Genomic DNA, 267461 nt, shown 5'->3' with positions numbered 1-267461 from the left:
TTTAATAACTATTTAGCTCGAACTAGCTCAGTCAATTAAATGCCTTGCTTGACAGTAATAAGTCATAGCTATTTCAAACGATAGCTCGCACAATATGATAATTCGACATAGCCTCCTCACAAACGCCATATGTCAACGACGTGGAATTAATTATCACCAACTCCCTTCTCTACATCCCTATATTTCTATGTTACAATTTCGACTAGACGATAATTCGATTCTATCGATGTTGTAATGATCAAACTCGTGAATTTATGGCATGTTCCATTAAACATAGTGACAGTTTAGTCTTTAATTTTGATAGAAATTAACTTCCAGATTTTTAGTTATTCAATTTATTTTATAATTTTATATATAAGTTTAATTATTTTTATAGTATTATTTATATTTTTTAAAAATCTAACTATTTAAATTGAATATAAAAGTAAATATTAGTCATTATTAAATCATTTTAGCACACTAAAATCGAAATTAACTTTTTATTTAATTGATATCTCTATTTAGCAATACAGATAATTAATGAAATGCAATATGGATAATTAATGAAATTATCTTTCTATTGAAAAATATCCATCGAGAGATAAACCATTGAATTGATATAACATAATATAATGTAGATGCATTTCAATAGCTTCAATTCAGTCTACTCACACGTGTAAATAAATATATTACAATTAAATAAAGTTTTATGAAAATTTTTACAATGTTTTATTTTTACAATGTATTTTTAATGTCTGTTTAATGTCGAAATTAAATTAAATCAAACAGAAATTAGAAATACTTAAATAATGCCCATATATTAGATGTAGACATTAGATATATATGTCTATGTACTTTTATTTTTTTTACGTATGGAATCGTTATACTTGCCGGTATACATAATTCTCAGAAAAAGATGCAATCACGATCAGTTACTACGAGCAGTATACGCAAGTAACGCTCGATAACGGTTAGTCATATATCATGAGCGTGTTTAATTTTCATTAACGACGCGAATGTAAGTGGTATTAATTCAACTCCATTGCACGTAGTATCACGGCAATCCCTGGAGGATGCAGACGCTACTACGGAGGAAATTTCAAGGTTTGTAAACGAGAAGTAAGTACTGACGTTATGTAGGTAGACCGAGAGTAATATAAAGTGTGATTGGTTGCCGAACATTTACTGGAAATTGTAACTGGCGAGCATGGAGTTAGTCCTGTAAACGTTGTTGTGAAGTTATTTGCGACCGAAACTATGTATACAGGATATAACGGATTCTGCTACAACCGGATATCCTGTCAGCCATAGCTTCGTCGAGATGTTTGTTACGAGTTAAGTTCATGAGTCAAAATACATCGTATGAACAATCGTAAATCTTAATTAATAGTTTTTAAAGCAACTGCATGACTATTGCTTTGACTCCATCGTATACTCCATCGTTGCACATATAAGTAGAATGCTTTCTTATTGGATACTTGTCAAACTCACAAAATCAACGTCCACAATTCGCCATGTTATATATTCTGACCCTTCTAAAGGGACATCCCTCCCATAACGCGATTATTGGTTGGCAAAAATCAGTTCAGGTTGGATCCAACCCTTATTTATTACCGAGATGAACCCCTACATTTAAACACAAGGGTCGATTTATCGTCACGTGGGACAATATGGGGGACGGATACATCCGAACATTAATGGAGGAAATTTTCAACAATATTTGAGGATGAAACATGATTGATCGTTTACATTTACGATATTCTTAATGAATTCGATATTGTATCGCAAATCAGGAGATATTCGTATAGAGCACCAATTGCAATAATCAGTTTGCACCAATACGTGGCCTTTGGTTCTACAGCGCCATTTGTTACTGATCGTATTCCGCAGAGGGTCGCATCCCTCCTGCGACATTACAATGAACCCCAAAATAGACTAGCTTCTCTAAATCAAGCCGGTAACGTACCAATGCAATTGCATATTCTCGCTATAGTCTTCGAGCCGATTACTGTTCGATGACGCGACAATTTGCCAGCACATCGTGTAAGTAATGTGCTTAAAGTAAAAAGAAAAAAAGATATTTCTACGCTATGTGTCTTTACTCATACAAAATAATTTATATTGTTTTTCTTAATAAATCTTTAATTTTTATTATAAAAGACTTAATGTTTTATGCATATGTTAAAGAAATTTGATATTAAGTACATTGAATTTATTTCTTTTGCTATATACTTTACAAACACAGGGATTTGTAGAGTGTTAAGAGCGATGTTATAATCATCGATATTAGTGGTTACAATTACATATGACAAAGCAGCGTAGAATGGTATGCAGCGTCATTATTCAAGTCGAATTACAAAGCCTTTTGACGCGACACTGTTACAGTGAATGCTGCCATATACTCTGTCTGCTATTATCAGGCCAGATAATTATCCTGGTTTCATCAGGTTAGGCTCGATTGAGTCCCGATTCATTGCCTCGCCGTATTTCTCCAATTAATGGAAACGCCTTCATCCTCATTGGTCTGTGAACCAATTAATTAACGGCGCTGATTCTAATAATGTATTTTCGGTTACTGTTTCGTTAACAAATTGTCCAAACGTTATTTAATTAATTGCAATGTGATTCGAAAATAAATTATAAATAATATCAGTTATTTTGCGGACAAGCATTTACATTTATCAGTGATAATTTATCAGCAGAGTTACTTCAACTATTTTAAAAATGTCATCACGTTAAAATTTTAATTAAAAAGATATAAATGTTGAATTATATATTTGCAATTATATATTTAGCAATTAAAAATAAAATAATATTTTGTATTTTGATTACTGCATGTATGAAAAATTTCGATAAATTAAGCTTTAAAAATAAAAAAAAATATTTGTATTTCAATAGTAATTCAATGTCAATAAAGCATTAAATAAGCTTTTAATTAAAAATTTTAATTCTGCAGTATCGTTGCTAAAGCGTTACGTAGATAAAATGCTGTGAATGAAGTTTATTTTATTTGCTTGAAAATTTTTTAACTTTTCTTAGTTCATGTTCTGCAAGGAAGAGAGAAGACATGACGTTCAAAAAATTGGATAATTCTTCTTATTTAAGGACGCAATGTGGAAATGCTCAGCTGTGACGAGACTGCGAGCTGCTAAGAGTGCGAGAGAGTTGATTACGCCAATACATTTGCAATGAAACCTCGAGGGTATGCTTTTGCATGCTGTATCGTGTACGCGCAAAAGAGTGGGCGCATGTAGATTTATGTGCGCATAGAAATACTGTATTGTCTTGTTTTATATGTACATTGCATAAGTACTACGCATTTATATAAGAGAATTGTGTATTATACATGCATGCAGATGCAGCTCGTCGTTAGACTCTCCGACCTACATCGTAGCTTTAATTACGAGAGCGAGATGAGAATCGAGCCCCGTGTCGATTCTGTCAGATTATTGGGAGATAATCCTCTTTCATACAAGATTGTCTATAAATATTACCAAGAAGAGAATTATGTTGAAATAAATAATTGAGAATATATATATATATTCTTAATTTCCGATATTTTTCTGTAATAAGAAAAGTACTTGATCAAAATCATCTAAAGTATCTCGCAATAATTATGTGATACTTTAATAACTTCCAATAAATATTTTCTGTATTTTCGGTATTTTAAAGTATTTTTAAAAGTATTTTAAAGATAAATGTCAAATTTCCTAAAATAAGATCATAATAGTTTCCAGGGTTATAAGCGGTTGAAGTTGACCAATGGCATGACATAGAATTCGTGCGTTTAATTCCACAACTATGCGTACACGCATTCCTCACTTCGAATGTTATCTGTTATCTATTACACGATTTTACGATTTTGCGTGATATTGATTTTAACTTCAACTGTTACAAAGCCGAGCTATTAACAAGCGCAAATGAATAGGTCACGGAAGATTTAGAAAAGATTAGTTATAACTAAAAATAAAATTTATTATTGTTAATGCGTTAATTTTAATAAAATAATTTAATTAAAATGTGTTATATGAGAAATATTATTAATTATAACATTAATTACAACACTTTAATTACATTAATTACAACACTTAATTCTGGGAAATTAACCGTAAAGCTCAAATATTATTTAAAAAATATTGGAAAAAAACGAAAAACAATAACACAGTTAAACATGAAAAATTTTATATTATTACGTTTTATAAATATTGAATTTTAGCTTATATAAAATATACAAAAGCTGCACATTTTATTCATTATATGATTCATTTATTCAATATATGAACATTATATAAAAAGAATTAGAGAATAATTAAGATCAAAATCAATCAAAGATTATTTAGGATTGACCGTATAAAAATAAAAATTTATTATATGTATACGTATATAATAGATTTTTAATTTATTTTTATATTTAGATATCTAATATATTTAATTACTTAAGTTTTATTCATTATTTCAAAGATAAAAATAATTCAGCATTACTTAATATAATGCGTAGCGATAGAATTATATTGTAATAAAAAAAAAAATATTTTAAAACAAGGTTCAAAATAATATTTAGAAAAATAATTACGCGTATTGCATTTTATATTTATTTTCATAATTTACTTTTTAAATAGTTGACAAATAATTACATAATTTCCGAAAAACAGAGAATTTTTTAAAATATGAATGTTTATAAAATTACCGAATAAATGTGTAATTTTGACTTAAATTATTTAAATATTTATAAAACTTAAACAAGTAAGATATTATATACTTATTAAATAATATACGTTAATTTATATTATTATGTTATTATAATTTATCAGAAATATCATTAAATTTCATTAAATATCTCAAAATATTTTATGCATGTTATATAATGACGTAAAATAATGCATTACTACAGACAGCAAACAATTTGTCTTACAAATATCAAATAATAAATTAAACAAATTGTAAATTACTCACTTCGTGGTTGCTCTGCTGATGTGCGATGATGCTTCAGCATCATTATCTCTTTATGGACAGTAATTTGTAAAAACAATTAATTATCACATAATCACGTTTGTTAACCATTACAGAATATAAAGATTGCGCGATACATTGCATGGCATTGCCAATATCCGCAATGAATGTTTTACTACGTCACAAAAATGAAAGAAATTCAAAAAACGCACGATTACGTAAAAATTACAATAAAGATACCGTAACATCATATTAATCAAATGAAATTTTCAACGGTAAAGGAATTCGAAAACCATGTGACCATTTCACACGATATCTACCACAGCGATATTGTACCTGTTGCTTCTAACACTTTCGCACACTTCTCGTATTTAGAATATTATATTATAATATATTTAAAGATTTTGTAATCATTTTGTTCTGTTATATCAGTCATTGATAAATATACGACGAAATTAAAGATAAATATACATATATTAATAGGATAAATCACATGAATTTTGATAGAATAAATTTAAGACACATTACATTGATATATATATATATATATATATATATATATATATATAAATCCAAGTATTAATGAAATTAATAATGTTTCAAATTCACTAATATAAATGTTCGTTATTTCCGTCTTATATGTTTTTAAATTGTATTCTGAAGAAAGTTACAAGATATTTGTTTCAACATGATTGACATCTTAATCAACATTCGATAATAAAGTTAATAAAGTTAAAAGTTAATAAAGTTAAAAGTGCGGACTTAATCACTATTTTTTTGTAAATGATAATCGCGTTTAATGTCGTCTATTGCTTGCCACGACGACGTTTCGAGGAGTAATGCGTTGTACGGAACGTTTTGCGTTGCTGGCTGCCAGCCCGCGCGAATAACAACAAAGCGAGGTGAAAATACAACACGCTATACGCCGTTATATTTACACAAAAACAATTGCTGAGTATTGTATATCAATCAATTCGTTGCCGTTATAAAATATTTAATGTATTATGAAATAAAAGTACATTTTTATTCTTGCTAAATTAATTTTGATTTAACTTTGACTTGACTTTTTGATTTAATAAATTATTGCATATTTTGATTTTTGTTTCATAATATAATTAAATTATTTCTAGACATATTTACATATATACAATTATTAATGAATTTCAATTATTACTTATTTAAGTTCTGTTATTAGTGTTTCACTCATTTAATCTTTCTTTTAATAAAAATAAATCATTCCATAGATGGTTGATGATTGACAAATACCGTTAAACGCATTATTTATTTAAAATATTTCACTTTTGTTTTAATGTATATGAAAAAAATTTGTGTTTCTTTATGTTTTTCAGAAAAATTTTTTATTTATATTAAAACAGTACTCAAGATTTGAAGAAAACAAAATATTAATTAATAGTACGCGCAGTGATATTCGTTCCGTGTCGTATCCAACAAACGGAAATCTCAAGAAAGCATAATAATGTGGAATCTAAGACTTCCTACAGAATGCTTTGCGCAAATTAAATTCCACTCTTATATACGATTCTTTCCGATTCTCGTATAACCGACTAACAAGCGTCTTACGCTTCAATGAAATTCTTAACTGTAGCCACCGTATTGCCGCAATCTGGCAAAAAGGAAAAGAGTAAAGCTATAATAAAAGATAAAGCTTGTATCAAGCACAGCATGAGTTCGTGCAACTTAAGACGTGTATAAAAAAATATACATTATTATAAAATTATATAAATTTTCACGTGGGATGAAATTATATATGCAAAAAATATGTAAAAAAATGTATTATTTAAATTAGAGATTAAAGTTATTTACATGAAAATTGCGTAGCTCGTTATAGAACATCGTTATATTTAATTACTGATTTCTGTCATTACGTTACTTATCAAAAAAGATTAAGATATCTCAGTTGTCCACTTAATTAAATTAACTCGCAATTCAGAGAAGATTTTGAATTATTTAGCGCTATTATTTTTTTGCTTTCTTGATTTTAACGCAAATAATATTACTTATTATTGTGACTAAAGAAACTTATATTATCATGTAATCGAGTAAGTTTCAGATGTTAACAGTAAATTTCTAAAACTGCCGATTATTAATATTTTTAAAATACTCTTATGATTATTTTTCCATTTCTGCAAATATAATTTCTGACTACAAAAAAATTAATAACTAGATATCTTTTGAATGAAAGTATTGAATTTAGAGATGTAAGCACGCGAAGCTGAGCTAACGACTTGGTCTAATCGATTTGAAGTTCATGATTCCAAGTTGGAGTTCCAAGCAAGCGAATTGGGACACTAGCACCTACCTATCCTGAAATTCGGAAACCTATAATTACGAACTTCTCTGGAATTCTACGTTGAATTTCAGCGACGTCCTTAGAACTGAATGAAGTTACTGATGTTCATTCATACAATATTAGTATATTGTTCTTGTACTTTTGTAGCACTGCTCCCTTTTCTTCTTATGTCAATTTAGTAATGACATTTTTATTCTTTTTTTTAATCTTAACTAAACTTTAATATTCACGATAATATAAAAATATTCATAAATATAAATGAATAAATAAAAATGGATAATCTTCTATATCAATTATTCTTTTTTCAACTGAAAGGGATTTTATCAGAAAGTAAAAAATAAACGATAAAAATTTGAGCTTTTAGATTTAACTTGAATTTTATATCTTTTTAACGAATTCCATATATTTTCAGCACCTAATTTATTTAATTCGCAATTTGTTTCCGAGGTTTGTATCGAGATTTATACCGGGATTTATTTGAAATCTTCGGAATTTATCCTCCAACGTGCTTTAAAAATTTCTTCATCCAGAACAAGAAGAGCTTACTTAGCTTATGTAGAGCTAAAAGTCAGTATTGTTTATAGAATGAAAAGGACGGAAAAGAGCTAGATTAAAGTAATTTTATCGGTCATATTCCGCAGCACTTTACAGTCGCTAATACCTTTTACGCTTTCGTTTGTGAAAATTCCATTCACACTGTGAAATTTTCATATAATGATACATTTAAAGCTACGGATGGCGGTTACAAATTTTACACATATTCATTTATTTAATTTTAACTATTTTACTGCTTGATCACATATCTATAATATTTCTAGAGTGATTGTTTATAATTTAAGATTATTATAGATAAAAAATATAAAAAAATATAAATAAAACTGATAGATATGAAAAGAAAATAAATTGCGCTTGTTATAATATTATATTTTGCTAATTTATATTATTTATAAAATAAAGAATAAAGATATACATAAGAAAAATTATAAAATCATATTCAAATAAAATAAATCTTAGAATTTAAATATTTCTTTTAGTTTTATATTTAATTCTTTTTTATAAAAAAGATTGTTATTTTTTATACTTGTTATTTTTTATACTTATATTAATAAGATATTTTTATATTATAAAACAAACAATAAATTTAAAATGTATTTAATTTAAATATAATTGTAAAGAAAAAATTTTTTGTTGATATGTAAAGTATTAAAATCAAATTAATTTTGGATATGTATTTGTATTTTGTAAATGATTATTGAAATTTGTGATAATTTTGTACACAGAGGATATTCTTCTATATTCTCCTATTTCAAGTATGCATTACTACCGAATATATTGTGCATAATATCCGATTTCGCGGTCAGATTTTTCATGAAATTTCACAGGATTTTTATTTAATACACGTCATGTTTAATCAAAGCAAACATTGCCGCAACGGTATTGTATTACTTATACCTGCATATTCTATAAAGTTTCAATGCTATAGTAATGAAAATGGAAATTTTCAAAGCATATGTGATATTCTATAGTTATGACGCAGTAATTGCAAAAGTTTTTATGCAATTAAATTTGAATAAAAAGAGTTCAATGCTACTTTTATTAATAATATGTCAGAATCAAGGAGTTTAAACAAAATTAACATATTTTATTTATATTATATATTATACTATATATTAGATATTATACTATTATATTATTATATTAATTAAATTTTTTGATGTTTTTGATTCTTAATATCTTTAAAGAGTTAAAAGAAATATTTTCAAAAGTATCATATATTGAGATATACCATAATGAATAAAAACGTCACAGTTATCGAAATCTTTCTAACTTCAATCGCAGTGAAAGACTCGCAGTATGGACCGTCCAATGTTATGCCGTGCATTGTTTCCGGTCGAACGCTAAAGTTACAATGTAGTTCTCGAATCGTCGCTCAGGTTGAAATTATTGATTCGCTATAATTGCGATGTTCGATAGTTGGCTATGCCAGAATCACAACGTGCAGCAAACTGGTTATACCAGGCAGAAGTAACAACTTCATTAACGCATCGACGCGTTGTACTCGCGTTTGCTATTGGCAAGCCATTGCGATCCCGGGTTTGTTGCACGTTGGGATTGTTGTTGTTTCATCGCCACAATGTAATATTGCATGAATAATTAATAGAGTCGCTCAAATTACCCTATTAACGAATTTTCTGTTCGTGCAAGGTATTTTGAAACTACCAGCGTTTGCATATTTCTATCTAAACAATTCTAACAAATTTAATGACATAATCTTTATTTTATTAAACTTTTATATTCTATGGAGCTTAAAAAGTTTGTGTGTGTTTTCTGATTAAAATAATCATAAACATTTAAGATTTGACTTTTACTTCCTTTTCATTTTCATGTATAAATACTAAATATATATTTCAAATTTAGACTAGATAATTTATATATCCATTAATAAATAAAAAATATACAATTTCAGAAATTAACTACAAAACTAATGTATTTTAACTTTGCGACGAAAATTAAAGTATCTCTGGTTTTCTTTTTAATTTTCGCAAATAAATCTGTTTCAGCTGGCCATACATTAACTCGCCGTTTTCACATCGTGTGAACCGACCTATCTAACTCACTTCAAAGGTGGTTACTGACTAATATGTAGGTGTCTGCCTACCTAAATGTGTACATCTAGTTACTACCAGACGTGTTAGCTCGGTAGTCGCTCTGATTTATGCCAGTAGATGGATACGCGCAGTTGTGTCAAGCCGTTAACCATGCAGATACGTGGCATTCCTACTGAAAGGATGCCGTGCGATGTCAATTTGGCATGTCAAATAAACGTAAAGTTATAAAGTAGAGACCCTTTGGATAAAATTTACCATGAGCTAAATTATTGAAGTAAAATCAACACCATTAATAGATTCAAACTGTTAAAATATAACTGTTAAAATTAATGATATTAGTTTTTATTTTCTTATCGTTTCTAACACAAAAATTATTGTATTATTTTATATTAATTAATTTTTTAAAAGTAATTAATCTCTGAACTGCGGTACTAAAATTTTAGTATAATGTATACGACATCCTGATATGTTTCCGCGGTATATGCTATAATGTTTTTTTAGAATTAAATAATAATAAATTTAATTTTATAAATATTATCATAAATATTATTTTATTATCAATTTTGTAATTAATATTTGCAAATGTTGCGCATAATATATCTATAATGATATATTTATTTTCCAACAATATCAGACATATTCATTTTTCTTGTTACATTTTCGAATATTTCATTATAACATCTCTATGCTGTCGTTAAGTCTCTTCTGTCGTTCCGCAGCAATTTTCACTTTTTCTTCCTTTTTTCGTAGACGGTAAAGTAATTTCCGCGAGACCCAGCCGGCCGTCTTATTCATCTGGAATATCTCCTCTTACGCCACGCTTTGAGCCAGGCGATAATGTTTGTGCGGCGCTGATTGCCTTTCGAAGGATTTCTCGACTCGGCGAACTGAAAGGTTCACGCGGACTTTTTTACTCGCGGCCAAACTAAGTTCCTCTCGGATGTAAATCGCTCACTGGAAATCAATCGACCAATCTCCGTCAAGCTCCAAATAAATTGCCGGAGCTTTTCAAACTTTAACCTTGTAACAAAAGATAGGACTGTTTTCTATTCGTTAAAATGCAATAGAATATGCTAATTACTGCACACTTTTCTAAAAAAATATATATTTTGTTGAAATTACATAAAATTTTGAATAGTCTAATAAATATGTGTGTCTTTTTAAGCTTACTGAGATGTAATTTTAATAAATTTTATGTTTTCTTATTATTCATTAATTTTTATTAATTATCAAGAAATTCAGATAATAATTCGTCCCTAAGTTCATGCGCAGTAAAGCAAATTGCCTAGGTGAGCATAATTTATATTTTGATATCTCCTGCTGATTCACTACAGCCATTTTAAATTATGACGTTAGAAACGAGAAAATATTGAGATAAAAATTCTTGCAAAATACATTAAAATGGAAATGTTTTTCGATAAAATAACGTTAGCTCGATAAAATAGACTCGTAAAATATACCGAAAAAAGAGTAAAACTTTCCTTTTGCTCCACTGATAAAAAATAACTATATCTAGAAAATAAATTGTGCCTAATCAAGAAAAGAGAAGTCAATTTTAAATATATGGTTATTTATTGATCAAACGAATAAAAGAAAAATTTTTCAGTATATTTTACAAGTCTGTTTTGTCGAATGAAAATGTTATTTTACCGAAAAACAATTCTTTTCTATTTAAATTTATTTTGCAAGAATTTTTTTCATATTTTCTCACTTCTGACTTTATAATTTAAAATAGTTACAGTGAACTAGTAGGAGTCTCAACTTGAAAAATATATAAGCAATTATCTCAAATATTATTAGGATTAACACAGATAAGAAAGATTAAGAATTAGAAAAAAGAAGAAACGTCCAAAATATAAAATTGATGACAGAAACTTTAGGCAAAAGTTTCTGTTTAACTAGCTCTTAAAGTCGAAAAATTAGAATAAGAATATTTATATTGCACTAAAAAATTATGTGTTTTATTTGATATATTAGAAACATATATTATAAAATACTTTAAGAAGTTATAAATAATTATAAAAAACGCTACATGTATTCATCATTGTAATTCTAAAATGTAGAACAGATTTTTTTTCTTTAAACAGCAAGAACTACGTAACGAATTTGTTTACAGAATAAATTATTTTATCATAACAATAAACATTATACACAGAATTTATTTTGCTAATTATATCGTTCTATTAAAAGTAACAAGAAATTTTGAAATAAATATTAATTGATTTATTAATACTAAATAAATATTATTTCAATAATAATACACATAAAGAGAAACAAAGTTAAACTAATGTACAAAAACTTGGCTCACTTGGATGGCATTAAAATTACTCTAAGTCACGATTGTCACAAATAATATAAATAATACTTTAAATTAAATAAATTTTTAGATAAATTATAATATTTATTTATCATTTATACGTCAATTTGAGATCACTTTGTATAATTTAAAATTTGCAACGTAATCATTTATTTGACGACTATCAAAATAATATTCAATATTAAAAGATTTTATTCTTGATAAATTTTAGAATTTGTTTTGCATTATACGGATATGAATTTTTGTTGGATTTATGCATTTAAATTATTCCTTGCTTTCTATTTTTTATCAATGTATTATTGATAAAATGCTGCAGGAAAGAATTGGTAGAGCTCGATCCCAACTTGAATATAAACGGCAGTAAATCATGACGTGATTGTAAAGGGGCGGATCGCTTCTGCATCGAATGCACATGTGAAGTTTGTGGGTATACTTATATCTCTTTGAAGGATTAAATAAATCTCGCAAAGAGATATATGTAAAAGATACGTAGTTGCAAGAAAATATAAAAAAAAAAAAACCAAACGCCTCTTCACGGCGATGAAAAAATGGTTAAATGGTTCGTAACGCCGCTTCGTTAGTTTCACGATAAATGCGAATATCGATTCATGGATGAACTTTTGTACTGATTTGATGAAGTATCGGAGTATCTCTAGTTTCCCGAAACGAAATATTTTTCTCAGATGAACGAAACGATACGATCGGAATGGTGAAATTGAATGCAGTTTGAAAGCGGGGTCACGGCGTGCGAATGAAAATAATAAAAAAGCGGATATCAAATGAAGCGTAAATAAGAATTTTTGAGGTGCGATAATGTGGCATACATACAAAACACACGTATGTAGGTGAAAGCGTGCACTTTATTATGGTAAAGCTTTTCTTACTTCATTTGCCAAGTAATCGTTTAAATCCAAACTGCATCTCTTCACGCCTTTTATTGCACGCAGCTGCTCGCGCGCACTTTCAGCCCGATCTTTTTGCGATATCGTATAATAATTTGCCGATATATTTCTTAAAACGACGTGTATCGGATATTTCCATGACATTTCATCTATCAAGTTGAATGTATCTTTGATTATATTCTTTTGATATGTTTTTGATACAAATTCAGTATTATAGAAATCTGAATTTTATTCGATTATTAGAGATAGATATAAAAATATATTCTATGTATTTAAATTTATTTTAATTCATTTTACAATTTTTAAAATTTTAGATAATATATAAAGGTAATGATTTTATCCTGTATTTATAATTTTTATTAAACAGATAATTTTTGTCACATAATCTTTAATAAGTTCGTACATCGCTTTGTATCGTTATGTCTTTTTAGGGACGATAATGAACGTTATATAATTTCGCACTTACGATCAACTTCATATTATATCAAGTGGACTATAATAATCAACACTTTCGAGGTTGCAAGTAGCACATGGAGAATATCGACTTTGCTTTAACAAACTTAGTAATTACGTGGTAATTATAGTAGTCAACTATTACAAATAAGGTAATTGATAGACGTAAATAATGTGATATTAGATTAAGAAAATTTCGGTAATTCATCTTGTGACAAAGGAATTTAATTTAAAGAGGATATTCGAAGAACGGTTACATATAGTTTATAAAGTCCAGAATTATCTCATCTAGGAAATTATTCTTAAGATTGAACATCCAATACTGTGATTATAAATAAATTATAATTCGCGTTTGAGCAAGGAAATATCTTTTTATCGCAATTTCGATTAGAAACAATTGTAAATAAAAATACAGTTGCATCTGTTAATGCAACGTACGCACCGCGCGTCTATTCTCGAATATTATCGCGAACAATTCCAGTCACGCATCTCTCGCGGATTTTGTTTAGGAATTCTTGCGGAAGAAATGCCGGATAACTTCGTAAAACACTCGTAAACGTAACGAGCCGTGAGGAGAGATATTGGCTTATCGTGACTTCGTTTTATGCTTTATATTCTACTCAACTAAATTATATAGCAGATAACATTTATTCGGAGCGGTGTGGTTAGTAAAAGATATAATTTGATCTTATCAAGATTCAAATCGCGAACTTGAGAGACAGTAAGTTAAGACATGCGACGTACATATATCGAAAATTTGTCGACATGCAATATGAATTTCTTTAATAACATTGGAATACTTCTTTTCTGAATATTAGATTTTTCTAAAATATTTCTCTATTTTGCAGTATGAATTAATAAATAATGCTAATATATAATTATAATATAACATAATATATATTAATTATTAATTCTAAAAAAGTCATTGAAATAACAAATTTAATTTAAAAAAAAATTTATACAGCAGTTTAATTATTTATTATATCTTTTTATTCGGTAAGAATTGACTCTAATTGAGATAAGTATTGTAAAACTATACTATTGTAGGACTATAAATAAAAGTATACTATAAGATAGTCTATTTAAAGCATTTAATTTTTCTTTGTTCCAAAATTCCAAAATTCCAAAAAGATTCCAAAATTAAGATATCTCTTACTTTAAAATCTATCTGTTCTAATGTAGATATCACAACAGACAAAAAAAATCATCGCGTGCCTTGGGAAATCCGCATCATAAATAAAAAGCGTCATCGGATATTAAGCTGGTGACTTCGATTTTTTGCGCGAAGCTTCAGACCACCATCGCCATTACTGAAATTGCTAGTTGGCGAACTCGTCCTCCGCTCAAGGGCCGCTTTGAAAAAAAATTTGGGAATTATTAAAACGTCCGCGTTGCATCCCGTCGACAGCCTAAATTCATTAATGGCGTACGATACGCTGACAGCGGCTACTGCCACGCGCGCGAACCATATTTCACGTCCAGGCAAGTGCAGAACGGTAACTAACCCGTTACGTTAACTAACGAGGTGGAAAATTATCAAATGGCTCGTGTGACGACAGCCGAGTCCGTGCGAATTGCCGGAGAACTCGCGAACGATGTTCCCGCGAATATACGAGCGGGACCTTCTTTATCTTTGTTAAACGTCGCTCGAAACATCGCGGACGTGATCAAATCGTACATAATGCTTAAACTTTGTTAACTGAAGCTGTCCGCGCTATATTTATAGCATCCGCTGTTCCCTGTTATTCTCCGAGAAATCTATTACGAAACTGTATGAATCACGTTGACGTGAAATATGCGATGTACGGCCGTTAATACTCGCGGCTCTAAGTCACAATAATATTTATTACAATAACTGCGATGACGGCAATGGCGGTCTTTTAATTTTCTTTAATGTGACAACTGTAGGAATTTACAACAAAAGTAGATAAGTCAATAAGAGATACGACAGTGTAAAGAAATATTTTTCTTTAACGGAAGTGTCTTTCACAATACTACATGGTTGGTGACTTGGCTATGAGGAAAGTTGAAACATTTAATCGTGTTCGCAATGAGAGAAACCAAGGAAAAGAAGGGCGAGGAAAGTACCGCCGTTTACTTTCCTACCTACGATCATCAAAGCCGTCGACCCAGAAGACATATTGGCACAATTACAGACAACTCGGAAACGTCGTCTGTCGTTTACGTGTTATAGTAGAACAAGTTATCACGTTATTGGATCAGATTAATTTTACCTTGGATATTTCCCTGGAGACAGAAAACTGTATAAAAGTTTAATTATCATTAATTCTTATCATGTAGAAAGTATTTTTAAACCAATTAGATTAAGAAGAGCTATTTCTTTTGTCCGTGACAATAAGTTTTTTATCTCATTCATAAAATTATTACATTCTTTTCTAGTTTTGACTGAGAGAATATCTTTCTTGTCTAGTCCATTTTGAAATGTGTATAACCTGAACTAAAATTAGTTTTAAAAGTTTTACTTTAACAAGACCTGTAAATGAAACTCGCTCACTTTTCTCTTTCTCCTTTCGAAGATTCATTCAACATTTAAGACAAGAGAAATTAGAGCAATTTGCGAAAAGTGTGTCTATTAATATAAAAGAAGATTGCATTTAAAAATTTTGGCATTGTAGAATAAAATGAGAAATAAAAATGAGGTTGAATAAAAATAAAGAAAAGAACGATCGCAAATTAATTTCCAGATTTGCTCTTTACTAATAAGAATAAGAAGACTATTCATCGATTATCTTTGATAATGATATATCATATATAATGATATATCGTATACGGGGAATAACGAGCGAATTTTGTAGGACGTTCTCTTATATTCTTACTGGCCATTGTGCGCGATCGAGATTTCGACTTAAGAAAACGGTAGATTTCCACATTGGTCGCCGTTGTTCCCCCGACAAAGTCGCTATCTTCTAGCTTCTAAAAGAAACGATCATTGAGCGAAGAAGAGATTCCTCCACCGGCAAAAATACAACGTCGGCATTCGCGTGGAATGCTTGTTTGCTTTCGCGAAAGTTGAATCGAGGGCCGGAAGCGGAACGAGATGCAATCAAAAGAGTCCTCCCAAACTAACCGACCTCGTACAAATAAGTAAGAGATTTCTGCCCTCGAATCGCGACGTTATCGCTGACATTAATGTTCCGTACCTGAGCTTCGCAGCGTTACCCATGAGTTTCTAAGAATTTCAAGAGAAATGTAAGATCTAGATATACGTAAGTTTCTGTGGAGAGGGTCTTTGCCGCGAAACAAGGAATGTTGGGCTGTTGTTCTTGTACACTGAGCGATCGCTGTGGTGGCGCAAATTTCCCCATTCCTCATTGGGGTTGCAGCCGAGAGTTAAGCGGTTAGCGAAGGAATTTCGCTCTTGTGCGAGAACTCAAATGATTGATTGATGTTTCCGAAGCTATTTGTGTTGATCAATACCTTGTATTGATACCAATAGCCTTCGTCTTTCGTCAAAATTGTTGTAATGAATTAATTATTCATCGCATTGTACATATATTCGTATAAAATGGATGAAACGTATCACCAAATTATTTTAATATAATTAAAGTAATTTTATCAGATAAACGTTACTATTACATCGTTAATTAATAAAATATTGTATATGTAATAACATATTGTTTTTACTCCGTAATAAACTTTTTCAACTTAATTTTACAAATCTCTCTTCTTTAAAACTAATATGTACATATATATACGTATATTTCATGAAATATTTTAGTTTAATAAGATAAATTATTTTTTCTGCATCTTTAACAATCTTTATTATTTTGTATTAAAAAAATTTCTATATCGCGGATTTTTATATAATGGAATAAATTAGGCATCCAATATAACATAACATTCAAGAGTTTTGTGATTCAGATGGCTGGATATTTTTTCAAATTTTTTTTTGTTACGAGGGAGAATTTTCGTACAGACGAGAAATATGCGTATTTTTCCCTCGGCAACGTAATGACGGATATCATTCGGACTTTCGTCAAGTACATACGCATGAAACTCGCAAACTACGTTCCCGGGTCACAATGGTATATAACGGACGTGCCCACGGGATCGAGATGAAACGATACGAGTCTCGCGAGAACGGTCCCGAAATGGGCTAGGTCCTATTGAATAACTCAGCGTTACTATTCGTCGATCCCCGTCCTCTCCGACATCCCCTCTCACCCTCCGCTGTTTCGAGAATATTGGGGAAAACGCTCCAGATCGATGGAAAACCACCATGGCCATGGCACACCGACGACAAGGATAAAATATGTATTATTTCCTTTCAGCTTCTGATAGAATTCTCTTTCTACATATGTTGCGTACGTACACAAAGGTATACATGGCACAATGTTTGCTAGCCTTTGCAAAAAGACTTTTACAAGACATAATAAATAAATAGCATTTTATACACATGATGTATTAACCATGAAGTGGTTTAACAAGTGGTTTAACAATTTTCAAAATTAAATATTAGCAATTTAATTTGCCAATTTACGAATTAAAATATTACTATTAATCACTTTTTTTATTTATTAAGTTTTTTATCTTTACTTATTATTCTATTCCTATAATTTTTTTCGTGTAGTTAATTTTATCATCTTCAAAACTATAAAAATTTTGATTATGATATATCTTTACTTTATGACCATAAAATTTTTAATGTTGAAACTCTTGTATCTTGTATGTCACTAAAGACAGTATAGGAATAATGTATTACCGGGTGCTTGTTCACGTATGCGATGTAAAAGTGCATGTTCATTCAATTGTGTTCAATGTGTAACGAACATCTCAAATGCGAATACCAAACAGCTCATTCCACGTGCTCGCGAGGCGTCTATTGTTCCATTAGTGCTTGTCCATCCTGTTCTCGAAACTCGACTTCTACTGGTCATGACGATAGCTAAAGTCCTCTCGACTAACTTTCCACGGAATTACCAACTTCGCTTTATGATGTACGACATATCCGCGGAGAATTAATCCAAAGGGATACGCGCGTTCTGTTTATCCATCGGATAGATTTTGTCCGTTAACAAAATCAGTTATGTTTGAAGATTAAAGATCTTTTAGTTATTATAAAAACATCTTGTTTTCGCATGGTAGGTATTCAAGAAATGCACGCAAATAAAAAAAATTTTCGAATAAAAACAAAATACATAAAATAAAAATTTTTTAAAGAAAAAGATTAGTATTTTTGTCTTATCATTAAATTACTTTGAGCAATAATTTTTAGTCTCAGTATTTAAGACGAAGAAATCACGGTTTATTAAAAAAAAACTTTATTTTATGTTAATTATGCATTTCTACACTTAATTGCATTGTGATATTTTACTTTTCATTCAATTAATTGGGAAAGTGATTTCGATACGAGTTTCAAATATCTATAAAATCCTTGGATTTGATAGACTTCGCATTTAAGCTGCGTCATGGACGCCTGTGCTCTTTGATCTCATGCGTGATACCAAATTGCTCTTTCGTGCAACAGAATGTTGAACGAGCGCAGTTGGCTCGCCGCTTACGAGCTCGTCGAGTAAATATCACAAAAGCGTCCCATTACCTTTGGCGATGGACACAAATTCATTATTTTCATCTGACTGCATCATTCGCGAATTCATGAAATCCATCAATAGCGCAAGAATATAGTTACAGGATATTGGTTTTTTTATGTAATGTGATGAAAATTTGAATGATGGATTTTAATTTCAAATTTTAATAGATTTTCTTATACATAGGTTACGCCATGCTTTCTTTAAAATAAACAACTTTATCGGCAGCAAAGCTCAAATTTCTTATGCTTTTGAATGTTTCTGTGAAACTGATAGAAAAATTTATGATATTGCGCGAATTGAATTTATGATTTGCGCGAATTGTTGTTGTTTAACATTATAAATAAATAACTGATTGCGAGTTATCCTCATGCAAAGTTGTCTCATGTGAGATACGATACAGAATAATCAATGGTTTATTAAGAAAAAAAGAGAAAGAGGGAGGAAGCAAGATCGTGGCAATATAACATAAAAAAAAATTTTAATAAATATTACATAGATATTATACATAGATATTACATAGATATATGCAATTAGTAAATTGATGAACATATTAATAATTATTTTAGATATTATATAACATATAATAATCTATTATTTATCGTGAATAGTAACATGTCTAATCAGCAATAGAGAGGATATTAAAATCTGTGACTTAATACAATGAAAATATTATAGATTCAGAATATTTTATATTTTCTATTATATAAATGTTCAGCTAAAAATCAAATATCAAATTAATGAAAAATTATAGTTGCAATAATCAAATTTGATAAAGAGCAATCCATTGCGCCGAGCGACATATAATATTAACTAAATTGATGGAATTGAGCGAGATACTAAAATAATTCAATTACGATATATGTGTATTTATAGCTGTATATTAACTGAAAATAACAAAACAAAACGTACAATCACACTCGGACAAACTGCAAATTGATGCAATCATTACTCGATTTGTTCCATACAACATCACATTAAAAGGCTTTTTTTATTTCTTTTAATATATTGGAATAGTTTACAATCCAATCAACAGCTTTTATAAACGTAAATCGAGACAAATGATGACGTTAAAAGTGCACAAAGCAAAATCCAAATAATCATATTATATAATAATGCTTGAAATTCGCTCACGTTCACTTTCGCGTGATGAGTTTCCATTATGAAGAATAATTCCTGCCGTAATTCAATTTGACCTGTTATTAAATTTAAAATTCTCATTGACGACCGACTGGCTGAAATTCGCTTTCAATGCGAATAGATCGTTTTACATTCGCGGTCAATCATTCGAGTGCTTCGATTAAAATTTATGGTTTTTTTATATTGTTATAAGTATATTGTATAAATGAAATTCATCCTCCATAAGTTGTTAAAAAGTATTCTTGAGAGTACATACAATTTTGTAGTATAAATGTTAAAAATTTAGCTAGTATTAGATAAAACAATATGGAATCTTATACAAATATTATATATAAAGATATATATATATATATATATATATATATAATATTATTTACATTTTCTATATAAATAACAGAGATCAGATAATTTTCTTCTTAAATTTATCCCTGAAAATTGTAAATAGATTGGCCGATGTCCTAATGGATAATAGATTGTATCTAAAAACATTGATCGGTGAATTCTGCGAGGATATTTATCCTCTCGTCCGAAAGATAAGAATGAGATCTTTATTTCTACTTTCGTTGAACATTAACTTAAAAGTTTGCCTTGTTTCTCATCTGTCAGCATTTTTGCTAATCTTCGTCTACCTTTTATCTACAACCCGTTGGACATGAGTCATATTATTGATAACATAAAATTATTTTAAAGTTTATCAACGTCACTATCACTGTTATAAGCATTGTTTTTTTTTTAATTTTATATAAAACTCAATTTGTATAGTTCTATTTATCATAATATCATTATTTTGCAACAAACAATTATTAATGAAAAAGTCATTTTAGCTTCATAAAAAATGTATGATTTTAAATAATTTTTCACACTAAAAGTTTTTCAGAATAAAGTTTTATTTTAAAGCTTTTATTTTTAATCTCGCCATATATGTATGGATTGAAAGCACGCAGGCAATTTTCAAAGAGACAGCGTGGTTTAGTTTGATAGCCATTGTCATTTTTTAATTTTCCGTCTGCATAAGCAAATTAAAGTCCAACTTCAATAATAAACATGGAAATTTACTTGTTTTATAAAAGAAAGACAGAATGTAATTAAAGAATTTTATTACTGTCATAATATTTAAATATCTAAATATAATTTCATTAAGATACATAATTAAAATTTACATTAATAGAGCCTCTCTTGTAAATTATTAATAAAGTCTCGCTCGTTACATAATTTATTATATTATTAATTTCCATTTAATTTAACATAAATAGATTAATATTATCACTAAATTACTAATAATTATAAATAATTTAAAGAAATAGATTTTACAGATGAAACTTTGTCATTTAATTTATTAATTATATATATATGTGTATTTATTTATTTTATATATACATAAGAGAATTTAAAAAGTATTATATCAAAATTATTGTAACAATTTTCAATTTTTTTGATATTTAATTTGATAGTTTTAAATACTTGAATATGTAATATTTTAAAGCGTCTGTGACATCATTCGCATATACAAACTTTTATTATTCTTAATATGTCATAAGCTAATTAAACTTGTTATTATTTGAAGTACATAATAAATTAATGTATATTAAATGATGAACGTATTTATATGCTTATTAATTTAAATACTTATTGTTAAATATTATTTATGCTTTTATTATATTATAATAAATATCCTTATCTCGATTTAAGTTGATTTAATGGAGATTCGTTCATGTTCAAATTTTCGTTTACGTGCTATAAATAATTCCACAATTTATCGCGTGGTCCTTTACACGAAACTGTCTGTGTTTGCATGTATCAAGGGTGAAATACGATGCTGTTAACCATAACCGACAAGTTTTATGGACCAGACTGTATGAAAGGAAGGAAAGTAGATAAACGGAACGACATTTATTACCGGCAGCGACATTTAAGAAATCTTATCAATGATTAATGTTCAATCGACGATTGTAGTTGTTCTTTTCTAGATAGTTATTACGACGTATAACGTGTACGTGTTTGTTAACGCGCTAAGTAAAGATGTTCGTGTAGAAAAAAGAAGTTTTCTTTTTTATTATAAATCATCTCCGAAAGTTGAACAGAAAACATTGAATGAAATAAGTTGTTGCGAAACTGTTACTAGAACTAATTGTTTTTTATTGTTGCATGGATAACCGTTATCTTTAGACTAAAATCGATGAATGATTTCTTAATTACACATTTTTAATATAAAAATAATTGAGAAATCTTTCTCCTAATGCAAATAGCAATAATTAAATAAATAAAATTTTCTGTTAAAATTATATAATTGTATATATTTACTGTCTTTTCCATTCCTTTTTTATTTATAATGATTCACGATCAACTATTCAAAAAGATATGAAAGATGGTTTAATGTTTATTATTTTGTAGAAACATAACAAATTATGTTCTTTTAATATATATAAATTATAAAAATTTGTATCTTGTTACATTGTAAGATCTTTTACAAATTTTTAAATATTTGATCATTTTTATGAGAAAATTATAATAAATATATGAGGCAAACCAAACGGATATTCCTTTAAAATAAGCTATGACGGAAATTTGATTTTCTGCCAAACATCTATGTATTCTTATAAAAAGAGAGACGATCATTTTCTTCTTATTATCAAAGCGCGAGTGAAGGAACGAAAAGAATTATTGGTGGTGAATCTTCTTATGAAAAGAAAAAAAGAGGAGTAAGTTACGTCATCTTGTTACGTGAGAATTGCAATAACTTGAAAGCATTCTATTCGAGTTATCAATATATACGTGATAACTATATTTAAAATTAATTTAGAATAAGTCACATCTAAAAATATGTATGTTGAAATATTCATCATTGCTTTAATGATTTGTACTTTTTTAAAGAGGCTTTTTTATTCATATTTGTATTCATTATACAAATGTACTTAAAAATGTACTTAAAAATGTACTTACAAATGTACTTAAAAATGTGACAAACACAAAATTTTTTATCTTAAAAAAAAAATGATGATTTACAACAGTCATGTTTTAATTAGATTAACTAAAAATATACTAAGTTCATTATAGAAACGCGGATTATTTCCATAAAAGTAGTAAAGCTTTATATGATTAGAATAAACATCTTCTCTGTTTTGAGTAATAAATTATATAGAAATAAATTATCAATAAATACAAATAGATATATTATAAAAATGAATAAAACTGTTATATGAATATAACTGTTATTATTTCAAATATTAACTTTACTAATTAACTTTACTAACTCCAGAATAAATAATTTAAACTTAAGTTATTGAAATAATTACTTTTTCAGGACATTATAAATTTCTAATATTATAATAACAGTAGATTACACGGATTTTATACATAATAGCTTCTTTTAGATGAAAAAAGAAAGCACATATTTTGTCAATGTAAAATAAAAAATAAAATTATTTTTTGTTAGAAGCATTTTTATAATATACATATAAATGAATAAGAATTGTTGTATCAATTGTTCTAGGCTTTCCGTGACGACAATGTTCATCGACACGATCACGTGTCTTTATAATGTTAAGAATGCACCGCGACGCGCAAACAACTCATCGTGAAAAGATGTTGCGGATGTTGGATATTCGCGCTTTCACGATAATGTGAATTTTGATGTCACGTCATATAAACTCGGTCGTTTTATGCTCTCGTCTCATACCTATAAGAATAGCGCTGTTCGTCTAGACGCAACAGCAGTTTGCTCTTTGCATACTTTGCTTTACGGAGGGAAGGTAGCGTAGCGAAGAATTTTATTATCCGCAAGAGCAGCGGCTGCGATGTCGGTGTAAATGCGTCGTTTAAGCATACGTGGAATTATGATTTATGAATTATAACGAGTATGCTGGTGACCGATGCAGAACCGCAAAAATATCACCAATTCCATTTTTGCGACACTCGCGCTCAATGAGTTTTAATTAGTTATCGTAGCGCTAAACGATTTATGCGAATAGTTGTTTGTAATTTTTCGTATAAAAAAATCGTCCGAAAAGGCGTTAACATTTAACAGTATGTGGTTACAATGTTTTTCTAAAATGGGAATAATGCAGTTTGCGATATTTCGTTACTATATCAATTTAATGATAAATTATTTGTTATTTATTTATTTAGAATCGTCTTTTGTCAAAGATATGCTTAAAACTTAATCTAATGATTTGTGAAAAATTAACGATTCAAAATAATATTTAAATTTTTATGACTGATCATAACAATTTTAAAGAACGAAAAGAAATATCAAAGAAACATTTTTTAATTAAATTTTGTTTTCAAGTTTGATTACAGGAATATGCAATATAGAGATTGAATGAATCATTTTTCTTTCGAACATGCATGTGCATTGTGTTTCATTTGGTGAATTATGCGCATTTGAATTCATAATTGAGTGCGTTATAAAGTGCGCATTGTGCAATTTATGCGCGAGGTGCGTATCCTTTATTCGTAACATTAACTTGTATACTTCGTATTAAAACCACGTACGTTTGACAAGCTACAATAACAAACCCAGTAACGAAACCCGATATTTGTTGCGCAATTGAATATTGATGAGAACAGCTTTTCGCGGGCAATAAATACGCGCAAATCCTTTTTTTTTCAGAAAATACGTCATCGTGGTGCTTTCATCTGGTCTTTATGAATGATTGCCGACGCACTCAATTCAAATATTCATATATTTGGTAGACCTACAGTTTTACATAAAATATGAAATCCCAAATTTCGATACGTCACACCACGATATTTGCATAATACATTCTACATAAACACAGCGTGAAAATAAATGAGGATTCTTTAATAATCCTTTCTCTCTTTCGCTTTGTTCTAATTCTAATTTTACGCCGATGTTATATTCTCTCTTATATATATATATGTACTTACCTTGCTAATGAATCTGTATCTGACAATTCAGTAAGGACACAAGTTCAAACTGGGAAATATTAATTGGCAACAATTAGTAAACTGTTTCATTTGTGCAACTTGACAAGCCCGACTGTCAATTGTGTCAGATAGATTCATTGATTAGGATAAGCAATCAATCGCTGATCACAAGGACCCGCTCATTACTAGCAATTTTTAATAGTATTGCGGATTAATTACTTACCCAATTCAGTCTGCAATGATAATTTTGCCTTTGCTCCGCAATGCATATAGCGCGTATATTTATCGTTTCAGTGTAATGTTATAATTAAATCCCGAGAAAAATTAAATTACTTTATTTGTTTTCTGATTGTTTATTTTTACGTATATTTTCCAATATTTGTCATTACGATTACATTTATCAGATCCCATCACCACTAATTTCTATATTTTGGCATTGAATACTGGCTTCGTTGCTCATCGACAGTCCTCGGCGTTAAACTGTAAATTAGAATAAAAATAACTGGGTCAAAATAAAAATTTTAAATGGAAAATGTTTTAGCATATAAATATCACAAAATTGAAAGTAATTACTTCTTTTTAAATGCAAACTTAAAAAAGGAAGATAAACTTGACAAAAATGAATTTATAAATTTCTGCGATTTAATATTTTTTTCATTACTTTTTTATGAAGAATTTAATAATTCTTTGCGGGATGAATAATGAATAATGAATAATGAAAGCAATATACCGATACTTTCGTTATCTTATTATCTTTCATTATTTTATTAAGTTTACAATGTTAACAAGAACAATGTACATCATGATCTAATGATTATTGGTAACAATTATGGGTAATTGCAGTAGGCGCGCTGCGCGCGCGCGCGCGCGCGCACGCCGTGAGATTTATGATAATTCACATTAATATGTGATATCACATTACTGAGGTAAACTGCTCTTATAAAAATACGCGTTAATTTTGTTTAAATAACAAGATTTATTACCTTACTTTCGTCTTCTAATTGCAATAAATCTTGTCGATCTTTAATCACACCGAATTAGTATACAACACGCGTTATGCATATATAATACGGCGTGATAATTACATTAATGAGATCGCGTCGCATTATTCACCAATGTAGAAGTTTAACAACATGAATATCGAGATACATAATAAATGAAATATTACTCTCTGTAAATATCTCGAAATGTTGTACGTTCTTTTCTAATCTATTATTTATTTTTTTAATGTACACGCTTTCAACCTATTTCAAAATATTTTTCACATTAATCTAACTCGAGATATGTATTAAACTGGTTTAGATTTAATAGATAGGAAATGGCAAGTATATTTTAGTACATGAAGAAATTTCATGTATCACTTTGAAGCGCATGAAACATATAATATACAGATCAAAATTTTAAAACATGCCTCAAGCTAATGATAAAAATAAAAAATGATATTATTAAAAAATAATTATATCAAATAATTATATCAAATGTTTGTTATTAGTTGATAAATCACTGAAATTAAATTTAAGTTATATTTATTAAACATATTGAAATTTCTTTATACATGTACCAGAATATATTTATCATCCGATACATAAATTATCTGTAATATGTTCGCAATTAATTGAATGTGTATAAATTTATTCGCGATCGTAACTACGACTCAAACTAACGCTTGTTATTCTCACTCTTACTTTCATAACAATATCCGCACAGGTATATAAAACTGATTGGATCGCGTAAAATTATATTTTTCAAGAGATATTACGCGTTAGTTCATTGACAATCGATGAACAATCTATCGTCACAAACTATTGCTACAATACTGGCATTGCAACGAAGCAATTGTTTCATCTCAAAGGAAACTATCGGCACCATTAATGCTTTACATTCCGGACATCTTACAGACCGTTTCTACAAAGCAACATTCCTATTCTCACAAAAGTACAGTATCGCTTTTAGACTTAATAAAATAATATTAAATTTGTACAGAAAATAAAATAATAGAACATTTATTGAAATAAAAATATAATTTTTTTATAAAAAATTTTTTTTTATTTCTACATTCTAATCCGTCATTTTTGATCCGTCTGTAAAGCATTAAGATGATTATATTTATTACATATATAACAAAAAATATTATTACATACAATAATTATAATTATTTTTACAATTATTATATGTGATAATATTTTTATATTGTGTTGGTCTTACTGTACCTGCATCGAAACTTTTATATTTCATTTTACGTCTTACGAAATTACTAGACTGCCTTTTCATACAACAGGATATTCCTATAACATTTCTATTTCAGAGAATATTTTTAAAACTATTTTTAAAAATATTTTATTCGCTATTAAATTACTTCTAAATATTTATCTAACTTTATGAAGAGATTATTCAAACAATCATTTTAGAGTAGTTCTCTCGCGATATATTATCACTTGAACTATTATTAAAATATTTTCAATATTTTCTTTCTTATTCTCCTTGTAATAAAATTATTTTGAAAATATTTTCCAAAATATTTCCAAAATATTATGTCTTATATATATATATATCGTATATCCTAATATAGGATACAAAAACATTTTTAAACATTTTAATTTCGAAATATCACTGAAGTATTTCAAAATGCTCTTCGAAATATCATAGTATTTCTTTCAAAGATATCTTTTATCATCTGAATTATGATAAACTTATTCGCTATCAGAAACACAAGTGTTTCGCAATTGTTCTGTATCCGCATGAACCTCACCATTACCAGAATAGGATACTTTGCTGTATCTGTGGACGGATTTGGATTTGCGGATATACCAAATGAACAAAATATAAATGACAACGGCGATAATCACGGCCAAATTGATTAAGAACACCACAGTCATCCTATAAAACCACATTGTAGATTGCATTCTCCAGGAAAGACTGCTCAGTACGCAGACTGTCCTTCCATTGTTCCACATGAATATCGAATCCGCACGGCAAGTGATACAGTCTGCGTCGCTGGGTCCTTTGCAAGACAGGCACGAGTAATGGCATGCGGTGCAGAATGCACCAGAATCGTCATCATTCCGGACCGCGTAAGTTCCGGATGGACATTGTCGTAAGCAGCTGCCATTGTTGTGGTACCAATCCCGTTTGCACACTGAAAAATCAGATACACCATTGATGTTCTTCGTTTTCACCTAATCGGGATTGTAGTGTAAACTTGTGTTGTTGCTGGTATTGTCATTGACGTGTTCTTGCAGTTGATTGAATATTAATGTGACGAATATGAATGGTGTTGCAGAGAAAAAAATTCAATATTTCGGCATCGTAAAACTATTCTTATGAGAAAGAGAAAAGATTTTTCTATTAAGTTGACCAATGTAATAATAATAATAATTTAATGTATTTAAAATAATATTACTTAAACAATCTGTAACGCCATTCAGTCAGTTGAAACATGTAATCAATCACATAATTATTAATTAGTGTACCTATAATATATCATTGTAAACTTAACGTTAAAGTTAAATATCTATAATATTACATCAAGTAAAAGATCTCGTAATTATAAATTATTTATTTAACATATGGTTTAGGCTTTGGCGAATGTTAATTAAATGAAATTTTAAAAATTTATTAAAGTTTAAAGTTTATATATGTATATATATATATATATATATATATATATTTTCCTTAATTTTTGAAATTTATTAAATAAGTTCAATCTTAATATAAATTTACACAATGTAAAAAAATTATGTTTTATAAAAATTTATTGTATAACTATGTATAAATTTATAAGTAAAGTAGATGTATAATGATTACATATAATTTTTTTATGTGTGCACATAAAATATTTAATTAATTATATAAGAATGTTTCAATTATTAGTATTCGGATTTTTTCTAGAATTAAATAATCAAAGATATATTCATCGATGCAACTTATTTTGAATGATCAGTTCGCCCAAGCCTAAAATATATATATCACAATTATTATTTAAAAAATATATAAACTATTGAAAAATAACATTAGTCCAATTGTACATACTGAAATATAAAAACATAATCTATAAAATAAATAAATGCAAAATGGCGAAGCCTGTAATATTATAACTTTCGGAATTTGCAAAGCATGCAAAAGCATATGCGTATCGGACTAGACTCCATTTACAAATTACTTATAAATAAATAAGTGGCATACGAAATGCGATATACAAATGTAATAATAAACAAAGCACATACATAAATGCTCTTTTTTACATTTGCATTTACACTTAATGTACTGATTTGCAGAAGTTCATAAAATTTATTTTTTATCTACAAATAAATTACATTACTTTAATTTTCGCTCATGCATTATGTACATGATCTCGCTATGAAAGAAATTATTTTACTCTTTAATCTTTAATATTTACTAATCTATACAAAGTAAAATACAAAATGGAAAGTAATTGTGATTTATTAGGCATTACTCTTATTGCTGTATTTATATTAAAACTTACGTATTTTCTTAATACAATTTTGTCACAGTTTGTAACAATATTAAATGTATGAAAAAAGAGAACAGTAAGTGAAATATTGTTTCTTTCGTTAAATTTATGTTTTTTGTAATATATAAATAGTTGATAAATATTTATAATTTCTCTTTGACTGACAATATAATTATACTTCACAATTATACTTTATATTTATAAGAAAAATGAAATGTATCTTCACACAATTATCATCAATTATCATATTTGCGACAAGATATTAGCCATTATGTTGACATTTATAGACTAGTCATTATATAAATTTCTATCGTTTGATCAATGCGACACTAATTACAGAAACTGATATCAGTAGCAAATTAATAAATGTGAGAATTCCTAGAATATATATAAGAAATGCAAGCAAAGGAGAGGCGTGTACACAAAAGCCATTAGTAGAGAAATAAGAAAATAGAGACTACCTCTCTAGGTCCGTCAAAGTACATGAAGCCTAAGGGAATACGTTTATTTCTCGGAAACCTTGCGGTAAATTTCGAATTAGATAACTTTTCTCTTAACTCGGCGATAATTAGTTGTCAACAATAACAAGAAAAAGATTTTAATTAAATTCATCTACGATGTTAAATATCTTGATATGATATTATGATGCTTATGAATCATATTGGTTATTCATATAACAGAAAATATGAAATATGACTGTACACAAATACATAATATTCTAAGAAAAAAATAGAGTAATCACTACAGATTCAATTAGTATTTTTATCATCAAATAGCTTTTTTATTAACTCTTAAATTAAACTTTTGTAAAGTAAAAACTCATTAAAAATTTCAATAACCACTTATTAAATTTTAACTTACTTCTCGAGTTTTTAATTATTAATGGTGATAATTTATTAAAGACTTTTAGGATTAAAGATTTGTTAAGAAAAGGAATTATAAATGTAAAAAAATGAATTAAATATATAAATCTTTTTTGGAAAATGCAAGACACAAACGCGAGAGATAATGCAATTTGAAAAATAATGCAATTTGAACTTTTTCTTCCCAGGCATCCAAGTACTTTCAAAATTAGTAAATATAGAGGATTAAAATAGGAATATTATATAGAAAGAAGAAGAAGTAAGACTCACCGTGCTGGTGAAGCGATCAGGGATAGGGCTGTTTTTTTTTTATTTTGTGTACGGTTGTGGATGTATGGATGTGGTTGGTGATGATTGGTGGTAGTTGGTGGCTGATCTGAAAAAGTCCGCGTCCGGTCTTGCACTCGTCCCCACGGAGAGTCCAAGTACCTAAATGCGTTTTCTGAACCTGCTACAGGATAAAGGGATAAAAGGCGACGTATGTGTGATAAAACGGTTCATATCTCACAAACAGTTCGATTGCTATATGTGTGACTATTCGCCAAGAAAATTTTTCTTGTTTTCACATTGTCTATTTAGATTACAGCTTCTAGAGGATATTTGAAAATCAGGAATTTTGGGAAGTGAAATAGGAAACATTTCATTAACGTATCAGCATATTATTTTTTTGTGATTTAAGCGATAAAATTAGAAAAAAAACAAGAAGAATATACATAGTCCTAAATTTAAATTAATAACAATAGTTAATAAAAATTGCAGTTGAGATAAAAATCGTTTAATAGCTTCAAATTTTTATTAAATTAATATCAAAGAATATAATTCTATTTCGCTGGAAAAATTGAAGCTTATGAAAACGGCGACTCCACACTAGCTTCTTATTTGCGATTTTAATGAAATTATGGATTAAAATTATTATTCATGTGTAAGTAAGCGGGAATATTGAAATGACTAGATCTCTATAACTTAATCTCTATAACTTAAATGGCTCAATCAGATTGGCTGGTGAGTTCTTGATGTATTGGAAATCAGGATTGTCTGGCTGGGAAATGTTCGCACTGGTTAATCATCAAATCCCTAAGAGTTACTGTTGCACGGTGGATTAATCGTCCCTGTCCTAGTAGGATAACGGGTCGCGATAACGGATAATTGTACCAGAACCAGCTGTGTCACAAGCTCACACGATCCTAAGGTGTCGTCTTCTAAAGTTCTCCACATCCGTTTCGATCAAGATAAAATAAATAGATGGTTCAATAAGAAGAGTTTAGAAAGCATCATTAATTTAACTGTAAGATAGAATCGCATTTTCAGAAAATAAAATTTCGATAAGAATCATAAGACTTGAATAATCAAGAAATAATCTTTGTGAAATTTCCGTTAAAATTTAGAAATGAATGAGATTTAATATTTTTATATATTTTTCCGATATATATATAAATACGGTTGAACAAACGGGAAAAAGAAATCTTTGTGACTGTAAATTAATTTTATATTATCAATTTTAAAGGAAAAGAAAGGATAAAGTCTTTCTATTTCTGCTATGTGATGTAAACTTTGAATGCTGAGAGTAAATTAGAAGATGCATTGAAGTTGTTAGTAAGTGCAATTCAAATATGTTGTACCAATGCATACAGCAGTACTACATAAGCAATAGCGACATTTCAAATGAAATGTCGTGTTGTTCTGAAAGCTGTCTATCTCGAGAATATCCAAATGAAATAAATCAGAAGTGTAATGTTTAACGTGCGTTTAAAATCAAACATAATTATCCTATGTCCCAACATTATTATTACATTTATCCTTCGAAATGTAACATTTCATGTATAATTATTAATTATTAATTATTAATTATTAATTATACGACATATTATGCGCAATTTATTATGTGCGTGTATTGTTTTATCTTTATTTGTAAAATATTTATAATCTAATTAAATAAAATTTTTGGACATGAACTAAATAAACATAAGTATATAGTAATATTTTCATTTTACTAAATAAAAGTTTATTGAATTATTTATGAATGCGAAAAATGATAGCACTTTTACATGTATCAAAGCTAAATTAAATTTTATATTAGCATTAGCTTTTTTTAAGTTCTTTTCTTTTATCTTTTATCTTGATATTTTCTTTCTTATTTTCTGAAAAAACAGGTCAATTATGGACTGAAGCATTATATTCATGCACTTTAAAAGAATGATTAAGGTTAATGCACATTCTGAGGAATTCATTTGTCACGCATTGTTATCTTGAAGAAACCAAGTATTTATCTGAATATATCTAGGAATTAATCAATGTTTATTTTGTTTGGCTTCAATGAGAATTAAATATCTTTATAATCAACATTTTCCAATAACTTTGAGTAGTTTGCCTTTTATAAACGCAATTTACTGCGTTATTTAATATCAGCCTCGATTAAAATATTTATTAAGTTTCTAAATTTGCCATATCTTTAAAAAAAATTCATCAAAGAAATATTAATAATATACAGTATAAAAAGTTTTTATGTCTATAATATATAAATATATAATATATAAATGGCTAACTATATTAATTCTGCTTAAATATATTAAATATAGAGGTAAAAAAATAAAAGTAAAAAGTACATAAAATAAAATAATATAAAGCAGTTATCCCTAAAATAATTTGCAATAATTTTTGATATTATGAGCTACAGCATGACATTGTAATATTGAAATTAAAGTTAAAATCAATCAATAACATACAAATTGTGAGATAAATTGCACAAAACCACAATTTTAATATTAAAAAAAAATAAAATGTTGATTCAAATAATTCATAATTTATTTCAACTTTTATTCTTAATGTTCTCAGAACTCACGTAAATATTTATATTTTTAAATTATATATTTGCAGAAATTATCAGATAAAAATTAAAAATTTCATTTTTGAATCGTTACAGAGAAATTATGGAAATTTCATGCAGCTCGCACGTAGAACTTCTAACTAATTAATACATAGCTTTATTTATGAATCGAAGCATGCTTTAATTGGCACATACCTGCCTCCTCGCGTAAATGAGATTAGAGCATCGAGTAGTGTTAAAACGTTAATTGGCTTGCGAATTGCGGATTAGTCAACTAATAGCGAACGGATAGGATTGGAGGATGAATCATATTTTAAGTAAAAAAGAAGGACAAAGGAGTCGAGTCACATTCATATAAATAGTTGAATTGACCATAAATAAATTGTCAATTAGATATTATAAATGCATTTAGTAGATTCATCCTCTCGTGATTAGACCTTAAAATTATTATTATTATCAATTTTCATATTTGTTAATAAATATAAGTTTCAGATTCAAATACGATCGACTCTTTGATCCGGCTAACTTGTCCTACGAGGTCGTCGGAACTTTTGCGAATTAATATCCAAATAATTATTCAGGAGATTCTCCTCTTTTAATTCGTTCATGATATACAAATTCCAATGTCGCATATAATGACTCGTAGTAGTTCTGTCATTGCTTATACAATATATTATGTATATGTGTACATAAATGTGTGTAGCAGACATTCGCGCCCCGCACGGGTCGCGGCTCCTTCCGCGTCCTTTCCTCGCAGATTTCGTTGTCGGGAAGCGATCGAACCCGACAGAATCCACGATATCTTTCAATGGCGAATCGTAGCAAAGAGAGGAATAAAGCCAACTGAGGAAACGAACGGAAGGGACGAACGCGCGAACGTGAACGTGGGCGCTGGATGCAAAATCGCATCTCACGCTCTTCTTCTCCTCTTTCTTAGAAACTTTATAACTTAAGATATGTCGCCTCTCCAAGCAAGATACATTTTACAATACATACAAACATTTACAATAGATACATTAACAATATGGCAGACAATCACGACGGGACGGTATCGGACATCTGGCACGACTGTATATATACGACTTTATATATAAATTTAATTTACAAAACTCAAACTTGCGAGTAGAATAATTTGAATAACTATTTTTATTATATTTTTCAAATATATATCTAAAATGATAAGTATTATACACTATGCATTGAATAGTAACTTTTTATGTTTAAATATTAAAGCTCCATGTATTGTATATTGAAGAAATATGATATTCTCCCTTTTCCTTCATCCCTATAAAACTTTGGATAAGTCGTAAGATAAAATTTTTTGGAAAAAATATATCGTTTCGCTACTTGCAATTTATTTATGTATTTAAATAAATCATTTTCACTTAAGAATTAATCTGCTTGCGTTAAGTACATAACATCATAAGAGCATTTATATTTGTACAAGAGAGTGCAGCTGAAAAATGCGCTTTGATATTTCGGATTAAGATTTATGAGAGAAATTATTATTCTATTTTCGTTTCAAGATAAAAATAAATTTTATAAAAATGTTACGAGACTATAAGAAAGAACAACGAGATTATAAAGGATATAGAATTGTGATCGTTTCTCTGAAAGATAGATTCGCGACGAACGTAATAATACTTGATGTAAAATCTAATTCGAAAAGCGAAATATGCAAATATTCGCGCTAGTTCTCCAGTCAAAAGTTCTCCAGATTTTTCCAATCATGCGAATTCAATTTAGTCATTTTCGAGTCGATGTTCACATAACGATTTTGTGAGAGACGCACGCTGTGTCATGATGTGAATTATTGTCGCGATTGAACCACGTGTGATCGGTGGTACACAGTATCGAATGTTAACATCGACTCGCCCCTAATTGCTCATCTGGATAATTTGACCAAATTTAATTTTGAAAAATCGAATTTCTCCCAATGTGAATTTCAAGCTCGAATGGCATCGCCGTTCGACGAGATAAATTAAATTAAGTACAAAATGCGCGTTCAAATGCGAAATTCGCGGAATGTAGATATAAAAAACGAAGATACAGAAAGACAAAAATAACTTTCATATTATCCCTTTAAAAAAACTGATACATTGTAAATTTAAAGACATATATTAAATCAAAATTATTATGACAAAGATATGTAAATAATAGGAGATATATATATATATATATATATATATATATATATATATATATATAGTTTCTTTGTCAGTCTTTCTATTCTTTATAAATATCGATCTGTTAAACGCTAGAATAAATTTGCAATGAGTGCTAATCATTACTCGCGCGAAATAAATTTCATTGAAGTTTCAAAATAAAATTATTGCAGCAAAAATTCAGTTCTCGTTACCGGAAGTCCGATTGTCCCGAAGCGATACTGCTGGTATTGTACATTTCGGAAGATACGTCACACCTGAACGAATCAAAATACATCCAAAGTTTCTTGTACTACTTGTAGTATTCACTTGTAGTTTATATCAATGTTTCTTGTTTTCTTGGAAACCAACACCCCTCCACTGATTAATATAATTGACTCTTATTCTTAGAACTGAAATTCGCTATACATATAGATAATCGGTCTGTACTTTCGTTTTTCGTAACTTCATTTTTTTTTCTCTCGCATTCTCATTTACTGCATCTCATTCTTTCTCTTTCATACGCAAATACACATACGCACAAAGTCACTTATACTTTTAGTCTCTTTCTTGCACCTTCTCGATATTTGTATTTCTTTTTTGCTCTCTTAGGGGATCTCATTCTAAAGTATGTAATAAAATTATCTCTCTCTCTCTCCTTCTATTTTTCTCTCGCGATCTAAAACGAGCTCGCTGACTCTTGGTACAACTTTACTTTTTGAATGACAACGAGATTCTGCAGAGCAAAGAAGCTTCATCATAAAATTCGTGAAAAGTCACCGATCCCTTCGCTCAGAAAGTTCCCATTTTTATCATTCTGTTCCTATAGAATAACTTCATTACGCCAATCTAAGTCTCCCTGATAGTTGTCACTTCTCGAAATCAGGTTCAAACATTAATTAAAGAACCGTAATTAATATATCTTTTCTCAGTCACAGCGTAAATGGCAAGAGAAAATCATGCAATGTCCCACAATTTTTCTTCCTCGCGAAAAACCACGAAGCTCGACGAGATCCTCGAAGAGTCAATATTGAACTCATATTCTCATCCCTCTCTATTTGTATTTAAAGTTAAATCTGACAACTAGTGTTATTTCCATAACACAAAGGTCGTATCCAATTTTAATACGAGGTGAAATCCAAATTTAGCATTAAACATGTAATAAGAATATGAGTTTAAAAGAAATAAGTCCTAAAATGTATGATAAGCAGCCAACATACACACGATCCTTTAAAATTAATCTTTGAAATTAAGTTTGAACTATAATCACCGCTTATCAAACATTTGTTTTTTAACATCTCGATTTATAACGGATTGTTTTTTTTCTAAATGATTTCTTGTGTCCAGAGAATTTACCATGTTTATTTTTTTAATCCGCAATTTCGATTCGTATTCTAATTTTTTTCATTTTATCTGTATTGTTATTATGCTATTGAATTTTTATTTTCGAGCATTTATAATTTCAAATTATCATTTTCTGATAATCAGTATTATGAATATCTACACATTTAAACAACTTGATATAAGAAATGAAGAAAAGTGGCGATAATTTCATGAGTGAAGAATGAATAATTATGCAAAATGAATAAATTATAAACTCGCTTAGTTCCAAACAGAAACAGAATAAATGATATCATCTAGATGCACAGAGAAATGTATCCGTGCAATATGGAAGCATATTTTTTTTTAATTATAGACAACTTTGATTTATCCGAACATATAAGTACAATTAAAGTATTGAAAACTTCAAATGAATACTTTATAAATCTTGCGTTACCGTTTGTGAAGAGAATTAATTATGACATTATTCCAAAAAGAACAAATATTTCAAACAATTTATACTACAAAATTAAAAAGCTAATTAACCAATCCAAAAGAATTTTCATTTATCTCTCACTCCGGAAACGAAGATTATTTATCTAAGTACGTTTAAATTACGTATAAATATCAATTGCATTTGCATGCAAATTAATTTACATCTTAAATTGTTAATTAAATGTTAATTAAAAAATTGTTAAATGTTAAAGACTCTTTTCGATAATAGTGCTTCTCTTATTAATGATTTCTTTAAGATAATTTATAGAAATACAAGATAGTCCATAGAGAAAAAAAATAAATATGATAAAATGAAATAATATATAAAAAGATAACTTTTTTTATTTTTTAATGCATTAACTTATATATTTATTATTTATGCCATTTTATTTAATTACAATTATAGAATATATATATTTCTTCATTTATTTGGTTTGAATAGTAATTTTGAATCAATACCTTCAATAAAATCATAATTCACAAGAAATCCGAGAAATTTTCATTATTCAAAATTAAAGATTTTTTCATAGACCATCCTGTAAAATGTGTTCAACAGAACATGAATTATTAAATCTCAAAATATATATTAACAAGAGAAGTAAAATATGTAAGCGTAATAATACAATAATTTCAGAGAACAGCACCTATTTGTGATTTGATTGAAATGATATGTGCATGAACAGGTTGACATGTATTTAAAGACGATAATAATTACGGCATCAGCAACTAATACGCGCATCATCCGTTTACATTGATATGAAATGTAATAATAAAATCACAATGAGTAATAAACTAAGCTATTAACCAGCTATACGTGTTATCGATACAAACAATGGTATCGAAATAGAATCAAAATTCTCTCATTATTCAATGTGTATTCACACTCGTTTTCTTAACACTGCCTATTCTTTAAAAATATATATTATATCATGGCCAACGAAGGGATCATGAATAGATTCTTAAGCTTATATATATAGAGGAATCATTCTTTCTTGAAATAATAAAATAGAATAATAGAAGTATATCACATGATAAATATTAAATATTTGTTTTGTTCTAAATTTTTGAAAAATCAACTTCATCATCATTCCTGTATGAAAATTTTATACTTATTAAGTATATACCAAATGAACAAAAATGTGAAATTGTCTCTTTCCATATTAACATACATAAACAAAAGAAAATATCTGTACAAATTTTCAATGACTGAATTTCAAAAATTAATTATCATATTCGAAAGAAAAGATTATTCAGATAGGAAACAATATAAACAATTAAAGGAAATATATAATGCAAGGGAGTAGGGAAGAACAGAGGAAGTTTGTTCATCACTTATCACAATTTATATCTTCACCATATTAATCATAACAAACAAAAAATAGGAATGGAGACAATACAAAGAAAGCTTGTAAGAAGAAGATGTTACAAGTTACAAGTTACATTTTTGAGATAGAGATTTAAAATAAAAGATAGTGCAGGCAAAGCAAGCGGAGATGTAATGAACATATAGAATAATGTATACTGATTTACAAAAAGTACTTTTTAAAATCGGATTACAATCATATACGTATTTATATGCGTGGTTTAAAAAAGCAAAAATCCTCGATCGAGAAATTTTATCTGTTATCAGTTTTCTTATTATAAATATAAATAAATAATTTTCAAATATTATGTGGAAAAAATCAATACATATCCAATTTTTTGTCTACATATTGAATAATATTTAACTCAAATCGTACATATTCTGTATATATATATATATAGAATATGTACGATATATATATATATAATTATGTTTTTTTATATAAAAAGATTTATCATTTTACATTCATGAAAAAATTAATTTCAAAGTTAATGAAAAAAATATAATTTGATGCAGGATTAAAAGAATTTACTTGTCGTTTAAGGCTGCGAGAGAAAAATTAAATTTTGTCGCTTATGAGAATATTTTCAATGTTAATGTCAATTAATATTATGATTTCTATTTAATAATATTTTGCAATTAATTCGCGAGTACGATACAAATTATCATGTAGATATTTCTTTCATTAGATTTTGCTGATGCGCGGGTCATTAAAATTATTCGCTCTTAAGCGGGACTTTCAAAATGCTGACCGAGCTACCCTTTTGATCAGAAATGAAATTCAGGGAATCTTCGTCTGTAAATCAACTCGCCTTTGAATTTCTATTTCGCTTCAGTCTGCCTTCCGCTGCTTCAAACGACATCAGAATTGCTCTCTTCCTTTCAATATATCTCGCGATATGACGTTTTTCTTCCGTTTTACATCGCGAGAAACGAATCTTTGATTAAAGCGAATCTTCACGAAAGCTGAAGACCTGATAAAATTAGTTTGTCGTACGATCGATCGTTTTAAAAAAGAGACGCAAGTCAATACTTTTGGAGATGAAAAGAACTGTATTGATTGCATAGAAAAATTGATCTATCATATAAAACTAAATTTCAATTTTATTCTGCGCTATCAAAGTTTAAATGTCATCTACAAAGAAGTATAAAATAATCACTATAGAAAATAGTACAGAAAAATAAAATATGAATATTTCCGATTTCATGCAAATTTTGAATTTTCTCTTGCACTCGCAAACACACAAGGAAGCGAAAGTATAAGATAATAAAACGTGATCCCCAGAAATTGCATTAACAATAAACACGATTTTTTTATTCTCCCACTATAAAATTTGAATTTTCTTTACGTCAATCGATAATAAAAATCTTATTCATCCATATAAAAAATGGACATTGTATAACGGTTATAAAAAAAGTAAAAAAAAAAAATTGATTCTATTCGTGGCTTTCTCTCAATATCGACGGAACTGGAATATTAAATATCTCCTATCCATCCGCATCGAGAAATACTGTACCAGAACTCGCTTGATACGTTCCATTTTATGAAGAACGAAAATTTAGTTGCTAATGTAATCTGATTTCAAAGCACTCAATCCGATATTCTTTCTAATCTCATTCGCGATTTTGAAGTCGCGACTTTTTTTTTAATAATGTACGATCTTTTTCACCTTACTTTTCCTCTATGCAAATAATGTTTAATTAAAACACCGAAATCAAGCAAAGAAGTAGACTAAATATTTTAATAGAAGATGCATCTTGTATCTGATGCATCTTGAAGTATATCTTCTAAATATAGGAAGCATGAAAAGTCATATAATATTTTTAAACCATAAATATTATAAAACAAGATAAAAAAATGGCATTCATTCTTCTAAAATAAAAAATGTAATAATTTTGCGTATGTAATTAAAAATCAAAGATATTTATGTATTTCTACATTTTTTAACATAATGAATTTCACTTTTATTAAATACTCTGTCATAAAATCACAATATAATAATTTTTAGCTTGATTATATATAAGTGAAATAATAAAATGTTACTTTTATCTTCTATTCAGTATATTAATACCATATAAATCTGTTTGAGTATTAATTTCGGAGTTGAGTGCATTTGATACAGAAACATTTGACCGATTTTTGTATCTCTTGACCGAGATAATACTATCGGATTCAGAGATTAATACGTACGAGCATATATTTTTTTTCCTTGCGATTGCATTCGATAGCTATCCATTAGAGTATCAGTACATCTCGAAAAATCACAAACGTTTCATTCGCAGGACACCACTTGGAAAGAGACATTTAGTATTGCGACTGTAACGTCAATTTAATTTTGCAACTATTCAATATTCTCTTTTTCGTATGATTGTTCAAGCCTTCGATGATAAATCAATTTCTAGAGTATTGTGATTGCCATGAAAGTTTTGTATCGCGCAACGACTGTAATCGAATAGCTTTTTGCAATTTTTATAAAATATTGATCAAGTTTATTATTTTAGTTTTTTTTTAAGTAAAAATGGCTGAAAAAACTGATAACGATAATTTATCGAATAAATGAAATGTACTTATGTTACTTGTATTATTGATTTGATTTAATTGTAATATGTATCTTTGTGTAATTTCTCGATTGAGGAAGTATAACAAAATTCATGAATAATATTTCTTAATAAAAGATTTCGTACAAACTTTCAAATTTGTTTACATTTTCTTTATCATCGGTATGTATTATCCAAAGACAGAAGTAGTAACGTATCGATTGTAATTCGATTTCTGGCTTGTCATGCGCAGATTTCGCAGTTAACTTCTGATTTGTGGCCTACAACTTTCGACGGAACATGATTGGATTCTGCGCGTTGATATAAACCGTAAATCCTAGAAACGAATTTTCGCAGTGGCGGATTCTCGATGGTGAAAACTTTCTTCCGACTCGATAACTCGTTGACGATCATACCTCGATAAAGAAAAATCGCTCCGTCAACTCGCCGCCAAGCTTCGGTTTTCTCGTCGAATTTACCGCTTATCCCCGCAATCGAAATTTTTACAAAGCACGCGCGATCAGCTCTAAGCTAGCAATAGAACGTGTCCGCCGATTTTTATCGATACTCCGAGCAAAACGATGGTATCTAAAAATTGTTCAGAAAATATCGGATCGTTTAACGGCGCGGCATTTTTATCACCATCGCATCGACTAAGCGTTAATTAATTACTTACGAACGCCTGCGGACCATTCGGTTTTTAATTATCATAGTTAACAACATTTTGAGCAAGTTTCGTGTCGAAAATTTGATATAATGTATTTTCGAGGCTAAATGCGAATTTTGAATGTATGAGCGATACTTTTGGCTCGTGACGATCCTTTTCCTTATAACAAACTATTGAAATAAAATAAAATTTTTATATATAGCATGCATACATAATTATATATTTATCATATATTTCAATATAACAAACTAAAATAACTTCTTTCATTGAGCACTGTTAAATTTCTTACGAAATTTTCAATATTTTATATATAATTATTACATTATATTAAAGACTATGTTCATATGTGATGTATATATATTAACAAAGAAATAATTATTTTATTAATAAAAAGAAATAATATTATTTGCCAAAGTAAATTTCTAAGTACACGGTCATCGTCGTTAATCTTAATAAAGCCTGAGGCTCAACATGCATCCAAAATCCACACGCAGTCTCATGTACTCCAACTGTTTACATAGGCAGCCGGAGAACCTCCCTATAGCTCCTAGTTTCGGCAGTGCTGATAGCTCACCGAATATCCTACCTTCTTGGAGGGACGCAGAATGCTTATGAAGCGTGGAGGAAGATTTCAGAATAGAATAAGAGAATGTTGGCAGACAGAAGGATGTTAATGTTGAAAACAAAAGGGGCAGATCGATAGACAAGGAGACAAAAAAAAAGAGAGGAAAAAGAGACAGAATAAGAAAGATATGTTTTCATGCAAGCGAGTGAGCGAGAGAGAGAGAGAGAGAGAGAGAGAGAGAGAGAGAGAGAGGGGGGAGGGGAGGAAATAAGGAAAAGATAGGGAAAAGAAGAAGAAGAGAAAAACTGTTCCCTCCCTTCTCTCCTGGAACACGTTGGAGCCACTGCGTCGATCAAAATCGATGACGTAGCGAATCTCTGAAGTAAACTACAGCTCCATCAGACGTACTATAAGTTACGCGAGGCAATTTTTCCAGGAGAGATAGGGTCGCGTTGGGTCTCGCTAATGGCAGTTGGCTCCCTGCTATATTTTTGTCTCGTACAAAAAGTTCTCGTGGAAAATTACACATGCGAACACAGGACGTTCCTATATATGGTGGATCTCGACTGACATATTAAGCAGAATTGGGTACCAAGATAAATATTGCGTCGCATTTGGGCGGCCAAATCTCTCTTTCATTCTGATTCTCCAGTTTGAAGGAAGAAAAGCAATGACTCGAGAGAAAATTTGAGTGATCTTGGTTTGAAATAGAACTGAATTGATAAAGTCATGCGATACATTAATCATCATAAAATTAAACAAATATAGAAAATATATAGCTAAGTAAGTTCTTGATGGCGCATTTTTAATGTTAAAAGTAGCAGTGTGTTGCAATTCACAGATTTAAACGACTTTTTTACAATTAAATAACATAAAATTAAATAAAACTCAGTCGTCTTTTTACTAATACCAAATAGCGAGATATAAGGTTCGGTATGACTTTGTTTTCGAATTATTATGTAGAAATCAAACAGAATTGCAGAATGCATTCGTCAAAATATTGGTTGTTTACCCATTTCTGCTTTGTTCAACAGTGGAAGAGGATGCCACAGGATCATAGTGCCATTACTCTTGAAACTCCTAAGATCGCACGTAACTCCGCGAAGTATAATAAATACGCTTTGCATATATTTACAAGCAAGTCCGTGGAGTTACGGCTATAACTACAGCAATTTTATGAAGGCAGAAAGGTTATTGGAAAATTGAACTTTCGATTTCTATGCGTTATAATATTAAATTTAAAACATTATTTAGCCTTTATTGGTTTTAAATGTAAAATTATAATGCAAAATGTATATTTATTTTTCATCTTGTTCCGCTATCCGGGAAATTTACTTTGCATTACTTTAGGGAGAAGTTCGCTGTGAAAGATAGCGTATAAGAAACAACGCTAACAGCAACTTGCAAAAAGATCACATTTCTTCGTATCCGTCGAGCAAATTTGCAATATTGAATTTCCCACGAGATTTTATGTCAACAATTTGTAAAATTATTGCATAAAGCTTCCCGCAAATTTCCGTTGTAAAATATATGGTTCCAAAGTTTCTTATGGGAAGGAGGAGAGAGAGCGTATATATTTTTATAAATACGAAAAAATCAGTAATGAAAAACAAATATAATTTCTTTAATAATTCGAAAAGACGCTCCATGTTGTGCTTCTCCAGAAATAAGCAAGATAATCGAAAGTTCAGTAACAAAACTATATATTTTCTGCCTGGTAACCATCGAGTTTCCCAGTCCATTCTCATCCCGACGAACTTCGATCAGTCGAGGCCACCATCAACGCCCCTCACGAGTAGAATGTTGTCACGGCGCAAGCGTCCGGACGTTCCGTGTCGATTACGAGAGACTCACTTCTTCGCACGACATGAACGAATTCGGCCAAAATCAATTCTAACGGCGCGTGTGAGTGAGAAAATTGCTTTCCCCGAGCACGAGGAACGCTCTAACGAAGCTACGAGGTCATCAGACTCGACGTATCCTTCATCGACGTGTCCACAACACATGCCCTTTATTTCTTTCTTAGAAAGAGACGGACAGATGATAATTCAAAACATTGACAGTCTCTAGATTCCTCCTCGAGACATTTAGCACCGGGAGAGGCATAAGTTCTTCCCTTTCCCCTTCTCCGACTTCTCGTGCGTGACCTCCTCACGCATCACAAGTGCATTAGAATTTCACGGATCACAAGAACGCGTCAGGCACACATCGTCGAAATCCGCGCGGCCACTCGCGTCGACGATCCCAGTGCTGACCCGGAGTCATAGGATCGAGGCGCGAATCGTCGCGGGACCAAACGCGGCTTGCTGTCATCATGAACACCTGTACGCCTCCGGCGTGCGGTGTATCGCAGCCGGAACGCGTTGCGTCGTCACGTCGCTGATCCACGACGTCGCCGTCGTCGTCGGGACGACGTTCGCTGCCGCGATTAGCAGCCGATCCGCCTCCGCGCTCAATTCGCTTCGACTGTTCGTCGAGGCAGGCCAGCTGGTGATTAACTCCCGCCAGCCGGGTATGCCGGTCAGGTAGGCTAGAAGGAGTAGTATGAGGCACCCACCTAGGCACCCGCTGCCTCCGGCCTCGAAGGCGGCGCAACCGCTCGTCTGGTTCTCCGTGGTCGGTCTTTGTGCCTCCGGATGAGAGACTCGGTCCATCTGCTGACTACCCGTCCACGGATCACCCTCGGTGTCCACGGCATTGTGCCGGACGTCCGAAGGCGCATTGTTGTGAATTTCCTGATGAACGACTGGCGGTAGCGGTTTGTCCTTATCGAGCTCGTCGTCTATTTCTACGGCGGTGTCCGTGCCGAAGAACACAAGCTTCCACTCTTCCAGTTCGTCTGAAACAATATCGCCGATTACATTAACGCAATTCGAATAATATTTAACGATTACTTCATATCAAGAGATTATATGAAAAATGATCCAATCATACATCTTACAAGCATTAGAGACTGAAAAAAGTTGCAGTATCTGTAAAACAGAACGGTGCAGAAGAAGAAAACTCGAGTAATTTCATAAAGTCAAAGTTATTTCTTTTTATAACTTCTTTCTTCGTATATTTAATATTTGAAAATTCTTCTGTCTCTAGTACTCTTTAAATTATTATAATTTTTAACAATAAACACGTAATATGCAGTATGAAAATAGAGAATATAAAATATGCAGACATGCCAAAATTTTATCTTTGCTCTTTTATCTTTGTTCAAGCAAAGAATGAACTGAAAATAACGCATTTGTCGTGTAGTGATTATACAATAATAACTATCTATTGTTATTTTTGCATTAAATACATACATGCAGACAGGATTGCAATCAACTCTAGTGGATTTTACATGATATACGTACCGTGATTCCTGAGAATGAAAATGCAAACTTGCAAACCTCGCAGTATCATTTTCACGGGCGAGATATATGGAATAAAGCTCAAATTATCTCCATATAATATAAAAATATGAATAATGTTGTGTGTCTAATATTATACCAAAGTGTGCATTTTTCAAGCAAACTTTATGAAATAATAATATTCATAATAATAAGTCATCGCGGAGCAGCAAAATCACAATTATTGAGCGTTGAATTTTTTACCGATTTCATCTCTCGATTTCATCTCTCGATGCGCTTTTCACTTTTCGCAAATTATTCCGCGACCTTGCTCGCAATTATAACGTAAAATATTGTATTTCGCAGAGATGAAGGCGGTAAAATGGAAGGCTTCACGAGATAGACGAGACGCGAGCGAGACAGCGGAAGAGGTGGCGGGGGACGTCGACGGTGTCGTCCGGGAAATTAATAAAACATCGTGAGACCGTAGGGAAAATTTCGCCTTAAGCTCGCTCGGGAACAACGTCCGCGAGGAAAAGGGATCGCGCGCGGAAGATAGGGTCGAGGCTTGATTAAATTAGAATTAAAAATAACCGAGTAATCAGCGATGACTCTCCGTACACATTTACTTAGTGAAATGTGTACGTCGGAATTAAATGCAAAGTACTTTGCAACGAGAAGATAGTAAAAACTCGTGGGCGATTATCGTTTTTTACTTCCGGTAAGATACACCTGTAAGTTTTTCTTCCAAAACTGTGGGCAAAACGGAAAAGCGAGCTAAACGTAAGCTAATTTTAAATACCATATCTTCTCAGCCAAGACACTAAGGGCTGAGAAAATTATGTGATACTCTGCTGCTTGGTTATATTTCACAATCAAGATTTGTACATTAATTAAGAAATAAATTTAAAAATTTAATTAAAAATAAAAATATTGTTTATTTATAACTGTAAACTTTAATTTCATTTTGCTACTTTTTGCTTCGTTTATACAATAAATTCATTCTCTATTCATTCTCTGAGAAATAAATTAATTTTTTTAAACATTAATATTATATCTTGTTTACATAGAAAGTTCAGAAAAATTAAAATGTACATATAGCTTCAGGTAAAGTCAGTTTTGTAGGAAAAGTTAAATTTCACAGGCAGAGGCGACGGGAGACTAGAAATCAAAGCGGTGGAAAAGTGGTCTAATTTGTGACGGTACTACTCCCGTGTATGTTTTTTTTTAGTCCAACGTAAACTCCCGGTTATATTAACCGGTCGCCGGTTATTATAAAGTTGTCGTTAAAACATCGCCGTTACGAGTACGTGCAATGGCTGTAAAATGTTAAGTGTCGCGACGCTCGGACATCGTCTCGTTTTATGAGAAATATTGAGAAAATAACTTATAACCGAGAGTTGAGGGAAATGAGGGAGAAGATAGAGCAAAATGAAAGGAGAAAACAAAAATGTCAGAAGTCGATCAGGACAACGTCGTGGGCTATTCGTAAGACAATGGGAACGTAAGGGCATTGTGCTCGAAGGGTCGTTAGCGCGCGCCATTGAAGAAGCGAGCCTCGATAATAATGCCTTAAAAGCGGAAACCATTTTGCGGAGCAAGCGAGCGAAAAAATTTCCAATCATGGTGGAAATTATTTAGCAGTGATGATGGACGAGAAGAGCCGCTCGATCTCCATCATGGTGAAGGTTCGTTCGCTCTCGGCTTTTCCATTTCACGGCACGCATTAGCGGTTTTCAATGTCGCCCGCGTCGTTGCGTTTCACTAAATTTTGAGCGATTTGCGGTTACGCGGTGATCTAGAATTCGAAAATTTGGAAAGGAGATAACAAGCGCAACGTGCCATCATTATTTACGATATTTGCGTCGTTGTTGTTTTAAAAAAAGTAATTTTTATTTATTAATATGTTACATGATATTGTTCAAGTCAAAATATAATATTATCAGAATGGTAAATTATGCTTCGAAACAAATAAAATAAAAAGTACAATATAATATTCATAAAAAATATAGTTTATAAAAAATATAAAAAAATATTAAAAAATATAGTTTTTCTTAACTATTTTATCGGTTATTTTCTTATGGCAAATCATAAGGATAATCATATGGAAAACATAAAAATACTACAGATACAATTTAAAAGATACAATAATTTTTTATTCGTATTTTATAGATAAAAGATAAAGAGCAGGATGCACAATTTTCTTATACGTTAAACAATGATCTATATTCCGCTATATGTGAAGATAATAGGATACAAAGCGAAACATGCGGGCAATATATTAGATAACCGACGTATGCAGGATGCGCTCGAAGCTGCATATGAAACTCATCGATAACCAAGTCATTGAAAGTTTTGATTGAAGCTCATAGCGCACGTTACTGGTTTCGATAAGTTTTCCTATTATCGACCTACCGTTCACGCAAGAGGTTTTGATTGTAACTACAGGAAGAAGCGATGTAGGAAGCATCAACATAAGGAAAAACTCGACATCCGACACAAAGAGTGACACAACTATGCAAACTCTTTAAATATAGACTATCTACGAGACTAATTTCTTGAAAATTTAAATATAAATTTAGTAAATTAATGATAAATAATCTACAGTTTCAGAAAAGGGAATAATAAATTTATAAAGTATAATATATTGAATGACTGTCTTCAAAGTACATAAAAAATTGACAATTTCATTAGTATGTGTAAAAACTATTAAATTCATTGATAAAAAGAAAATCTGAATAAAATAAAAAAAAATATTTATTATATCAGGTGTATGTCTACGTGCATTATTAAGCATGCAATAAGAAATATATAATTAACTTAATAAGATTACGACATTAATTCATTTAACGAGATATACAAGCCAGAGATATTATTATAGCGTACATACAAAAAATATTCCGCATAAAGTGATCCAACGCAAAAAAGAGACAAAATAAAATTCTGCAGAACATTGAGAATTCTCACTTTTATGTCAGGGAAAAACAAGATATGCGATATAAAGATAAGAAAAACTCCATTATACTTAGCAAAAGGTGTCAAGGGATCACTCCACGTGAAACATTCTAAAATTTAAAGAAAAAAGAAGAGGTAGAAACAACGCGCGAAATAAGCTTATCTAAAACGTTGCATATTAATAGCCACGGATAATATATTCATGTACAAACGAAAGTAACGATGATTACGGTGTGGTCACAATCAGCGAAACAGCTAACACAAAAGAGAGAATACGAAAACCAAATTCCTGTGAATCCGTTTAATCTTCGGGGCTTTGCGCGATGCATCTCTACTTTCCACGCTTCGCGTGGGTGTGCGGGCGGATGCGTGGAAGCGAATGGGAAACGATCGGAAGCTGCGAAACGATCTTCTTTGTTGTCCCGTGGCATAAAATACCGCCGTTGGGAACAATAGCGCAGATAGATTGACGTTATTAGTCATCGCGATTATCTGTGCTGGTGACACTATTTTTTCTGAAGACACGTTTAATCAACTGCATGCGATCTCTTTATAGATTATTAGATATAAAATATTAATACTTTAATACTACGAATATCGAGTATTCGTAGAGATGACTTTACTTTAAAATAACAAAAATCAAATTATGCGTAAACAGTTGGTAAATTATGATCGATCAAAAAATGCAAAAAGTGATTTATATTTTATTACAATTGCAATTAAATTTTTTATTGTGATATCGAATTCAAATTAATTAAAATTAAAATTAATTGACTTTTAAAATCTACTTCAAATTCATCAATGATTTACTTTTATGCGAATGTTAAAGCTTCCGATCGTCGCCAGTGCATCTCGCCGTTTCTCATTCCAAAACGTTAGGTACCCTTGTCTAGATGCAGGTTCCTTGGATCAAATTGCTCATCCTGTAGCAGGTCGAGTCCTTTAGCCCTGGTAGCGAGTTGCTGATCGGCGCCGCGAGCTCCACCATAAACCGGATAGAGCTGCTGAATCTTCGGATATTGCTGAAATACCGCTGGAACCTTGTTAGTGGCCGCCTTCGCCGGCGGTTCCAATAAGATCAGTCCCGTTTGAAGGGGCGACGCGGTAACCACATCGATAATTTTCTGTTTACTTGTCGTCGTGGCTTGGGTCTTCGTTGTCGTGATGGCTTGAGTTACAGTGCTAGTAATCGGGCTCGGTGTACTCCTGCCACGAGGCCTCGACGTGATTAAACGCATGTCACTGGCTACGTTATTGGGGCCTCTATTGATTCCAGTGAGACCCCGAAGAGTTTGAGCGGTAGGCTTGGGATTTGGTCGATTAGCCGACTTGCCGTTCTTGTGTTGACCGCGGGCCTTGCCCTTTCTCTGGGACTGTATCTGAGCGTTCACTACGTAGGGTGGACTCAGGCTACCGGATTTATCGGACTTGTGCTGTGCCTGCTTGCCCTTCGCTAGGGTGTTCTGGCTCTTTGGGATGGTCTCACGTGGCTTGACAAATGGTCGTCTAGGTATACTCATGCCGGCCGGATTGTAAAGAGCATACTCAGTTCGGTCGGGCAATGTCGCAGTGCCATAGAAAATAAGCGCCCATTCGTGCAGAGTAGCTCGTCCTGATCCGTGAATGCAGCGGAAAAAAAGCGGACGTCATGATTAAGAGGAGACAATGGCATGTTTACCGACATGCTGAATGATGCAATATATAATATATCGGATATTATCCGTTAAAAGATTAAAGATCGATCGCATACTCGTAATTGAATGTCGATAATTCGAGAGAAATAATGCGCGTGGTCGTCCCTGAGAGGACGAGAACGCTTGAGGATAAATAAGGATATAGCTTGGGGGTCCTTGTTCGATGGCACGTAAGCACGTCTCGCGTTCAGAGACTCTCTCCCTACAAGATACGTCCACAGAATACTTGTGGCAGTATAAACACTGAGATGGTTTACCAGTGTCTCGAATATCCCCACCTAACCTAATCCTCCCCGTCTCCGGAACGCAGCCCGTGACAATGGATGTAGATGCGCTCCATGGTGATACAGGTCAGCGATGCATAAGCGCATAAGGAAGTTTACGTAACCATCGGTTTTGATGAGCCGACGCGGAAGCAGTTCAAAGTGGCTCTAACGCTTGCACCTTACTCGAGATCGGCCGCGTTCGTTGTTCCACAGCGAAATGCTTCGCTGCTATTTGCCGTTAAGGATAAGTAAGAGGGTTTACGGGAGGACTCCACGGCTCGAATCCGGCAATTATCCGCCTCTGGAGATAATGCACCTTCTTAGGCGATTGCGCGCGAATGGGTCTTATGTAAGAGCTCTCTCGGTTGCCTTCTAGACACGAGCACGAGGCTAGGGGAATACCATGGATCTCGAAGGATCTCGCGGAGTTGAACACCAATTCGGCATCGGATTGCAGGATGCGCATGCAATGCTAGACATGTCTAAGCCATTCTGCTCGGATGTCACGCGTATGAATCGGTCAATCGTATGGTATCCTTTGTCGTATGGTTTATAATTGTTCGAGAAATAACGAAGATCGCGAATATTTCTTAATCCCCGTTTTGCATATTTTTTTATGCATATTATTCCCCGTGAACATGAATCAGAAATGCATGTTGAATTTCTTGTGGGCATTTTCGATTAGTAGATGTAACTGGCAGAGAATTTGGTAACCGTGACCTTACGAAGGTACTATTAAGACGCTTGGAAACTATTGTTACGACGAACAAGGTAGAATTCTATTTGAAATTTAAATCAAGCAAAGAACATCTCCGAATGCTGGAATTAATGCCGGCATAATCTACAAAGCTCTTTGTCTTTGATATTTCAATCTAAGATTTCACGAGCGTATAATGGTCTTTACATAAATATCAGTTCGCAATATTTCAAATAACGATTGAAAGAAATCCTATTCCTTAAAGAAGCTTTAAAAAAAGTTCAAAGAGAATCTTTATCATTGAGAACATTACAAATTCATAAATATATTGAACAGTTTATCTAATTGATCACTTCAACAAATATGGTACTGATAAAATTGGAAAATTCTTGAATCTAGTTCATTAAATCTATAACAAATAGAAAAATAGAGTTAAGATAGAAATGTAAATTAGAAAATTATGTAAATTAGAAAATTATATAAAAATGATGAATACAATTTTTTTAATGTTTTAATGTGATGATTTTGATTGATATTAATCCTGTTAAAAATTACATAATTGCTAAATAATTCTTTAATAATTAAGCAGATTAGTTTTAATGATAAATAGCTCAATTAATTAACTTTTAATTTAATTAAATTTAATTAAATTAGTTTAATTTGATTAGTAGTTAGTCATCAGTCAAAAAGATGTGAATAATTTCAATTAATATTGCGTTAATTAGTATCGCATATTGAATAATTCATCATTGTTAATTAGCCATTCTTTAATTATTATGCGATAATACGAATTACAAGAAAATATAATCAACTTACCGAGATATCGACCCTCATTGTGAATTTCTAATTTCCAGGTGCCGTGCGGCCTTTCACCCCACGTATGCACTGACATGAATGGCCATTGGCTAAAACCAGCTTTCGAGATGTCATGCGGCCTTTTAGCAAGAAGAGTGCTTTTTGTTCCTTGAGGAGATGTTAGCTGTATCTGAAGATCCCCTCGTCTCGCTGCCATCAGCGATACTTTCGCCTGCGATAAGCATATTGATCTTTATATTATCATAAAGCATGTGTATTCTTCGTTACCAACATTTATTCAATTTGTTATACTTTTGTATAAATAAAAAATCAAGAAATTTTCAAATTAATGTTGCAATATTTTATGTATACATTTAACTCTGCTAGTTAGCAAGTGTAAAAAGGAAAAGAGAGTAAACAAGATTTTACGAGGTAATCTTACATCGTGTAACTAATAATTCTATAACAGTAATTAACTTAATTCATTTAATTTCTGTAATATGATCTGAACTAGATCTCGTAATTATGTTTCGCTGGCAGACGCAGTCATTAATATATTTTAAGTTAATTTAACGAGAATTAAATAGCTATTTAGCATGAGTTACAGTTTGCCTTAGTTTTCCAGTATAAAATGATGACAAATAAGTTGATTTATTCGAAAAGTGAATCAAATTCTATCGCTTCAACACTAACATTTCGTTCTCGAAATGTTATGCGGGTTTGTACTTCTCATAGTCAGTACGAAATCTGCTAATTAACGATGTCACTTATGAGTGACGTACTCAACTTACCTGAACATGCTCGAGGAAATTAACGCCGCTACACTCCTTGACATGTAAGTCGAGAACCAATTGGCTCTTTGGCGGTATTGTCCTAGAATGTGGATGAAATATAGGTTTAGCTCTTGCATAAAATTTTTTGTAGCTATTTTTAAATAGATACACTTGTATCGTTTAAACAATTCGATCAATTATATATTGTTTATTTTACATAAATACTTTTATATCTTTCTGAACAACATTTTTTGAATGCGCTTTTAGCAGTACAATTTGATACTTTTATAGTTAATTTATTTTGCAATTTTTAAAATAATAATATATTTCAAATATCATTATATTTATAAATATAAATAAGTAAACCATTATATCGATTATAATTTTTCTGAAGAATAATTATAAAAATTATAACATGCAACATTTTCTTTTTAATGGCTAGCAATGAAGTAAATATTAAACAGCGTTAATAATTTTTGATTTTTAATAAAACGAACTTTTCATCGTGAACGAAGGATTATCATACATAAAATAGAGCATGGCCTTTATGTTTAGTAGTTTCAGAGTGCAATTTCAAAAAAATAGCTACAGTTTAAATTATGTAAATGTGTGTAACAATTTGTTCGTATTTGTTATAATTCTTGACAATATAAATGGCACAATACATGTGTTTCCTGTGCAATTTCCGACAAGTAAAACTCGCTTGATGCTAGTCGACATGCTCGAGCCAATCCGTAATCTGAGAGCAACATGTGCATCGTCCCAAGAGACAGATAGCGATCTATTATTGCTGAAGTTAATCTCAATTTCCTCAAGCAGTTTTCTTAAGGCCAATGATTTTTAAAATAATTATCACATTTTTTTGTGTATTAATATTTTGAATAAAACACTGTCTGAATTTCTGATATTTATTTAATAGCATAACTTATGAGCGCTTACCTGCCTGTATGTGGCGCTGATACTTCACATTTGTGTTGTTCCGGGACGGTTCTCCACCTTCTTGCTAAGCGTACCATGGCAGTGGCGTCCATCAGCCCATAACCGAAACTATGGCTCACTGTTAAACAGAAATTTAATCGTAACATTAAAGTAATATTATTTATTAACTGCTTATTAATAAATTTTATTAACTAGACATATCTAGATTAAAATCCTGTATTCATTTATTAAATAATAAAATGATTAAAATATTCTAAAAAAAATTAATGTTAAGCGATTAGGTTATTATATTTTTTCTAGTAAGAGATTTGAAATTTTTACAGTCCTTTAACTGTCCTTATTATATTTTATTTATATAAGTAATAATTTCTTCTTTTTCATGGAATTTAATATCCTTGTAAATCCCTTTCTCATCTGTCAAGAATTTAATATTCTGCTTACCGTTTCTACCGACACCGTTGACTACCCAATCGGGGGCCTGCAGGTTCGCGGGTTTGGCAGTCCTAACGACGATATGTTGCATGTCCCTCCAGGTAAGATCCCTGTTCGCTTCTAAAGCGAGGGCGCAAATGCCGGCCGCCAAAGGCGCCGACGCGGATGTACCAGTGTGGCTGCTGGTACAGTGATGATGCAGATCTGTAGTGACAACTTGCTTCTCGCCGGTAGAGCCCGAGCTGTACGTAGTGGCGAGGGTGGACGAACACGCCTCGCTATACCAGGGCACAAGACCATTCTCTGTTGCGCTACTGATCGATAGCGTCCAAATACTATTGGTATAGCCGTCACAATTGCAGTTATCATGGTCCCGGCCCCCGTTCCCTGATGCCCATACGAATATCGAACCCTTACCGTTGCGACCCTAATAATTAAAAGTTAATGAAAAATTTTTTTAACCCGCTAGAAGGAGATATTATACATATATGAGATCATGAAATAATTTGAAATAATTTTTTCCTAATGTATATGTAAAACGGTCTTTAAAAATATATATTTATATTTAGAAGATCATCATCATATGCGCTTGAGTAAATTCAAGCTGTAGAATTTAAACAGCGTAAACAAGCATATTCGGTGCTTTAAACTAAAATATATCTGGCTTTACCGGATAATACTTTAGATGCGTTGTTTTTTCACTGGTGCTTGGCTTTAAGACGTTCGAAACGCTTAAGGCGCTTTAGAAGTTTGCATGTTAAAGCCACTTTCTGTGCGTCCGTAGACATACAATGGTGGATGATTCGGTACGAAACCATTGTTAGAAAGTCGATGAGGCTGTTTAGCACTAATGGTCTTTGTAAGATTCAGACTGAGTTCTGTGTCTTGAGTTCGTAATGCGAAACTCTTACATTCTGTAGTAGTTCGGAAATTAGAAGAAGTATTTTGGCAATTAAGTTTCTAATCTTTGACAAAATCATATATTAAGTATTAGAAATTATGTATAACGCATGCCCAGATATATTTGAATGAAATTTTATAAAGTTTTTATAAAATTTTATAAAATTTTATAAAGTTTTAAAAAGTTATCTTTACTTAATTAATTATCGTGCAAAGAATCACAAGATTTAAATACTGATTTACGGGTGTCGTTATATCGTTTTTGTTTTTTAAAAATAACATAACTCAAAAAATAAAGTTCCTAAGAAATAAATTTTTATATTTTAAATAATTAAGATTTTTTAATATTATTTTTAAATGCGACTTTAGTGTAATAATTAGTTATAGAGAAATAAAGTATCATTTAGCTTCTCATTCGATATATTGAATTTTTATTTAAAATAATAATAAAAATCAAATAATAAAAATTAATTTTAAATAGCCTTAAAACTCATTTGATTTATCATTTTGACTTATGACAGCCTTCATGCAAAATTAAAAATTTTAGAAGCGAATTTTATATAATCTCAGTTGTTGTTTTACTGATAATAAAAAGATTCGTTTTTTTTTCGTAAACAACTCAAAAATGATAATATTTTAGTTATGTCGTTCTTGTAGCACGTGAGCGATATCAAATCACAAATTTCTTTTCACAAATACATATTTTGGGATTATAGTATACTTTATAGTGACATATCATGAAATATATTTTTCAGTATTGTTTCTGAGATTATAAATCTCAACAGTTTTTATCAAAACTGAAGATCCGGCTATTTCGTGATAAGACCAGGCGTCGGAAACTAAGGTATACTAGGCGTGACCACGAACTCTGAACTCTCTTTGAGACTCGATGTTAACTAATTCAGCAATATAGTGTTCGGGCCTTTGATCAGTAAAGCTATTTGATCGTAAAGTGATAAGGCATCCACCTGACTGTATCAGACAGTTAAATTCGATCTGTAAAACAATTGTTAACTGCATTAAAATTATTATACTATATATTTTATATTAAATTAATATTTTTTTAATTTCCTTTTTTGTAGATCATTAAAAAATTATAATAAAATAAATTAAGATAAAAATATATTATTCATTGCTGAATCTTTCTGCCTTTAGAAAAAGAAATTATTATTTAAAGCAAGTAGAATATAAACTATTGTAAAAATTATTGTAAAAAAGATGAGATATGCATAGATTTATTATCTTAATAATAAGTTAGCATGTGTATATCTTTTATACAATTCTATTGAATGTACAAATTCTACAGTTAGTTACCACTTTAAGAGAGATTATCGGTCATGATAACAGGTTACATGATAACACTCAAAGAGAATTCCTAGTCTGTCCGTATGTATTTGTCTTTGAATATAAGATAGTGTATAATATGACACAAAGGGAATTGTCGTACAGTTAGATACGATATGCGACTGTATGCAAAGTTATACTACTGGAGTAACATAGTGATTTGACATATGCATTATTAATATTTTAGTTCAATATCAATAAAATATGAGTTTGTTGCATCTTTTAAAATAAAATATCAAACTTAGTGATATTGAAAATTGTATTGATAGGATTATATTCAAAAATTCTTTTTCAATCATGTTACATCTAATTTTGCTCTGCAGCATAATATTAAAATATTATATATTGCAAATAAATTTTAATTTTTACCTCTAAAAGCAAATCATAATAAATAAAATAAATATTTAATACATTATAGACGATATAATATTATGCAAATATAAATGATAATTCATATAAATGATTTACATCAATAACAAGTTGTATTGCACAAATTTGATTAAATTAATAAAAAAAAAAATACATTAAAAAAACGTGCAAGAAAAGTTTCTTGATGCTATATTATACAAATCTTTTAGCAATTTCTTATAATCTCGTTTCAAATCATAAAAAGTTTTATTCGAGCTTGATTAACAAAAATCAGTTCGTGAGAGTACTGATGTCGACTTTGAATTTCATTGCGCGAAATATCTTAAAGGATATCACAAGACGAAAGCAATCTCAAGGAGAATAACGCCATTTAATATCGCTGTCGAGAAGTGATTTAAACGGTGCTCATTTCACTACTCGTTGATCCTATTTACGAATGTTCGCTAGATGTAAGTAATATAATACGTATTCCTTTATTACATTTAGCATAATTGTAACAAAAAAACTATAATTATTGCATATCTTATTTTGCTAAATTTGCAAATAATATGCATTTTATATCAAAAATATAATATCAAAAATTTATTTATTGTCTTTAAAAAATACAATTATATAATTATCTGTTCAATGACATTTTCCACTTATTCTTTCGATTTAATAATTAATAATAATTTTTATCATCAATCGACTTTATAACATATATAAGTAGAAATGAAACATTTTATTACCTGGAATATTATAGCCATCTTTTATAAACATTAGCAAAAGTACACCTGTGGCCATTTCAATATGTTTCGCTCGATAGTTAGCATATATCTCAATGAGTTTTATAGTACAATAAGTTACAGTATCGACCATACTGATATTTGCATATGATTTACGTCGCTAGTAATAAGTTTGAAATGATAATATGTTTTAGCACAGCTCAAGCTGGCCAGTCGCTTAAAAGCATCCAATTAGAAACTTTCTGACGACTGACCTCTCAAGCGAATCGATATTAAAGCGGGTCTAACTCAGAGAGTTCTTCGTCATTCCCGTAATTGAATTATATTTGTCGTCGTTTCATTTAAGATTTCGTCAACGACTTCAATGCCAAGGTCAAAAAAAATAAATCGTTCCAGCTCCGGACATTGAAACGACTAATGCAATGACAGTTCAAAAAGTATCATTAATATTATTATATATTTGCAGTATTTTATGAGTTTCAGTAAATAATAATATTTAAATGTTATAAAATGATTGAATATTTAAAAAGCGCTATTAAATTTCGTTAACTGTTAACACAATTAATATATAAATTGACATCTTTAACATTGTATTAAAAAATTATCATATGTAGTTATTTTAAAAATGAGTTTTATAGAAAGTAATTTTAATTATGAAAAGGCCATAAGAAACTTTCAGGATTTCAAATTACTCGTAGCTATGATTATTAAAATAGAACACAGACTCATGTGAATCAAGCAGATAACAGAAATGGGCTATACGGAGAATCTTTAGCGGAGTTTCTCGACGGTACCTGATGGCTCCGTTTTAATGCTAGATGTCTGCGCTTTAATGATCGTTACTTGAAGTAGGGACCTTCTCAATGCTAAAGTTCGCCATCGCGATAAAGGAACATTGCGAACGCGATCGAAGAGCCGAGGCGTATACATCGTGATGACAATGGCCATTGTCGCCACTGAAACTCGGAAGATTTCAAGGAATGCTTCTGCGTAATACATTTGTGTGAATTTCATTTCATTCCGCGATATTATTCGGACACGAATGTACGAATCGCGTTAATGACGAATGAGCGAATTTTGCCTTTGAAACGATCAAGATTTGCAGGATTGCAATAAACGCACTCTCGTGCATTTTTCACACAATAATATTTCATACACCTTTGTAATAATATGATAATTAACTAAAAAAAATAAAATTATGGGATTCAAAATTTCAATTTTCCTACTTTTTACTAAAATACATTGCACGTTATTAAATCTTCAGTCAAAAAATAGAAAGTAAAAACAATCTTAGCGTAATTGTTTTTAAAGAGACGTAACTTTTCTAACATTCTATTTAAAAAAAATATATAAATAGAAAATATATGCAAAATGCATATATTATTGAAAAAATATCTTATAATTGGATACGTACTTCTGATTACCTTAAATAAAAATAATTAAAAATCAATTTTTAATTTTCTTTGTATTTGTTAAGTGAGAAATCCATAATAGTTACGGCACTTGAAACAATTACTTCTTGTCTTATTTAATTTCACAAAGAAAGATATCATTGAATTAAATGTATTCCTTTCGCGCAAGATATAAGAAATCAGGAAGGTGATAATTGAATTGAAGTTCGTCGACTTTAATCAGGACAGCTATTTAATTCCTTTTTTACTCTCAATAAAACATAGATAGCTATGTCGATGAGAGTAATTGCAAAGGAATTTCGATCAGTAGAAAAATAGTAGAAAATCGAAATGTAACGATCTCCAATTTAATGCAAACAATTTCTCGTACCGGCACTGCGGTACTTCAGCGTTGCATTAAATAGTTTATCGATCCGCATTTATTATCTTTGCAAATATAAAACTCTTCTAAGAATGCATCCTTAAACAGAATCTTCAATTAAAATTCAAAATAAATTTTCAATTAAACGTCATCAATTATCTTAATTAACAGGTTTAAATATAGCTTGAAAATTTCATTTGGATTCTACAGTGAATACTTCTTCATGCAAGATATTAATAGAGCATAAGCGTTCTAATGCAAAGCTTTAAAATCCTCAGCTTGACGCTTGAGAATAAGGAAGTATCTTAAAGCATACTAGAAGCTTCCATATCGTACGGAGGTACCTTATAGATAATTGCATTTATCTTGTCATAGCGCGGGAAATTATAGCGAAGAAAATTGCAGTTCTAAGTGGATTACGCCGCTGCGTCGAAGTCTGAAGCTTCAAGACACGCGACATACTTTCTTTCAACTTATTAGAGATATAATAATGAAAAAGATATGATAATTAAGATTATTATTACAAGTATCCTCAAGAAATAATCTTCCAATTAGACAAATTTTAGCATTTTAATATTTATAAAAGAAGTTACATTTGTTGAAGAATTTTGTTGGAAAATATTCTGGTTTTGTAATTAATTATGTATTTTTGATTAATACAACTACTTTTGTAATAATATCATACTTTTCTAATATTATCATCTCAGATCATCTCAAAAACTAAATTAAAAATTAATATAATCAATTTATTTTATTTGCTTCGCTTTTATATTTTTATTTCAAGATGTAAGAATATATATATATATATATATATATATATATATATATATATATATATAGGAAAAAAATATAATTTTTTTAATATAATGGATTTAGGAAATTTTAGAATTTCTATTTAATTTGCATAAATGAGATAAATTCGCAAGTCATATTTATCACAAAATTATAATAGAATTCTCACTGGCAAACACTTACTTTGGTAATTCCCTCGACGAAAGCTCTGGTAGCCAATTCACCAGGACCGTCTACGGTCTTGCCATCGTCATCTGGTCCCCATGAAGCGCTATAAATATCGATGTGTTGGGGATTAAGGCTCAAGGATCTTGCTTCGACGGCATCTGTTACATCGCCATCTAGCATTCGGACACCTGTACAAAAATAGAATTACAAATTATAATTTATATAATTAATATGACATAATATATAAACATTTATAAATAAATAAATATATATAAACATAAATACATACATAAATATATAAATTTTTAATGTTGATATTCTAAGAATTCGTAAATACGTATATATGTATGTATATCAGAAATTTACAAACTGCTAAACAGCATCCATTTCATGTTTGAGTTCATTATCCTACACAATTACAACGGTATGTAGAATAGAGAATTCCAATTTACAAAGTCGAAATTGAGCGTCACGTTCCGATTTGAATCAGTTCCGAATATAATGCACGTGCAACAAGCAATTGCCAATCCCAAATCTAATTTGAAAATGATGCGATCAAACGATATTTTGCTTATTACAAACACATGTTGCAAGCAGTAGCCCAAGTTCCGACATCGACTTCACTGTTGCTAATTGGAAACAGAACTGCAAGTAGATTTAAGTGATTGCCTCAAATTGAACTGTCATTTCCAACAATTTATTATTTAAATATCCTGTCTCTCTCTTTCTGAAAGTTTTTTAATATCTCATTTCCATCTTATTTCAAACTTCCATACAATAAGCTTTTAAAACAGCAATTAAATTTTCACGTCATTTATGCCGTACGATTGAAAATTAGACAACAAGATGTCGATTAAAATAAAAATTTTTACATAAGCAATAAAAATTTTTAAATTATATAACAAGAAAATTCTGAAAGAGGTACCGGAAGTACCTTTTTTTAACTTATATAATCATTGTAATATTACGTAATCCTTTTCATAAAATACTCACCACCTACGCCTGCTCCAAAAGCAACACCTACAGCGCAAAGAGAATTGTTGGCAGTGGCTGCGACTTCTCCGGCACACCTGGTGCCGTGTCGATTACTGTCTACCAAGTCGTACCTTGGCATGGGATCTTCATCGTGACTATTGACGTCATAACTCGCCTGAGGATCCTACAATAGAAATTGAAAATAGCATTAATTAAAATTCTCGCGTTTACGAAATATTTTTCATCTATATTCTGCATTGGATATAATATTTATCTGATAAAAATAAAATATGCGCGCACAGTAATCGTGAAACAAGTAAAAATATGATCATACATCATACATATCAATGGAACAATTTGAGAGAAATTTTAACAAAAAATAAAAAAGAATTTTGCAAATAATGCATATCAATTTTTGTTTTTTATCTAAAAAGAATATTTCGAATACATAATATGCGTAACAGAGAGATTATAATAACAAGATTTTACTACTAGAATGGTGGAGTATTACACTTTAATCCCTGATTATATCGGAATATATCTTCTTAATACCTATTCATCTATGCATCATTTGCATAATGAGAAATACATGCGAAGGGCTGTAAGCTCGCATAATCAGAGCAACGCACTAAGGCGCACCATCGCAGCGTGTGTCTACTGACTGATTAATGCGATTCATTTTCTATTGCGTGCGAAGATGCCTCATTCAATGTAACCATCCGTGAATCAATAGCTACTCTCTATATACAGGTACTGAATAACCCCTTCCAATATTCGCGCTCAACAGCCGATATTCCCAGTGCATCCATGATACGCCTTTACCCGCCATATTCTATTGTACATTCCGTTAGAAATTTTTCTTCTTTTTTTCTCTTTTTTATGTCATTGAACGTTTACCCATCAAACGTCCCTCAAGTGAGGCGGATATTAAGCACTTGCGATTTTACTTATTCGCATAGATTTAATCAAACAGAAAGCTACTTTACAAGATTACTGGAGCTGCCATGAAAAATTACAAGATGCAATTTACTTAAATATAATTGCTTCCAGTTCGTAATATTTGATAATTGAAACGGAAACTAAGTGCACTTAAAGGAAAAATTGCCAGGTTTTTAATACTAGAAATGTGTTCGCTTTATTATTGCCCCAGAAAAATGTTTTTATAGAAAAATAACAAAATTGAACAACTTCAATAAATAGAAAACTACATTACTGAAATACTCACGTAATTTTTGTAAAGATCAGGATGATCTTTTTCCAATCCATCGTCGAGAATTGTGACCACGACGCCATTTCCAGTAATTCCCTCAGCCCAAGCACCCTGTACGTTCATGTCCAAGCCCTTTCCTCTGTTCTGAAAAGAAAAATTATCCAATACTTTCGACGTCTTACTTCCGGCGTTGCAAGTCTTCATTTGTGACATAAATGTGAATGCTTTTTTTGGACTGATATCGATCAAACTCGTTTTTTTTTTATATTATTCTTGTTAATCGCGATTTAACTTTTTTGAAAAAGTTTCAAATAAAATACTACACTTTCGTGTTCGTCGATAATATTAAAAAATGCGCAGTAATTGCTAAATTAAATATAAAATTCCTTTAATTTGGAAATATTATTCGCGATATATTTCCAATAAATATAATTGTGTGTAACTTTTTTACATCAAAATGTGTTCACTATAATGTGTTCATTCACTATAAATTTTCTTAATATTTCTATTCAATTTTTATCTCTAATATTCTAACTGTATAAAATTTTATTTGTCGGTGTAACACGACAATTTTGTCATACGCAAAGGATAAAGTACTCTTGATTAAAATTGCTTACCAGATACCACATCTGAGGCCACCTCTCATCGTTTAGCATGGTTAGTATATTGGACGGACGTTTGATTATAAGATCCCTTTTAGTGCGCGATTTTGCCCGCTGCTGCTCCGCTCGACGTACTCTGGAGTCATTCATTAGCCTTTGGTGCACTTCAAGATGCGGTTCCGTCGACCTCTTCGCCACGGATCGATGCTCCATGTGAAACCAATCATCATTTATCTGCAACAATGCAAATCGTACCGTATGAACATCGTAAAAATGTCTGCGTGGTTTTCGTTATTTCGAGTCCGTTAGAGAAAACGACTGCCTTGTCGGACCCGGTTGTTTATCGACGTTCAATTAGGAGTCAACAATCGCAAAGATTACGAGTAGCAATCGTTTTCTTCCGCTGTTTTACCATATTACTTAATCGCATGCAATCTCAATGAAGGGAAAAAACGAATGCAGGTTAATGTAAATGGCAATTTTGAAATCGTTGGAGCGATGTAACTGCTGCTTACATTACGATCTCATTAAATGAATGTAAAAAGAATGATCGTTAAATGTACACATCAATTTTTTGAATTCGAAAATAATATGTTTAAAATTAATTATACATATGTTTTATTATAAATTTTAATATTCCACAGATGCATTTCAAACAATTTAATACCTGAGCCATTTTTAAATTTTACTCTCTCTCTCTCTCTCTCTCTCTCTCTCACTCTGTTTCTTGGAAAATTACATTATAATGAACATTAATTAACAATTAATTAATGCATAATAACTTTACTTTAATATTATGCAAAATCAGATCAAGAGAATATAAATTGAGAGATGCAAAATCTACCACGATCTCGAATTAATTATTGAAATTGGATTGACATAAACTCGAGCGTTTTTATCTCTCCCCATTATTCCCGACAATACAGACAAGATAAATGCTTGCTAAATTTCGCGTCGCGTTTATTAGGACTACGGAATATATCATTCTCCGACAGAAAATGAAAATGTATACCGCCCATAAAACAACGGCGTTTGATGCGCAAGTTTGTTCCACTGAGTGCAAAAATAAGGGTGTACCACGAGAGAGTGAGATAATGATAAACGTGAAAAGTTGGAGGCCAGCTGCTGCGAACAGACTTCTTTTGCAGCCATCTCGAGCCACTCGCGAGCTGCATTTTTTCATTTCCATGCCTCCCTTTCTACACCTTTATAATATCATCTTTGCACGTCTTGTGCATACATTTCACTTAAAAAACTGTTATGTTACTTCCTATTAATTTAAATAAAAAGCAAGATAAATAAATTTACTACAAATTATTTGTCGTAAAAATTTTGAATATTGTCACGCGCCATTTTGGTAAGATTTAATTATGGTTTAAAGATAAGTGGAGATAATAACAAATATTAATTAATATTACACTACTTTCTGTTATCATAACTTGCGATTATTGATATATAATTGTTCCAACCTTTTTACTAATACAGAATTTTTAATGTACAATTTTTTTATTGCTTATTTTATTTTTATAATACTTTTATTATTTTAATAATACTTTTATTCTGTTCACAACATTAAAGTTTTCATATTTTCAAGCATTTGTACTTAAAATATAAAAAGTGAGTTAATATTAACTTAATCCATTAACATACGCGAATTTCAAATATTCTACATAACAAATTCTACATAAAAAAAACAATTTCCAAAAGTTCAGCGACGCTTTTTGCAGTGACGTTTTTTTTGATCGCGAGTCACTCTGCTCTCGTCCATCTTCGTCGGATAACTCTTTGTCTCGGCAATTGGCAACTTGGACGGATAATAATCATATGAATAAGATTTTTCCAATTGCAAGGAAAATTCGCCTTTGTCTGCGATGGACTTAAACAGTTTCGCTTGCATTTCTTTACCCGGTTGTCTCAGCTCGATAATCCGCGGGAGGCAAGGATCAAGACTTCCATTTCCCTTCTTGAAACTCTTTAGGCGAATCTTGTATCTCTGTCGCGACCATCTGTTACCTGTTACCGGGGGCTTGAGCCTCCTTCCATTTCTTCTTGTGGCTTCTGGCAATGGTTTCATCGTCTTCTTACAATCAAACAAAAGAAATCCTTGCGTTTGCCGCACACCCATGTCAACAGGTGGCTCGCGTTTGACATCGATAATCCACATTTCCTTGATGCAAGGGCACTTACTCAATCGATGCTTGAAACTCTTCATATTAGGATTGCAATCGCTAACATCTGACATGACGAATTTCTTTTCAGATTTCTCAACGTAACAACGACCGTCTTTGGTCAGTATTGGAAATCGCTGGATTTTTGATTCTGTTGTTTTGCTAACAGGCGTAGGAAGCACTTTCAAAGAAGTTGTGCATTTATCCTTGAAAGAAATCACGTGACGTGATATATATTTTTTTGATACTCTCTTCTGCAGCATCTTATTATCCGTTCCATTGCATTTATTTTTACTCGAGTTCTTCTCATTTGGTAAGGATGTAACGCCTTTTATCCGAGATTTCGGTGGTCCTTTCTTAGGAACGAATATCATTGGCGAGGCTTTAACCGTTGGGCCAGTCGTCTTCTTTGAGCAATGATTGCAATAAGACGGTGGATTTTCACTCCAGTGTTGATATCTTGGTGGCGGAGGGTCAGGTTTTATGTGATATTCATATGAATCTAATGCAGGATGTTGTTTTGCAGAATCTGTTGATCTTTTGCATTCTGTAGATGAAGTTTCTTTCGTATTCAATTTTTTTGATTGTAATTTTGTAAATGTAATTTTTTTAGAATACGTTACACTTTGATTTATCTTTTGTCTTGATTTATCTTTTGTCGTATCTTTTGACTTATCACTTTTGTAATCTTGTGATGATGAAAAACATGTAGCTTCTTTCCGTTTATTTGATGTATAAGAGCACGGTTTCGGTTTACATTTGTGATAAAATTTTTTTTTTTTTGCTGATTTCCCGCAAGTCCAACTCTTAGACGTTATTTGAATCGTTCGTTTCGATTTATTGGACTCGTGCTTCGAAGAATCGCATGCTTGCCAATTGTTGTATGATACAGATTTGTCCGAGTAGATCGGAGAACTAGATTCAATCGACTGGTAATATTCTCGACGACCTAATAAGTCGCTGCAAATGTCTTTATAACTTTTTGTTGATATTTGATAACCATCGCTGCGCCATTCATGTGGTTTCTCACAAGATCCTGCAGACTGTTGATGATCCTCGATGCAACCTCGATGTTGTTTCAAATTATCTTGCTCGCAACTAGATTGTGTACTTTTCCATTGTTTAAATTGTGTAATTATGTTAATATTATTTCGCTGAAGTAGCAAGTTATTATTTACAGAATTATTTCCTCCTGTACTAAAATTTCTAAATAAAATCATGCGGTTTGGAATAATGTGGAATGCCAATAATCTTTGTGAAATCTTCAAGGAGTCGTTTAACATTAATCGCGATTTTTCACATGACAAAAATGTTAAGACTCTAGGCAAGGTATTTTTTTCAAAAATATTGTCTGATTGAGACAAACAAGATTTTTCTTTGATAAAATTTTTCGACAGTATGTTCGGTTTCTTCTTAAATGAATGCATCACCGAAGTTGTCTTTGTGGATACCTGGATGAAAAGACGTATTATTTGTATAAAAAATATAAAATCTACAACGTGTCTGCAAATTTAAATTTGCTCTCACAGAAAATTTACTCGTCGGTAAACAAGCCAGATTTTTTAATAAATCGTAAATAAGATCGTTCATTGCAGAGAAATATCTCCGCATAAAATGTATGGGTTAAATTTTTATGGCTCTTTTAATATATTTTTTCGGTGTAAGTTAAGACTTTCGATGTGACTTTACCTTACGCCAGAAAGCTCCCAACATTTTTCGCTGAAAGCTTCAGTGTAGAATTCGTAGCTGGACTTTGATCTTGTTACTTTCGCCAATGCTTTTCCATCGTCAACTTCTCATACTTATTAAAGTTGAGGTAACATTTAAAAAATGTTAAAATATCAATAAAGCTATAATTGCATCAACCATTTGATCAAAATAAAAAAATTGTGCAAAAGTGATATATACATTTGCAATTAAAAAAAAATTCATTTGAATTTCTAAAAACTTGGTTACCAGAAATTTTGACGCAACACGTATCAAACATGTGCGATTTGCCGAGTAACTGTTATGAACGAAACTGTTATGAAGTACGCGACGAGAGAAACTTGATCGATATTGCATTCAGGAATAGATGCTTGTAATTGAAGTGAACCTTTAAATCTAAATTAAATTTTAAAAAATATATAGCAAACGTTCACTCAACGGTTGCACAACCGTTGTGCTTTCTAGTTAATATTCATATGTATCAATTACAATGTGCTTGCTCTAAATGTATATGTGATTTACAAAATTACAAAATTACGATATAATTGTCACAATTTATCTATTTGTCCCATCATTTCATCTCGACGCCAGAATTAATTCCCAGTCCCTTTCGTAACTTCGTCATGCCATCCGCCAGCCGGAGATCATCCATTGAACATCGGTCCTAATTGCCACCAAAATTCGAAGAACTCTAGAATCGCAAGCGAGGTCGTGTGAATTCCATTCCAAACTTTCCATTCGCGACGCCACTACCGCGGTTTAGAATCCGCGGTTAAATTGCTTTAACGGCGCGTTTCAGGTTCATCTTCGATATGTGTCGTCGTACATACGCGGCGGCCCGATTCGATCGATCAGATTCATTACGAGTGGCTCAGTCTCTGGGATTATCTGATTTGAGAACTCGTATGAGAATACTGATTGGAGAATTCCGTTCCGGCAACTCATATTGGCGACGAAATAACATCGTCGTCATTAGTTTACATCCATGGTGGTCGCATCAATCTCGTACGTGGATTTTCGTTTCATATTCTATGTTTTATAATGTTATTACGTAAAAGATGTAATTTTCATTTAAATTACGTCGGTTGTAACTTTTAGCTGCATAAAAGAAGTAGAAGAAAAATATTGGACGAGTTTTTTTTTATAAAAAAAAAAGATAAAACAATCAATTCTTAGATCTTCAAAATACCTTAGGTCACGAATATTCTAAGTAAATTTTTATATATTGAAAATATATTTACGAATAACAAATTAACAATTTTTTACATCTACAGATTGCATCGCGTTACTTTTATGCAAATTGCGGTAAAAATTACAATGCAGTTAAAAAAGCATAATTTCTTGCAAAGATATAATACAAATTGAATAGAATTAATAAAATTAATAAAAGCTATTAAATTATATATAAAAAGAAACTTTATTTCAGAACCCACTTTTGACTGTCCATGCTATAATTATTAAGCTTCAGCGCCAGTATGTGCCAGCTGTATGTGCAGCTTCAATTTCTTAAAACTTTGATGATCCGATCCGGCCATTAGGAATTCGCAAATTGAATTTGGCATTGGGGTATCGCCAAGTTCCAGATTCGTGTTGCCGCGTATGCGGGATAATCGATCACACAATGCTGGTGGCTCCGCATCGAATCTGATTCATTAGGTGCAGCGCCCGGCGGCGAACTCATCCGATTTATCGGATGGCGCGAAAGCGTTGATTGGCGGACGCCGGATTGCGGACCGCAGAAATTGTGAGTGCTCTCGGCGAAGGGATAATGTCATCGCAATGGCCCGGCGGCACGAGAATGCGCGCCCGGTACCGTAATTCCATAGAGTGCATCCAGCGCGGCGAATTGACGCGCAATCAAATCGCCGATGCACAAAGAGGATGCACCCGCGGTAACAGAACGCCATGCAGAAGATTACGCGGAGTTTTTCTCCGCAAATTCTCCTACCTATCGTACATGCTTGTGCTTTGAAATTCAAACTAATACTCCGAACTCAAGATCTTTCCTTTACTTAGCAAAATAAGGAATATTTTTGATATATATTATTATTAGCCACCTTTTATACAATTTCTTTGGAAGTCTTTCAATTTTCATCGTAGATAAACAAATCGAAAAAATTGTTCTCATCATCAGAAACTAAACCCATGGAATTAAGCTTGAAATTAAATCTAAATCAATTTATATGTTTTTATAAAAATATTCCTTTGAGAATTTTAATAATTTTCATATTTAGAATTTTATATTTATTATTAACGAAGGAACGTGTAATTGTAGTTTTCCCGGTCAAGCCGCAGCATTACAGCATTGATTCATTCGCATGTCATGTTTCACACTTGAACATCGTCTTAATGGCCCGATATCGAGCGTATCGCAAATCTCGATCGACGTCAAGCGTTCATGCGTGAAAAGTATCGGCGGTTAGATAAACGTGCAACTTGTACCATTTGCTCATTTCCATTACCTACCTCTAAATAATTTAACAGAGTTGCCGCGTCTCTATTTGCGTGAGTGTGTATCATTTCGTCGTTTTACGTTTCCACAACTTGGAGAACTGTTTCCGATAATGTTCATCCAGTACGCGTATATCAAAACGAGGTCGCAGTTCGGTAAGCAATGCTTCTTTGGAGAGACCGATCCTATCGTTCAAGAGAATATCCTACCGGATCCGAAACTCATGCGAAATTACATCCACATGAAGTATTGCCACCGTGGCGTGCAGATGTCCAAGCAATTTGCTCTTCACGAAGTAAGAAAATCATTCTAAATCTATGCAAAATATTTGCAAAATTTTAGAGAAAAGTTTTAATCTATTTATTACTAATATTATTTATTTTAATTCTTAAGAGAGAATTATTATTAATCTTTATTTGTATAACTTTTTTTCTAATTAAGGAAATAAATTCTTATGTAATAGAAAAAAATAAAAACTTCTTTTAAAAGAAGATAATATTAGAATTTTACAGATACAATGTTGTAAAATATTAAACATTTTTAAGAGGCAGATATTTGATTCTAAATATGAAATGATTATTTTGACGTTATATTAATATGATGCAACGTTGCATATCTTTGAAATGCATCGTCATCAACTGTACGAATGATTATTTGCAAATTAAACACCAGTTAAATGCTAATGAGTTTCTATATTCGGGACTTTATGTATCATAGGATTTAAGGAAAAGCTGGGATTATGAAAATAGCTCTGCTGAATCATCACCGAACTAATTCTACAGCAAGTCTAGCGTTCACAGCATTTAATTTCCAAGAATTAATAAGCGCGTGTCAGACATATAAATATGCCGAGTCTTCCTAATATTTTTTACATTTCAAAGAATCAGAATTACGTCAGTTTAAATTAAATATTGTTTGCAATTCTAAAAAATATATAAAATTTATAATAAAAATCCTGACTTTTAATTCGGAAGGGAAATGAAACTTGAAATAAAACTCGTAGAAAGTTTAATTCAAACATAGTATCTTTTTATAGCGCATCTCGTATCAGTTTATATCGTAAATCATGGGCCATTTGTAATAAAAAAAATTGAATCTTACAGATTTAATTTCGCAAAAACAAGGGATCAATATAAGGGATCAATATTTAGGAGCATGCTTTTGACAATGTATACCGTAAACTTAGGTTTACGTTAAAGAACCTCATAAATTGTTTATGCCATCGATCCCGTAACGGACAAGAATTTGCGTGTCTGTCAAACAGATAAGCTTTATTATGATGAAAATATGGATTGACAGTGTAAAATACAACAAAAGCGAACGCGGGGAATTTTCTCTTACGTTTTCTTTTTAAGGAAAGGATTTTAACACCATTACGTGTTTCTCAAGGGTGCTTAAGTTTGGCTTTACATTTGCAAAAGGATGGTTAAAAATGGATAGGCGAGGTCGCTTTTATAACTTCATCCTTGCGCGAAGCTCTTGATATCTCTTTTTATTTTCACGTCAGATGCAGACCGCTAGGAAGGTAACAAAAGAGAGCGGGATGTTACACTTAGAGGGCGGTTGGCCTAAGGAGATAAACGTGAAAGACGAGGAAGCCGTGCTGAGATTTCGCCGACGCGTGGAGAAAGACGAGAATTGGGCAACGAAGATGAAGAACCTTACTAACGTAAGCCACTTTGAAATATATCGATTGTAAAAGATATTCTTCCTTCACTTAAATTATGTAAAAAAAAAAAAAAATGATTTGTATTAAACATTCGCTTTGCTTATTGGATTTTTCTATCCTTAGAAGTTTTATATTCAATGTCGGACTTTTAAACAAAAACATAATTAAAATTAAACTATATAAACTGAAATAATATAAAATAAATATATATACACGATAATATATGTACAAGAAGAAAATATATAATCTTGATTAAAGTAACCGCATTATGAATTGAATTCTTAATGCAGTAAGAATCTAGTAAGATAAGAGGATTAGTTAATAATTAGGTTATCAACTCATTAACTTATTTGCTTAGCCTATGGAACATTGTATACTTCAAAATAACACAATCAATATCTACGAGAATTACTTCGATGATATGATTCCAACTACACTCGTTCTTCCTTATGGCGTAAGGTATGTTGCAGTTTTGGTGTTATGAAAAGAAAACAGCAATTTTAGCAATTAAAAAAAACACAATTATATACAAATGAAAATTGAAATGTATCGCCATTTAAAAATCTTTATACTTTCAAAGCTAAAATATCCGACGACAATAACTACTTACTTCCCATTCTTTATTTCATTCTTTTCTTAAAATTCTTTTCCAAGCTCAAGCTTTCCTCTCATCGCACATGCACATTAGACATGTTTTTTTTAACCGGTTAGCATGTATTAAACTGTAAATCCCATTATCTATCGACGATATCTAAGGAATATACTCAAAGTGTCGCTTCAACGTGCTCGACGCAAGATTCTATGGACGAGTTAAATCTCTCTCCGCAAATCGCGGTCACGTACGGAATTATCATACTACGCATATCTTCACCGGGACTAGTGCTGTTCGTACAACACGTCCTTCATAGACATAAAGGATAGGTTTCATAAGTCTGGAAACATGTTCCGCACATTAAATTAAAAAAAACGCGAATAATCAAACATACGAACAAAGTTTCTCCAATTAATATGTTTAAAATATTTTAGATCTAAAATCTATCTATAACGATAACTTATCATTATTTTACTATTCTGGATAGGCGTGTATTTTACATGAAACTCGATAACTTATTTACGGGACAGAGGATCCATAAATCGATGCGATGTCCCGCTAGGCGATGACGCTGTCGTTGAGAAGCTCGCGGAGGAAACTCTCTTATCTCGTCGGCTTTTCGTTCTTTCAATGCTTGTTTAACACGAATAGCGATTTTTCTCCATCTTTTTCTTTCCGCGTCCAAACACGTGTTGCGCCTCTCAGATGCCTCACGCGATTCGTTTTGCGTGTACGAATTGATCCACTTTCCTTTTATGTGTTTTACTCGATAAGTATTGCCTCTAAATATTGCCTCTAAATATTGCCGTTTCTGATACTAACTGATTGAAAATGATGAATTTATGAATTTATAGTTATTGACGCGTATAATATGAATATTTATTCTTAACATAAATATCTCTAAAAAAATTTAAAGTTTTTTTTTCGAAAACAATAATAAATTAAATAAAATTATTTATGATGTAAGAGTTTGTAAAAAAACATTTTCCTTTTCGAATAAGAAAGTAACTATGAAGGAATAAAAGAAACAAGAAGTAGTCAAGTACAAGTTTACGTTTTAACAAGTTTACACAGCGGAACAGAACAAAAGTAAAGTTATTTACTTTGTTCTATTCTTACAATATTATAACAAAGACAATATTATCTCGCTTTTGTTTCCGACAAATCCTCGAAATAAAACAGGTCATTTTGGCCACGACAGAAAGCACTCGAAGCGAAATAATGGAAGGTTACTTCGTTTGGAATGTTAATGGCATCCATACATTTCCGCGCATTCTAATGAAGAATCTACGACTGTCGTTACAATTAATCGTTTCGCAAAGTTTATTAGTGGACAAGTGGATAAAGCGAAAAGTACGGTATTTGCAACGTGTAAAAGCAGCGGTGTTATCACATCATCGAGCGGATGATTTACGTGCCCAGGAATAAGAAAAAAAAAATAAATAAAAAGAGTGAAACAAATTTCCACGGGTGCGATTTTGCGCGAATTTTTACGGGAGTTTTAATTTTCTTTTTTTCAGAACCTCGAACATGTATGCCGATCCACAGCCTATCGTAAGACCAATCAATCATCTGTCGTGGTCGCCCAGTGTACAGAATCGATTGGCCGCATCCTACACTTTTATGGAATTCGAAAAAAAACTATCTAACGTGAACCCTTTCTCTTATATATGGGACATCGGTATGATAATATTGTTTTTACATTATCATAGAACAATATGCATTTTATCATTATTTAATTATTATCATCCAAGAAAGCACAAATTTTTAGCGGTGTTTTGAAATTTATCTAAAAAGTTTTTTAAAAGATAATAATATTACGTTATTGCAGCACTCAAATATATAAAAATTTGATGATATGAGATAGACATTGAATCAGTTTTATATTTCAAGGGAAGCTTTTTTCATATGTATTATTTTAATATATTAATTTTTTTTAATATTATTTCGTATTGTCAGATATACATTTGCTGTATTCTGCGTTTGAAATATATTCTTGTCTAGTGTTTCTGAATTTTATTAAATTTTCCTATACTAATGCAACATCCCACGCGAAACAGATTTTTTTTAGAATGTCGAATCTGACACGTTTTACAACGTATCGGAAGCATGTTTCATCATGTCGTCGTCAAACGCGACCTGTCACTCGCTCGTCCTGGTTCCGGTCGCGGAAATCGATTGGTCGTTTCAAAGTCCTTCATAATATTTGAAATGTGTCTCACTGACATGAATCTTTATATCTACGCCAGACTTTGGTGCGCATGCATGGTTGTTTATGCGGCGCGTTTGTTATTGACAGAAACATATTACATGACAAAAACAACCACCTATAAAACCGAACGTATTTTCAGTAACATGATTCTGCTAGGATAATATAGCAAAACATAAAATTTTTCATAACTAACATAACTTTTAAAGCAATCTCGCAAATAAATATAAAAAACAATCAAAAATAGAAATTTATTATTAGTAATAAGAAATAAAAATATTTTCGAAAGTTTCATATTGAAAGCATAATATTTGTGTAAGCTCATTATAACAAAATTTTATCCAAATCGAATGTTATTAAAAATACTAAAATATTATAGAATTTATTTTATTGTTTAACAATAAAACGCTAAAGTTTCTAATAACATCAAGCAAATTTTACCGATCATATCTATAAAAAAAAGAACAAGTATTCTTTTCGATGAAAAAGATAGATGACTGAGCAAAAGAAAAAATTAATTCATTTAACTTTTTTATTTAACAATTTTTTCAAAAAAAGATATGCGATATGTTATTTTTTTTCATTGCAGAGAACCCAAACACGCCAGTAATATGCTTAAAATCATCGTCACCGTTAATAATCGTCGAGTTTAATCCGCGTGATCCGTCGATGCTGATTAGCGGACTGATGTCTGGCCAAGTGTGCAACTGGGACATCCGAATTGGGGATGGACCAGTGCAAATGTCCCATCGTCAGTTTAGCCACAGGTATCTATCTATCTCCGAATGGGAAGTTCCTCGGGACTTGCACCTAGCCGCCGAGATTATTGGCCAGAACTTGGATGTACTTGACTTTGATGTATGGCCTCCGGAATCGCAAATATCCTCCGAGAGAAACGCCGCAAAGCCGTGCAAACGGTAGTTTCTGATACCCGGATTAATATAGTCCATGGTAGATATGACATTTCGACGAGAACGTGTTAACACCGATTAGAAACATATGAACACTTCCGTAAGAAATTAGTCAGAGGATATTATGTTATTTTGTTCCCATTTATGCAATTAGAGTGTAATGTTATCGCTCAGAGATAATTACATATACATTTTCATATATTTTAATATATTTTTTTTTCTTTAAATAATAATTTAATTTTTTTCTTTCAATTTGCAAGACATTTTACTTATTAAATAAATAATCATAACTTCTTTAATAATATTGCACTTGTTAAATTTACCGTGTCGGAAAATATTAAAATTCTAATTGTGCTCGTTAACTCTATTTCCTGCTGCGGCTGAGACAAAATAAGAAATAAACGGCAAAACAGCTGCGTACTTAATCCAAATCAAGAAATTGCGACCGTACTGATTTTAATGGGGGTTTTATCTCTACATTAATTTTCTAGAAGGTACGCCGATTAAGCGGTGCAAACTCCATGAAGAAATAGTGTTTTAAAGCGATCAGAGTCTCATAAACGATGAGAATTACAGATCGTTGTAATTCTTAAACGCGGTCGCAATTTCTGCCGTCGTCGTGGCAAAATGTTCGCAAAGAGCCTGCCGTTTCGCTGCCAAATTGTGAACTCCGTGACTCCCGCTTCTTTTCTCGTTTTCTCCAACGACGCGTGAAAGAAATCCGGCAAACCAGGCGCTCTGGATGCAATCCAAGACCAACACGGAGTTCTTCTCGGCGTCTATCGACGGCACAATCAAGTGGTGGGACATCAGGAAGCTGAGGCAACCGACCGACGAGCTGGTGATGGACCTAGACGATCCGCTTCGGGCGGACATCATTCATGCGATCGGTGTCACAAGACTGCAGTACGAGCCGACCACAGGACATAGATTTTTGGCGGGTATGGAAAATGGTATGGTGATCAACGTAAGACGCAAAGCCGCGAGTCCAACGGACAAAATAGCAGTGAGATTTAATTGTCACGTTGGCTTTGTCATCGCCATTGATCGAAATCCCTTCGCCGTAAAGAACTTTCTCACCGTGGGCGATTGGACCGTTAAGATCTGGACGGACGACATCAGAGAAAATAACTTACTCGCTATCCGGTTAGATGTAATTGATAAATGGTTTAATTTTATAAATTAAATTTATAAAATCCTTATTAATTTCTTCAATTATAAATTGGATTGTAGAATTTCTGATTTTTTATTTATTTTTGCTCGAGCATAAATTTGTTACGTATATTAAGATTATATTAAAGGTACGCTTTATTATCTGCATTGTATAATATTATATGCTATAAATTAGTAAGATACACAGAGTATAGAACAGAATCATAAATATTTAATGCGAAACAAAGCGAAGCAATTACTCACGTAAATAAAAAAGTATATCTCATTAATCGACTAACATCTTGTTTGTATCAACACTGGAGTTTCCTATTGTCATTTCTTCTCGGTGGTCTCGAAATTAATATTGTTATCGTGTCGCAGACATGCATATGCTCGGCAAGGAAGTAAAAGATGAAATTTTGCACAGTGAACAGAATGCTGATTTACGCGGAGGCTGCTGGAGCAGATCCAGATACTCGGTGTTCTTTACCATAAATGCGATGGGTCTGTTGAAGGTGTATGACATTCTAACTGGCCTGGGCTCGCCAGTGACCACGTTTCGTGTCTGCAACGAGTGTCTCACGGCCATCGCGCCTCACGAGAACGGTCAGCTCTTGGCAGTCGGTAGTCATGACGGCAACATATATCTGGTGGAATGCTCCGAAGGGCATGTAGTCAATACCAAAACCGATAAAGCGAATCTTATTGCTGTGAGTACTTCGAAAAATGTTGTGTGAAAAGGGGAACAACTACATACTTACATTTCAGAGAGAAAATAGACTATTTAAATTTAATTTAAATTTTCGCGTCACTCTGAAAGAGCAAACGTAGAAGTTTTGTCAATGGTTTACACTGTGAACCTGAACACAAATCTAGATTTTACAGATTGTTACCTTTTCGAATTCGATCGTATATTCCAACTTTGATCTTACATCACTTTACGCTGATCGAAGATGAAAGGCAATGTATTCTTTGCCGTAGTATCTTGAAAGGTGTAGTCATTTTGAGAAGACCGTCGACGCACGATTGAAGGAAATACGCTTGATGCAAGCCAGCGAGGATTTTGCAACGGACCACTCGGCATTCGTATCAAAGGAACACAAGAACACAGAAAACAATAAGGAGAGAAATAAGGACAGGACGCAAGTTAAAGAAAAGGACGAGGACTCCAAGAAAAAATTTCGAACAATGAGATTGGAAAAAGATGACAAGTCATTCTTCGAAGAACTCGCGGAATCAGAAGCGGCATTTTTTCAAACAGTAAAAAAGGTAAAAAAAGAACTTAAGTAGCTAAGAAGAAAGAAAGAAACACTTTCCGCAGGCACAAGATTTTCTCTCATGCTATTTAGAATGCGTCTCTTTGCGTTTTCCTTGAAGAATTAATGAGGGCTACTATAAATTAGCATTTTCATAATTTTTATAATGATAGAAGAATAACACGTTTTTTTATTCTTTTGCTTTAAGATGTTTTATCACAACATTAACAAAAATACAGGTTTAACTAATTTCCATTTAGATAAAAAAAATAAAGTATCTTGGAAAATATTAATTAATAGTTATATCTATAATTCACTATATAAATACGTACAATAGAAACTTATGATTTAAAAAATAAGAAATTCACTATATAAATTTATTATAAAAATTTACGATTAATATTTTTAGGAATTTTCAAATTATTCAAAGTTGGAGGATCTTGATATCGAACGGATGATCCATCTTACAAAAGAAATGTCACACAAGAAAAAGAAGGTTTTGCACGAATCAGCGACAGAGAACAAAATTGTCGTACAAAAGAGCACGAATCCCAAATCCCAGACAAGACTCTTGATACAAGAAATGGAATTTGACAAGGAAGAAGATGAAGAAAGAGTGGTTACACAGATAGAAGAGCCGTTCGTAAAATTGAGAAAGACAGTGAAGAAACGTCGCGAGATTCTAAGTAAAGTCTGCGCCGTCGAAGTCTGCAAGCCGGAAATCTGTTGCGCAGACATAGAAGGTAAGCTTCCTTACGACAGCACAAATGTTGTTTCGCCGGTAAGGCGATCTATTTTTTCCCTTTCTATGCGTCACACGGGAACCCCGTGGATGGACAAGATAACGAGATCTCTGCTCGAAGTCCAACGTGATCCGATACTTTCTCGGCTTTGAGCTGCAATGACGGCATTATGTAATTTTCTTTCACATTTGAGCACCGTGACAACGCGGTGCAAGAAATATCGCGGCAGACAGATTGATAGCGCCGCGAAGCGGAAAAACGCGGGGGGGGGGAGAGGAGGGAGGAGATAATTTCATAAAAACGTTTCGGCGGAAAACCGCGATCGAACCGCGTGAAAGCGCCACGTCAGCTGGAAACATTGATAAACGTTCATTGTTCTGATTCGTCCGTGTTCTCGCCTGTCTCCCATCGACATCGCATTTCACTCATCCGGCGACGCATGGAAGATGTCTCTATGGCTCTACACAATCGGATAGCTTAATTAAGAACGTCGTTATCGCGATTGCGGTCGGTTTCAAAAGCGCGCCGCATGCGTCTGCCCGAATTGCGGCTCGTGCAGTTAGATTAATGCGCCAAACTTGGGGATCTACCTCGTTGTTGTTTCTCTTTGGCTGTTTTAGATGTGCCGGCGTAATTGGAGACGGCAAAGCGAGGCAAGGCGAGGCGAGGCGTTTTCAACGTTTCTTAATAAAGAGCGTGTAACAAACGTCCGTGCATGAATCCAATGAGAATTTATTAGCTGTTTCTCATTTGCTTTATTCGTTGGCAAGCTCGAAGAAAAGCTTGACAGATGGAACAAAGAAACTGCGGGATTGATATAATATTTTCCTCTCAATTTCCCGCGAATTTCTTTCTTATGCAAGGACCGCTGACAGAAAGATTTTATCAAACAACACCTCATATACATCTGTTGTATTCTTGTGCTATATAATTTAGTGATTTCTTAAACCGGATACGCGCTCGTTGCACAATCGCAGGATCTTGCAGGAGCTTGCGCCATTAAACTATCATTTGTTACATACCATCAAAGATACATTATGGCTCTGTCGTCTTTCCAACAACTATGACGCATAATATCTTTCCGACTGCTACTGTAAAAATATTTCTCCTTTATTCTTAAAACGCTATTATCGGATACCGATATTCATCAGTTGAAATATATTGTTAAATATATTTTGAGTATACATATATAATAAGTATAAACTTATGAATATATTTTGAATATATCTTTAAACAATGTTCTTAATATAATATACATTTAATATAATATACTAATTATAATAAACTTTTAAATTATAATTTTCGTAAATATTTTCTAAATCTTTTTGAATAGTAATTTGATGTTTAAAAAATTAAATTCATTTTTTTGTCATAAAACAGAAATATTTATAATGCATATAAATGTAATGCATATAAATACAACAATAACATAATGTGAGAGCAAGTATAATCTTTTATACAGAAATCCGAATTCCGATTGTAACTTGGTAGCGGCTGTTAAAATATTATTGCAAGGGTTTCTATCGGAAGGGTCTAAAGGGTTAAGCTTAGATTAGATGTTAAATAAATGAGATAAAGGTAAGATCAACGATAGCGATAGAATGAAATTGGACAGGATGAAATCACCTTGGAGTTAGATTAGAGCATTAAAGCGGGTATTCATTGTCCTCCTACCGGGCGTTTTAGCCACATCGAGGGTGCATTGAAGTGTCCAGCATAATTGGTCTCACGGGAATATTGTAGTTCTATGACGTTTCATTTACCAGAAGAAATAAATACCCCGTTGCTTTGGTACTGCAGCTTTTATTCAATAAGAAAATAATATAAAATAAAATAATTGTGAAATCAGAAGACATACTTGCTACTTTTCAAATTTTTTCGTAATTATCTTTGTAATAAGTATTGCTGTATTAATCGACATAAAATACAGAAATCTTAAAAAAATGCAAAATTAATATAAGCAAATAGTAGTTGATTTTATAAACAACTTATTTTTCAAATAAACATTTTTAAAATAAAATCACTCGATTAATCTGTAAAATAATCATGATGAAATTATCATAAATTATCATAAATCATACTATAATATTGTAATTTTCATTAAATTCTGATTTGTAGAAAAGTGGAAAGCTAAATTACAAACTCAACTCGCTTTGAAGGGGAAGAAATTTTCATGGGACGTCACCCTTCAACGACATAAGTTATTCGATCTTGAACAGAAGTTGCCGGAACATTCGTCAGTTGGAAAGATCCTGTTGGAGGAAGACGAATCGCTGGCGAACGTATTCGCGAACGAAGTCAAAGAAGCCAGAAGGGAAATGCGTGCTTGGCAGAAGAGAATCGCATTGGACAAACGTGACTCCTGGCGACCCCAAACGATCGAGGTTGTACATGAGAAACCAAAAGAAAAGAAGGAGGAAGTCGGGAATGGCGACGTCGAGTCGCCTGTAAAAAAGGGAAGATCGGATTTTCGGCAGCTCACAGAAACGAGCTCGAAATGGAAGCCCGTGAGTAGGGACAAGACTCCGCAAGCACACGGAAAAAAGGAGCCGAGGGAACTCAACCCACATCTTGAAAAATGCGCCGAGGAAGAAGAGACGCATTCAACGTTATCCGCATATACTGATGAATCAACGGTAACAACGACGGCGACAAAACGCCAAAAGTGAGACAATAATCAATAATTTAAAATTCCTGATATTTCGATAATGGCATCAAAATATATCAGTTATTAGTAATTAAAAACTTCAACTACGGGAACAAATTTGAAATGCAATCCGAAAGAATTAACAATCAACAAATTTTGGAGTATGACAAAGATATCTGATGAATTAATTAATTTCATGCTACAGCATAATTTTAATATTAATTGTATACACAGTATATTGAAGTATACACAGTATATAAATTTGTATACACAGTATATAAATTTATTACGAAGACCTAACAAACACATATGTATTTTTGAAGTGCTATACAAATTCAAAAAATTGTATTGAAAATATGATTGCAAAGAAATAATTTAGTTTAAGTTCTAAGTTTCTTGAGATATCTTAGAATCTTGAATAAGAGAAATTACGAAGTTGTCCATTTTGTCGAAGCTCATGAAAAGACGGGGAACGATCTTTGAGAAGTTCATGAGAAAGAAAGTTGGCAGCGGGCACTCCATATTTGAATAGAATTGCAAGACTTTCAATGTGGTGCTTCACATAAAGAGGAACAGATCAAATAGAACGGATACTGTCAAGTGATGCAAGGTATACTCACGTATATGAACGTAAGAAAAATAGAAAGAGTGAGTCTTCGATCGGAAAATCGAAGTCTAGAAACATTATAAAAATGCAAATAAAAAAGTTATATATATAAATATCTGGAAATAAAATACTAACGATTCTACTTTCGCAAATAATGAATATTGTACGAAAAACTCTTCAGCCTTGAGATTTTGTTCGAGTAATTCGATACGATAGAAGAGACGAGACATAGAGAGGCCGAAACTTAAGACGATAAATTGCCAAAATTACCGTGAGGAACAAAGGGGTCTGCTATTAAAGTTTCCGCCCGATTAATCGATCGCACATCTTGAAGCGCCAGGACGAAAGCGCAGATGTGCGGAATTGGGATCGCGGCCACGGGCATACAATTTACGTGTTGAAAAGATTTCAAGATGAATCCTCCGAATTGGAAATAGGATTGGCTCTCATGCAAAAAAGTTTTCTGAAACAGAGAGACGGAGTTTTAAAAATTCAAGCGGGTATGTTCGTCGTTTAATCCACGAGAAACGTCCCGTAAAGTTTGTGATGCATCTGAAACGCCGGCGGATTAAGTCAAATATAAATTAAATTATGGAAATATTCGTCCCGAGTGTCGACTACAAGGGTCGAATTTTCACTTCGCGATACTCAAGTAAAAGATTTAACCCAGCACGTAAAGCTTCTTTAACAGGATCTTCCAAAGAATTGAATTTTCATTAACATTTATCTGAAAAAGGTACAGTTCCATCATTTCGAAAAGTTATATATACAATATTAAATAAATCAATTATAATGCATTAACTTCGCCAATTAATTTGTCAGGAGTATAAAGAATCAAATTAAAGGATTAAAAAGTATGTCAAATGTAATGAAATACTCATTGCGATGTTAAATGGCAATAAAACTGCAAAGAGAAACGAAAAGCGTTGGAAGCATTTCATCGGGCATTTCAGAGATGCTCGAGGAAGAAATGCGCTGGCCAAGAGATCAATTAATCAATGCCAGATCGCGATAAGTACAAAAGAAGCACATCGAGAATAAGCGAAATCTCGAATATGCATTCCGTGCGAAATTGGCGAATCGCGAGATTCGGCTCTTTGCCCAACACCAGGGAGGAAAGTTCGGAGTGAAGAGTTAAGGATGGAAAGTTGAGCGGAGCCGAAGCAAATGGATGGCGTACCGCGCTCATGGAAGAGTCATGAGACGATTTCCGCCACTCGTGTCTTACGGAAAACTTGCATTCTCGTATGGAAAAGCCGTCCGACCTGATTGAAGGCATTCCCGCAAAGCGGTTTGGCTCGTAAATTCTCAGAGAAGAGGAACGGTCAACTGGAAAATGCTTTGACTTCGACAATGTAGATGTAATAATTCCGAATTTAACCGAATTTATCAAATTTCAAGTGTCAGAAAGTCTTGTTCTCAAATTGAGATCATATGTTTATAAGGAAGAAAGACTGTTAACTTTTCATGCATTGGATAGCACGTTTTTTCTCGTCGGTATTAAACTTTTATTTCTAGTGCTGAAAAGAAAACAGTTCCTGACAATAAACCACAGCTCATTATGCATGTGCAAGCTTTAAGAGATAAAAAGCATTGACAACAAAGAGTTGTACAAATGGCCTAGTTTCGCAATCGGTTAGCTGGGTCTCGTTTGGGTTCTTTATTTGCTCGGTAAATCCTGCTGGAAAACTACAGGTGTAACGCGGATTAGCAAATCGATAGACACTCGAGAAACGTACCATAACTATCGAGTCCTTCGTGTTGCAACTCGCCACTCCATTTCGGGATAATTCCTGTTAAAACTATACTTGATTTGTGAAATCATTGTAAATTGTAGCAATAATAAAACAAGAAATGAAATATAAGTGTAGCACTAAAATATACAATTTATATACAATTTATATAACTTATAAATATACATACATATATTTTTGTACATTTGTATTGATAAAAAATTTACAATCTTTTTTACATATTTAATAAATATTAATATAACCAAAAAGTGTTTATATATTTCTTTAAATGTTATGTTGTAGTATATATGTCTCACTGCTATTTTTAATTTGAAAGTATATTGAAAACTACAATTCCGAAACAATCGGTTGTCTGTGTTAGTTCGTAGATTGTATCGATGTCAATGACGTAATACATAAATCCGAAAACGAATCTTCACCCCTGTTGATGATTGTTGATTGAACATGGTCGGCGGAAACTAGCAAACGGATACCGCGGCCATTAGTTGATGAGGGCATCGTAGTTCATCGAGCCGTTCGAATTGAGATCGGAAATTACAATGTGCGAAGAGAAAAAACTGATTGGAGAAGAACGTTAAGGGAAAAACAACTACTCCTTTCAAATGATAAGTGATCTATTGCGATAGAGTAACTCTGATATCTCACCTATCTGGTATCTCTCCTATCTTTACGATCGTATTCTCAGCTAAATCAGAATTTCGAAATACAATAAAAATCTCAAGAATCAATGATGTATGTGTACACACACACACACACACACACACACACACACACACACACACACACCACACACACACACACACACACACACACACACACACACACACACACACACACACACACACACACACACACACACACACACACCACACACACACACACACACACACACACACACACACACACACCACACACACACACACACACACACACACACACACACACACCACACACACACACACACACACACACACATACACACACACACACACACACACATATATATATATATATTCTTCTATTTCTAATTGCAATTTATCAGAAATCTAGATACAAGATTTATTCAATATTAGAATTAGTCGATCCGGAAAATTTACTGTGACTAATGAAAATGAAATTTTCCTAATTTCATGATTTTTATGATAATCATTTTAATATTAATATTCGTTTAACTTATTTTCTATCATATTTTTAATATGCTAATGTTATATAACTAATATTATATCTAACGCGATAACAATTTTAAGTTATTAAATGCAATATATGGTATAAATACATAAATCACCGTAACATTTTTATCAGTAATAAAAAGATCAGCACACGCTCTTTATTGCATTATATGGCAGAAGTTTTTACGAAGTTTTTATTTTTAAAAATTTGCTTTTATCGCATCGATTAATACTCAATTCCGGATGCTCGTATTTCCAAACAAACATTTGAAGCTGCTGTATCATTTTGTAAAAACTCATAAACTATTAAAGCCGCATCTATATACGATCAATATTATTGATGCAACATATCGGATAAATAATATCAGCTATCATGTAGATATAAAATTAGTATCAATATAACATGATCAATATAATTATGATATATGAAGTTATATATCAAGCAATATGAAGTTACTGTGCAATTTTAGGAGATGAAATTACTTAATTTTAAAAATTATATAATTCTAAAAGTTACTTACTTTATTTTAAAGAATAATCCTAGTTTTCTTTTTATATATTAACTTTGTAATTCTTGATAAATTAAATTAAATCAAAACAAAAGCTACATTATGATAAATTAAAATGCTAAACTTAAATAAAGATAAGAAAAGAAAGAAATCTTTCTCATTCAGTTTTTACAGTTTTGATTAGATCTAATAAGAAATTTCATTAGACGTGAAATAGATTATCCCAAAATATTTATTTTCGAAACAATAGCTCTTTCAGAAAACTTATTAAATTTTTTGGTCGCACGAAAGTAATCTTTCTCAGAAGACGTGACAAGCATGATACTGAACGCACAATAGAGAATACGACCGAATCGTTAAGATGGAATAGTTGCATCAGCAGTTCTTGATGAACTAAGTATTAATACAAGAAGAAGTAGAAACCTTGATTGCAACCTTTGCCGAGTAACCTATACCTTTCGTTCGTTCAATCAACTTGATCAGAAAACGAGAGATTCATATAAATTACATTATATAAGTTTTATAACCCGAATAAGTATGATAAAAATGTAAAAATTTTAATTGTTTTCCATTCTTGAATTTATATTTTATCAAAATTTTAATTTCTTTTGATTTTGATAAAGATATAAATATTTAACAGAAATATGTTTTCTTAGAAAAAATATATTTTTTGCAGAACATAAATTATAATTTTGGAAAGAGAAGTATTATGTCGAAAAATATAGTTTATAAGAAATAGTATTATAATGTTTAATTAAATCTATGTAAAAGTTATAGTTAGTGAAAGCGATTTTATTTCCTGATAAAGGCAACATTAAATAAACAATTCAATTTGCCAATCATTGTATTCTATTATTTGAAAAGTTAAGTAATAGATCTGTTTTTTTAACTAAACTTCATTCACCTTTCCTCTTTTTCTCTCCATGTTGGAAGTGCAAAAAGTTCAACTGAAAAGAGCAAAACTATTAATCGTATTGCGATTTGAAAGAAAAAAAACGATTATGCGCAATTTCACATTTGACAACGTCAAGCACACGTGTGAAAGCTTCCGAAAGCTTTGTCCATTCCTCGGCATTTCAAATATTGATTTCGGAATTTCGAACACGAATCGGAATCATCGATTTAGCTTACTGACATTGAATACGATATAATGGAGATCAAGCAGGTTTTTTTGAAAACACGCGCCGAGTTTGGCAAACAGTGCATCTTCGACACATACGGTCCGCATATAGACGAGGAGATCAAGCCGGATCCCGACGCTATGATCCACTATATTATGAGAACTCATTGCAACATCGGTGTACAGCATACCAAACAGCTTGCCTTACACGAGGTTAGTTAGTTGATAATTAATAATATTGGATATTGATTATTTCATAACTTCATTAAATTTTGTGAAGGATTAATGTAAATACTTACATAATAAAGATAAATATGTATATGATAAATATAATACAAATGAATTTGTATATACATGTACCAAATATGTAAAAAGCACTTAAAAGAAAACATAGGATTCTTTATTTAATTTACAAGATTACATGTTCAAGATTTCCGTATAAAGTTGTAACAATTCTAACATTACAATGTCGGAGCTGATGTAAAGAGAACGTAGTATTTGTTGTACCGCACCTCCAACTCCAGTTCAAAAACTCTACTAATATATTCAAAAATCATCTATGCTTTACTTTAACGAAACTAGACGCAACTTGTGGTAAAATTGGCGTCAGACTGACGCGCCTGACGGTACAACATCCGCGCATCTCGTAAAGTTCGCTACTTGATGCCACAAATGTGCAACTTTCTGTGAAACTGTAACGTGGAAAGATGGTACCTTAAGTGAATTCTAGTGAATATCTCGCTTTATTTTATAATGAGGCAATCCAAAATATTTGACATTACTTTAGAAACAACAACAATTTCACATCTCACAATTATAATATCACATCATGTCTGAAATATTTTAAACCTTCATCATATGCTTAGAATAGAAAAAAATTAATAAATATATAACCTAAAATATAAAAAAAAATATTACCAATGAAATCGCAAATTAGTGTTTACTTTGCCTCTATGTTATTTTATTATTTTATTAAAAAATGAAGAACAAAGTGAAATAGAGTTGTCTGAATATAATCCGACTTACATGAAATTTCACATTATCGTTCTAACAATCATTCCTATGGAATTCCAGGCCCAAACTATCGGCAGTCAGACGAAGAATAGCGGAATGTTTCACTTTGAGGGTGGTTGGCCAAAGGAAATCAATCCGAAAGACGAAGAAATTACAGCGAGGTTTCGCAGACGGGTCGAAAAGGACGAAGATTGGGCTCCGAAATTGCGCAACTTGTTTCAAGTATATTAAATGGATTATCGAGAAAAATTCTGTATTGTGTTTTCTACATTTATTCTGACATTTAGAAATCAAAATTTAAAAAGAATAATTGATACACACAATTCTCAATTAAATAATTAACTAATAATTAATTTCTTCGTTCATCATACAATTCTATCTATAAATATATTCTACATATAAATGTCATCTCATTCTCAAAAATCGCTTTCTTTCTTATAGCAAATGGAGCACAATATTCTTCAGAATAGTGCAGTTAATATATACGAGCACTATTTCGACGATATGATTCCTACAGAATTAATGAAACCTCGTAGTTTCAGGTAAAAATATAATTTTGTTATTGTACTTCTATTTAATCTATCGTAAATGAGATTTGTATATAATTCATACCTAATCCTAAACACAATAAAATAAATTATCATTATTATGAACCAAGATGTAGTAGAAAGTTCAAAATTATTCATAATAAAAGATTTGGCGAATGTGATTGTAATCGTAAAGCAATAATTCAATCGATTAAAGTGAAAGGAATAGGAATTCCATTATTATATGATACATCGGTACCCCGCACAGGACTTCGTGATTTCAGATGGACAATTTTAAAATGTATATATTCGTGGAGGACAAGAACGACTACGTTGGTTCAACCATCAAAAGATTTAAAATTTAAACCCGGGCCAAGCCCGAAGGTATCTGAACATATGTTGGGATTCCGTAAACGTAGTGGACGTGAATGAATTATGCATCCTACTGCTAAATTTGCTTTTCTCTGTTTTAAACTAACGATTTCCTGCGCACGCGAGCTGCAGGCGGCTTTAAACTATTTAGTAGCTTGCGCGAAACTGCTTTGAAGAAAAGTAGCGGAAGTAATAATTTTTTTTTTAAACGTTAAGTAGATTTTTCAATATGTAATGTAAAACAATATGACGTTGTTAAATATGATATTCAAATTGATAGATGGAAATTAGAACAGGCAATAAAAATGGAGATGGAAATTATACAGTGAATTTCCGCAATGTAAACTGGGTTACCGTGATAATATATTGAACAAATATTATATATTAATATTAAGAGAGATATATTAATATTAATATTTATATATATATTACAAAATATAGAAAAACACACATCATCGTGCGCAACTTTCAAAATATGAATATTTCACATTAAATATACTTTATATCGTGATAGTATTATTATCATGTTAAAAAATATTCCTTTCTTATTACATTGAAAATAATAAAGTCTGAAATTCTATTTTAGGACAGTAAACGTCTACGAGGATCCTCAAACGCCGGCAAGATCGGTGAACAATATTTCTTGGTCGCCAGACTCTGGCAGTAAAATAATGGTCTCGTACTGCTTCTTTGGAATCGAGCCAGATTACAGCAAGGTTGCATATATCTGGCAGATTGGTAGGTGGAAAAAGCGCGCAAAAATCGTGACTATATTTAAATGTTACACTTTATTATGGTTGCACAACGTCTGTAACAGATTTTCACCTTTAACCTACATTGATATTTTGAATAATGACAATTTTACAATGTGCAAATTGCTTCAGTCAATAAATAACAAAATTGTTTCAAAATAATACAATTTTTCTAATTTTCTAATTGCCTGTATAAATAAAGAATAGTTTCAAACATTTTCATTACATTGAAAATTTGTTAACAAAAAATATATGAGAGATATCTGTTTATATAATTATCAAATATATAATATAACACATATTAATAGATAGTGTAATAGAAATTGCTATATATATATATATATATATATATATATATATATATATATATATATATATATCATAGGCCGTTTTATACGTATACTTTTTTATATAAGTGTTAGAGACTTGTTACTCATTTCGACCGATGCAAAGTTAGATTAAAAAGTTCCACGCGAAATTCAGTTGTAGCGATTGATTACGTCGTAGCCAATTCTCTCTGTGCAACACTCGATAGAATGTTGATCAATCAAACAGCAACGCTATCGATTCATTAAACAAAAAATGCAATGTTCAACATCACCAATTACAATCATCTTAGTTTTATAACGATTGAAATACTAGAAAAATAAAACGCAGACAAATAAATCGGGTACAAAACCCAACGATATTGCATTTCTAGCGTATCGGAAATGGAATGCAACTACACTTTATTCAACGCATGTATTTTTTAACGGTACGTCTCTAATGGCTTGAAATCGGATTTCACAAGCGCAACTTTTTAATCTTTCAAAAAATAACGCGATGCTTTTCCATCCGCTCGCACGGTCGACGACCGACGTTGTTGGTTCCGAATATTCGAAAAACGCCAGACAACCCTAATAAGCCGTGGATGGCACTGGAGGCCCCGTCCGCCGCGGTGGTCAGCGAGTTTAATCTTCGAGATCCCTCCATACTTGCCAGCGGTTTGATGTCAGGCCAAGTTTGCAGTTGGGACATCAGGACTGGCACTACTCCGGTTCAAATGTCTCATCGTCAATTCAGTCATAGGTAATCTCGACGCGAACATGCCTGAGCGCGATGTCGGAACTTTGGATTTCATAATTCAGTACCAGAGTGCCCTGTTCTTGGTCGGCCGAAAGCGCATTTCGAGCTCGCTCGGCAAGATGATGAATGATTAAAGTGTTGTCTCTGTCGCGTTTTTGCCCTCAATTAAGTTTCATTCAATTTTTATACGACGTTCGTCACGTCGCGCGTGATTTTTCTTTTAACGTCAACGCGCTTGCAACAACGACTCAATCATCCTTATTTTGTTTTATTCATGAAAAGTGTAGTAACAGTATATACAAAAAGAGATATTTGTTTTATCTTTAAGATATACATAATTATATGATATGAGAGAATAATTAGAATACTTTTACAAAATATCTTCACAAAAATATCTTGCATTTTTTAAGGGACCGCACTACAGTGCTAAAGTGGATTGCTACGAAGAGTAATACGGAATTCTTTTCGGGCTCTTCGGACGGTCGTGCCATGTGGTGGGATACGAGAAAGTTACGAGGGCCAACTGAAGTTCTCGTGTTCGATCTTCAGATGCCAAACGAGCAGGAAATGGATCGGGCGATTGGAGTCGCATCGGCCGATTACGAACCCAGTGTAAGCACGAAGTTTATGTTCGGTCTGGAGAATGGCATCGTGATCAGTGGTTCGAGAAAGGCGAAAACACCGGCCGAGAAAATGGCCTTGAGATTCAACGCTCATTACGGCCCAGTTCTTTCCGTCGATCGTAGTGGCTTCAATCCGAAGATCTTCCTCACTATCGGTGATTGCACAGGTCGTATCTGGGCGGAAGATACTAAGGATAGTTATCTTGTATCAACCAGGTATTTTTTTCTTTCATTTGAGACAAGACGATCAACAAAGTAATTATAAAAATGATAATATTAGAATTTAGTGTAAATAACTTCACAAGAATATACAATATATATAATTTCCATCTAGCAACTCAATATTGAATTTTCAAAGAAATACAATGTTTAAAAATTATTATATTTAATTAAAACAAAACATTAAAAATGCTAATAATATATAATTATTTTTTATTATGATTTATTCAAATCAGCAGAAAAATACAAATTCTTATAATATAAACAATATAATTATCAGTATATTATATTTAAATAATGTAGCATATTTAATATTAAAATATAAATATTAAATCAATTGATATTAATATAAAATAACAATGTATAAATAAGTATTAATTAACTTTTCATATTTCAAAACGTAATATTGATTTTTGCAATACTATAAATATGTAAAATCAATGTATTATAATTTTTCATCAATTAGCAATGTAAACAGAATATGATTAAACATAACTGAATTAAAAATTTTAATAAATTTTAATAGTAATTATTAATTCTTAGATTTATAATAAAGGATCCTGTCTATGGTTGCTGGAACAAAACAAGACATTCGATATTTTACATAGTAACACGTATGGGTGTGTTGACTATATGGGACATTCTGACAGGTCTGCAAGAACCAATCTTATCAGTGAAACTATGTGAGCAAAAATTAACTACGGTGACGTCACACGAGATGGGGTCTCTACTAGCTGTTGGAAATTCCGCCGGTAATGTTTATCTTGTCGAATTAACGGAGGCATTATATTCGTTTGATAAAAATGATAGAAGCGATCTCACATCGGTGAGTATCAAGGATTTGCACTTCTTAAATTTGTAAGTTTATAAAATTGTAATATAAAATTGTTTACAAGGAAAAACAAACAGCGATGAATATATAAATCTTAAAGAATTGCTAATAATATTATAAAATAACATTCTGATTACAATACTTTTTTTATAAAAATTTAATTAAATTAATTTTTTGTTATATTATAAAAAAATTTTCATAATGTAATAATCAAATTTTATATAAAAGTATAATTAGTTAATGAGAGATGTAAAATGAACTAAAAATTCATTGCATTTTTTCAATTCTTTACTTTAGTATTTCGAGAAGTGTTCTCGTTATGTAAAAGCAATAGATACGCGGATAAAATTGGCGAGAACTATTATAGAAGAACCATTAGAGCTCATATTGGTGGATACAAGAAAGAAAGATAAACGACTAATAAACGATAAGCGAAAAATTGAAAAAGAAAAGAAAGAACGAGAAAGAAGCAGAATATCCAAAAAAAAGGTTAAAGATGAATTTCCTGAACTTCAAGAAATAGAAGAAAAATTCTTCGAGATTGTGAAAAAGGTAATATCAAAGTAATCATTCGTTAAATTTCAAAATTTTAAATAGTTATTTTAATAAAATTATTTTTTAAACTTGAAAAATTGTTCTAATCAAATAAAAAAAGCGCTCATCTCTTTTTTATTTCGAAATCAGAAAGTTGCTCAATGAAATTTGCATAAAGACATTTTATTAATCGTGAATCTAAATTTTGCATAAAAAAGTTCACGTATTATTTAAATACACTTAATTTCATACTTCATTTTTTTCTTCCAACATTTTATTTCCATGGTTTAATAACATTTCTAATATATCACGCGCGGTCAGCTAACCGCTATATATTAGCGAACTTTTGTAATATTTCATCTATCTTTCATTCGATTGTGACCTTCTACTCTTCGATATGATTTATCGCTTACTGTCGCACGAAATATCACAAAATAATAATTACACTCCACAAGATTTTAATTTGAGTAAATTATATATAACAATCAATTTTATCAAACTGAACTAAATAATTAATTTGATATTTATTTATTTGATATTTATTTATTAATTTAATTAATTATTATTTTTAAACAATTTTATCAGTTGTATCATATCTTGTTATTATGTCTCGTTTCAAATTTAAATGTAATTAAATGGTTATGTTCAAGTAATTATTTATAATTTATTATTACTTAAAATTTTAATCACATGTATCGTCTCTTTTTTTAAATATATTAATTTTATATATTGAAATTTCATAAAGAAATTTTCATAAATATAAGATCACTTGAGTAATTATTAAAATATGTAAGACATATAATTTTAAAAGTTTAATAATATACCCTATGTATCTGCACTTTTTACAGTTACAATGACTAAATGTACAAATAATTATATAAATAGTTTCATTATTGCTTCATCTATGTTATTTTAATTTCTATATTATATTTTTGCGATTCATAGGAAAAACAGAAATATGAAGAGATTGAAGACTTAGATATTTTACCTTTAAAAATCAGCCGTGTCGTAAAGAAAATCAGTCGAAAAATTGAAAAAGATTTACCGATAGACGAAGCAACAGGCCTCGAGACAACACCATTAAAAAAAATAATCAAAGAAGAACGAGAGAAATATCCAAAGAAAAGCGAGATCGTAGATATTTCCAAGACGGAAATAGCGCAAGACGTTGAACGGAAGGAGGCAACGATGGAAGAGCCCTTGCCTTTGTTGGCGGAAGAGCCCTTGCCTTCGTTGGTGAAAGCGATCGTAGAATCTCCCCTGAAGGAAATTAGCAAGAGAAAACGCAAAAAGAAGATACGGAAGAAACGACCGAGGCCCGTCATTTTCAGGTTGTCGAGACCATGCAAAGTTGTTGTCTGCAAGCCTCATATTTGCTGCCGCAGGACTATGCCTAGAAAATTAATTAGGTACGGTGCGCACGGATTTAATATTCACATAATAAATAAATTTTCTTCTCTTATAAATAAAAGACAAATCTATGAGAATATTATTGATAAAAAAAATTTCTAAGAAAAATTCTACTATGCTTATCAATTTTTAAATTATATATGTTTATATAGTAATAACAAATGTTTTAATTCTTTTCTTAATGTATATACTGTAATCCTTTAATTCAGAATTTATTTTTATTTAATAATATTAAGATACCAATTAAACAAAAGCATATATATATATATATATATATATAGGTCTTTTATTAATTTTATATTTATTTTATAATATGCACACATTATGCATAAAATACTTTTATTATTATATTATGTTTCTATCATCTATTATTATTTTCTAATAAAAAAGTTAACATATTTGAGGAGAGATTTGAAACATTTAATATAGTCAAGATCGACAGAATCTTAGTGATTTTTGAGATTTCCTGACGTTATTGGAATTTGAATAACGTTTGTTTTAACTTAAATTTCGATCCAACTATCGATTCTTTCTCAAATCTAAAATCTATAAGAAGCATATTGAATCGCCGATGTTAGTTCTACAGATCGAATAGTCAAAGATCGCGAGAAATGGGACGAGGTCGAGAGAATGAAATTGAAGGATAGTATCAGAGCAAGGTCGCCAATCAGAAGCAAGGACAGAATGAGACGGAAAAAAAGAAAATGCTGGACGAAGCTCCTGCGCGTTCATAAGCGCAGAGAGTTAACTAGAAAGTACAGAGAAGAAAAAATTTGTTTCCTCCAGGAGATGACACCTGAGGAACTCGCCAACATGATAGAAGATGTGAAAAGAGCTAAAAGCGAAATTCAAGAAGCTAACATAGAAAGGACAAAAGCAAGAAAACTCGCAAAGAGATCTTTGAAATGCAGGTTCGTTCTGGTTCTAGATTTTTTTGAAATTAGACTGCTACTGCACTAGTGTTTGTATTTAGAATTTTATTTTCAGAAGATTTTACTTCCTTTGGATTAAAAGTTTTTCTCTTTCATCAATTGTTGTGCTTTGATTATGTATTAAATGTCGCTTTAATGGTAAACAATAGTAAATTATAGTATTAAACGATAACATTGAAACAAATTAATATAATAAATAAAATATTTCGTCGAGTTTCCATCATTTTAATAATATACAAATTTAAAAACTAAATTTCTAAATTTTCAATTTTATTTGTTTCCCATTCAATATACAGCTGTTGATAATAATTTAATCACAATATTCTATACAGTGCTATAGTTACGGAAAAATCTCGAGACCTAAGAAAACCAGGAAAGCACAAAGAGGGTCTTAAAAGGGCCAAAAAGGTCACAGGCACAACGAAAAGGATCTTTACGGTACAGAAAAGGAGGAAAATACGCCATACAGTCATTATGACAGATCCTTGCGTTCCTTGGAAACCACCCTCACTCGAGAAAGATCTGCAGATACTTTCCGGAGGTCTTCCACTAAAACCGAAAAAAATTGAAAAAGAGGCAAGACCCAGCATGACTTACACGGACGAACTCGAAGCTCGTGTTAGAATTTATCCACGGATTTCCGATTTCCAAATCATCGAATAATATTGCATTATCCGAAGCGTTTCTAGCCTTCTTCATATCAATACTACGATGTTGTCTCCGAAGATTTTTCTTTCTTTAATGTGAGGAATATTAATATCTGTCATAAGATATTCCATTTTAATTATATTTTTATAATTTAAATAGGTTAATTAATTTTAAACATTTAATTTTACATTTGATGTACGATTAACTGATATTAAATAGCAACGATTAAATTTACGTACAATGACTATACGAATTTATTATTAGAATTATATTATTCAGCAATAATCACTTATTATTAAAAATATATATCTTGTGTTACTTCATATTTATTTTAGTTAACATTAAACTTGTATTTTTTATGTTCATCTTATTTTTCTTTATCTTTTTTTAAGTAAATCATACATACGTATATATATATATATATATCTTTGATGTATATATCCTTCAATTTTCCGTGATTCATGTGAAAAATCGAATTCTGCAAACTAACTTAATCCTATTCGCTCGAGGCTACACGGCGATTCGTATTATCGTGAGTCGAAAGGAACGACGGGAGAATCCTCCCGGGTCTTCAGGAATTCGGGATGATAAATTCGCGCAGGAAGAGCTAACATTCAAGGCTCAATTCCGGTCGTAGAGTGGACAGTGGAGCAAGACGACATTTCCGGTAGAACACAAACGTCCAACTCGACTTCCGACATTCCACCATCGAGAGTCTTGTCCTCACATACACACGCACGCATCAATCAACGCGTATACATGACGCGAAGTATGCAAAAGTACCTTTTGCATGACGAGAAAAGTTAGTGTTATCGTCTCGCAAATCGCACCTCTTTCACCGACAATGTTTCCAGACGAAAGTTCGGCGTGCTTTAACGAAAGTTGAAATGGAAGTTTTCTCTTGCGCGCAATTTCAGTTCCGTCGAGGAGAAACGAAACGGGCGATTTGAGAAGGGATATATAAGCAGGCTATGTACTTTTCGTTAATCTATGTGTTTCTTGACGTGTGTTCAAAGGGCGCGTTTCCTTAGTGAAAGTTTAAATGAGTAACGCCGCCCTTCAAAACTCTTTTTTATTGCTGCACATCAAAGACTTTGACAATTTCTTATCATTTCATCGCAGGAATAAAATCGTATTATTTCAATCATTTATTTCGACAACTGAAAGTATTGCGTACGGTGCTTTCAACTTGTTATTTACAAATTGCTGCTCAAGAAATAGCTGACGCCTGGAGAAAAAAACTGGAAAGAAGTTTTATCAGTTAACTCGGACAGAACTAATATCCAGCAAGTGGGCAGGATCTCTGGCGTCCGCAGAAAAATAATTGTTTCTACTTGGCAAGTTTTCACGTATTTTTCCGTCATTCAGCACGCGGCTGAATATGATTCAAATGCATTTCCAAATATTTTCCAGTATATAATTAGAATTATGCAATATTGTTTGATCAGCACTTAATGACACCGCCATGGATTTTGATATCATAATTGCAATTTAATTATTATATGTGATATTAATTAAAAGGCAAAATTTCTCTTCTCATAAAGTGTCTATTCAATTTATGAAATTAATTAACGTTAAGTTTTAAAGGTTAATTCTAATTAATATTTTATCATTAATAATAATGTAATTTTCTTCAAATTGTATTTTACAGAATTTCTCAATAATTTTGCATTATGTAGCAGAACTCTCAGATCATATAATAAATATATTGCTATATAACTCAAACTCTTGCAGAAAGTGGAAATGATTTTCTGTCTCTCAAAGTATGAACATTGCTACTTTGTATCATCGTAACTTACTCAAAGCTAAAGTTTACGGGTTGGAATCTTCGGGGACGCTTTAAGAGGCGCGCGAATCAAGATGCACCCTCATAGAAATATTTCAGAATGTTTGATGCAACGAATGTTGCATATTGCGACAAATTATTCACATTGCAATTTCCAAGGGAAATCCCTGTGGCATGCAAGCAACGCTCAATGTGTCGCCGATCGGACGTTACTGTTCGCCAAAGAAGAGCTAGAAATTTGAATGTCGTACATAGAGAGAAAGTTGCGAGTTCGAGCGATGAATGTATGAACTGTAAACTGCGAAATCCCCTGGTCAAATCGTTTCAAAAGGAATTTAAAAGTTGTTTCTCGCAAAATATAAAATTCAACAATATATATATATATATATATATATATGAATGACACGTAATTATGTATTATAAACATTTTTTATTTTTACGCGATATTTATGCGATAGTTTGCATAGGTAAAAAATAAAAAATATAAGAATAATTGCAGCGATTTTATGCGGCATTTTTGCAAAGTATTAAAAGTAATATTTTTAATGATAATTGTAAAGGATAAATGCAAAGGCAATAATTTAAAAACTGATCTTTCCTAAAAAAATAAATTAATACATTATTATCCATTAATTTCAAGTTCAATGAAATAACTACTAATAATAGATCAGTAAATGCTATTATTAGTATGCATGACTTTTATGCTCCCTATGCATTTGCACAATTGTCATGTGGCGTAGCCGTAAATTATTCGGCATTATGATTTAATAACGCATTAATTAATCGTGAGATATGTTTCCGACGCATTACGGTTCTATTATATTCTAATTATTTGAAGTAATTAAGTTACTTTAGCAAGATAATTTATGTGGATATAAAATCATAAATTATATTTGAATCGACAGAGTAATTAGATCGACTTCAACATTACGGAACATTATGGAAGTTTAATTATCAACGCCTCTAACTTACGTCATAAACGTGGAAACTTTCTTCGAAAACAATTAAAAGTTCAAGATCAAATAATAATTATATTAAATTTAATATTCTTGATAAACACTAAAAACAAATGTCAAATATTTTATATATCTTTAAAAAATGTAGGTTTTACAAGGGGATTTACAAGAGAGATTCTCATGAATACGATAACAATTGTAACTCTGCAATTTCCCACGTACATAGAAGTAAAATTAATTTCTCGATAATGGCATTATTCCTAATCAATAAAGCATTGCAAACTCATATTTTGAAATCTTTCGATGGCTTATCCGTTTCCGATAAATACGTGCGAATAATTGTCTATAGGGGCTTTTTCATCCTCCAATTATTGCTCTCGGACGCGTGTAAAATTAAACACTCGCTTCCGCGGTGGAATTTATCGGTCTGCGATAAATAATGAGCGCACCTAATGCCCGTAACAAATGTACACCCGTTAAATCAGCTTCTAGGATTAAATGGAAAATCGGCCGATGTAACTCGCGGGTATCGTTTTGGTACGCGGCCAATGTGCGAGGTAAAACGAAACAATCGATTATTTTAATATTGGAATACTGTATGTGCTACGAGTCCTATTGGGATTCGAAACAATTGCATTATATTTGGGCCTACAAATGTATATGCGAACGAAAAACGAGCTAGTGAACATGAATATCGTATGAGTGAAACAACGAAAAACGATGAGAAACGACAAAAAAAAAAGACGAGAATGAAACTGTACATTTATACAGAAAATACGTATATATATTTTGTAAGACTAAATGTCATTACAGAATAAGAATGGAAGCAAATGTTACAAGAAAAATAAAAGTTGATGTATACAACTGTTGCTCATATTTAATTTAATTAATTTTATTTACATAGATGTTCCATTCATTAAATAAAATTAAAAAATTCATATTGTTGTACAATATATATTATTAATGTCTTTATGTAATTTTTTTAGCACTACTAATAAATTAAACATTTTTTATATCAAGTACATTTTTTTACTATTATTTTACATTTAGCTACATTTAGATATAGTATAAAAATTACAAGCTATTCCATTTCACAATTAAAAAAAAAGAATAATTATAAAGAAAAAAAATTTTTTAGTTAAGATTTAATGTCCAAAATTAAATGTCCAAAATTTGATATTTAAGAATAGAAAAAAAGATTAATGGGAAAAACTATGTGGGAATTAGATGGGAAAAACTATGTGGAAATTAGATGGAAAAATCTATGTTGGAAGAAGATGGGAAAAACTATGTGGGAAGATGGGAAAAACTATGTGGGAACTAGATGGGAAAAACTATGTTGGAAGAAGATGGGAAAAACTATGTGGGAAGAAGATGGGAAAAACTATGTGGGAACTAGATGGGAAAAATTATGTGGGAACTAGATGGAAAAAACTATGTTGGAAGAAGATGGGAAAACACGATGGGAACACGATTTAATGTTATCATGGTAATTATTTTCGCTTTCTGTTTCATTAAAACGATGGGACAAAGACAAAAAACGTTAAGTAAAAATCCGGACTAGCTTTGTTGGATTAACCGATGCTTGATGGCGATAACCTTTGATTTGTCAGTGTCACTCAGCAATTAATCTGGTTTAAGGGAAATCATGGTAGTCTTGCTATTTCGAAATGGCAAAAGTTAATTACAAAAGAAAGAAAAAAATTGTTCCTACATAAGGATTGATATAAATAATTGCAAAAACAATTCATTCAACTATTCATAAAAATACTAACTCGGTAAATCCGCTTTATTCACCTTCTATCAATTTAATTCATGGACGCGCGTTGAACATACCGGCCCTTATTAAAATTTGCATAATAAGGGGATTACAAAAGAATGAACACACTGGACGAGAATTCTCCAAACGTATTTTAACTTCAAAGTAATGTTAGCAAATAAAATAGGAAATAGCAAATTGAAATAAATAAATCACGCGATCACAAAAAAGTTATAAAAAAATAATCTTTTTATTATAATAAAAATAAATTAATTAAAAATTAATCAATTAGCATAAATTTTAATCAATAATTATAGGATATATGTTAAATTAATAGGCTGACGAGCAACGAGCATTTTTTTCATATTTTTCATTAATAAATATTAAAATAACACACATATCATAATACAGATTTTAATAAACTTGAAAATAAATGTTAAATTATTTCGTCATACATAAAATTTTATGTATAATAATTGAAATTATTAAATAAAAGTTAAATAGAATGTAAAATAAAATACAAAATAACATAAATTCATATAATAATTATATTAACGAAAAATAATGTGAAGTACATCCGAAAAAATAATACAATAGTAATTTTGTTGAAAATACACAAAATTTGCAAGATTTTAAATTAAATTACACAGCTTGTGTCTCTAAATATTACTGTCTAATCTTTAAAATGATTATAAAAAATAATTTATATATTAAACAAATGTTAAAAAAAATTTTAAAAGTTAGCTATGTATGCACCCAACAATTACAAATAATAAATTCAATAAAACTGTATTAACTGTGAATAATCACAATTTATTCTAAAAATAATATGCAGCAAAATTCAAAAAAAGAACACATCATAAAAAACTAATGCAATAATATTTTCCAATAGTTGTTCGATAATCGTAAAGATTCCAGTTTTTTATGTTTAATCAGAAAATCCAACGAAATAATGTTTTACTACGAGCAATGTGCAAACAATTTAGTTTCTTTCACCTGTGGCATCTTTGATCGTAAATGCACCGACGCGCCAATGAGTGCCATAATCGATTTTAAATCGATGTCAAGCGTTATATTTGAATTTAACGATGCGACATCTTTTCCATGCAGATTTGCATGGAAACATGTTGTACGGGATTTTTCATCGCCCACGGCATGTTTATAGGTCCAAGTAATCCATTTAGACGGAACACTTAAGTCAGCACTTAGAATAATTTTCTGGCAGATATGGAAAAATGTGAAGATTAATGCGCCGGCTTAATACTCTTCTTGCATGTTTATGTTGTTGGAAAATCAATAAAATAATTTTTTTACAAAAGCTTGTTTTATCTAATATAGAAATGCAAAATCACAATATAAAAAAGAAGTAGTGGCCTTCAGGCTAAATTTACATATTGACAAATAAATTTGAACTTAATTAATTAAAATTATTAATAACTAAATCAAATTATCAATAATTAATTAGTTTGATAAAAAATATAAAAATGTTAATTGATTGTGACAAAAGTAGAGAAGTCAGTAAATAAAAAAAAAATCATAAGAAAGCTTTTACCATTTGCATAACAATATAGTATACAATTTGCTCAATTGCGCAATAATAAATTATTGTTAGTTATATAGTAATACATTATATTATTATAAGACTGTAATATATTACAAATATATAAGTGGATATTGATATTAATGCATATTTTTTTGATCAAAGATAATAAGAATCACAAATTGCCGTGTGTCTATAATTTGCATAAAATTTCGCGTGTTTGTTTTGCATAAGAACGATGATATTTTGAGAATTATGTAAATTGTGCACAGAGAAGTGTGGTACAGTCGTTAAGATCTGAAACGCGATGCATAGCGTTAATATAAAATCGATTACGTGGTTGCTATTTCTCATGATATCGTTAAGGCTGCCACAGGTGGAAAAAAGTAGCATCCGCATATCATTTCCGCGGTATGCAAGCGTCTTCCTGCATTTTCGTACACGCGCTATAATATTCTTATCAACGCAGATAGATGGATCAATATGTATTATGTATGTATATTTTTCGAAAAAATACAATTCTTTGTTACTAAATTGAAAAATGTATTTTAATTTGCATTTATAATAATAATCACATAATTATAAACATTAAATGTTATGTTAAATCTAATTGCTCTGTAAGGAATGTGATTTCAGAAAAACAAAGGTTTACTAGAATTAATTTTACGCTACAATAAACTGTCAGCATCATTTTCTGCTTTAAATAAATTCTGATTAATTTTGACATAACGAGGACTTCATATAACATGTAAATAAAATATCGCACAATGAGTGCATAGTTCCAAGAAAATACTTCAATTATATTGGGCTATCACATTAGTTAACAATCTATCGTTTTTATTCAGTAAAATGATGGGGCTATTAGCGATCACGGTGAACCTTTTTCATCGTTTAATGAGACTGCATTTTCCAGGAACTAATGACATTCGATATTATCGCTCGTCATGGTGAAATTATCGTAGCAAAATAGGTTGTGATACACATATATTAACTAATTCTCACCATTTATATCAACTTTTACTTTTGTTTGTCTCTATTATTAATATTTTTATAAAGTAATATTTCAATAACAAAATTAATTTTCCAATTTTTATATTTATAAATAAATAATTACAATAAAAGATTATATTATATTTACATAATTTTCCAATAAATATGAAATAAAAAGTATGTAAGTATATAATACTAAGCAATTTAAGAAAGTTATAGTTATACTTTATATGCCATCATATAAATTATTAAATCATTAAACGAAATATATATTAATATACTGTATTAATTTGTCAAATATTTCTGTAGAATTTATGAGTGATCTCATCAAACACGCAAATCAGGACAGTCAGGACAAAAAAGATGGGATAATGAGAGTTTGAGATTTGTCCGAAAAATTCTATGCCATCACAGCTGTGAAATTTATTATCAATGACAGAGAAAACCCAACGACGTTCTCGGCTGCGCCATAAGAAGAAAATTTCACGAAAGTACGAAAGTGGAACGCGAAGATAGGTAATTAAAAAGTCGATCTCGATTATCGTTCTTCTCAACGCTGTGAAAGACCTGATAAGGACTGCGACCATCGTCGAAGGCAAAGAAAGTAGGCACAGAAGTTAAAAGAGATCCAGAGAATGAGAAGACAAATAATGAGAAGCAGAAATATTTTTTTCACTCTTGTGTGCTTCAAACATAATAATATATTAAAAATCTTATTATATTAAATAAAAAATGTTGAAGCATTTGTAATTATAAAATAAAACGAGAAAGAGAAGGAGAAATTAATAACAGAAAGAAAGAAATAATAAGACATAAAAATTTACATTGTACAAAATTAAAATAAACAAATATTCTCTCTCTCTCTCTCTCTCTCTCTCTCTCTCTCTCTCTCTCTCTCTCCTCACCAATATGATTTAAGTGTTTTACAATTAGGAAATAATTAAAAACTCTCGTTTCAAACATTTAAAAAATAATAAAAAACAAGAGAAATTGATCCGATAAATAGTAACTTCCAGTTAGATACAGTTGCAACAGTAAATGATGGACAGTGATTTATAGTGAACAGTGATGCGAGATGCAGCGAAATACACGCATTTAAATTGCAAATTCTAGATTCATAGTAGTTACACGCGGCGGATTGGAACTTAAAGTTGTTATATCGAATGTCCCAAGAGTCGCGCATGTCCTATCAACGGGAGATTCATTGGTGCATGCAGGATCGACCCTAAATCTCCTAGAACAGGATTGTCTAGGAGATTTGTCACGCGTCATTTACCTGGTCCGCAAAAATTCGGTCACATAGAATCAGATTTCATCTCTGTCGACGTACCGTCGGATTCGGTTTGTACACGGTACCGATTGAATGGGATTTCCACTCGCGCGGATGATAACAAATCGACTGGTTAGTTTAGTTTCTCTTTTCCAGCCTTTTTTTTTCCTTTTTCGAAATATGTCGAGCGAATCAATTACGCAACTGTGTGCTCGAGCGGCACACGAAACTAAATTTACATGCGCAAGGTAAGCGATTTCGTAGATGGTAGTCGCTCGGACGCACCGCGCGCTCGATGTTGCGCTTGTGTTACAACAATCGTTTACAACTGCGTTAAAATGAAACGTGCGTTTGCAGCGACATGCAATAGTCCAGATTATTTATATGCGATATTATCGATGTGATAATTACATCGACGCGAGTCGAGTTCGCGGATATTAGTCACACCGGCTGGCTACAGGATTAGTCCTTTAATCCTTTCGCTTTTAACGGATAGTAAATATCTTCCGCATAATATTATCATAATTATAATGCGTATTAATATCGTAATCGATGTTCGCGTATATGTTTAATGTTCGTGTACACTTCAATCGAATGCTTGTTGCAAGCGTCAGAAAAATAAGCGTACATTTAAATACGTTAGAGCATAAAAAAAGTATCTAATTATTAAATTACATAAGAATTTATTTCAACATTTTTTAGATAGAATAATATAATTAAAAGCGGAAAAATAGTATAAGCGCATTGCATTAATATTAAAATTTACACTTGATCAAATACGCATAAATATTGCAATATATATTTTTACAAGTTCTTGTTATTTAATATTATTTCTATAAAGAACAGATTTGTTTGTCCGTAATCATAATACAGAATGTCTGTACAGAAGTGGGAAAATGATTTGTAATTTACTTTTGTTTCAAAATTAAAAAGCTTTAAATTAAATTTCCAATGAAATAACGTCAGAGTCTTTCTTAAAGTGAAAAATTAATCTTTTATTTTCAGAATGAAATGTTGGCTAATGTCATAAGTATCAATTGTATTTTCTCTCTTACTTTAAACAACAAAGAATGGAGAATTTTAATTTCAGAGAATTTTAAAATTTAGTCTTGAATACTCTCAAAGAATGAGATGTCGATATTATCCTTCTTAACAAATAATAAACATGATAAAAACCGGCAGAAATGCATTGGCAGATTAAAAGTTTGTCACTTACTTCCGGTATATAAATTGCTTACATTATACTAAAGTCTAACGTCAAATAGTAATTTGCATGAAGTTTCATCAGGCTCTATGTGAGAAACAGAGTTCATCGTTCGCTTTGACGTAGATAGAATCGAGAAAAAGGGTGCGGGCGTTTGACACAAGCCTTGTTACCTGTGAGACGAGACGCAAAGTGTACGTCTCCCTTTACCGTACAGTGGCCGTTCCATCTAAAGTGTCATCCCTTCTCTTAGGATGACATCGTCCCGGACACTTTCACGTGACAGCGCGCAAGAACCACTTGTCAAATGCGACACACAGCTCCTGCACCTGCATGCATCCGGAGTGCATGAAAAATGCAATCACGTGTACATTGAAAACCTTCCGAAAACGCTAGATGAGCTAGATACGGTTCATCGAAAATTTAGAAAGACGCTTCTCTCATGAAACAACATTGTATTGTTAGTTTATGGATTATGAATAAGAGAAACGACAAAAGCGAGAAATCAAAAGCTCGTCGTACGGTCCGCTTCGATGGAAGGCTATACAAAGACGTTTCATTAAGAGGAAGTAAAGGAATCGTATATCACATCGCCTCTCGTATTAATAGATATTTTTCCAGGTTAATCTTAATTAATATTCAGCTTTTAATTTGCGTCTACGCTAAGACGAAGTAAACAAACCGACGACGCCGTGCCGAGTAGCAACTATAATTCAAGTGCAGCCTGCGATGAAAAATCGAGCGCACTACGTGGATCGTGACTAGCATGGTAGATCCCGCTTCTCGTTGCCTTCTCCGACTATAACGCGACCGTACGTCCTTGTCAGCGACATATTCACTTTAGTCAAGACCGGGATCTTGCCGCTGACAATGCTTTATGGAACTGCGCAAAGCGCAGTGTCGCTCCCGCCGTGAACGGACGTCGACATTGTCGTCGTCACCGTCGACTCTTTGTTCGCCGAACACCGTAAACGCACGGCCGTAAAACCGGCCTAGGATTTACGAGGACGAGGGTCTATCCTCCGCGATACTGCTCACCGTCGGCATTTATTCTCATTTTGACGATACGCGCAATATAATTCACGCCTTGAATATAGTATCGTTAAATCAGTAATAAGAACAAGTTTCAATGTTTCAATTTTTCAATGTTTACTTTGGCAAAATCTGTTTCGAATAATGTGAAGGGAATAACATCGAAATCTCACTTCTATCTACGGATTCTTTGAACTAATTGCAGTTATGTTTCCGGAAAAAGAATGTCTGTAGTCATCGATAATTTTGAGTTACAAAGTTAAAAGTTTTTATGTGCTAAATTTCAAGAATGTGAATAAATAATAATTTTTTGCATATTAAAATTAGTCTTAAGAAATTTTAAATTAAGAGTCAATTGTACAATTTTTTACAGGTATCTTTTTGTGTTTCTTATTTTTTGGCTTGTTTTCCTTAAAGCATATACGAGAAATATTACATTGTTTGCAAAAAAAACTTCATATTTAAACAAAATATCTTGAGAAAAGAGAGAAAATTAAAATTTCTAAATTAAAATTTCTAAAAGCAAGTTGAAATAACTTCACTTTCATTAGACGACTTTATCAAACCCAAAAACGATTTCGATATCATTAGCATTCACCATTTATTTTGAACGCCACTATATGTGGCAAAACTGTCTTAATATAATTTCATAAATGGAGCTGAGCAAATGTGCATCGTGCAATATCTACTTCGAACGGAGAGCGGAAACTTTATGTAAAACGATCGGATGCAAAGGTGCACTTCTGGTAACTTCGACTTTCTACATCGCTTTAGCTTTTTCACTGTCGTATTTTCTTTTATTCGATCCATTTAACATCTTACAACCTTATAATCCTTCTTGAGAGAGTTCCGTAAACAATTTTTTATAAAAAGAGGAATTTTAATAAAGAAAAAAAAATTGACAAGATAAATCTTGGTGATCTAATGTTATTTGTGTTAATAATTATACTGTTTAAAGTTTTTTAATTGGGGATAAAGTTCCAATGTATGTATTTCTGATAAGCAGTTAGTTATAATTGATATGATTTACATTTCGGATTGCAAGTTACAATTCATAATTTTGAGCACGTACGCTAAACTAGTGGCATTACACAAAGCCCACTTTAACTAAAGCGGAAATATGTCCTCATGTTAAAATCCAACTTGAAGTGCAAGAGCTAAAATTTCCTTGATACAAAATATAAAAAATTTCTTTTAGTCATTAACTTTCATTTCATATCAACTGTAAACATGACATAATTATTATAAATAATTGTATTATTTAATTGTATTATCAATTGCCACTTCAAAATATTTTTATAAATTTCTTCTCTCTCTCTCTCTCTCTCTCTCTCTCTCTCTCTCTTTTTCTTTATCTCTCTCTCTCTCTTCGAAGTTGTATAATGTTGTTTAAATGTTAAAGCTCTTTGTACACAGGAGACCGCAATGGAATTAAATAAATTATTCCTCTTCTCCAACAGTTTCGTTTTTTTGGTTTGATCGTAACAAAAGTTTCATCTATGAACTGTAGCTATGTAAGTCGGACACTTGCAACATAAGAGTTAAGCTTGTTGGCTCGCTTTTTTATCTCGCTTACTTTCTAGAGACCCAAGTCAATTACATTAAGTATTCTCCATATGACCAACAAACTTCAAGACCCACCTGTAACATAAAAAAAAGTAAAACTCAATTGGTTAATAAACGTATTAAAATGTAACAGAAAACAAAAATAATAAAATATTTTAATAACTCGTTAGAATTTATAATTAAATTTAAGAAATTATTAATAGTACTGTCAAAAAATTTTAACCATTATACTATTGCAAACTATTTCAGATATCACATAATAAATTTTAAATATTCTATTCAATTATACACACATACATACACAAATTATTGATATATCTATCTAAATTGCAATATTTTCTAATAAAATAATTTACTTCAATATTATCCAATAAATTTTACTTTAATTATAATTTGTTCTGACTTTTCCTTTTTCTACATTCTAAAAAAAAATTTCGTATCATACTAGATTACTGGTATGTATTTTTAACTAAAATTAATTTGCCGCAGCGCCTGTTCACAACACAAAAATAAGAAATTTTAATTAAACGCATCAATATGTTTCCTGCATTTTAATTTTAGAGCATTTTCCGGCGTATATTCGTTGTTACATCACTTAAAGTCCAATGTTGTGACGCGGTATAATGTATACTCATTAAATATTCAACAAGGACCTCTTAATGACTGTAAAAGCACTCCGCACTTCGATCTTTAAGATAAACTTGTGTCGTTAGAGGTGCTGTTTTAAATACGTTGACATTTTTATTTCTCTTCCTCTCCTTTCATTTTTAAAAAAGAATTTTGCCTCGCAGTGATAATATACTGATGGTTAGCTACGAATATTGTTTTACAAATGTTGCATGTTTACCTGTACTTTACATTAAACGTGCTCAAGCAAATATTATCCTGCTTTGAATATTTATGGAAACAAAGGGACTCTTGCAGGTTTTATTCCTGTCGCGTTTGAAAAGAGAATGCTGAATATTTTTTGTGTATTTCACAATATTATATTTATTCGTCTATTTATCCATTGAATGCGTAAAATGTGTAAAATAAAAAATAATTCTTGTTTTTATCTCTTTTGTTATTTTTCATTGCAATATTAATGTAGTATTTTCGCGCTGTTAAGAAACTTCTATCAACATATATTTATTTTATAATAAGTTTCAATTAATCTTTAAAAAAGTATCTTTAAAAAAATGTAATAATAATAATGGAACGACATATTCTATTTACGATAAAATACTACATACAAAATTCGCCTCACTATTATATATTTATACATTATGCAGAATTATATTGCGTACGTTTCTAATTAAGAATTGCAATATTAATTATCCATGTTGCAGAACACAAACAAATTTGTTTGATTCATAATATAATATTTTGCTTAAAAGTGTAATAAAATTCGAATAAATCTACTTTGCGCGCGAATCAGAATCAGAATAAAATCGATTGGAAGAATAAACACGATCATATTTTACGAATAGACTGACACCGAATTGATGCCGGGCAATTGCGATTGCGTTAATAAATAATCGGCGAACGGCACGCTATGCAGAAACCTATGCGACAATTTATGGAATAGATAATTTCGGGATTTGCCTGCAAGTTATTACGTTCTCATTAGCGTCCCGCGCAAGTTGCTCACGTTCGCATTTGACTGATTAACAGTCGTCGACGTCACAGCCATCGCAACCATTGGCAATGGTCGTGATTAGTCGCGACTCATTTCCATAACGACGACGACGCGAGTGTGCATATATGCACAGACGAGTCGAACCGATCTTTGCATTCCTATATTACCTTTGACGTTGATAAGCGCGCAATCGTGTAATCCATCCGTGAGAAACTAGACACACAATCGGAAACATATAAAATTACCGCGTTTTAAAGTAAATGAGACCTTTAATTCGAAATGAAGCACATAATCGAACTTCTCAACGGAAACAAATTGAAACGCCGCGTATGTTACCGTGAATTCAATTCACCATACAAATCCGTGTTCGTTGATTTAATCGAACCGAGATAATCACATTGTCAATTTATTTGTTAAATAGACCGATCTGCTATTCGACGGCCACAAAATTTCTGTAGATCAGATCGATTCTATTAAAGTTAAAATTAACTGCAAACGTGATACAAACGTTGGAAAAACGGTTCTAATTGTGACAAACGTAATTGTTGAAAAATTTTAATTAAACGGTTATACATGTAAAATCGTATTTGCTTCTTATAAGCAATGTCTTCAGTTATTTCATGTTTTCTTATTAAATATAATAAAAATATAATATTTTATATATAAAGATATATAAAATATATTTTTTATCAATATTTTTATATTGTGCAAAACCATCATGTTATAAAATCATGGATATATATCAAGAGAATTTAAGTAGAAAAGTAGTTTAAGTACAGCATCACATTTATCAAGGGATCTAATATAATAATGAATTTATTCTGTTGATAGCGGCGTTGAAAAGCGCAACGCGAAAGTTCGCCGTCGGCGAAATTGTAGACTGGCCCTTCACGAAATGATACCGCTAGGATCCGTTAATTTTGGTCCACGAAATTTCACGAGATTTCCAACTCAAACAAACTTTGACATGGGACTCCCATTTCGCGCGCAGTCACGACGCTATATTACCCCGCGTACTCGAAAGTAATAACGCCACGTCGGAATTTTGCTGCTACAACGCAAGCGACGCACCGCAGAGGCCGCGTTATCCGCAAGAGATCGCATCAACCTGTCCTCATCCGTTAAATGTACGATCCATATTAGTATCTCTGAATTACTAATTATTTATCTTTACGTTTCGCCGGCATAATTATGGAAAGCGTAATTAATATTTACACGATTGATGTAATACGCTTCTAAACATTTCATTTGGATGGAAATCGCTGGATAAATATTTTGATGTATTTTGTGTGTCAAGAAAAGCCGCATGCGTATGTATACAAATACATATAATTTAACTAAAATATAGAGGTATATCTTCATTTTGCTTCGTATTTTGCGGATTGTATGAAAATCCAATGCAATGCACGTTTAATTAGTTTAATTATGCCCGTTATAGAAACGAGTAAAAATCCTTACTATCATTACGCCATTATACTAGCAATTAACTGACACTATCAAGCTCTGCATTACATCGTATCGCGTTATTACGTTGTGTCACATTACGTTCATGCAGTAGCGTATCAAATTGCGCGCGAAAATTAGTCGTGATCTTTTACAAAGAAGATTCCTCCACGGTGGATACACACGTGGAGCAATTGTCGCGCGGTTGTTACGAGTCGTGCAGAAATAAAACCTCGACCCTACTCCACCTTTGCCGGATGCTTGCTTCCATTCGGCGCGTACCTCCATTGTTCTTGCGTTACCCGTTACAATACGTCACGGTACAAATTCGCATCGGGACGAATGTTGGGGTGTGGTTCCGCAACCCGTAATGATAACAGGGGTGCGTTAATGCGGGTCTGACAGTAATAAAAATAGGGTGTCCTTCCTCCCTTCAGTTTCCTTGCACTGCCCTTTCGGTAATTTCGCCAAATGGGACAGAGGAGAAAAGCCAGGGAAATTGGACCGTTGTAAAATTTGAATGAGTATATATTCCCGTTTGTGTCATTTGAGAGTGAAAACATTTATTCTTTTGCAAAAAATAATTTTTAAGTTTATAGATTTAGAACAAAATCAGACTCAAATGCTATTGCAGTGATTTTGAAAGAAATAATATCATTTTATATACTTATTTTTTAATACTTATTTTTTAATACTTATTTTTTAACAATTAATTTTATTTTTTTTTATTTTTTAACATTTAATTTTATTTTAATTTAAGTCCTTCAAAATTACGATTTCTACTATTGTTAAAATATCAGCATATGAGTTCCAACTTTATTTTTGAATGATTTATTTATTGCGATGCAAATAATTCCTTGCCGATAAAATTCCCACGGCTTTCAACTACCGTAACCAAATCGATAATCGATCCATCGATAATTACTCGATATAGTTCGAATTTAGAACGCGCAAATGTCACGGCAATTAAAATAAGCGACAGCAAGATACGAAGCCTTCTCCAAATATTTCGTACAGCTGATTTCAGCGAGTAAGAGTTACAAACTCAGCTCTTTAATTATAACTCTTAATTGTAGAACTTTCTATCACGTTTCTGCTCTTTGGATAATCTCGACTTCTTGGACAACGTTAAAATTGCTCGTTTCAAGTGATACGCTACTCAAAAGCTACAACTCACGTTCAAGAGTTCTTGTAATATTTTATTATATTCTCCGATTTCTTTTTGCTTCACTAAGTACTTCCAGATTTGGCCTAAATATCTCAACATTACTTATCTAGCTTCTGTTTAGCATTTTAAATATCTTAAATTAATCATTATTTTTTGCACAATTACATAAATTTAAAAAAATATTTTTAATGAAGTATACATATGTATTTTATCATTCTCTTCAATAATTTTTTTCTAAAAATAGATTTTTTTTAAATGTATTTTTTTCTGCTAATGTACAGTTTGATATAAAGATAAATCTAATTTCCATTGAGATATCAAACATTCTTCTGTAATCCATGCTCGTAATACAAAATATCAAAATTACAAAAACGAAAATCATAATAAAAGGGGTTCCTTAAAAGTTTCTCAAATGATTCAAGCGGTTTAACTGCTTCATTTCCATAAAGGTCTAATTTTATTAAATGTTTCAAAAGCGTTAACATATTTTTAATAAAATGTGTTTTGATTTTATTCTTTATTTTTATTTTATTCTTATAGCTCTCAGCTTGGATATAATGTCATCAACAAAATAGTGATACACTTTACTTAACACAATGTTTTTGATAAAAATTATACAAATAAAATGTTAATACATTCAAAAAAAAGTTGCAATTGAAATAGTTATATTTTATTGCCAATAATATAATTTTGATTTTAAACTATTCTTCGTTTAAGATGTAAAGCGCAAGTGTTAAATTGAAACAAATTACAAACAGCAAATGTAAGTTTAGAAAAATCGTTGATTAGAAAAATCAACGATTTTTCTAAACTCATTAAAAATGGTCCTCGTGTTAGTAACGCAAATTTGTAAGATCATCCGAGAAAGTTCTTGAGAAGGACTTTACTTTGATAGTTCAAAATTTTATCACGGCCACAACTTTTCCCATTTTATTACGAGATCCTTTTATCAAGTTAATATCGTCTCAAAGCTCGTTGATGCAACCTGGTACTAGCATATTTAATTCTAGTTCTTTAAAAAAAGAACAACTTCTATTAACAAAAATTTTCTTAATTTATGAATCATATCTCTGCATGCACAGTTTTGGAAATAATAAGAAATAATAAGAAATGCAAATTTTTTTCCCTTAATTATTAATTTAATTTCCTTACATGACTCGTGGTCATGTTGTTTCCAAATTAGCATAAAAATACGAATATGAAAACAGACTCGAGGATACTTCGTAACTTGTTAAAACATAATATATTTCTATGGTGCTTAATACGGACGTCATTATAACTGTTATCCATGTTTAATACTGGCGGAGCGTGAAAATATTGAACAGAGCACCTGATCTGAGTTTCCATAACAAGTTAAGCTTTGACGTCTTATGATTTATGATGACGATGGGCAATTTTTCATCCGAGTTGCGTTGCACCTTGTCCGCGCAGTACGTCATATTTTGTCACTACTTGTTTGTCTTTAAGAAATTTGTAGAATGGTCAACTTGTAGAAATGTCCGTAACATAGAAATCAAGATCAAAGATATATAATTAATTAGAGTTTGTGTAGAATTCAATTTTTTGATGAATGCATTTTCTGTAGATGTGTTTTTATCGTAATTTATTTCTCAACGGGATATCTCAACAGAGAATACTTCACAAAAATATCCTTCACAAAAATAAGATTCTTCCCGCGGTTTCACGACATCTTGCAATTTCATTTTGAATAATGTAGACAAATTGCCGCGATAGCTCGTTAGTTCTCGCTACGCGAAGCTCTGTAATATCGGCCACATTATGAGAGCATTGGAGACTTGGCGTATACGAGCTGTCTCGTAAGACTCGGTTTTTAATATCGCATTATCTTCATAACGAGCGCTCGATAAGCGCTCGACGAAGAAAGAGTCCGTTCCGAATTAGATCAGGAAGATGATTTTGCTGCTAAAGCCTGATATTTAATGAGCGTCCTGTATAAGAGCGGTCGATATCGGTAAGGCAGTGATAATAAATAATACTAGAAGCTTCGATATACATTGGCAGAATATAATAAATGTTTATGCAATTTTATGAGATCAATCCTGCTAAAACGCTCTGCAAAAGAACTAACTAACAGAACAATAAATTTATAATTTTAAATTATCAATTAAAATATTTTATATTAATTGTTTCTTTATTTGTGATTTTTAATTAGTTTATTTCTCAATTTATTCTTACACAGATTCCTAGTTATTAAAGTTGTTAATTTTGTAATAGCATTTGATGCAATTGACAAGCTAAGTTATCAAAGATTTATCGATTAAATTTCAATCGTTTTTGTCAAAATTGTGTTGTTAAAATGGGCGTTTGTTTAGACGAACTTGCAGATTGCAGTGCTTGATTGATATATCGAATGTTTTGATAGCTAACAGCCATAGTATTGGCATGATTTAAATGTGAGACAATCAAAATTCTATCAAATTTGCTTAAATCATACGAAAAAATAAAGTTAATAAATCTTTTCAAATATCTTATATCTTTATTTTGAATTTCTTTTTAAGAAATTTCTTTCTATATATAACAATTATAATAGTAACAAAGAACTTCCCATTAACAAAGAAATTAACTAAATGAATTAACTTATAGAAAATCTATTTAAAAAGATAAATTGTAAATAATATTAAAATATTTATAATATATTTATACAAACAACTGTTCAATCTGATCATAATGTATATCAAGTTGTTTATAGGTATGCGACAGCAACACACTGCATTAAACGTTCGTGCCGTCGAAACTTCGGTAGTAAGTAGTGCGAGTATATCAAGTGTCAGACACAATTACGTGCAGGAGTTGCAAGTATCGGCCCGTAATTGCTGAGAATCTCTATTCGCGATAACCTGTTGGACTTCGATTAAAGGCTTTTCGACAACCAAAGGACAACCTTTGGAAACGGACCTTTGATGTTACATTTGTAAGAGTGCATGAGATTACAAACACATGCTCTTTTTGCTCTCTGTGTCAAATAAAAACAAAAACCTCGTATATAAAGAGAATATGTGTTTTTGATATTACTAACTTTGTGCATAATGATAGGATCTTTTATATATATTTTATAACGTATTAAACGATATCTAGGGATGCAATTTGTATAAATAAAAATTCTCTTCTCTTTGTTTTTGATTTTCAAACAATCGCATTTCTCTATTTGAAATCATTTATGAGACATACTTATTAATAATTTGAAAAAAACTTAGAGCGCCATTTATTTGACTCAATATTTAAATTAATTAATCAATTAGAATTTTAAAAAAATTAACTTTTAATTAATACTTATGTGAGAGATTTCTTAAATCATTTATCAAATATTAGAGTTTACAAAAATTAATTAATAGATACGAATCTCTCTCAATATTCAAATATTGGAAAAACCGACATTAATTTGACATAAGTACGTACTTCTAGATGAGATCCTTGAAAGTACAATGAATGTCAGCAAACCTTCAATTTGAATGACGTCTTTAATATCGCAATAATATCGTGGTAATCATATTGATATTGAGAAGACAATTAAAATTCATCGCGATAGTTTTATTGAAACTTATAGAAAATATAATATATAGAAAATAGTATATAGAATCTTCTATTCAAGAAAAGAAAGAAGATTATTTTAAAAAGAGTTCAATAAATTAATTTTGCAAAATTAGATTAAATAACATTTTTATTATCAGAGTTTGCATCTTACGTTCATTTTAAAAATCGTTTTTAAAAATTCTAAAAACGTTAATACATTTTTTTAACATGAACAAATTAAATCTCTATGTAAATAGGAATTTTCAGAAAGAAAACGTCAATTATTTCAATTTAAATTAATTAATCGTGATTGACTTGCAATAGAAACTTAAGAGAACTTGTATATCACACTAATAATAAAAGCACATTATGCTATTAATACTGCTGTCTCTTCAAATCCCAAAACAGATCCGCGTCACACAAAACGGAATCGATTATCCGCTTAGGATAGAAAATCTCTAACACAATTAAAAGTTAGCCGCTTTTATCCTTTACTTTTAGGATTATCTCATATATATATCGGAACTCTTTATTGTTACTTCAAGCCAAATGCGTCTCAAACATTTAAAAATTACGCTTATAGATCTTAGAACATATTGAAAGAGATCAATTAATTTGAAAGAGGATACGCAACAAAAAACTTTACCTCTGTAAAAAAATTATGAATTTATATCTTTTTAATTCTTTTCCTAACCAAAAAAGCTTGTTATCGATGATGCGTATATTCGATCTCGCTCGGTACATGGTCGTGACAGCGACTTCTGAAACAGTAGAAGTCAGCTGTCTCGTCTCGAACAACTACCGAAGTACCTATCTATCCGAGGACCCGCATTTTCTATGTAGAAGACATACCTATTTCCAGTTCGCAGTCGCGATTCGCATTTCATGCGCGAAGATATATCCCGCAGATGCAAAACTAGATGCACCTCAAACTTGATTCTCCACCGCTCTTACGGACTGTCACGGGGTTACATCGGGAGTTGACGAAGTCGCGCGCTAGCTTCAGCGGAAAACTCGACAGTGAGAACTTCGACGTAATCTCGAGATTCCGTGAGAATTCTCTCGGAGTTGAAGAGTTCCACAGAGATGCAAATATCGTTTTCATCGCGTTCACTTTTCTCTATCGAAGGTTGTACTTAAAAAGAACTAATTAATTTTACGAAATAATCTGCGCAAGTCTGTTCTTTGTAAAAGCGCTAAATCGATAACATTCAAAGAAGTATACATGTGAATTAGTTTACGTATAAGCTGGCACAAGTTTAATGCAAAGAAATTATATCACACTTTATTTATGATAGCTGGCGACCAGTTAATAACTGCTATTTATAGAAATAACTCCACTCTTGAGATATTTACGGTACTTAAACCTGTGCACCGCAGTCGAAATGAAGACAATGCTATTTCGCTTTTATTGCAACTCTTATCGCAGTTGCCGCGCGAAACCAGCTCGTCCCGACAAAGCGGCGAATAACGCAGAGAAGTAAAGAGAATTAAAAGGTATCTCACTGGGGAGTTCCCCAGGTTCCCGCAAATTAAGTTTCCGCGCTAAACGCGTCGCTTCCCGACACTCTTTCTCACGAAATTCGCGGCACGAAATGCGTTCGACCGGCGGCGACCAGACCCACCCGATGTGAGATTTTTCAAGCTTCTTGGTATTAATGACACGTACCGCACGTGAATAGAGCACCCTCGAGCTTTCTCTTTCCTTCTTTCCGTCTTATACCATAAAAGAACTACAGCGAGCCGACGAATTCATTTTAACTCTTTCGCTTCGAGCGTATTCAATCGCGAACATACATGGAGTTTTAGAGTTCTTCGATATCGTTGCTTTCGCAGACATGTCATGAATAACAATTTAAATCTTTTCAGGCCTTTGAAATGTATCCAAATTTTAAGTAGTAACAAAAGAAACGATAAAAGTAATTTAAAGATATATTGGCCATGTAATAACGAAAAGATACTTGTGTATTAAAAATACAACAATTTTAAAGCTTTTAGTGTGTACTTGGATTTCTTAAGATCGATAACAGTTTTAGGTGCATAAATTTAAGATAATTATATGTTTTTAATAACTTTTTAATAACCTTCAATGAAATTTAACAGGCTATTTATACATGTTCCAAACTTCGTCTTTAAAAACCAGACGTGATTAACTTTTAACGTAAATAAAAGTTATAAATTAAAGAAAGAGTCAAGATAAATTATAAAAATAATAACTGTGATATAAAAAGTAAGAAATATCTCATATATTTTGAGAATAATATATTGATAAATGATGATTTTGTCATTTTTCGAGGTTACTTATTAAAATCTTGCAATTTTAAAATTGATAAACCGTTGAAATATTGAACACATATGTTTAAAATTTATCTATCTTGGTTAAGTTTTATTAGCATATCATTATTTCCAACTTATAATCAATGTAATCTTAAATAGTTGAGTTAGATACTATTAATTTTCAATAGTCAATATTTTGATTAGAAAAATAATTCATTAAACTTTTTAACTTTACTGAACTTCAAATATTTAATCATAATTAATGAGAAACAATATTTTGATGCTTTTCTCCATAAAAAAAAAAAACGACGAATTGTGGCATCGTTTAGAGAAAAAAAGGAGAAGCACATAAAAGAGAACGTCATAAAAACGGCGCCATTATGGCTAGCCAAAGGCAATATTTTCGTAAATACTCTCTTTATGAGGTTGCTCAGTACATCTTCGAGCAAGATGCATATTAAAATGCTATTTTATCGCTATTTTACCGTTATTGTTCCATAATTCAACCCTAACTAACGCTATTATGCAATCTTTAATTACATCGCTCCTTTGGTTAACAAAAATTAATAACTAGCCGGTAATTGTTATGTGACTACTGATGATTATTAATAATCGTCGCATCTTCTGAATAATGGAACAAACAAAGGGTCACTTCGCGCGCATCATTCGACTTGCTTAACGAATGAATTTCTTTCATACGTATTATATGTATGTATGGACTCGCAATCTCGCCGAAGAAGAATAAAAGACAAGACAAATGATGGAGAAAGCGGCAAACTGCACCACACGTTTAAGAGCGTGACGGGGGATTACCGTAGGAGAAGGAGAGATAATGGCGTCCCCGAGGCTGGCCAAAGGCGACACTTTACTACTCCCGACGACTTTACGGGGTTGCCTCGTACATCTCTCTGCTCGGACGATGTATGCGACCATTAATGAATTGAGCCAAGAGTGCATTGTATTCCTTTCGTGAGGACGGATTTCAGAGGAGGAAACAGCAGGGGCGGAAGCGACGCTCTCGACATTTTCCCGCCGAGAGCAAAAGAAACGCCTTCCGTTTGCGAATTATTGCGCAATAAAGCTGCAATGCCGGCCGATGCGTTGAGCGTCGCGGAAAACGAACCGATTGCGATCCCTAAATGGTATTCAGCAAAAAATTCAGATGGGCGACTTCACTCGCAGCGTTTTTACCGGAGACACGTGGAAACGTTTTCGTGTTATTTGATGTGACATCAGCGAATGCGCCACGAGATACAAACACGATTTTTATACCGCACGAGCACGTTGGTGATTTATCTTATAGACACTACAGATGTGCACTATTTATTTTGTTGAACAAAAATTAATATAATATTTTTACACTATTAATTCCTTGATACATACAACTGTCAAAATAGAGGACCTTCGTGATGGCAAGTGCAAAATAAACACCACGAGAGAATCAATTGGAGAATCAATCGCAAAAAAAAAAACAGCAAAAAGCTTCGATAGATTCGAGACTTTCGAGACATGAAATTTGAATTCTAAATCGAACAAAAAAATTAAGCATAACTTTTTGTTATTTTTAAACACGTTATATCGCGTTAAAAGAGATATATTTGATCAAACGTGAATTTTTCCTCACTCAATTTTCTCATTTAAAATATATATTTCAAAAGCATGTACTTAAGTAAAAACAACCTTGTAACAACCATTTACCTTGACATTTCAAAGAACGGCTTCTATAAGCGCAGAACGCTTGTTACGCGTAAATTTGCGGTACGTTGCAGTGAAACTTCGGTTTGGTCCACCGACTGGACGGTTGTAACCGTACCGTAAATTACCGCATGCTAATACTAAGCGATGCAGTCGGCATATATAATACATATGTGTGTGTGTGTGTGTGTGTGTGTGTGTGTGTGTGTGTGTGTGTGTGTGTGTGTGTGTGTGTGTGTGTGTGTGTGTGTGTGTGTGTGTGTGTGTGTGTGTGTGTGTGTGTGTGTGTGTGTGTGTGTGTGTGTGTGTGTGTGTGTGTATACACATCGATTATTATAGAGCTCGACATCGATCTAATTTCGGATTTGGAGCAAAAGCCAATGAGCATCGGGCGTCGAGAAAATGAAAGAGAAGTTGAACCGCCATTCAATCCGCAATATCATGCGGCGTGAATATTTCGCTGAAAGCCCTTTGTTCATCTCGATACATGTATAATACGTATCTTCCGTTCCTTTTTTCAGGTACAATAGGCATCGAGACGAATGGCCGAGTAGCGATATCGATGGTGATTCGCAGACGAAACAATGGCTTTCGTTTGCGAATTATTGAGCGATAAAGTAGTAATGTCGGAGCAATACGTCAAACGCGCGCGATAAGCGGGGATTGCGAGACCGCGAGCTTCTTTTCATCCGGAACGTGCCTGCCTTCCTTTGTGCGGGAAATACAGCAGCTGCCAAAGGAAAGTACGGGGGACTATCTTCGCGAGATGGGAGATGCTTTATGAGCTTGGTTCTTAATCATCCTGTAAAAGAGTAATTCGGCCGATTTCTCGGGATTGATCTTGGTATTAACTTCAATGCTTTATCATTAAAAAAAAAAAAATAAATAAATTTGAAATAAACAATTGTTTATATTCTATTATAATTCATTATACAGTAATCCATAGTACCATTCAAATTATATCAACGATTTATTACAAAAAAGATATTGCAGAACATCGTAAATTAATTGAATGTAAAATTCATTTCTTTTAATATTAAAACAATCAATTCATTTGGCTCATCTTATACTATTTTCGAACGTCGAACAATCCAAATCATGCGCATCACGGTTCATCTTACAAGTTTGGCTGTGTCAGTTGGATTTAAGCACGGGGGGAGGGGGGGAGTCGTTAAATGTAACTCCGACAAGTTCCTATTTCGCCGTCACAGGCACTCGCGTAATCATTATACGTCGGCAGAAGGTAACGCCTAGGGGAGCCCATTACGAGTTTCATAAATTGTGGGGCAGACCCCTGGGAGTAATCTTAAATAACCGGGTACGAAAACGGCCTTTAGCCAGGACTTAGGTAGTACTCTAGCAAGGACATCCCACGCCGCTTCATGACAGTCTTACTTGGATAATGTTGCACTTAACATAGTACATATCGATCGAAAAATAAGGGAAGACATTTTGCCTATGTCTCTTGGCTATAAGTAACGAAAGATTATTTTGTGTGATAAGACAAGTAACTTAGTAATTATTTTAGTGTTACAGAACAAAAATAAATATACCGCATAAACATTTATGCATGATATATAGCATGCAATATCTTCAATATTATATGTATATATGTGAGTAATGAGAGAAGACAGAAAGAAATATGCAATAAACAATTTTTCTCTGTAACATGGTCCTTCATATAATTATCATAAAACATCTATTTAGTATTTTAGTTAGCGTTAAGAAACTTCATTCTTGTGTGATAACGCTCTTCTCTTACTTCCATCAATTTCTCACAAAGAGTTAACTTTCATTAACTTAAGTTAAGTTAACTTAAGTTTCATTAAAAAAAATGTACAATTTACATCATAGAGTTACTTAATATTTATAAATAACTATTTTAAATTTTCTACTAATGCTCAGTAGTTCTATTTTAAAATGTATATATTAAAAATGTTCTAATTCTTTTTTCTTTATCACCTCTCTCTTTAAATATATAGTTTTTGTAACTGTTAATAATGATAAATTTACAGTAAATTCATCATTGATACCAAGCTCTCTTATTATGATAGTTATTACTAGTTACTAATAATTATGAGCGATATTCCAAAACAGGTTGCACACCGTGTCCAGAGGAAGTAATGACGAACCTCAATTTACACCAGCATAATATATATCGGATCGAAATGAATTTAATTAATGCAATTCCGCTTACGCGCAAACACCACGCATGCAGTTATTCGTTCCCACCGAGGGTGCGTTCTCCCTCTCGTATGGTATATTATGTTCGCGCAAACAAGCAGAAATTTGGGGGTGCCTCCTAATATCAAAATGCCCCGATAATATTATTGTCCGGCGTATTAGTTTACGCTTGCGGGAGTATTGCATCGAATTAAATTGGCACAAAGATGTGCGAGCATTACGCGTTTGATTTTAGACACGAGAGAGGATATGTAAACAATACGATTATTATTCCATTGGTCATAACGTCGGAATCGTCCATAAAAATCGATTTTTACATATTTTTTATTTATATTTGAAGAATCAGGAACAAGATATCAAGGGAAAGAGGAAATTATCTTTTTACAAGTGCACGTGCGCCGTAAGGCAAGAAATGTAGGCGTTCCACGCGAGATGCGAATATCGATCGGCGGAAATACACACGAAGAATTCTCTATAACGATTTCACGGAGGGAACAGCATCCCCAACTTCAAGATGTTACAGATGTTAGTGGCGAGCATGTCGGATATCTCTGTAGGAAAGGCCATACACGATAGCTTTTTCCGATATTTTTTAAGACTGTGGTGTACCCATTATTCATAAACATATATCTCCGAGTTGAAAAATTTCATTATTTTAAACAAATAGATAATGTAATAGTAAATCAAACAAAAAATACACATAAAATGTATGATGATTTATGTATACATATAATAAAATTATATTGAAGGTGCAACCGCATTTCTTGCCGTATTAATTTTATTCTCACAAACGCACAACTATTCAATATTTTTCAATATTTAATAATTCCAGATCATTAGATTTATGCTATGATTTATGCTAATAAAATAATTTTTAGTTAATTAAAGAGATAATTGCCGAATTGGCTATCAATAAAAAAAATAATAAAAATTAAAAAATAAAAAATAGAAAGGCAGAGAGAGAAATATAGAATAAAATATATAGAATAAAAAATGAATATATATAGAATAAAAAATCAACAAATTATTTTTAATATTAAAACAACAATATTTCAAATAACGTTATATTATTTGCAATTCGAAATAGTAGGCGTTGGTTTGCCGAGCAAAAGGAAAATATATCGACCAAAGTTTGAGGCCAAAGAACTCTAGGTGAATGCTGGTCTGGACCAGCCTCCTTGGATTTTCTTCCTTCTAGTCATTTCCTCCCTTTCTTAGAAGGGCGACTCGATCGGACAGCATCACGTGAACCTTGCCTCCCTTCGTGATCCGACCCTTCCAGCCTATTACACTCCATTTTTTCGTGTCAAGACCCTTAGGGAAAAAAAAAAATCCAAAAAACATTTCTAAAAGCACATGTTGAATATTGTAAGATTCAAATACACCATAGAGAATAATATAGAGTTGTAAAACTTATAAACAATTTTAAAAAATATAATATTTTATTTTTGGATTAAAGAATTTGAACAAGTATATAAATCATATAAAAAAATGTCAAGTGTTACAAAGTCAATGACGTAAAATCACGTTTATTGAAATCCGATAAGTTAAAAGTCATATATACAAATTTATTTATTCAAAAATTTTTTTATTGTTTCAATAAAAATATGTCAATCTCAAGTTTCGTCATTCAGTTTTCTGCATTCTCGATTATAATCATAAAGTGATAAACCATGATCATAAAAAAAAAATAAAAATCAATAGAATTAATTTGTTCTGACATGCATCGAAAATTGCAATTCTTAATTAATTGTGACCTACATAGATATTTTTAAAAAGTTGTATAATGTATAACGTCTGGAATTATATTATTTTTATTTTTGTATTTATAAAAAATACTTATATTTTATATCTTTTTCTATTTTCACTAAGCTAATTATTTTTTATTCAATTAGTTATTATTTTATTTTTACATCGAAATTTCAAAAAATACTATTATTATGATCCATAATAAAAAGTTTTATCAGTTGATGTGATATTCTGATTTTGATAAGTTTTATTAGTCTATTCTGTTATTTCGAGAAACGAATAATAGTTTGGCCAATAATCGATTGGATAATTGGTCATTAGACGACAAGTTAGAGCAGTTTGTATGCGTTAAAGCACTTCGCATCAATCAAATAGATACACAATCATACGATCACAATGTAATTATCACATTAAATAATGATTACTATATTCATCATTCAACAATCGTCGTTGATTGTTAAAACGTAAAAATTGAAATTAGAATAGATTTTTTTAAAGAATCTATATTGAATTCAGAAACCATTCCGTGTAAAATTATCATATTAATTTAAGAACACAAAAGTTCGAATACAAAAGTTAAAAACATAAAATTAGATGTTAATAATTAAATAAATAATAATTTAATTTACATAGTAATTTTAATACATATATAGTAAAATATTACTGTTCGATGGATTTACATGGATTAAAAGAATAATATTTTTTTATAAAAATAAATGACAACTTATAAAATTATCATATCATTTGAAATGTAAAATTTTTATTATTCTTATATATGATGAGAAAAACTTAAAATATTTTTATAAATCTATCGATATATTTAGAAGAGAATGAAAAATATAGAGGATAATTCGTAGATAAAATGGTTAAAAAGGATGGCTAAAACACTGCTGCCTTCCTTGTCCGTAATTTGTCTCGGATGTAACTTCCGGATGCAGATGAAGCGATACGAAACTAGTTTAAGCCGGGAGATTTAATTAAACGATAAATACACTACGTTCGCGGTTAAATCCTCTTTGCCTCTTCTACAATACGTGCAATTCGTTACATATTGCAGAGGAAGATCGAGTTCGTTTAAATACCATGTTTTTCTGCACGTTATATACACATTTCACTTATTTCACAGGTAATGAAATCTAAACTCGGCTGACGTTCCAATGTAACGGATCTAACCAGATGTGACGTTACAGCGATGTAGCGCATTGAGAATCATTTATACAGATGTAAGAGAAACGAGAAGCAAAATAACTGCGAACTATTACAAAGCTGCACCCATTAAATTCCATTGAAGTCATTGCGATTGCACGATTGATCTTCGGCTTTGTTCTCAAGAGGTAAAAACAACAATTAAAACGTTGCGTTAAAGAAAACATAACGCATATTTAAATTTTTGTTTGTCAGTTATTATCGAAATAATTAATTTCCAATTCAAATTTTAAAAATAATAGGTTCTTAAAAAACTTGAGTCTATACATGCGCTATTATTAAAATTATTTCAAGTTAAAAACAAGAAACTTCTTGAAACACAAACTTATACTATTAATTAAACTTATTATTATTAATTACTATTGATTAAAATTTATGACACAAGTAAACGTAAGAAAATAAATTTCAGCGAGAAATAATGTCGTAAGTATTATGGCTGAAAGTTTTAAATATATGATTACTATGTCAATATAAAGTCGTATAAAGTCAAAGTCGCGTATAAAGTCAAATTAAGTATTTATATTAAACTCACGACTGTTTAATTTCATGACAATTTAAAATGCTTAATTAGCTGCGCTTGATGAACCGTTCATCTCAAGATGATCATAGAATGTTTGGTTGCATTCATTATTTAGAGAAACGAGATGGTAGACTTGTCATGTGAGAAACGCGGCGAACAATGAAATTATTAATTACCGAGACGTAGAGGGACAATGAAACTTAACTAAAAGTCATTGTCGACTCGAAAATTATTAGATCGCATTCCGGATGCAAGTCGCGCTTGCGAGTGCGTTAACCCATTGAGTGTTTGCATTATAAACACTATAATAATATAATATAACGCAATGTTATTGCAAATGCATTATTGTACAGAACAATTGTCGTAATGTGACGTCAATGATTATTTTATATAAGCTTCAATAACGACTATTAATCGCTTTTTGCTTAATTGCCTTTCCAAAAGCCTCAATCAGAAATGAATAACGATGTGTGATTTTTCATGACGTTCGCGGATTAATTATATCGCATGCGTTGTCCGAAAACTGACAAAGTTTCGAGTGATGCGAAATTTTTGCGAATATATCCAGGTGTCGACACGTGCGAAAAGCAGTTCCGCGCGACTGTAAAATGATAACAAATGATGGCAGAAATGCGAACGCCATTCGCGAGCTATGATGAGATTATTAATTAAGTCGGAGCGTTAACGGGCGGTTCGGTGAACCGCTAGGATGAAACTCGAAAATTATCACGGAACAGCGAGAAACTGGCGATGCGAATTAGCGCTCATTAGTCGCGTTCGTCTCGACACTTAAAAGGAATATGAAGAAATATCTGGTAGCTGTATTTGACTTCTCTGTATCTGAGCTCTTTCTTTTATTCTGTACTTCGGCATTTACTTGATACATTGATATAAACGCCATGCAGTTAAATATCTAGACAATTCGACCGACGATCCAAATGTCTTTAAATGAACAATTTAAACGCAAAATAATTCGCAGATATTTAACGCCTCGCTGCCGGAGATAATTATCGCAGATTATACGTTCGTACTACAAATATATGCTTTATTAGATAAATTATAAAACATTGTTCGTATATTTCATTCTTATGTACATATATTTGATAAAATACGTAAAATAATAACAACTTTAAGTAAAATACTTTAATCTCTTATATTTCTATTACATTTCGATAAAATAATATGAATGAATAAGTTGTATCATGAAATAAAATAGTATCAAAAAACACATAAACATGTGCAAATATTGAATTTTATATACCCTTTTTAAAATAAATATAAATTCGGAGTAACCTTTGAATCGATTAAAAATATTAAATTACTTCTATTTTTATTGTATCGAAAATATGTATGTATGTATGTATGTGTACGAACGAAAAATGCGGAAATATATTTTAAAAATTCATCGGATGTTATTCGCTTTGCAGATGCGCGAGTTTTTCGCAAGTGCGTCTCAGAAAAGGCACGATGCATCCCGATGCGCCGACACGGTAACAATAATTCAGAACTTCGCAGCCGCGCGCATCGCGCGTTTTGCGGAACGATAAATCACGGGTCGAAGGAGCGCGGGAATACCGGAATGATGAATCGCTCGCTTAAGCCTGAAACCTGTATAGGTCGGATGGATGAGAGACGAAGTATTAAAGGACGAAATATCTCCTGACGAAAATTAATATTCTCAAGTATAATATTAACGATAAATTTCCTCCCCTATCTCGAGCAGGGATTCGACCGATGTAGGCAATATTAATTGCTGAATTATCAATATATTTTTGCAGTAAATGTGAAGTTAATTTTGTCTCGATGAAAGACTGTAACTTTTATATCAGTAGTCTCTAGCGTAAGCTTTACGTAATAAAATGTAATACATGAAAAAATGAAATATGTTATTGCTATATAATAGATCAGGATTAATCAACGTGGAACAAAGCTGCCATATTTAAACATGGCCAAATAGAAAATCATTCGTGGATTGTTTTTCCATTTCGTTATGGAATACATCGGATATATGAATACCCGAAAAAGTCCGTTTCGTTATCGTACTATCATGAAACGGATCAAATTTGTGTTGCGTAGCTGCCTGAATATTTTTCTACATTTTTTTCTGATAGTTCGCATGAAAATAATGTAGATCGAGATACACGCGTTGCGTCATGTCGAAACATACAAATAAAAAAATTAGAAGCAAATACAAATTACAGTTAAATGTACAAATCATTGCAAGATTGATTTGCGGCATCCCTCGCTATTGTACAATAAGCTATAAGCTATTGTACAATAATAACACCGTCGGGCATGGCATATTGAAATCCTCAATTCATGACATAACTGTCCAAGATGACGCGAAGGGAACAGAATGCAATTTAATGCATTCCGGCAGGTTATAAGATACGCAATATTCCGATCGAACAAGTATTTATAATATTAACAATTCTAATTTTAATTCTCTAAATTCGCCAAAAAGATATATCAAGTATTCAATTTGTTTATTCCAAAATAATAGGACTTATAATAATAAGACTTCCCGATCTTTTCAGAAATATGTTTGAAATTTTTTAACTCGTGTTTTTAAACATGTCAGATGGATTATTCGTTTTGCTTTGTTTTTTGAAACTTCAAAAAAAAAAACATATACAGGTATGTCAACGCATCTGCGCCTCGACGGTCCTTTCACCGGGTGTGTCAGATACAGGGATTTGAATTGATATTTTCTCTCCGGCGAGAGAAAAGTGCCAGGATGCGAATATCGAAAAGTAACAATATCTCGCGAATGGTTCATGAATGAAGCGTCATATAAAAACGTAGCTTCCGATACAGGAGGCTCCACTTTGATATCCGTGTTCATAAAGGACAGCTGTTGGGCGCCAGCTGCTCATGTTATTACTTTCGTGAAGCTGCATAGCTGCGATATTGAGCTCCAGGCGAACTCCGGAGAAAATTGGCAAAGCACTACTCCCGTTTCTCTATTTTCGACTTCAAGCCGATTAAGTGGTCATTTCGCGCCGAGCGCTGTTAAAAGCCAGTACTGAAATGTGGCGGAACATTCAGTAAACATGGTTAAAACAACAAAGTAGTTTCAGTAGTGATTTCAGAATTTCATCAAGATTAAATTACAAGTGCAATGTAAAACTGTTTTAAATTTCCATTTCTAAATTTAAAAACAATTAAAAACAAATATACTCGATATTATAAAACACATAAATAAAATACTATTCAAATATTAAACCAGAATGTTAAAAAGATATTCTGTTGCGGATATCTAATATCACTTCACAATTTACGCGAACACAGTAAACACGGTTTTTAATTTCGGAATTATAACTTTATATAAAATTCTAGAATAAAATTTCTGGCTAAAATTTACGCTATAACTCTTTCGCATTATCGCGTAAAATACCAGCGGACAGATTTAATAAGCCAAACGTAAATTTAGCGAGCGTTTCTTCACCGATCAAATCGCCGCTTTAAACTTCTAGTATTCGTCACGCTATTCCCATGGTGATACGCTCCTGGTAAGAGCTACCTGTTGATCCTCAAACAGGCAGGTAACTTCGGTTACCTTACCGAGATATAACTAGCGAGCATGATGTATCCTTTAATTTACCAATATTTTCGTGCACCAGCCAACGTTCTTACATTAAGCCAACGTATTTAATGAAAAATAGAAATCTATTTATCAGAAGAACCATTTCGATCGCCGAGTGTTTACACTACGAGCCAACATTCAAAGCAAAGTATTATTTTCCTCTCACTATTATAATATAATATATTTCCTTTGTGAAATGTGTTTATGTCCCTCAAAAGTTAAAAAAAAATAAATGTTTCTAATTTATTTGAATGTCTGAAAATTAATTCGAATGTCTCGGGAAGAATCCTACAATTTAAAAACGAATCTCATACCGATGCTCTCAGAATGTTCTATAAATATAAAAAAATAAAGTAATATTTCAGATTTAAATAACGAGGTATTACTTCACTTTACTTGTTATAGTGCACAAGTGAATGTTCCTGGTAAAGCAACCTTTAAACGAATCATAACGTCTTTCTCGTAACCTCTCTTGCAAAATTGCTTCAATATCAAATGTCATTTCGCGCAACATTAAATTTATGCGAGAAAACCAATTCATGGAAGCGTACAAATTCATTGTTATCTTTTTTTTATATGTGCAATATTTTTATATATATTTTATTCATAAACTACTTAAATTTTATAGAAGAACTCTCAATTTTATTTCTTAATAAAAAAATATGAAATATTAATGAAATAAAATAAAATATTAATGAAAACTTCAATATAGAAGTAATAAATAAAAATTATATCGAATTTAACTAAAACTAATTAAACTAAAATATCTATTAATAGAATCTTTTTCTAGTTCCATTTTTTAACACTTTCGACTTTAGAGGTTTTAATAAATCCCAAACTAAAATATATTAAAGTAAACTACGATTTAAAAATTTATATTTGAAAAAGTGTATCGAAGGGATAAATTATATACTAGATAAAGAGAAAATTTAAATATTCCTCTCTTAACTGAAGAGCATAAAATATTAACGTGCAACAAATGATAAATCCGCGATCAAGTTTTGCCGACAAATCACATCCAGCCGGAACATAGGCGTTGTTTCCTGCTTCAGTAGAAACACTGCTCTGTCGTAAATCGCTTTGGATTATACTGGCAGTACTCGTTTACCGATATCGAAGTAGTCTCTAATCGTTCATGCGGAAATTTAACGAATTCAGCGTTTTGCGATAGCTACTTTTATTTTCCAACGTAATTACTGCCACGTAACATCAATTTAAATTCACTTTTGTGGTAACATTTAGATAACAATGGGTTTGACGTTTTTCCGATATGTTAAATTGATTTATACTTTTCGACATAATAATACAATGCCTGAAAACAAAGTTCGTACGTTATAAAAATAAAAAGTTATAATGTAAACACAAAGAAAAATGGAAATAATCTTCAATCTCAATATTCTTATCCATTATTCCATTCTTTTTTGTTTCTAAAAAAATTTTTGTTGAAACTTTTAAAAATCTAATTTTTTAGAAATCGAACAAAAAAACTACTGTCTAACTACTGTCTAATAATCACGTTATATCATGCAAAACGATCATGATATTTGCAAAACGAATTTGATCATTACGGACAGATCTCCTTTTCCCATTTCTCTTTGGTCATCGCATAAAATTTTTTATTTAACCCTCTGTTGGAAAACTACGGTCCTCACAAAATACTATCAAGATTTCCCGATTTTTATTTTATATGATATTGGGAATTTTTTTAGCCACCTGCCAACTCTTGTTCGAATTGAATGGATAGGTACTTTGCTGCTCGCCGCTGAAATATTTCTCACGGGAAGGGACTTCTGCCGGAGAAACCATTCTGCCATTGCGAGGATTCGATGAAACGGCTCAGAAATACATCGCCTTCAAAGGCATGCAATTTCCACGTAGAGAATAAATTTATAAAGTAATCGATACATTTGTCATTGAATCAAGTTAAGAAACTTACGCGTTCAAAGTTATTAATAAAATTATAAAATTAATCAAATTATACATTATATAAAGTGATAATCATACAATGTGTGTGTGTGTGTGTGTGTGTGTGTGTGTCTGTGTGTGTGTGTGTGTGTGTGTGTGTGTGTGTGTGTGTGTGTGTGTGTGTGTGTGTGTGTGTGTGTGTGTGTGTGTAAAATATCAATAGTTTTGTTATTTGTTTAACAATTTTTAGCAACTGTTAAATACATAATTTACAAATTTTTCAAATACGCATTGCTTAAATTCAACGTTAAATTTTGACAGATTTATGTAAAAGTCTATAGATGTCATCAATAATCTACGATAACTTTTTTCGAGAGGAGAATAAAATATCATATATTGTAACTTTCCCTTCAAATTTTACCCTATATCTTACAAAAATAAAAAGAATTGGAGTGGATCATAAAACCAAGAAACTATTCATATACTTTATTCAAAATTTCACAGTGCTAGATTTTAATAAAATTGTTACAAAAGTGAAATATATGTAAAAATGTAAAATATGTAAAATGTAATATGTACTATGTAAAAAAATGAAATAATTTTGTCAAAAATATTATACAATCAAAAGCTCTTCTATTCCAACGTTATTTTCTTTTTCTCATTGTTAATCTTAATTATGTAAACAATTAACAAATGGATTATCTATACAAATATAAATTATATTTTTGTATCAAAATGTAACAAAAGTTGACTTCTATCAAGAATTTCTAATTTTGCAATATGTAGTTAAATAAATTGTCATCAATTAAAAAATTAAAATTTAAAACTTAAACAAAGATTTCATTTCAAAATGGATGTTTTCCTAAATTTCTTTTTTTATTTCTGCAATCAAAATAATGACGTGATGTCTGTTATATTTTGTATAGAAAAATGCGAAAGCATACGTGCAAAATGCGCGTTTTGATGGAAAGTTAAAGAGGATCTTTTGGTAAACCTCCTTTTTCCATCTCACCTTTTCTTACATAAAAAGGTCGACAGGAAAGCAATAGAAAAGCGAGGAAACGCCGATGAACCGGAAAATGATCGTGGATTGCCATGAATCTGTACAAGAATGAGTACTATTTTCCTCGACTTTTCTTCCGCACATCTTATTGGCGAATTTTCTCGCTTCTTTCCATTGTGCATTTATCCCGCTTTCAATGCTCGTTTGCATAATCAGAATTCTTTTCATAAAAGGATTCCAACCTTTTATTTATATCTTCTAAATTAAGAGATTTGTGATAATAACGTACCACTACACGCTAAATTAATCGTAAGCCCAGATAAAACAAAAATTGAGAATAAAACTATTTCTTATATGCTATTTTATTACTATTTTATTTATAAAGATTTTTATAAATGAAATACCGCAAATAACAGTCGTGTCATAAATTTTACGTATAACTTTTTAAGCTAACGTTTAGTTAAATAACATCTATATTCTCTTTACTTAAAAAGTATCTTAAGATATTAAAGGGAATAATTTCGATAATATTGAAAACAAGAGAAAAGATCATTCAACCGATGGATTTTACAATCCGTCACAGACAAATTCAGATACAAAAACATTTTTTCTCTCCACTATTTTTCTCTTTTATTCGTTTCTTCGCACTCTCGCCGAATAGCGCCCCTCGTTTACCATTCCGGAAATGTTTCTCTCGAACTTCCCCCAAAGAATCGCCCTATCGTGGCACCCTATTCGAAGTGAATTTTACACGGCTGCGAGAAGCCGAAGGGAACGCGAGCTATTTCACAAAGGGAAACACGATGCAGGGACCCGATTTGAAATCGCGAGCTGAAAGTTACTACGTTACTTCTCGCTTAAATCTTCCCTGGATGAGCGCTCACGAGCAAATTAGGGTCGAATCCACGATTAGAAATGGTAATTACAGTGCAGTAAGAGTTAAAGCTATCTCTGGTATTAAATTAAAGATGTCATTTATTTCATTTTCCACAATCAAGTCATTATTTTAAATATTATCTTACTGCTATAATCAATCTTCGAGAAAAAATGTTTCCTGTGTTATTCATGACTATTTGCAATCCGCGTTAATACTTATGCAATCTGAATTGTTATTCCTGGTAGATTATTCACGATAATCATTACTTATTTATAATTATAAGTGATGGACTTTTTTTATGCTAAAAAAGAATATATAAATATATTAAATTTAAATGTGCAGTGGACATATTTCTAAAGTTTACTTTTCAAAAGTTAATCGCAATTGGAAACTGGACTGTGGCAATCATACATTCGTATCGAATATTCGATGGAGTTTGCGCAGAGCACACACATTTCAGATTTATGGACGTCGAGGTGGATTTCTTGTCTCGTATATAGTACTAAATATACTCGATACACAACATCCGATTGATCCATAGCAATAGCTGAAATCCACCAGCCCATGTAAATCCCGCTTTCTCTGCATTATTCTTCCGTTATTATACTCGCATTTTGTTTATCTGACAAAACGAGAAAAAAAAGAAAAAGCGCAAAGAGAGTATCTCGTGCTACAATCCATTTGCAAAATAATCTGATCAATCATCATTACACAAAAAAGAATAATTTATAAATGCCTCATGTACGCATCACATATATATTATTTCATTTTCATTTATTGTTGTATTATTGTTGTACTATTTACTTTTTTTCCATAAAATAATTAAACAAAATATTAGTAGAGAAATCATATATAAAGAATATTATGTAATAAAGAAAACAAAAAGTTTATAATAAAAAATAGATAATAAAATATAGTGAAATTAAAAACAATTAAATCATAAAAATTGTTCGGAGATTTTTTCGCTTGAGAACCTTTCAATGCTTCTGTTTTGTAATCGTAATGGAAAATTATTCAAGAAAGGATTGCGATATAGCAGCATGTTCTAAACCGCAACGCGGCGTGACGATGATCGCTAAGGAACGATCTTTCTTTGATTTACGAGTCCCAAATGCGAGTTTGGGTGCCATAAATCGCGAACAAGTTCACGCTACACGTTACGTCTCGACGCGTCGTCACAGCGAACTTCACTTGACATCGTTCCACGTTTCGTCTCGCGCTCTTTTACAGCAACGCGTGTTCGCCGGCTGTGAACTGTAAAAGATCCTTCATCCCTCTCGTCACCTTCATACTTTCTGTAGCTCGTCGGCTTGTCGCTTCCCGTCACTGTTCTTTTCCTACTCGGCTACTACGTATTAGATTAACACAGGCAGGCGTTGGTTCGCTGAGTTCTGTTTCTTATTTCAACGATGTACGGGTTTGCTGTTGCTTGGATACAGAAAGAGTGTAGAAATCTCTCACATCTAAGAAGAACGAAAAGAAGCTCTTACGGAGATTGCATGTTAATCATTATACTTTGTTGATACTTTGTAAAACTGTAAGAGAAGATACACATATACTCTAAGAGTATATTTCATATAAATAATAAAATTATTTAAGATATTATTATTTGTCTAATAATAAAATAGAGATGTACTAAATTAGTAATTGCAGAATAAAGAAGTTGATTGAACAGTTATTAAAGTATATAAGTTTCTTAGCGCGTTGTACTTATATAATTCCATTTCAAATGCGTTTTTCACGTATCAATCAATAAATAGAATTGAAAAATTCTCCTTTCTTCGAAATCGTCTTTCTTAACTTAAGTACTTTTCCTCGTACGCTCTGGTCATGCCAGTGCAACGCTGAATCGAGATATCGATGCAAGGTATTTCATACATGCGCTTTTCTTTACGAGTCGCATAAAGAGCAGAATCCAGAGCAACTCGTACCATCGACTTTTCCTTACGACGTCGATGAATTATTGGCTGAATAGAAGGAAGAAAGAATGGTTTGGCGCACGTGTTCGAGTTCGCGGAGACCGCAATACGGCCGATTGCGCTTTACGACACCGATAAAAACGCGAATTAACTTCGGGGTCGCACATCGTTGGCCTCGAGAGTAGCTTTTCGGTCCCGCATAGTTTCTTGGGGTGGCATTGTTTTCTTCACTGGTGGAAGGTGTCGAGCTATGCTTTCAGAAACGATAGCGTGCTTAGATTCCGTCGAAATTTCGCATATAATGCACTCCGGAATATCGTTCATAATTACAAAGAACAATGATCTGTTTAAATTAAGTTCTCCTTTCAAGGAAGTTACTTTCAAGGTAGTTTATTCCAACTTTTTTAATATTTAAAATATCTCGATAATATGTCGAGAAAAATAAAGTTCATTGTATGAAAGGGAATACAATATACGCGACTTTATTATTCAATTATACTCAACAGTTCAACATGGAAAAACTTTTAGTTATAATTGCTTATAATTCGAGTACCGCTGAAAATTTTAAACAAGAATATTTTTGCGTTATTATTGAAAACCGCAATATTTTCACATCATCAACGGATTTACATGTTGTGCGGTTGTACGCTTTTGGAATATTGATTATTTTTACAATTGATATTTTATGTTGTGTGATATCGGTTATACAAAATACTGTATTTCCTATGGAAAACTATAACGCGTTCGCATGAGAAATATTCTTTTGTTTTTCATAATATATACGCCGCATGCGCACCGTTGGGAGCTTGCGAAAATATCTATTCACTCAAGAAAAAGCACGATTTATTTACGCATGTAAATAATGTTTCAGACTTGCCGAACCCGGAAATATTATTCTTCAACTTCCCGAGCAGTCGACGTTCACTCGCAACAGAAAGTACCTTCTCTCGTTTCCGGTATTATTTGCCGGCACATATCTGCAGGGCATTTAAACTGTAACATATGATTCCCACCGAACTGTAACTCTCCTCGCATGTGATGCCAACATCATGCAGGCCAGCTTTGACATATTCAATACTGGGCTTATTTGTGTACAGAGCCGCGCGTTTGACGCGCACAAAAGGATCCTTCAAAGGGTTAACGGTCATAACATGTTCTCTATCCGGTTCGTTTACATCGCCGATTGCATTGGCAAGCCCATTTCTGTACGCATCTTCTCGCGTAATGCATGAAATCAAGTTGTGTTCCTTTCTCTACTTTTTCAATTTTGATTTATTTTCTTACAAATTAATTACGTATTCGCTGAAAAATCGAGAAACAGAAAGACAAAAAAGCACTTGTAACTTTTTCCGTTAAAATTTCACGTTGAAAGATTGTTGTGGCGTATTTTTGGATATATAAAATTAAATCTTTTAAGAAAACAAATTCGAAACTAGAAATCATAGATAAAAGTAATCGATTTTATCCGAATCTTTATTTATTGTAGCGTAGCGTCAAAAATCCAAGATCATAAAATTTTATACTCTACGTATAGCTTATACAGCTATACGTAGAGAAACTTATTTAGCATTTTTCGATAATAAGTCCACATTTCGCAATTACTTCGCCCGAGTATCCGATTTTATGGCGAGGCTCTTTTCGCTTCGCCACCGAAATCGGCTTACATTATCATAGTTTCTACGTGAAAAAGAACTATTTACGATAACCGTAGAACACGAACCCTGTGTTGCATGAAATTTTCTAGCTTGACGCGATTTTCGTTTATCCACTTATTCGAATATTCAAAAGGCTATTATGCCAAATGAGCATATATGAAAAAGACCGTACAAGAAAAAAAAAGAAAAGTAACATAATAATATCTGCGTATGAGTTTCTATTCTCGTTTGTACCTCATGCATAAATGTTTTCTCCGCGGGAGCAAACAAAGATATTTATATTTTATGCAATAACATTTTTCGGATATACAGAGTTAAAATATTTATAAAATTGATAATGTAACGTTATATCGATTTTATTATAAAAACCCGTGCTAAAAAAAAGTATCGAATCAGTCCGTCTTACCTCAAGGAAAATTTTAAGAAAGTACGATGTTTCATTTATTGTTATAAGTATTAATAATTTGAGCAAATGTATTTCACACATATATCCTAAAATAAATATTTACGACAAAAGCAAATATCTCATTAAGATTTTTCCATTTCAAAGATCTTACAACTTAAAAGCTCGACGTTCTAAAGCATCGAAAAAGAGAAGAAAAATGTCCAGCTCAATAAAGAATACAGCATACTTAAATAAAGCGCAATAAAGATAAAACAAGCTTTATATTTAAACAGCACTTTATTGCTCGCGATAATGCAACCCATCTAGAAATAAATGTAATAAGACACGTCCACAAATTGCCAATTTCATCCTCGGCGCAGCAGTGGAGAACTGTAAAATGGCCGAGACAGTGACATTCCGCGTTAAATCCAAGCAACCGCGGAAAATCACGGGCGTGGGAATTGAAATTTTTATGCACCGCCTTTAATCCGCGGCCCTCGCCAATAACACGACCAACCGCGGCTCGTTTGCGTGAAACTCATAACCGTTGAACATAGTACAGGAGCTAACGAAAAGTAATCTCTCAAGCGAATATTCCCGCCGCGTGTGATAATGCGCGCGCCGCAGTTAAGGCGTAAATTGCATCGGGCAGAAGCGCGTTATTACAGTGGCAAGTCGTTACAATTACGGGGGCGAACTTTCCAGCGCTAGTATTCTGTAACTTTAATAGGAAATAGTGTCTCCTATTACCCTTCTTCCCCTCCATCGCTTTAACAAGGAGCTATTTGCGGGAGGATAACGCGTCTGCAAGCTAAACTCCCTACGTCGACCCTTCAACACCTATAACGTTATCTTTCAGCTGTACAGCACGTAAGAAATCGCAAGTTTTTATCATCACGGCGCGCTAGAGGTACTTATCGCAACTTCAAAGATAACCCGGAAAAAGTTAGCGTACCGCCTCTTCAAGCCGCGTAACTACATCCGGCAAGTTCGAACGACACCGTCGTAAACGTCGAACAAAAATTTACGATTATTACCTGGTAAAGACGTGTTAATCATTGGATCAATCAGAGCCAGAACCTTCTCTCGAGGATTAAAAAAAGATGGAAAAAAAAAAAATCAAAAGCAAAAAAAGAAGCATCAGATAAATTTATCCGAATATCACGCAAATTACGATGCACATGATGAATTATTAATTTATATTTAATAAAAAGAAATACGCAATGAGAAGCATTTTTTCCAGATGAAAAAAGATATGCAATTATAATTAATAATATATAATTTAATAAAAGACAGATCTGTCCGAGGGAACATATCTGCAATCGTACGGATACGTTCAATCTGTAGTAGATTGAAATATCGGGCTTCAGTGGGTAACGAATTTTAGCTGACGTATAGTGAAATGTGTGAGCGCGAAACTATCGGTGCGGAGTTTCGGTCGTCTCTTTCGTCGTCGTTGCCTGGGTACGATCTGGATACAGCTGGCCTAATGCGACGTCGCGTCAGACGTGCAATTTACTCCGCGTCCCATTACTCTCGCCGAAACTTAACGAGGGCATCGCTGAGTGGCAGTCTGCAAATTGAAATAGCAACGCGAATCCGGCGACGCCCGAATAAAAATCGCTGAGATGAGTTGCGCGAAGAAGGCGAACGTCTGCGATTATCGTGCGAAAATGCGAACAATTTTTGATATGAATAGAAGAGAGTAAATAATTCTTTTTTATACCTTATGTTCACGCGTGTGTGATATTCCTTTATTTATTTTACTCGATCGACAAGAGCGAGAGTTTTAAAAGTATTAAACGCAATTGCACGAGGTAAAGCAAAGTTTTATTTTGCTGGTCAATTTAACGTACATCGCACTGTAATAGAAACTTGATTCGAGGCGACTGCCAAGAAATCTAAAGCCAAGAGTGAAACTACTGCAAAAAATATTGGCTATCTGTCAATCTCCCCTTTTGCCAAGAAAAAAACCAACGTGTCGTCTGATCGATGTATTTGACACGATGCATATATCACTGAGACGTGACCGTCTATAAATGAATAAACAAATTCCGTTATTACTTGCGCAATTTCCCACATCGACATGCGAGCGGTGAACCTCAAGTGCGTCACGTCAACCTGCAATTTTCCGAAGTCGCCAAACCCCAAAACGCCGATAGGCATCACGCCGGGCTGTCACATCAGGACGGCGTATTCGACGCCGAGGACCTTTTTTGCGCCGCGTCGGTCTCGATGAGTACCCGGCATTGAGAGGCAAGCCGCAAATCGAAACGGCGATATGGCACTACTCGACGTGGATTGATGAGAGTACGGATGCGTGTTCCGTCTCTGCGTGCCTAAAGGAGAACGTACAGGGTTCACTCGAGATGACCGCCCCAGAGATGAGTCACTCGAAGAAAATGGTGCCGGTTAAGCAATTGCATTTAATTTTTCATTCAAATGGATTATTAGAAGCGAATACTTCTCGTATTGATAAAGACAAGATAATAATCAGAGGTTAGAAAAAATAGATGATTACTCGATAGGCAGGATATCGGGCGTCTAATAATTCTTCTTTTAAATTGAAGATAATCTTCCGTAATTTTGTCTATCTTTAGAGAAAATTGAAAGAAATAAAGAGAAGAGAGAATTGATGCTATGCTAGCATCAATTTGAGAAATTATCTAAATTATTACATTACTATAACTTTACTTGAAATTTACTTGAAAAAGAGAATGTACTAAAAATAAAAAATAATTCTGTATTGGAACTGTGATTATTTATAATATCAATTTGTGTAATTAATTATAAAAGTATTATAATTTTTATTATACTATTATAACTAAAAGATATATAATAACTTTAATATAATAATTCACAATACACAGCACATTTTAAAATTTGGATAATTTATTTCAGATAATTGAAGATAAATAACAGAGGAGAATGTTTTTATCTTTCCAACTATTTAACGTTTATTTATAGAAACATTATCTGTTATTATGTGAATTATTACTTTATCGCTTCATTATGATTAATCGAAAAATAATTACGAAAAGTGTATCGCATAAATTTACCATAATTAACCACGTGTGATGTATTATGGGACATCAATATGTTCGTCGATATGAGCGCCATTTTTCACGAAGACCCAATATTCACTATTCGCGAGAGTACCTGATGCAGTGCATGTTCGCTTGCTTTCAAATATCGAATGTATCGCAAAAGAGACATTCAACTGCATTATCGTGATACACACCGTCTTGAAATTCTCGATTTATGAGACACTTGCGAGATTGATTTATAACAGCATTATTGACACATTGATAGATGCACATACACGTTTATCATATCATTTATACATTCTGGCATTTGTCTGACATTGAAAGATCTCGAAGATGTATAAAATGTAATATGATAATTATTCAATTTAAATAAGATTGTTTCTTTGTTGCAAACACAATGTGAATTCGGATTAAAGTTATTTAATTAAAATCGCAAAACTTTTCAAACAAATATAAAATAAATAATAATGAGACTCAGGATATCCTGATTTGTTCGTTCTGTAACACAGAATAATTAGTCTCTGCTAATTAGTCTCGTATATTAATTCACAAAAACTTAATTTCTCATTATCCTCATCCGGCTGTTATTAATGCTAAGTGTATAATTGATTCGATACACGATTTAGGCAAAATTATTGCCAACTTGCCCAAGATTTTGGGTGTCCAGTGGCTCGAGCACGGTTTCAGCACGACTAGAGTATTGATTCCGGTTTCCCTCCGAAAGAGAGATAGTCAGTCCCTCCTAATAGCGCAATATAGTAACGTTCAATTCGTGTGGAAGATATGATAGATTTACAGAGAAACTTGTCAGCTATAAAGTTAATAATATTATCAGCATATAAATAACATCTTCAAATTATATGAAAAAAAATTAATTTATTTAGAATCGCATTGACAGCTATTTATTATTTTACTCAAAGATCAGCGCGTTGATTATATAATCCTTGGTACTTGGTATTATTTATTTATTATAACTACTATTATAACTACTAATATTATTGTTTATTTGCAAAACTATTTGTCTACTTATTGTCCGATTACTTTCTCTGCAAAAAATAGTCTGAATAAGCTATCGTAAAGATTCGTTTTCATCTGGTCGAGTCTTAGAATTACGAAATCCTTTTGGATATTTCGCAGTACGAACCCTGCCTGTTCTGGAGCATCCCTGCCTGTTTCACTCAGAGTTTCGGCGAACGGGGGCATAATATGTTTCTGGGCGATGTGCCAACACAGCGTTCCCGGGGAACAACCCGGTTCGATCTGGTTCGTACTGCGAAACGAAAATTCCGCTAGATGAGAATGAAATGGATCAGGTCGAGAAGAAGCAATCGCAACTTTTCGTCGAAATTTATCGAAAGTGGATTGGTTATCTCATTTTCTAATATTGTCTCTTGGCATTCTAAATCTCGTGTGCGTTTGCAGTTTGACGCAGAAAACGTGCAACGCATGCCAATCCATCGAAATTTCACGACGAAATTAACTCGACGAGATAAAAAGATTTGTGCGTGCGTAGCATTAGCGTTTATTATGTTGCATTCACCTGCAATAAAATTCTTTCACCGATTAAATGAGAATAATTCAACTGAACAAATAAGCAACCGTCAATTATGATATGAATTATTCGTTGTGTACTTTAATACTTTTGTATAATTAAATTGACGTTAAAAGAGTATCGATCTTAATCCGACATTCCGACTCGCTCCTATCATCCGGAGAATGGAAATCATTTGTCCCGAGTTGCGGTAGACTTTCACACTGAGCTGAACGGTATTTCACGTCGAGTACTCAGAGAAACTACCTTAAGCAGTTTGTGAGTGTTTGTTATTTCTCCCATAAGTAGCCAAGCTGCTCGGAGCACTGTTATCTCAAACAATTGCTATCCATCTAGAAGAAGAATGTGCGAGATTTATGTCGCTGCAAAGAGCATACGAATGGCAGACTGTTTCTGTCATATGATGGAATAGAAATGGCGACATTACTACATCTCGCGGAATAAATAAATTTCAGTATCTCATATGAAATATTGAAAAAGTGACATATGATTTTATAAAAAAAAAAAGTATATATCTTTATATAAAGTGTATCCGTGTTTACTTGTTTGAATGTCATTAATTTATAAAAATTTTGCATCGTTGAATCATTTTATAGACTCATCTTATTATAAAGTCATTAAAACATAAGACAATAATAGTTGAGAGAAGAGAAAAGTGTTCATCACACACGATCGATTTTAAGAAATTTTTGCTGGTCTGTTATCACGAGCGTAATTTTATGTTGCATGGACACTAGTAACTTGGGATAGACAGCGTTTATTGCATGGACGTAACGGGATATTGTCACGCCGTTGTGAAAATTGCAAGATTGCCGGTCTGAGGGAAGTGTTGTTTACCCTGTAATTACGGCGACGTGGCAACACGTGACGCCCATGTACCACCATGTTGCATTTAAATATCCACTATCGGGCGACTTGTGCATGAATTGTATTCCTGTCATGTCGGCGAAAAATAATAAATGTGCCTCGTTAGAAGATTACTGCAAGTAATTAAGGTATTAAGTTTTATTTGCATCCGTGCCATACGGATCCCAACTCATACGATGTGTACCAACTTGAAATACTTGAAATACTTGAAATACATAAATTTCTACCATTATTCAAAGCAATAATAATTTTATGCATGACGATATACAATACATTTAACAAAAAAATTGTATAATTTCTCTTACAAATCATTTTCATTTCAAAAAAGTCAATCGAATATATTTAGATTTTTATCGTAAATTTATCGAATAAAATCTTAAAATTTATTCTACTTTTAGATATGTAGAAGAAAAAAAAAGAAAAAAGGATAAAGAGAAAGAGAAAAAGAAGAAGATAAATTATTTGCATATACTCTCTTTAATATACTCTCTTTATACTTACTAAAAAATTTATTCAATCGAGAAATGTTAAAGTTATATTTTAAAAGTTTTCTGTCTAAAATAGAAAGATAAATTATTGCTTTTAGTTGATAAATAAATGTAAAACTTTTTTATCTTTTAATATTCGTGATACATCAGATAGTTTTTCCTACAATACGTTAAAAGAATATGACATATATATATTTATATATATTTAAAAAATTATCTTGAATGTATGAAAAGTTAAATTTTCTTTTCACTGGTGTATTTCAATGGTGTATCTGGTACTACGTTGTTCGAATATATATCGAATTGAAATTGATTGTCAATCAATCTGCTGAGCAAATGTACGATCCATTGAGAACATCGTGTAACAATGCCATTTACAAATTACGGTGATTTGTATCACCGAAGGAAGTAAAGGCATTGTGGATAAATCGTGAACCCATTAGTGATCCTAGGTAACACATGCTCTGCGACGATGAATCTTTATCAATCAACATCATATGTTAGGCTTAATATATAACGCAATACGTTGTTCTCCCGGCACATTCCAAATAGGTGCTGTAATCTCGAAGGTATCCATGTTCTAAATCATAAAAGTTTGGTATCTTAAAGGAAATCCATAAATTCATGCCACGTTTACTTCTCTAAAATAAAAGACACTCAAGCAAATTGTACATTAAGTAACAATATAATTAATATAAAATAATATATTTAATATAAAAAATATATTAAATATAAATTAAGACAATTGTGACCAATCAAAAAATCTATTTCGAAAAATCTATTTCGAAATATTGCAAATTTTAAAAATAAGTTAAAACAGTTAAAGAAGATATCACGTATCTAGCAACGTATAAAAAAAATAAATTCATAAAAAATTACTACTTTTATTAAACATAAATGTGTATCGTTAACGGAAAGCACGAAACTTTTCTCTAGTTCGAACCATTAAAAAAATATACCAAGCGTTCTGTGAGACAGAAAAAGTATTTGCAACGAAAATTTTGTATTTTATCAACGAAAAAATTGAGAGATGCGCGCAGTGAATGAGCTTTACGTCCGGCTTAACATGTTGGTACGTGATGTATATTACATGTGCATGGTTATGTATCTCTTATCAACACAATTAATTTATACCGCTAGTAAACGTCATGTGATGTCAGAGAGAAGAGCTTTATGAGAAGTACGCCTACTGATCAGTCCATACATGGTATGACATACAGCGAATACTTTATCGCAGTGTGAGTCACACACTATATAACTCTCGTTACTCTAAACAAGCTTTATTAGAGCACGAGACAGCCAAGTGTTTCGATGGGATTCAGAAAGATCTTTATGACGAAGCATAATTTTATCTTCTTTAATCAGGATTTATTATATTTTATTGGTCCCCGTGCTTCAAGCTATCCCCGTGCTCGCGCATCTTCAATGTCGTAAAATAGTTACTCATTAAAAAATAGACGATAACAGTATTAACAAATGCAAGAATGTTCAATAATTAAATAAAACAATTAAAATGACGATGGACGTTGCATACACATATATGCCTTGCTATTATAATTAAACTATCTGAAATATTTAAAAAATATAAAATAAATATATTTCGTTTAGTTAGAAATAGATCGAATCAACGTGACGTTGTGTGCACGAGAAGAAAAAAGGTATAAAAACGTATGCATCATTCAGATCGTATATGTACATTTGACGGATTAAAGTCTCTTTTATACATTCGTTCAATTTTTTTTTTATTTACCAGGAAGGAAGCGCAATAAAGTATTCACGTCACCATGTTATCAAAGATTAAACGATGCGGCTAGCAATTTTATTGTTTCCGTGTACAAAACCGTAGACACAACGGTGTAAACATAAAAATGTAAACGGGGAAAATGGAAAAAACGAGAAAGCACGAGAGCGTCGTAGATCGCGCAAGAAAGGTAAGCTTCGTAAGCCCGCAAGCTCGCGATAGCGCGCGGAACTCGTTACACTCGGCATACAAGATCAGCAAGACGAAAACGAAACGAGCATCTATACGCAGGAGCAACTTTCTGTGACTCATCTACCTCTAGGCTAGTTTATCGCGATTTCATGTTCTGAGAACGCGACAAAATTTTAGTGCCTCGTACGCACGTCAAAAATTAATCGACGCACTTCTCTTATCATTCGTTATGTGAGAAATATATCAGAAATAAAAAAAAAGATCAATAAATTTCACATATAATAAACATTCCGTTTCGTTAATTTCTAAATTTTTAGTAATCCTAATTTCTTTAAAAAGATTTATGAGAGTTTCGTGGAACTATTAATTCTCTCTTCAGTGAGAAAGCAAAGTCATAAAAGTTACAAGAGAAATATTTAAAAAAAAAAACTCATCCTTCAAAAAGTAGTCATAAATTAAACAGCACTCTTCAGATAAAAGTGTTATAATATTAATTAAGTGATACAATATGAATAAATATTACTAATTAAATATTAATAAATCATTTTGTATACACAATATATAATTGGCAATATCTATTTTTTAATATTTTAATATTTTAATTTTTTAATATTTTAATAGTTTTTATGTTAAAGTCTATGACATCAACAATATTTAATAGAGATGTAATAAACAGCACACAAACCACCTCCTGAAATCGAGACTCGTCGTCTTCGATAAAATGAACGAGCACGAAAGGCAATCGCTCGAATCGAGAAGCAATTCCACGCGTATTTCTTCCGAACGGTTTATCGTACACTTCCATGCTGTGAAATGGGCATCGAATTTTCGAGCATTTCTTGCTCTATTTTCGGCTTTCCTCTCGGTTTCTCTTTCCATTTCTAACTTTAAAACTAAAAACTCCAAAAATAAAATAATATTCTTTCTTTAATCAAAAAATTTGCCTGTATGCAAAATAAACATTTAATAGAGAGTTTAACGTATATTAAAATCGTTTTATGTTCACTGCTTATCCCTTTTGTAAATATAGCTCACGTCAAACAACGAATACGTAAATATTAAATGCAACACAATCGATTGTCATCTCGATGCATTTCTCATTGGACAATGCACGAACTGGATATTACGCGAATGTGTTGTACATACATCGCATTTTCAAAGTTCACGATACTATCAAAGATTCAATAATCCACCATAGTTTGTAAAGTAGGTCGAAATTCCCATGTGAATTGCTGCGAGCATACGACTAATATGATCATAACCGTAACAACATAAGCACAACAATCTCTAATTAATAATTATTTTGTCAATAATCACGACGGCACTCTAAGGCTATTACGAAAGTATCATTAATATATAAAGGTGACATCGAGACAAATAAAATCATTTAAATTACAATTATTCTTTTTAACCTATTATCATCCCTGACGTAAAAAATGACATAAAAAAATAGTATACAATATACATGTAATAAACATACAAATATATAAATAATCAAATTATCATATTTATATATGGTAAAATTTGTACAATTGTAAATTTCTTAAAGATGCGATGCTGATAAGAATAAAATGGCATTGTAAATAAAAAATAAATATATGCTTTCCGATTGTATGCTCCGATTGTAATATAAGAAAATGTGCAAAAGAGAATTTATAAGTAGGTAAAGATAATTCATAAGTAGGCCATGTCCTGTGTGAATTTCTCTTTGCTCTCAAACCGCCTCTGTAATATTAAACTAGTGAATAGCCATCGTCAAATTTTGCATTCCTTTGTGCCACGAAAAAGATCAATTTCGAAACTCCCTTTGTATCAAAGATACATAGACTCTTGTTTCATCTCTGAATTTTAATGTTATCTAAACTTCCTATATTGTTACATAAATATTAAAATTTTATGTTAATATAATTAGTTAAAAAATAAAAATCCAGACAATCTATTTCCATAATACTGTGACTGTACGATTTTTATAATGCTCGTTGCCTTATTTATTTTATAATATTACATTGTCTTCACTCATTGTGGCAACTGTGAAGTTAATTAATCTAAGAAATGAAGTAACTTGCATGAAAATAGTCTGTGATTTTTTATGCTGTACCATAAATAAAAGTAAAAATATTTTTAAAAATACCAGTAATATTCATAGCTGAACCGAATACGCAAAAGTGTACATAAATTATTCTCGAAGATTTTATTACATTACCGTCGGACAACGAAAATATGTCGGCGATGTAATAATTCATATTACTGTATAACGCACGACAAATGCAGAATGTAAGGTAGCCTTCCAGAAAAATATGCCGTGAGACATTCAACGACGAAATATAGCAACAAGAATGACGACAGAATGATAAACGGAGACATTTTTGCATCCTTTTGTGGAAAGGACTATAGGCCGATCTCGGTGCTTCCTTCGCCACGAGGAGTTTTCCACGATTCGTCGTACGCGAACTGTATGAATTTAAATGTCGCATCCGGAGTAACAGTCACGAACGCGACGAGAAATCCTGGTGAGATCAGACTAAGACACCTCTGGCTATTTGATCCCGGTTAGCCGATCGGTTGTACACACAAGAATATAGGCGCATATTCATATTGGCACATGCAACGACTCTGCCGCGAGGCTTAAGCAAGAGGCAATACTTAAGCGTCCGATAAATTACGCCAACGGCACTCAAAATTTACCCATGTACCGTATGTGTCCTACGCGAAATTTAGACGCGGAGTATTAGACTCGGTGCTGTGAAGACAATTCAATTTCAATAACTTCGTGAATATTCGCCCTAATATCGGAGAAGTTAATCGTCTATTTATTTCCGTGTGCCGTTATCTCTTCGCGCGTTAACTGTAACGCGTTATCGTTGATTGTGCAGAAGTCTTTTGTCCAAGTTTACTAAAAACTCCCCGTTCAGCATTTACATACGTCGTTTTGTATTCGCACTCTACAGTTCTCGCGGCGAAACAAACGCGCCATTCACGCTTTCGAGGATGAACACGCGAGCGGCGCGCCAGGAGATTGCACCGTGCCGAAGAAAGAGCGAAAGGGTGCGGAGGCGCGGAGGTGCGGCAGCCTACATATCGCGGGAAAGCGAGTTTATCGATTCCCTCGACATTCCTATTTCGGGCCGAGATATGTCGACTGCAACCGGTGCTGTTGACCGACATCGCGATGTCCAGGAATTCGTGACACGACGCCTGTCAATCGGCCGGCGCGAAATTACCGGAGATCGTCGATCTTATCGCGAGAATGCATAAATAACGAACACGGCGTAGGAAACGCGAAATAAGAGAGAGGATGACTGCGATGCAGCGGCATAGATTTCGCGACGTAATTCACTCCGGAGAAATTTCGTTTACTGGAACTTGGTAAAATAAAAGCGATCGATCGACTCGTGCGTCGGCATTGTTGTGGATTTCGAGTGCAGTGTGTGTTTCGAAACGTAATTTCTCTCCGTTTTCAAACCAAACAAAAATCTCGCAAAATATTTATAGTAAACTACAGAATCATATTTATGTGTAATATACTTCAAAATTATTAATTTTAAATTTAAAAATCAATTTTTTATTCAAAAAGAAAAAAAATATATAAATCGTAATGCAATACACATATCTATACAAATTGTTTGTGTTACCTTATATCAATAGCAAAACATACAGAATTTAAAAAAAAAAATTTGATAAAAAAAGCATTATCACGTACAAACTATCAAAGTGAGATTTGAAAGAAAAGAAAATGTTCGAAGTTCGAAGTCAAAAGAAATTTAAGAAATATCGAATTAATTCGTATTGTTTCGAACGATCGAGCTGCGTGCCGTATGGTTTGCTGTAGGCACGGCCATATGCGTCCGATGTCCAAGCGTTTCCCGCGTTTATAAATGCTTCGAGTGAGCTTGGTAGAAATTGATATTTCCTTGCTTTAAATCTTGCTTTATTCAAAATGAAAATATCTCACGAGCGGGCGAGCGTCTAATAGCGTATAGTAAGGACAATTATCTGGAGCAATCAGACGCGGTAACCCTTTGGCATTGTAGCGTACGATACGCGCAATTTAATCAGTCGACTTAATCATCCGCAACTGGAAGCCCGGAAGCAATACGCTAATCGTTGGCTCGCTCGGCATTCGCTCATGCGGTGGAACATATCGCGACGCGCGACGAAATCGTTGGGAAATATGCGGAACGCGCGTCGGGAAAATTCTCAGACGGCGACACGGCCTCCGGAACACGGTCGTCGCCTCTCGGCTAACGCAATTGCTTTATTCAATTACAGTTGGACACAAGAGAACGGAGAGAAAGGCGAGAGACGTTTCATTAATGCAAATTACTCGAACTCGACTCTTTCATCGAGTTAAATGGATTAATTGTGATTTGGTGAGAGCGAATTGGTAGCGCCGAAACTTGTACGCGCAGTTGGTGAATCGGCGCTTTCTTCCATTGTAAATTTAAATATTATATTCATTTTAAATACTTTGTCGCGTACTAATATAATTAACTCGCTGTAATTACTGTAAAGCATTTGTATTTGCATTTTCGTAATTTAAAATTGTGCAAAGAATAACGAGAAAATTAACATCAATATAATATACATAGTGTACCATCCACGCCATATAATATAAAATAATGATATACCCAATAGCTCCCGGACTTCAAATGCAATTTTATCAAGCACAGTAAATTTTGTGCTATTCAAAAAATATATTAGCTATTAAAAAATATATTGTGTGAACACGACGAGTTATTATCGATCTCCACAATTTCCTTAAACTTAAAGTTTTTTGTCACATGAGTCATTATGACATCTCATAACACGTGCGTCAATCGTTTAATGAGCGATGAATTTGCGATGAAATTAAAAAAGGAGTCAATTATCCCTATTTTGCGGTATTACTAATTAAGGATTTCTAAAAGCATACTACACTTAAATAAACAACTATTTTCCTGTAACGATTTGCCATTTCATTCGAAAAAATATCGTGAAATGTTAGAGGTTTTCCTGTTACACTGAAATCAGATATTTTATTGTGTCCTGTTTTGTAGTTTTTTGCTTTCAGCAAAAAAACTAGTAAACCGGATCCTTCGCACTATAAAACCTTACGTTTAACGTATAAAACGTATTGTTATAGAATTATTGTCAAAATATCAGATTGATTTAGGAATATTTCATTAATTCAATCAATTATTTTTTACAATCATAGTAAATATATTCAATATTTCAAATTATAAAATAATTATTAAAAAACAATTATTTTAAAAAAGAATTTATTTTTATTTTATTCCATAAAAATTTTTAAAAATTTTAACTATTTTAAATATTTTTTATATTTTTTATAAATTTATCAGTTTATAAAATGTGCAAAAAAATACAAATTTTTAAGAGGACTTTTCTTTAAATAATCTAAGAAAAAAAAATGTCAAAATCATAATTCTACGATCTATATGATTAAAGTAAAATTATGATTATGTACAAAAAAGCATTTCGGTCGAGATTAAGATGAAACTTCTATAAATATTATATAAATTTATTTATCGATTAAATTGTTGAGGTAAATGCAATAAATTAAAAAAAAGTATATAGAAATTATAGAGAACTGACGAGTGCATTATGCAAAAGGAATATACTTCTTATCCGTTTAGATGAGAAAAGAAATTTCAGATGAACTTGAGATTCACGGAATACAACGCTCTGTTAAAGCTACAACCTGGAGCTTCGCGTGTGCACGAACTTCCGGATAACAGTAAAAAGGAAGTTCGTGTCGAGGAAATTGTCGACTGCGTCGAGTATACTTTGTCCTGCCACAATGTATTTTAAGCAACAAATTATTTCTATCTACAAAACGGTAATAAATGTGCAGATTAGTATAATGACGATATCAACGTGATAGCGATTCATAGGAAGTATCTATAAGCAACTAGATCAGTATTAGCATTAAAGAGAAGCAGCATTTTGAAAATCAAATCCAAAAATATATAAATAAAAAAATTCTTTTTTCCTGATTACAAAAATTTTTTTAATATAAATTTTGACGTCAAGAAAATTATTTTAATATAATATAAATACAAACTAAATTTTAATTTTCGTCACTTCGTATTCATTATTCCATTTATATAAATACGTATTATTTTTATTTCAATCTTTTAATAATTATTTACAAAATAGATTGTTCTTCCTTTCATTTTTCTTTAAATATTTATTGTATTGTTCACACAATTAAAGTATAAATATATGTAAATTCTTGCACTGTACTGAATCTGGGGGTCTATGAATTTGCTAAATCCAAACGGATTGTGCGGATTAGTTTCTGCAGGGACGAAGGAATTTTCATAGTCAAGAATGCTCTATATATGCGCCAACCATCTGGAATCTAAGATCTTCGGCACGAAGTATCCGTGAAACTGAGAGGATATGTAGTAGCGAATTAGATAGAACGGGATAACTATGTGAACAATGACTTATGGATCTAAGGTTCCATGGACCCAGTAATCTCACTGAGAATCAAGAATCCATGAAGATGTCTGTGGAATCCTTCGATTTGAAATAGATGATTTTAGATAGGCAGAATATATATGGACAAATCAAGAATTTATCTTGTCCGTTGAGAGAGAATCTCGCCGTGAGGGAGATCGGTTACACGGTGAAAATGCCCGAATGCCGTAAATGAAATATTTTTGACGCTCTCGAAATTTACATCACTACGGATGCAGCTCAGGCCGCATCGAGCGTCCAATAAATGTTATCGTAAGTACGGCGGGAAAATTGGGTCTGCCTCGCAGCGCGTTCAAACATTTATTTTGCGTCTTGGGCGACAAAGCGGCCGCCTATCCGCGCGAACGTTTATCGATTCCTCGGGATTCCTTCCTGCCTCGATATCGGGGCTGATCTGCTTTCAAGTTGTTCGACGGAACCGACACTGAGGCACGCGACGAATTTCGGATATCGAATCGGCGATCTTCCGAAGCGGATTTTTCCGCGCTACTCCGAGAATCCGACCGGTCGAAATCGCAAGAAATCGCATCATTCTGATGAGGAGACGGACGAGCCGTGATTGATGACTTGCCGAATCCTCCCCGTGATTTCCGGATTCATCCGCTGCATTAGACGTCATTTGTTACGGGCTGCATGGGAGAATGAATCTTTTATCGGAAATCAATTAGAGTGTAATTAGTACGCCGCGAGGTCAACGCCTTGTCGATGCCGTTAAAAGAGGCAACACTAATATCAACTTAATGATTCGACTTAATGATTCGACTCAAATAAATATGTATTATACTTCAATTATATTGCTGATTTAATAACCGTACCTTTAATAAATTATTTCCACATATTAGATGCAGTTTTATATTATACTTGATCAGACAAGCGTTCTGAAAAGCAATGAGATAAAATTGGATACAATGATACAGGTTTCAAGTTGTTTCTACAGTTAAATTACATAAGCGCGAAACGAGTTTGCGAAATGCTGTTTGGTCGCATCGCTTGATCAATAATCAATTATATTGAATGTCAACCATTTTAAATATTCACAATTACTGCAACTGATCAATAATCTATTGTATCCATAACGAAAGGGATAACAGCTACGTTGTGTAATATTAAGAAGAGATAGACTTAGATTGCTAAAGAGAAAGAAACCAGTAATTTTCTAGCTTTTAATAAAATTATAGATTCCTTTGATTCTTTCTTTTTAAATATACATCATAAATTTTCTTAGATTATTATTATAAACACGATGCATAGAATATAAAAATGCTTAATATATCAGCAAGTAATAAATCAAAGGATTAATTAAATTTAAAAACTGATATTCCATACGTTAATTTAGAATTTGTCTGCATGTTACTCTCTTACTTTTCTAGCATTCTTTATTTTATATACTTTCAGTGACACATAACCTTGATGAAGAATTATAATTCTTTAATACCATACATCTTCAATTTTTATAACTTTATTTTATTATAAATATGATAATTAGTGTGCTAATAACTACTCAAAAACAAATAACCATTGTAATCAGTGGATTAATATTGCATTTAATTGTACAAATAAATCTGTTTACAATTAAAATCGTAATATCTAACAAGATTACGATTGCAAGATCGAATAATCGAATCGTCCTTGTGATTACTTTTACTAGAACAGCCGTTATGTCATGACTGTAAAAGGAGGTGGAAGCCGAATTGCCAGTCTCATGGGACGTCTCGTAAACATGATCGCTTATTAAACGTGATAGTCAATCGCGCGATCGTTAACCGGTTTATCGCAATCCGTCGATTCGCGACGCTGAGCCCGAGATTGAGCAAGCTCGCGAGAGAGGCAGCAACAAGGCGGTGGAACAATTTGCATAATTCATAGTTCCAAGCATCGTGACGGACTCCCGAGCGGCATGGACGGTGGTGCATTATCATTATCGGTATCAGGCACAAAGGGTGCCTGCGTTTCGCGTATAATTAAGTTCGGTAAGCAGACAGGCGAACGTGTTGCAGCATACGCTTTTCGACGCGACATAAGAATACCGAGCGTTACGCCGAGCGTATAAGACGCCACAGAGAGGAATTATTTCCGTTTCTCTTTTTTCGGTTACACTTTGCGCGTGTAACACGGGCCAAGTCGGGTCTCGCGTTGAGCGAACGCGAAGCAGTACGAGATACGCTTGTAATAGAGTACATCGTTACGGTACGGTATCGTTCATTTTTCAAAGTGTCTTTTTAAAGCTCTCCGATTTACGCGTGCTATGCCGTTCGTCCCGACCTTTATCGAACGAGTAACATGAGTTCGCATATATTTTCTCAGTCGTCGCGAATGTCACCCGTAATTTGTCGCATTTCAACGCTTTTTAGGTCACCGGACTATGCGTAGTCCCGTTCACCATATTTTAATTACATTTCTTAATTTAAAATCAACTTTTTGTAGATAGAGCTCTTAATTTATACGCGAATAGTCTCGGCGTGTGCAATTTACATTCATTAAACAAACGCTTCGTCATAAAAAGAGAGGTAGAAATTATAGTTTCCCTAGTATCCTCTAGATGAGAAATAGTAGTACGCAAACACGGTCTTGAATATAAATTTTTCTTATAAACTCAAGTCTGAATAAAGAAGAGAAAAACAAGGGAAGAGAGAAATAGGAAAAGTACTTTTCATATATTTATAAGATCATTTTGTATATATCACAAATTAAACAAAGCGTGCATCTATCTCGCTGTAATTTGCAAAGACTGAAATCATTCCGGATAAACGCGGCCAACCTGGTCAGCGTGTGGATTTATCTGGAATTAAAATCAGCGTATATTCCTTCACACGGATCTGCAAAAGCAAGTGCGATCCATCAGCGCGATCGCAATTAGTGCCTGAACGCGACGTCCTGACGACCCGAATAAACACGACGATGTCTGGAAGCGTGTTTGCAGTCATAGAGTACGCCAGAATGCAAAGCAAATAGAATAGTTCGATCGTTGACACGGCTATGGTCGTAAGATATTAGCAAAAATACCTTCAAATCATTTATCGAGTATCTTTCCTATAAAAAAAAAGAGATCTTTTTTATATAGACATTGCTATTTCATAACGCAAAATATAGAGAGTACAGATTATTATCAACAATTAAAATAATATAAATATATATATAAATATAAACAATATAAATATATTTATATAATACATATATTTTATATATATATATATATATTTATAATATATATATATATATATATATATATATATATATATATATATATATATATATATAATATATACTCTACATATAAATTATATATACGCTGACAAAATGCTGACAAAACCAGACATCGGAGAATCAGGCGCAATTAGAGATAAATTCAATTTCGTTGAACTTGCTTCGTGCTGTCTGACGGATGTGTTATGGGAACGCGCTATGTAAAATGATGACATCAGCGGAGTCGTAATTGGGATCCAAGAGGTATGTTCCAACCAGTTAAATAATTGCAACTATCACTCTAGATCATTCACTCGTGAGTACGAACAATGGTAAATTTGAATATCTATCAAAATTATCCGCTACAATAATTTCGCATAGACAAACTTCGCTGAAGAATGCTTTATACGCAAATATTCTTTGATCAATGCAGCGATCTTATACGAGAAAAAATCTTACGAGGAACTAGCAAACTTATTCAAGCCAGTTTATTACAAGATATTTCTTTACAAAGTTGTATGATGAAATTTAATTCAAAAAACATTGCAGTGACGAAAAATCGTTAAATTATTTTAAAGCAATTTATAAGCTTAAGTTAAAGCATTAATTCAAGAATAAGTTTAAATACTTTTTATAAAAAAATTTTATATATATATATATATATATATATATATATATATATTTTATAATATATTTTTAAACTTGATTATTTGAATGTATAATGTATATATATATATATATATATATATATATATATATGTATATATATATATATACATTATACATTCAAATAATCAAGTTTAAAAATCATAAGCTGTTTTACATTAAATAATAAGTATATAATATATATGATATTGTACACAATTAATTAACTTACATCCTAAAGATGAAAAAAAGATTGGACAATTTAAATAAAAAGTTGTAAGGAAATGAAAAAACAATCAAAAGTGGAGCGTTACCTACAAAAAGTTATATGAAGCTTTACAGAGAATAAACTAAAAGAATAAACTAAAAAGTCAAAATATCAGTTTAAAAGTCAATCGCGGTTCCATATGGATAATTCGTTTGTATTACTTATCATATGTAAGTATGCAATTCAACAGCTAGCGATCCATCACTGCGTTCAATGAATGTCCGAATGATGTATCGCTGAAATACGAGGGGCAAAGTTAACGAACCGTTGTTCTTATCACGAAGAATTCCATTTCTTTGTATGAGTCTCACGTGACTAAATTGCATTTTCTTATATCGTGTATATCAATCATTTTTTAATTTAATTAATTTTCCATACTACTAATAATTGATTATTAGTTTATGAAAAACATCTCTTTCTCATTGTGGAGAACATTTTAACGCTCTCTTAAATCTATGAAGTAGATAAATAAGAAAATAGATATAAATAGATATAATTACAAGGCAACAAATAAATTTGCAGTACAATTTACAATAAATAATTTGTTTTCTAATTAGAGAAATTGGAAATTCGGTCTAGAAATTGTTCTTTCGCTCAACTATCTTGACATGCTTTCGAAATATCGTAAAGCGCTCTATTTAATATCTCAAAATTGTTTTATTTTCAACTGCTTTACATTAAGAATAAATTCTGCCTGGCTACACATACACATATGTATTTATGCAATAAAATTCTCGTAATTTTCAACTGGAAAATTTTTACAGTTAAGACAAAGGATCGCGCATTACTTTGCAATAAACCATGGTTGTTTGTCGTTACATTTAAATGCGCGCGCGAGTTAAAATTTTAATGAAGACCTCAAAATTTGCCGCGGCGCTTTGCCGACTGGATATAAGATTTAATATTCATGAAATGTATGCCACTTTCTGTCCGCCACTTGTGAGGAAATAAATTTCCCTCTGAAAGCAAACATCTTTCTCTCTCTTTCTTACATCACGACATCTCTCTTCCTTTCTCGGTGATATCGGTAATTTAACGCTGATCTATCAAACTATGACAATCTTGTTTACCTATTTGCACTCTCTTTGATCTAAAAAGCATTACATTCGCCGTATTTCCATATTGGACTTACTCATATGTGTCATATGTTCAATACATGTCGTGTGCACGTCTGTCAGATCCAATATTAGCTGCCTGCTGAGCAGAGGTATATCTCTGAGAGATACTGTCCGATATATTCATTTTGACAAACTCTCTGTCATTACGACATACATTTTCGCTAAGATTGATTGATATATCGCTAAAATTAATTCGTAATATAGTACTATTTTTTATCCTCGCTGATGTGACAATGTATATCTTGTTGTCACTCATTTTCATTTTTTATATTAATACTAATCAGAAAATTCATGATCAATTTTAACAATAAATAGCAATTCCGCGAAGCGAAGCGGGATATCAAATGAAATTTTTCAAAAGTTACTTTATTGCCGCGCGACACGTGCGGCTGGCAGGTAAAATGAGGAACACACGCATTGTGATACATATACTTGTTTAAACACCATTGTGAACGTATAAAGAGCCATTAGCGTGAAAAAATCGAACATTCACCCATTCACCGCAGGTTCACGCACTCACATATGCATCCGCGTACACGACCCCGTTTATACAGAGTTCTCATTTTTCAATCATAAAATAAAAGTGACGTTATCCTGGTGTAATTTTGTAGGAAAAAAGGAAAAAAGATTATTTTCGGAATACAATGTGCTATCACCTGCCATTTTGCGCATGTATCATGTTCCAAATATAATAAATGCATCTATATCGCGTGTTACAATATTTTATGTTGTACTACATTGTAATTAATTATATATACGTCTTCTTTCAAGACATCAAATGTTGATCGTGGATTTCCTAAAGTAGTTTTCCGTCTCATTCTTTTTTATTTTTTCAATGTGTAATTACGACTATGATTAATTATTTTTGCCGCATTCCTCTACACATACATCTTTTAGAAAGTTCCTTTCACTATAGTTATGTTTTTCTTAACACTTTTTCTTTGTTCTTTTATAATGAAACGCTACAATTTTTATTGTAATAAAATTAAATTTAAATAATAGTATAAACAATACAATAGATTAATATCTGTCACGAGAGTAAGAAAATAATAATATAATTTAAAAAAATAATTGTTATTTATATATTACTCTAAATATTAAAAAATACTGTACCATGTATCCTTTTCTAAAATTTCAGTTATATTATTTTATCAAAATAAATTTATATACAAATTGTGCAGATAGCTTCTGGCAGACTGAATCGTCAAATTCGTATCAATTACGTCAAATAATTATACATCGAATAATATATTAGAGATTCTTACATAAATTTATGATGACAGGATATTATATTATAGTTTGTAGACAACATCCAATTGTGCACATGCACAAAAAGACATGTTGTTCTGTTCACGGATTTCATCTTCGATCGCGAATCTCTAATGTCAAGCGCCTTGAGGAAATCTTTTTGTGTAAATATTTTCGCCTTGACACGCCTATCGTTTAATTACATTCACTAGTTAAGATATTTGCAGTGCAAGAATTAATCTACAATTTAAACTGTCTGATAACTTTACGTAACATATACATACTTACATATACGTAACTTTGTTGACACAAATTCTAGTTTTCGTGATTATGATAAGATCGATATGTAAAAAAAATATTTTAATAACAATTAAATTTTCATGCTGTTTCTACATCAATTAATTCTTACAATTAATTTTAATAAGTATACTTTTTAAATTCAAACTATATGAAGCTAAAAAATACATAAAATTAAATAAAAAAGTTAACTTATTGATTAACTTTATAGTGATTTTTTTAAAACAAATAAAATTGTCTTTAAAAAATTAGAAAATAATTCACAGTTATTAAAAATTCAAATGTGTGTGTGTGTGTGTGTGTGTGTGTGTGTGTGTGTGTGTGTGTGTGTGTGTGTGTGTGTGTGTGTGTGTGTGTGTGTGTGTGTGTGTGTGTGTGTGTGTGTGTGTGTGTGTTAGTATATTCTTTTAATATAGTAGAAAAAATACAAAGAGAAAGATATGAGCATGAAAAAATATTAATTATTTTATATAAAAGTAATCAAAAATATCTTAAATCAAGTCGAACAACTTCGAAACTCTTTGGATATTTGTACGAAGAAACGCCACTATTTGTGTGCGGAACTGTTAAATGAATCTCACAGGTGAGAAGCTGCCATCATCGGAGGGTAATTAAACGGCCGAATAACCACCGTGTTTGCATACGATAATCCATGTGGGATAATGATTTTCGCTAATTAGCCTTGAAATCTCCGGTATAACGGCACCCTCGATATTTTCTACCACATGTTTATTTAAGCTTTTACTCACGGATTACGTTACGAGTATCCGCGATGATTATGCAATATTCTAACAAGCATACAAATCCACTCTTGCTGAGAACCCTGCCACACAAAATCCGCTAATCGATATTCGACTTCATACTCAGACAACTAATTAATATCTCCATTCACAAATTTTAGTGTTACAAAGAATACCGATATATTGTTGAATCCTCTAGGACCTTCTAACACAGAAGCGTCTAATGCCTAATAAAAGCACACACATACACACACACAAGTAAAGCAAGAATATTTTTATTTCTATTTTACGATAAGTTCCTCGCAAAAATGCGCAAGTAGAAAGTGCTTAAAGACTTCTGTGATTCTTTAAACTCTCTTCGGTGAGACACAGAAATGCTGGGAAAGTTCTTATTCCGGCGATTATTGGCGACAAACTTGGGGAAGCGCGATACACTCGGGCACCGAAATGACTTTCGAAGAGGACGTCGAGACCAGCCCGACATTGTTCGTCACAAAGAGCTTTCGTGCGTGTATGACTTATTCAGCGCCAGCGATACAATCGCGCGCAATATCACGAGCGCAGGGCTCGTAAATCCGGAGTGCGCGGAGTTGAAACGAATCGCGCTCGAAATCGGAAATGCATTTGACCGGCTAGTCACGCGGCCGGGTTATCGCCGGACAAGCGTCACGAAAACGCGAGATTTTCCGGCGCAACGGCCAAATAAATATAAATATTTCGCGGCGCGCGAATATCCAACGCGTCACTCAAATGGACACTCTGTTTCGGAAACTAGAAATGGGATATGATAGTACTCTAAAGTGTCGATTGAAAGTACTTCTGGCGATGAAATGTTTATAATATTGAATTGCATCGTCGGTTTTATATAAAATCATAAGGAAAAGTCTATATATAAGTTAAAAAAAAATTGTGATTGAAAATATCATAATCAGAAGATGGCTTGTGGAGTATTATTCAAAATTATGTCATTTCTAAGTGCTGGGGACAAGAAGTTTGTATCGTTTTTATAATTTGTATAATATCGTACAGAAAATGTAGAAATATAAAAGATATGAAAATAAAAGAGAATATTCATTTCAAAATTATATCATTCCTAAATGATGGGAACAAATATCGTATCGTTTTTATAATTTGGATATCGTACAGAAAATATAGGAACATAAAAAATATGAAAATAGAGGATAATATCCTTTTCGCACTTCTGCACAATTATACGTTTTAAAATTATGTATACTTATTTAGTTAGCACTTAATTTTCTACGCGTAACGCGATACTATTTCCAACCTGTTACAAATTTTCCTGAGCGTCTAAACAGATAATCATAACCAGATAATTGCGGTATACACAAATCGAAAGTAATTTCATTTATTCTGTGAATCTAATCCCGCATTTGTAGTGTACAGATCACAGATGTGTGAACAGCGTGATGCCCTATTTCCACTCTATCGATTCCATTTGATGTTGCCACATTCTGTCATGTTGCATGTCAGTATCGACAGATCTATGATTTCACGATATTTATCCCGGAGGTAAGTAAACAAGTTTATTTATCGTGCCACTTGCTGGAGTGGTTTTTCTAAAATTCACGCCGCTCCATTTTATTTGCATGCACCTACCTTTTCATCAAGCCATACGCGCAAACGAGGTATTATATTCAAAATGGAGAAAAGCATAATCAAAGGCACTCTATGTATTGTTAACTTTCTAAGACCCAATTTTTGCTTCTAACAAGCATTGAGAATCGCGAAAGTAAATTACCATTTTCTGTTCGAGATTGGAAAATTGTATGTTAAAGCAAACGATGCATAGCAATTGCGATATCAATTATTATGTTGAAAATTGCATTAAAAAATATAATTGAATAAATTAATAAATAATTTTTAAAAATCGCTATTAATTATCGGTCTATAACGTCACATTATTAAAATTATCAAAAGACAATAATGATAAGTTTATTAAGAAATGGCTTCAATTGAAACTTTCTAAAGGAAGACTTTGTTACGACAAGAGGATGTCACGTAACATACATACGCATGCATGGCATATTATTCAACAGAATAATGGCATTCGTCTTGGTTTGTCACACTACCTCGACATCAGCGATATAACTATCATATAGGATGTCTTAAACTTCGATCATTAATTTTAGCTGACTTACTCACGTCGTCCTCGATTACAGTGGCGCATTTCGATTATCTAACGGTACAGTGAACACGTTTCCTTTCAACCAGGAGATTCTTACCTGAAACACAAAAGAGTCACGGTTATGCTCTGCGAGTGAATTGATTTATTCTTAGTACGTAAGTCGCAATTCTCTAATGGATGAAAGTAAATTATTGCCCGTGCAAAGTATGCCAATGGGACAAATTCTACGGGTCAGCGGAAAAGAAAAGCTCCGCAAATTCATTAGCGAATATAATACAAATATACGTTATTATTAATAATAGCTATTATAAACACGTATATTTGCACTAATTGTAGTACATATATGTATGTAATTTGCGCTTATGTATCGACATGTGAATGTATAAAATATTCTAAATTTATCACTTTCCATTTCAATTATATATGAATTAAACACATTGAGTCATTTTTCTTTTGTTAATTAAGGAAAACATCTCAATAACAAATAAGAAGGCACAATCAATATTGTATTATCATTAATTGATAATTAATAATTTAAAAAATTACTATCAAAAAGTTTATTTAATCAACAATTACATTTATCATATTTAATTTCATTTTTTAATGAAATTTTTGTCTGAGTTTAATGATAATATTCATATCAATAATGGAAATTTTATAAATTTTAATAACAATTGAGAATCTTTATGTGCTTTATATGTATTAAAAGATAATTACAATAAAACTGAAAGATAAAATTAAAATAGAATTAAAATCTGCAACAAAAAACTGAAAGAAGGAAATGTTCAGATATTCTCACTGCTCGTTTTTTTTTATTTATCATCCACAGAATGACATTGGTTATTCCATTTTTGTCCTGAATTAATATCATAAATTAAACGTAAATTCTAAGACACTTGAAGAAGTTCTCTGAGAAATATTGCATTATTTATCAGGCAGAATAATTATAGAAGTTAATTTTCCAGAAATCACGATTATAATAATCACGATTAAGGAAAAAGGAATTGTATAAAGCATATAAATGAATAATGATATCTGGTCTACAGCATTAAACGTTAAACGTATTCAAATAATTTTCCAATTGAAAAATCATGATTCTGAAAGTTTATGATTCCTCAGATTCAGAAGTAGCAATTCCGTTATAATCATTTTTAATGAAATAACGATTGTACGTATACAATCGTAATTCGCTGTCACTCTTGAACTTGATCGAAGGAAAACCGGTTAAGGAAAGGGAACGCGATGATCAATTGACGCAGCTGGTCGCACAGGAGTAGCGCGAAGGTCATTTTATTGTAGGCAAGATGGACGTTGAGGAGGAAGGGAGAAAATCGATTCGATAAAGCCTGCCGACTATGTTGCGGTTGCGGAGCGAATCATGCGGAATCTGCAGATTGTTAAATCTGCCGTGCTGCGATTATCCGGATTACGATTACTGCAAACATTATCCGGCGTTTGTAACCTGATTCAACTCGTTTAAACGCTGAGCGTAGAATGCCCCCCGAAATAGACGATCAATTTGAAATTTGGCACCCAATAATTTAGATGGATACACTCGTATCAAATTAAATTTTCCATGCCCACATTCTCTAGGTATCTATATGCGTATAGATATTTATCTAATGCAAATTAATATCTATCACCAAATTTAGTTAAATGTAATTTTTTTAGAAAGAAGTATAAAGTTTATTATCTATTTATCTTCCTGAAAACATAAATTGCTTCCATTTAAGAAGAAAAGATAAAAAAATAAATTTTAAAAATTATTAATCCTTTCGATTGAAATATTTTTTTCAAATTTGTTGATAAAATCATTTTTCCGATTTTCTTCTAAATATATTATAGACTAGTTATTTTAATATATTGCATCAAAATAAGACGATCATATACCTTCGTTTAGTGCTTTATAGTTTTATTAATGTTAGCAAACGGAAACTACATATATATATTAATCATACTTTATGTAATACTTCATGTAAAATGATGAGTTTTGCATTAAATTTTCTTAGTCGCATTGCGCGGTAAGTGCAATCTTTGCCATTGAATCTGATTGAGTACATTTACACATTTATGAGATGCGGTTGCAGCATATTTAATAGCTTTCAATTCGACCGACATTGTATCCGCATTTGTGCAATTATAACAGTTACACTGTAATTTACATAACACGTTCGCCCGCTCTGTCGAGGGAATTCTTATCTCGTTATAATGCGTTTACGCATACACAACCTGCGTTTGTTCGGTTAATGCATCATCACAAACAATTGATACACATCTTTCAAACAAATTAAAAATATAAATTAAATATCTATAATATAAAATTTCTTAATATAATAATTAAGTATAAAAAATAAAATATAAAAATTAAAATATATATTTCTACACTATGATATGTACATTCTAAACTTGAAACAATTGATTTGTCATAAAAAGAATTGCACAATTGGTATTAACTGTTATTTTAGCTTAATATTAATAATTGTATCTTGTTTTATAAAATATTTTACTACAGTTTATTAATCTTCTATTAATTCAACTGATTTATTTATTAGCCTTTGTGCTAAGTTTTGCTAACTAACAAAAAATACAATATTATATTAGATAAGGAAGAAAATTATATAATTTTTTAAAAACATTAATATTTCAAGTTCAATTCCAATTATATTCTACTAAAAAATTAAATAATATTTATTATGTTTGTATTATTTAAAGTAAAGTACAAAACAATAATATCAAAAATGTACTATACCGGAAAGTAATAAGTCCAGAGAACGTCAATATCAAAAACGCAAAGTAAGACCGGCGGATCGTTTGCATGAGAAATGCATTAAGGTCATTGCGCCTGCGAGATACTCGTAACCGCATTACATACTGAAAAATGCGCCATCACGTAATCCCGCATTGTTAGAAGGGTAGATATTTCCTAACACCTATCGTTATCAAAACGAGGTAGTAATTAAAGACGACAATATAAGACAACACACAAAAAAATTAATAACAAGAGAGAACAGTAAAGTCAGTCATTTCATTTGCGTAAGTAAAGGAAGATGTAGAAAGAAACAAATTTTACATTAAAATTGCAAATTGCAATATTTTTAGAAACATTTTTATCTTTTTTTCTTTCATAATATTGGCTATTTTCCAAACTAATTGCTGCATTCGTTGTTTACGCGACGTACATTTTTCAACGTTGCCTCTATCGCGCATTAATTTTCCATTAACGTAAGAATTCCGTAAACAACGCTAAGGATACGTGTCTCAACCACAATGTCGATAAACGTCGCCGGCAGGCTGGCTGGCATAAAACGGAAAGATGAAAAAAGGACGTCTGCCGTAATTTCCACGCTCCTGCGGCAGAACGCTCTCTTAATTGCCGGCGCATCCGTAGTCGGACGTTTATTTTAAATTTCCGCCGCAATGAACCCAGCATAAAAAAAATGAATAGAAGGAAAAAGAAGGAAAGGTGGTACAATGGCGGATTTTCCCAGCACGACCTCGGTGCAGTGTGTTGCAAGGCATGTAAAGTATGGATAAGGGGCAAAAGTAATTCTCTTTTCTCTCACTCCTTTCTCTTTTATACGTTAATCTTGACAATTCTAAAACCAAATATCTTTCTATTCTACGTGTCCGGCATTGAAAATTAGAATGAATAAATTTTGAACGTGTTTACACGGATAAAAAATGTCAAAGATATAAATAAATTTCCTATCTACCATAACTTCGATAAATACCGAAACTATTGCAACGTGTTGTGTAGAACGCGAATGTAAAAAGAAATAAAGCAGTGGAGTAAAGCCAATCTTGTGTAGAATTAACAATACTACTTTCTACAAGTCTACTCGTACTTATAATATATTTTTAACTTAAGTAAATAATAGCCGAGTGACTTTCCCCGGACCTGATATAAATTTCATGGACGGTGAATTTGGTATATCTGTACTTTCAGCGCAAGAAAATACCTTTTTACTAATCAATCAGAAACCATAACGTATTCTTTTCTACTTTCTTTCATCTATTTCTAAAAGTCTACAAAACCTAGTACAAATTTGTTGATGAAATAAGATACGAGTCCATGAAATTTTACAGAAAGTGAAATGAAATATTCTCTTCAGACGGATCGCACAGTAAATAATTCGGATATCGTTAAAAATTTACAACCGGAAATAAAATATACAGTTAGATATCTTTAATGCATGATCATACAGCAACTCTGCAGAAAAGTTAAAGGGTTATATTCGCGACTCCTAAGTGCGCTTCCCAGCTTACGTTCGACAGATACTGATCGTTCGACGATGTAACGATATCGTCAATGGGAAGGAAATTTCAGGAAAAAGCAAATGGCGAAACACACGTGCTTATCCACGTGCGGTCTTGTTCGACACGGTGAAATGCTCGTGCAACGATGCGACGACGTTGCAACGAGAAACTGGGTCACATCTCGTTTCCCACGACAATTTGTCGTGATGTGTATTTTTCAAATCTATATTAAATGCTTCGCGCGCCAACATACGTAGTCATGATGATAATTAGTTTTGTAATTTACAGAATGTGAAAGATGTGAATTTGTGAATTTCAACGTTTGCATCAGAACCTCCAATATGTATGATACATTCAATTCTCTATGACGCATTTCCTATTTATAACTTTTTTTTGTTATATCATATTTATCTTGAATAACACTTCGTAATGTACTAATATTAAGAATTTAAAGAAGATTAATTTTCCTTTCCTTTTTCACTGTATATAAAAAGTTATCTCAAGAAAATTAATGAGCACAAAATAAACAAAATATTCCTTTGGAAAAAAGAATAAAATTTGCGTTTAAAAAAAGTCGTCTCAAAGTTTACTATAATTGTGCATTAATTGTCATGATTTATTTTACACATTTAGAAATATTAACAATTCACACCTTTCAACGTGAATTCTCTCTCACCTTTTCCCTCACACATAATATTCTTTCTTTGACACAATGAATGAAATTTAACGCAGCTTGTCTGAATCATAATTTTCGCAATATCTCGACAGCTGTAAAAACGTGAACGTTTTATAATAATGTACTGAAAAGGACGAAGGAGACGTCGTTCATATTCAATGCGATAGAGCGCGACTTTTGCCGTTTGCACGACACTTTGCAGTCAGAAGTCGCCTTTCTCTGTGCCAGCGTATCATGTAAAGGGACAAATTTACCGCCGCCATTCACGCGATATTGCATATTATCTATGCAATTTTTGTCTGGATCTCGAGAACGATGCTCGTCGCTGCAACGATACCAGACTTTGCATTTGCAAATGCGTCGCGGAACGTCGCATTAAGCGATAACGATAATTTAAAAAAGTGCAATGTCATTCTTGCGTTTCACTTTAATGATAACTTTGACGAATCGCAATTAAAATGAAACTTGTCCCACATTGTTGCATGCCACCACTGTGCGCGATCGTCGCGATCGCGACCATTTCTATAGCGTTAATTTGCCGCTTCTATCGCGTAATTATCAACACTAATTGCAAGCAAGTCTCAACACATTCGTTAGACATCTTCATATCTCTTGAGTAAAACTGAAGTTCAACTTGACCCAGAAACGATGTACTTGCGATCGCGATTTCACTACGGTTGTCTGCCTCAATTATTATGATATAGTTGCGAGACCGCGTAATTGGCTCATAGAATAAGCTCGGCTATGCATTTGGGAACAAAGCTCAGACTGCGCAGTGCTCGACGTGCGAGCCAGTCACTGTTCTAGTACATCTCACTTAATCACAACCGGAATAGCGAGACGCGGATAATTGAAATTCGTATTGTTGTACTACTGGCAGATAGCTATTTCGATGATTTTCATAAACACATCGTAGAAAACGCGAACGGCTATCAAATATCCCGCGAGTATCTTGGAATCAGCGTGTATAGAAATATTTATATGATGTGAACATTTCTTTTGCTTTATTTTTCATTATAATAAATTAAAGAGTTACTTCTTTTGTAACAATGTAATTTCTTCGCGAACTGCTAAATCATTTTTCATCAAGTATACTTATATTCTATGTTATAGCAAGAAGTTATTCCATAAAATTTTACACAAGAAATTTACACTGTTAATTTATAAAAATATAAAAATTGAACTCGAATAATGATTACATTGATTGCGGAAATGTCGGCTGAAGAAGACCCATCGTGTATACAATATCTTAAATTGAAAACGAAGATTTCTTTTCTTTTCAGGAACGTGAGTCACAACGTATTTGTTTGCAGACGCTTTCGTTTGGCAAACTATGGAATTTACTAAATTTTTCATACTATTCGTTGGGGAATAATTACGAGTGCTTGAAATACATTTAAAAGTGTATTTCTTCCGAGATAAAATTTTACGGACTTTTTCTCGCACTGTCTATCATTCGCCTAAAATTCATCAATTATTTCAAATTTTTTCAACCATCAAAAAAATTTTTAAATACAATTGTTTTAACATTTCCGTAACTTGAGTGCGTAAAATTTTCTTTTAAATTCTCTTTTAAGAACAAGCTTATTTAGAATCTTAAAAGATTAACAGATTAACTTAAATCGCGTAACATTATTTGAAAATTAAATATTGTTACACAAAGAATAAATAAATAGCATTTTAAATCAGATTTTTAAAGGGACAATCAATGTTAATTTTATCAAAAAATCCGTACCTAATGCTTTTCCACGGAGAATAGAAGGGCGCCTTCTATTCTCCGTTCTATTATTACGTAGATACCAAGTGCGCATTGTATCTGCGAAATGCGTATTCCGACGCATTATTATGCAGATGCAGAGCTGCGTATTATGCGTACACAAGACGCGTATTCCCGTCTATGCGTTCGTGTAACGCATACGGTAGATGAAAATATTTCGCGATTCGGGATGATTATTGGTTTTCCGCTCAATCGCATACTTTTTCACTCCTCTTCGGCTTATCGGACTATTGAAACCTGTCCTATCATCGATACGTTTTTACGTCCGTATATTGAAACTTACCGTCGACAATATGTCGCCACAGCGGAGAAAGGGTATTAAACGCATGCAAAGAGCATGACGTATGCCCGATGTTAAAACGTCTTGTAAACATCCCCCACGTCTTTACAGAAACGCATTTCCGCTTCTCATTTCTTCACGATATTCAACAAATTTATCAGAGTTTATCTTGTGATAATTAATGTTTAACGATTTAAATTCGCGATTGTGAAAGAATATTTTCAAAAACTCGCAAAAGACATCGTGTTAGATAGAATGACATAGTTCAACAAAAATGTGTAACTGAGCATCGATCGTGTGCTGGTATCTCTTACGAAAGAATTTAAAGTTCGGAAAGTTTTAAGTACCCTTACACTCATGAAACGACATGTATGTATAACTGCATATAAATCGTAAGAAACTTTTTTCATCTACTTCTTTGCATCTCATTTAGAATTCGATTTCTTTGTAAATTTTACGTCAACGTGATTCAAATGGGCGTAATAACAAAATATCTATATTTTGCATTTCCGTTTCTTCATGTTATCCGATTCAACTAAATTTTGCGTTGCGTACGGAAAATGGAAATTCAGCATGACTGAATGAAAGGAGAATTTCAGCTTTTCTCATTTGCCTCTTGCAAAGTCCTCAGAACAATTTCCTGATGTGATGGCAACCTGTCAACGGCCTTCTCTTTCCCCTCATTTCTATTCCATGTCACTCGTAGTATTATAAATGGATTATACCATCTTTGCGACAGTGCTATTGATATCTATCTATCGAACGAGACGATTTTTATTTGCATATGCTACGACATATGCTAGTAAAGAAGATAAGTTATGATTTGTAATGTAGAATATTGCACTCATATGCGAATATAATATTGTATATAATGTATTTTAAGATGTATAAAAATGTAATGCAAAAATGTTTTGCAAAATGTTTTAAAAATATTTCAAAAGGAATTTGCAAATAACATATTTTGTAAAAAGCTCTTATTTGTAAAATTAATAAATATTTTTTACAAACGCTCAAAAATTATATCCAAGCTGCTCTTCGTGTAATTTTCATTAATTTTCATTAATTTGATTCTTGAATTAAATTAGTCAATGCATTAATCAATTCCAAAAATTCTCATAAAGAAGAATTTCAAAAATTTATATTAATTTTAAGAATTAATAATTATAAAAATTATATATAATTATTATTAATGCAACATGAAAAATACAATTATAGTTGAATGCACAGTATGAAAACATGTATGTACAAGTTACAATAATAAGTAATGTACAATAATTATTAGTATTTAACATTAATATTAATTTCCATATTATTTCCGCTGAATTAAATTTAATATTATAATAGTCAAACCAATATAACTACAATTAAATTTACGTCTTTGTATTCTCTATTTTACTTTAAAATCATATTTATAACTATTAAATCTAATCATTTAATGCAAAAATCGTTGCTTAGATAATATGATCATTTCGAAACAAACAAATGATATCGAGTGAAAAGTGTTTTAACAACAAATACATGATAAATCGACCTCGCACAAAGATTTAAGTTTTCCTACACAATTCGAGACCGCTTTAACAATTGTAGGAAGAGATTATCGGCTCTTCTTAATTTCCACGGAGCTCCGTTTGCTCGTCGAGGATTTCAATTTCACGAGACTGCATCGGGCTCACAGAAGCGGGGATATAGCCCATTCCGTGCGACAACTATAGCGATGTATTGCAATTAAGGGGAACCTCCCTAATCCAGAAGGAACACGCGAGTATGAGTCTGTTGCCTAAGTAGAATTAAACGACGGAGATAGCTAAGTATATCGCCTTCGCTAAGTCGGACACACGGTCTTGAGGTATATTTCTTTGGGTATTGCAGCTGCACATAAGACAGAGCCAATCGAACGATATGATAATCGATAATTTTAACAAAAAAACCTGTCTCGATGTGTTGCTCTTAATAACTCAGAAAAAGCTCGTAGAAATAAAAAATTGAGATTATCAACGTACAAAGAATAGCTTGCTCGTATAAATTGCTAATTATAAAATCTCTCACGCCGTAGACTTTGCAAGACGAGAAGAGAAAGTTGATATAATTAATCCACTCATATAGACGCTTCTTTATCAAAGAAATCGTCAAAAATTTGATCGTCGATCAAAAATTTTATCTTACATATTTACAACTAGTGTTAAATTGATTTATTAATAATTTACGTTTTTTTCGCTAGATAAATTTACTTGGTACTTTTTTTATACGCGCCTTTTTCTGATAAAGCGCGATTGTTCGAGTGGAAAAATCGACAGTTTTGTTTCATCGCATAATACAATTTGAAATCCGCCAAGCAATCCAATGTAACGACGAAGACGCTCGTAATATTCTCCCTGCTGGAAACGATCACATTATATTTGATATGTGTGTAACATAGTCGATCATGCATATAGCAGGAAACAATAATTTTGGAAATTCTGCTTAAGCAAGGAACATGTATGCAAATACTGAAGAATAATATTCGCAATATCATATTTGTCCAATTTAATTTTAGAATATATATATGTATATATTTCTTGGATAAATATAATAACTGTCCTAATCTTAAAAAATTAAAATTCCCCTTCTTTAATGTAAGATAAAAAAATTATTGCAAGAAAAAAATGTGTAAAAACTATATTTTTATATCAATCTGCAATACGATCTAACAACAGCATTGTTACCCAACAGAATACGAAAGACGTCAGCAGTATCCGGCATTGAAGGCAAACATGTTCAACGAGAGCAATATGGTGCGGTAAGCAAATACCCAACATAACATTTTTAAGAACGTTTCGTAAGCTACAGATATTTATATCAAAGGTGGAGGTATAGTATTAAATATATATATACAAAGTATTTCATTTTAATTTTAACTTTATAAATTTTTCCAAAACTGTATGACATACAAAAATACAGTTTTCATAGCATGGTATGATTACATTTTATTAAAAATATGTTTTTTTGTAAAACACTTGTATATAAGTAAAATAACATAAAAATTATTTTTTCGATAAAACCATGTTTTATTAAATAAAATCAAAACTTTTTATATATATACTGTATTAAATATAATCAAACAATATCAATTATTTGGAAATATATCTTTTGCAAATATGTATTGAACAAAAATTGCATAAAATTGAATTTATTTTAAAAAAAAGTAAAACGTTACATAATTGCATTTTGCAATGTAGACAATTTGAAACTTAACAAATTAAAAATTAAACAAGAACATAAAAATGTAATAATTTTTATTTTTAGTATAATTCCGACAATAAAAAGTTAATTAAAAAATGTTTAGCACTAAATGTACTAATTAATAAAATATGCATATTAAAAACTGATTTTGAATTATGTAATATCAATTCGCAAAATTTATCAGATTTTTATTGAAGAAATAATATATGATAAAAAAGAAAAATTATATTTTCTAAAATTAACAAATTATTAGTTGATAAAAAATTACTAATTCATAATAAATTATATAAAAATAAATTATATCCCGCAAACTTTTCTAAAACTTCCTCTTCTTAAGATTTCCTTGTAATTTAATTTGTGTTATTTTATGTTAATATTTAACATCCAACTTTCGGCATGAAAACAGCTTTATTTTCATATTAAATATCATGTGCACAGTAATACACAGTCAGCGAGCAGAAATGATTGAAAAGCATATTTAAAATTAAAAATACAAATCCGATTCTGTATCGAGTAACGTTTTCAAAGTTTTTATTTTAAATTTTTAATGTGTGTCAAATATTTGTCATGTGCTTTAAATTTGGATAGTTTTTTTTTCGCAAAATATATTTCAACAAACATAATTGTTAAAAAATTATTATCTAAAATATTTGCCACACATGAAAAGTGATTAAAAATTTAAGATAAAAAATTTAGATGTCTATTAACACTTGAAGATTACAATTAACACAAGAAAAATTTATTGATTCCATCGTGTAAAAACTTTTTAAAATTAATCATTATGTTGGCTAGCTTTTAATTATTTGTAAAAATATACCGTATATATAAATTTAAAGCCACCAATTTTTTTCATTTAAAATATGCATCAATGTAAAAACCTCGAAACGTAAAAAACGATCAAAATTAATGTTATTGAATAGCTGCGACCACGACATGTATTTTCGCGTTGCATCCCCATATTTGCACCGCAGTCGATAATGTACGGCGGGGCATGCCATAGTAGTTTATCAGTGCGAATGCATTAACCCTGATGAAACCCTCTGCATCATGAACTGTAAGATAAGGTGTGATTAACGACGGTTGCTATACTTTCTTGTGTGTTGGCCGATCCTATTTTACGCAGGAAGTTAACGATGAGACGGTAATTACGTTAATAAACGACCAGGCAACCTTATAATTAACTTTCCACATTTTTTTTCTCATTGATACGTCTCATTTAATTATAAAAAAAAAATCGACTGCATAATTCAGCTACTGAAAAATACTGGCGATCGATTATGCAAGTATATCAAAATACATGTAATGTATAAAATATGTTCGTATAATATACAAAAGACTGGCAATTTTTTGGAAAATAAATAATAAATAACATCGTAATTATTGTTTTTTTTTAAAAGAACAATAACGCCGATATTACGCGTTTTCAATTTTTACTGTTCCATTTGCATGCATTTGTCCGGTTATATCACTATCTGTAAATTTTAATTAAAGGATTTCTTCGCAACCAACAGGGGATATTTAGGCATCCCGTTTAAGTGGAACGCTCCGTATATTAACGATGGTATTCCACCACATTTTACGCGAAGCCACTCTCCTCGGAAATTCAATCTCGTGAATTTCCCGCGCGGCATGACATTACAGAATTCATTAAAACATCGCCTTGGATCAAGCACAGCGAATACATTACGTACCGACAATCGACAATCGCACGAGCAGAACTAATCCTTCCATTTAAACTTTTCCCGAGTATAAAAAAGTAATGGCTAAAGCAGTCACAAAAAATGTATAATAAAAAAATTTGTTAATGAAGAAAGCGCATAAGGACTGAAAATATTATCTGATGATATCTGAAATTATAATCAATCTCTAATCATCTCATGTCTTATTTTTTCGATTTTTTTATCAGATTAAATCTAAAATAAAATATAATTAATATATAATAATATTAAAATTATACTATTATTACTAAATGTACCACCAAAATATCGGCATCTGTTTCATAAAATAATTTCCACAAACAATTCCACAGCGCGCATTCAAATTTTTTTATACAACACTCTTTCTCTTTTAAAAAGTTTCCTAAAAATATTTAAAGTTAAAAATATTTTTTAATAATATAAATAATATTATTCTCCCAAAAAATCTTCATTTTATTTTATTTCCGTATTCTCTTTCATTCGTTTTCCAGCATTTGTTAGTTTTCAATGTTTGCAATTCATTATGATATTAATAACTGTTATACGTGGAAGTATCGGTTTTACTCTGAGAGAAACAAATTCAGCAACCGTATAAAAAAGAAATCAGATATTAAAGTCTTTGGCAACTGCAATTTAACCTTTAGGTTTCAAAATATGATTTAATAATAAAACCCATGCAATATAAATGTATATAAATGTAACAAAATTATTGATTATTAAACAATAGATTAGTAAATTGACAATTTCTGAATTTAGTCAACTAACTATTGCACTTTCTTATTTCTTAATAAGTCTTTCAAGTCAATAACGTTTCACCCTTCATTTATAAAATATATCGCGAGAAATCTGAACGGGCGTTTGATGGAGAAACGATCTCACGTACATTTACGGCCCTTTCCGTTGAACTCTTTAATTAATATAAGTTTCTCTCAGCGACTTTCGCAATTGGCCATCTGACAGCCCACGGCGAGGGTTTTTAATTAACGAACCGTTCTAAAAGCGCATAATCGCTCGGCGTGTAATCAAGAAGCAAAGATGGCATGTATACGTCTCACTTAATTCATCTTTCACTCTTTGCTTTCTCAGTTTACGATATAAACACATAAACTGCCATTAATAATCAGATATAAGATATCAGATATAAGAATTAGATTTAAGCGAGAATTATGTTCGCAGTAATTTATCCATAATGAAAAAATTAATATCATGATGAAACTTATATTCAAATATACTTTAATAATATCTGGTAATGCTCTGATAAATTTCTTGAAATAGTTTATCAGCTATTAAATTTTATTTGCACATAATCTTTCAGTAAATATATAATGATTGCGCTATATTTCTGTGATAATAAAATACGACAGTTTTTGCGAAATCCTATTTAAAACTAGTATGTATATATATATATATATATATATATATTGCGTTATAGTATAGTATATGGATATTGCGCTCGTAATATTAACGTTTATGGCATCATAATATAACAAGATAATAAAGTTTACATAATGTTAATTTACAACTTCACAAAATATGAAATTTAAGATAATATATTAATGCGTTATGTCAATGTTATTGTGAAATTGTACATTACGTATTATTGTAGTACGCAAGACTGTAGTTCTTAAATAAACATAAACAATCGTCAAAAGACAAAAAAGTAGCATTGTACCGATATCTGAACACGCAATGTACTGTACGTTGCATTGAGGGTAGTTTTCTCGAAACTTTTAATCACGCAAGAGTGTCGGAAAACGTGAACAAACTTGCTTGCCATCTTTTCCCCACAGAGCCGCTTATTTTTCCACTCTGCGAAATGAACCCGACGGCCATAAAAGTAAAAACATGTTGGTGTGATTACATCGCGCCGACGAGTTGCTAACGGACCTTTTTTCGGAAGCGCGAATGATAAGCAAACCGGTTTGGGCAGACAATAAATAAGTCCACTTCCGGTACTTAAACATATCGTATCAGCAAATTATTATGTAACACTTAAATACGCGTTCGAAGTACTAAAGTAATAAAAAAAAAAATCACATTGCTCAAGCTGTCGCATTAATCTCAGACTTCTTACGCCACTTCTTGAGCAATACGATTTTTTCTTTATCGAGAAAGAAGAGACGAGAGAAGAAAGAAAGAGAGAAAGAAAAACAATTAAAAATAGTATTTCTAAAAGTCCAAGAAAAAAATAGATATTCTAAAAAGAAAGTATAAAATATTTAGTAAATTAATTTAGTAAATTAATTAAGTTTCTGTCGCACTTTGAGACGACAAATTAAATTTCTTTAAAAACCTATTTATAAAAAAAGAACTTTTATGATATTGTAAGTCTCACATCACATGGCAAATATTATTTACCATGAGATATATTAAAAAAAACTTTTTCTCCTTTTTATATTGCAATGCGATATGGTAACAGAATTTATATAACGAGAGCGTGGAAGTCTCCTGATAAAACATGAAATTTAAGATGTTACACTGATACGTTGTGTCAAGACCGTTGCGTAATACAAAGTTACATATTTTTCATATTATATTCAACATGGCAAGATTGTAAAAAAAATTTTCACATAAAGATGTTAGTTTTCCAATGATTTGATTTTTCAAACATAATAAAATTCAGAAGGCGTTCAAATTTGATAAAATATTTCTTTTAAAATGTGTAATTATTATTGCAATTTCAAGATCTTAGACTTGCTTAGACTTTACTAAAACTTGTGCGAGAAACATTTTATTGTATAGGAAATGATTGCAAATAAGATTAAACTTATGTTACTTAGGTTACATTCGTATAATCGCGCAATGATTAACGCAACTTTCACTCAGAAATCATAATGGAGAATAACGTTAGACGTAAAATTTTCCGCCACGATTGCGATTGTTTTATGCGAGACAGTGTAAAAGCGCGCATTGAGTAACCGATCAGCCTCCGTGAAATCGGCACTTTACCGAGTACACGGCGATTTACTGGCCGGAACCGTGGTGATTATTTTTCAGCTAGCGCTCTATTTTTAAGCGGCTGGCAGATAGATTATCTAGATGACGTAAATTCGAAGGTTGAGGCACGTGTTAAACGTTCGCTTAAAATTACAGTTCTGTTACTTATTTAACAAATATTAGAAATAGGCTTTCGTACGTAAACTTGTGTAAAGGTAGACATACGATATCCAAGAATACGTTTACAACATTAAGTAATATTATATAAAAAAAAAAAAACTTTTCGCTTTATAAATAGAAAATCGTTATATCGTAAAGAGATGTTTTCACTTGACAGATAATATGTTACAAAACTTTTTAGATTTCATCTAAATCTTTTTAGATTTCATTTAAAATATTCATGTAGCATTAATCTTGTTTTGGCTATCCTTCAAATAATGGAAATATTTTTCTTTTTTTTATTAAAAGTTAAAGTATAAATAAGAAATAAGCTTTAATTTTCGCTCAACATTTTTTGCTCAATATATCAAATATAAATATAAGAGCTAATTTTTATTCTTATTCTTTGTATTATTTGTATTAAATTAGGATATTGTAATTCTTACTTTTCATAAAATGATTGCTGCATTATCTCTTATAGAAGTGTGAAATATATGTAGGTAACGTGTAAATGCGAGTATTTACATTAAGTTCGAATCTGTGGATTCGCTAAGTCTAAATGACTATACGGATCAGTCATTCCTGCGGAAGTGTGGAAATTGGGCGCATTGAATCAATAGACGGCATTTCACGAGAGATTATTCCGGATACGATTAGAAGAAAGCTGGAGTAAATGACTGGAAAGTAGAGCACCTACAAGATACGAATATCTGCGTCCTTTCGAGTTAAAGTTTATCGGTATCTTGCGACATCGATAGACAACTGCGCCTGGCATTTACATAAAGTATACTGCTAATTATAACAACTAATTATCGGCAGCTTTATCATAAAAGAAATACTATTGAAAAGATAATGTTTCCGTATGTTTCAAAAAGTTAAAAAAAGTTACATCAGACGAAAATTACAGTCGAATATTTGTTACTAAAATTGTTGCGTTTTCGCTGTTACTTCCAGAATATCGAGATAAATTTGACGATGATGGAAGCGCGAAAGTTTTTTGATTATGCTTTCCCATTTATACAATTAGATTCGATTGATATCAATTAACTGGACTTATTGATGGATAGATGGATATTCACTTTCGAAACTTCGAATATATGCGAATGTCTTTAGAATTCAATACATTATTCTGCATCACAATAGATTTTCCTATTGAAATATTTTGAAATATTCGTCTTACAAGTATATATAATATTTTTCATAAAATAAAAGACATTATAATATTTAAAACAGTATGTTATAAATCAATCATGATTCAAATATATAAATTATTTATATGAAATGTTTCAATAAAAAATACATGTCCAATACTTTATTTAAAGAAATGGGAATGATACCCTGTATTGTCAGAATTTCTACAAATGTAAAATATCATTAGCAAACAATTTTATTAAAATTTACGTTTTAAACTTCTCATACCAATAATAATAATAAAAAAGCATATTAAACGTTATTTTATTCTTTCAAATTAAAAATCAAATAAAGGCAAAATCAAGGTACATCATTTTGTGACAGGAACTAAAAAACAAATATTCTGTAATGTTATATTTATTTCATTGCCGATTATTTATTAAATTAATTGAAAGGCTTTGAATCTTTCTATCTCGTTGAATACGATGATACTACAATCGTGACCTCATTGATGACCTCATTATTCTGCAAACTGATAAGCTGACCGATATCGTCCAACTTTAAATATATCCGACGATCATATAAATTAGTATGCCTATTACATATGTACATATCTATAAAATTCAAATATAGAAAAAGATTGCATTAATTTAAATAATTATTAAATAAATAATAAAAAATATAATTATATGAACAAAAATTTGGCAATATTTTTCTTTGATTTCATCAAATCTGTGAAATTGCTACCGCAATTTATTAGTTAATTCGAATTAATGTTTAGCTTGCATCAACCGTAAACAGTGTTGTGCGGCGAAATTATTTACCTTGCGTAACGGACGTGATTTAACGAGATTAATATGCGCGGTGATCTGTAATATTCCTTGTTCCTAGTAAAATATTCCATTAGCGGCCAAAACGTAACAATAGCTATTAAAGCGGCATTAAATTTAAGCTTGTTATGCGCTTGACGAAGCAGTCGATCAACGTCAATGTTGTAATTGTGTAACGATCAAAGATGTTGATATTTATTATGTAATAAGATAATACTATAAAAAATTTTCTATAAAAATTATTTTTTGTAATTAATAAATTTTAATTTTTTACACTGGTTATCAATCAATTCTTTTTATCTTCAATGAGTTATTACATAATTAATTTTAGTTTTTAAATTATTGTACATAAAAGACAAAAAGCTACGATCTTTTTTATGTATTTAATTCATTAAATTCAATTCATTAAATTAATTTCTTACATAAAGGTTTATCATAAATTATTACAGTTTAGATAAAGTTTAGATACACATTATATTAACTTCCGTTTTATTATTAATAATGTTTTATTATTAATAAAAATGTATTTCCGAACTTACTTTTTATATTAAAATTATAAATTACGTTAAAAATTATGTTATAAAATTATCTAAAATATGTATTACTATATGTAATTATTATAATATTATAATAATTACATATATTAAATTATAATATAATATCACTTATTATATTGAGATATACATATATCACACAAGTTTTTGCATTTACGAAATATATATAGGTATTAATTAGTTCACTAAATAATCAGAAATATGGAAGTCAGAAACATATGGAAAACTTGGCATTATGGATATCATACGAATATTCGTCATCATAACATTATCGCAAGCTTATCTGCACGATTTTGTAATGTCAGCAGCAGGCATGAATCGACATATCCGACACATAACGATATTATATATATATATATATATATATATATATATGTACACACACACACACACACACACACACACACACACACACACACACACACACACACACACACACACACACACACACACACACACACACACACACACACACACACACACACACACACACACACACACACACACACACACACACACACACAATATAAGATTTTAATTCTACGATCTGGATTTAACATTGCAAATACAGTCAATGCATAATTTCCATCTGCAATTACAGCATATTTAATGCAAACAGAATTTTTTGAAGACTATTCAAAAATATCCAGTTCTTTAATCCGTAATAATTAAAAAAAGAAAGAATAAAAGATAAATCTAATAAAAAATTTAAATTTAATAAAAATATGTATAAAACAAATTGGCTTTCATATATAAATTCTTTAAACAGATTAGATTAAAAACCTTTTTTTAATAAAAACATAAACGACTGTAATTCATTGTAAATTTTTAATTTTTAAATCTATTAAATATATATCCTTGCAATTTTCAAATAAAGAATAAGATTTTGTAATTCTTTCCTAATCTCTTCCGTTTAAAAAGTTTCATTTTTAATCGTTTATAATTTAAAAACTAGTAGTTATACACTTCGTTAAGAAAAAAATCGACCAATTATGAGAAATGACAATTTGCTTGTGTGTGTGTGTGTGTGTGTGTGTGTGTGTGTAATTTATTATATTATTATGTAATTTAAAAAATGGCAATTATATATTTAATTTAAAGATAAAAGGATAAAATTCACTCAAAGTTTTCACATTAAATGATTATGGCTGATGATTCTCAATGGCAAACCGTGCAAACGCGGCAAATGCGTGGACTCTGTCACGATGAGGGAGGTAGACATTGGCATGTCATAATTACGGTATCCTCGACCTTTAAAGAGACATCAGTTCCAAGTTCTCTATGCCGTGTACCTATGTCATGCATGATGGTGAGCGGTCATGCGAGTTATCTAACGGTGATACGTGAGCGCCGAGTTGTCGCGGCTGCCGTGGAATTCGGATATCGTTATCAGACATTAATCGCGAGGTCCCGCAATTTAGACAGGCTTTATGACCGGAATTTGCGTAGCTACGTGGTCTTCCTGCAGATGTATTCAAGCCTACGTCCCGCATTCGCGACGAGAATGAAGTTTATGTTCTCGAACGTACGATTCATACGGCATTCATAAGCTATCCTGTATAGTATTGTTATAACATAGAGATAAAACATAAATATCTTGCATCGGTCGAAATATCAAAAGAAAATATCGCGAAAGTTGCGAAAAGCAAATAATGAAAAAGGATTGATTAAATAGAATTAATTAATTTGAAAGTTAATCATTAATTGTTAACGATTAATTGATAATCAGTATTTAGAATAGCAAAAATGTAAATTTAAAAAAGGAGATCACAATTCTTTTCGATAAAAAATAGCATTAATATTTTATACATCCTATTTTTTTTAAAGCTATCGTATAATATATTCGATAACGTGTGATCAGTATTGATATTGAAAGCACACGCATATGAGAATAAATAGATTAAATGCAAAAACCGCAATAATCCAGTTATTTACTGTACGTGAGCATGGCGCTGAAATTGTTGACACGTGACAATGGATTTATTTCGCTAATAGAGCTCATATTTATATTTATTCTGGAATATGGAAGTGTTTGTCGAGTAGTTGGGGCCCGGATCGATGCATCACAAACCCATCACAAACCCGCCGCCGTAATGTGATTTGGCTTTTAGGACACGATGTAGAAGGATTTACTGCTGAAATGGCGACGCGTGCGTTTACGGTAACGCGGCCTGACGTCGATTGGAAGTTATAATGCCGTGGACACGCGTCCAATACAGAATATTCATAACGCTATATTGATTTATACCGGGAGATTACGTCCGAAAGAAGAGTCAAAAATTGGGACTCGACGCACGACCGATTTGTGCTCAACAACACAACGATACAAAAATCAATACGCATAACAGAAAAATAAATTCTTCATCACATAAATGAAGCTCAATTATACTCGCATTATAAATCAATCCAACGATCAATCAATGATAAGATTTTCTTCGCTTTATACTAGCTATAAATAAAGCTATAAATATTTTCAAATAACAAAACACAAAGATATTTTCTCTATTCTCAAAAATTGCTTGCGAGCTCTCGCGATTCTCTTTTGCAGCCCCAGAAAATAATGTAATGTCTCTCGCGTCCAATCTCTGATTACGCCGCACAATTTCCTTTTCGATATCGTAAAATTTCTATGGATACGCTACAAATACGATATCGCCGGAAGAGTCCACATGAGAATCCCGAAACGGAGTTTCCTAACTCGCGGAATTACCCTAACTTTCTCATTGCACGTAAATGCAACACGCTGACTAGAAGCAGCGGGCCAGATCGTGGGTGACATCAGTCTGTTTATACGTGTCAACGTAATTCTAGCACTATTCAGCGCGATTCAGTTATGCTGTATTAGAACCAGTTCCTCGCGATTCAGTTATGCTGTATTAGAACCAGTTCCTTCCTTAAAAATATCTCATATGCGAAACGATACGTCGTGATTAGCGGTACAATCAGAGTGTATATTATCAGAATATATATTCTCGCGCGCTACCGCAATAATCGCATTATTCCGACTAGATTATTCACGTGCACGTACATTTGTCGGAAGACACGTGCGATAAACAACCAACGTGCAACGTGTGAGAATCTTAGCTCGATACGACACGTCTTCTGATTGAAAGTTGCGATTAGTGACATAAATCTGCTTTGAACGATCATGTGAGAGAATATAAAGATAATAATTTAAATATATTAACCATAATTCTTAAGATTATAAGTTTAATTCATGTACAGACAAGAAATATTAATTAAAAAATTCAACACAGTATTTCTCATATCTACATATTATTTAGCATCTCTAACACATAAATGTCATATAAATGTTATTCCTATAAAAATTCATAAATGTCTTAATTTTGAATTAATTAGATAGACAAAATAAATATATTGTGAATATTTTTAAATAATCACGAAATATCTTATGTTTAATGTTTAATGTGATTGTTAGCTTGATACGAATTTAACAAGCACAGCCTTTAGCGCTCCTAAAGCGGTACTTTATGTAATCGGCTATTCCCCGATTGAAAGGCGTCATTAAACAGTTTCTATGGACGATGTACAAAGCTTAATTAATTAGTTCGTCTGAAGAGCCAATTTCCATTCGTTTAATTCGCCAACACTAGTGAACTTCTTTCTATGTTTAACACAATTTCAACAGACACAAGATTTTAATAAAAGAACCTTTTATTTTAGCTTTTACGGACTTACATATACTCAATTTAATCGTATACTTCATAATAATAAATTAATCAAAAGTTGAATCACAAAATAAATTTTATTATAATCCTAATTCAATAAAGCATAAATATTTTGTTGATTAAGCATACTAAGTAAAAATTCATTAATTTGTTTCGATTACAAAATTATCAAATAGTGAAATTAAAAAACAAAAAATAAAATTTTAGAGATACAGAAAATTACCTTTCAACTTTTTAAATTAAACTGTACACAATATTTAACGTTTTCCTCTTTTTACTTTCATGCAATTATTTAAAAAATTATTTCATAATTAAATACATATTTCTCGTTACATCTTTATAACATAATATTGTAAATACGTGTAGAATCATTAATTTAAATTTTCATATATTTTATTTAAAAAAGATAAAGAAAATATAGAATCAATCAGAACATATATAAACATATATATATAAAATAATATTAAATATGACAAAATAATATTTTTTTTTAAATAATTAAATGAACACACACACACACACACACACACACACACACACACGCGCGCGCGCGCGTGTATATTTAATCAATATTTAAAATCTTATCATGGCTAATATTCTCTCACGTAGTTGAAATATTCTCTTACATATTTGATAGCATTAATTCCATTATCCTGCAAAAATTATTAAGATGAAATTTTCAACATTTGCCTTGTAGACAATAAATTAAAAAATAAAATAATGTAATGTAAACAGAAATTAATATTACTGTTCATCAGTTCTTATCTCTCATTTTTCCTAAAATGTATTTCCAAAAAACCGCATACCTAAAAACGACAGATTACATCCGGCAAAAATATTTTTGCTAATAATCTATCGGCAGTGCTTGTCGCGTTGACAAAATATCTTTTCTATGATGAAATCGCGATGACGAACCAGAAAAAAAGAAAAAATAGCACAAACGTCAAAGGCAAGCATAGGGAAGGGTTACGAGGCGCGATAAAATTCGCGCATGTAAATGCCTTTCCAACGATTTCCATTCACAGAGTTTGCGTCCAAATTTCCATGTGTATGCCACGCGACAGGAGAAAACACGCGAAAACCGGATAACGCGTAAAATACGAGAACGCCACCCGCCCGACTTTCGATTCCCGTGCGTTTTTCGCAATTAGCTATAGCGCGCGGCGAAACGTCGCGTTTTCCAGGAGTTTGCAAATATTGCGTTTACGCATATACGAATATACCGAATGCAACGCGTCGAAATACCGTCACGGAAGAGAGCTTTGAGAGGTTGTTTAGACCGCTGGCGAATTAGATTTTTCGAAAATTTCCCTCGCGGTCGGTGAATTTTACACATTGTGTACGGAAAATATTGGTCTTAACTTGTACAGGGTAGAGTTTTCGAAATTGGATCATTCCCATTAAACTTGCTTGCGGCAGAATCTTTTAATTTTCCATGTTATATAACGCTGCAATTACGCGCTCGTTTAATTCGACTGAAAGTCGAATAAATAAAGCGCCTGAATAATGCAAAGAATATATGTTCTGAAATGCAATTTTGGAAAAGAAATTTGACGAGAAAAAAATGTATTTTTATTGATAATCGAAGTTATAGATATGGAGTTATGGAAACAATATAGAATATTTGTAATAAAGTACTAACGTGCAACAGACAATGTTATCTCTACGAATTATGGGTATCATTGAAATTTGAATATTCATTATTCATATATGTTAGCTATCGTGGTTACCTCGAAAATGTATTCCACTTGATGACCTTATTTGCGAAATAATGCCGCGATAATAAATAATCACGTAATTAGCGACGTTACAAACTGCGAAAGTACTTATCCATAATTGTTCGATAAATTATTTCGATATCATTACAATTTTTATTTCTTCTTTAATATAATTCATAGATTATTTAGTCATTAAAATAATTCATGAATTTTTATGATATTCTTCATATTACAGTACAGTTACTAGCATAACAATTAGCATTAACTGTATAAAATCTATAAAATCTCCTATATAACATATCAGAATGTAAACCAAAAGTCTCTTTGCTTTTTCTGGAGAATATTTCTGGAGAATTCTCAAAAAAAATAGTTAAAATCAACTGAAACATTTAATTCTATCATTAATCATATCAAATTAATAATAAAATAAGAAATATGAATAAAGAAAATAAGTATAAATTTCCAAAAGGGAAAAAAAATTTGCTTCATTTCTTATCTCATGAATTTTTGCTAGTCTGTTCGCTAGTAAAATTTGAGAATTTATCATCTGAGATGTTCAGAAATTACTTATATGCATGCATGCTCATGTACATGCGTGAACACAATATACAGGTTGCTTATCATAAAGACTGATAGACTACGCGAAGGTATTTATAAATTATTATACAAAATCTATATGATTTCTCGAATAAATTCATTAATAATGTTTGTTTATGCAAAAGTTTAGATAAAAATCATAAAAAAGATAAAATTTTTAAAAAGTTTGTTTCTTAAAAGACTTTTAAATTAATAAATATATTTATAATTATATTTATACACACACACACATACAAAATACATATAGCTTATATGTTTAATTTTTATAATAGAAATAGCTTGCATTTCCAAATCAAAATTTTTTCCCATTTTCGATATCAATTAGAATGTTAGCATCTGTTTTAATATTACTGTTTAATTAACATTTTTTTGAAACATGCAAAACAGTCTTCAAATCAATCTTTTAAAATCTAAAGAATTATATAAATCAAAAATGGGAATAAAATTTCCGCTTGGGTTTATTAAAAGGTATTTATTTTTGTCACACAAATTTTATGATAATGCAATCAAAGCTTTGGAAACGTATTTACATATAAATAATATTACACAAAAACTTAATTAACTCAATTTTTTTATAGTTTTAGCTTGTAATATATAATCACAGACATAAACATAAAATATATTTAACCTCTTTGTAAGTGTGTCCTGGAAAAAATTTTCACAACGAAAGAAAGGATTGATTCGAAAGTGACATATAATATGTCACGATCTAGTGACAGATTGATAGAATATCATGCAGGAATATCTGGATGATGTTCCTTCATATGAGTTCGACTGGCCACGAAAAATATTTGCAAACTGCTTAAAAACGGCGCGCCAATATATGCGTTCAAGTCTTGGCTTGCTCACGAAAAACCTCATCTAATGCGATCCTCCTCTTTCAAACCTCTTTCAAACCCCTTCCGTCCATGCACCTCTCCTAGATATTTCTTGCTGAAATATTCAGACAGCCGAACCGAGCTTCAGCAAACATTTTTGCCGATATGTTCATATGCAAGGCATGTCGAAAAATTACGTGCTATTTCAAAAGCACGTTTGGACGCGCCTTTTTATTTTCATATAATACTTTTTACTTACGTATAATAATTTTAATATTTATATATAATTACCATACCATACAATACATACAATACATATAATAACATATAAATTTGTAATATTATCAACTTTTCAATTTCCGCAGCAGCAAGAAAACGCTATTTTGTTAAAGTAACTTTAATTTATACTGAGATTTAAAAAATGATTATTATTAATTTAATGTATGTAATATAAAAAAATACAAAGTAATTATATGAAAATAAATATTAATATTTGTAAAGAATCTGCTTTAATATTTACGGGCATTCCTGTTATTTTAAAGTAATGCTATAAATGATTACAATGTATAAAAGATAAACACCTTCGCTAACAGATACTAAAATACCAATGCCTAAATTCCGCTAGTAAAAGTGAAATTACAAGGAATTTTCATTAAAGCGTCGGTATATGTTCTACACATCTTTCACGTGTCTGTACTTTTATTGCGATCAATAAAAACATTATTCGCATATTGTGTACAATATCACGTAAATCACATCAATATATGAACAATATCAATATGTAGGATCAAACTAAGCGAGAATTTCTTTAACATGATCAAATATGTGTAAGCTGACAGAATTTTTTGACAAAAAATAATAAATTCACGCCTCTTTCTACAATAATATGTACTGATGTGTATTATATCACAAAGTATTTCACAAAGTATTTCATATTATTATCACATTTCATTATCACATTTTAATAATAAAACTATTATATCCAATAAAATATAATGATTTATATTAGTAAAATTATAAATTTCTTATAAAAGAAATACATGATCAAAATTTGTTTCTGTATAAAATTTTTAAAAATTTGGATAACAAAACATATTTTATCAAAGCGAAAAATATTAACAAAGAAAATATATAAAAAAATGTTCAAATTATTGTATCAAATTAATACAATATTCGAAAAAGCAAAAAGCTTAACACTACTAAATCAATTATATAAGGATAAATATTAAAAAATCACTAAAAGATATATCATAAATGCCTAATAAAATGTCTATATATTTTGAAAAGATCCATAGATGCATGATGTGAAAATGTAAATGTGTAAAATTGTGAATGTATGCAGATGTTAAAATATATAAGAGTGTAAATACGTGAAAATATAAGTGTGTGTAAAAGTTAGTCTACAAATATGTTATTGATAAAAAATATAAAAAAACATGTATGTATCTTCGCTTTATAGTAATGAAAAAAAGTAGAAAGGTCATACTCTGTCACAATTTAATGATGACATCGACGTTTCTTAAAATTATAACCGATAATAGTTTTTATACATTTTGACGTTGTATTACAATATCTTTAGAATATAGAAGAATAAAAACAGACATCATCTTTCTGTATAATTTAACTCTCAGTTATTGATTAAATCTAATTGAAACTCAATCAATTTATTTATTGCGGATATATAAAAATAAACTCCGCTTATCTTATAGTGACTCGCATTAAAACCCACAGGCGTCTCGCCACCACGCAAATTTCATGGCGCATCTCTTGATAATAGAATGAGTCACATTGTATTTTCTACGTTAAAATTTACATCTCATTATTCATTTCAAACGTATACATTATGCATGTTATGTACACGTGTATAGTACATCATATGTCGCAATATGTCTCGCTTTCAAGTTGCGGTCAAATCGTACAAGAACTTTTTATAAATCATGCAGCTTGTAATCTTCTCGTGTTTTTTTTCTTTTTTTTTTTTTTTACATTTCACGAGTAAAACAGCACAGCGAATCTTCGCCTCAAGTTATTTGTATCTTCCCCTGCCCTTCACCTCTCCTGGTTAATCGTCCCCTTCTCTCGGAGCAACGAGCTCATTTTTCTCGTACAGCTGAAAAGCAGCAACGCCATAAATTTCCACGCGAGTCAGTTAATCTTACCCACCCGTTGCAGGTAGACTTAAGGACGCGTCGGGGATTGTTATTTCGTCTGATGCAACCCCTCGTGCGGGCGAGTGCCGCTTCCTAACAACCCTGTCACCTCATAACCCTCTTTAAATTCCTCCTTCCTTTACGGGCTACTCGCGCGCCGTTTATCTTCGACATTTGTGGAAAATGCATCGAAGTATGTGCGGCGGAAGTGCCATAAATTTCACCACTGGTGCCGCGGGTGATCCAAATCGAGGGCGAATACCGACGCGATCGCGGCTGCATCGACGATTGAGCATCATCATCGGTCGAAAATGAACTCTCTCTTTCTCTCTCTCTCTCTCTCCGGCGATCATTCAAACACTTACTGCCATGGCAAAATGCAAAATCCGGCACTACATAATTCAATGTACTCCCCTCATGTGTTTTCGGTAAAATTATGTATATTATTGCGCGTTAAATCGACAAATTCAGCATCAAGGAATCATTTACGCACGTCAGTAACTTTTCATAAATTACATACGTGACATGTAATAATTAGTGGTATTTTCGAATATATATCGAACATGGTTTAAATAAATATTAATAAATACGCGGAACATTTCTTAATCTGAATTAATTTAACAAACAGTATGATTTTGTATGATTGAATATTCAAAGGATTGTTTCAATCTATGCAATACGCAAAATTCACATTTTACATCTTGCACATTTTGCAATTATTTTGCAAAAATTAATGATGGATTTTTAATATTATCAAATTATGTATATCGTAGATTTTTGTATAAAGTTAAGTTTCATAATTGTAAAGCGTAATATTAAACAGAGATGGCACTAAATAATGAGATAAATTTTTGAGATTAAAAATATAAGCAAGCATAATCACGGTTGCCATGCATAATCTCGGAAAGACCATTATAATAATAATAATGAACATGTCTCTCACTAAGAATTTTCTCGTTCAAATTTATATGTATAATAAATATAACTTCAACTCCGGAAATAAGATTTAATTAAATATTAATGAACAGAAATAATAAAACATTATTATGCATGCTATTTATATATTATAATAGTTTCATAATTTTTCTTTAATTATATACAAAACAAATTAAATTTTTATTTTATAAAGCGTAATTTTTATTTTATAATTTTCTTAAAAATTCATTACATAAAATTAAATTATACTTTTTCTAATAAAAGAAAAATAAAATTCGCAATTATTGATTTCCAAGTGCAAAAAAAAAGTTACGTTATACTATTACATTCCTTCCTTTTTTAATATATTCCTGCCTTTAAACTGAAAAAAGAACGACTGTAAAAGTTTCCGCTGGAAAAGAACAATTGAAAAAATACGAAAGTGACTTCCGATATTTCTCGCGACGTTAAACGGCGCATCGATGCGCCAAATGGAACGTTCGAAAGCTCGATATCAACGTGATTACAGTCGTTCCTTCGAAGATCAAATCCAGTAAACATTCGGCGATACGTGCTCAAGTGGTGTTAGACAATATTGCCTTACGCTGAAAGCAATTCATTCGATCAATCGGTTCGATCCATTGTTTAACACGTGAGAGGGACAAAGATAGACACGCACACACACACACACGCACACACATACACACACACACACACGCGCACACACACACACACACACACACACACACACACACACACAAGTATTCCTCTTCGATCATAAGCAAGATTACTCTTTTTTTCCCAATTTTTCCCAGAGGTAGAAAACGGCACGTGCGCGCAGCCACTTTTCCCTTGATAGCGATTACGTGCTTGGAAATGCTAATTTCTGATCATACTAATTTCTGATCGTGCTCGATTTGTTATGATAACAAATCAGAATTTCTAATTTTCTTGTGTTTGTTATTACTATAATTTCAGACTTGTTACTTTACGTAAAGTTTGATGCATCATTATTTTAATTATTTTTATGATATTTTTATCAATATATTTCTCTTTAAACTAATGAATATATATAGAATCTCTCTCTCTCTCTCTCTCTCTCTCTCTCTCTCTCTCTCTCTCTCTCTCTCTCTCTCTCTCTCTCTCTCTCTCTCTCTCTCTCTCTCTCTCTCTCTCTCTCTCTCTCTCTCTCTCTCTCTCTCTCTCTCTCTCTCTCTCTCTCTCTCTATCTATCTATCTATCTCTCTCTCTCTGCCAGATTATAAATTATTAATGTAATAGAATAATCCTTGCAAACTATTATGAATAATAAATAAATGTAATTAATTATTTTGTTATTTGTATAATTAATATAATACCTCATTTTCAAAATGATTAAAAGAAATACTTGTATATAAAGATAACTTCAATATTTCTAAATACAACAATAAATTCTTTAAAATATAGAAAATTAAAAGTCTTTTTTACGTTGTTATTATACGGCAGTAACTGCAGTTTCACATAATTTTCAATAGTTTTGTTTTTAATGGCTATTGGATAATCCGATGAATATTCCGTTATTGTTCAGATCGAAAGTCTATTTCTATTTCGCGATATTACGTGGGACTATTCAAACCCAATCGATTGATGCTTCCACCTAATGAACTAAGCACAATACTCTATAGGCGGAGATAGGGTTACCTTTTCAAAGAAAATCGTTCTTTTCACGCCCGTAAACGGGAATTTATAGCGGTGCGATAAAATTTGGCTTCAATGGTCGACAAAACCATTAAACTCTCAAGCCACGACTCTTTTAATGGACCGCAAAAAGTTAATTAAAAAATAGATACGAGGAGAATTGGTGATATTTTTTATCGCGCAAGAGAAAATAAGTAAGATCAAAATCTCGGCTTGCAAGAGTCGCGTACTAATTGAAGCTTATATCATTTAATAATTTTTCCTATCGCAATATTTCGAGCAGTTCATGAAAAAGTTAATCGAAAACAAAAAAAATCTCAGTGAACCGCGAAGTGGCGGTATTTTTCCCTATGCATTTCGTGCACGTGGTGCACGCTCTCGTACAGGCGGTATTTAAACTGCACTTCCTCACATGCGAATGTTTTACGCGCGGTGACCGTAAAATTAGTCCCGCGGGCTAATTTTCGCGTTGTTCTCACATCCGTTGCAAGAATCAACATGCATAAAAAAAATACAATGCATCTATTTCACAAAACATTCTTATATTTGCACGAAAATTAATTGAGCAATAAAAGATAAACGCACATTTTTCAAACACACAATCAGATCTTTTGTGCTTTAATAATTCGGAGAATAAATTTCGCAACAATGTACATAAAGTTTGTTTCAGTGTTGTTCCAAAAAACTGTTGAAAAATGAAAGTATTCCAATCGGAATGAATCTTCCGTTAGCGTATAGGAAGCTTGGAGATTATTTTGAGAATTGTTCGAGTGATTATGATAGGATAACGATTGAAAAACAGGATCCATCTGACTGAATATTTTTTCGAACAGTTACACAGTAGGTGTAGTTCTTCAAAAACAAATCATATTTATCGAATTGATCGATGTGATGAATCGACGATGATTCGTCATGGAATGTTTCGTGTACATATGATTAATCTTTAATAGTTTAATTAACGTCGTAGTGCAAAGTTATGCTTTGCAATTCTATGTTTACGCGTTACATAAACATGAAACCAAGCATTATATAATTCCACTCGTACATCCAGTATTGATCGCTGAAAATTATAATGTGTCCGAGATGTTGTAATCAATCCGAATAGTCTGGAAACTAATCCTATGGGACATATGGGATTTCAAAAGAGAAAATCGCACCTGCGACGTAGCCTAGGTATTAAATAAACTGGATACTCTTTCTTTTCATATAACAACAGACTAAATAATCTAGATAATTTTTTTTGCAAATAACTAATATTACTTTTTAATGGATTTCAATAATTAATGCAAATTGCTGTTTATTTTTAGGATCAAAATAACCTCAAGAGACGGTAATTGTGTTACTTAGATATAATGCACAGTTAATCGTGCGTCCCGCAGGACGTAATTGTAGGAAAGCCTCATGGTGATTACATAGCTTCATTCGCATTTAGCAAATAACAGAGCAGTACAAGATAGCAGCTTGTTCTGCTCGGCGTGATATCGTGCTTTACGAGAAAGCCGATCGACATCACGAATCGCGCATAAAAAGTGGAGAGATTTTTTTTGCTACCTCTGATCCTCACGAATGCGTACGACAAAAAACACTCATTAACATATGGAAGTACATCCCATTTCATGTCACAAGCTTTGCTCTTTCAGATTATGCATCGAATGCATCGATGTGCACTCACACATGCAATATGGCTTTTCTCTTTTGTAATCCTTTAGTAATCCTCCTGCCATTTCTTCATAAGTATCCCACTTCACTGTTAATAATAGCTTTTCTTATTATATCTGCTCGTACTTCTAGCAAAAAGCATATATTGCACGGAAAAAAATTAATATAAATATATGATAGAACGGTATATATTTAACCGATTAAACTTGAAGACGCAAATGTATGTTAAAGAGAAACTAATATCACATAAAGAAATCTAGAGAATAAAAAAAAATATTAGTATAGAGTTATTAGTACCATTAATCTTCGAATGGAAAAAGGAATGTTAACTACAATGTATATTTATATATCACAAAGTTATTACACCGTTATTCTACGTAATGTTTACGCAAAAGGAGAGTAGTTGAAAGACATAAAACGCGGTTTCGTTCCTCCAAACGACTACCCTAAATTTAATCGTAGTTTATTCGCCAACAAAAATAAATTAGCGGATACGCTAAAGTTCTTTACCTCCGCGGCGAAGTCAATTTCCAACGGCGGATTCTTTTGCAGTCTGGCAAATGAGAAAACTAAAATAACGCGGATGTATAAACCAGCCAGTTTCAATGATACGAGTCTGAAACAAAGTGAACGAGGCGATCGAAAGCGTTACTTGCAGTCGAGACGAAAGTGCGAAGAAGAATCTTACGCGATCCGACTTAGTGGAAAAATAGTTGCGCTTGGATAGAGTACTTCAGATAAAATAAATGCTCGAATAAAAGCAACAAATAAAGCTATCAAAATCAAAGACGTTTAATTCATAAGCTACCTCATCCATTAAGAGGATAATCAATTAATTTTTAATCAATGTAAAATTGTTGCAAGATTTTTATACCGATTAAATAATAATCCTTAATATAAAAAATTACATAGGAATAAATCAATTTATTAAGAATCTCCGCAAATGATATAAAGATTGAAGTGAAATGGATTTGTTCTTCTCTCCTGTGGTCGCGAATATCTAAGTATACACTTATATAAGTTTGAAGGACTTGGAGACAATATCCAATAATATAGCACTCGGAAGCAGTCTTCGAACGTTCTGTAGAAGTTACAAGCTATCCTACATAAATACTTTACAAGAAATCTATATTCACGCGAGTTTCGAGGGACTGTAGATGACAATGGAAACTAAAGCAATCTCTGGAATACTCTGTATAAGAGATATGAGCTGTATTTAGATATATTTACGTAAACTCCGAGAGTCTGTAGGTAATACTACTGACGAGTTAAGGAACTTGAAACTTTGCCATATTATTCAGCAATATTTCTTCTCCCATTATACTAAAATAGTTAGATAGCATGAGCGTTTCTCCGATGTGCAATAAATTCCACTGTCGCAAAAAAAAAAAAAAGAAAAACGTTAAATGCACACTACTGAATGTGCAAAGTGCAACGTAATAAGCAAACCTCGGAATGAAGGCCATTCTATCGCGGCAATATCTTCCTCCGTGCATTATTTCTTTTCCGTGCAGCTAGTTTCTCGCGGAACTCCCGAAGTTGCACCCGTGAAGAGGCAAAATATGCTCGACTCTGCGTCAAATTAAAGATAACGAAGCAGAAGAGGAATCGCTTATTACGCCGACCGGCATGTCGCCACTTGGCGAACAGCTGATTGCGTATTATTTCATTGCAGTAGCTTCGATTAAACATCGTTCGGAAAGAGACATGGCCACACGAGTGATGAAATTATGAAGATACATCCGCATCACGTGAAATGTAAAACAAATCATATCGTGTTTTTTAACTTAAAACGATAAAATATGTTTGTATTCAAAATATTACATTAATTAAATATTGTTACATATTTTGTAACAATAAATGTTATGTAAAATATATATTCTATCTATCTATTAAATTCTATCCTCAGAATTAAAGCTTTTACTTTACTGTTTAAAGAATATTTTACTAAAAGTAAATAAAATCAGGCATTATTATATCAAATTTTTTACTTTCATTTAAACTAATAATTGATGCATAAAAAGATGTCTTTCTATTGTTCAAAATAAAAAGTGTTAAAAATTATTTCCATATTTATAATGCCGATGAAAAAAATCTGTAATTCAAAGAATTAACTTATAATCATGTATAAGCGTACAAACCCTGACGTAATTTTGTGATCGAATGCCAAAATCTAGCAGATTACATAATGCATGAGTAAGAGAACCGTCTCCTTGCCGACTGACGCGAGAGTCATTCTGGTTTTATGGCGGCTTCTGACTCACTTCTACGCGCCCGCGAGCAGCTTTCACGGTGCAAAATCCAATTTCCTATTACTTGCATTCGAATCTCGATATTTTATGGGCCAAAGGAATATCGAACTACTAGAAATCGAAAAGAATTTTAAATTCATTAAAATATGATACACAGCGGCTTAAAATTGAATAAACTGCAGAAATTCATTTTTGTGAATCTACAATCAAATTTTTTACTTCAAAAATTATATATGTTATACAGTGTGTCAAATTTCGTTATATCCACCAAAATCCATCATACACTACTATTGTTTCAATCGAATTGAACCTATTGAAATTTTGTTTCTATTAAAAGTATCGAGATCGGAAGTGTAAGTTTCATTTCACTCCAATTAAAATCGTTGGACTCTTGTTCGGCAAGCTACCGTTCGCAAAGAGACGAAAAAAATCTTTCAAGCGTTCCGCTCGCATTTCGTACAACGCACAATGTGAAACCGACCGCGTGGTTTGCATACGAAATACGATGTACGTTTGTACGTTTACATTTCTCTGCTATTCCTTTTTTTACAACTATCGTTGCAGACCGACAGTTTTCTCAATTCTTTGTTCTGTGACTGTAAGCTGAGATTTTTCAACACAAAGTCGGATAAAAACATTATTGATTTTAATAATTAAAAAATTCTAAATATAAATAAATCTGATAAAATATATTAAATTTGTGTTTTTTTATAATGTAATAACATAGATTAATATGAATTGTTCACGTTTACAGATTTTATTCTATTATAAAATTATATATTATTAATATTAATAATAATATTAATGAAATGAATATGTTAGTAGTATTGTACATAATAATTTACTTTTTTATTTTTTATATTTTTACGTTAATTGTCTACATTGAACTAAATAAAAAGCTTTAATATGGTTGTTTTTTGAACAAATAAAACTTTTTTATTTTTTAACAGAACACATTTAAAAAATGCATTTTGCGCGCATTTTACTATACAAAGAATCATTTTATACTTGTAATCAAATTTTCTATTCAAATAATTAAATCATAAATAACATATTAAATAGTAAATATACCGTAAGGAATTCTATAAAAAAAAAAATAAAAATTTTCATACATTTTATGAAATATTATTGTTAAATTATAGAACAGCTTAGTTCGATCCTGCTTATCGAGGAAATATGCGAGCGTACTTATTCGCGGGTTTATGAATAAATGTATTTGCGCCTTTGTGTCCTTTATGAATATATGTAAGCGGGATTTCAAACCGACAGAGATGGTATGCAGCGTTTTCGGCGCTTGGTTATGCGACCAGCAGCAAAAGTCGATCATGAAAACGTTTCGTATAAGGATAAGATGTAGAATAAATCTCGATTTTCAATTGAGCAATCAAAATTATTGTTGACAATACTTAAAAAATCAGAGTTTCTCAAACAAAAGAAAAAAGAATTTTAGAAAGAAATGCTGAGTTTTTATGAAGAACGTCACCAATTATGCATTTTTATTCTATTTGTTAAAAATACATGTTAAAAAAGATAATCGCAAAAGTTTAACAATTCGGCAATTACTTGATAAAATTTTTAGCTTTAATTTAGCTCTAATAGAAATTTAAATATCTAAAATCAGAAATTCATAAAATGTTTATCAAATTTAAATAGCTATATTCTTTTTTAATAAATAACATTAATAATAAATATTAATAATAAATAACATTAAAAAATTACAAAATATTTTGAAATATATATTCAAAGGTATATATCTCAATATTTTGTATAGATTGTAAAATTATCCATAAGAAATCCATAAGAAAGGAATAATATATTATGTTAGTATTTAAAAAATTTTTTAAATAATTTATTTCTGTATTGAGGAAGGCTTCTACTTGATCAATTTCAAATTAATAAACACAGTCTAGATATATTATCACTCGAATCAACTATTCTTCAAGATGTTAATAAATGCGACTTTGAAAACTAAAATAAATCATTCATGCTGTGCGAGTGCAGTAGAAATTTAATCTTGCGAATCGTTACGAACATAATTACTCTTAATTGCACGTCAAGTGCGATCTCCTCGATGTGGACGGATTCAGCAATTACTCGACCTATTTCAAGCCAAAATAAAATTTTCCTCGCGCATTTTTCTCTACAATTTTACTTCTCATGAATTTTAATTAAAAAGATTATTTGAAAATAATAACCATCAATTTAATGTTTTACTTTGAAACGTCATCCTCTTTATTCTTCTATTAACCATCTTATTCTGGCGTTAAAAGAAAACCTGTATATATATATATATATATATATATATAAAATCTATCTATGCTTTAATATGCCCAAATAATTGTTCGAAATTGTTTACAGCGCTTTCAATTATTCCATTAGTACTTTTTATTAATAAGAATTATTTAATATCACAAAACAAATACCACAATATGTAGTATTTTACAACAAATTATCTCTTATAATATACTGCATCCATACATATACAAATGTATTTAGAAACATGAGATATTAAAAAATAATTTTATTCTTCTTCCTTATTTTTCATCAGCGTTTTTCTATCTTCGAAATACAGTGAGATTCAGAATTGGAGCAGTGTGTTTCTATTAAATTAATATTTATTTATAAAACTGTGATAGAAAACTTTTGCAAGAGAACGGTGAATTTCTTGCTGTACTCTTTTTATCCTACTTTTATCCATTTTATCCTTAATTTCGCGATTTTATATCTACTGAACTATCTCACAAAATTTTACCGCACAATGTAACATATTATATTATACATTGCTAGAGGCAATACAACATAGATATACCTATATAACTTGTATGTCCTTTATATATAATGGTCCTATCTTTTAATATAAAATTCTTTCTTTTTCTGTTCGCATAAGAAAATCCCTATTCATCTAAAATATACCTAATTAGAGAGGATCATGCTTTAATTCGTATCGTCGAAAGGATAATTCAGTCTCTTCTTTCCCATGTCAATTATTACATATTTGTCCGTTATGGTATAATATAAAACATATTTGCACGAGCAAATTTAGATCGGCGAGAGGACCGTCGCGGTTTGCAGTTCCGGTTCTCTCGTTATGCAATTTGTCTTTTACATCCCTCTGGGCGCTTTTGCGCGATTGTAAAACTCCGACACCAGCGTTTGTGTAAAACACGATATTTCCGCTGCCATTCGCTCTGTTCCCCATTTAAAACGAAAACTCGTGACGCTCGTGAGACGCCGCGTCCGCGAAAGAGACGCGAAAAAGCTGCGAAAATCAGCAAAGCTATGATATTTAATCCGCATTGGGTGGCATGGTAGCTTTTGTATCTCGCTCAGTGGTTGACACAAAGACGACACTGTGTATCAAAAACCATAGACTTTCCCAACCAGAGATTCTCTATCAAATTTGCGGAAATTTAATACAATTTGCAAATTTTTTATCTTTCAAATATGAAAATTAACTTTCCTAACAGTTTTTACTCTTGAAATTTTTAACATTTATTAAAAAATGTTAGAATAATGTATTTCCAAATTTTTATTCAATTAGATTAGTAACTTGATAATATTATTTTCATTTTATTTAATTTAAATTTAAATGTAATGTGATATACTCATAACATGATATTAATAAACACTGAAATGATTTTTTATATACAATTTTTATATACGATTTTTATATACAAATAGCAAGCTAATTAGTTAAATAAAAAGTAATGATTTATGGTAATTATAAATAAAAATTTTGTTTCCGAAACAAAACAATATATTTAATAGCAGAATAATTTTTTATTATCATTTCTAGATTTCACATTAAATGCAATCGTCTCATTGTGAGTTTATAATAATATTATATATAATTTCTATTATATATTATATATTATATATAATTTCTATATAGAGAAAATAAGATATTAATTGTTGAATGTAAAATACAAATACAAAATTTAATTCAAAATAAAATAAGTATTAATACATACAAATATCGCGGTTTAGAGACAGTAACTACATAATGGTAATTAATCGATAGATACATCGGTTATGCAAATTTGATATGGTAATCTGTATCAAATTGAATGAATGCGCATTTGAAATATAATAAAATATTGAATTTCATATCATATTCTGCATATATTATTCTGTAGATATTATTTCTGCTTTATTGTAAGATAAATAATATTCCTTTTAAATTTTTGTCTAACAATCATAAGTTATAAAAAAACAAGGAAATATAATTTAAAAAACTTTTTTTGGACATGTATACATTCCTGCCAATATACATTTATATTTTATTAAAAAATGCATCTAGATATATATATTCAGATAAAAATAGGAAATTACAAAAGTTATTTAGATAGTTGAACTGTTTGTCAGAAATAAATTCTGTATAATGTACCGATTTCCATAAAAAACCTTTATAATACAATGTAATGTAATTTTAGCTTTTAATAAAATCAACAAAAATCACTAATTTTTTTATTAAAAATTTTTACGCGTTCTTTCTTCTCCTAGAATATAAATAATATAAATGAATAGTGACTTATATATATTACACATATTGTTCCCAGCAATTTTTCCAAGAGATTGTGAACATCAATAAAATGTAATTGATACATCCTTACCATTTGCAAAATTATTTGCGAAATTATTTCGCTTTGTGAAATCTAAATTTGCATACAATTTTTCAATTAATGCTAATATATATAATTAATTCATTAATTATTGTAACAATCAGATCGACATCAATCTGTCCTGTGTATCTGTATCTGTCTACCAGAATGAGGCAAAACATTCCACAATGCGGCGTACCGCAGACCCACAAATTAGCACAGTGCGAGTGGTAGCCAAAGTTAGCAAACAGCTGACCACATGCGCGAACGCTGAAGATGCCAAGAAGTGGCGGGACCGTGTGACACCATTCTAAAAGTTACAGCCGTTCCACGTGTTTAAATTAGCCTATTACCGCATTACGAACGGAGATCTTGGAGAGCAACATCGAGCGTATAATTTAATTAACAAATCACATAGCTATAGAATATTTATTACAGCTTATACTCTTAACTTACAATTAGTGTCTTAACTGTATTAAAAAAAAATCACTAGTTTAACACTTTGCAATGTGCGCAGATTGTATATTTCCATCATTGCGGTCGTGGCTTTAATAACAATCCGAATTATCTATTTATTCTCTTGTCGACCGTCGAAAGTATATTTAGTAACACGGTCTAGTTTTGCTACTGAACGAATTAGAAACGGGATTCCCGCGACTGGGCTAAACTTGACAAACGGCACTATTAATATCGTTGATGATGACGAAAGCATGCGCCGCGTATATTCGCAATCCTTCAACATCTTTGCCCAACATAATTCTAATTCCCCCAGTTAGTTTGTTAATATTAATGTAGTTCCATTTAAGCTTCACCTTTTTAACAAAAACTTAAAAAAAAAAATGATTTGTATTAAAAAATATTTAATTGAAATTTTCTTTAAGATCAAATATTCTTGATAATTAAGCCCTAAATATCATATATATTATATCAAAAACAAGATTCAGTTAAAATTAATTGAAAAATACTATCTTTTCACTTATATCCCTTATATTCCTTACAATTCTTTAATTTTTTTTATTCAACTAAAAATTTCTATTTCTTGTAATTTATCTTCAAGTATGTACGAGTAAAAATAATATAAGATGCCACAATGACACAGGATTCGTAATCACGGGAACAAAGGTGATCTTAAATGTAGCCTATCCAATTTCCGCGCGTGCACGACGTTCATACGGACTGAATCAATTCATCGAGCGCGGAAAAGCCGCCGGGAATAGAACGCAGAAGTTGGACAAAGGGCCACAACCGGTGACACGAGCCAAGTCCATTCGGTTCCTCCGCGGGAAAATCTACGCTCGGGGGTGTCGTGAGAATGATGTTCGATAAACGGCTACATCATCGTGGATGGTAAAGTCGACGACTCGGGGTCCTAGAGGTCCCATTTCACCGAGAGAAACGATCCGAATTCCATTAAGCGTGTCATGTTCAGAAAGACCGCAGATGCTATTTTCTCAAAGCGGAACTCGTTGTCGAAACACGATGGACTACTTCTTTCCGCCCACTCTGTTCACTCGGTATTGGCAAAATGGAACGGCTAGACTGATGGATGCGAGGGACTGATGGATGGCAGTTTATTAATTTATCGAGACGTCGATAAATTCATTTCGGAGTCAACGCCCTCCGCTCATCACACGCGATATACGTATTATCCGCCGTATTTATTTACGCTTAATAAAGGCTTTTTGCGATCGTATGCGTATTAATCATAGTATTTAAAAGTATCTTTTAATCAAAATAAAAGTATGTATAAAATATATGGATATATGATAACAGACTAATAGCACACTGACGAAGCGCATTAAACGTAATCTATGATAAAATAATGAGAATTGTTCCGCATATGCGTAATAAAATTGAAAATTTGAAAACTCAATATGGCCCGCAATTTATTTATTATTATAATCCATGAATATAAAAATATTCCGTATTTAATATTCGGACTGCCGCACTGCGATTTACATTTTGTTATCCGATGTTATATATAATACATTCAATAAAACTGAACTGCATCATTATTCTACGCTATACGCCATAAGTCTGCTATGATATCGGAGTTTGGCGACCTCGTTACATGCTGCATACAATCAGGTATGTAGTAGCACGGAGTACGTCGACCCTTTGAGACGTACGACTCGTCATCATTTATTCACGAGGACACCCAGATACTGCAAACGCGAGTAAATCCTAAAGACTCCTGTCGCTGATACGAATCGAATCTGCCGTTGCATTGCGAGTAATACTACATATCAATGCGAGGCGTTTCCCCTCGCGAGGAATACCGAGTTCCTTTCGCCTCGTTAAAGGATTTGTTCCTCTTCCCACTAAATCATGATAATGCATACCGCAATTGAAACGGAAACGTAAATGCACTTTACATCGTTCGAGGCTTTCAGTTCGGTATTTGTGGAATACCGATGGATTTAACTCTCCCCGGGAAAAAATGAAATCAACTTCGATGAGATTTCATTATAATATATATTATTTTTAAAACGGATGAAATCACGTATAGCGAGCCGAGATACCAGTCAAAGCCGTTTCACTTTTTTCCTCGCTATTTCCCAGCATCAAATTTAATTTCGCTTTAAAATAAACCTATATTGTTGGAATATTATATAGGTTCTAATTTATTTGATACACTTCCCATTTCCCCATTTTCAAACTTTTGTACATTTTTACACAGACATTCACTGTATTGATTTAATATTAAGAAATTCATTATTCTGTTATTTGACTTCTAAATTTATCGGTTTTAACGATTATCGGAATAATGCTTGAAATGCGCATTAAACATTCTATCGCGCTGAGTTGTATGATATAAATACTTCGTTTCGTGGCAAAAGTCAAATATTTAAGAAAATGTGCGATCTCTGGCGATTGCTACCTTCGGTACATAAAACACAGAAAAGTGATCGTTTAGCACGCGCGATCTTGGCTTCCGACGTTTCCCGAGGATTTTCCAGCGAAATACGTTTCTCCGACTGGCGCAGAAAATATCATTCTTCTCGATCCAGTATCCGGAAACCTATCGATGCATTCCAGCACAAATCACACACTTCATCTACGAATGGGCGTGCTTTCTTCCTCGTTCTCTCAGCCGTTAGTCTCATAAACTCTCCCTGTTATTTGCGCGAGTCGAACCGAGAGAAGAAACCTCGTCGCACATCTTCGTGCCTTTACAATTTCTGATGACGTTCTCTAATGACAGCAATATTTCAAATGCTATCATAAGACTGGAAAAATAATATTTTGAGATCTTACGTCATTTCACCGTAAAACTGACTTATCTTTAGTGTCAGGATATCTTATTCCCAATCCGCTTTTAACCCGCCTTTAAAGAAAGAAATATGAAGAGACGAGAAAATTTTATCTACCAAAAAGCAGTCCAAAAACAGATTATATAAATATACTTTATGTTTTTCTACTAACTTATTTTTATATTATCGATTATACGAAACAAACAAATATCAAGTATTTTTATGAAATATACATATTTTCAAGGTAGAATAATGATACAGAATAAATCAAGAGATAAATATATTTTTATACAAAAAGTAATCAACAATCGAAAATATTGATAGTTACTTCCAATATTGGAACCTAGTAACAAATGAAATAATCTTTTTTCTCTTCTTAAAAAAATACGTCGCTCTATTTTTAAACGGATTCACGCGAGCTATAATTAGTATAAGATTGTGGTCGGTTATAGCCGACATATTCTGTGGAGGTCGGAATCTCTCTCCGCACTCCGCTGCTTGTTTCGACAACGCGTTTATTACACCGTGGAAATCCTCCGCATACAAATCACGGTGCTGAACACACTGGCAAGATACGTTCTAGACGCGCAGACCGCGTATTATTTCGCGTACCCGGCGCGCTTTTCCATTCGTCTCCGGAGACGCGCCCATAATATCCCGCAAACTCCGCGCGTACTCCCGGAGCGTGCAGCATCCGCATGCATTCCCGCGAGCGCTCAGGGACGCCCGTAAAGTGTAACGTGCGTATCGAAACGCGAGATGTCTTGCTCGCGGATGTAATGTTTCCAGGCTTCGTGTCGCGTGAGTTGGTTAGATTGAATGTCTCGGTAAACCGAACCCGCGAGCATCTTCGCTTCTCTTTTTTCTTCCCGACACTCCCGTCCGCCGCGCCGCGTCCGAATCGCGTCCGGTATTCCGCGAGAGTAAAACGACAGGCAAGAAATTTTGCGCAAGTAACAGACTTGCCACGCAACCAGACTCTCTCTCTCTCTCTCTCTCTCTCTCTCTCTCTCTCTCTCTCTCTCTCTCTCTCTATTTTTCTCTAAAGGGAATTTCGCGCACAAGCGTAGAAATGAAAATGGATGAGATAAAAAATACAGAAAAACAAGATCGCAATACTACAGTATGCAATATGTAATTTATATGTACATTTAAGAATTACTGATCTTTTTAAGTTCAAATATATGTATAAATAATAAAATAATATGTCATAAAATAAAGTGGCGCAAAATGTAATTTAATAGTGACATTCTTAACACAAAATAAAATAATACAATTTTAATGCATAAATAAAAAACGAATATCGCACATATTTTTCCAAATTTCAACACGTTTTACAGTATCAATAAATGCTTTGATTCGCCCGCCGTTTTTCAAAAGCGTGCTTGTCATGGCCACCGTTTTGCCTATTTCTCATTCAACTCGGATCCTGCCATAAAATGTAACATGCGATTTTTCGGTGCGGTACGGAAGGCATCATTCTGCCTAGATAACCTTATTCACGAACGTACGTCTCCATCCTTATGCTTGTACGTTCCGGAATTTCTCGCGTATCCCAGAGACGGACGGAAATTTTTCTCGAATCCGGCTCTTAAAGCATATTTTCCTTGCAGAGCTTTCAAATTTTTTATCTGATCTTTTTCTCGCGTCTAGGAAAACTATTCCGCGGTGTGCCACAACGAGAAAGATATATCTTTTGCCCGGAAATAATTGCTATGACGAGCGAAAAATCGATCTCTTTCATCAGATTACGTTATAAAGACTTTTCAGAAAAAGAATTAAACATTTACGACGTGAATATATATTAATTCTGATGGAGCCTTGTCCAAAAATTCATTTATCAATCAAAACGTACTTTTGTACGTTTGTGTTAATAATTTCTCAAAAATTACATTTTAATAATTACAACGTCCGTATCCAGATTGCCTCTGAAAAGAATAGCTCGAACATTTGTTCTTATAAAAACCTGTTTCAACATTTTATATCTAATTATTCAGATATTATAATTATTTATTAAAGGCACGTATAAATTAATTAATTTATTAAAGGCACGTATACATCTCGTATCATGCTCAATTTTTTATCAGAAAGTTTTTATCACAGTATTGCTCTTTCAGTGCACATAGAGAAAATTAAGCGAACATTATCGGATTTGCTCAACTAACTCAAACGTACCAAGCAAGTACAATAATTTATTAGAGAGTACTTGGATTACCGCGACATAGCGAGTGCAATCGAGTAAAAGCAGGTATTTCACTATTAACGACTGTCCCAGGATTTCCTAACGAGCGCAAAAAATACTGCAGGCGGAGGAATACCGTCGATGCGTTCTAACACGGATCACGCATCCTCGGTCACGAACATAGATCTTCTCGATCATTCCCCCCGGACACACCAACGAGAATGCCGGCAAGCTCGATCTAATTGTCGGACATCGTACCATAACTCTTGCTACACAAAGCCACTTGACGTAATGGTCACGTTATTTAGGCGGAATAAAAGCCATAAAATGTCAGACAAATGAAGTATAATGAAACCAACCATTAAATCGCTTTCGAGAGTAAGTTAAGAGTGCAATCTTATTCTACCCTTGCACATCTGTTAAAAATGTGTCCCACATATATGTTAAAATACGCTGAGTGTCTCTCTAACGCAATTCTTAAATAAACCAATTGCATTTCGTGTCTTCCTACGCAAAACAACAAAGTCCCAGATTTGTAATTTACATACGAGCTCGACATTCTCTAGGCAAAAAATTTAAATGCAACAAGATAGCAGTAGTTTCTGTTCGTTCTAGAAGATGTTTTTAAATATTATACTTAAATTTATATTAAACAATGTATACGAAAAGTAATTAATGTTTCAAATTTACAGAAATTCTGACATGTAACATAACATAAATAATCTTTAATAAATTGCCGGGTATTCTTATCGCTTCTTCTATCACTTAAATCATTTCCTTGAAAATTCCCATCAACTTGCTTCAAATTAATCGCACTTTCGAGCTATCAGCAATAATTTAGTCCCTTCCGGAATTCCGCCGAAAATTACTCGCTCATAAATTACAAGTACTAAAAACTTCTATGTAAATTTACATTCTAATATACCGTCTTGTTATCCCATAACCGGATTGTTAAGAGGAAGGCAATTCCAACCGAGTGCGAGTGGTTCTTCCTTAGATTCATTAGAAGTTCTACCTAGTAGAGTGTGATAACTTTGTCGTTATATTTCCAACTTTTCTGCAAACAAGTCACGCCTCGATGGCAAGCACGCGAAATAGGATTCCCCGTATTCGTGCACGAAAAATACCATTCTGCGAGCTACCGAATACCACCGGGTGCACGTGCGAATCACGAGTCACCACTGTAATTTTCGCAGATATTTTGCGTTCCATCAAGCAACTATGATATTTTTCTCTCAAACAAATTTGTATTGTTCTTAGTAAATATGTACAATATTAAATTAAAGATTAAATTATAATGTAAAAAATCAAAAGCAATATTTACATCAAAAATATCCTCAAAAATAATAAATTTCATTTAAATTCTAAAAATTTAATTATTCAAAGATTTTTTTTAAGAACTTTGTAGTATTTTCCTTTTCTTATTTTTTTCAATATTAAATATTCTACTTTTTAAGTTTTTAAAGTCAGTTATTCCCTACCATTGTATATTCATCTAAAATTAATATAAAATTTAAAAAAATATAAAATTTAATTAGTTAATTAAATTACAATTTTTCACTGTTTATATGCCTGATATTTTACAAAATTAAAAATTATTTAATTATTCAGTATAATCATATTTAATTCAGACATCTTTTGATATTTTTGCTCAATAATAATTCTTCTATAAATTCTCGTATAAAACGAAGCAAAAACAATGATTGCGTCTTTAGCACATTTCTACAGAAATTTCGGTGCAAGCATTCAGCAACAATTTGTTTCCTCGAGATAATGGCTGAGAGAATCTTGCCGGAACACGTGATTGTGCACTTCGTATTCTTACGTGCTACACGATTCGCACGGCCATAAGATAATTCTTTCTAAACGCGTTAAACCTGCGCTACATCACCGTCTAAGATTGCTATAATTCTGGCTTCCACTATAGTCTTCTCAGATTTTATTCGAGAGAATTATCGTTCGAAATCGAAATAGGATTGCCGATATGCGGGGAAATCGTTTTCAGATTCAAAAAGAATGTGTGTCATAGATCGTTCGAAAGAAGCCATCAAACACCTGAGCACGAAGAGGCAGATTCAAACGTTTGATTTGAATTTATCAAGATATATATCTCCAATATATATCTTTATACCATCCATGACCATTCTTATTCATAAAAGTGGAAAAATTTGGAATGAAAGGAATTTCTGAACTTGTCACGACATCCGTTCAGAATCATTACGAATGGTTTTATACTCGGAAATGGAAGAGTTTCATTTATCAACATAAATTGGGAGATCCGTTAATAAGAATATGGAAATCACATCATAATTATTCGCAAAATAATTTAAAATATTTTAAGTTATTAATTTTACTAAAATAAAGAAAGATAAAAATTTCTCTGCAACATATATTACATGTGTGTATATTCGATACATATATTTATAAAATCGTACAAAAAAAATAATAATTATAAAATATTTTCAATTATAAATGAAGTAAATTTCGTTTTGATTACTATTAATCCACATATATGATCTTATATATATATATATATATATATATATATAAAACATATTACAAAAATAATTGAAATTGATGGATTATTTTAAAAAATCTGAATGATTTTAATAAAAAAAATTATAGATACATAATTTATGTATATATATATATATATATATATATATATATATATATATATAAACTTAATAAAAACTTATACATATAAATTTACTTTCTCTAACATCAGTTCAAATCTTTCGAAGCTGAAGTAATTTAACAAATTCCGATCACTATTACAATTTCATCGTATAACACGCGACAAGGTTTTTATTTCGAAACAACTCTGTCTCTGGTCACGCCTTCGAATAATTCTCAGAGGAAAGCGAAATAGGATTCTCCACTCGTCCGAAAAATACCATTCTCCGCTACAGCAAATTCTCGACATGGAGTATACAACCAAACCTTCTCATCACTTCGTGACTAAAAGTGTCTTTATTGCGCAGATGTTGCACGTAACAATGTTTGCACTTTTCCTTATTATTAACTCTCTCCAACTCACTGCTATAAATTGATATCATACACTATATTAATACGATCAAAATTACGCAATTAAAAAATATTTGCAGTATTTTTTCCCATTTCTCTTGAGAGCTTTGATTAAAGTATGAAAATATTTTAGATTTTTTAATTCAAAATTTGATAATTTCTGCTTTCCATATTTTCTTTTTACATACAATATTTTAATTATAATTATATAATTTAATTAAAATTACATAATTACATAAAATTCTATTTATAAATGTTTAATCTACATGTCTCCACATGTCTCTACATGTTTAATCTACAAAATTAATAAACTTTATTAATAAATTTAAAATATGATTATGTATGTATCTATCAGTATATATATATATATATATATACAAATGTATTTATCTATGCGCTATATTATTTTTTTATATTATATTTTTATTTTATATTAAAAAAAAAATTGTCAAAAATAATATAATTTACATTTCATCCTAATATCAACTTGCATTTATATTATTTTTTACAAACGGGATGCAATAGTGGAAAGGACTAATGACATCGAATATATCTGTCCGTGGAATTTGGAGATTGGACCACAAAGTTACTCGATTCGAAGAAAATCCGATTAACATGTTTGTTCGATGAGTTACGGGATGATGAGGGATGGCAACGGTGATGATTAAATAAACGTCAGGAATAAGAAGGGCACGTAGACCTCATTATTTTGAGAAAGAGATAGATTAACTCCCGACATTTGCCACCTTGCCTCTATGAGTTATTAGGAAACTTGAAGATGATGGATAATGTAATAAACTTTGATGATCTACCGAACGTAATAACGACGGAAGATCAAAGATCAAGATTATAAAGAAGGAAGCTTGAATGACAATGAGATAGAAATTCAAACAAAATTTCATAAAGATTAAGATAATCAGCGTACACGTTGTATAATCTACTTAATATAAAAATTTTCAGTAACAAATAAGAAAAAGATAAAGAACAAAGAGAAATGTGGCGAAAATTGAAACTAAATTTCACGAACACGAGAAGAATCAACACATTCGCGTGTTTATATTGCCCTGTAGACCATCCAGCGGCTCCTGTTACTACTAAAAGTGGAAGACGTAAAAGCTAGTAGAACGGAAGTCAAAACAGCGCAAAATCCCTTCGAGCTACAGAGCAGGTTTATTCGCTAATGGAAACGACCGCTACGATACTCCTAGCATTAACACAACAGGGTCCCCACAATTACTTTATCGGGAAACGTAAACCTTACCGGGCTCAACCTATAACAGTTTCGTGATAGGGTGTGCATGATAGGTTCAGTGCACGATCTGTGAACAATGCCCGTACTCGCTCGTGAAATTGCAATCGATGATACGTGATGCCTTGTTGTGCCTGATAGACACATGTGTATCATACCGTGTATCATACTGATGAGAGTAAAGAGGAGAAAGGCAGAGTGTGAAAGAAAAGGAGGAAATTGAGAGCGAAAAATGAATCTATTTAAAGAAGAGAGAGAGAGAGAGAGAGAGAGAGAGAAAGAGAGAGAAGACGAAAAAGATAAAAAGAAATGGGAGGAGTAAAAAAAGGAATACACGTCAAATTCAATCTAAATCAACCTAGTTTTATAGACGTCGCGTGCATCTCGGACACGTTCCATCAAAAGCTCGACACCTGCACTTGACTGCATCTCTTTCCCTCCCTGTTTATCTCACTTTCTCACTGTCGTTCTCACGTCTCTCTATACGCTCGCCGTCTCTCGATGCCGCCTTCGCTCCGTCCTCGTTGCCTATTCACGTCCCGACTCTACTATTTCTGTCGTGCTCATCCGCGCGCGTCTGCCACCTCTTTCGCTCCAACGATCTCGTTCCTCTCTCCACGTCGATCTCGCCACGGATGTACCTAGAATGTCTGGAAACTCCAGACACGAGTACGAACGCCTCGATGCCCGCAACACGATCTTTAACTACGAGGTGTTCAGCAATAGTTCGCGCACGACGAATAAACAATATGCCTTGTACATAAAAATATAATTTACCGCTATTTCTCGTTTAAAAATTATTTATCTTTATTTTTGTTACAAGATTATTTTCTATTGAGAAAAAATACTATTATCAAAATTAAATCTATTTTTTAATAGATATTCAGTGTATTCTGTGTGTAATATATAGCGTATCTAATGGCATTTCCGTGTTAGTTTCAACAGCTAATGAGAGAAAAAAAGTTAACTTTGTTTTCTCTTCGAGTCTTTTAAATGTACTGACATTTAATGCAAAAATCGTATTAACATAGCAGTAGAGTAAAAAATTTTTTATGTGAGTATTATATTTGCGTATTAAATGCGTCACTGAGGATTAAGCGTGTAAATCCATGATTGCATAAACCAACGAAAAACATTACGAGACGGAAACATTAAAATATATACCCTACAATTTTAAATTTTTATTTATCAAACTGAAAAACTGACATTTTTATTCATCATACGTAAAAGTTTTTTTTAAAGCTTAAACTTTTATTAAATAAACGTAGAGCTTAAATCGTATTTAAATACGATTTATTAGATATTAAATTAATAATTCATAGAATAGAAATTAATTTTTTAAAAAATCAGTTTATATATTAATTTCAACGTGTCATAAAAGCTGCAACCGAAGATAGCAAAGTCGAACAGATTAACGAGGACGGGCATAATAGTTTATGATACTAAAGTGGAACGGCAGGATGATAAAACTAAGCACATGTAATTATGAAATTGAGGTCTCTCGTTACGATAGAATTCACGTCGTTTTAACATGAATTATTCTCTCGTTCAATTTTCCTACCATGCACATTTTACCGGATTTCTATGCTTTCTCCTCTCGGTACATCGAACATAAAATATTACGGGCCGTTGAATTTACATTTTTAAAATGAGAGACTACCTAGTCAGATGTTCAAAATTGATAGCTGTAGTATTTCTGATAATATAAATTATGTTTTCATTACAGATGTTATAATTATGTAATTAGGAAATTAGAAAAAATAACGTTACGTTATAATTTACAATTTGTTATTACAATTTGTTATTACAAATTGTAATAAAATTATTGTTTAACTCGTTATTATAATTGTTAATCGTTAATATAATTTTTAAATATTTCCACTTAAAATATGCTAATAATAAATATATTAACATGTATTAATAAAAAAAAAAAGAAATGTTTGCATTGAATACTTGTTACAAGAGCATTAAAGCGTTCATCATATCATTTTACGTATTTCAACTTTCATGGTTAAACGCTCTTTGCAATGTTATGCGGAAGTAATTATGTAATTAATCTCGATTCGCGCGAAAGCTCTCCATCCGACTACTGAAAGTCGCTTAAGTCAAGTTCAATATTGTCTCACCTGCGCTCTGCGCTGCAAACTTCGAAAATTTAATTCCGACGCAAAGATAAAGGATGAAAATTTATCATATTCACGCGGTTTTACTCTTCACATTTCGTGATATGCAGTAAAGATAATTCAATGAAATACGTACCCCTCTTATTCAAATTAAATCTGTAGTTAATTATACAAATGTATAGTAATATTCGCACTATCCATATTTTCTCGCGCTAATCAAAACAGAAACACATAGTTAAAAGGAAGAAAAAGCAAGAAAATAAAGAAAGTGGAATAAATCCGCAATGTTCCGCCATTCATCGTGCGAATGCAACGTAACATTTTTCAAAGCTTGAGAAGAATGTCGCGCGTGCATTTACGACGGATCCCTTTATCATACCGCTATAATGCGCTTTGCTACACCTGGTGTATTCTTACATCATGGTTCTGCTATTATTCCGTCGTCGCTTGCCTGCCCTGATCCTCCATGAAAGCCCTCCGATCCTTTCTTTCTCTCTCATTCTGTTTCGACCTACTCTGTCTCTCTCATTCTAGGTTTGTGTACCATTTATAAATACATCGCGTCGAGAGTGTGCACATTGAGTTACACGCTCGGTATGTATAAAATCCACCGCGAAAATTTACAATCGTATAATATACCTAGAGAATTTTCCTACCTCATTTCGAGTTTTTTTCGTTTCTCTCTTTTTTCCTTCTTTTTTTTTTTATTTTTTATTTTTTAATTAAAGTGCGAATTGTAAATAAAAGTCAGAAGAGACAAGACGAGAGACGAGGAAATAACGTCGAGCTATTACCAAATTAACAGCTCATTTCCCGATTTTTCGATACCGATGATCGGCCGCGCCGCGCAAACTGGAGGGGAGGGGAGGATTCTATCTGCATATATCTTAATTTCATCCGTTTCTGGACGCGGCGGTACGTCCGTCGTTTCGTTTCGGTACGGCCGTAACGTTAACGAGGGACGGTCCTCCAGACTCGTTCCCGCAGTTACGTTACGTGCCGGTTACGGAAACCGGCGCTGTTATTTCTACTGCACGCTCGGCGAGTCTCTCGAATGCACGTAACCGTGGCGAGCGAACTGGCTGAGTCTGGATAATTACGCGACCGCGCCGAGTGCTTGTGGTGGTGCCGCTCCAAGTGCGGCGAGAACGAGTATGCACAGCGTAAAGCCTCAACGACAACGACATTTCGTGTTTGAGAAAGAACGAGTTCAATTACCGAGTATCACACAGCTGGAGGAAAGCCGCATGCATCCTCGTGCTATTAACACTAATACTCGCTAATAAGGAAAGTAAAACAAGGGACAAAGTCAATTTTGAATTTTAAAAAAGCCTGAATCTTCTCTTTTTCTCTCCCTCTTTCTCTATCATAACGAGGAAATTATTACGGATGCATCAATACGTAAAGTAATATATTGATATACCAAACACTGTAATACACGCATAATGAGAATAATTGAGATTGATCAATTTGCGCAGTCCGTTTGCCTGCCAATAAACATTTAACATTCTTGTTTAACATTTCGAATTAAACATTTGCACTCGATATTAATTAATTTTCTCGTAATGTAAAATAATTATTTCCTCAAAAAATTTCGCATATGAAAGGCTTTTAATTAAATTAGTCTTTAGCTGCACGTTTAGCGCTCTACGAAAATATGAATATATCAAGACAGCAATGCACAAACGTTCGATTTCACGAGCGTTCAATTGCTCCGCTATGACAAGCTGCATTATAAATCGTGCCAATCAACGTATCAAAACCACACCGTTTCAATTATTAGAATGATGCCCTTAACTAAATTTTAATTGCATGTCGATCGATATGGATTTAAACTCCTCACGATCAAAGATAATAACAGTACGTGCGCTATGACACGCATAATTGGTTGTAGCAGGTGCCTCATGGAAAGGCTAATCATTCGTTCTAATCTGCAGGCAAGTGAGGGCTCGCGAAGGGCAATTAGTTCCCCTGAGAAGAGGTAATCCGCCGTAATTTACGCAGTTCACATATGTACGCTCACGTTCTCGGATGTCGTTTTAATATATTATTATCATTACGTGCGTCAAACGGTAAAAAAAAAAAAGTCATAGTGAAAAAGGAAAATTTCAATTTATTGATTTTTTTGTTCCGATACGGAACGTTGACGAAATAATTATTTCATATCGCTCGCATATTCCGCGAAGAGATAAGCGTTGGTTGTAACACACACGTAAAATTTGACGTTGGCTACAAAATTACGTATAAAATTATCAGATCATTGCAGAACGTAACAGCACGAAATATTTTTGCCGAGCGACTCAATGATCGTGCGATCGCGTGATTGTCAGAGAGATACGCTCGACCGCCGCACGCGAGTTAAAATCGCGAGGGCCATACATCCATGCGTGAACGCGAGATTTATTCTGACGAGTCAGAACAGGTGTCGTCTATCCCGGCGAAATATTCGGAAAAAGGATTTTACAGACTGATAACTTGAAAGGGATTCTCACACCGTCGCGCCGCGTCGCGTCGATGCCGGTAAACGCGGAAATAATTGCGCGAAGAGGAAGAGAAATTAAAAAATACGCCGCGTTTCCAGCGGACATCAAACATTTGCCTCTTTTTAATGAAGAAATCGAACAAATGAAGAGAAATTTAGAGCGAAAATAATACTTGCAAAATCAGTATAATTTTATACTTCAAAATTTTAATTCATGTTTAATTAATCTAATGGAAATAAATTCTTTTCTTTGAAAAACTTCCACATACACACACACACACACACACACACACGTATACGTACACAGAAATCTTTAATTTATTTAATCAATAATTCTTTGATATTTAATCTTCATTTGTAGTTGTATTAATTATAAGAAAGTATACTAACTATAAATTATATATAATTTTAAACTTTCATTGTAAAAGAATGTTGTTTAAATACATCACGTTAAACGTTACGAAAAAAAGCCAAAAAATTCAAAATGAGTTATAAACTTTTAAAAAAAGAGAAACCGAGAGGAGAAAATCTCGTCCCGATTACTTTCGTTATCCAATAATTACGCGGCTTATTCTTAAGCCGCATATTTTGACATAACTGCCGTGTAAGGTCGGGATAAAGGGAAAAGAGATGAGTATCGGTGATGACGACGGAGAATGGTAGAGGAACACAATGTAGCCTGAAAAGAGGGATAAAAGACGACTCCTTTCAGACTGCCGTGAAATTTCGCCGCGTTCGAGGGCGCTGCATCAAGTAATTGAAGGCGCCTATCCGAGGTGAATCTCTCTCGGTTTCGTCGATAAACGCGCTTATCTCCGACCTCTTTGAATTATGGCGTGGCCGACCGTCTGCATTATGCAGATCAGCGGGTCATTAAGCCCGTGGGAAGAAATCATTCGTCACTTTACGGCTTGTAAACGTCTTAATCTAAAAAAACGTGCCGCACACTGCAATTGTCGTCGTCAAGTCGTATAATTACGCAAAATAAATTAAATTTTTTAAAACACGATATAATGATCTAAAAACTATCTTAAAAAGGTACTAAAAAAAAACTACGTTAGAATTAGCGTTGCCTCTTTTTTTCAATTTCAGATATTTCAATTAAGTTGGAATTGATTTTTCTTCAAATCAGATTTCACTAAACGTATTTTTTTTACATTTTTAATATTTAATACTACATATAATAACGTAATATATAATAATATCTTCCGATGTTTAAAATGTCAAGTATTCAAAAATAAACATTAAATAAACGCAACTCCACGTATTCTCAATATTTGCATTTGTAAATGATTAAGGTAAAATTATACGATAACTATATCTCCGCATTTTAAAGATTAAATTTGTTCGCGGTATTATACAACATTATTGCAGCCGTCAATAACATGATTAATAATATTTTACAAGTTTATTAGTGATAGAGCACGAATATGCATAAAGAGTACGAGTGTGTTGACGTAACTCATTTTACAGGGCGACGCGCGTCAGATATTGATTATCGTTCGTCCCTCCGGGATTTTAGTTTTAACGTCTATTATAGCGATTATTGTAATAGAGAATAATACGAGCGCGAAACTTGGTTGAAATTTTTCACGATCATTCTACATATTTACAGGTAACCCTATGCAGAAGATATGTATGTGAGGCATAAAGTGTGACAAAATGAATTATATAAGGGAGGTCAAACGATTACTCGCGGTGGAATGCATTACGCTCGTAACTCAGACCGATTATATTTTTGTCGCGGGCGGGCGTCTACGAGCGGATTAAAGGGAACGGCAATTTAAATGATTAATGGCACTCTTCTGCTCTATCTTTCCCAGATAATTCATTAATACAGTAGAATTCATTCACTGTGGCCATGAAATATTAACCAGGGAATGATCGAAGTGGTCCTATCCTAAATTACGTAGAAAGTAATTTCTATGTACAACGAAATTCCAAATGACATTTTCCGCAAGGACACGTTGTAATGCGCGTTAAAAGATTTCGTAGTTTCCGATTAAAACATATAATTAACGTAAATAATTAAAAGGATTTATTTCTCTTTGTAGAATAGATGAAAATTAAAAATTTACCAACAAGATAACGCTTGCTGCTGTTAGCGGAAAAATTAAGTTTTAGAATTCCAGTTGCTCTCATTAATTATAATGCAAACAATCTATATTTATAACAAGCAAAAAACATGTCGCATTATGCAAAACGCGGAATTGCAAACGCATCTATGCGTCAAAACTAAATTTAAATACGAATTAAAATTGTGTAACTAAATAGACTATTCTAATACGAATTATACACTAGTACTATATCTAAAAATCATATACTCAACTTTACACTTTGTTATCAATTTGCACAAATCAAGAAAATGTCGATTTATTTAGTTTGTGTAAATTGATTCTTTTAATTTTTTATGCATATGATATAGCATAACATATAGCAATCAATTACTACAAAGTCGAGTATCAATAAAAAATATTGATTATTGTATTTACTTCATTCAATAAAATCAAATAAAAGATAAATAAATAGATAGACTATGCAAAAGATAAAATTACTTCAATACATAAAAATTACTTCAATACATAAAAATAAATGTAATTAATAATTATTAAAATGCTCGCTGGGAATTTATATAATATTTAACTTCAAAATATAAAAGTACATCTCAATTTTTATGAAAAAAATATATATGGATAAAAGGAAAAAAAGAAAAAACAAAAACATACTTATATTAATAATTTTTCTCTTCTGTCAGCATAATATCAAAAATAATAAATACTTCAAAAAATATTATTACGTGCAAATAATTATAAATATAAATTATAAATGATTAATTTTATAAATAAATGTGAAGTAATAAATAAAGTATCCATGATTGCTCTGTTATCGCCTGATGCCTTCTAAATTTTTTCTTTCTCTCAAATTCTTTAATCACTTTATGGCACGCAAGATTCATTCGAAAAAAACATAGTTAATTAACGCGCGCTCTTTGGACAGCATTCCCGAAATAATTGCACATTTTTTTATATTGCAACAGAACTTCGTGAAATAAATTCAACTTCAAGAAATTATCTCTGTAATAATCGCGTTTAAATAAATACGATAAAGCACGATGAAGCAACAATCTATAATTTGGATAATTCGCTTTTTATATTCCAACTTCGAATAAACGCGTGAAATATTTGCTTTGATAAGTAGCTAGCTTTGATAAGTAGCTATATCTTGATACGCTTACATGTTATCAATCACGAGAAATAATTAATCTCTCGAGTGATCGATAACGATATATAATAATACGACGATATTACAATAATCGTAGAAAATCACGTACCAAAATATTTTTCCACTTACCGCTTTGAAATGTTCATGAATTTTTATTAATACAGGCTAATGATCAATAAACGTAATCACTAAGAATCACGTTTTACATGTCACAGTAGTAGTCGCAATGAAGTCATGAAGAGTAATACGTCATCTAATCAGCTCGTTCCACTACCTGTGTATTTGTATCTCTCAGCACAAATGGTAACAAAGCGAACTTGTGTAAACATAGCACGGTACACACGAAAAACAAGTGCTCAGCGTCCTCACAATGTTGCTAGCTGTTTCTCGAAATATTTAATATTTTATAAAATATGTATTTCTTGACGCCAAAAAGATTCTACTTCTTTCTTCAAAATTAAATAAATAATTCATTGATATATATATCACAGCTCTTTGTTACTAATATCTATTTGTTACTAATACCCGAATGTATCGACGTAATGCAAAATTTAAAACGCGACGTAAAATGTAATTTAAACAAAATAAATTTTAACAAAAAATAAAAAACATAAATATTATATAATATGGCGATAATTGATAATCTTCTATCACTTTGATATTTTCAATTTGGAACGAATAATCATATAAAGTATCTATTCTGATAAAGGATTATTACTCCAACACAAACTTAAAAATTATGAATTGCAAAAAGTTAATCATGCTATTGTTGTTTATAGAGAATCGCATTTGAGAGATAGCAACACATCGATACACAGAGCGACTTGTGGTACATCCCGTCCCATTCATTGGAGAGTCAACGTGTGAGTGACCGTACACACAAAACAAAACATCGCCTATCAGCTACCTCACCGTTATCAAATATTTAATATATTTTAAAATAAATGTTCGGACAGTTCAATGCTATAATTAAAATTAATTTCAATAAGTATTTATAAGTATTATTATTCCATATTAAAACTATTTTTAAGAGAATATTTTTAAAAATTAATTAATTCGTCAAGTTAAATATTTATTTAATCAATTTTCCGACACTAGTTAATAATTTATGATATATATACTTATGTACATAACACAAGAAAGACAAAGTGATCAAATAAGCTGATTAATAATTATAATTATTATCAAAATAAAATAAAAAATTAAGTAAGTGTCAAACTGATATACACATAAGTACAATGATGAACGTGCAAAACTATATTTAATATTAATTTTGATGAGTTTATGTAATTCGATAGCTGTTGAGATATCATATTTATATTAGAATTTCCAACTTTAATTAATTTAATAAATTTTCATTTTTAATTAAAAATATGCTGTTCAAATATTATAGTAAGACATTTTATAATCCATATTTATATACTTGCTTCAATAGATTAATTGAAATTAATATTTCAACACTTCCACTAAAACTATATACATAAAGGAAGAAAATCTATATTAGTTATAACGCATTTCTGCATTTATGCTCATAATCTTGAAACAGGCACCAAGTGAGAGTAAAATCCCTCATGAATATTTCTACGAGCTCCTTGATATGCCGTGAATTTCATAGTTTCCATCTATCTTTACTCTTTTTATAAGTTGGACGCAATATTTCTTTTTATTGCAATTTCCTTCATTATCTTTCTCATTATTTTTCATGTTTATCCTTTTAGACGGAATTCTGACGTTGCGTTTGTAACTGAATAACTTTTAGACGTACGAGATGAAAATGAAAAATATAAAATTTCGAATAAAGAATATTTAAATTCAAATTTGGAAGAATATTTCTAATTTAAGTTTGAAACAGAAAAGATATTCAAATAAATAATTCCAATGTGCCCACGTAAGGATTTTAACAGAAATCTTAGAAGGACCAAGTGCCTCTATCCATGTTATATAAAACTCTTAACTAAGATTCCTAAAAAAAAAAAAGAAAGCTGTGAGACTTATTGCTGTTCTGAGTTTTTGCGAACGCAATTTCCACGCTGTGCGTGCATCTGGTGTGTGTGTGTGCATATACACATACACACGTTTGCGCGCGCGCACACCGCAACTGCAGAGAGTCATTGCACCGAGGAGTCGGATCAATGAGACTGATTACTCAACTCTCCTCTTGCAGACGCGAGACAGACCGGTCCGGCCGAGCACACTTATTTTCCACGGAAATCGTCGTCAGGGGGAATGAGATTGAGTGGAATTGAAAACGCTTCCAATTAAGAAGACTACTGAAAGCGTATCAACCTCCTCGAGAGAACGCTCGGCTTTGAATTTTGACGAAAAGCCACGCTACGCAGAGAAAATTAATTAGTGTAAGTGAATGAGAATTTATTGAACTTAAAATTTTAATGCGGAACTCATATATTAATATATAACTGATTTAATCGTGCCAAATAACTCTAGCATACTCTTAGTTAGTTAATTAGTTCTTAAATTTGCCAAAAATAATTAGTAATATAACTCGTATTTATATGTATCTAAATATGATTCTATGATAGAAATTCTATGATCATTATTATCAATTATATATTTATATCGTTCCATTAATCTAATTGATGACAACATACTTTCAACGATATCAAAATGTTACATTTGTATGCGAAGATCTTCGCTAAACATAATCAATATTTGTTATCAAAATATTTACATGTTAGTTACATGATTATAATCATACAAATATAATAGATAACAGTAAAGCCTATTTTCATATAAAGTGTATGATTAGCAAATATATATAAATATATATATATATAAAACATCAAATATAATGTTAAATATAAATATCAGAAATATAAACATACATAACTCTAAATCTCACCAAAATGACAATAAAAGTAACAACGATAGTAAAAAAAACTGACAGCAGTGAAAAAGAGAAAATAAAACAATTAAATAAAAAAAAGCTTTTTGATCGCTAATGATTACAATCTTCCTTCTCAAACGCTCTTTGCTGAAATGGACGTAACTAAGTTATCTCTGTTTCTACTTGGACTCATTACTGATTCAAACGCCAATCGCAATTTCAGTATGGAAAAAATCAAGATCTTCTTCTGAATCTCATTTTCCCTTGTATACAATATCGACGACACGCTTAGAATCCATTTCCTTTTCCTTTCAGCGCAACGCTGATGCCGAGGTATATTTGCGATATTGGATGAAGGAAAACTGCGTCGCGGGAGGAGGATGCAATTTACGCGAGCTCATACTCATGGCAGAATTGATGCCGCAGCATCGACAGTCAATATCGAAAGGTGTAAATCGAAACATCGGAAAGCACATTGGTATATATCGCGATTTGCGTAATATACCCTGGTAGAATTTACATGTGCAAGTACGTCGGGTATGATATAGGCGACGCATCATCCTCGTGTGGACCACGTGATTCTCAATTGCAAAATTACTCACAAGTGCAAGGCTGTACCGCAACACTAACCGCAATTGATACTTCGCCCCGATGTATCAATGTCAAACACTATAATATATGTGGGGAGAGATAGTCTAGATAGATTGATTTTACCCGACCAGTTTGCGAGCAAACTTCATTATTCTACATTTTCACTCGATAATATTCATTTTTAAAGATTTCTACTGATTATTTCTCCAACATTTTTCAAAAAGCTTTTTTAATCGAATTCTTTTATATACATTTATTTATAAATACCCATTTATATATATATAAAATGTATCAAAATGTAATAATTATTATTAAATAACTCATAATAATTAATGGAATTACTAAAAAACGAAATGAACAATTAGCGTTTAATTTAAATATTTTGTTAAATTATAATCGTCGTCTCATCCTTGTTTTTTTCTTTATACAAAGTACAATTAAGATAATATTATTGCAAAATATATATTGTGTATACTTAAAAGTATCTTATTCTATCTTGTTCTTAGATTAGATTTAATTTAGATCAGACTTTAAAGTGGCATCCGGGGCGCAAGCGGCTCTACCGTTTAACTGGCTTTCGATGCAACGACCGGTGCACTTCGACATGTTCGGAAATGCGCGTAGCTTTAAGTGCAACGCTCGAACTTCCAAAGGCGATAGCCATTGTGTCGCGGCGCTGAGAACCGCTCCACGTTCCATCGACAGTGATCGATAAAGGACATGCGATTGGCCGAGCGAGCGCGATCGAGATTCCGCACGAGAATAATAATGGCGAGATGACATTGTTTGAGAGGAGAAGCCAGCATAAAATGGACGACGTGTTCGACGTGCTCAAACGAACTTGAAGAGTTCGGCATGCCCGGGGAACTTCTTCGCGTTGACGCGTCGCTAAAATTACCGCCCGCATTGTTATTATCTTTATAATGCCGTAGCTCCTGCGTCTAATGAAGTTTTCTTCTCTTCTAAGTTGCATATGCTTGCGCCAACAGCTTCTAGGTATACTTCATTTAGCATGTTCTTAAGTTTCGTAATTAAAATCAATATGAATTGCATCATAATCATTCCGTAATCAGATGATGAAAATAAGAAATCATTTAAATGAGAATCATAAAAAATTGTTGGTTGACGATAAAATGGGATATTAATTGAGATAAATAGAATCTAAATATTAAAATTAATTATTTCTGTTTTCTTTAAATTTAATTGCTTAAATTAAATAAGTAATATTACAGCAATGATATTTCAAAAGTTCAAATCTCTTCAATAATTTTAAATTCAACGAATCGTCACGTTCACTCCACTGCAATGATTATTCCGATCTATTCTAGCGTTAAAGGTAGACGCTGGTGAAAGCATTCGGACTGGTACTTGATCGCTTGTATAGAGAGTAACTTGAAATCTAATTGAACGGCGGATTACGATAGTCTTGAGATCAGGCTTGAATGCAGTAGCATAGTTGCAGCATAGAGAAATCGATTGCGTTCTTTTTACTTTTTACTTTTTCTTTGCTTGCCTCACACTATTATCTAAATTCTAATAGATATCTTTGATTATATTCCCTCTACTTATGTTATATAAAAAAATAGCAATAAAAAATTTATCTTAATATGCAGTAATAAATTTCAGGAAAAAATATCTATGCAAAATAAATGTAATTTATGGAACATAATTATTGATAAACAGTTCTACATTTAAAGCAAAAATGGAAAGAAAAAGAAAAAAAGAAAAAAAGTTAAGAAAAAAGGAAGAAAATATCACTGACAAGAATATTTATTCAGAATAAGGATTTCTTGTCATCGTTAAAGTTAAGAAAAATCGTACTTTAAACTCGCCAGAAAAGTTAACATCTTGCATAACAGAGATATGTTTCGAAGTCGGATAGGAAGACTAAGATTTGAGGTCAACAAGAGAGAAGAGGAAGAAAGTTCGAAAAAGTCAGAAAATTTCAACCAGTCAATCCGTTGTCTTTCCCTCTTACTCTCAACCTTCTCTCTCGTACATCCCACGTCTTTTCTTCTATCTGCCTTCTCTTTCTAAGTACGACCTGAATGCTTCCGCACATTGCTCTCTCTTCGACGATGTCTAGACTAAAGAATTTTGCTTGAACTGCAACCCCACCATTCCTATCAGTAGAAATGCTTTAACGATTCGTTTCGTCTCAATGTAGACGATTGGTAGAAGATATCAGAGGGATGCATTACGACTCCTGACATCGCAAACGTTTGCAAAGAAAAAAGGCATCAAAGCTATTAAGCAACCTCATTACTCATTACTTATATTAATCTCATTAATTATATCAATCTCTAATCTCGACAAGCGACATTAAAATTACATTTCAGTTATTATTAGCTTTAAAAAAATAAATTCGGAAATATGTATAATTTTCAAAAATCTAAACTTTTAGGCACAAAAATTACGAATTTCTTATTTCTCACTAATTCAGTAATACGCATATTTTTTGAAAATGCATAAAAATATAAAACAAAAAATTTAATGATGAAACTGAATTAGCGAATTAGTTCTGTTAAACAAAAGTATCTGTCAAAAATTGTTAAAACATAAACTTATTGCCGCAAAATTTCTACTTTGAAAGATGATGACTGACAATTACTTTTTTGGTTCGTGATGAAACAAAATTAAATATGTAAGCTTCATTAAAAAAATTCCAGTCCTTCAAATTAAACGTTATAACGTGCTTGTTTCAAATATTATATGTATGGAACATTACGCTCGATTTTTTATATTCGTAAAAAGACGACAAAAAACGTAACAAAGTTGTTCCGTGTGGCCAATTAACCTGAATTATTGCTCCTGTGTCCCGTCACTGATCAAAACGTTATTAAACAAAAGAGAGATCGATGAAAGAGGAAATTACTTGCAACGAGAATGTCGAACGAGCTACGATGAAATTTGATTTTGACACGGAGAAACCAATTTTTGATGCCATTCTTTATCGATAAACTAAAATGGCATCAATTTAATGAGGCAAATAGATATTATTATAAAATAGAATTCTTTCACATTTCTCATATGACAAGACAAGATATTGAGTAATTTTAAAGAAGCGTATATTAAGTGGCGTGTCATGAAAAAGATTTCGTAAGATGATCGCATTGTTTGACTGTTTCGAAACTATTTTATTTTTTTTTCTGTTTCAAAAAATCACATAATCACAATAAAAAAGATTATACTATACAACGTATCGAATGTTTTTTTCTCGAATTGTAAATTATTCGACAATTTTAGAATTCTTTCGTCAATAAAAAGTTTACAAAAATTAATTCGCACAATTTAAAATTAACATACAAATTAACATTATGTGCACACATGCAATGTTTCAAAATTTAGTTATGACAAAGCGTAAAATAATAATGTAATGTAAAAATAATAATGTAATGTAAAAATTTTGTATTTTTATATTGGTAGATGTAGCCATTTCGAGGTTTCCACTTAGTAACCAGGTATATTGCTTATCTACATTATGGAAAAAATCTACCTACCTGCTGTATCGTATTTCCGTCGCTGTTCAAATATTTGTTGTAAAAGAGACCAAAAAATGAGATCCAAAAAGTGGTGTACGTTTTAACTACTTCATTCTAATATAGACAACACAATAACTGTCAAGCAAAGCATATATTACTTGAATGTCACAACTGAATGTTATTTAAACTCGGTGGTGAATAAAGTCAGAAATAAGATTCTCTCTACGTATTATTATTTTAAATTTATTGTATTAATTTGTCATTTAAAATATAAATTTTGACAAATATTGATAAAATATTTATTTAAAATTATAACGTGTTCATAAATTACAATAAAAAATTTATATATGTTAAAAATTATTAAATTATTAAATTATTAAATTACAATAAATTACATTAAATTATTAAATTATTAAATTATTAAATTACATTAAATTATTAAATTATAATAAAAAATTTATATGTTAAAAATTATTTTTCCTTCTAATTAATTAGGACACCCTGTATATCTTTTTATAAATTAAATTTTCTTCACTAACTTCGATATATTCTTATTTAAATAAAATAATTCAAAATACTCAGTGTAAACTTTTAACAATAAATATAAATTAATCCTATTCCGTTTTTAATAATGATGTATTATAAAAATGATAGCATAAATATTTTTCAAGACACATTCTTTTAAGAATTAACTAGAAGTTTAAACGTAAATTCACGCGTTTCAGGCTGGGATTTTTCTTTGTCGTGTAACGATAAAATCGTATTACGATTTTTTGCCCTTTTACCTTCGTTCGACCGTTTGATCTCGAAGTAGTATGAAAGCTCATAAGAGACAAAAGCCGCGTTTATATCCGCTTCGAGTGTTAATGCGATATAGCCGCCCTTTATCCTTCAAGTGGCAAGGGTGCAAGAATGCGAATTGCAAATACGAAAACCTGATGTTCTTTTGCGTGCTCGCCTTTTCACCGACTTACAGAGTCGTTTAAATGTATCTTAAGTATTCACGTAATAGAAAATGCATTCTCTTATTGAAATCGTAAATGCACAGTTATGAATATTTATAAAATCTGATATTGTTAGATCCATAACCAAAAATCTACTAAAAGTAGTTTTTAATTATAAAAATATTTATTATAAAAATATCAATCTTAAAATTTAAGAAATATATAAAAAATAAAAAAATCATACCTATCTTTAAGAATATAAAATTTAATTACAAAAAATAGAGAAAGTATTTTCTATTTTTCAAAATTGATATTTTATGAAGAGTTTATTATACAATCCATATATTCTAAAAAAATATTTTTATATAATTTTTTACTTTTTTGATTTTTTGAGACTCTTGCCATTATAGAAGAATCGAATTTTTAGAAAAAAGTTTTAATAATTTTTTTAAAACGCAGAATTTAAAAAGATCTACCTAATGGGAGATTTTAAAGTACTTGGTTCAAGTTTAGCTATAACGGCGAATTGCTATGAAAAGTGCGTGACTATAATCTCCTCGTTACGGTCAGTTGTCGATGACGAAACACAAAATTGTCCGGTATTTTCGCATTTCATCAGGACCGGTTTTACCAAGTGTTATTATATTGTCCGCGGTTTCTTCGATGGATAGCCTCGATGCATTATGAAGCTAATAAACTTTGTTCATGGGCTCTTGCATATCATCGTTAAAGCAACATCGATTCATAGTATTAAAATCCGGGGTGAGAAAGCCGGCGTAATAGCGGCCTCGCCATACAGCTGTGCAGATCGAGCTCCGTTATAATAGCGATAAATTAATAACGGCATATAACACATTTATCGCGGATGAAATGAGCGTACGTAGCTAGATATTCGCAGTCGTAGTTTGAACGAGCGGCTCCGTTTAACGGCTCGTATTTCTTGTTCAGATCGGACAAGTTTTAACTAGTTTTAAAGTCCCGGACAGTTACTGTCCGCTAGAATTTCGGCTATCACGTTTATACGAAAACTGATGCGTACAGCTCGTCTATCAGACCAAATGCGGTACCGCATTAAAACGGAAGCTAAAACCCGTCGTAATATATGATAAATGAAGCTTTTTCGATTATAAATCATCACGCTACGTAATAGATATATTTAATTTTAATAAAATATTAATAATGCCGCTGATATCTCTTTTTCCGAAATTAATGTCTGTGATAATTAAAGAAAGAATTACCAACATCAGTTAATTAATTAAATGATGCATGTACAATTGAAATACATGAGATATTTCAGAAATATAATTTCTTTTGTTCACATTTCTTCCGTTGAAAGATTAATATATGTAATATAAATATCGATTTATATTATACGAAAGATATTAAATGTTTTTAAAAAAATATATCAATACTATACAAATTAATAAATAAAAAACAAAAGAAAATTTCTTAAGAATTTTTCTTTATCTCAATATGAGAGATAAAGAACACAAAAAAACCCAAAAGTAATCTAAAAAGGTGAATCGAGGAGACGAATCTTTCTACGGTCACTCAATTTATCATCGAACCGAATCTCTTGGTAACTATTCTCTCTTCGTGAATCATTCCTTTATAGTATCTTACCAGTTTTATCTGCTAGCGATTTTCTATTTCGATTTAATTCTAATTTTATTCCGTCAATCCGATTTGATCACTAAAGAAGTTAATTAATATGTTTAGACAAGCATTGGACGCCAAACAATTGAAATTATCAAACAATATAATTATTGTTGAAATTCTTATAATTTAAATAAGCAGGAAATATTTAATATAAATTAATAAGAATAATAATAAAATAATAATAATAAGATTTAATATAATCTTAAAAATTTTTAAACAAAAATATATAATCAAAGATTTTAAAAAATCTAAAACTACTAAGTTACTAAAAATGGAAATAACATAAATTTTAAAAATATATTAAATTGTTTAAAAATATTTCAATTGGAGTAGAATAATCACGAAAATAGTAAAATTCATTAAGAGATCCAATTAAGAAATTTTATGTGTTTAAATAATGTGTTTGAAACTTCTTTTCCAATGTTGATTGATATTCTCGTTGCACTTACTTCATGACTAACTATTATTGTAAAATTGCATACTTTGATGATTGTATATATCGAGAAGATTGCCATATAATGATAATGATATAATAGTAATAATACAATAATATTAATCGCAAGCATTTTAGCATTTGCCTTTACATCGGCAAAGATTTCTTTTTTTCTTCCGGATTCAAAATTTTTTCAGATAATTTTTATGAAACGTTTTAATAATAATATTTATTTATAAAAATAAATAATAAATAAAACTTAATAAATTTATAAATCAAAAGGAAAATCAAATTAAAAATAAAGATAATATTAGAGGTAGCATACGCGAAACGTATTCAACAATATTCCTGTTAATAAAAATATCACAGAAAAATTCTTTTACAAGAATGTCTGAAAGAATAATTTTAAATATAATTAAATTAAAAGTAATAATATCTCAAGATTTAAAAAAATGAATAAAAAACATAAAAACATAAAAACATATAAAATAAAAACATGCATATATATTTGTACAAATATATTTTTGCAACTCAAATGTCAAAAATGAGATAATTCAAATTTGGATTATTATAATCTTTCTGATTTGATTTTTTCATGTTTTAATTCAAACAGGATATTCCCAGTGGCACGTTATTCCCGGTTTTAACACTAATCGTATATATTCATGATACATGCAATACATTAATATGAACTTGACTGAACGTGACGCACGATATCGCAATTTCTTCTTTTTTTCTCAAGGACTGTGCGATTGATAAATAAAAGCAATTACGAGGAACTTCAACAGATTAACCTAATCAAAACATAAAAAAAAGATTAATTATTATCTGTCATTATTATCGACGAAAACGAGCAAACTACATCGATTCTTAGAAATATCGACTCGAGGTCAACTATTACGTTATCTATAAAGTGTATTTGCAACATTAAAAATCTCAAGATAAAAAAATCGCGAAATATAAACGACAACATTATAAATAATATACCAAACGAAGAATTATCAATTTAACAAAAATCAATAATAAATAAAAATAATTATAATTATCTATAAAACAAAAAATATGCAGTTAAAATATCAAATTCTTTAGTATTCATGATTTCGGTGAATAATATTTCGCTTTTACAAATTGTCCTGTTTATTGCACATGTTTCATGCATTTTGCATAATCAGCAATATATGTTGCTGCTTTTATCTTGAAAAATATTCAGCACGTGTAAGCTTTTCGTGGAAAACTACGAAGTTCACGAGAGGTAACAAGAGACCAACATACTAAGTCACAAGAGCATCCCATATGCATGTGTATTCGTTCTATTATCGAGGCGTTCATAAACGTACGGTCGCGATCATTCGACATTTCGCAAGTGATTGTAGCCGCTTGCAAAATTAAATCGGCAAACATTCGAGGCCACTTTGGCGCGTAACGGAACAGCTAACACATACGGAAAATCCATGTGTCCGTATATGCCGCACGAGAGTTTAATACGACTAAAATTTCGCAATTCCGTGAATTTTCGTTTTCAAATTCTGTTTATCATTTTACAATTTTGAACGCGATTTCACGTTACGGCGATATTCTGTGAGAGCATGGTTTACGCATGGTGAGTGTCGTTCGTCTGTCGATGCAATGTAAAGAGTCATCCGCATGTCAGCGCAATGGAAAAAAAGGAAAATAGAAAAAAGGAAAATAAAAATAGAGATAACGTGATCGAACGAATCATTTAAATGGCATGGATTTTCCATTGGACTAGCATGAGCAGAAAAGTTTTCGCGCCAGCAAAATATATGCGTGCGTGCGCATTTATCTCCCCTTGCAACATCCTGTTGTGTTATTCAATCTTAAAAATCATCGATATCACATATATATGTATGCGCATAATTACAAACAAGGCTGCTTTATCGCACTTCCGCCGCTTCACAATATATAAAGAGAACAAAAATAAAATTATAAATGAAAATAAAATATGAAGATAAATATGAAGGTTGAAACATCTGTTAATTGTTAGAAAAATTATGTAATAATCAATGCCAAAATTAATCAAAATTATGCTAGAATAGTTTGAGATACAAAATTATTAGATTATGAATCGTTAAAAAATTCGATAACTATTTCTTGTTGTCGTAAGACTGTCTTACGAGGAGATTTTGTCTTGTCAAGTCAAAGGATTGCGCATTCGAGCGAATAAAATGAGCGAACGGAGAGTTGCATAGCAAACCATATGGTCATCTTTCATAATATCTTTGACCGAATATATATCTCTCGAATTATTAAAAAGATTTCGGATTATCACTTTTATCCTTCCCGCATCGTTCTCAAGCTTTTATTTTGAATTTTATTTTTTATTGCCAACCAACTATATATTACTTAGTTAATACATAAAATAAATTTTACTTTAATAACTGTATCATTTAACCTTTTGTTCAGTAATCGATCTATTGATATTGTTAGCATAATTTATTACATAAATGACTATAGAACAAGAACATATAGGAATATATGTTTATCCTGTTGCCTTTAGACTAGAGAACAGTATAACCGGTTTTATCTCCAAGATAAGATCATCCAATGTCAAGCTTAACAAAAACAACAATAAAATCGCAAGCGTAATGTAAACTTATATCGAAAGAAATAAAATATTTCGCAGTTCTCTCTCCCTCCCTCCTCCCCTTCTCTCTCTCTCTCTCTCTCTCTCTCTCTCTCTCTCTCTCTCTCTCTCTCTCTCTTTCGATAATCTAAAATTCGGAATATTCTCAACTAAACCATTTTATCGCGAGCGCGATATTTCATCGATATTTCGACGGTGCGCCGTACGCAACTTTCCGCAAATTGAAGTCTATCGTTTGTGCTCGATTGAAGAAGAACCGACGTGGAAAGCGAAGATAACGAGTTCGATTCTCCGTCGCGAGTTATTTAGGCAGAAAGGAGATTGTCGCGGAGGTTAATTTCCGTCTGTGACAACTGCGACAACGAAGCCTACATCGCGGCCTTCACGGTCACTGAAACAGAGGCACACGTCACCACGGCTTACGTCAGCGATCGGCTGTTTCTCGAGGAGAGTCGGTTATAACTAGGATTGGATTGTTATCTTGTCTGATAGGCAGCGCGAGTACAGCGCGATGTAATATCTTGGTGTGAAAAGCACCTCGTTCTATGAGCAGCTCTGAATACGATTGTAGTAAGAATTTTAACACGTAGATGGAATATTCTGATTCCTTTCAAAAACACCGCGTAAAAAATCCGCGTAAATATAATACATAATCTTATAATGAGAGAGAAAAGTTTTCGAATATTCGAATTCCTTTTAAAAAAATATTAAAATCCACGTAAATTTCATCCCATATGTGTTTATGAATGTTAAAATATATTCCATACTCACTCATATGCATACGCATACAAAATAGGATTATCATCAAGTAAACCAAATAAAATTATCACAGACTTTCTGCGTATGGGCTGATGTGCGATTAAGCGCTAAATGACACGTCTGCTTCACGACAAAGATGTAATCGAAATCTAAAAATAAAATAAAATTTCTCTCTCAAATGGAGTTATATAATTTTCCGAACAAATTACAATCCGGGAATTATTACGTAACGGATCAACGAAGTGCATTATATGGATCTTCTCGCGATAGCACGTCTCGTGGTAAAAAGAGAGCGTGATGACACGGCGTGAACGAGCAACGGGAAATTTTTCCATTGTGATCACAGAAGGCATGAAAAATACGGCAATGGATTCGATGTCCGTTTCGAAATCGACATGTTTCCTCTGAATCGCGAAAAATGATGAAAAGCCAAATGCCATTAAAAATCGGTTGTGTTTTTCGAGAAAAAACGTAGAAAAAAATGGGCCTTGGCATTTTGTAGAAGAAAATGATAAGAAAAGAAAATTATAAAAAATGTCAATTACGTTCATTTGGTATAAGAATCATATCGACAAACGAAACTAAATGAGATAATAGAACTCCGAGGAATTCGATTTAGAAGTTATCAGGTATATGCTATTTAACTCGGAGCAAAATATAAGTATCATATTAGATCCCGTATGAAATCTATCGGTTGGAAATGTATTGAGCTTAATTCTCCGCTAACTTCGACCTTAAACGTTATCATATGGTACGAAAGTTTCCTTTGAGACCAGCATATTACCAGAACGAAAGGGATAAATCTCCGTATATTTCTCGATTTTGAGATAAAAATGCTGAAGGAATAAAAATATTAAAGATTATAAATGTAATCGGATGAGGATTACGTTTCTCTTTAAAATATCTCTATTGGAAGCGGAGATAACATATCGGTGAACAAATTCAGCGAAAGCGTATTTGCAGATCGTTAATTGCATATTTAAACCGCTCACTGTGGCATATGTTTCTTCTTTAAACATTAATTCGCATATCCAATTTGTGAGAGAGATCAATTTAAGCGATTTCTGTACTTCTTAACTTCACGAATGATTGAGACAGAATTTAATTAAAGTACAAAGCGGTTTTCCTCATCACAATATCAAGTTATTCTACACGAGAATAGAATTCTCTAATTCGAATTTGCATTCAAATTTACCGCACTTGATAAGGTCAGGTGAATATATTTTAGTAATTTTAACCTGGATGGTGTATAATAAGAGTCGAGTGCCGTAAGAATTAAATGGCGCAGATCGTTTATTCGATTGTTAGCTGGAAGAACGTGCCATTAAATCTCATCCTCATCTCAAGCGCATTGTATAATTCACCTTCGTGATGATATCATTCTTGTTTATATCCATAGCATGCTTCGCAGCACTTTCGATTTTCGACGAATTAATTAATATTCAAATATTTGATATTGCTACTTTTTAATTACACTTTTCCGTTAAATTACATTTGAAAGAAAAACGTCACATTACATAAACTGAAACGTATTTCAATTAATTAATTAATCTCATTTTAATAATACTCATTATTCCTCAATAATCCGATTTCATAATCGTCCCATTTTCACGGTTGGTTAATTAAAACAATATAAATATAAATTAAATTAAAATTATCGCCAAAAGTGGAACTGTAGAACCGTATTGGTCCTACGGTCGTGCAAAAAAAGATTTTCCGTGATCATCGAGAAACGCACGAGCACGAAAAGAAAAAATTAAAAGGAAAAAAAATCTAGTTCTTCTCAGCGGGGGGGATTCGTGACGCTGACCTTGCCCAAATAGCGAAATCCATAATCCTCGGCGACTCGCCTGGCCGCTTCCTCTCCTCCATCGATGTGTGCCGCCCACTGGTTGGTGTACGCGCGCGCTCGACCGCCGAGAGTCAGCAGGGCCACGACCGCCAGTCCGAAAATCCGCCGCGTGCACATGATAGCTCCTCCGCTGCACCGACGACGACGATCGCCACCGGCTGCTCCAGTTTCGCCACCCCCGCGAGTTACCGTTATCATCCACTACTATATATATATATATATATATATATATATATATATATATATCCACCTATATATATATATATATATATCCACCACCAACACCACCGCCACCGTCGCCACCGCTTGCCAGGGCAACAGTGACACGATGGTAACACCGCGCCACCACGACAAACACCACGGTCGTCACGCACCACGGTTGCCGGAACGAAAAAGAAGAAGGACCCACAACCTCTAACAGAATTACTTTACGTATCGCTCAACTTTGTTCCCTGCTGCGACTAGCCTCGGCCGATCCCTTCCTGTGTCTGCGTGAAATCTTTGTGTGGGAAGCCCCTTTTCTTACAGACCGCGCACGTGTACGCGCGAGACGACGATCCAGGAAAACGCAATCATACACACATACACATCCACACACACGCGCGCGCGCGTCTCGCAGGCACCCACGCGCGTCTCGCACCTGCGGACCAACTGCTTGCAAACGACTGAATCGCTGGCGGCGCGTGTCACTCGTTTTAAGTACCGAACCTCCACCACGCCGCGTTGTCAGCCGTTGACTCCTCGCCGTCGCTATCGTCCACGTCAACGTCGTCGTGACGTTGTCGCTGCCACTGCCGCCGCCGCCTTCGGCCAACGAGCAGCAGCGGGAGGAGAAAGAGGTAATCGTCAAGTCATGTGGCCGTCGACGAGTGGGGAAAACGGCGGAATGATTCTCGCAATGATAGCGTCGCGAACGCGAACGCGGATGTCCGCGCGCGGTCACTGCGGCGATCGCGAATGACCTTCCCGATTCGCGGAAATTCACGCCGCGCGGACATCCAATGTGTGACCTTGCCTCACGTCAACTCCACGCTGGAATTCACACGCAGGGGGATCTCAAGAAGACCAAGTGATTTATCATCGCTTTCTCTATTCTTTAATATTCACCTTTATTTAAACCGAGTCAGCCACGTTTGTCAGGTTTCAGATCGTTGCGTCTAATTCTTACATTTAATAAAAAATTTGATCGGATCTTGAATCTTCGTCTTGACTTTCGCCCATCGATTTTCATAGTTTCACGTTCGCCCCCTGAAGATTTTCATATCTCCCTTTCCTCTGAAATCTGAGATGAAACTTCAGTCTCGCTGTTGGATCCTCTGTATTTCGTTTCTCCGCTCGTTCCCTTGTCAAATGTAGCAGAAAAAGTGTTCGCTTTGCCGGCGTGGAATTTTTTACCGACACGTCTCAATGATTCGCGCGACGTCGTCAGCGTTTCGTTCCTCACGCGTCTGTCATAACTCCAGAATTCCTCCTCTTACATCCTCTCGTCTTCGGGTGTCAGCAAATCATTTGGTCAAACAATTTCGCTTCCGTGCATCTCAATTGTTCACCCCTTGGTCCTGTCAAGTGTATGATCCGTCGTTATAGAGATATCCTCATGATGTTGACATCCTCTCTCTCTCTCTCCCCTCCATGAATCGATATCTGGAGAAGTGCTCTTTTCCATAAAACTTTACTTCTTCTTTTGACTTTTTTAAAAAAAAAGAGATTCTCGATTTCGTTTTGGTATCTTGTCGCGCTCCTCGAGTTTGATGTTTACGACGATGTTCGGTCGCGAAGAAGTGAATGGCCAGCCACTCGAACGAGGTCACGGCGCGTAGCTGACCGAAAGGTCGATCACGTCATCGAGCACCGCATTGTTCCCTTGGGCCCACCGCAGGAGACGAACAACGAGATGTACCGCCAAGGTCCTGACTGAGTTAGGTAGGAGATATCTCTTTGCTTTGAAACGGGTCTCGAACTGCAAACGATGTTAAGAGAAATTGATTAGTCAAAGTTCCCGACAAAAATTTTCAACTAATTTTAGATACTTGATAACTTGCAAAATCGCAGCTTAACTGTGAAATATTTCAGGTACTTAATAATCACAAAAATTAATTTCAAAGCAAGTTCTGATACACGATATCGTATACATGCTACGAGCTTGCTAAAAATCTGAGTTGGTCAGTTTTTGATTTATGAATTTTTATATCAACTTCAAACATCAAAGAAGTTTAAAAACTATAAACTAGGAGAAAATTAGTTTGGAAGAGTGAATAATTTAAAAATAATTTAAAATCGACAAAAGCAAATATGCAATATGTAAGATAAAATACATATTGAAAAATCTTATCTATGCATATTTCTTAGCGTACAACATTATTCTCCAACGTTAACGATGCATCGCATCACCAAGCATTTGCACTTTGTAATAAAGTCACGTTTGAGGAACGTTCGGTCCAGTCAGCATTCTCATGCCAAAAAAAAAAAATTTAACAGCAAAATCTATATCAGTTTACGTCGATTACTATTCGATGGAATAATTTCGTCTCGTACATGATCAAAATTGCATTCGTCATATGATGTAACCCGATTCTCCATTATATATTAGAGTTATTATTTTATATTAGCTCTCAGTGATTTCACGTTACTAAAATAAAATTACGATCGACAGAAAAGGAATACTACTTGATTTTTGGGATATTAACATCTCTGTAAAACAGAGCGTCGGATGGACAGTTAGTTTCCAGACCTTTTTTAGATTTTATAACAGACCCATTCAAAGAGCTAACGATCAATTTGCACGAACAATTTTACAATAATTTTAAGTTACGTTCATGTGTATAAGAATTGTGTTCTGATCTGAAATGGATTAAAAAAGAATAAAGACAAATAAAAAAGAATTGTCACAAACGCTAAAAACCTACAATACTATCATTGAGAACGAGACGTGTAATATAATTTATGTTTTGCTATATAATTCACACGTTCGATATATAATATTCATCAATCATAAACATAGATTAAGTCAGTGAAAAGAGAAATTTGCGTTTCAAGTGTAAAACTGCAATTATCATCATAGCGATTGTTAGAATAAGATGATTGATTTTCTACTTGCACAATGTGTTTCGATAATTTATTACTTTTCAATTCTAGATTATTAGATTATATTTAGATTATATTTTCGTATAAATATAGTTAAAATATAATATAAATATAGTATAAATATAAAATTTTTTAAAATAAATTATTTTAAATAAATTAATAATATAATATTACAAAAATTTATTTTCCACTTTCGACTATAATTGAAAACATACTTCAAAAAATATTTTAATTTATATTATATCAAAATTAAAATATTTAATTCCAAATCTTTCATAAATTCTTTAGCATTTTATTTTATCAAAGATAAATATTAAAAAATATATGAAAATGATATCATCAAAAAATAATTTTGGATTACTATAACATATAATTGCAATATAATTTCTCTTCATTATTCTCTACATGACAAGGATTCATATTTCTTAACATCATCTTCGCTTGCTCTTTTTATCATAGTTCTTTCTGTGAATATTTTTTTACAAACTTTATACAATTTGTGAAATCTATCTCAATGTTTAAAGAAATAGAATTCATGCTCAGATAATGTCTACAGTCTCTTGCGTGCGCTATTAGCACGGTCCTATTAAATCCTAACAGTAAAATGAGGTGCTGCAAGTTCGTATTATCGTCACGTTCAAAGAATCTTTCGAGTGAGTCAACCCCTGGAAAAAGGACTCGACATTGGTCGGCCTGGACGGTTGCAACTCGCAGGAACATCTAGCTCGCGCCCCGAGGAAATTGCATTCGCGAGTTGGTCTTCCACCAACCTCGTTTCCCCCTCTTCTCTTCCCCCTCATCCCGCTAGAGTCGCTCTCGTGATAAAGAGAGAATAGAAAAGGGTTGCTGGAGAAGTGAATTAAATTTAAGCCAACTCGCGTCCTATCCAACTACCCCCGTCCTCATCTGTGACACCACCTTTCCTTTCTTTCACAATCCTCTCGCACTTTGTGTCGGGCTTCTCTTTGTCGTTCTGTCCTCTTCATAGCTGAGCCGGGGCGACCGGCCAGCCGAGACGACAGCAATGGCCCTCTTTTTAATTTCAAGATAAAAGAGGGCAAAACTGCCATTCGAGGATAGTTGGATAGAGGGCAATGGAGAGCAATCAAGTCGAGTTATAAGTATCGTCGGGGAAAAAACTATTCTTTTAAAACGAATTCGATCTCTTGACTAAAAGTGTAACCGAACTATAACGGACGAGATCTTTCGTTTAGGTATATAATAACAGCCTTCACATTCGAAAATGATCTCCACGGCGGAGCCATTTTAGTTCTACAAAGTACCTAAGCTCTACCTGACTGCCAACTCGGTTTCCAAGATACCTCTTTTGTTCCAAAGAAGAAGAAATCGAAAAATCGGTAAGAACAAATGGACAAAGACAAATGGACAAAGATTTTAATACAAACTGCATTTGAAGTTTATTCACCAAATATTTAAGTTTGAAAATTTAATCTCAATCAAATTTTCATCGAACAAACAACATTAATGCACAGATCAACGAATTAATAAAAATTATCTTTTAAATAAATATTATATTACTTACTCTATACATATTAATTATCTATCTCTATTGTTATTTTTCTATATCACATTTTATTTATAACGCTTAATCCTTCATTTCATGAAAATGTCAATTATTACAATCTCTTAAATTAGAGAAAATTATTTTTAAAATTAAAATCAAATCAAATATTATCAATAAATTAATATGTTATTATAAAAATATATATTAGCACGTAATAAAAATATAATATATAAAATTTTTATTAATAATCCTTTACGTCTGCAATTTTTAACTATATCTAGTATTTTATAGTTACATTTATATTTCACAGAGATAACATTACAGAGAGAGGTCGACAGTCTGACAGTCGATTATGCGATGTAACAAGAAGTAATGAAGATACAGCGCACAATTCGAAAGTTGGACAGTTGGTTTCAAACAAAAACAAACGAAGCGAGAATTCTCTGAGTTCAAAGTTACAAACATTTATTTGAAAAAACGCGGTATATATCGATCGATGTCTTATATGCGTTAATGCATATCTATCTTAAAAATTTCATTTTTTAGTTCATTTTAGTTTATTTTTATCGTACCACAAATTTAACTTCAGTCGTAATTCAATTTGCACTGCATATTGTAAAATAATCAATCTTGTGTGATAGCTTTGTAAAAATAAAATATTCAAAATGCATCTCTTTCACATTTTAAAACTCAGAAGAATTAATACCTCTCGCGAGGTCTATTATTTTTTATGAGAGCACGTATCGCAATATCATTATTTCGCTTTGAATTTTGTTTTTCGAATTGCTCGACATGATACAGAATTAAACGCGTTTTGCAAATAACTATGATGTTAATAGAGATAAAGCGAAAATTCGCGGATGCATTAAAACAATGTCAACAGATCGGAACAGTTCGGAAAATAGTAGGTCGATTACGGATTATTAATGGACAATAATAAAATATATATATATATATATATATATATATATATATATATACGCAAATGCGCGAACATCGGCACAGAGTAAACAGTATTTTTCAAAGAATTTCTGGGTCAGTACAAATGTATCTATTTTCCGAATACAATATATATATTTATATATTTACAATGTTTATATATAATATAATATATATATTTACAATGTTTTGTTAACGGAATAGTGTATCGAAGTGAATCCACCTTTATATGAAGGCATATCTCGTTACAGATTTTAGTTCTCCAAATAGCGGAGCAGTATCGCTGATATGCATCTCAATATTACGCGAAGCGGTTCTATGTAAAGCGAAACGGCCATCCTATTACAGACGATATTACTGTGCGTAACTTCACTCGTCTTCATCAATAATGCATCACGAACATGAAAATGAAGCAACGTTGAAGATAAACTGTAACTTCCACGTGACAACAAAATTGCAAGATTCATATAGAAATAGCTATTTTGTTAATTTACTTTCGAGTAGTTTTATACTGGCTGTATTAGAACATTATATGTACGTTTTCCGTTAAAGATTCCTTGATAAATTTCATGTCGTTACATGTTACTCTTATTGTAATTGAACCAAGACTTAAAGCTCGAATTCCGTAAAATCTCATAAATGAAAATAAATTGCGATACACCGAGGTGGAACAATCCGTTGAAACGGAGCGATGCCAAGGTCGTTCTTGTAATAGGAAACTGAGGTCAAAGACTGCAAAGGTACTTTAGTAGTGTAGTTTATTGTAATGAGAAAATACTGAGCAAACATCAGCAAAACCGACTGATTCGATTCTTCTTGTTAAGACGAGATAAATAGGGAATGAATATTTCGCAATGTAGAGTTATAGAAATGCATTCTTTCAGTATTATTTTTTTCCACGAAGAGATCTAAACAAGGAACTTATTTTAAATTATGAAATTTAAATTAATTTTAATATTTTGACATATTAAGCTTCAACGTTATAGATCACTCAACAAAATTACATCTATCCTCTTTTATATATTTACATAAAATTTGACAATTTCAAATGAATTTTAATTCAATCGAATTCTAATTCAAAAATCTGTTGCGAGATGTTCGCAAGAAACTCGCGTTGAATATAAAACTTATCTTCGGTTTTATCTAAAAAAATATATTTGGTACGCTTGCTATTTAACGAAACGTTCGATATTATGAATGCAATATCCAGGAATGCAAATAATCGAAGGGACGTGATTGCGGGAGGAGCCGCGATCTCTGCGGTACAATCGGAAATGCTTAGCCTCGGCAAATGCAATCAAACGAGATTACTTATCCGATGGTATATGCCGCGAATCCCGAAAAATACATGCGCGACCGCAATAAAGAGATTGGCATGGCCGCGTTTCGCGAGCGAATTTATTTTCTCCCAGGCCAGCGCGCGTTCGCGATCAGTAAACACCGCGTTGCAAATTAACATCGCTCCATGAAACTCGGGGACGATTGCATCCACGTACCCTCTCGAGAAAAACGAAATATTTTTCGATGAGCGAACGTTTAATTGAAACCAGTTGATACGCCAGCGCTCGCGAAATATGAGATTTGCACCGAGCTTTTGTGAAATATGCCCTCATTTAGGAAAAAAAACCAGAAAATATTACTCTGTTCGGAGATTACGTATATCATATAAATTAACGGAAAGAGAAAGGTCTGTTGCCCTACTATATTTATTTATTACATTATTAAATTTAAATCTTGTATTTTTCCGAATATTTTTGTAATAACTCGTAATAAAGAGAGATTACCGTTTACAACATATCGATATTGAAACAGTATGTAATAAAATATACTATGTACATAAAGTATTTCTAACCGTGACATATCTATGCTTATTTTATGTCTATATGCTATGTGTGTCTCTTGTTTTTACTATGGAGGAAATATAATATCATTTATTCTAAATCAGTGAAATCTTTCTAGAGATTTCGAAATTCCTCATTTTTATGGAGAATATTTTATGTATATTTATTACATTCGCATTAAATGTAAAATAAAAATCAAATCGTAAAAAAATCAATCTTGGATATTCCAAAAAAATAAGAAGAAATATAATTGTTGTTACAAGCTGCCATTTTTTTCGTTCGTTATTTTATTTAAAAATTACAATAGCGGTGAAATTCAATATTAATTTCAATATTAATTCCAGTGAATTGAAATACAAAATATCCCGTACACTTAATAAAACTGCGTGTCGTTAGTGAAAGTATGATAATTAAATCACCACTAATATAAGATATCTAGTTTCTTATTTATCTCTAGTTAAATTATCTAAATATTTTCTAAGCGATATTTATAGTCTGTTTGTTTAGGATCATCTTAAGCATCGAAAGATATGAATATGGCCAAAGTTCTGATTGGCTAAGATCTTAAGACCGTCCTAAAATGGTCCTAGATATAAACTTATCAAATAAAATAATATGTGAAAAACATTGTACTTACAGATAGATGTTAAAAGTTATTTATCCATTTATTCTATCTGTTCACCTAAAATCTATATCTGTATCTAATATCCCCATTTCATTAGCGTGTAGGTAGAAAAATATATTTCTTACGACACTATTAATCGCAAGTAAACGATCGCACTTACACGCGCGTTAGTTTGAAATTAATGCGGCTCTCGCGCGCATGAAGGCAGACGCACGTGACGCGCGTCTCGTGATTCCAAAACAGAGCGGAGCGGGAGCGACGTAAACACACAAACCGTAGACGTTCCGAATTCAAAATAATTCCCACGCGATACATACAACGTGTGTCCCTGGCCTTCGCGTTCCGTGACACATCGCGCAACCTCGCGTAACCGAGTCTCTTACCCAAAGAAAACAATTTCCGGAGCGCGAGCTCAAAGATTATAACAGCGTGGCGACGAGCGGTCTTTCGTCGTTGAAATTCACGGCCTTTCACGGAGAGAGGTTGCCTAACGGTATTCGTGTGTCTCGTATGGCGCGACCACGCGATCATATGTCGACTCGCTACGGACGATCGGCTCGACGCGTTATACGTTTCGCAATGCGGCGATGCGCGTTACGGCCAAATAAATCATTCACTCACCCTCCGCGTTCATCGGAAATCGGCCGATTTCCTCCGGATCCACGCCTCGTCGTCTCAAGAAGGAACGCGGAAGGCCGAGATGATGTGCACGAGGGAACGGTGCGGTTGTATTCCAGCAGCCCAGCCACCCGCGCTCTGAAAGTTCGCGCGGATGCTGCGAACGTCGCTGTTCGCCACGTCCTCGTGTCCCGTGCGTTAGCCACACCGGCGACCGTAGATTGTCGAACGACGACGTCGAGCTGTCGTCGTCCTCGTCGCCGTCGTCGTCGTCGTCGTCGTCGTCGTCGTCGTCGTCGTCGTCGTCGCGCGCGCGCAAGTAACCACACCGAGCGAGCGTACCGCCGCGATCTCACTCGCACGACGGAGCACGGATGACTGACTGGTAGACGGTTGGTCGGTCGGGTCGCTCCGCGCCTGCACTCCCCCCCCTCCCTTCCTTCACGAACTCACTCTCTCTCTCTCCCTTTCTCCCTTACTCCCCTGCGCTCTCCTCTCCTTTCCTTTCCACCGACCATTTCGCGCCCACGACTCGACCCGCCGCGGTCCATCCCCACCATCCCGAATGGTTCGGAGCACCCCCGCTGCACCTTTCCCCGTCTACCAGCGTTATGCAGCGTATTTTCGATCTCTCTCGGATCTCTTCTCTCCCGTGGAACCCCGCCGATCTTCCTCGTTCTCTCTCAATCTCCCTCGATCTCCGGTCTCTCCTCGGTCTGCTACGGTTCTTGTGTTTCTCTCTCTCTCTCTCTCTCTCTCTCTCTCTCTCTCTCTCTCTCTCTCTCTCTCTCTCTCTCTCTCTCTCTCTCTCCCCTCTACTCTCTTTCTCTTTCTCTCAGATTCTCCGGGTCTCTCGTGCCAACGTGCCGCGTGCGATCTCCCTTTCTATCATTCGCCGGATGAAGGCACGAGCGAGAGGGCGAATGAGAGAATGAGCGAGCGAACGTGGCGGATGCCAGTATCGGAGTAATAGCACAACCAGACCCATGGCTTTGATTTTCTTTATGCGTTGCTTTCCATATTTTGCCTGGTCCTTTACTCGTTCTTTGATTTACTTTCTGTAGTGCAATTCTTTTAATTCTCATTTAATTTTCTATCGCCGTTTTTCTCCGGCACTTTACTTTTTCGTTTCCAGAATTCACCTTTTTGGAATCCAAAATGGTTTCCGAAAGTTGCGGAAAATACGGTCTTGCTGATCGGTAAAAAGCAAAAATACGAATGAAGATATGTAGGTCAACGCCGGTAAACGGACGTTTTAATATCGAGATATATGCGGCTAAACTTTTTTTTATTCGGAATAGTTGCATTTTTATTTTTTATCTCGTCATATCTCTTATCCGAAAATAGAGTTTCTTTATTGGAATAATTATTTTGCTGTAATGTCACGCAAATTTTCCGGCAGAAAATGCAAATAAAGATATATTTGACAGCTCACGCTTGCAAGATATATCGAGGCATACAGTCGAATTTATCGATCTATAAAATGCAGGCCTGATATCGCAAACCTTGAAATATGTTATTTTGTATATGCAGTAGATGTCGATTCTTCTTCCTCTTTTTAAAAATAATTATTGTTATTATCTCAATACATGTTTTAACACAGTATCATGTATAATCTGCGGAGAACTATGAAATAATTACTTATGGATATGCGTTATTCTAATATTTATCAACGCATTTAATTATCTTAATTCAATGGATTAATTTTTGGTTATGTCATCAAGAATATACATTCCAACATAAAATTATATGTATTGACTTCATTAACAATCGAAATTTATATATTTTTTAGAAATAATAATTTCTCATATATCTCGATATAAATTGATAAGATTTAACGAAAACTAAAAACTGATTTAATATGTTGTTTATTAACTTGAGATATCAATTTCGCGGATTATTGAACAAGAAAACATACGCAAGAGTAAGAAACTTCTACGATGGAATTTTGAAACGAGGTCAAAGTTGGCGTTAATTTTATTAACTTACTAATTGTTAATGCAACTAATTCAATGACGAAAACATTTACTCGGTATCTTAAAGTGAAATTATGCAAATATCAGTGTGCAAATATGTGTGTGTTTTATCTGATACGCGCTAGCTTAATTGCCTTTATCCGGAAATCTACTTCTAGCCCAAATATCGTTCATGATATTTGGGCTAGAAGTAGATTATAGTCGATAACGCGAATATTAAACGCGCCATATGCAGATACAAAATCAGTTATTAATTTAAGGATCCTAATGATTTCTCAATATTCGATAATTGACTGTCATAGTCCAGCGTTTAATTTCCATCAGACTGAAATGGTTATTGATTTCATTATCGGTGGTGTGTGTTGTGTGCACAATTGCATTTTGCCCGGAGGGTCTCGTTCAACGTATCTGTTCTCACTTTTTTTAGACCTCTTCTTGCGCAAGTTATACAGGGTCCGCAATAGTATTTGAACATTCCTGGGAGTTCCGACACGAACGGCTCTTCCTTCTCTCATCTCCCCGTTGATTCTCCTCCTTCTTTTTCAGATACACAAACACTCGTAGACTCCGCTCCAGTGAAACCTTCAGCCACCGGAATGGATAGTAGCTCTTTTCTCAGTCCGACCACTTGACACGATGCCACGCTCTGCGTCCCACCTGCACGCTGTTTCGTCATCGCGCTGGAATCAGACACTTTTGTCTGTATCGACACGCCGAAAAAGATACCTTGAATTTCGTCTGTATCTGAAATCCGAACAAGGGCACCAGCGGACTTTCGATCGGTCCTGATGGCCGCCCATCCCTTCTACTCCTTATCCCGCTCTCTTCCTTCTTACTCTTCGTTCTTCCTCTACGTACGCGCATGTATACACAAGTAGTACCAGCAACCAAACCTTTTTCTCTGTCCTCCGTTCCCTCGCGTACCTCTCTCTCTCTCTCTCTCTCTCTCTCTCTCTCTCTCTCTCTCTCTCTTCCCATCTCCCGCTGACGATCTCTAACAGACCATTTCCCTTTCTCCTTCTCTCACCGCAACTTTTCAGCCACGTACTTCTCCTTCGTCTACTTTCCGAGCCTGATATATCCGTCTCGTTCACCTTCCCTGCAAAGGCGGTCCGGCGACGAAGAGGCAACGAATATCGGATGCGAATGCTAAACACCGAGCGCACATTCCGATGGAGCGAATGGGAAGTTACATCCCTCGTTCTTCCTTCCTCGGATTCGTGTTTCTCGATATGTTTGCGTGCATATTTATGTAAGCGCATCTCGTACATTGTGTCGAGACAGTTTAATCGACGCGACGAACAAAAAACTGAAAGGCCACCGCTGCGTCTTCGCGATTTGTAACTTATCGCATTTGTAACAAATAATCAATTCATTGCAATGAAACTGTTTCTGGATATAAATATATTAACATTTAATCTTTTTTAATTAATTATAAAAATTAAATATTTGATTAATTTAATTATAAAAATAATTAATGTATTTTAAGTAAAAGTAATTAATCTGTTAGATAAAGAACGTATTTTATTAATTAGTAATGTAAATAAATTTTATTGAAAAATCTCAATTATATTAATTTCTGATTAAGTTAATGCTAGAAAGAGAGAGAGAGAGAGAGAGAGAGAGAGAGAGAGCTCAAAGAACATGATTTAATGATCCTACGTTATCTCGAAATACACCCTGTATATCATGTGTATTGCATAAATCATATAAAACAGAATGTCAAAATAGATATCTGCGAAGATTACAGCCGTAGAATTATTATCTCTCCCTTTCTATCTTCCCTTTCTATTTCTGTGCATATCGCTCTATGTTCTTGCTAATAAGGAAATCTTCATTCCTCAGAGTCAACTATACATGTAGTGAGATGCTTCGAAAACAAATCCATCAAATACCAGAGTAAAACTGTTTTCCCAACTCTTAATGTTTCCTTCAAGATATCTTCCGCCTTTTTATCACTTATTTCTGCTCGACTGAAAACTCAAATTCGTCCTCCTCTTTATTATCTTTTGCATCTAACTATGCAATCCCTTTCGAGATTATCTTCCAGTCGAGTATCTTCCTTCGTCCTTAATTCTTTAGCTTACGATGTTACTGACAAAAAACGATGCCACGTAGAAGAGAGAACTATTATCGTCATCGTTATCGGTGAACGGGTATCCAACAGATAGGATATTATATGGATCCTCGTTATCAGTCCCTTTCTAGGACGTGTATCCTTGTGTTCTGCACGTCCAACGACGATTCTCCGACATGTCTCAATTTCTTATCGGCTGGTTACTCTGCGGAAGCGCGTAAAAGAATGAATTTCTTTGCCACTATGTTTCTTATATGCTTTTAAGAGAAAATTTTATAATAAGAATTTGTATATATGTAAAAGTTATAAAGAGACCGTGAACAGTGAAAAAATTTATTCGAATGATATTGCGTATATTTTACGAGATACGAGATTTATTTTTTATTAATTTTTTGCTTATTAGAATAATGTAAGAGAAGAAATAAATATTTGAATACAAAATATAAAAATAAGCGTCACGCGAACGCATATTCTCTCTAATAATCTCTAATAGTTATCGAATTTTCACTTGATGCATATACAAAAAAGTTTACGTGACAAATGAGACTAACTGTACGGTTAACATTATAACGCTTTTTAGCAGGGTTACCGCCTTCAATATTTGCTGCATTTGTCGTGAATTATCGATGCCTAAAGTGCGAAATCCTGTACGCTTGGCAAGCCATATTTTTTGAAAATTCCAGACGATCTGCTATTATACTTGAGCGACGTTTTTTATGAATAAGTGATACTCCAGACTATAATATAATCTATATAAATATAATCTATACAAATTTACAAAAATATCACATATTATGTGTAATCGAAAATCATTCTAAAAAATTAATATCGCGAATAAGATAATGAAGACAACATATTTATTGTTACTAGCAAAAATATTATATATATTACGCATGCTAATCAAATTTCATTCAAATTTGTTTATGTTCCTTATTTATAGTCGACAAAACAATGAATCAATGCTAAATAAGATAAAGTATTACAAAGAATTCTTTTGAACATCTGTGCACATAGCAAAATACGCTCCAATTATATCCGACAAAAGTCTCAATTAATTCGATATTTCCGTCGCCATTATTGTAAACGCAGCTGCCGATCCACATTTCGTAATTACAATTCGATCTCCTCTTTTAATCGACGCTCTGATTTCCAGGAATTTTATTGCAATCAAAATATTGAAAGAAAGAGAAGCTTTTTTGTTATTTAGTAATTTGTTGCGATAATTGCGCACGTTTGATGAAGGAAGTAAATCGGTTTGAGGAAAAAAAAACCTGAAAAGATGTAATAAATATTAGAATAAAAAAATTATTTAATATTCTACAGATATTTAAAATAAGAAAACAATAAAACAATTATCTCGTCAAGTGCAAGTAGAATATAGAGTATACTCGAGTAAAGTTATAATATAAACAAAATAATAATGTATTGCAAACAAAAAACGAAGCTATTTAAAGTACTAATTAAAGTACTAACGATAAGGTATATGTACAATATATACACGCGGATTAATTTATTACATATTATATATATATGCATATTTATTTAGTGGCAAAATAATTTTTATTTTTTTTTTATTAAAAATGTTATAAAATGTTATTTTTATTTTTTATATATACTTCTAAATTTTTTTTTTATAAATATAAGATCATCATAATCAAGATTAATATAATTTTTTATTTTATGCAATATGTAAAATTGCATAATAATGCATTAATTGATTTTTTCTTTTTACATTCTTTTACATTTAATTTTATATATATTCGTATTGTATATTACTTTTGGTACATCAATAATACAACATATAATGCAAAGTAGCAAATTGAATATTATAATAAGTAATGTTTTCCAATCAGATATATTTTATATTGTGATTTTTCTGCTTATTAATTTAAAATATAAAAGTAAAAACATTATTAATAAAACAAAAAGCAATTGCCATAATAATATATATTAAAGAATTAATAAGTCTAATATATATTCAAACAGCTACAAGCTTCTTCTTTCGTGGTAGACGAATGACGACTTTATCTGACTTCACTTTATATTACACTCGCTAAATCGTCTTGGTTGTCCACAGACAGCCCTATCTAAGCTTTCTTAAGTGGTGCAAGCTCTTATAAGTTTGATTTATTGTCATACTAGAGATATGCACACTGTTGCTTACATGTTTTCTCTTTACTGCAATTGCCCAAGTCCTTGCGCGAGAATTTGCCAGCTTACGGCAATTGCTACAACTTCTCGCTCCCATAACTCATCAAACTTGGAATAGCATTTGTTGAATTTTATTCAAAAATACAATTACATGGCTTGTTTTCCTGAATTTGATATGAACATCTTAAAATAACAAGTATTGATATCCGATACTGATGTTAGCGACATATTGTCTAATGTATTGGCTAATGAATTAAATGATATTTCATTATTTAACTTATACCCAAGAATCTTATTCTCTATTTAAATTCTATAAATATTTAAGAAAAATTATAATAACTGCAAATAAATTTATTTATTAAATGTAAATGATTGTTTTTATATTGTTGGTAAAAACATGATTTCATGCTTTTTGCTAATAAAATTTGCTGAATTATTGTTATTACTTTTTATAAAGACAAATATGTTACTCATGTAAATGTTGAAATATATTTAAACAATTTAAATACATATATCAGCAAAAAGCCGATGTATTTACTTATAGTATATATAACATATGGAAAATAGCGTTTTTTGAATGCATAGAGAAAAGATAAACAGCGTAGAAAATTTTACCATTACAATGCAGGTTATTTAAATTATTCAAACTATATTCTAGTTTTTAATTAAGTTCTGTTGTTGATACATCTTTATTATGAAAAATATTATGAAATGATCTCGTTATAATTATATATGATTATACATGCGCAAAGATACACATACTTCATTAATGTAAAACAGATTCTAATGAAAGTTATTTATATTTCCGAAAACACGAGTGAAAAATTTTCTTTATTTATTTGACACACATCTTCGCTCAAAATGCGCTGATAAAGCGCTGATAAAGCGGATATTCGATAGTTTATTTGTAGTGTTATAAATATATCTACAATTGGAAGCCCTTTCCCAATGAAGAACTAACCAACGATAAGTATGGACCGATTTACCAACAAGTAGAAAAAGAGATTGATCGTGAGGTAAAATAGAAGTTGCAGAGCGCAGATCCGCGACTCTTCCGTCGTTCTTATCGATCTCATCTCTCTCAACATTTAGCACTTTCATTAATCTTTGTCAGTTATTCTTGATAGCTGAGAGAAAAGTGATAACTGAAAATTTATCGGGACGAAAGAAGAACTTGATTTGTACGCTACATGCTACGTATACGTACCAATTTGGTATGTGTTGATAAAGAATTAGGATACACATCTTATAATATATCTTAAAATACATAAAAAAATGTTTTCAAAATGTACAAAATAAAATTTCAAATATCGCTTGTATTTTATAATATTTAGTATTTGTTAATACAATTTATAATAATAAAAAAGAAGATTGATTAAAAAAATATTTTTGTTAATTATAATAACATATATTTCGTAATGCATGCTTTATTTGTTATTTATAGATATTAAACATAGCAGAGAAATAGAAATATCTGTTACATTTTTCCTGAATACCTAAATATTTTTATGCCAGCTTATAATGCTAAAGTATAATATGAAATTGCAACGGTATAATTATAAATAATTTACTATTATAAAATATTCATATCTTACGAATAAATTACAGCGTTATTTTCCAAAGTTTCTATCTTTAAGTTTCTATCTTTCTCTGCTTTTGCAGCGCATTGATATATTCACATGAATTGTTCGTTAACTGCTCGAAGGGCTAGAAAGGAGAGCGAGGTATTCGGAGGCAGAACAAGATCGTACCTAAATCCTCCGTGTAATGTAGTTCTGTCAAAACAGGACGCCATCAATTACAGTTCTTATACGCTCACCCTCTTTCGCCCTTCCGTAGATCGTCGTTGTCGTGTCACGTCTCTGTCATCTTCACCGATACTGCCGCTGTCATTTCAACGCCCTTGGGCGATTACATCTCGCTGCATAGCTAACCCAGAAATCGATAATTATGCGCGGCCTCCTGAAACATTAATATGGCCAAAATTAATATGGCTATTACGAACAAATGGCTAAATTGATGGATCGTTGTAACAATAATTAGATTTCATCCATGAAATTGGTGCGTTGCTGGAGCTACAATCACGAAATGTTACTTAAGTTACTTGCACATCTCATTGAAATGAAAATACTTTAACAAGATTCTGTCTTCAACAATTGCGAATTAAAATCATTACATACATCATTGAAAAAATAACTTTTTATCGTTGATGTAATTATGTTGTAAATATAAAGTAATTATTGATAAATTAGATAGATTGAAAATTATAGTCACAAATAGCATGAATAAACAAATAACTTCAAAATTATTAGCCAACATAAACTGACAATGCAAATTGTTAAATGTAGCATGTTAATATCATTATAAACAGAATACTAGAGTTTAAGTAAGCAGTTTGCTATTTTGTTTATTATAATGTTATTATTTCAATGCACAATGTTTTTCATTAATTACGTACTCTTTCTAATACGTCTGCAACATAATAATATATGATTTTTATTATTTTCATAAATGATAATAATGATAAAAAAAACATAATTTTATTATTTTTTTTTGTTTTAATTAATCGTCTGTAAAAAGCAATTAATTTGTAATTGTTATATATTTACTAATTTGCTTTAAATATCCTAGAATTTTGGAAACAAACGAATTTTATAAAAGCTGTATTATTAAAAAAACATTAACAAAATGAAAAATATGGAAATGAGATATATATAGCTAAATATTCCATAAAAAATATTCCATATATGTAGCTAAAACGGCGTTAGTAAAAGCAAAAGTTATTTTGTTTACAGTTGTACACTTCTGTGATTGATTTCATTAGATGAAATTTCGGAGCTCTGGCGGAGAAAAGTGGTTCTGTGTCGCAACAATGCGGCGACGGGACACCCTGAAAATCGATAGGAAATCGCTCAGTCGACGGATCCTCCTTGTGTTACGTTAATGCATTTAGGAAGCACGTGTGTGGACGTGCACTTGCCCACTCGACTAGTTAAGCTGATTAGTACCGCAACAATTAGCGCAGCTGCGCAGATTCGTAAGTCGTCACGGAAGGAGCATTAGCGGATACACCGGCATTAACTGCGCTAAGCGAAACGGCGAATTATCGACAACAAAGTGGAAAACTCAGCCTGCTATTGCCTGCCTGTGAGCAAACAAACGGGGTGACTCTCTTTAAAGGCCGTAAGCTTGTAGGGAAGTAGTGACAAATGTCCCATGAAAAAGCCATGAAAGATTTTTATATAATATATAAAAATTTGCATTCTTTCGTGCAAATCGAAAATGATACTAATGTAAATCTTTTCCACTTCATAGCACTTAACACATCATAATCGTTTAACGTATTGTCGTTATAACGCGATTATTTAATTTATTATGTAATTATCTATCCATGCCAAATTACATAACAAATTTGCGTAATTAACTATTAACGCAAGGTAAAAGCGAAGAAAACGCGAAGCAGAGTCTTTCTAGTTGGCGGCGTTAAACTTAAGCTGCTTAAATTTCGCCCATCATTTAAGCTTCTTTGCTTCTTGTTGAGCAATGCGGTAAAAAGTGCGGACTTGACTTATTAATAGAAGCGACTGAAAAGAATTAAATAAAACGAGTTGGAATATTTCACGTGATATTTAAATTCTGTTTGTTTAACGATCTTTAAATCTTCCTGTTAAATGAGCAAATACGCATTTGTTCCCTATCGGCAAGCATAGAATCCCAATAAGGATTATTAAGTACACAGTAACTTCCCAATGCAATTTCCTCATCGCAAACAAACATTTTTATTTCATAGAATGCCAATGAAGTTTTTCGATTTACAATTTTTGAACACTTTTGTAATTCGAAAGTTTTACACAAAAATGCGTACTTGTACTATGTACTTGTAAAATTATTATATTATATATTTATAAAATCGGTTTTTTAATTATAACGAATTTCTCCAAGAAGAAGGATGATCAATCAATGTCGCCGTGTGACTCAACAGTGAAAAGATGAACGTGCCATTTTCATGCCATATCAAATATTGATACACGTGCAAACACATGCAGACGAATGCAGCGTACTTACTTTAACTAGACAGCTCGCTTGGCGTGGGATCGATCTTAAAGGGAGTACCTCGTCTGCATGGCTGTCAGTTTCGATTTGGTAACGTCGTGTCTCGTTCGCTTCACCAATTTGGCGCGATTCTCCGCGTGCGGTGGAAAAGTTGAAAATTTTTGGAACGGCCCGGAAAACTATATTTCTTCAGACGTCTCCTATTAAATATGTGCACGTAAATATGAGAGCTATTCGTCGATTGCGTGTTCGTAATTTGATTTTGGGACGAACAAATATGAGGAATACCGAGATGCGCCGAGTACTGAGATTAAATTAGTTTGTCCTTTCGCCGTGTTATTTGTCGAAACGGACGATTTATCTAATGGCGCGATGGTTACGCCGCCGCCAAATCGATCGCTGTCCGCAGCGCGAAGCTCGCGATCATTTGTTGCGATTAATTAATGATTGCCAATGACATACCGCTGATTCAAATTATCAGATCGACATTACGTGCGGAGGTCAACGGAATGCTTTGTCGGCTGTTTGGTTTGTCGCAGTTGTTTCGTATTCATATATATTATTGCGTTATTACAGTAGAGAAATTTCAATTTTAACAGATTAAAGGCTTTTAATATTTCGCATCAAAGCTGTCGGCAATTGCAACATTTTAATTTATTCTTTTTAAATTATTAGTTATAAATGAGTGAATGCATAATCGAATAACCAATTAAAGAAATGCTGTTGGATAATTTAATCTCTATCGAATAGGAAGAAAATTAAATATTATTTGATTATAATATAAAATAATGTTTTATATGTATCGTATACAATTTAAAAATTTATCTTAGTACTGTATATTAACAACATTTAAACTTTACTTATTCTTGCGGGAGAGGTAAGTAAACATGTTATACAATAAATATACATTTCTATTTAGAAAATTAAATTACATAACAATAAATATTTCTTCTCGAAATTATTGACTCCGCGGAGGAATTTGCGCAAAGCTTTGTCAAAAGCTTTGATCCGCATTCGAGTTTACTAGAGCCGATTAATAGAGTCGGTTTGATCAACCGACAAGCCAATGTACGTGTCTAGCTGGATGCGGAAGGATTAAGGCGTTTGCCACGGGAACACTGGATCGGCAGCTTGGTGGTTAATTGAGAACCTCGAGATATTGACCGGCGCGGGATCGATAGGCGAACGATATCCACGAAGACAAAGGGGCGGGCTGGACATATGCTGAAGTGGTCATTTGTCTGCGATTTACGTGGAGATTGACGGTAACCTCGCTCGTTATCTGCTTGATCCTCAAGTTTAACGCCGCTATCGGGGCTTATTGCATATCACAAGGTAGAATTTCGACGCGGCTTACACTCCAATCTTTGCGTAGAGATGCATAAAATCCTGAATCATAGCTCCAGTTGAAAAGGAGGGATATACTATATATGGTATATAAGAGTAATATATTTCTCGTTTAAAATCTTATGCTTTACAAAGCCCTCAAAAGTATATAATTCTAAAAATATAAAATTTTCAGATCGAAAACAAAAAATTATTGCCATCAAAAATTATGAATGTGATAAATATTTCATGCGTACAAGTATTAATGTCATATCAAAAAAGGTAATTTTTTAGAACGTTTTATTTTGCATAATATGGAATTTTTTTGCGTTTTATGCAAAAATTTATAGAATTTCTTTTTGCTTGTCTTTTCCACGTATGAATAGAAAGAAAGAGTTTTAAAAGACACACGCTCTATATTTTAGCAAAGTGATTAAACAATGGCGAGTCTTTCACGACGAAATTTCGATTTCGCCGACCACATTCAAGCGTATTTTATGGAACAAAGAATAGGTTTTATTCCATGCTGATCGCAAATCATAACAATGCGACTTTGCAGATTGTAACAAAAAAATAAATTAACCGAATGAATTGTCAAACGTAGCTAGTTTCACAGGAGAGTCTATTTAAGAGTGACCAACAATGGTCATGGATGAATGCAAACTTGACAAAAGAAGCGTTAATTAGTTCTATTGAAGTGTCATATTATCTCCCTTTATCTCCCTGAAACGAAAAAGATTTTTCATTAAATTCCGTAGGTTTCATGTTGCATGCGCTAACCTGAATGCAAAAATTGATCTTGAAAAGATTCACATGATCTATATATATATATATATACCGAAATTGCATTTTTGTACGAAAAGGAATATGTTATAAATATGTCATCAATTAAAGTTATTGAATATATCTTATTTTCTCAAATCATTAAATTCCAAATATAATTCTAAAATAATTTTAATAAAATAAATATTTTTGTTTAAGTTAGTTATTTGTGATTGTAAGCTTTAATGAGTTATCATATATTTTAAAATATATAAATTTGAGAAAATTTTAAAAATATATAGTTTATTAGCTAATCATATTATAACTATATATTTGTAAATTATTTATATTAAAATTCATTTAAAAAGCTATATTTGTTGATATTTAATAAAAATATGAGAAAAAATTCTTTTTCGTGAGAAAAATTGTAGCTAGAAAAAGCATTATTACAATATTCAAATATTCAAATGTTTCTCATAATAAAATCGGAACTTATTGATTTACATGTCTGCCAAAAAAATCGATCCGATGTAACTCCCATACGGATGCTTTGCTGCAGCCGCGACGCCTTAATATAGAAGTAACGTGTTTTTTACGGCTATCCTGACGCGTCTGCAGTTTATGCATTTTTCTACATTATGGGTGATAAAACTCGGCGTGTTTTATCGCCACTGAATTTCCATGGTTACGCAATAAGTGATGGCGCAAAGAATTTTATAAAATCGCACGCGCTGCGAAATACGCGTGTCTTCACGCAAGCGAAAATTTTTTACTTCATTCCATACTGAGGACGAGCGAGTGACTTTCAGTCGGCGACTACGGTCGCTTTAAATGCACGACCTAAAAAAACGAAAACGGATGCGCCACGTAGTTATATGTGTCTATTAAATTAAAAAAGACCGACCACTACCGAGAAGTGGTTCTCGGTAACACAAGGTAGTCATCCTCTGAAAGGGATTAAGGTCTTCTACGCAAAAATGAATGCATCTGCTTTTCTGTGCCGTTTCCTATTTTTACCTTTCTATTGTATATTTAATTGAAAAATTAAATAAAAGCAGATGTGTCCATAACTAAACGATAAATGTCTTTGATTTTAATTGTCAAATATTAAAAATAATTCGTTAATATTTGCAATTTTTAAATTAACGTCGTATTATTTTTTTAAATAAAAAAAAATAATACATGTAAATAATAGTTATTTTTACTCTGTTATATAATATATATAATTTACGTATTCAGATTTATCGTCATTTGCGTTTTTGTATAGCCTTTTCCTCTTTCCCGCTTTTTCGAAATATCATTCATTTTGTTGCGAAAACAAAACAAATCCCCGCAGCGGAGCGTTAACAATATATATATTCAGCCAAACAAAATGAAATACAAATAATACACGTCGTGCTACATCGAGTTCGGAAATTCGTTACACCGCCGCGTTTCGAATGCGAATAGTTGGTCTTTGAAGAGTTCTCTGCGCGCGACGAGGCAGCGTGCATGAGGCAGAGAAAGCGAGCTGTACTTGCGACTGCAAATATTTTCCTGAAAAAGCGCGATGCCGCGTGCAGCTTCGTTGCGGCGAGTTGTGGGCCAAGTTGTGTGCCTCGTCATACACGGTCTACTTCGATGCAGTTGCACGCGGGCGTCGTTTGATCAAACAATAACGCGTACCTGTGCATACATACACAGGTCGATGCGCGCGTGCAGCTTTGCGGTGGATCAGAACGCATGCATGCAGGCGGATGACGGCTTTGTTTCCTGTGCGAGGTGCTATATACCGCGGATTTCGCATGCCGTTATTTTACCGAGCGCGCCGTTATTACCCGAACCCCGTCTATTTGGCGTTTCCGGAGTTATTGTTTCTGGTTAACTGAGCCACCGTTGATTGCTCCTGACGTGATTCGTACGACGCCGTTAAAGCCGTCTGCAATTGCGCACTCGATATAGAATTTTATGGCCTCCGAGCACCATAATATTCGATAATAATCTATCGAGGAGTTGCGAATATTGTCAAATAAAAAATCTGACGTTGATTCAGTAGTGATGATCGGACATGAGTAGACGTTGACGTCAATTTTGGTCGTTGCAAATTACTGACATTAAGACATTCCGTCCTTATTATAAAAATAAATTTTAATAAGTTTATACTACAATAATCCTAAAAATCCTAAAATTCTAAAAAAGTCCTAAAATTAATCCTAAAAATAATAACATTTTGATATATTGTAAAGATATTTCATAAATGTTTAATAATGTTATAATCCAACATGTTGTGCCAAAATTTGGAGATAAACAGTATGCATCTTCATATTATTGATTCGAGCTAATATCCGCCAATACTAACTGTATCAGCAACAGTAATGTCTTCAAAGTACTAACTCAACTATATAGTAGTGTCGTATCAATCCTACTCCGCATGTTCTTGCCAATGTTGTGTCAATAGCAGCGTTTACCACAGCAGTATTATACGATGGTATTACTCGATGGTCAAATTTAGTCAATACATTATTGATAACTAGAATTGATATGATTTGCAAAGATATTTGTTCAATATACTAAACATATACTGACAATGATCACATGGCAAATTGCCGTATTGAGATTAATTATTATTTGTAAATTGTTTGTTGCAATAAAAATAAAATAAAATGTAATAAAAACAAATAAGCAAAGAATGTTGAAAACAATTATAAAAAATAAGTTTTTATTTAAAAAATAAATAAAAAAAGTTGAATTTGTTTTAATATATTTGACGAAATATCGAGCCTAGGTTATCATAAAAATGTTTATCTAGAATCTATTCTTTGATTATTATTATAAAATCACTATACCATTGTGGCCTCTGCAAGTTCCATCCGATTATGTTTTATGAAAAAGTAATGCATGGGTAACGAGCTAATAGAAATGTAAATGATGATAAATTTAAAATTCAATTTAGAAAACTCTGCAAAAGCCGCGGCTCGAGACCTTTAAATTTCTTACGAAAAATCACTGAGAAAATTATATTTCACGATAATATATATATTATGCATATATTATATTTATAATATTATTTTTATTACATTATGCGTTATGGATAGCGAAATAAGAAATAGTATACTTGAAATTTTTGTCGAACATATGTTTTTCGAAGAATTTGGAACATATACATGATATTGCCACTTGTATAATATTGCCGTGACGCAATCTATATATCATCGACAAGTTAGAAAACAAAATAATTGCATCTTCGATAGTTCAATAGTTTATCTAAGCAAGTTTTTAAAGTACATTTAAAGTTTTAAACAAACATTTATATATGATATAGAATATACAAAAATTTAACTATTGTTTTAAAGAAGATTTCTTGTAAAATTATTATATATATATCTTTATTATAAGTTAAAAAATATATTGGATATCGAAAAAAATACATATGTTTAAATTAAACTAATAATAATAGTAATACTAAAATATATATTAGCGTATTATAATGTATCTAATAATAATTATTAGAAATATTACAAATAAATTAATTAATTTTTATTTTTTCGCTTTTCCAAGTAAATGTAAATTATTTAGAAAAATATTATTTTCTTATGTAAAATTTTTAATTCTTTTGAAAATTTTTACAAAGTTTGTCAAAAAATTTTTTGAGATTCAAAAATTAATATTTAATTTTATTCCTTATTCATCCCTCTCTATATAATTGTTCTCCACAGCTTGTCCAGAACCCCTCGGTAAAGTAGCGCGTTCGTTGCAAGAACGCTCGACCACCACCAGTTACCAACCTCTCGAGGGTAGTTTAGTTTACTTCGGCGCATTGAAAATCTTGCTACAGTCGGTGATGTTCTTCGCGTTCCCCTGACAACATCTCTTTTTGCTGAGTGATCGTACGATAATTTCAATGTGACGATGTCTTTGATACTGAATCTTTGGAGTTCATAAAAATATGCGATGACAAGAATCGCAACTGCTCGACAAGGGTGGGTTCGGTGTGTCGGGTTGCAAGTAAGGAAATGCAATTATTGGCCAGCGTCTGCGCTTCTATATTGATCCGTGGTGGTGACAGTGGAGGTACGGCGGTGGTGGCGGCTGTGCTCGCGGCGCGTTCGAGCGTTCGGGTGGGACCACAACCAACCCCACAACGAACCCGCCCAAAATGTATTTTTGCCTGCGTCTCGTGCGGCTATTCCTAATCTCAGCGATTCTGTGCGTCGGTAAGGCCCGCTTCCGGAGCGACGAAATAAAGCTTAAAAAATTTGCGCGTCGTAGAAGAAGTACAGGAGTAGGAGATGTAGGAGTAACAAATCATTTTCTAATAGCCGAAAGAAAGTGAAACAGATGAAGTGTGTAACGGCGAGACGCGACGTGCGAGTTTTTATGCGATTTATTTCATGCGATTCTCTTAGAATTTTATTAACCAATTCTGATCCCGTTGATCGTGTAATTATTTACTTTACAGGTTTGTGCTCCGAAGATGAGGAGAGACTCGTACGAGACTTGTTCAGAGGATACAATAAACTCATCCGACCAGTGCAAAATATGACGGAAAAAGTGCACGTGAGGTTTGGCCTCGCCTTTGTGCAACTGATCAATGTGGTGAGAGATATTCTCGCATCATTATTTTCACGTGAATTAGCTAAATACGTGTGTGTTTAAATTAATATTAAATTAATATTTAAATAAATGAATATAAATTTTTTAGAACGAAAAAAATCAGATTATGAAATCAAACGTATGGTTGAGATTTGTGTGGATGGATTACCAGTTGCAATGGGATGAAGCAGATTATGGTGGAATCGGTGTTCTCAGATTACCACCCGATAAAGTGTGGAAACCAGACATAGTCTTATTTAATAAGTATGTACATTAAAAATAAATAATGTTATTTATATATTTTATTAAAGTTAAAAAATTTAATAATTATATATGCATTTTATTTGATGCAATGATTTTATTATTTATATTATTTCAAACATTGTGATGTATTTTTATTAAATTAAAATCTATGTATATATATATATATATATATATATATATATATTATATAATATTATTATTATTTAAAATAGACTATTTCAATATTGTATTACCATGAAATTATTTTAATTAGAAAATGAATATAATATAACTAATTATTTTTGAATTTTGTGGCAATTAAACAATTATTTTTTTTAAATTAGTATATCATAAGCTTTTATCTATGTTTTTAATAATTAAATTTATATTTTGTTTATAGTGCTGACGGCAACTATGAAGTTCGTTATAAAAGTAATGTACTGATATATCCGAATGGCGAAGTGCTCTGGGTGCCGCCAGCGATTTATCAGAGCTCGTGCACTATCGACGTCACATATTTTCCCTTCGATCAACAAACATGCATCATGAAATTTGGCTCATGGACATTCAATGGTGATCAAGTATCTCTCGCACTTTACAACGACAAGAACTTCGTCGATCTATCCGATTATTGGAAAAGCGGTACTTGGGATATCATCAGCGTTCCGGCATATCTCAACATCTACCGCGGAGATTTTCCCACAGAGACAGACATTACTTTCTATATAATTATTCGCAGGTAATTTTAATTACTTTACTATATACATTTTTGACGTAGATATTGACATAGATATTGACAGCTTTAATAATAATTGATATTTCATGATTATAAAATTAAAGCTTTTAAATAATACTTATATACATACTATTGAATTATACAAACATTCGTATTAATTCTGCAGGAAAACTCTCTTCTACACGGTGAATTTGATACTGCCGACAGTTCTGATCTCTTTCCTCTGCGTGCTCGTTTTTTATCTTCCAGCAGAGGCCGGTGAAAAAGTTACTTTGGGAATTAGCATTCTTTTATCACTGGTTGTATTCCTTTTGTTAGTCAGCAAAATTTTACCCCCTACTTCTCTGGTGCTGCCATTGATAGCCAAATATTTGCTCTTCACCTTCATTATGAATACTGTCAGTATCCTTGTGACTGTGATTATCATCAACTGGAACTTCCGCGGGCCGAGGACTCACAGAATGCCTCAGCTCATACGCAAGATCTTCCTTAAATATCTGCCAACTATTCTATTTATGAAACGACCAAAAAAAACACGGTTGAGGTACGCATTTTTTTTTTTTTTTAATATAGTAACCAGAATAACTCTAATATTTATAATATATTTATATAATATTTATAATCAAAAATTAATTAGACTTAAAATAATATTATGTACATTAATATCAACAAATTAAAATAAATTTGATTTATTTTACATAACAATTATAAGTATGTATAATAAATTGTAATTAATTAGAAAGTTTTAATTAATTAAACGTGCTGTTAAAACAATATAAAAACTTTTGCTTTATTTTTACTATTGAATATTAATCGAATAAATGGATGCTATTTTATCAGATGGATGATGGAGATACCAAATGTAACACTGCCAGCTTCCACCTATTCAGGAAGTCCTACCGAGGTGCCGAAGCATCTGCCAGCCTCTCTAGCAAAATCGAAGATGGAGGTGATGGAGCTATCCGATCTGCATCATCCTAATTGCAAGATTAATCGTAAGGTTCATCACACCACAAGCAGCTCGAGTGGCGCTGGAGGAGGAGAGGGCATGGGCGACAGAAGAGGATCCGAAAGTTCGGATTCGGTGTTACTTAGCCCGGAAGCCAGCAAGGCCACCGAAGCTGTGGAGTTCATAGCAGAACATCTCAGAAACGAGGACTTGTATATACAGGTAAGAGAGTCTCACGCAATTCTTTCACGCACGTAAACACTATAAAACAGTGTATGATCGCTTTTCTAAATATCTCTCTTTTCCGAATATCTCTCTTTCAGACAAGGGAGGATTGGAAATACGTCGCAATGGTGATCGATCGATTACAACTTTATATATTCTTTATAGTGACGACCGCGGGTACCGTCGGGATTCTAATGGACGCGCCTCATATTTTTGAGTACGTGGACCAGGATCGTATTATAGAAATTTATCGCGGAAAGTAATCCGATTCGCCCCAACGAAGCGCAATCACAAATAATGCCATTGTTACGCGCCGCGCGCGCGCGCGACCGTTCTCATTTCCCCTTCAAAAGAACTCCAAAGCCAAGCGGATAATTTTACCATTTCAATTATAAACATATAATGTTTATAATTCAAGCATCTCTTTAATAGAAGTAATTATTTTTTATACTTGCAAATTTCTATAAAATTCTATGCAAAGTACAAATTTTTTTTAATAAAAGTTTTCTGCCATTCGCATGCTATGCGTATTTCGGTTTTATCTAAAATTGTAAAATCCGATTTCTAAGCTCTCTTGAAAGCATGACCAAACATGGCGAAACTCGAGCGATCGAAATGGCATATATTATGTAGATAATAATTCCATTAGCGTTAATCATGGCTGCCTCTGCGATTATTGTCTTCCCCGATACCATTAACTTCCGGTAGCTCCATTGCGACACGCTTAGACGAAGAATTTATGAAATGATTATCGACTAGTTCTCGTTTTTCATTTTATCGAAGAAATAGGTATTTCCAAAGATTTAAACAACGAGAAACCATATTATTATCAGATCAACTTTTTAATTTTCTGTTTAAGATAATATTTTATCTTAATTTTATTTATTTTATTTATTTTTAGCTACAAAGATATTTTTTTTAATATTATGGTTTTTAAATTAATAAATTGCTTGAAGTTTATAAAGTTTATTTATAGATAAAATTATATTACAAAATATTTTAATAATTGGGTAATTTTTTAATAGAAATAACTTGATTTAATTGTTGATTTATTTGTAACACAAAATTTATAATTTTGTATATTTTATATTAATTAAGATAGTATGAGTGTTATTAAAAATATCATGTTTACTCCTTTAAAAGTGTAGTTACCATTCTTAATGTTAAACGTTGAAATCCGCATGTGTAGTATTATATACGGACCTAGAAAAATACGAAATTAATTAATCGAACTTTAGAAAAATTATTGTAATATATTAATATAAATTAATTAATGGTACGCACAAACCTGTTTAGTCAACTTCAATATATCTTAATTAGAATACAAGTAATCCAATAGTCTGGTAAGTTTAGGAAAATATGAAACAAGAATATTATTTCTTATAAAATAACTCAGACTTACAGGAATTCACGTTTAACATTAAAACTTATGTAAAATTATTGAATATTTTTTAGGACCGTAATTTCATCACAATTTATTAATGCATTATTAAATATAGTTCTTCTTTCTTGTATTTAAATTACTTGGAATTATATGTGTATATTTTACATTTATAATGTTAACAAATTGGACATTAAACATCGTGATGAAAAATCGGTCCTTCGTTACTTCATTTCTTGATCATAATTTTGGCGATCAACTTCGATCAGTATCGATCAAATTCTCGATATCAAAGTTATAAATCTCCGCATAAGATAAGGTCGAAACGTTCTTTACGACGTGCGGATGATCACGCAGAGTCAATCGCGCGATAACGTTTTAGGTATAGATTTGAAATAATTTTGATAATAATTGTGCAAGTCGCCACATCGTAATTTAGTCGATCTCGCGTTTGATGCCCGTTATCGTGGCGTTAATCATAAATATTAATAGAATCGTGACGATCTTAACATGCTCATCAGATATACAAATGAGCTCGTAGTGACGAATTTTACGCAAATTCGAAATGTTGTAAATTAAATTAATTACGAAGAGATAGGCTCATATTTGATCGATGATCTTCAGGAGATTCGGAAGGCCAATTCAAGTTAAGCTATTTTTAAAATAATTATTTGTGAAATACACTCACTTTCAGAGTATATCAAGTAAAGAAAAATTGATTGTATGTTACTGATTGAAAAAACAAAAACTGTACTTTGAGTGCATTTTAACTTGAGAAATTGGTCTTCCTAAATATAAAGTAGCTCATGCTCTTATATCGCCAATTTATACATTACATGAAAAATATCTGTATGTTATTATAAGCAGTACTAAATATTACTTAATACATTATTTAAAATACGTAGACATAACATATACGTCTTTTTTTTTAATTGCATTTCGCCTAATCTTTCATATTAACTTTTTTTCTTATAATTAAATTAACATGTATCTCTATCTTCCCTTTTCAAACATGTTGATTATTATTAATATTGATAATTTATTGTCTCTTGTGCAAAATACTTATAAATAGATATAATTTAAATAAGAAATTTTGCATAAGCAATTTTGCAATAAGTGAAAAGTCTTTAATTGAATTAATTAAAATAATCGGGTTTAGTTAAATGCGGGATGAGAACATGAGCCAATGTTTTGCGCCAATAATTATAAATGCGTATATTAGGAGGCACGAGTCTTTGTTATAAGAACGTCGTGCGTCAGTAGAACATCATAGCAGTAGAACATCATAGCTTACCGTATATATTGTACAGAGAGGCTGTTAAACAGTCAAGTTTTCCCTAATAAAGAACGTTCAGTCCGGGAGAAGGTTGCAATCGACTGTTGGATATCGAGAATTTTGTTACAAGCAATGAGAAACAACAGAAAATGCAATCTCCCATATTTCTTTATAATTTTATACAGTCTGCAAAATTTCCTATATAAAATTTCTTAATGTATTAATAACTAAAAATTTACAATATTTATAAATTATTTTCTAGTTCTAATTTGCCAAAGGTTGTGATTTTTTATTCGATTAAATTGTTAATTGTTAATTGATTACCTCAGAATTTCTGCAGAATTTCTTAATATAATAAGTGGCATTATTGTGTGCATTGGTAGTTATCCTGTTTAACGAATTCATATTGATGTTAAAATTGTTGCAATCGTTTTTTTTTTAGATGTATCTAAATCTGTTATATAAACCGATCGTTGAGTTTATTGAAGCATATTAAAATAAGTGTAGACTTACTTGAAAACGCTTGATAATGACAGTATAAGAAGACGCGGAATTCTAGAATGGAAAAATGTTCTTGCTTATAATTACTTATTTTAATGTTGACAAATTCTTATGTGCGAATGGAATACAAATTTGTCCAATTTTCAAAAATAAATTTAAGTATTGTTTTATTTCTTTCGTGTATATTAATCAACAATATTTATAAATAAATTTTGTTATACTTAAATCTTTTATATTTAAAACAAGTTTGCATTGTAACGTAGTTTGTTAAAAAGGTTTTATACATTTAGATTTATCGACAGTGTGTTACCATTATTATACAATGCCATTAATTATTAATGACGTATGTCGTGTCTTCCTGTGGAAAAAAATACAATAATTAAAACTTAGAAGCACTGGCACATTTTAATTTGTTTCCCTTCATGTCAGTAAATTTCATGCAATTAATTCAGTGCGAGTTAACATGAACCATAAGAGAGCTTATTTAATCCGTGCATATACATTTTATCTACTGTGAAAAGGAAGACGATCGTATTAGCGAATATGTACTATAGTTTAATTTGCGGATAAAACAAAGAATTGAAAATTGTTGAACCAAAAAATTTGTACTTTATTATGCATGATAAATAATATAGTGACTATATATTCGTGCATTACTGTATGTTGGTAGGTAAAAGAGAAATTTAACATAAAAGTTAAGTAGCCCTTTTTATAATGAAATAATACATCAATAAAGCTCATGAAATTTTAGACCTTCTTTTTATATCCCCTACATTTTAAAAATATCTCAATTAATGTTATAATAATGACAATTTTGCAGCGTAATATTTTAAATGCAAATTTATAAATAAAGTATTGAAAAATAATATTCTTCTCTCAAAATATCGGTGAAAATTTATTATGATAAATTAAAAGTAGTCGTGTATGTAACCTACGAAAAGAGGGAGGGAAATAAAAGATGTTTATTTTCATTTCATTTATTTCAACAATTTCATAATAACGTAATAATGTTAATAATATTACAATGCGGCGATTACAGTGCTCACCAGTTAACAGGGATTCTCATATCGATCAACGTTGCCTCGAAAAGGAGCCCAGCGTAGAAATATAACAAATTTTTATTTACGCTCTCTTATATCTCCTCCGGTATGGATTTACTATTATCGGACCAGGCTGTTGTCGGAGACATAATTAAAAGTCAAGTGAGATCGTCGGGTGAGTTCAGTTCAATTGCATCGTCCCACCAGGGTCTATGGAAACAGTAACTCTTTTTTTCTGTTTATTCTCGCTTCTTTTCTCTCCTCGCATTCTCGATGGCATCATCGATAACGTGCGCCTTAATTGTCGATATTAATGACTGGTGTAACGGTGGACAATACGAGGCGATTTCTTTCTTTTTAAAAGTACGTAAGGAATAAAGATATAGGTAGGTAACGGAGAGAGTTAGATCGCGCTCTACATAGTCGGTTTTTCTGAAATCGCATCAGCGCGGCTTTTAATGTCCTTTAAATTCAATAGGTTAGCATCGAGAGATAATTAAGTTATAACTTCTTCTTTTTCCATCGTTAGTTTAGAGAGAAAGTGATCTCGATAAAGTTCGACCCTAACTGCTAATAGACTACCTCTGAATCACCCCTATAAATTACTGTCAGAGTATAACTACGTCGCTATTGATTACAGGCTAGCTTTAATATTCAGTTAATCGATTATTAACCATTTTCTTTTATTCATTATTACGAATATGACTTTAGCATTCAATAGTTTAAATATATATATGGTTTATGTTTAGTGGTACATGTGCTTAATAGTTTTGCTTTTATTTATTTGTTTATTATTATTTTTTTTTGCGGTAATTTAGAAATTATCTTTTTTCCTCGCTATTTAGCTAATCATCCAGCGCAAATTCTCCTTTCTTTCCAATTTTTTAATTATTTTTTCTTTTTTTTTTTTTGAATAGGACAACATAGTTTCCTATGGAATATCGCGTATGGCTTATTAGCGAAGTGAGGATTCAAAACGGAAAGAAACGAGTATTACTTGCCGGAAACAACTGTGTGCACTTTTGCTTTCGTAAAAATTTATTTTTAAATTCAATTGGCTGTGACGCGTTTTCTCTTATCTCTTTTCTCATTTTATACTTTTCCCGTCCGTCTCTTTCTCAAATTTCTGACATAAAATATATAATACTCGCTTAATTTAAACTCAGAACTCTGATTTTTCTCTCTTATTTACATTTTTACGCGATAAATCTGCATATTGTATTCTACATTAGAGAACTTATGATAATTTAAATAATAAAACTGAATGCTGAAAAATTAATATTTTTTTCTGATAATTGCATATATATATTTTACTTGTTACTGTCAAGCCAATTTATCAAACGTTATTAAATTATTTGTTTCTTTTTGTATTGTGTTTATTTCTTTATTTAAATGCAATTATTTATTGGCAAAGAGTAAGACAAAAGACATTTTCGTTACGTCTCTTTCAAAGTATGGTTTAGTAAATTATTGTAATACAGTAAGTAAATTTGACAGAACTTTTTCTAAAGTCTATAGCAACTCACGAAGTCATTTCGCAAACTCTTCTTGATCTTCGTAACGAATTAATTCGTAATCGATTCTACATATTACTTGCGCATCACCGTTGATCTTCCTCACGTTAATTACATTTCTATTCAACTCTATCGCGTACACGCTCGCTCCACAGCGTGCTCATTTACGATTTAAGGATTAGCTAAAAATTTGGCACTTGAGCTTCACCTAATCAGTTAGTCTAATTAATTCGCCACCGTTGTAAAAAAAGATGCGCACACGAGCATACCTTAATTATGCCTTTTCTACCTGGTTTCCTCGCTTTCGTCTGCCTGCGTTAATCGACCGGTTAACCCAGGTGATTGATCATTGTAATGCTTTACAAACAATGGCACAATGGAATTTACACGCAAACCTTGCCCCTCGCGCTGGCAAAACAATTGGATGATTGGATAATGTGACACTCGAAATCCGTATTGCTGCGTGCTATAGCACGAAAAGCGTCATTTTGCTCTTGCTATTCCGTCGAAATGGCTTTATGAACCATTGAACGTAAATATGACGTAGTTTTATGGCGGAAGCATCCTATATAAAATTGTACCATAAAGAGAGAGCGATTTAACCTGAGATTGCACGGATTTTTTCCCTCAGACGGAAAAATATCGAAAGAATATTTTTTGTATCGACTATTAGTCTACTATAATATATTTTAATTGATTTGAAAAGCTTGCCTGCAATACCTCAGTATTTGTACTATTTTCATGGGATGATATTTTTTAACAATTATGGTAACATCTTTATGATAGCATACAATTTTGCCATAACTCTTGTGTTTTGTTTACAAGATTTCTCCTCTTTATGCGTACAGATTTATTATAAAGAATTCAGCGTAATAATCGATGAGCAGAATCACGCGATTCATGTAACGAGCAGCAATATTCTATGCGCGGACGATATCTCGTTTCGCTTAATTTAACAACGGGGCTGAGCGCGAGCAACGATTTACACGCTACGTATCGTCGATATAATTAAACCTCTGTCGCGTATGTATAATATATAATACATGTGTGTATGTTATATATTTATATATATAAATATATACATATGTGTATATACTTATATATGTATAAAAGAGTAATCTAATAAGAACGGGCAAGGGATCGTCGATCTTCCGAACGTCTCCATCGATTCGAAAGTTAGACGTGCTATTTAAAAAGGTTGGAAACGCGATTATCTTTATTTTCTTCATAGTTTCGGCGCTTCAATCCCTGCAAAATAAAGTGAAAATCATCCCTTTATGTTTTTTTTCAAATCGTCTTTCAGCGAAAACTGTACGTGTGAATAATTTATTATGAAAAATTCACACTGTCTCCAAAAGTATCTAGCACACATTGAAACTTGGCGTTTAAAAAGACGCACAGCCGTAGTCAGTCCGATCATCACTGGACCGAATAACTCGTGAAATGTATGTAATAATTGTTAATAATTTTATTTTAATTTTTGAATATCACGCGAATTTTATCCGATTAAATCCGCATTTTAGTTCTCAGTTAATCGATCGTAATTTTGGTACAAATTTCATGTGAAATGCATAAATGCAGGTATACGTGCGTTTGCTTGCAGAGTAAAACTATACGATCGACTCCTCGAGGGAGAATTATTTGAATAAATAAATCCCGCAGGTCTCGTCTCATCTCGCCCTTTTCCCTCCCGTCGTACGGCTAGTTTCAGATGCTAGATCTAGAGTTTGTCGCTAGAGCTTCAACTACTTACATCACAGCGAGCTACTAACGCTGAACAGCCGCGAGCAGTTGCAACGACTTTCGTCAAAATCCTGATTATATTCCCTTGAGCGATATTGGTGCAAACGGGATCAGTTCGCGCGAGTATCCGATGATCTTTCGATGAAAACTCGCGAAAACTTTGCAAAACTCGTCAGCTATACTAGGCGACTAATGGCGGAAGACTTTGGCATGCTATAGTATAATAGACCTTACGATAAATTACGACGGACAGAGCGCCGTCGATACTCTCGCTCGTTAATTAGAGGTAGTATTACATATATCGAGAAGTAGTATAGTTTTCGTCGTCAACCGTTTGGAGTTATCGGGGGATTGTCTTGACACTTAAACGACAGGCATAATCGATGAGCAATCGTAATTATTTCTATCCGGTAAGTCCTTAGGTAAAGTTCTTAAAACGCTTGAATAATTAATAGGTGTTAAGTGAAACAGACTAGAAGTGTTGTGAAACTTGCATACGGCTTAACTCGTTATAGCCCGTATGTCAGAGAAATATCAGAGTATTTTACTTAAACATTTTCATATAACTGAAGAAAAACTTATGTTATAGGTATAACGGGTTAATTTCCGCGTCACGACGGGAGTGATGCGTTGACTCAATGAGACGAGGCTTATCTCGAGGCAAATCTCAGGATTAGAATATTGATTTCAATAGAAATAGCGTCTTAATCGATATCAGTATTTTTTTTATCTTCTTTCAATTTTATTTCTTATTTGTTGATCGATGGACGAGACATTCGAAAAATCGTTTATCGCACTGCCAAATTTCTTTTTCTTCACCCTGTACATCTGCACTACCACAATATCCTATAAACCTATCAACCTTCGTTTAGTTAACTTGTATATTTGTTTATTTTTTTCTCTCTTTTTCTCTCTGTCCACCACAACTACCCCTTAATCGGGAACGATTCTATTCGCGATTCGGAAGTCGACTTAATCGTATATCAACGTCGTAGAAAGGAGATTTCAACATTTCATACAGGCGAAGAGTCTCATAGCTAATATGTTTTAATATAATTATTGTTATTATTAATAGTAATAGTAATATTATCATTTATCGTTATCTTTAATTTTTATCACTAATATTCCTATTATTATTTCTTTTTTTATTACACGATTTTTTATATAACAGTCCCGCGCGTATTAAGCTGAGTTGTCGGTTTTAAAGGCGCAAGTCACGTTAATACCGCTTATTTTACCCCCTTTCTTTTCACTTTTTCTCGTTTTTTTCTTTATTCGGTCCTTTACTCAAATGTTCTCAATTTGTACGGAAATTTCATTATCTGCCGCTCTCGTCTGACTTTCCCAAATTAATGTGATGGAAAACAATTTCAAGTTAAAAAAAACGCAGTAATTCTTTTAAATGTAACGTATCTCAAATATAAATTTGTATTATTAAAAAATATTCAAAACGTTTTATAAAATTTTGTATCCTTTTGTAGAGAAATTTAATATATATGATTCAACTTTATTTCCATTTTATTTTCAACTATTTTTTCCAGTTAAAATTATCAAACGAGAAACAGATAAAGAAAGGGATATGATATATAAACTTGAAAGAATAGAATTAAGAAAGAAGAAATATTTACATAGAAATATGCATTATTAAATATAATTTTTTAATAATTTACATATTACATATTTTATAGTATCAATTCAAATTTAAAAAATATGTATATAATTATGGCAATTGTTAAAACATGAGATAATTAAGATAAAAAATTTTTGTTTTATAAATATTGAAACTAAAGACTTTTTGTATATTCTTTACTATTAAAGTAGAAATAGTTCAATAAATACTTTTTTGATTTAATATATCCTTTTCGCATAATAAATCCACTCAGATTTGTAAGATTATTTATAACTAGCTATCTTTAGTTACAGCGGCGAATCATACCACGTTCAAGTACGTTTGCTGCATTTATTTGCGGAATATTGTTCAAGTCGAGTTCAAGGAGGTGGAAACTTTTCATGTGAAATATGTCATGTTTCGCCTGGATTTAAAATTCACTTTATGCATTCGTGAATATCTTAGTAAGAATCTTTTTCATGGCAATAATTTTCCTTATGATCTCTTATTGCGGAAATCACAGGAATAAGTCTGTATTAAATAGTACAATATTTGCATAATCATACTTTTGAATTCCATATATCGTAATATCATTAGGCAAGTTTGCATCACGGCAAGAATGAGATTTCGGAACGTCTGACATACTAGATTTATTTTATTTAATTATAAGTTTTAGTTTCATGACGAATGACTGTCGTTTACCTAAACTTGTAATTTTCTTTCATATATAAATAAAATTATTCCAAACCATTTCTCCATGCAAAGTATTCTGCAATACCAAATATCTCGTGTTGTTTCGTTTATCATTAATTTTTGTTATAAAGAAATTCTAGCTACTTCCACATAAAGAACAATCGTTCTTATTATCGCTCACGATAATAT

The 267461-nt window shown here is 32.0% G+C and overlaps 6 protein-coding genes across 14 annotated transcripts in view; 3 read left to right on the top strand and 3 right to left on the bottom strand.

Moving 5' to 3' along the window:
• Nucleotides 1-25416: 25416 nt before the first annotated feature.
• LOC105430658 (furin-like protease 1) lies at nucleotides 25417-238839 on the bottom strand. Of its 8 annotated transcripts, none has more exons than XM_089080245.1 (14): nucleotides 238449-238838; nucleotides 230090-231773; nucleotides 229772-230017; nucleotides 63095-63313; nucleotides 62493-62621; nucleotides 61286-61451; nucleotides 60308-60480; nucleotides 54231-54648; nucleotides 53790-53907; nucleotides 52869-52950; nucleotides 52099-52309; nucleotides 49509-50237; nucleotides 44905-45186; nucleotides 25417-25577 (listed from the first exon to the last, which is right to left on the bottom strand). In XM_089080245.1, the coding sequence occupies exons 3-14, from the start codon at nucleotides 230009-230011 to the stop codon at nucleotides 25573-25575; spliced, it is 2772 nt and encodes a 923-aa protein (XP_088936371.1). In that variant the 5' UTR covers nucleotides 230012-230017; nucleotides 230090-231773; nucleotides 238449-238838; the 3' UTR covers nucleotides 25417-25572. The 8 variants fall into 8 exon arrangements, with proteins under 8 accessions (XP_088936371.1, XP_088936365.1, XP_088936366.1 ...); XM_089080239.1 differs by lacking the exon at nucleotides 25417-25577 and adding an exon at nucleotides 25834-28233 and having other exon boundaries at nucleotides 238449-238839; XM_089080240.1 differs by lacking the exon at nucleotides 25417-25577 and adding an exon at nucleotides 25834-28233 and having other exon boundaries at nucleotides 230226-231773; nucleotides 238449-238839.
• LOC148935925 (uncharacterized) lies at nucleotides 64648-68060 on the bottom strand. Its single transcript, XM_089079287.1, has one exon. The coding sequence runs from the start codon at nucleotides 66672-66674 to the stop codon at nucleotides 64788-64790; it is 1887 nt and encodes a 628-aa protein (XP_088935413.1). The 5' UTR covers nucleotides 66675-68060; the 3' UTR covers nucleotides 64648-64787.
• LOC112552878 (dynein intermediate chain 3, ciliary-like) lies at nucleotides 69060-82487 on the top strand. Its single transcript, XM_089079568.1, is given in 11 exon segments — nucleotides 69060-69701; nucleotides 70914-71075; nucleotides 71434-71534; nucleotides 73188-73348; nucleotides 74466-74643; nucleotides 75505-75933; nucleotides 76367-76649; nucleotides 76921-77211; nucleotides 77213-77260; nucleotides 77605-77938; nucleotides 80057-82487. Coding segments are annotated over 11 exon segments (2721 nt in total). The 5' UTR covers nucleotides 69060-69518; the 3' UTR covers nucleotides 80608-82487.
• On the top strand, nucleotides 89964-94974 carry LOC105430657 (uncharacterized). The gene is made up of 6 exons (XM_011644320.3): nucleotides 89964-90313; nucleotides 90860-91142; nucleotides 91446-91700; nucleotides 92628-93091; nucleotides 93671-94003; nucleotides 94357-94974. The coding sequence occupies exons 1-6, from the start codon at nucleotides 89964-89966 to the stop codon at nucleotides 94685-94687; spliced, it is 2016 nt and encodes a 671-aa protein (XP_011642622.2). The 3' UTR covers nucleotides 94688-94974.
• Nucleotides 238840-254583: 15744 nt separating the features above from the next.
• nAChRbeta1 (nicotinic acetylcholine receptor beta1) lies at nucleotides 254584-261423 on the top strand. 2 transcript variants are annotated; one of them, XM_011644317.2, is made up of 7 exons: nucleotides 254584-254983; nucleotides 255229-255365; nucleotides 255472-255626; nucleotides 256006-256344; nucleotides 256508-256885; nucleotides 257182-257512; nucleotides 257614-261423. In XM_011644317.2, exons 1-7 carry the CDS (start codon nucleotides 254926-254928, stop codon nucleotides 257776-257778), a joined length of 1563 nt encoding a protein of 520 aa, XP_011642619.1. In that variant the 5' UTR covers nucleotides 254584-254925; the 3' UTR covers nucleotides 257779-261423. The 2 variants fall into 2 exon arrangements, with proteins under 2 accessions (XP_011642619.1, XP_011642620.1); XM_011644318.3 differs by lacking the exon at nucleotides 254584-254983 and adding an exon at nucleotides 255025-255134.
• A 211-nt stretch (nucleotides 261424-261634) lies between these two features.
• nAChRa7 (nicotinic acetylcholine receptor alpha7 subunit) overlaps nucleotides 261635-267461 on the bottom strand; it is a 189763-nt gene continuing 183936 nt past the window's right edge. The window contains exon 11 of the mRNA XM_011644316.2: nucleotides 261635-267461. This exon is cut by the window's right edge and continues 4474 nt beyond it. The gene's annotated coding sequence lies outside the window, so the exon portion shown is untranslated.

Source organism: Pogonomyrmex barbatus, unplaced genomic scaffold (genome assembly GCF_055798465.1).
Source record: "Pogonomyrmex barbatus isolate J1 unplaced genomic scaffold, ASM5579846v1 scaffold3, whole genome shotgun sequence".
Lineage (NCBI taxonomy): Eukaryota > Metazoa > Arthropoda > Insecta > Hymenoptera > Formicidae > Pogonomyrmex > Pogonomyrmex barbatus.
Note: the sequence above shows the minus strand (reverse complement) of the source record. Positions and strands in the feature narration are given on the sequence as shown.

Excerpts from the sequence above, each read along its gene's own strand:
- LOC148935925 (XM_089079287.1), bottom strand. The coding sequence starts at position 66,674 with ATGCATTCATTTAAGAAGAAACCGAACATACTGTCGAAAAATTTTATC.
- LOC105430657 (XM_011644320.3), top strand. The coding sequence starts at position 89,964 with ATGTGGTGGGATACGAGAAAGTTACGAGGGCCAACTGAAGTTCTCGTG. Across the intron at positions 91,143-91,445 it reads ATAGAAGCGATCTCACATCG|TATTTCGAGAAGTGTTCTCG; the intron begins GTGAGTATCAAG and ends TCTTTACTTTAG. Across the intron at positions 93,092-93,670 it reads ATGCCTAGAAAATTAATTAG|TTCTACAGATCGAATAGTCA; the intron begins GTACGGTGCGCA and ends CGCCGATGTTAG.
- nAChRbeta1 (XM_011644317.2), top strand. The coding sequence starts at position 254,926 with ATGTATTTTTGCCTGCGTCTCGTGCGGCTATTCCTAATCTCAGCGATT. Across the intron at positions 254,984-255,228 it reads CTCAGCGATTCTGTGCGTCG|GTTTGTGCTCCGAAGATGAG; the intron begins GTAAGGCCCGCT and ends TTTACTTTACAG. Across the intron at positions 255,627-256,005 it reads GACATAGTCTTATTTAATAA|TGCTGACGGCAACTATGAAG; the intron begins GTATGTACATTA and ends TTTTGTTTATAG.
- LOC105430658 (XM_089080239.1), bottom strand. The coding sequence starts at position 230,011 with ATGATAACGGTAACTCGCGGGGGTGGCGAAACTGGAGCAGCCGGTGGC. Across the intron at positions 63,314-229,771 it reads GATTTCGCTATTTGGGCAAG|ATAAATGATGATTGGTTTCA; the intron begins GTCAGCGTCACG and ends GCATTGTTGCAG. Across the intron at positions 62,622-63,094 it reads GGCCTCAGATGTGGTATCTG|AACAGAGGAAAGGGCTTGGA; the intron begins GTAAGCAATTTT and ends TTTTCTTTTCAG.